This window comes from Pinus tabuliformis, chromosome 2_2 (genome assembly GCF_031772625.1).
Source record: "Pinus tabuliformis cultivar Carrire ecotype Pingquan chromosome 2_2, CPIR1, whole genome shotgun sequence".
NCBI lineage: Eukaryota > Viridiplantae > Streptophyta > Pinopsida > Pinales > Pinaceae > Pinus > Pinus tabuliformis.
In genome coordinates this window covers 1,252,142,074-1,252,430,431 of record NC_142300.1, presented here as the reverse complement: position 1 = coordinate 1,252,430,431, position 288,358 = coordinate 1,252,142,074, and the positions used below count along the sequence as shown (strand labels likewise).

The 288,358-nt window shown below is 40.3% G+C and overlaps 1 pseudogene; it reads right to left on the bottom strand.

Annotated features, from left to right (window-relative positions):
• Positions 1–15,446: 15,446 nt before the first annotated feature.
• LOC149198032 (methionine aminopeptidase 1A pseudogene) lies at positions 15,447–16,345 on the bottom strand (annotated as a pseudogene).
• Between the last annotated feature and the right edge of the window lie 272,013 nt (positions 16,346–288,358).

The window sequence follows — 288,358 nt, the reverse complement described above, 5'->3', positions numbered from 1 at the left end:
CTGGCTCCCAACCTTCTTGGGATGTCCCGGGCAGTATATCTGTACATAGTTGTTACACTAAAAAATATCACCATGGCTATTTGCAGTTAGTATGGCTCCATCAACTGTCATACTATCCTCCTTGGCAAGCCTCATACCTCTGCTCTCCATGTCAAACTCCAAAAAAGAGAGAAAGTCATTAAAAATCTATATATCTCTGGGTACGCAGTTTCTCTCAGCCTTACCTGCGTGTACGCAACCCAAGTTCACAATATCTGCGTACTTGTACGCTCTCTATGTAAAGGGATGGGTGCGTACCCCTGTAAATGTCAAAAGGCGCGAGTTTCATCCTAAAAAAGTTACTTGTGGTCATTTCTAGAGCATTCTAGAAGCTTGTTTGACGTGTATGAAGCGCCTTCAGATGGTTCATGTATCCCTACCAAAGAGGAACTTATCCCATCAAGAGGGGAGCTATCCCATCCAAAGAGGGGCTTATCCCATTGATGGTGGACCTGAATAACTTCCTCTTGAGCACTATAAATACATGCATTGGGCCAGAAGGAGAGGAGGTTGAAAGCTGAACATTCCTAAGGGTAGATGCTGCTGGAATTAGGACTTCCTTGTAGAAGCTTGTGAGGAGAGATTCCCATCCTTTCTTGTTTCATTTGGAAGTGGGTGAGCTTATCAAAGTAAAGGAAAACTCTTGCTGGACCCTGGGAGGGACCTGCACAACACCAAGGCTCAGGTTGTAATGGTTTCTTTTGTTTCCTATTAATACAAATAAGTCCATTCTTCTCAACAATTTGTTATTTATGAGTTGTTTCATATACTCCTTGGTCTGTATGTTAAATATGTTTTGTTTTATGAGATATCCAGGTGCTATTTAATCGTTTGATTGTTAGTGAATGCAGGTTTCGAAGAGAAGGAGGAGCTCATCCGGATCGACGAGGCTAGACTACTACAACAGCGTTGGGTTACAGGTAGGATCTAAACACTTGATTTCTTGTATGATAAATGCATATTTAGGGAAGGATTGCTCTTAATTGTCTTGTTTGTCACTAGAAAGCCTTAAGCTTCTAGGGAGGTTGGTTGTGTCCGCACTATCGACTCTTTCCACATGACAATAGTCCTCTATTGAGAGGCCACTCCGTGTCCTGCCCCGGGACTGTACTACCTCTCCCCTTCGGGAAAGGCCCGTGATAAAATAGATATCCTCCACTTCTACCCTGAGCGGCGTCTGATCGATCATAAAAGCTTCCTCATCAACATCCCAATAATCAATGAGCATCTCAAGCAGACGCGTGTTCGCTTTCATATTTGGCAATTTGAAAAATTTAAGCAAACTGCATCCTCGTAGGGCATCTAATGCTTCTGGACTGTTCATAACTTCATTATCTACCGATGCATGCTCTCGTTCACGCCACGTGATAGGCGTCCAGAGAAAAAATCGATTTAAGACCATTAGTTTTTGTTTAAAAATGGTTCGCGGCGTATACAGCGGTCCCTGTGCACACAGTCACGTATAGGGCCTGCGTGTACGCGGGTTCAATATTACCAGCCCGCGTATATGCCGCTAGGAAATTTTGGACAAAAGTTCAACGGTGAAACATCAATCAAAAATCTTAAAACCTGTCACAATCAATTGCAAGCTAAGTATAAGAGTTACCTGGAGGTTTTTGACGAATTTGAACGGTTGAATCTGGCTGTGGGAAGTTTGCTCCTTTTGCTCCAAATCCTTTGCTCTCAACCTCAAATGGTAAAAATGGTGAGTCCAAAATGCTTTTTATAAGTTTTGAAAATGCAAAATTTTTTCAAAATTTTATTTTGTTTGGCCTCATGTGACTTTTAACTTGGGAGCTTGGAATGTCGAGTTTGGTCTGTTTTTTAGGACATTTTGGACGATTTTCAGTTTCGAGACGGTTCCATGACTGCTGACCCGTCATGGCAGGTGTCGTGTTCTCACTGGCATATAGGTTAGGGACACCATTTTTCTGTTGCATTATGCATACTAGCCTCCATTTGACTGATACATCTACCATAGAGTCGATCCCATCGTGTTATGGTTCGTAAGCCATCTTCACTTGCCGATTCTTTAAATCATGACACGATGGTAGAGCCATCCTTTACATGGGCATCCTAGTTAGCACCTCACTGACATTTGTTGCTCATGCTGCTCCGATTTGAGTAGGCTCGGGAGTCCTCTGTAGTCCCGCCATGACTTATGCGTTGAAGACTCATTCCTCTTAGCTTCTCCGCTTTGTTCTGGCCTTATACCCTAGAGGCTCCTTTGTGTTGAGTTGTACTACTGCATTGCATGTTGACCACTTGCACCTTTTGGCCTAGAGCCGGCTTCACTTGGACTCGTGTTTAAGCCAACTTTTGACCATGACGTCTGCAAAATCAACCTTGCATACCTTTGACTTCTGCAGCTTGACACACCTTGACCCGTGGAAGGAACATACCTTTGAGTGTCACTGACCAGTTTTCACCTCCCTACATTGAGCATAGGAACGTTCCTTTCCCAGGAACTAGATCATCTGTTTCACCGACACTCGTTCTTTCCATTGTACCATAGCATTCTTTTATTCTTTTTCCGACTTAACAGAAAAAGGAAAAAAAAATTAGATATCCCAAAAAAGAGCGGGAACGGGACATTATTTCCATTTATTGTTGGCAGCTAGAGTCAGTCGTGTCACCCTTGAACAAAGCACTCAAAACAAAGTCTCCTCCGTATGGGTGGGATTTAGTTTGACTTAGGTGCGCCATAACCTTGTTATTGAGTCAGTTCTCCACCGATTGGTTATCTCTTCCAATCATATGGAGGGTTCGTTCGTGCCTCTTGCATGGCAAACTTATACAGAGTCATCATATGCTGCCACATAGTCACATTGAGTCGTGCTTTTGTTCAAGGGAAGTTAGCCTGAGTCGGCCTCTCTGCGGTGTCTCTTGACTCATTTTTCAGTCGGCCATCCTTGGTTTTCAGTGTCATGTCTATCATCGCATCAGTTATATTGGTCCTTTACTCGTGCCGGTTTGAGAAGGTCCCCATTGACTTCTTGCTGGCGGGTCTTGTCCTTATCGACGACGACATCTTGCTCTGAGGACAAGTCTAGAGCTGCACCCTGGCCCTATTTTCATTATTGATAGGTTACCTTGTGCTAAGCATCGATCAGTATCATGGGTCTTTGACTGAGTGGTTTCCCTTATGTTCGACATCAGCTTACATTATCACACATTGGGATTCGTGCAGTACCTTGGTTTCCATTTGACCCTATTGGTGGATACCTCGCCTTTGTGTCAGCTTTCATTATTGGTTGGTTCAGAGGGTTTCTGCCATGCGCTAGCCAAATCTTGTGTATGTCGGAAACGTACTTCGGTTGGGTTACTACATCTTTTTCATCCGATTCCTTCCACATTATTGGCCTACGGGTTACACTTGCGCTAGATTGATGAAGGATGCCTTAATGCCTTCCTTCTAGCGGATCTTTCCCTATCGACTCCGACTCATTGCTCTAGGGCAAAGATCTAGAGTCCATTTGGCAGTACCTTGGGGTTTGCAGTCATTAGTGGCAGATCCTTCGCTATCGACAGTGGGAAACCATCATTGTCTCCTGATCGATAGATTCTTACAGGTGTTCGACTCCAGCTCATCTATTCACACTTGTTAGATTGTACTGGGTACCTTGACGCTCATTATCATTATCGGTGAGTAGTCTCGCGTTTGTTAACGGTATACATCAATGACCGGTAATCAAATGATTTCTCACATGGTCTACTTCAGATCATTTTTTCCCATGGTGTAGAAATGTACCACGACGGTCGGTGAAGACCTCAGGTTGTATCAGCATTCATTGGTTCACTTGACAGTTGCTCCTGTTCCTGCTAGTTGATACCACTCCACTTTATATGTTGCAGTCAGACATGGCGACATTCTATATGTTGGCACCTGAGTTTGCAGTGTAGTACCATCCTATTCCATCATGGTCAGTTGGTACCTTTTGGGGATCAGTCTTTGAGATCAGTGATCCGTTGCATCTTTCAGCATCATTGATAGTCTTATATGTGATATTCAGACATGTACTTGTTCATTATGATCAGATGATCCATTATGTATCTTTCAGTCATCTATACTTGTATACTTAGTGGATCCGCTTGTACTTGATATGCGGACATGCTTTACTTTTTCTGAGCATGGGTATGCCCGCCTCAGATAGTGTTTCTTTCTGATCTCCTTTGGTGGCTTGGAAGGCTGAATTCTGGTGAAGTCCTCCTCGGTTTTTCACAGACTTCCTTTCCATGTACTCGCATAATATATTTCGGCCATCATGTACCCCTTCTGACCTCATATATTAGGGGGCATCTATTATAGCTCCAAATCTCACTCTTATGGTTTGTGATGTTGTACTCATGGCCTAGGGCAACCCCTCCTTCCAGACCTGGTCCTAAAATTTAAAAAACAGTGTTTTATCCCTTATACGCGATATTTCCCTGAGTTAAACGCGTGTATACGCGGGTATGTGTATAGCCAACCCGCGTGTATGTATTAAAACACTTAAAAAAATATAACACTCCTTATTTTCGGGTGGAGATTGCGGGTTTTACCTGCTGATCACCTATTAGTGCCCGTGGCCCAACTGTTCCCAACCAACTCCTAACTAAAAAACTACTTTGGAGATGGTATAAAAAGACCTCAAAGGGAAGGCCTAAGGGGGGAGAGAAGAGAGAGAAAGGTTATTATGCTGAGATTTTTCCCTTGACCAGGTCTGAAGTCCCTTGTGCCTTCTGCACTTCCCCCATTTTGTACAGGAAACCTTTGTTTCCTTGTGTGTTGATGTTCATCCATTATTTATGACATCATGGAGAGAGTCATGGAAGGAGTTTGTTAGAGGCTTGAGGCTGGAATGGATCCAGAAGGAAGCTTTGCTTGGAGCCTGCTGAAGGTGACTCAGGTGAAAATATTCCTTTTTATGTACTTTATTTGTCTATAATAAAAGAAACACATGTCTTGGTTCCCGAAATGAATCTTCTTTATGTTAATGATATTCATGTTTAGAATTCATATATAAAAGGTTGTTTGGATTTCATAACTAACTACCTTTCTTTATAACATGAAGATGGTTTCTTTATAAGTTTTGTCCCTGTACTGCTGTGTTCTTTGAATTGGTTGTTTTGCAGGACAAAAGAGAAGCAGGGAACTCCAAGAAGGGTTTGGACCCTAAGGGCCTTCTCAAACGTAGGACGAAAGGTACGTACCCTTATCATAGAATTTGCTTACAATAGTATAATGGCTGTATGAATGCATGTTTCTTTGAATTGATAACTTTTAGTCTGCTAGGGTTTCAACCCAAAAAGCCCTAGGGGAACATTTCCCTCTATCAGAGATGACCGCCGAAGAAGCCGCACAGGCCCTGACCATAGAAGATGCCCCTGAAGGTGCCAGGATTATTGCATAAATCCTTAAATCACCGCGCACATCGAGACCAAAGAAAGACAATCAACCAATGATGTTGTTGCGTTTGTCCCCTCGAAACCTGCTTTGCACCAGATTAACGATGGAGGAAAAAGGGAAAGAAGTTAACCTGGAAACTGACGAGGAGGAAGAAGACCTGGAGATCCTCATAATTGAAGAATATCAGGATGAGGGCATGGAGGAAGAAACCGAGCCTACACACCCTCCAACAAATCTACCCATGTATATCCCCCCATGGAAGGGGAAGACAAAAGTGCCTAAGGACCTCGATGAGAGCAAGAGCTCTCTCCAGACTCTGCTCCTCCCAGACGACATCATCTTTAAGGGCATGCACCTGGGATAGGTGCCGAACTTGAAGTTTGAAGATTGGGATCTCATTGACCATGATAAATTCACTCACCTAGAGATCGTGCAGCTCATGAAGCCCAAGCAGAACACCGCGGCAGGGGTTATAGAATTGGTGCCGTGAAAGTGGTAACGTGGAGTTGAAAAGCCAGGGTTATTAAACATGCTCTGGGTGTCACATTACCACTGCGCTGCAATGATGATCTTCGTCATCAGGAAGCTCCTCTACCTGGTGCATGGTGGGTGTTTGTGGCTAGACCACTTAATCCATTGCATTCCCCAGCTCCCGTGTAAAGGAAAGGACCCCGCAGACATCTTGGAGGGGAAGAGCAGCGATTTGACCATCACGGAGGCCATGAAGAAGAAATACAAGCTAGAAAAGAAGAAGAGGGGCTACGCGATCTCCAGTATCAAAAACAAAGTAGTCAGGGTGGCGACTTAGATAGTGGCGGGTAAGGTCATGCGGAAGTGTCGCATGGATGAGGTACCCGTGCCGGTGGTGGCACTTGCTGAAAAATGCGCAGAAGGGTTCCAGTTTAACTGATTCGAATTCTTGTGCAAAGAGTTCCTAGAGAATTGCCGTGAGGCACAGGAAGAAGGAAACACGTTCCACTATGCATGGCTTCTGCTGTCCATAGTGTTGGTGGCGGGGGAATTACCAGAGGACAGCCAGTTCCCCACGATTGCAAGGGATCTCCTGGAGGACGTGAAGTATGCATCGTTATGGGCCACTAAGGATGCAAATCGGATCCGCGAAAACAAGATATTCTGGGTGTTCATGGAGATGAACATCAGAATGGGGATTAACTACAAGCTGCAGTTATCACCCACTGTCTACAACAGCCTGCAAAGTTTTGCAGAATTTAAGGTGGAATTTCATCACATATACCTCAGGGTGTGCAAGGACCTTTCCAAGAAGTGGAGCGAATTACCCTTCATAGCCACCGATGATGTGATTTTCGATGTACTGGAGACGTGGCCGCCACAATGACGTGCCCCAGACATCGCTGTGGTGGAAAATTTTGCTGCGTAGAAGAAGAAGGATGAGGCCAAACTGTGCATGGCATAGTTGGCAGAAAAGAGAAGGCAAGAAGCAGCGACAACAAAAGCACAGGAGGCATGTGACACTGCGCAGGCAGCAATAGAACAGAAAAAGGCCACAGTAGCAGTAGAATAGAAGGTGTGCGAGGGCCATAAGTCGCCTTCACCTGAGCAGGAGAAAGAGATGGAAACAGAGGAAGAAGAGGGTGGCGCAGACCCACAAATAATGTCAACACAACTAAAGCACCGACGCCTAAGCGAACAGACGAGGCCGTGCAAGAAGGTAAAAGAGTCCAAGCTGTCTATCGACCTAATCACCCTTACTGAGGGGGATCTATACGACATAGGAGAGATGGTACGTGACGTCACCACCGAGGCCCTCCAAAACTTCATAGAGGAGAATCAAAATGTGTTGGGGGCCCTCCAAGCATAGATTCAAGAGTTGCAGGTGTGCACTCCTCAGGCTGGTACTCTTTCAACCAGCCTCACAGTAGGGACAGCTGCAGCCGAGGAAATGTTGCGCGCTTGCACAACCAACACAATAGTGCTACCAGAAGGGGAACTGGTTACAGAAAATGAGGCCTACCGGCTTACGATTAGTGCACTAAAAGGGATAGTGATCAACATGGCTGCACTCTCGCGAGAGACACTCCATGTTCTACAGGATGGGATTACTATAGAACTGCAGGCTAGGGAGAGCCGCGCATTGCAGGTGCTGAGCGAGAAGAAGATAAACATGGAGCTGTTGAGCTTGCAATGTGACAAGGTCGTGTCACAGAATAGGCAGATGGTACATGTACTGGAAGAAGCTTGCCATATGGTCCCTGAGCTGGCCATCCCAGTAGAAGCACCAGCAGAGGCGCACATCCATAGATTAGTAACAGGGGCACACGAGGCATGAGAAGAAATGGCCAAGGTTTAGCTAGAGCTAAACCTTTAGATAGGAGAGCTACAGTTGAAGGCACAGCCGTCCACTCCTCCAAAAGTAAGGGAACAGTGCACCAGTGCTATTACATTGAGGATGGAGGAGATCAACAGTGCAGTAAGGGACTGCACCAAAATGTTGGAAGAGTCATTCGAGGTCCTCACCAATCTGTAGGAGGACCCTAACATCTAGTGCCTAGACACAGTGGTGCATGAGCTCGAACAACAGTATGACAGTGTCAAAGGTAATATGCAGACGGTGGCCCTCACTCAGAGGCTCGCGCGAATGTAACATGACAAAGCGCTTAAAGAACAAGTAGACGCAACGGGACACAAAGAGGTAGTTTTGGAGGCGCGCATTCAACCTTGGATTGACGAGGCCATCGTCATTACAACAAAAATTGTAGGAAAGCTCGAGCAAGTGCAAGGGACGTAGGAACAAATGCAGGGGAGCAGTTCCGACACCGCGGTCTCGGAACAACGAGTATAGGAGATTTAGCAGGCAGTCATTCAGTGCACTGTCGACCTTGCAGCTGTCCGAGCAGAGTTGGAAGGTCTCTACACAAAGATCTCCGCACCGACAGAGTGACTCGAGGGTGAGTCACGATGTTTGTTTTGGGGGCCTGTTGGGAATGGAATCCCCCCCAAGGCATGTTTTGGGGCCTAAAGCCCAAGTTTTGACTAAGTCCATTATAAAGACTCCGCAAGTTGTGGGCATGGAGCGTGAAGTCATAATAGAGTCATAAGGTTGTCTGCCCTTGTTTTTGTAATGTAATGTCAGTTTGAAAGATGTACCCATGGTCTGCGGACCATGGGATTTTATAAATAGAGTGAGGCTCTAAGTGTAGAAAGTAGCTGAAAAGCGAAGCATGAAGATAATATGAGGAATTAATGAAGCATTGAGTTGAAGGGTAGAGTTGTGTCTTTGGGTCGTAGAGTAGGAGAAGGCTCTGCAACTGAGTGTGCAAAGGCCTAGTAGTCCGCAGTTGAGTGCATAGGGAAGGTCGAGTCTGTAACCGTGGGAAGAATTAATAAAGAGAAGTTATACCATATTTCTGTGTATCTTTTCCTGTTTTATGTATTATTGGGTATGAATTGCAAGTTTACTGTTTATTTACTGCATGAACTCATATGAATGTGCTGAATAAGTAAATATAATATAACACTTCTATTTACGTGAAGATAACTAACTGTTATAAGAATACAAGTAAGATCTTGGGTGTGACTTAGGGAAATAGTGCAGATCACTGCTCCAATAGCGCAAAAGCCCAACAACCCCTGGTTAGGGCTATGCAAAGGCAAATATATCAAGGCGTGAAGGACAGGTATGTGCGCGAAGTAATCTGCACGAAGGGACTTGTAGTTTGACCAAATCAACCCCTCAGACATCTCAAGGGTGCGGAAACCTGGTTCCAGCAGCCCCCCCCCCCCATACTACTTTGGGTGAGACCTTAGTCCACGCTCCGCGGACTGTTGCCAAAAGGGGCAGTAGTACAGGGATTTGTTTGGCTAATTAACTCCGAAGATGGGTTAGGCCCCAACAAGCCAACATCAAGACATACTCGGGTCATCCAGGATATCAAAAGACGTTGATGGTGGTAAAGAAGTTCTACTATTGGCCGAATCTGAAGAAGGAAGTGGCAGCGTTCGTGGCTAGATGTTTAGATTCTCAGTAGGTAAAGACAAAATGTAAGCATCCAGGTGGTTTACTATAGCCTATAGCGATTTTGGAATGGAAATGGGAGGTCATTTCCATGGATTTCATTATAGTTCTTCTGAGGATAGTGAGGAAACATGATTCTATTATGGTTGTGGTTGACAGGTTGAGCAAGTTAGTTCACTTCATTCCAGTGAAGACTACATATTCAGTCAGTGAGGTAGCACAGGTGTTCATCAGAGAGATAATGATACTGCATGGTGTTCCAAAGAAGATTGTGTCGGACAGGGATGCAAAGTTTACTTCCAAGTTTTTGAAGGATTTATTTGCAGGGTTGGGTACAGAGTTGGCCTTCAGTACATCTTATCATCTGCAGAGAGATGGATAGACAAAGAGGGTCAATAGGATCTTGGAGGATATGTTGAGGATGTACATGATGCACCAACAGAGGAAATGGGAGGAGTATCTTCCATTGGTTGAGTTTGCATACAACAATGGTTATTAGGAGTAATTGAGGATGATTCCTTTCGAGGCATTGTATGTGTGGAGTTGTAACAATCCCATCAGCTGGAGTGATCCAGTGAAGATGGTACTTATTGGACTAGATATGTTGGCTAACATGGAACAAGAAAAGTAGGTTATAAATAAGAATCTAAAGGCAAAACATCATAGACATAAGAGTTATGTGGATCAGCACAGAGTATTCAAGGAGTTTTAGGTTGGGGAGCATGTGTGTTTGCGCATCAAGCCCAAGAAAATATCTTTGAGGATTGGTCCATGTGCCAAGTTGGCACCACGGTATTATGGACCTTTCGAGATCCTTGAGAGGATTGGACCGGTGGAATATCAAATTTCATTACCTCCAACAGTGAAATTCCATGACGTTTTCCATATTTCATTGCTTAAGAAGTATATAAAGGATGTTGATCATGTTATTGATTGGTCTGTATTACAGGTGTAGCAAGAAGGAGAGTTCCAGCCAGAGCCTCAATGAATATTACAATGGAAACATCTCATGCTAAGGAATAGAGCCATAGAGAAACTTAAAGTGTAATGGAAGCACTTTGGACCTAAATAAGTTACATGGGAGATGGTGGTTCAGATGCAGGCCCTGTATCCTTTATTGTTTTCCGGTTGAGGAAAATCAGTTTTGGTTTGATGTTGATATATGCTTGGGATATATTTTGTTGATGTTTTGGTATATGTATATACATGTATATGGTTGTAAATACCACCATGAGCTAAGTTATAAATCTCCAATAAGAGGTATGGGTGTCATGTTATTATGGTTTTTATATTGTCATGTTGTCATGATGTTTTTATTTTGAGCTGGGCTTTCATTGTAAATACTACAATGATCTAAGTCATAAATATCCATGGGCAGTATGTTTTCTTTTCAATAGTTTTGTTGAGGTCATGGTGTGGTTTAACACTGAGGAAGGTGTTCCCCAAGGGTGATGGTTTTGTAACATCCCCGGTGAAAATTTCCATGTAATAAAAGTTACTAAAGGAAAAATAAGACCACGGTTAAGGGACACTTATTCCAACCTGAATGTTGGGAAAAAATATCCTAGTGGGAATTAGTGGATGTGTGTTTTGGCTGCGGAAAATTAGAAAAGGCTAAGGCAAAGGCATTGAAAGGAAAAAAGGCATTTTTGGCACATTTATTTACGAAAATAAAGGAAATTAGGAGAAACGTAAGGTGAAAGGTCATAGGTTGCATGTGAGGAGGAAAATGAAGGAAAATAATGGAAAATGAAGAAAATAGAGGCCTCATTAATAAAAAGGCTTTTGAGGATCAGTTGGTAACCTTGTTTGAGTTCAACTTTAGATCTCTCTCGTTATTGTCTCTCTCTCTCACTCTTGGTCACTTAGAGTTTTATTGGAGCATTCTAGTTTTGGAACAAGGGAGGAAAAGCAAGAAAAGGGAAGGAAGGAAAACAAGGATCAAGGAAGGAAAACTAGGATCAAGCAAATTTAGCAAGAATAATTGCAGGTAAAATTTTGCATGTGTGATTTCCTAGCTAGTTTGGACATGCATGGCTTTACATGTTGGTGTATGGTTCTCTTGATGTCAGTGGCATGGTTTTTCCGGGTTATGACAGTGGTTTTCAGCCTAGCCTTGCCTTGCCTTTTTCTGGATGCCATGGTATGTTGGGATGTTTATCTTAGTTTTGAGCTTTGGTTTGCATCTGTTGACACCTAATCACAGGGATTGGGTGAACAACTGTAAATAGTGTAAATAAATAATAGAGAAAATGGAGAGTCATCGAGAGATGAAACTCAATAGTCACTCCCTCATGTATATAATAATGAACAACCTAAATGAATAATATAATTGCATTTGAGGAGTTACCTCCTAGCCTGACATGGTATCAGAGCCAGTTCTAATTTTAGCTTTCCTCGCTTTGTAACTCCCTCATGTTTTGCCTATTTTTGCAGAACTGTCACCTTCTTTGCATCCTGTACACTTGCGCTGGTGATTTCTCTATCTTATTCCTGCAAGATTCTGTGCATTATTGAATTCACTAGTCTAAATGCAGTGGGAGTGCTGAAGGGTCAATTTGCTGCATTAAGGCATTGCTTTGCCTACTGTGAAGACTAGAGCCAGTTTCTACGTGGAATGGTCATGTGATGCCAGGAAGTGCTGCGACTCTGTGTAGGAAGGGTAGCGTAGCTGGAAGCGTGGTGTTATGGCCAACACTATGACTGCAACTACATTTGAGTCTATTGTTTCCTGGAGCCTGGTGCTACACTGAGTATGCTCTGAGTTTGGTAGAAGACCAAACGACCCTCCATTATATTAATATTTGGAGACTGCTGGAAAACGTTGCATACTACTAGTACAAACTATTTATATGCATTGAATGAGTGTGTTGCCGGTCTGATATCAAAATGCTGCATACGTTGGTCTGATATCAAAACGTTGTATACACTGATATTTCAATATGAATATTTTGAAAGTCTACGTATAAATCCCTGTTTCTCAGCTCCACTCACATAGCTCAGGTTGTCACAACATTGAAGACTGTTGGGGTATTTGTCAAACTAGTTGCAAATTCACTGCTACAATTCCGCAGACAAAAGTTTGAGGTATGGTGAATGTATATGGTGTGAAGCACATTCAACTCCTTTGAAAATGGTGGTAGTATTAAAATTCGTTGAGATTTTTGGATGGTGATAATAGAATGAGAATTTTGGATGGTATTTTCTTTGGATATATATTATATGGTTTATATGTTGAAACCATCATATAATATATTTGTGAGTGGAGGAATATATGCTACATTAAAAGTATTAATATAGTAAATCCTTTTCCACCTAAACAAAAGATATACACAAAGGTTTTGTTTGTTTTGGAAATCAAAAGAAGATATTTTTTTGGGAATGCATTCACTAATATCTATTGTTAAGGTAGCTCTTTATGGGAAAGAGAACTATCTAGAATGGTCAAGGAAAATTAAACACACTCTCATTTTTAATGAGCTGTAGAAAGGAGTGTGTGTGGAAGACAGAGACAAAGAACTAGAACAGCCTACCTCAGACAAGGAATTCACCATTTGGGAAAATAAGGACAACAAGTCTTATGCATTGATTGCAGCATCAGTAAATGAATAGGTGAGTCACCATATTTCACCATTTTCAAATGCTTTTGAAGCCTTACAAAAACTGAAGGAACTCTATGACTCACACTCTACACTTGAAGTTGTTCAACTCATCATTAAATTGTTTAGCCTTGAATTACAAAATGATGATCCTCTTGCTCTTGCATCAGAAGTAAAATCTATTATGCATGATATCAAAGTCACTAATGTTGAACTAGACATTCCTCTGATAGATTTTCTCAAGGCACTTTATCCCACTTACTCAAATTATCTTGAGTCATTGCAAGCAAATGGAAACCTCAAAGATATTACCTTTGAATCCCTTGCAAAAAAATTGCTGAAAGAGGGAAAGATTTTGGGAAGAAGATAGCTCCTCAGTATTCTAAAGAGGCTATGTCTCTTGCACATAGACAGAATAATCTTGCTCAAGATTCTTCCACAGGAAGAGGTGGTCAAAGAGGAAGAGGAAGAAGAAATTTCAGAGGCAGGGGGGGCAGACACTCTCAAGGAGAAAAGTTAGATTTACATTTCATACATTGAAAAAGAGATGTATCACATGATGCATCCACATGCAAGTTGCCTTGGGAAAGAATTGAGTAGGAAAGAAACCAACCCAAAGGTAAAAATAATGACAAAGAGAAAGGTAAAGCACCTGAATCTTCTCACTATGTTGTGCCACACTGTAATATTGGAGTAAATGAAGACTTATTTAATGCTTCACTTGCTTCTTGGAAAAATGATTGGTTTCTTGATTCAGGAGCAACTTGCCACATGACTTTTAGAAGATATTTTTTTGAAGAATTTATTGAAAATGTTTATGGAGCAATATACTTTGCAGACAAATCCAAACTCAAGCCATCAGGGCTTGGCACAATCAGGCATAAATTTCCTGGTCTTCCAGAATTTCTTCTGCATCATGTTTTATACCTCCCACAACTGAGGAGAAACTTGTTGTACTTGTTCCACATTTGCTAGCAAGGACACTCCATTCACATGTTTGATGGCAAGGTTGAGGTAAGAAAAGCATCAGACCACTCACTTTTCATGACAGGGATAGAAGAAGAAAGGCTTCTCAAGCTGCAGGGTACCTCTGCTCATGCACAAAATTTCTCATACAATTCTCATTATGATGAAGGTACATTTCCATCAATTTTATTATGGCATGCTAGATTTGGACAATTGAACTATGACAACCTCCGCTTGTTGAAGAAAAATGGTGTTACTGGTTTGCCTACAATTCCTAGGAAACGTAAGCAATGTGGTGTTTTCATTCTAGGAAATCATAGCAAATAGTCTTTTCATGATTCACATTCTAGAGCACATAGAAAACTTGAACTCATTTATTTAGATTTATGTGGTCCAATTCTTGTTCCTTCTGCAAATGGAAATAAATATATGATGACATTTATTGATGACTACACCAGAATGTTTTGGGTTTATTTATTGAAAAACAAATCTGATGCTTTTTAAACATGTTAGCACTCAGGATTGTACCTCAAGGCTGAGAAGAGGCAATCCCGAGGTAACCACAGACCAAGCTTTTGATCTGGCATTTAGCCTTGCTAGACCAGAGAGGGTTCTCTCTTTGCCAATGAAGGGTGGCTGCAATAAATGAATCTTAGGCTAGCTATGAAGTGTGGGGATTGTTTGAAAGTTTTGGGTCGAAATAACAAGAGAAAGGACCATTGGGCTATGGAGTCGATGCCGGTTTCTGTCGGCAAACTTGGGGCAAAGTAGGCACAATGCTCAACCAGATAAAATATGTAAATGAGAGAAGAAAAGAGGAGAAAGCTCGCTACCCTGCAGACATCAATCCGAGGATTGATCTACAGTGGCAACGTTAGAAGAAAGAGAAACACAGGGTTACTCAACAGAGCATCAAACAGAGGATGGATTTGGCAGAGATAACCACTACATTTAGTAGCAAAATAATTGTGAAAGGAGTTTCGTGTGTGGATGGATTCCTAACACTTCCCTTAGATAATTTTGTAACAAGAATTAGCAGAACAAATGAAGTATGTAAGTGACCTTACAAGGAACACATGATAGACATTAAACACTATGATGGATCCCAAATCTAAAGGGCAGAAATTGCTCCATTAAAAATAATATTCAGAAAAATCTTTCCATAGTCCAAAGTAGCCTCACTCTGCTGCAAAATCGAACCCTTACATCTTCCAAAATCATCCTATATATACCCTATTACATATTAATTGTGATTTCCTAAACATAGGAATGGAAATAAATAAAAAAAATAAAAAATAAAAAACAAACAACCACATATGTTTATGCGGTCAAATAAAATAATTAAAATTAAATTAAATTAAATCACACTAAAATAGAAGAATTGGTTTGTTGGCACTTGAGTCGCTGAAGGTGTCATCGTTGGAAATCTGGGATGTTGAAACAACTGCTGATTTTATGGCTAAGAAATTCTTCCATCTGCTATCATAGTAGTCCATCCATCTAGCCACATTCTGTCATGCCATACTCCTGCATTGATCATGGGCTCAATGGTGAATGTCTGTCCAGCTTTCATGATACCCACAACTTTATTTCGGCCATAGTGAGGTATATTTGGTGCACAATGGAAGAGCTCACCAATACCATGCCCACAATAGGATTTCACCACAGAAACCCCTGCCATTGAAGCATGTCGACTGATAACCTCTCCCACTTCACGAAATCTTACTCCCGGTTTCACTATAGCTATCGCTTTCTCCAAACACTCATATGTAGACCGAACAAGATGTTGAGAAGCATCATCAACTTTTCCAACGAAAAAAGTCTCATTCAGATCACCATGGACACCATTGTAATAGACAGTTACATCCACGTTCACAATATCACCTTCCTCCAATCTCCTGGCATCTGGGATGCCATGGCAGATAACCTCATTAACAGATGTGCAGCAAGACTTTGGAAAGAAGTGATAGTTTAATGGGGATGGATATCCATCGGTAGCAATAGTTGCCTCATGGACCACTTCATCAATTTCATATGTGGTTATTCTTGGCTTGATAGCTCTGGCAGCAGCATCAAGGACCTCTCTGGAAATCCTGCATGTCTCTCTCATCCTTTCTATCTGTTCTAGAGTCTTAATCTCGACTGTATTTTGTAAATCACTTGTTGGCTCCACTTTCGGAATTCCATCATATGCCCAATCCGGCTTTGCAATCTTATCAAGAACAAGTCACTTAGAGGAAATTGGATAAGGTCTCAATGGCCCTGGCCAGTCAAAATATGGAAGTCGAGCAGTTCGAGTCTAGCCCTTTTTTTTAAGCAATATAACCAACCTCTACTAAGTGCTGCAGATATCTACTCTTCTGGGCTATCTTTCCTAATTGCTGGAAAAATCATCTCTGTATGCACAGATTTATGAGAGCTCCACATCACCCTAAAACAATCCTGAGAATAGAAAGCAGCATTTGCACGTGGTAGTTTTAGCTCAACGCATTTAGGACACTGAAGCCGAGAAAGTTTGCTGCAACAGGCATAAACTAAAGTGGATTCGCCGCCATAAGTTGTTGATCCATCCATTTTGACCAATGCACTTCAAGACCGATCTTGCTTCAGATGAAGATAGCATAAACTGTGATAAATATAAATTTCCACAAAGTTGTAAAGTACCGGAAGCAAATGAGACACCACTCACAACATATTTCGATGTGTTGTGCACATTATACACCTCCTTGGATTGGCTTGGCTTGATGTTTGACTTGTGTGTTGTGGCTGCAGGGCGCATGGAATTTGGAGTTGAGCTTGGCCATTCGGGCGCTCAATTTTTTAATAAAAATTGTAATTTTCGAAACTTGACTCAGGGGCTTATCTTCACTGATCCACTATTCCTTTGTCTTTCTCTTTCACCTTGCTTCCTTTTTGCATTCCTACTCCCCTCCCCAAGATAAGACACTGCTCCTTCATTTTTCTAGTTTGAATGCACTATTAGACAGCTTAACTTGACAAACGAAACTAGCAGCATTTTGTATCCGTGATGTGTGGTTCACAAGAATATCATTAACTGGTAAAGTGAGGACCCAATCATCACTTTCTGTAACAACACAAATATCTTCCTCAACCTGCTTTAAGTTTGCCTGTAAAGCCCGTTCCCAATACAACTGAGTTCGCTCTAAGAGATATGGAGATAATATCAAGCCTTCCTTCTCCAACAATGAACAAAGCGAGAAAGAAGCCTGCACACACATCGTGGCAGCATGAAAACCTACTTCTGGATTTGAGAAGGATGTGTATTTCTTCACCAGCTTCACAAAATGTTTGATTTCTTTCTGAGCCCATTTTAAAAAAATTTGCAGAATATTCTGGTGCATCTACAGAAATTGTTGCAAAATTTCTTTGTTGCTTGTGAAATGACTGAAAAAACCAGTTGTGCTAGGTTTGTAGCATAAGTTTTAGGGTAGAATGGAATGGAAGGAAAAATACTTTGTATATTTCTCTCAAGTCGTGAATGATAAGAATGTAAGAATAATGTGATTGCCTCAGGACCATCACCAAGTCTGAGCAGACCAGACAATGCTTTCCACAGCTCAGAGCCATGCACTACAGGTTGTTCAGCAATTTCAGCAAACTGTTTAGAAAGTCTGGCCTTACACTCACTAACAACAGATTGATAAAACAAGAATTCTGATGATGAAGAGTCTCCTTCTTTCTGATATTCAATGAGAGCTCCATCCTCTTCATCTGATGACAAAAGCGAGGATCCCATCCAGGAGTTGAATGCTGCATTAATGCACCTCTCCAACTCAACTTGTGATAATTGTGTTGGAGCCTCAAGCATCTCAAAACCTACTGTGAGGTTGCCATAAGGTTCACCTTCATCAAGAATGATAGTTGCCTTGTGCCTTAAGAAAAATGGAGTGCCTCCAAATAAGAAGACAAGGCCCCAACACATAACTTCATAGCACCAGAATAATATACTAGATCAATCACTTTCTTGAGTGAGGATAGTTGGCCCCAGAAGCAATGTAATTAAATACAACGTCCATCAGCACCTCAATACCATGCTTGTGTGCTTCTCTAACAAGCATTTTAAATTCATGAATTGCATCTCGTCCACAATTCCTAACACCTGCAGCAGCATATCGAATCATTGGAGAAAAGAAGTTGATGGTTGAGTAGCCCCAAAAATTCATCTTGTGATCACCCATAACAGGATTATCTGAGTAATATTCCAATTCATTAAACTTCACGTAATTGAGTTTAGTTCTATCTATCCTTCATACCAAGACTGAGATGAAGAAATAATGGCCCATTGATTATTAGGTTCCATCATAGGAAGCTAAACCATCTTTCAATAAACCATCCTGAAAACATATCATCCAAAGTGATACATCTCTTGCCTATTTCAGTGGACTGCATGTCTAGAAATCCTGTAGCCTTCGTATTATTTGAATTTGGCATTGATATTGGTGAGAGAAAAAGACTGATACAACAACTAAGTTGCTAGTTGTAAGATGTCTGTGTCAATCACTGATGTTGTTCTTCATTTTCCAATCTCCCCTTGAGAAATTAGGTTTAGTAGAGGCATGAATTATCTAAATATCTGATTTGCACATCATAGCATAGGTGCATCTTGATATTTTCAACTCTCTTGACTTAAATGAGTAATTAACTAATGGTCTCTGTCACGTATAATACTATTAATACATCATTAAATAAACTCTACAACATACATCAGTATACTTGATAAAGAAACATTTCTGCTTGCATGAAGAGATTCTTTCCAAGCCTTGGGCAACAGAAATTTGCAGGAAACAAGAAAAGTTGCAATCTCCTCACCAACAGTGAACTTTACCTTTAGTTCTACTTTTCTTGCAAACCCACTTCCCAAGAACCAGAGTAAGTGGAGGGTTTGTGCTTCTATGGTTTGATGGCCCCAACAGTCTCTTGAAATCCTGCTGCATATGGATAGCTAGTGCTATAGCATGGTCAAGAACAATTGAACCATTTGGTGGACACTTCAACAGACTATGTAGAGCTTGATGATACGTTTGCATAGCCATTGATGGTCTAGCCACCTTAGCAAACTGAAGATCTTTGTCATTCAAAATAATATCACTGTCAGCAATGTACAGTGCCCTATGCCACAAATTGGAAGTAGGTTCTCAATTACCAAGAACTACATCTCCTTTTCCTCAGGATCATTAAATACATGAACTGCTGCACTGGGAGATCTTTGAGTCAATCATTCATTCGGTCATATCTTTTGATCCAGGATCTAGTTTTGAGAGTGTGATATACTATTGGAAAGCTCTTTTCGAGCCACTTCTGATGAACACACTTATGAAATGTTTTTCAATGAATCTCATAATAGAAAATAATACACTTCAAATGAATTTGAAAACTATCTTCGCCAACATGGGATCAAAAATCAATCAACTGTGCCTCATGATCCCCAACAGAACAGAGTAGCTGAAAGAATGAGTAGGACAATCTTACATATGGTGCGCTCCATGATGTTTTTCAAAAATGTAAAATTGATGTTTTGGGCCGATGCAGTTCTATGTGCTGTATATATGTAAAGAATAGATGTCCATCTAATGCTATTAGAAACAAGACTCCTTATGAAATGTGGTATGAACACATTCCTTTAGTAAAGCATCTTAGGGTCTTTGGTTCCACATGTTATGCCTTGATACCAAAGGTACATAGAAACAAACTTGGTGCAAGAAGTCGTAAGTGTATCTTCCTGGGGTATTCAAACACCTCCAAAGCATACCATCTCTATGATCAAGTCAATAAAAATTTTGTTGTATCTAGAGATGTAATCTTTCTTGAATCATCCAAAACTAACAATGTTGTTGAGCGACAACTTGATCGCTTGGATAGATTCGCAAATGAAAAATCATTTCAAGAATTTGATAATCAGATTCCACATCTTGAAGGGGGGATTCCTATACTAGATCAACCTATGGAATCTTCTTCTGAAGCACTATCTCCCCTGTATGAAACTCCAACAACAGATGATACTTTGAGTGATGTGATTGAAAAAATTGTGTGACTCAATCTTGATTCAGTCCCAACTCAATCAACTGAGCAGCTCGGACCATCTCAGAAAGGTCCCCCAAAGTGTCTGACAAAGACACTTGAAAGTGTTCATCCTGATGAGGTTGGAAAGATAGGAACTAGAAATTCAACTCGGCAAAATGGAGGTGATGTAGATGACTCTAATTCACCTGTTGATATGGATGTTTCTTATGATTGTGAATTGAATTTGTCTATAGACTTTGAACCAACTTCCTTCAAAGAATATGCTTCTCATGATGAATGGAAAGAAGCAATGCAAAAGGAGTATGATGCCTTGATAAAGAATGGCACTTGGAAGCTAGTTTATCCTCCATTGGGAACCAAACCAATTGGATGCAAGTGGGTCTACAAGAACAAGTATAAAGTTGATGGCTCACTTGACAAGCTCAAAGCCAGGCTTGTGGAAAAAGGTTTTGCATAGAAGGAAGGGGTCGATTATGAGGATACTTTCCCCCCCATAGCAAAATGGGCTACCATCTGGACACTCTTTGCCCTAGCAGCTCAGAATGGTTGGAAAGTCCATCAAATGGATGTAAAAATTACTTTCATGAATGGAGATATAAAAGAGAATGTTTCTATGTCCCAGCCTAAAGGATTTGCTATGAAAGGACATGAACATAAAGTATGCAAACTTGTGAAATCCTTGTATGGCCTCAAATGAGCACTGAGAGCTTGGTATGAAAAACTAACTGAGCATCTTCTGAAACTCAATTTCAAACATTATGATCTTGATGATGCAACTTTGTTTGTTAAGAAAGTTGGCAAAACAATTGTATATCTTGTGGTATATGTAGATGATCTTTTGATGACAGGGAACAATGAGAGCTACATTGCATCCATAAAGAAGGAATTGAGGAAAGGTTTTGAAATGACTGATTTGGGCTATATTCATTACTATCTTGGTATTGAAGTAACTCAACATCTGAAGTCCATTTTTCTTTCTCAAAAGAAGTACATTGGATATTTTCTGAACAGGTTTGGCATGGCTGAATGCAATCCTCTGACTACTCTAATGGAACAAAACTTAAAGCTCACATCCATTAAAGGAAAATAATTTGAGGATGCAACAAAGTATAGACAACTTGTAGGAAGTCTCAACTACCTAACTACTACTAGACCAGACATTTCGTTTGTTGTTGGAATCCTCTCCAGATTTATGTAAAAGCCTTGTGAGGGACATTGGTTTGCTACAAAAATAGTTCTAAATTACTTAAAGATAACTTAAGACTTTGGACTCAAGTATACACAGGTGGGTGACTTCAACTTGATTGGATACTCTAATTCAGACTTTGATGGAGACAAAGAAACTAGGGTATCTACTTCTAGTTATGCTATGAGTCTTGGATTAGGAGCTGTCTCTTGGAGATCACGCAAATAATCAGTTCCAATAGATTCCACAACATAGGAAGAATATGTGGCAGCAGCTGAGGCAACAAGAGAAATTGTGTGGCTCAAGAAAATTCTAGAAGATTTGCAGGTAAAACAAGTACATTCAACTCCACTCATGATTGACAATACCTCGGAAATAAAGTTGGCTAAGAACCCAAAGTTCCATGATCGAACGAAGCACATCAATACAAAATATCATCTGATTCGACATCATGTTGAGGCCAAAACAATCCATCTTCGCCATTGTTCCACTAATGAGTAGATTGCAGACATCTTCACCAAAGCACTTGGAAGAGAAAAGCTTGAAAGATTCAGAATGATGCTTGGACTCACCAACATCCCTTCAGATTAAGGGGGGGAATGTTGACACCTAATCATAGGGATTGGGTGAACAACTGTAAATAGTGTAAATAAATAATAGAGAAAATGGAGAGTCATCGGGAGATGAAACTCAACAGTCACTCCCTCATGTATATAATAATGAAAAGCCTAAATGAATAATATAATCTCATTTGAGGAGTTACCTCTTGGTCTGACAGCATCTAAAGAAGTATCACGGAGTGAGATGCGTGAAATTAACAATTTACATAGACATAAGAGAACTGGAAAGGAAATGAGGCCTAATGCACAAATAGGAGAATATGACATGGACCAAGTTATTTTAGATCAAGGATCTGAAGTAATGTTATGACAAAGAAAACATGAGAGTTAATGGGTAAACCGAAGTTGCAATGGTCACCTATTCAGGTAAGAATGGCGAATCAACAAAAAATTATTCCTCTAGGAAGATTATCAGGCATTACAATGGACATTGAAGGGGTATGCACTACTACTAATTTTGAAGTAATAGAAATTGTGGATGACAGTAACCCCTATCCTACATTACTTGGATTGTATTGGGTGTTCACCAACATGTCTATAATCAACTTAAAGAAGAGACAAATGATATTTGGAAGCAACAATATGAGAGTGGTTGTTCCCTTGGATCCATAAGAAGGAGTACAACACAATTGATATAGATAACATCTATTAGATGCAGCAAAAGAACAAGACTTGTTAACCCTACTGAAGGAAAGTTGAGATGGGAGCATGACAATTCGTGTGCTTCAAATTTAGAAGAAGAATTGGAAAATTGGCAAAACAAGTTACATGAAGTGTCTACAAGGCAATCTGAAAGACTCACTAAAGTAGTTCGTTGCATGAAAACTGAGGTAAGTGACTTACCATTTTATGATGGTTTGAGTGATATAAATAGTTTTCTTGAAGAATATGAAGAACAGGTACCAGAGTGTCAAATATTGTTAGTTCTGGATATAGCCCTAAGAGCTACTCCAACTAGATGTTGGGGTACACATAAGAAGAATATAGGAACTTGGAAAGAATAGTGAAGGTTGATATGGATAAGGTTTGGTTAGGTAGAAACAAAGTTCACAGATAAATATGATGGTCTAATTGATCTTAGAGATAACATCTAGCTCTGCATGACAACCTGGAAAGAGATTCCACGAGAGGAATGAGTGCATGGTTTAATCCATACATTGGAGACAATTCCTCAAAACTAGTACTTGGAAATAGAACTTCGACATGGTACCCTGAACTGCACAGAGATGGTTTATGGGTTTATATTGACATTTATCTTTGAAGATGATTATCCATATATAAATTTAGCCCTTCGGATAGTTAAAATGAAGATTTTTGAGAATTAAATCCCATTCACTTGGAAACCTAATTGGGTTGAGAAGCTACAGAATGTACTGGAATTCTACAACATCAGTGCAGAAGAAGATGAAGACCCTCTCAATATTGACATAGCAGAATCTGAAGGCTACCGCGAAGTGAATGGACCTGATTTAGAAATTGTTGATATAACAAATTTATTAAAGACAAATAAGGTGAATATATGATTAGACGAGAAGCCTAAGTTTACAACGATCGGAGATTATTTGGATGAAGAAACAGTCAGCAAAGTGACAGATATTATGCATGAATACCAGGAATTATTTCCCATTAGGTTTTCAAATATGAAGGGAATTATTGGGATAGGGTCCCTAGGGTCAGTTTTGGGGTTAGTTTAACCAAATTTTGTAAAAGTTTTGTAAAGAATGTAAAGTCTATGTGAAATGTCGATGCAGAGCACACAACTAGATAGGAGTAAAAGGGGATTTAGCCCCTTTTCTGGGTAAGTGATTGGTCGGTTTTTGAGACTCACCCATGGTCCACGGACCATGGTATTGTATTGAAAAAGGCTATATATAGTTGAGTCATAGCAAGTCTAAAAGTAGCTAAGAGTGGGCAAGTGAAGATAAAGACTGTTTTGGGAAAGTGCTAAGGCAAGAAGTCTCTGCTTCCTGTACTTAGGCGAAAGGGGAAGGCTCCTGCAGCTGAGTGCGCAGGAGGACTTGGTAAGTCCGCAGCTGAGTGCGTGGACCCCTACAGCTGAGTGCGCAGGGTAAGGAAGTATGTAAATTGAACGTTGGAACTAAATAAAGACTTCTTTTGGAGAATTATCTTGCATCTGAGTATGGTTGTTAATTATGTTTATGTTATGTTCCATCGTTCAATAAGATGTTTTCTATGAAATAATGTGTAAATGCTACACGAATCTACTGAATCTATAATATTTATGCATATACTAAGTAATTATCTATTTTTGCGAAGATAAGGGTTAATTCTATTATGATTACTAATGATTTGGATAGATCTGCGTGAAGGCAGATCTAGGGTTAGGAATTAGTGCACGAAAGTGGATAATCTTCTTCTATAGGATCTGTAAAGTCTGATCACAAACCTTCATGAAGGTATAGAGGTTGTTTTCCTAGAGTTGTAGTGACGGACCATAGAACAGTACCGATTTGTGTGAAGGCAGATCTAAGCTACAAGACGTTAAGAACACTTATCACACTGTCTCTGGATGCTAAAACCTGGTTCTAGCATCCGCCAATACTGCTTCCAGTGAGATTGCATCCCGCTCTATGCAGGTTGTTGCTGAAAGGGCTAGCATTTAGGGTTTTGTTGGTTGGCATGAACAACTTTGAACCTAGGTCAGGCCCACTTAAGCCAACAAATGGTTCCGTTGTCAGGACCAAGATCTATTTGAGAGATGTGTGATAAATGGTTTCCTATGAAGAGAGAGATTGAGAAGTGGATTGATCGAAACATGCATGCGTTCGTGGCTCAAGAGAACAAGAGCCCTAAATTATCCAAGGAACAATGGTTACAAAGATTTTTGTACATAGATGAGACCGACGCGTTCTTTTTTTTATACCCTGAAGAACTACATGAGTGGTTGTCTAAATTGGATGATAGTTAAGGTACGTGGAGACTTGACAGTCTTATAGTGTGGACTCTTGAATTGGTGCGACATCTGGAAGCATCCGAAATCAATATCGCGTGGGCTGTTGATCATTGGGTTGATTGCACGTTGGGAAGTTTAGTGACTTATTTCACAATTGACAGAAATAATAGCTATAGTGAAGCGGAATGAAGTCTCTTTAAAGGACCGCGAGGTAAGTACTTGAAATTGCTAAAGACTGGGATTAAAATGTTGTTATGTGAAAAGAGGGTTATGCAGTTACCTTGATGTTTGGGGCTATGCAAAGTGGGAGATTCTTTAGAAGGAATGAAGGATCAAGCCCAGAATATAGTCCGCTCATTGAACCCCCTTCAAGTGACGACGAAGGGATGGTGCTGACTACATTGAGAAGTGTCGTTCAGTTAATTATGCAGGGTATCCCGAGGATACCTCATCCATCCACTCCACCTCCACCTCCATCTCCACCTCACACACCTTCACCTTCACCCCCTCCACCTCCATTCCCACCATTCAAGATGGCGAATGCGATGAATATGCCGATTTTTAAATGAATAGGGAACGAAGATCCTGAACAGCTTTGGCTTGTCGCATGAGCTGTATGGACAACACAACATATTACAAATGATAACATTAAGAAATCACAACTGGTTACAACCTTACAAGATCATGCATTAACATGGTATATCAAGTATTGCACTAATTTCCCCATCGCGACATTGGCAGAGACCCAACAAGCTTTGAACCAGGAGTTTAGTAAGCCTAAGTCAGAGGCACAGTCAATAATTGAGTTTAAAGAAATCAGACAAAGGGTAGATGAGACGCCTTGGGATTTCGATCAAAGGTTGAAGTGCCTAATTAGGCAGGCCAATATGATAATCATGGATTCCCAACATCTTGACTTTTATATAGAGTCGCTCTTGCCACACTTGAGAGTGCCTCTATCACAACAAAAGATAGCAATGCAAGCGGAAGCCTTGGAGATCACGATGAAGCTGGATGCCTTGCCTATACAGGATACGAACCTTGGAGTGAAACATTTTCACTCACAACTGGAAAGCCTGCACTTGGAGTTGCAGAGCATGAAGAAAGGAAAGGAAGCTCAGCCAGAGGTGCGCACTGAGGTTTGGTGTTTGAAGTGTAAGAGCCATGGACATTATAAAGACCATTTCCCGGTTTACAAGAACTATATTATTGGGGGAGTGCCTGTCCCCCTAACACCTGAGAATAACGTTGCGACGAGCATGGGAGTTGCAAGTGGGGGATTCTAAGGCCAAGGACAAGGAAGAGGCACTAGACCAGGTTGAGGGCGTGGGCAGGTAATCTACTATAACTATGGTGAAGCAAGGCACTTCACGCGAGATTGTATAAACCCCATGCATCCATCATGTCAATATTGTCGACAGTTTGACCATGTAATAGAAGAATGTCTAGTCCTTATGGAAAATATGAAAGAAAAGAAGGTGCAACTCCAGTAGCCTACGCAGAACATTCAAATGATGAGGGTTGAGCCCCGCGAGGAATATCACAATGTAAATATAGTGACCAGAAGTGGTATGGTGACTGGTGCAAATAAAGGTAAGTAGCTTGAGGAAGACGGATGGGTGCACAAGGATGTTGACAAGGAAGTAGATTTTGATCTTATTCATGCTAAAGAGACCTTCATGGAAGAAAAGAAGAACTTCACTGAGGCATCTACCTCAGGAAGTCAGTAAAAATGCCTGAGACAAGTGCAACATAAGAAGTAGATCCTTCAGTACTATCCTTCAGTACTACCAACTTTTCTGAAGACTTCTATGAAGATTCTGCATGATCAGAAAGAAGTAGAAGGGTTGTAAGCGTTAATAGACAAATGCACTAATAAAGAAAAGACTCCTACTAAATAACTCATAGTAAGAAATATTAGTAAGTATAAGATGCGAATGGGGCACTAGATGAGGCTGAACGCACAAATATGCCAATATGAAATGGAATAGGTAATCTTGGATCTAGGGTCTGATGCAAATGTCCTGCCTAAGCAGATGTCGGAAAGGATGGGGAGAACTATGCTACAGTGCTCTCCTATTTGGCTGCGCATGGTAAATTGGCAGAAGATTATCCCTATGGGGCGCTTATATGATGTAACGATCGATATTGAGGGCACAAACGTGCTGACTGGCTTTGAGGTTATTGAAATAGTGGATGACAGTAACCCGTACCCAGTGTTATTAGGAATCGATTAGGATATTGATATGAATAGGGTAATCAACTTGAAGAAGTGGAAGATGACATTTGAAAGGACATCGCTCAGGGTTGTAGTGCCATTAGACCTTGCAGAAGGAGCAAGTTATACTGAACCTGTTCGCAACTATGTAGAAAGTGATGATGATCTAGATCAGATATATAAGATAACAACGCGAGATGAGGATTGGATCAATCCTACAGCTGATGGAAAAATTGCATGGGATAGGGATAGATCCTACACCTTAGATTCAGATGAAGAGCTTGAACAATGGCAGAATGGGTTGCATGAAGTATCTATGCTCCGTTGTAATAGGATGACTAAATCGTTGAGGTGTGTCTCAACTGAGGTAAGGAACCTTGTGCATTATGATATTTTGATTGACGTGGAACTTTTTTTAGATGAATTTGAAAGGGAAGTACCAGAAGAAAATCACTTCCAAGCACTGGAGTTGGCCCTGCAGGCTACGCTTGCCCATTGGTGGGGTACGCATAAGGAGAACTTTGTTGGATGGAGATAATACAAAACAATGATGAAATTGAGGTTTGGGTATGCTAATACTTGAATGATAGAAAAATACAGTGGGAAAGATGATCCACGCGATCATTTGGCATGATTGACTAAGGCCTAGGGAACAAAACCACAACCAGAATGGGTGCACATTTTTTGTCATACCTTAGATACAATTCCAATGAACTGGTATTTGGAGACAGAGCTTTGCCATGGAACTGTTGAATGGGACATCTTAAGAGAGAGTTTTCTATTAACTTTCAACTTTGAAGATGGGTTTGAGAACATTGATGAAGCTCTCCAGGAGATAAAAGCAACTCTATTCAGAACACCAAAGGACGGTAGAATGGACTTAGTGGATTGGATTACATAGCTGCACCACACGCTGGAATGTTATAATGTGACTGCTAAAGAAGAAGAAGATGATTCGCGGAATGTTACAATTCCAGAGATAGAAGGACAACGCGAAGTCGAAGGACCAAAGGTGGTGAAGCCGGATATATCAGAACCTTTGAAACTCGACAAGTAAACATTGGGTATGAGGCAGAACCCAAGTTCGTGAAGAAAGGAGACTATTAGGATGAAGATACTATCAATAAGGTAGCTAAGCTACTATGCGAGTACCCAGATTTATTCCCAACGAAGTTTTCAGATTTGAAAGGGACCATTGGAGATTTAGGTGTTATGAAGATTACGCTGAAGCTGGATGCGAATCCTATTAAGAGGAGGCCTTATCGGCTAAATCCAAGTTATAAAGGGAAGGTGCACCAAGAATTGGATAAGATGTTGGATGCTGGTATTATTGAGCCAGTAGAGGAATCTGATTTGGTAAGCTCAATGGTGGCCCAGGAGAAGAAACGGAAGGGAAAAATCTATATATGCGTAGATCTAAGAAAGTTGAATAATGCCTGCGTGCATGATCCGTTTCCCACACCATTTATAGATGAAATGTTAGAGAATGATGGCAGACAGGAGGCATATTCATTTACTGATGGGTTTTCAGGATATCATCAAATAAAGATCGCGCCAGAAGATTGAATCAAGACAACCTTCGTGAAAGAATGGGGTTGCTTTCAATATATAGTAATGCCATTCAGATTGAAGAATGCACCTGCAATCTTTTCGCGACATTAAAAGAGTTTATTCATAAATTCCTGGAGATATACTTTGACGTTTGGACTGTGTTTGGCTTGGTGAAGCACCATGTTGCGAGTCTGCACCTCATGCTAGATACATGTCGAAGGTATTAGATCACACTGAACTTGAAGAAGTGCATATTCAATGTTCCCTTTGGGATTTTTCTCGGCCATGTTGTATGTAAGAAGGGGTTGATGGTGGACCATGCGAAGACCATCGTAATTGTGAATTTTGAGGCTCCTAGGAATGTAAATCAACTGCGCGTGACATTGGGATACACTGGGTATTACAGAAAGCTTATTAAGGCATATGATCAGATAACTGCATTAATTGAAAAGTTGTTAAAGAAATATGCGATGTTTTTCTAGGATGATGAATGTCAGCGCAACCTAGATGTTCTAATGGAAAATATGGTGACTGCACCTATTTTGGTATTTCTAGACAAGAAGAAGGAATTCCATGTACATGTAGATGCTTCATGTATTGCGCTAGGAGCGGTATTAACACAGGTAGGCGAAGGAGAGATTGATCATCCAATAGCTTTTGCGAGTAGAAATTTATCCAAAGCTGAGAAGAATTACTCCACTACAGAGTACAATGAGATGGCGATGATCTACATAGTGTAAAAATTTAGGCATTATTTGTTGGGTGGACAATTTAAAATGTATACAAATCACTCCGCGCTGAAGTACTTGGTCAATAAACCTGTGTTGGGGGGGAAGATATGATGATGGTTACTGTTGTTTTAGGAATATGATTTTGAAGTAATTGTGTAGCTTGAAAGGCTAAATGCAGGTCCAGACCATCTATCAAGGATTGAACATGTGAAGAACCAATTAGTTTGGAGGAAGGACTACTTGATGCACATCTCTTTATGGTGCGCATTGCAGACGATCATTTTGCCGATATCATTTAGTTTTTAACAACAGGAACAACTCCAGAAGGCTATTATACGTAGCAAAAGCAGGAGTTAGTAGTTCGCGCTACAGATATCTTAGTGATTGCAGGTCATTTGTATAAGATGGGAATGAATGAGATATTGTGAAGGTATGTTCCAGAGTTTGAACACACTAGTATCCTAGTTTAAGCACATAGAGGAGTGGAGGGAGGTCACTATGCAGGAGAAATGACTGCGCATAAGATTTTATGTGCTAGGTTATGGTGGCCGACATTACACAAGGATTCTAAGGAATATCGCAAGCTGTGCGATGCGTGCCAACGGACGGGAAAGCTTCCACGAAGGGATGACTTGCCTTTAAATCCTCTAGTACCGCTACATGTATTTGATAGATAGGCCATTCATTTCATAGGTCCAATACAACCACTAGGAAAGAAGATGGGCACACGGTATATCATAACTGCAACTGAGTATTTAACCAGGTGGGCGGAAGCGCAACAAGTGAAGGATTGTACAGTAGCCACTATTGCGAAGTTTTTGTTTGAATATGTATTAATGAGGTTTGGATGCACTAAGATATTGATGAGTGATAGGGGTACACATTTCTTGAATGAAATGATCAAAGTGATGCTTGAGGAATTTCAATTGTATCATCAGAAAAGCACACCCTATCACCCACATGTGAATGGAATGGTGGAAGCATTTAATAAAATTTTGGAGAATGCGTTGACAAAGGTCTACAACGCCCAGAGGAATGACTGGGATAAACATGTGCCAGTAGTGTTATGGGCATATAGGACAACCTGCAAGAAGTTGATAGGCCAAACGTCGTTTAGATTGGTCTATGGAATTGAAGCAGTGATGCCTCTGGAGTATATTGTGCCAAGTTTACGTATTGCAACTTTGACAGAGATGGCAGATCACGAGACCTTGGAGGAATGGTTCGTGCAGATCACGGAGTTAGAAGAGAACCGCTTCCTTACAGGATTTCACAAGCAAGTGAAAAAGGAATGCGAGAAAGCATGGTACGATAGGCATATTAAGATGCACATATTTAAGATAGATGATTTAGTGCTGCTATATGATAGCAAGTTCACAAAATTTCTAGGAAAGTTTCGAATGCACTAGTTGGACCCATATGTTGTTAAGGAGATCACCGATGGTGGCGTAGTTCAGCTCGCGACGCTGAATGGAGAACCATTTCTTGGGAAAGTGAATGGAAGTAGGCTAAAGCTATACACAGGGGGTCTTTCCCTTGTGCAATGACTATATGGAAGCAGGATAGTATTAGCAATCCAGGCAGCTGCAAGGGATTGTGGGACTATAAACTATGCTTCTTGACGAGCTAAAAAACATGGTACGGAGGCCGCACACTGAAAGATAGGAGTGCGACAGGTGAAGCTGCACTGGATGATATGCGTCATGGAGGATGGTATCAAACATATGGGTCCAAGAGTAGCCATTGGAGTTACTATTCATGACATGATGGCCAAAATTCCATTAAGAGGAGTGGGTAGGTGCAATTTATGGAGAAAATATTTGAAGATATACCACCAAAGAAGCATTTATGATTAGGAATTGGAGGGAACGGTTGGATTTGAATTCAAAAGCCCCTGTAAATTGAGCATGCTGGTCCACCGAAGAACACTTTTCATTCTGAGAATTGTCTGTGAACCTTGTTGTTTTTAGTTTATGAAGAGCGAAGATTGGGAAGAAATTGTGTTGCGACCCTCATTCACAAATTTGTCCACACCAATCCGTGAACTATTCTTAGAATGAATGACTGCCACAAATCTCGCGGAAGCTGTGAGTTCTAAAGTTGCCATCTCTGACGCGACAGCACCAGAAATAACCAGCATGGAAACCATGCCCTTTGTGCCTTTGGCATTGAGGTCACCTAGGCTGAAGGAATCAACTACAAAATAGAATCAGAAGAAACTAATGCCAGTGATACATTCATCGAGGAAAAACCCAGAAGTGCGACAGAAGGAGAAAAAAGATAAACAATTGGAGAGAGTGGTAGATCTAGAGGAGGAAGACTTCCAAGGTGTGGAGGAGGTGGATGATGAGGAGGCAAGCCAATCAAATGGCTCTCGGATTATATCCCCCTCTGAAAAGGAAAAACCAAAGTAAAAAAAGATCCCGATTCTAGGAAATTCATGATTTCGACACTCCTGTTGCCTGAATAGGTGGAATTTGAAGGCGCAATTTTAGTGTGCATTCTAGTACAAAAGATGGAATATTGGGACCTCATGGACCATGAGAGGTTCCCTCATTTGGCCACCGGTAAATATATGAAGAAAATCTACTATGAGGAGACCAGACTTACACGGTTGGAGCCCATGAAGTGGTTCAGAGGTGTTGAGCAGGCTGGGTTGCTGCACATGCTTTGTGTGTCGCACTTTCATAGGTCTAATATCAATACAGTGTGTGTGCTCCAGATGCTCTTGCTGGTGCATGTTGAAAATAACAACAAGAAATGTTAAAAATAGAATCCATAATATTCCAATTTTAATTTGTCCTTGAATTAAAATTGTGAATTAAATTCGAATTTAGTCTCACCAACTGATTGAAAAATAATTAATTAATTCATCTTGGATTAATTAGTTGGAGAAATTTAAGTTAGAAGTCTTTGTGAAGTCATGCAATAGTTATCCCTTAAATTAAGGAGATTATCCCTTAATTAAGGAGATAATATTGAGTTTTAATTAATTAGCTTAGTTTACTAAGTTAAGTCCAGTTAAATTAGTTCCAAACTGTTTGAGGAACTAATTGTGAGTTCAGTCAGTTAATGCATGCATGCATCCAACTAGTGTACTCCAGATAACTGAATATTCTCTCATCAGCAACTCATGCATGTCTATTCAGAGAAAGACCCAGTTGATCTAAATGTCAAGGACAGGTTACTATTAGTTGCATGATTTTTCCTATAAAGGAAACTTATCCATGCAGAAGGAATAAGGTTCCTTGAGGATTGCGCAGTTTTACAGGGTGTGAGATTAATGTGAGTGATCAGTGTTACACTTGGTAACAGTAGGATCACCCAAGAGAAACAACGCAAGGAAATAGGAGTCTTGGAGGGCAGAGGAGAAGGTTTGTGAGAAGCCTTGTTTGCCTGTGAGCATCCAGGAGGATGGTACTGAGAGCTGGCTAGTTGTGAGAGCTAAGGCTTTGTGTAATTCTAATGTATTTCCACCTTATATGATAATATAGATAGTGGGTTTTTTAGTTGAGGCTTTCCCCAGAGTATTCTTCTGTGTTTCATGTGCATTGATTCTTCTTCTGGTTATATGCGTTCCACTTGATCTTGCTCAAATATATTAAGATTCTGCAAGTTTGATTGTAGAAGTAGATTAAAGAATTATGCTTTAGTTATATTGCATTATCAGGTTAACCTACAGTGAGAATTTATACATGGTATCGGAGCAAAGGTTATTAGAGCTGTGAATAGTATACTGAGAAGAGAATTTGAAGTTTGAAGTTCGGGGTTGCAGGTGCAAATCGAATTCATCTCATACTTCAAGGTTGGTCAATGGCGTTCTATGGCTTGAGACTCGAGTATGCCTTGGAAGGCAACTTGAATTACATAGCATGGAAATATCGCATGGAGGCTGTATTAAAAGACAACGGCTTGAAGGATTTCATTGATCAAGAAATCCCAAAGCCAGGCTCAACTAATGTACAAGAGTTGGCTGAGTGGAAGAAGTGTGTGGCGAGGGCGAGACAGATTATCCTTGAGGGAGTTCGAGACCATATTGTCTCGAGTCTCCATGGGAAGGATACTCCATATTCAATGTGGAAGACATTGAAAGACCTCTACTAGAATAGTAGCGAATAGAGGAAATTGACGCTCAAGGATAAGCTTCGAAGAATCTGTAGAAATTTTGAATAATAAACACTTATTCACAGAGATTATCCCGATTATACACTATTGCAGAATACATGCACAATACATAATCTCCTCTACGTTGATCATCAATTTAGCAGTATTAAAAACAATGAAACATCAATCGCATGCGCACATTAACACAGTATGTAAACCGGGGAAAGCTTACAGCTGAAAACCCCACACTATCTGTATATTAATGATTAAGAACATGTAACAATACATATTACAATACTTCTCACAAGTATCCAGCACTATCTCCACCTGTTACACACAATACAGCTCAGATCTGATCTCCAAATCTCCCCCGCTGCTTTGCCTGCCTCCACTGCACAATCCTGCAAGAGAATGAATGAATCCAAAATTGTTCCAAGTTCTATTTACCTTGGAGAATCACTCACACTGGAAATCACGTGAGCACAGGCTATATCACTGGGCATATGCAATTCTCATGGGCATACTCAATCCTTTGATTGTGCAAGATCTCATGCACAACTATAGTCACAACTGATAGCAATCTCAACCTCTAACATGTGTCTCCACTGAACTGTACATGCACTGAGTTAATTGATGTATTCTTCAGTTGCATTATAAGTTAATAATTAGTGAATTAATTAATAAATAATTCACACAACTCATCACTTAGTCTATTGGCCAGTTAGACTAAATACAACTAGTTCAACTAAATCAAACTGAACACAACTCCATTAACTGCTCATCCAACTCCACAGAACTCAACCACATGAGTTCTAACTGATCTCCTGCATGCAATAGCTCAATTGACCCACAAAGAAAGCATATTTCCTTCTAACAGCTGCATGTGCCACATCTGTAGCTCAAACTGAAGTGCTCCAAGAGGATAATATAAAGTTTATAGTCTAAATATTATTATGAGACAATAATATTTGACTTTTCTATTTAAATTTGACTAGCAGTCTAAAAATAGACTCTGATCACTCCTGTTGTGATCCAAAAATAGAAGTCCATCTATTATTCCCAACATGACCAATCATCCATAAACAAAAAACTGCAACTCATAGACCATGATCCATATGTCTAAAAATAGACATAGTCTAAAAATAGACTTTGCGCCAAAACTTGCTTGCGGGACCACTTAGTGAAGGCGGCTCCTTTCCACTAAGCTCCATCATCTTGTTGCATTCTCAACAAGGATTTCATGTTGCACACTTTTCAACACTCCCTCTCAATAAGAAAGGCTTCCTCTCAAACCCGATCTTGTAACTCTGGAATGTTCTGGATGCAACACATCTGCCCGGTCCACTTTGCTCCAACAACACTTGGAACAAAAACACTCCCAACTGACCACTCTATTGGGCTAGGAACATACTCTGATGCTGAAGCTCTACTTGCTGCTAACAAGTGCTCCCTCTCTAACATCTGCGCTACTGCAACATCTCCATGCATCTCGCACCATTGCACACCTCTCTGTGCCACCTCACAATACGAAGTTCACAGTACAATACTCCTCACAAGTATCCAGCACTATCTCCACCTGTTACACACAATACAGCTTAGATCTGATCTCCAAATCTCCCCCGCTTCTTTGCCTGCCTCCACTGCACAATCCTGCAAGAGAATGAATGAATCCAAACTCGTTCCAAGTTCTATTTACCTTGGAGAATCACTCACACTGGAAATCACATGAGCAAAAGCTATATCACTAGGCATATGCAATTCTCATGGGCATACTCAATCCTTTGATTGTGCAAGATCTCATGCACAACTATAGTCACAACTGATAGCAATCTCAACCTCTAGCACCTGTCTCCATTGAACTGTACATGCACTGAGTTAACTGATGTATTCTTCAATTGCATTATGAGTTAATAATTAGTGAATTAATTAATAACTAATTCACACAACTCATCACTTAGTCTATTGGCCAGTTAGACTAAATACAACTAGTTCAACTAAGTCAAATTGAACACAACTCCATTAACTGCTCATCCAACTCCACAGAACTCAATCACATGAGTTCTAACTGATGTCCTGCATGCAATAGCTCAACTTACCCACAAAGAAAGCGTATTTTCTTCTGACAGCTGCATGTGCCACATCTATAGCTCAAATTGAAGTGCTCCAAGAGGATAAGATAAAGTTTATAGTCTAAATATTATTATGAGACAATAATATTTGACTTTTCTATTTTTGCTAACAGTCTAAAAATAGACTCTGATCACTCCTACTACGATCCAGAAATAGAAGTCCATCTATTTTTACCAACATGACCAATCATCCATAAACAACAAACTGCAACTCGTAGACCATGATCCATATGTCTAAAAATAGACTTTGCGCCAAAACTTGCCTGCGGGACCACTTTGTGAAGGTGACTTCTTTCCACTAAGCTCCATCATCTTGTTGCATTATCGACAAGCATTTCTTGTTGCACACTTTTCAACAGAATCAAGATGGAGAACTGTGATACTATTTCCACATATCTGAACAAGCTCACCACTTGCAGAGATGAGCTTAGCAGTGTGGGAATAACTACTACTGATGATGATATGGTGAGCCTCACTCTCCTTGGCCTTCCAAAGAGCTGGCATAGATACCAGGACTCTGTGAATGGAAGGGAGAAACTTCCGGATGGGGAACGACTCTAGTTGGATCTCATGCAAGAGGAGATCAGGAGGAGCACACGAGATGGTTCTTCATCAAAGGATGATGAAGAAAATCTAGCCTTAGAAAGTAAGGCAAGGAAAGGGAAGGAGAAGGATTCTCATTCCAAATCGAATTCTTCTCATGGAGGGAAGAAGGTTGACAAGTCTAAAGTGAGATTCTTTAATTGTCATGATATGGGTCATTATGTGACTAATTGCCCATCGAAGAAGTCTAAGAAGGGATCCTCGGAAGGATCTGAAGGTGAGGCATTAGCCTCTTAGTTTGAGATGGACTTCACCCTCATCACATACATGGTGTCATCGATGATGGGTTGTGGTTGGTTTCTTGACAGTGGAGCCTCATTCCACATGACTGGCGATAAAAGTTTATTCAGTACCTTGGAGGAGAAAGACCTCAAGATGCGCATAGAGATGGGTGACGATGAAAGGTATAGTGTTTCAGGAGTGGGCACGGTTTCTTTTCAGAGGGAGCATGGACCTCTTATCACCTTGACAGATGTGAAGTATGTGCCTAGACTGAAGAAGAACTTGGTATCGATCGCAATGTTGGAGGACAAAGGCTACAATGTTGTCTTGGCTATAGTCACAACTGATAGCAATCTCAACCTCTAACACCTGTCTCCACTGAACTGTACATGCATTGAGTTAACTGATGTATTCTTCAGTTGCATTATGAGTTAATAATTAGTGAATTAATTAATAACTAATTCACACAACTCATCACTTAGTCTATTGGCCAGTTAGACTAAATACAACTAGTTCAACTAAGTCAAATTGAACACAACTCCATTAACTGCTCATCCAACTCCACATAACTCAACCACATGAGTTCTAACTGATGTCCTGCATGCAATAGCTCAACTGACCCACAAAGAAAGCGTATTTCCTTCTGATAGCTGCATGCACCACATCTGTAGCTCAAACTAAAGTGCTCCAAGACGATAAGATAAAGTTTATAGTCTAAATATTATTATGAGACAATAATATTTGACTTTTCTATTTTTGACTAGCAGTCTAAAAATAGACTCTGATCACTCCTGCTGTGATCCAAAAATAGAAGTCCATCTATTTTTCCCAACATGACCAATCATCCATAAACAGCAAATTGCAACCAATAGACCATGATCCATATGTCTAAAAATAGACTTTGCGCCAAAACTTGCCTGCGGAACCACTTAGTGAAGGCGACTCCTTTCCACTAAGCTCCCTCATCTTGTTGCATTCTCAACAAGCGTTTCTTGTTGCACACTTTTCAACAGAATCAAGATGGAGAACTGTGATACTATTTCCACATATCTGAACAAGCTCACCACTTGCAGAGATGAGCTTAGCAGTGTGGGAATAACTACTACTGATGATGATATGGTGAGCCTCACTCTCCTTGGCCTTCCAAAGAGCTGGCATAGTTAACAGGACTCTGTGAATGGAAGGGAGAAACTTCCGGATTGGGAACGACTCTAGTTGGATCTCATGCAAGAGGAGATCAGGAGGAGCACACGAGATGGTTCTTCATCTAAGGATGATGAAGAAAATCTGGCCTTAGAAAGTAAGGCAAGGAAAGGGAAGGAGAAGGATTCTCATTCCAAATCAAATTCTTCTCATGGAGGGAAGAAGGTTAACAAGTATAAAGTGAGATGCTTTAATTGTCATGATATGGGTCATTATGTGACTAATTTCCCATCAAAGAAGTCTAAGAAGGGATCCTCGAAAGGATCTGAAGGTGAGACATTAGCCTCTTAGTTTGAGATGGACTTCACCCTCATCGCATACATGGTGTCATCGATGATGGGTTGTGGTTGGTTTCTTGACAATGGAGCCTCATTCCACATGACTGGCGATAAAAGTTTATTCAGTACCTTGGAGGAGAAAGAGCTCAAGATGCGCATAGAGATGGGTGACGATGAAATGTATAGTGTTTTAGGAGTGGGCACGGTTTCTTTTCAGAGGGAGCATGGAGCTCTTATCACCTTGACAGATGTGAAGTATGTGCCTAGACTAAAGAAGAACTTGGAATCGATCGCGATGTTGGAGGACAAAGGCTACAATGTTGTCTTCGGTAAGGGAAAGGCATTCCTTAGACATATCACCACGAGACAGGTGAAATAGATTGGTTCACGAGTCAAGAACCTGTATGCTCTTGAGGTTCAAGATGCATGCAAACCCTTGAGGAGTAAGACAAATGTTAGAGACTTGGTGGTTGAGAGGGAGAGTAAATTACCTCTCAACATGCAGCCTTAGAAGAAATCTCAGACAATTGTGAAGGAGCTACAATTGGAGAACTGGGTAGAGGGATCACATGTAGCCATACCTCCAAGTGTGAGGTGGGGCGATGTGAAGTGATAGTCCCAAGAAGGCTCAAATTGGGCAGGGTCCATTGAGAGGTTTTATCTCATGGATCGTACCTTGCTACAGGAGCCCAAAGTACAGAGGAGCGGGAGGAATCAGTGGGATTGATGCAGTTAGATCAAGTGACAAAGGCTAGAGTAGTCAAATACTGAAGAGCAAAGAGAAGGATTGACAACAATGTAGAAAGGCTGAGTCATCAGAAGCGCAAAGTGCTTAGTTGACAGAGGCAATCGTAGTCAAAGAATTTGATGACAGATGCATCATATTGATTCAGGTTGGATGTTTTTTTTGTTTCTGGTGATTGCTGGAGCAACAACACTAGAGAGAAGTGTTGCATGCAGAACATTCCAAAGGTTCAGGATCAGGATTGAGTTGAATTCCTTTCTTGTTGAGAGGGAGTGTTGAAAATAGCAACAAGAAATGTTAAAAGTAGAATCCATAATATTCCAATTTTAATTTGTCCTTGAATTAAAATTGTGAATTAAATTCGAATTTAGTCTCACCAGCTGATTGAAAAATAATTAATTAATTCATCTTGGATTAATTAGTTGGAGAAATTCAAGTTAGAAGTCTTTGTGAAGTCATGCAATAGTTATCCCTTAAATTAAGGAGATTATCCTTTAATTAAGGAGATAAGATTGAGTTGTAATTATTTAGCTCAATTTACTGAGTTAAGCCCGGTTAAATTAGTTCCAAACTGTTTTAGAAACTAATTGTGATTTCAGTCAGTTAATGCATGCATGCATCCAACTAGTGTACTCCAGATAACTAAATATTCTCTCATCAGTAACTCATGCATGTTTATTAAGAGAAAGACCCAGTTGAGCTAAATGTCAAGGACAGGTTACTATCAGTTGCATGAGTTTTCCTATAAAGGAAACTCATCCATGCAGAAGGAATAAGGTTCCTTGAGGATTGCACTATTTTACAGGGTCTGAGATCAATGTGAGTGATCAGTGTTACACTTGGTAATAGTAGGATCACCCAGGAGAAACAGCGCAAGGAAATAGGAGGCTTGGAGGGAAGAGGAGAAGGTTTGTGTGAAGCCTTGTTTTCCTGTGAGCATCTAGGATGATTGTACTGAGAGCTGGCTAGCTGTGAGAGCTAAGGTTTTGTGTAATTATGATATATTTCCACCTTGTATGATAATACAAATATTGGGTTTTTTAACTGAGGCTTTCCCCACAGTATTCTTTTGTGTTTAATGTGCATTGGTTCTTCAACTGGTTATATGTGTTCCACTTGATCTTGCTCAAATCTATTAAGCTTCCGCATGTTTGATTGTAGAAGTAGATTAAAGTATTTTGCTTTAGTTATATTGCATTATTAGGTTAATCTATAGTGAGAATTTCTACATGGTATCGGAGCAAAGGTTATCAGAGCTGTGAACATTTATGAATCTCTGAAAATGATTTTCACTTAACAAAGATACATGGGAATTCTAAGGCTTACCTGGTCCTGATGCTCCTTACTGCGATATTTTCTTCTACTAAACGATCTTCTCAGGATTAGGCACTAGTTCAGCCGATGATTTCTGAAGATATCTCTAAACATACCTCACAAACTGAGCCAGAACTGCAATGTGGAGTCGCCAAAGCTTGGTCTTCCTCCAGTGGAGTTGCCAGATAGATGATTAAAACTAGAAACTGTGTTCAAACCTTGTCTATCATCAAAGCTTGGAACTATGTCATTCTTCCAGGGAAGCTGAGCTTCAATTCTCCTCTCCCCGGCAACGACGCCAATTAATGTTATCACCCCAAGAAACTCTCCTAGGTTGTATCTCAGAGATGCTCGGGAACATTACAAACTCAACAAAATGTTGGAAAAATGGTGGATGAATGAAAGAAATGCTGCATATTCAAGCCAAATAACCACTTCTACTGTGCTTAACCCCAGACATGGGTGAACACCCCCAGACTACAAGGCTTTTGACCACCAATTACTCACAATTTAAGGAAAATGTGATGATGGAGAAAACTGATCACACCAGCAGATGCACAGGACCCTGTGATGGCCAGCTACAACCAGTTTTATGGTCTGTAAATCTATTTCTTAATGCACAGACAGGATGACAGCTCTCTGGCATTAAAACAACAGAAACCTGCATACATATTCAATGAAACATACTAGATTCTAACACAGAGGTGGGATGACAACCCCTCTAATGCTAAACATCAAGAGCACATGAAAAATGCATAACAGGCACAACCTGGAACAAAGAAGAAGAAGTTGAAAGTGAGCAATTAACAACAAAATAAGCTTGTATTAGTTGAAAATGAAGACCAGATGTTGCAAGTATCACAATAGTTACAGTCTCCAGAAGTTGAACCTTACATCAAAATAACATTCATCAACCTCAACCCTCTGTCTTCTGGATATATATAGAGATTGATTAAAAAAATATCTGCTAACCTATGCGTGGAGGGGTCATAACTGACCACCTACCACATTTACAATCTGATATGGGTCTCTGTTGCAACCTGACTAGCTTAAATGAACAAATTTGATCTTTTCTGGTGCTCTGCAGTCCTCCTCTGAGCAGGTGGCATATAATATGGAACATGCTCCATCACTGATAAATGGTTGAACTGCTCGAGGGTGTCCTTTTTGTCCTTCAACCATTCTGTTGGTTAATTGCTGTTGTTGAAGCTTTATTACACAGGGTACAGGTAGTTGGCCTCCTTCCTTCTCGGATAGCAGAGAGCAGTCGGGAGTGATACAGGCAGTATGGCGGGAGCAGGCTAAACAGAAGAACTAATCTCAGCCGTCGGATCACATAGATTAACGGTGGAGAAAATTTGGCGAGGAGTACCGGGAAGTGGTGTGGAAGCAAAATGAATGTGAGCCATTGGATCGCATGGGCGAATGGCTGAGATTGCATCTGAGGGAGCTATCGGGAGAAATCTAGCGGGTGGACAAACATGGGCCGTCGGATCACAGTCAGACAGATCTGACGACTATTGGGTGGCATAAGTGCGCGATCATTAACAAGCGGGAGGACGGCGGTTTCGCTGGCGGGCGGTATTCCCTGCACCACCTATGGGAGGCAGGCAGTTTACGAACAGGGAGGAGCGATCCAGTAAAAATACGACACGTGGTGGATGAAAACTGCCACCCCCGCGGGTTAACGTGGGCGCAGGTCACACGATCGGGGCTTGCGACCACCGTTAGATCTTGCGATAAACGCGATCAACGGCGGGGAGGTGCATGATGTTTAACACGCGAGAAGACAGGACTGTGGTGGCGGGGACCGTTAGATCAGGACGATCAACGGTGGGGATTAAGGCAGAGGTTTACGAAAGCGCCGAGTTATATGGTTGGGTTATACGGTGACTACAGCTTAGCGCTCGGGGGTCATAGGAAAACAGGATTACGCAGAGTTTTAGAAGGATAAAACAGAGGCAGCGGAATACACGAGATTAAGTGGGAGCGAAAGGGAATATAGGTTTAGGAAGGATTTTGGAGCAAAATAGGAACAACGGAAGTGAAGAGAATATGAGAAAATGAAGGAGGGGGGAGGACAAGACTGCAACAAGCCTTCTTTTAGCATAACACAACATGGCGAAGCTTTCTTTGACCCTCAACTGTTCAAATTTGTAGCAGAGCTAACAGGTCATACACATTCTTGTCAAACCATGGAAACTTGGTTCTGATAGCCACCTAGTAGCATCTAGGGTGAGACTTCACCCACTGTCTGGGTGTTTCCGAAAGGGAAAACGTTGAGTGGATTTTTTTTTGGCCACTGCGTAGCAAATCCTAGGTTTGTCAGATTCATGTGCACCAACAATCACTATCACAATAGTGGCATGGAACTTAATCATTTACCATGGATATACCACTTCGACAATCACAAGGGAGGGTACCATAATATATTTGGACATGAGTTTAATAGTGATTAAGCACATCACAATGCAAGTGGCCACAAAAACTATTATATGGTTATTTTATTTCTCATGAAATAAAAATATAAAAATGCAAAAAACATATGAAATAACAAACAAACCTTATTAAAAAAAATCATAATCAAAATGGACACAATCTCATATGATTAAAAAATATTTATTATTTGAGATAAAGACATGCCATTGTATAGTATAGTTGATGACCAAATTAAACTACCAGAGCAAATACATGAGAATACACATTATCAATTGATGTGGCGAGTTTGCATCATCATGACCAATTTTAACAAATATGTAAATAAGTAAATATCAAGGATTTTGTTTTTTGTTTTTTTGAATCAATTTGTATTATCTTGAACATCATATTACATCAATCTTCCCCTAAGCACACTATACAACATTACATTTTATTCCTTCTTGGATTTAGGTTCTAGGATTGTACATTGTTTTTTCTCTCTTTCCTTTTCTCTTTCGGGCGTCTATCCATCCCGAGAGATTGCCATGAGGAAATGGAGATGAGACAACAACTTCCTTTTCTTGAGATGCTTCCATTTCTAAGTGCTCCAGCATATTAGTTGGCTCCTTGTCACTATCCGAGTGATGTGATTTGTGGGTGTGTTTCTTCCCACTCTTTGAAGATTCCAAAATCATGGTTGAATCTTGTGCCATATTGATCGAATGGTGAGCTTCCTCTCTTAAGGGTTGAGATGGTATATCATGAGTTTGAAATGAGTATGAAGGAAAAATATTAATTAATATATGTAGTTGTCATTTATTTTTATTTTTTTCATGTGGTTCACTATATCAAAGATCGATACTAGATACATCCACGGAAAACCCACTTGTGTCTAGGTGAGTCAGAATCTTCCATGTAGAAATTAGTCCCAAGGAGCGAGCATGTCAATCTCAATGGGACTGGAACCTGGGTGGGAAGGATAATAGAAACTCCTCCCTACCACCTGAGCTACACCAAACTTTACTTCTTGTCATTTATTTTGATTAAATTTATCTTAAATATTAAGGAAAAATGATTATTATTTTTTCTCGAAAATTTATTTTTCTATAAATAATATATAAAAAAAAGGATGACATTTTAGTTGAAATTATTTACAATCCATCTATGCCTGATAATATTACTAACTTTCACAATATCTTCTTCCATTCAATACTAGCTACTGGAGGAGCTGCACGTGCGACTGCTTGACCTAGCAGGCTCCCTCCTACTATGCAGCCTTTTCTTAGCAGCCTTCTGCTGCTGGACTCCCAACATCCATGGATCCCTCAAAGGAGGGCAATCCTCTACCAGATAGTCATCAAGGAAATGAAGAAAACGAAGAAGGTTTTGCCTCCCTTATTGCAGCGATTGGCCAACAATAAACAAGTTTGTTAAGAAGCTAGAGGATATTCTAGAAATTTCTCTTCCACCCGCTCTCCCTCGCAGAGCAGCCTTATCACTTGCGGAATGCGGACTAGTGGGACAATTCACAGGGCTATGGCTATCTCCAAAATCTATTCAAAGATGGGTTGAAAGAAACTGGAGCTCAACCATCAACGGGAAAATAGCTATAAGGTTTTGCGGAAGGGGATACTATACCTTTCATTTCGAAACTAAGGAAGACAGAGATCTGATCTTCAGAAATGGCCCATATTTCATGGACTCCATAGGACTATATCTAAACCGCTGGACCGTAGACTTCAATCCTGAAATGGATGTGCCAAGTGTAGTTCTAGTTTGGGTCAGACTTCCCCATCTTCCTTTACACTGTTGGGGAGATGAATCTGTAAAGGCCATAGGAAATGCAGTAGGAAGGTACATATATAGATGGGAACCAAAGGAAAATATACATGCCTGTGCCAGAATATACGTGGAAGTGGATATAGGAAAAGGACTCCCAGAAGCAATAAATATCAAGGTCGATCAATGGACACACATACAGCAGCTGGACTACGAGAAGACCCCATTCAAATGCAAGGTATGTCACGCGTATGGTCATTTTGCAAATAGATGTCCTAAAAAAAAAAGAAAGTGAAAATGTTGAGGAATAAGAAAATACTTGGGAGCAAGTAAAAAGGAAAAAATCCACTAACAAGCAGCCCATGTCAATTGCTTCACAGTCACAAGAACCAAATGAAGCCACCACTCAATCTCCCTCTATTTCTATCCCCCCACCCCTCACAATCTCGAATCCCTTCGGGCCTTTAGAAGAATCCACTAACCCTCCCTCACCCAGATCCCTAACACATTCTCCTAACCCCCTTCCTCTTTACCCCACTCCTTCAATCCCTCACTCCCCTCTTCCCCCTCCTTCAGTGGATCATATCTTAACCAGAAACCAAGCTAAAGAAAACCCCCAAATCAATGAACAACAAAAAAAGCGGGCATAAAATCTAATAAGTAAATAAGGGATGAGGTAGCGACCAAAGAGATTGCCTTAGGAACCAAACAACCAATGGAATCCTTTTTTGGGAAAAATTCAGGAAATAACAAGAAAAAACAACAAAGAGGGAAGGGCATCACTCACCACCATATCAGCAAATAATGATAGTGGTCTCTTGGAACTATCGTGGTCTTGGCACACCCTTCAAAGCAAATGCAGCAAGAGACATACTAATCAAAGAAGTGCCAGACATTTTCATGATCCAAGAGACCAAAACAAGCAGTCAAGAAAATAGAAAATTGATACAAAAGTTAAGAAACTATGAAGGAATAGTGCTAGAGGCAACATGAGCATCAGGAGGAATATGTACATTATGGGAAAAAAGAAAATGGGAAATGACAAGTCAAAAAATCAGCAAGAACTGGAGCAAAATAGATTTAAAAGATCTTAACACAAAGGAAACATACAACATCATAAATGTATATGCTCCAAACCACTACAAAGAAAAAAAACATTGTTGGAACTTGATAAAAGAAGAATTAACAGAAAGACAAAATGAGAAAATAATTCTGGGAGGGGATCTAAACTTGGTAAGAAACACAAAAGAAAAATTCAAAGGGATTTATCATGTAGATTCGTCAAGAGAAGCTCTGGAAGAAATAATGGAGCAACACAATCTAATCGACATCCCTCCAAGTAATGGGAAATATACATGGAGCAACAAAAGATTGGGCAAGAGTAATATTAAGGAAAGGTTGACAAGATTTTAGTCCAAGAAAATATAGTAGCTGATTTCACCTCAGTGAAAGCCAAAATCATCCATACAATAGCCTCAGATCACAAGCCTGTAGCAATCAGTATGGGCAAATTGGAGAACCAAGGTCCTCTTTCATTCAGATATAATTCGAGTTGGGACAACAACGAATATTTTAGAAATCAAATTAAAGAGGGATGGAAAAAAGCATTACATGATCCCCTCACTATGTATGGGAAACAAAGCTAAAAAATCTAAGGGTAAATCTAAAAAAATGGGCAAGAGTAAATGATATTAAAAAAAAGCAAGGAAAATAGAACTGCAAAAAAAATGGACAACATACAAAAAGAAAAGGAAAACAAACAGGAGAACAAACATGATTACTTGCAAGAAAAGGAATTATTTTGGGAAATTTACAGGCATAATAGAAAGGAAGAAGAAGAGACTAGATTGAAGTCTAGATGTTTATGGCTAAAAGCAGGGGATAAAAACACTGTCTTCTTTCATAATTCAATGAAAATCAGACGTGCCAAAAATCAGATAAACCAAATTAAATTGGATGGACAAGAGATTAAGGGAGTAGAGGAATTAAAATTGGTAGCACAGAACCACTTCAAAGATTTATTAACAACAAATGAATAGCAAGCAGACAATGAGGATTTTTTACAACACATACAAAAAAAATAAGTGATGAACAAAACTCATAAATAAATAAAGAAATTTATGAAGAAGAATTGTTGGAAGCAATTTGGAGTCTTTATCCTGATAAGGCTCCGGGGCCTAATGGGTTCACAATCTCCTTCTATAGATAGCATTGGAATATCATCAAAAAAGGCTTCATGAGAATCACAAAAAAAAATTTCTAAAAAAAAAATTGGGAGGAAATATAAAATCTTCATATCTAGATCTTATTCCTAAAGAGTCCAATCCAACAATCTTAAACATATTTAGACCAATATATATTTGTAATTCCTCTTATAAAATTCTTGCAAATAGAATCAAGAGAGTTCTTCTTGAAATTATTTCGGAAAATCAGGGCAATTTTGTCCCCAACCAGCAAATCATAGACAATGTGATTATTGTCGAGGAAGCAATCCATAGCAGCCTTCAAAGGAAAGAGAAAGGAATTATTGTAAAGCTAGATATGGCAAATGCGTTTGATAGAGTCAGCCACAAATATTTAGCTGCAGTACTTAAAAAGTTTGGTTTCTCACAAGACATAATAGAGACCATACATGCATGCATCTCAACCCCTTGGATATCACCTCTAATAAATGGTAGGCCCAGAAAATTCTTTCAAAGCTCAAGAGGGTTGAGACAAGGATGTCCTCTATCCCCTTTTCTATATATTATCATGGCTGAAACTTTAAGTGCAACACTAGAAAATCAAAGAAAAGGAAAACAAAATTATAGGTAATCAAATAGCAAAAGGCGTCAAAAATGTAAATTCATTCCCCTTTTGCTGATGACTCTTCTTCTAGGAGGGGCATCAAGTATAATAGCAAGAATATTTAAAAAAGTTCTGGATGATTTTCTTCAGGCCTTCGGAGGGATGCTAAACAATACAAAATGTAGAATATATGGCTGGAATACACCTCCAAGAATTATGCAGAACATCTCTCAAATTCTGGAAATCCCAATACAAGCAAGATGGATGCATTTTACATACCTTGGACTCCCAATAGCCAAGGAGAATGTCAAAGCGGAAGTTTGGAGCAAACAAGTGGAAAAAATGAAGGACAAAATCCAAAATTGGGGAATGATGTGGCTTAATTTGGCAGGCAGAGTGATTATGATCAAGGCACTCCTATCAGCCCTCCCAATATATCAGTATGCGATTATCTTGGCTTCGAAAAGAACACATAGCCAAAAGGAACTAATCATAAGAAGCTTTTTATGGCAGGGAGGAAAGCAAGAGAATAAAAAATTCAGTCTAGTAAAGTGGGACCAAGTCACTCTTCCTTATGAACAGGGAGGTCTCTCAATCCGCTTACCAGGTTTAATGAACGTTGCCTTAGGGATGAAAATAATATGGAGAATGATTTACGGAAAGGAAAGTTGGTGGGAAAAATCCCTTGCCATGAAATATCTAAATCATCCCAGAACAAAGCTAATAATAGAATCCATTCCTGTTAGGCCCTGCATGCAAGTTTGGAAACTTGTAAAGAAGATAATTCCTCTTATTAGACATCATATTTCTAAAAATCCGGGGAATGGAAAATCGGTGGCAATTTGGGAGGATCGAATAATGGGAAGAGAGCCCCTAAATCTTCAACGGGACCTCCTTGGCTTACAAATTTGGATGACTAAAAGAAGGTTTAAAACCCTTCATTCAATCTCAGCATGGGATCAGAATAATTGGCTTGAATGGCAAATCCCATTAATCCCAAAAAATTTAAAAGGTCAATGGGAGAAATTAAAACTCCACCTCAAAGGGGCAGCACCCATAAAACTCGAGGAAGAGGATGAATACGTGTGGGATCAAAATGGAGGAGAATACACGGTTAAAACAGGGTATAAAGTCCTTCAAGATCAAAAAAATTCAGTAGGAACGGAGCCTTTGGAAAGTAATTTAGAAAACTTAATGCCTTCCTAAAATCAAAGAATTTACATGGACTCTCCTCAAAGGGAAAATCCTAACTTCTGATAATCTAAAAAAAAGAGGAATCCAAGGTCCATCTAGGTGTGTCATGTGTATGACAGAGGAAGAGTCAATTCAACACCTCTTCTTGGATTGCAGGGTTGCTAGAGAATACTAGAAGCAAATTACAAGTCCGCTGGAAATTAATTTAAACTTCAAAAACCCTCTCTCATATTTTCATGAAACATGGGAGAAGATGTATCCTTACTCAAAGAAAAATAAGGCCACAATATCAGGATTTGGAAATGCCTCCCTGCAGTTTTTTGTTGGCAGATCTGGCTAGGTAGAAACAAAAGTATATTCAAAGATCAAAAGCCAAGAATAGGAAAAATCCTCTCAAAAACATGGAGTTTAGTATCAAAAAGTATAAACTCTAAAGGAATGACAGTCGTGGACCACAACAATCTTCAGCAAGAAGAGAGAGATTGGTTTGGTAAAGCAATTTTGGAAAACAAGGGGAAAGCAGGACCAAAGAGAGCCCCTACAACAAAGAACTGGAAACTAAGGATGAACGAAAAAGAACTTGAAGAGTGGAGGAAAAGACAAAAAAGTTTCAGTCTCTTTTTCGATGGGGCTTCGAAAAACAACCCAGGAAAAGCAGGAGCAGGTGGAGTAATCAGAGATCCGGATGGGAAAACGATTGCTTCATACGAATGGGGCCTAGGAGAAACCACAAACAACAAATAAAAAGCTTACAACCTTTTATTAGGCACAAGGATATTAAAAAAAAAGCAATCAAAGATCCTATAATAATTGGCGATTCTGCAATCGTTATTGAAGCAATGGTAAATGGAAAAAATCCTAGCAACACTGCCATCAATAGAATATATCAGAGGATCTAATTGAATATAAAAGGATTGGGGAAGGTCAGCTTCAAACATGTTTTGAGAGATCAAAATAAAGAGGTCGACATCCTAGCCAACAAGGCCACAGAAAGAGCAGTAGGAAGTGTTAAGGAAAACAATGAAACTTATTGCCTCTCCATTCCATGATCCTCAACACTCATCATGATGAAAGAGGAAAGAAAAATGGAAAAAGGCATGAAAAATTTGGGAAAAAACATGAACAAAAACTTTCAATCAGGGAGAGTACACCATCAGATAAAAAAGAAGATATGTTTTTAGAGACACTCAAATTCTATCTACAGGAATATAAGCAAAAAATCCATTCAAAAACCAAAAATGTCCAAATCACGCAAGTAAAGGATCACATATATTCCTTTATTCTGAGGAGAGTCGATATATGTCTTTTCAGGGTCTGTTACACAGTAATTTGTCATTGTCTTCACTCCAGTATTCCTACTGTGTCATGTGTCCAAGTCATACATGCTCATGTTAGACAAATGCTCTCTGATGCTGCCAAATGACCCACTTTTCCAAAGGTTTCTGCCTCATCGCGTCTGTTGGCTAAATAAATGCGTTGATGGGCGCTCCAAAACAGTCCACAAGCACTGCCATCATGGAAGTACACGTGATTCCCGCGATGGTCCGATTTTATGTACCAGCGTGATTGTCTCTTGTGATCTTCAGCGATGACCTTACTAGCTCCATTATGCAATAGCGATGTCAGCACGACATGCTAGTTATGTGCCCGCGATGATCCAGTTTGGGCGAATTTGTTCCAACAGTCGGCCTTCCAGATGACTCCAGACCTGGTTGTTGGCCTAGTTTATGTCACCCTCCTTTCTCTGGCGTGGTTATTCCGTCATTTGTGCTACCTTCCTTGGAGATAAGCTCATCCTCCCACCTTTCATGGAGACTCCTCCTATTTAAACTCTCACCATTACTATGTGCTGCTAGTTTTGAAATTCTTAGTCTTTGGAGTGATTGCTGATAGTACTGTTAGTGCTTGTGAGTTTGCTAGATAGTTGGTGTGAGTGTGACAAGTGTGGGATTGTTGATAGCTTGAGGAAGGTTGTGAAGTGCCTTTAATCTTGTGTAAAACTTGTGAGTGAGAGAGACTTGTGTATTGGGAGATCCACCTTCAAGAGTGAATGCTTGAGGAACATGCTAGCTGGACCCTTCTAAGAAGGCTTGTGACGTGAAGACTTTGGTTGTAAGCTTACTCTTATTTCATAATTAATGCAATCAATGATGTTTTCCTATGTCTTGTATGTAATGGACTTGATAGCTCATGACTTCTTGACTTTGTGAGTAAATAGATAATTTGTTGTTCTGGTTACGTGCTTTGTTGTATTTCCTTTGCATTGTTTCAGGTTGATCACTCATTAGGAGAAGGAAGCGGAAGCTGGAGCAATGCAACGGAACTCCATCGACCACCGGTTGAGGTAGGCCTCCAACTATGACTATTTAAGGAAAGATATTGTTGATTTTTCCTTGTTTGTGACTAGACCCACTCTAGGGCTAGAGGGGTTGCCTCTGTCCGTAGAGGGAACACTTTCCTGCATCACAAATTGGTGACTCTGCTGCGGAGGCCTTTGTTCTTTTCTTGTTTACTCTTGTCTTGATTTTTTGTTTCGGTCTCTTTTGAAGTTTTGGGGATTAGTTACTAGTCCTCTGAGTTTCCTGGCTTGATCTAGGAAATTCCGTTATTTGATTAAAGATTGATTGTCTTTGATTTGGGAGTTTTTGGTTCGCTTGTTACTGTTTTGAACATCATCGTGGTTTTTAATTTAACAGTCGCGCTGTCACGCGTCACCCCTTTTCTAGTGATCCTGTTCATCACGTAATTATGCTTAACAGTCGCGACAGTTCTGAAATCGGACCATCGCGGGAAAGTCGTGTACTTTCACGCTAACATCGCTTTGCTACTGTGTATTGTTCTTTATCAGCACTTTATTTCTAGTGTATTGCCCGCGCTGATTGCTGTAGAATTGATTTTTTTCAATTCTGCCTCCTGAATACATTAGTCTTGCTAGTCCCTTGCTGTTCTCACTTGTTTGATGACTTGTTTTTCACTGTTTAGAGGTTGAGGCACTCTCTTGTGAGTTTTGTTAAATGAATCTTGCTTTTCTTGCTTTGTGACCTAGTTTCATTGTTTCAAGTCTTTTGGATCAATTTCGCTTGGTTGCCTGTTTTCTAAGATTCGTTTGCTGCTTGCTTTTGGTTTGATTGAGCCTTCCCCTTTGCTTACTTTTGGCCGATTGTTTAGTGATTGTTATTGCACGAGTCTCGGCATTGTTTCGATTTCTCTTCACTACCCGGACATAGATTACAATTGTTTGGATCAACCGTTTTTCCACATTTGTTTGTTGCTTATTGGTTTCTTTTAGATTAAAGGCATCAAAATAAAAAAGATTGCATTTCATTTGGCATGCGAAAGTGAAAGTGAATTTGCATTTCAAGTTGCATATTGAAAAGCGAATGATTAAAATCTATCATTAGTAGTATCTGTGCACTTTAGGAATTGATGTCTGTTTGCATTGAGTGACTGTTTTGTTGCCTTGGTTTTCTTGGTTTGGGAATGATCTCTCTACCCTCCCATAGGTAGGTGTTCATTGAAGAAAAGGGATATTTCATTCATTCTAGCTGCATCCTAGGTTCTGTTATATACATACAGTAAGGCCTGAAAACTGAAACATAATCCAAGATCAACTTTAGAATGAACTGAATAAATCTAACAACGCATTGGAACATAACGCACACATTTAGAGGTCTAGGCTAGAGACGTGCTCCGGCGTCGTTAAACCTAGTCACTTTTGTTTCCACTCAAGGTTGGGTGATTCCTCCTTTTGTGACTCGATAGTGGTCTAGCACGGAATTATGCTCCCACGTACCGTCGAGTATATGGGGAGACCCCACTAGGTTATCATCCTTTATCCATAGGAAGCTGTGTCTGCTGGCTTACAAACCATAACGCACCGAACACAACATTCAGGAAGATTGACTGCCGTACGGAAAGTCCTTGGTTTTCATATGACTGCCAAGGTGTATATGCAGTTTTATGGATTTGTCTGGTAAACCGTTTGCCTAGTTCTCCAGAGTAGTCACTTTCATTCCTTTTCAGACTCCCTAAAAGAAAAGGTCCATCTGAGCACTTGTCACTTCAGGCTAATTAAATATTCGAAGGCAACTAGAGTAATCTTTTGTCCTTTTCTCGACTCTTTAAAGATGAAAAGGTTAAGTTTTGTTCCTGTGTCTTAAAATTTATTCGACCACGATTCACATTCACCCTGTTAGATCTTGTTTGTGTTAGTAGGGTTCTTTCTCGTTCTCGATGGCAACATTCCCCGAGTCTACCAGCCAAGGTCTTTCCCCAGATGGGGATCCTAGTCCATTTCCTTCTTTTGGAAATGTCGGTGCTCCATCTATGGCAACATTGTCTTTGCCTGGGTTAACCATCGGTTTGCCCGTATGGTTATTTTCAACCTCGGTGGTCCCGAGTGTCATAACTCCTGTTCCACCATCTACTTCATCCGAACCACGACACAATGATCCTGAGGTTGAGCCTACGCCTTCTTCCCCTGTTTCTTCCTCCTCCTCTCCTCCTTTGCCTGGTGAAAGTTTCACATCTAGTAACTAGGAGACTAAGATGAAGAAGAAGTCCAATAAACGTGAGGCCACCTATGCAGCTACTACTCCAAGTACATCTCGGGTCGAAACACCTTCTGCTCCTCTGTGGAAGGTTAAGTTTCCTTGTAAATTATGCAAGGGTGACCATCTTCTTCGTGATTGTCCTAGCATTCCAAGGATCCTAGAAGTATGGTCCCACGACCCGGCTCGTCCCTCATCGTCCTCTGAAGCTCAAGGCGATGCTATCCTAGCAACTGGCAACAGTAAGAAGGATGGGAAGGTTCGAATCCCCTGTAGGCTATGTGAAGGCAACCATCCCCTTCACCTTGGTATGCTCATGGATAAAGCTTCTGCCATTTTGGAAATTCTTATAGCTTCTTCACCCCAACTTCCTGTTGGTTATCAGAGGCTCTCTTCAAACCCTCTCCCCATTGACAAAGAGATTGACTTATATTCTTCTCTTGTCCCTCCTCCTCTTTCTGAGCCTGGTTGTGGTAAGCCTGTTCCAGATCAACCATTGGTCAGAGAGAGTGTCGACTTGGGTTCATCACTTGTTGATCACTCTATTTTGGAAGAGCATCATGCTCATGTCCTTCTCGTCTCATCAGATTCTCCACAGTCTGAAAATGGCTCTCCTATCCCAGCTGATCTAGGGAGTCCTTCTTCGGTTCCTGTAGAGCATGGGGCCAATCATACGATTCCCCCACCAAGCAGTTTGGCCATTACTTTCGACTGGAGCCACTTGACTGCTTTCCGCCTTCCATCCTATGTGCCTTTCGAGATTACAGTATATGCCTACGATAAGGTAGTACCTGGCACTGTCCTGGATGAGGGTGCGTCTGTCAGTCTTATGCCTTCCACTACTTGGCAAGCTTCGGGTTCCCCACAGCTTGTGCCGGTCACACAGAATTTGTTGGCATTTGACGAAGAACCCTGTCAACCTGTGGGAATCCTCTCGAAGTTGCTTGTTACTTTGGGGGCCAAAACCGTCTATATAGACGTCATGGTTGTCTAAGGTGAGAATTTCAACCTCCTCCTTGGTTGTGACTATATTTATGCCATGGGGGCCCTTGTCTCTTCACTTTTCCATGTGGTTTGTTTTCCACACGACAGAAGAGTGGTGACCATCGATCAATTATCGTTCTTTAGTCCCCCGGTGCCTCCTGCGTAGCTATCACCCCCTATTGCTTCTTGCTCGCAAGAAGTACCTTCTTTGCCACAGGTCAATTATGTGGCTACCCGTTCCATCTCTGCCTCTGCTGATGATAATGTATATGGTCTCGTACATCATGTACTGGGGGCATTGGAACCTGATCTGTCATTGGTGCATCATGACATGTATTCCTCCCAAAGTTCGTTTCTTCCCTCCTGTGTAGACCTCTTGGGAGCCATGTTCTCGGATGGCCCATGAACAGGTGCCCGAGGATAGTTCTAATCTTGTGTCGATCTCGTTAAAAAATGAAACAAGGTGTCTGAGGACGGTTCTTATATTGTGTCAACCTCGTTAAAAAATGAAACAAGGAGTCTGGAGCACAGTTCCTTCTCTTGTGTCAAGCTCGTTACAAAATGAAACAAGGGTTATGAGCTTAGTTCCTAATCTTGTGTCAAGCTCATTAAAAAATGAAACAAGGGTTATGAGGATAGTTCTTTATTGTGTCAACCTCATTAAAAAATGAAACAACTCCCCTCTCCAAATCGAGTCTTTGATTATGATCTCGTAAAATCCAAGTCGAGTCTTTCCAAGATCTAGAATGTGAACCTTCATTCCATCCACCTCGTTGAATGCAATGAAGCTTGGGGGGTATGTACCTCGATTTGCGTTATTATGTTGGGGGCATGCGAACTTATAACAAGCATAGTTTTTAGTTTCAAGCTTGTGTAAACATGAAACCGAATCCAAGCAGAGTTCTCCATGGTTCAAGCTTGTGTAAAAATGAACCCATACCCGATTTACATCTCGTGACTGCCACTAAATTCTGCTAGATGAGCCTTGGTTGTTTCATTCCATCGCCACCATCTCTTTGGTTGATCATATGCTTTCACTTGGTTGTTTATCCTTTCCTGAGGAACCGCAACGATTAGTGGTTTTATTAGCCAGCCTCTTGACCATTACATGTTTTGAGCAGGTCCACCATTGCCGGAACCAGTTGCACCCGTTATACCACTCGTTCCTCTAGGATGAGTCTCCTTTAAGCTCTTTTCTGACTCATAAAAGATGAAAATATTGCCAAGTATTTTTCCCTTTTAGACTCGTTAAAGAGAATAAAAATGGAGGTCTTCTTTCAGCGCTTTCTCGACCGTTTAAAGATGAAAAGATAGCCGAGTTTCCCTCGTTAAGAGAAATAAGAGGCAATCGCGTTTAAGCTCTTTTCCGACCGTTTAAACACGAAAAGATTGCCAAGCCTTTGTCGTTTCAAGCTCGTTGTCGGTTGCGAAACGACGTGCTTCCTACCGCTTTTTTACTTTTTTGGTTTGAAGTCACTAGTTATGAAAAGTACTCCTCGACCATAATGGTTGGGTGGTTCTTTCGAGTAGCGTTTTATACTTTTTTGGGCTCGAGAGACACAAATTTACAAAAAAGGACCTCCTTGGAGTTTTCTTTTCCATATATTTTTCAAACTCTCTAAACATGAAAAAGACTCCGAGTTTTACCTATGTCGGACTCGTTAAACCCTGACGACATTGGACTCGTCACCATGATGAGACTCGAGCTTCTCCTTCCTAGGGCTCGTTAAACTATTACTAGGTTGGACTCAACAATAGGTTTATCATTGATTGTCTATGGCAGCTAGTCACTCTTGAACATCGACACTTTTGCTTCTTGTCGGGTTGGGACATCCATACATCGTCATTTGGCCTTCCACGAGTTTGGGTTATCATTCTAGCCTCATTCCATTTGATTCATGCCGTCTCCATCGAGCCTCTGATCCCTTGGTGCCTGAATGCTGCCACCCCCCTCCGGAGTCGTGTCGCCGACATGTTCAAGAGTATAATCCTTCTGCAGTTTACACCTCATCTTTTCCTCTGATACTCTGTTTCGCCATCTACCACTTGTTCCTTATCCCATGTCGTTGATGGGGGAAACATTATGGCCCTCCTGCGATGGGTCGTCTCCTGTCGACATCAACTCATTATCCAGAAGATTGACCTAGAGATCCCCTTTGGTACCTTAGAGCTTGCATGCCTCAATGGCAAGTTCTTCACACCTGACGGTCGACTTTCATCATTGGTCATCAATTGGGTGATTCCACGAGTGTTTGACTTCAGCTCCTTCTTCACACTTCGTGGATTGTGCTAGATAGTACCTTGAGAGCCATTGGCATCATTGGTGGTTTCTCTCGCGCTTGTTAACGGTTTTCATCATTGACCGGTAATCAAGCAATGTTCTATCATGCTCGATCTTAGCACATCTATTCACATGTTAGGATTTGTACTATGATTGGATGGGTTCAAGACCCCGAACTCAGATTACACGTGTTCGGGCTGCGTGGATTGGTTTATGATTACAAGACCCATTGATGGATGGCTGCGACCATACCTGAGTCTTCATGGATGGTTTTGACCATACCTTTATCATCATCATGGTCTTATTAGCTGGATGGCTGCGTCCATACCACAGACCTATTTCGTATGTCTTTTGGATGGCTGCGCCCATGCCTAGACTCCATGTACTTCATTATCAGAGATATCAGTTGTACTTGTGTGCAGGTTCTTCCATATGGTGCTCCAGTTCAGTCAGTTTCATAAAGCATTTCACCCCTCCCACTCTCTCAAGCTTCATACTTTAGGGGGCATTTGTTACACAGTAATTTGTCACTGTCTTCACTCCAGTCTTCCTACTGTGTCATGTGTCCAAGTCATACATGCTCATGTTAGACAAATGCTCTCCGATGCTGCCAAATGACCCACTTTTCCAAAGGTTTCTGCCTCATCGCATCTGTTGGCTAAATAAACGCGCTGATGGGCGCTCCAAAACAGTCCACAAGCGCTGCCATCACAGAAGTACATGTGATTCCTGCGATGGTCCGATTTTATGTGCCAGCGTGACTGTCTCTTGTGATCTTTAGCGATGACCTGACTAGCTCCATTATGCAATAGCGATGTCAGCGCGGCAGACCAGTTATGTGCCCGCGATGATCCAGTTTGGGCGAATTTGTTCCAACAGTCGGCCTTCCAGATGACTCCAGACCTGGTTGTTGGCCTAGTTTATGTCGCCCTCCTTTCTCTGGCGTGGCTGTTCCATCATTTGTGCTACCTTCCTTGGAGATAAGCTCATCCTCCCACCTTTCATGGAGACTCCTTCTCCTATTTAAACTCTCACCATTGCTATGTGCTGCTAGTTTTGGAATTCTTAGTCTTTGGAGTGATTTCTGATAGTATTGTTAGTGCTTGTGAGTTTGCTAGATAGCTGGTGTGAGTGTGACAAGTGTGGGATTGTTGATAGCTTGAGGAAGGTTGTGAAGTGCCTTTAATCTTGTGTAAAACTTGTGAGTGAGAGAGACTTGTGTATTGGGAGATCCACCTTCAAGAGTGAATACTTGAGGAACATGCTGGCTGGACCCCTCTGAGAAAGCTTGTGACGTGAAGACTTTGGTTGTAAGCTTACTCTTATTTCATAATTAATGCAATCAATGATGCTTTCCTATGTCTTGTATGTAATGTACTTGATAGCTCATGACTTCTTGACTTTGTGAGTAAATAGATAATTTGTTGTTCTGGTTACGTGCTTTGTTGTATTTCCTTTGCATTGTTTCAGGTTGATCACTCATTAGGAGAAGGAAGCGGAAGCTGGAGTAGCACAACGGAACTCCATCGACCACTGGTTGAGGTAGGCCTCCAGCTATGACTGTTTAAGGAAAGCTATTGTTGATTTGTCCTTGTTTGTGACTAGACCCACTCTAGGACTAGAGGGGTTGCCTCTGTCCGCAGAGGGAACACTTTCCTGCATCACAGGGTCAGGTTACAGGAAAGTAATGGCTTCAAAAATCGTATCTGAATGATCACTCTCAGCAACAATACAAACATATTTGCTAGCGTCAATAGGCCCAGTACTCTCAAGACAAGCTTAAATATCGATGCAGTGATTGATAAGAAGGCAAAAGTCTCCAGTTCATGGCCCCAAGAAAATAGCGAAGTCTTCTATCAGCCAGGTTCTCCCTTTTATGTGTGTTTTCGATTGTTCTATTTCAACGACAGCCCCTTAGTTTTTCCCAAAATCCTTTATATCAATAATGCTTTAGTTTTACATAACCAGCTCTTCGCTCTTACCATTTCTCTGTGTATCCTCTCTTCGTTGTATCCCAGTATTATCAGGCTATACTTCCATCATCATCCCCTTCTTTTCACTCTGTCACCTGCTTCACCGCAGCGCTCTCATCAATCCACCATCTGCTTCACAACAGAGCCCTTTCTTTCAGCCATTCATCATTTGCTTCATCTACACCATCTTAGTGTCCTCACTATCGGTCATTCAGCTCACAATAAAGTTCTGGTTTGCAATCTGGGCATAACTCAAGCCCATTATACATTTGGGTCTTCAAGGGAGCAGTTGGATATATCTAAAGCAATAGGCTACACCAGATTGAATTTTCACACCAAGATCAAAGGAGCAGAGCAAAAGAACTTCAGCAAGAGCGCTCTCAAAAGGAACATAAAAGCTACAAACTACACAGTCATTCAAAGAATCACAATGGCCTGCAATCCAATAGAAAGAGCTGAAAAGAATGAAAGTTGCCCAACATGCAGGGCTAATAGGTTTATGATCGGGAGGTTCAATCAAGCACTTAAGGATCTCAGGGCGGAAATGAAAACTGAGAATGTGTACAAACAGAGAGACATAGACAAGCAGAAAGTTGAAATAGCAGATCTTAAAGGCAAGTGCAAGCACCTCGAGGAAGTGGTTGAATATATCAAATCAATCAACCAAAGCTAGCAAGGGAAAACCTCCACTATATAAAGCAAGAAGCGTCATCCTCAACAAGAGGAATCATTCAACCAGTTTTGGTGAACTTGTTTAAATTTAAATGCACTGCAAGTTTATTTTACTTTTAGGACAGTTTGTACCGCAATACGCCAAGTCAGTCAATGAAATCCATATAAATTTGGTATCAAGTGTATAATTAGGGACTGCGATCCCATTTTATGCTCTATACTTGAATCATTTTCCTTCTGAATGTGTTAGGAGCTCACTCCTTTTTTTTGCAATATAATCAATACCCGACAGTGTTAAAAAAAAATAAAATATAAAAAATATATTATTACAATAAATTCAAAAAATTTCATTGTTAATTAATATAAACCAACAATATTATTTTAAAAAACAAAAACAGAAACCACCATATCTTAAATCTAAGAATAAAAAAATCATGAACCTTAAGTGAGAAAAAAATACAAAATATCATGGACCTCTAGTGGATCAATCTAATATTGAGATGAGGATTGTCCTTTTTTTTCTTTTTGTAAATTTGTTTAGTAGATTTCTATTAATATCGAAAGATTTTACATTGAAAGTTGTTCAACAACACATCCAAAAAGACATCCAAAAGATTGACCTTGGAGATCTTGTCTACCAGCAGGGATAAGCATAGGTATCTCCAGATCTACAGACGACCAAAAAGATGAGTTGAGAATACCCTACTTCTGATACATAAGGGCTGGAGATTATGACACACAACTTTTCATTTTTCTAGTCCCACTAGGGCTATGTAAGTAAGCCAAGTAAAACCAAAAAATAGCTACGATAATGCATATACTCGCCCAAAAACTAAGCTGACAAAAACATCATGTTGTTGTTTACACAAAAAACAAAAATTGTCACCCACAACAGAACAATAGGCAGAGTGCTTGGTGGACTTGCTAGTCTGGGATGATTACTGGTGATGTGGCAGAAGAGTTAGTGTGAGGAGAGGCCCGAGCTGGAGTGTTGATGACCATTGGCACGCCATGTTTCTCATTTGATTCAGTGTCTGAATTAGAGACCACATAACGTTCTACTTGAGATAGTCTGACCACTATATCATCCAAGTTATATATGATATCTCTCATAATTCTCTTGACCTCCTCTTGTCCTGCAAACAACTTGTAGTTGTTTACTTGCTTGTTTTTAATTACCAGGTTGAGTAGAGTTTCCAGTTCTCAATGTAGGCTAATGGAGTGAAGGAAGTGAAGCCTTCTCTTGCGAAACTTCCCCGGGTTTGGTACACACTTGAGGTTGTTTCCTCCTATCTCTGAATCCGAGAAATAGACATGATCCCCAAACTCTTTTTCCTCCAGATGAGAAATTTCCTTACAGACCTCCAGAGGAGCTGCCTCGAAAAAAAAGGCAACAAATTCCCATCCGAATAGACGTCATCATCGCGTCGAAGGTGGTCCAGGAGTGCCACCCCTGCAACTAAGAAGGTGTTGTTGAGGATCCATAAAGGCTATAGACCTACAATGCAAACAAATATAAATTGTGGTATATAAATAGACTCTGATGGACAAAACCAAAGGATAGCAAGGTTTGCTAACGAGAGGGGCTGCGAACACTAAGGGGACACCCTAGATAGACTTATGTGAACGAAAAATAAAACTCAGAAAACCATGACACAAGCAAACCGGAAACTGCCCATAACCCCAAAATTTATTTAGATGAAGATTGTCCTTTTCAACATTAGAAGAGACATTGTGGATTTTAGTAACACAAGGATGGTCCTTTTCATTGTTACGTGCTTTGATTTTTGGTAACATGGGTATTGTCCTTTCCCTTTTCATTGTTAAGGAGACATTGTGGATTTTTTATCTCATTGGGGCCGTGTAATATTAATTCTTCATTCATCGTCTTTTCCCCTTTAAGAGATATTGTGGATTTTTTAATTTTTTTATTGTTAAAATTATTATAGAAAATTTATAATTCATCAGTAAATTTGATTATTTTATTATAATATTTGTATTAATATTATAATAATTTTTAAAATTTATAATATTTATATACAGTAATTAGTATATATACTTCACCAAATTTACGGAAAATGACTTTATAAATATAAAAACTATTTTAGAACATTAAAAATAATATACCCAATTCCTTTATTATATAAACATAATATTAAATACACATTTTTTTGAGTACATGTGAACCTGATTTATATTGTATAAGATCATTGAATCTTTTAAGTATAGAAAAATGAATTAAAAAAAATCTCACGGAAAATATATATTATAATATCTAATATGTTATATTCTCCTAAGAGTCTATGTAAATATGAAAAAATTGGTGAGAAAGGTTTAAGTAAAGTTAAAAAAAAAATAATTATAATTTTGCATAATATAATAATATAATTTGTAAATGAATAAAGGGAAAATCTGATTTTTAGGGATTTTTTTTTCAATTTAATAAAATTTGGTTAAATATTATAATCTTTTATTGATTTTATTTTTTAATTTAAAAAATATTTTATGGTTTTAAGGAAGTTAAAGTTGTGTATTTATGGATTGAAGATGCAGGAAAAATAACCAAACTGACGTTCATGCTTTTTACTAGGGGATTCAATGAACTAAAAAAACAAGGGAATTCTCTCACTATTTTGGGATCTTCCCTCTCTTTGTTTCAACATTTGGTGAAGCGATCCTCTTCAAAGAACAAAACATTAGAAAGTCTTATGAAATGAACTAGGAAAGCAGTGGAAGGGCTCTCTTCAATAGCATTTCTCCATGTTCTCAGTGATCTCAATAAAGACGCAAGTTGATGTGCTAATGAAGGGTGTAAATTAAGATTGGGATATTTTAAAATCAATGGTCGAATCAAGTCCTCTCCTATTTCTTACAGCTAAATGGATTGAAATTACACAGTTATGAAGGATTGCATTATCAATCAATTATAATATGACATGTAAATTTTGTTTTTTGGTGAGTTATTTTTGTAAGGTATGTACCTACAAAACCCCAATTTTTGTTGTCCAATTTAGAGTCTCTTTAGAAAAAATTGTAGCTTTATTGAATACGAAGACTCCAAAGGAATATATATAAAATAATTTCTTACCAATATATATATATATATAAGTATAAGTTTCTTACCATTATATATATATATATATATATATATATATATATATATATATATAAATTTATGTATATTTGAAACCATTTTTCATAAAAAAATAATATTATATATTTAATAATTAGAAATTTGAACTAAACTCAAAAAATATTTCCATGTATTTCTTAGCCTTTCAATAATATAAATACTTATTCCATAGATAAAAAGTATACTTATGCAAATATTTATCAAAGTGAAGGCATATTTGTAACAATATTATAATTGAAATAAAGGATTAATGAAGTATTTCAATTTTAAGTCATACTTACATTTACAATGTCAAAAAGTAAAAGAAGAGTAATAATTATAATATTGGAAATTTTTTGACTCAGCTTTTCTTGAGGTTAGAAAGGAAACTCAACATTTGGAAGTTTGGGAGTTCAGGGATCGCAAATATTACTCTGACTTAGAAATTGGAGGCAACAACCTTAAATGAGTTCTCAATCTAGCGAAGTTTTGAAGGAGAAGATTGCACTTCTTTCACTCAATAATGTTGAACTGTCAGTTGGAAACGCTACTTAGCATGGTAATATGTGACAAGCAAATTGACAACTACAACCTCTTTGTATGTCAAAATGAGATTAAGAGAGAATTGAGAGACATCAGGCATAATTTGGATGATATCGTAGTCAGATTAAATCGAGTGGAACACTTCATGGTCTCGGATTCAGAGACTGACTCCAATGATCATCAGGACGAGGCTGCAGTCATCAATGCTCCACCTTTGAACACTGCCCATGCAAACTCTTCTCCTCATTCACCAGTTATCATTTTGGACTAATAAGTCCACCATGCAATCTGTTCTAGTTTTTAATCTTGGAAGGTACTTGTTATTTTGTAAACAATATAATATTTTTTTGTGAGTAATGTTAGTGGTTTTCAATTGTTTACTATGTTTTCTCAATTCTAGCATTTTGTCTGCTTCAGTCAAAACCTCAAGGAAATTAGAGAATCACAATACATTTTATTATAGTTCCGAGCCTTTGTACAATCTAGTAGGGTAGTCTCATCTTGTAATTTTTTACTATATTTAATCCCTATTGTGTCTTTATTTATCTTCGAAAGCAATTAAAATTTTCCATATCAATTATGGGTAAAAAATTCCCAATATAATATATTTTACTATCAAATATATATATATATATAAGCTAAACACAATACGCAACCTATGACTAGTCTCAAACTCTCATAGAGCCTTATGCAACCGTGTAATATGCAAACTCTCCTCACAAACATGTCAAATTTTTTGATGCAAAATGCACATAATAGAATTTGTACATTAAATAACTTCCCCTCAAACCCCTTCTAACTTCCTTTAAAATTTCTTTTCAAAAACAATTAAATGAATTTTTCCCGTCCTTGCTCCTTTAATCACTCCCCCTAATACCCTAAAATAAAATAAAGTGATTTGTATGCATCATGGGAAGTTGTGGTGCATAATATTCAGAGGACTTCGCATAATTATTTTCAAAATGCACCTAATAATACCTGGAATGTTTTGGCACGCGTTAACTGAAAAAAAAATAAAAATTAGACTTCTGTTGAATCAGCAGTTAACGAATTGAAAAAAATCATATATTTACAATGGACAAATCTTAAGAATCTTTATTCTCAATAAAGGAAAAAAATACAAAATATCATGGACCTTTAGATTGTCCTTTTCTTCGTTCCAAGGGGACATGGGCACATGGGGCCACGAGGATTGTCCTTTTCATGGTTACTATTCATTCTGGATTTTGGTAACATGAGGATTTTCCTTTCCAGTTGTATTTTGGTAGTATGAGTATTCTACTTTTTATATTTATGAGTGTTTTTTTAGTGATTTATTATAGATAAATATCTTGTAGTATGAGATTTGAATTTGAGTTAGGAGGAAGCCAATAGACTGTTCTTATTTTTTCCTTTTTCGTGGTTACAAAAATCTTGTGACTTTTAATATTAATTTTTCATTCATTATTTTCTTTTCAAAAGATATTATGGTTTTTTTATTTTGTATTTGTTAAAATTAATATAGAAAATATGCTATTAGATTATATTAATATTTTTAATAATATTAAAAAATCAATATTTATATGTAATAATTAGTATATATACTTAATCAAATTTATTATAAAGGAACTTTATAAATATAAAACTATTTTAAATCAGCTACTTAACTCCCTCATCTGTCAGCTTCCAGTTTAAGTAGGGGGAGTTGCAGAGACAAATATCATTATAATGAATCTATCTTCTTTTTCAGCGATAGTGGGTTTCTACAGTTGGAGGCGCCACGCGTGGCGGGCATCTTATTAATGTGGTTGTTACGCGGAAGGGATGAGCTTCCAGTTTAAGTAGGGGGAGTTGCAGAGACAACTATCATTATAATGAACGCATCTTCTTTTTCAGCGGTCATGGGTTTCTACAGTTGGAGGCACGTGGCGGGCATCTTATTAAATACACACTTTTTAGAGTATATGTGGACATGAGTATATGTGATAGATCATTGAAATTTTCAATATAGAAAAGTGAATTTATTTGTAAATCAACAAGTGCTATATAGTAGGTAGTCTTTGCCACTTAGTTTAAATATGGTTAAATTAAAATAAAAAACATTAAAGATAAAAATATTTAGCTACTTAATAAGTTTGTGATTCACTTAACAAGTTTATTATTTTGTTCATAAACTACAAACATAACTAATTATAAATAAATTATAAATAAATTGAATTTAGATGTTTACAATGGTGCTCTATATACATATTTTAGGCAATTATTATACACTAAACTTTATTAAAATTTTAAGAGAGAAAATAAAGAATAACTCTCTTGCTAGTTTTACATATATGAAACTAAAATTTGAACCCAACGGCACAAGAATAATAAAGTAACTTATTCCAACACTTTACACTTTAAGCCATGATAATAATTAAAAAGTTGAAAGCTTAAAAAGAGAAAATAAAGGATAACTCCCTCGCTAGTTTTGCATATATGAAACTAAAATTTGAACCCAACGGCACAAGAATAATAAAGTAACTTATTCCAACACTTTACACTTTAAGCCATGATAATAATTAAAAAGGTGAAAGCTAAAAAATATTATTTCATTTCTAGTTTTGTTTAATAGTTTTTATAAATTCCATGATTTAAAAAAATGAGTAGTTTTTCCTATTTACTCGTAAGTAATCAAATAATATGAATATGAAAAACACACATTATGTAGAGTTTTAAAAATATGGAAACGGTTGTGTATCATTTTTAAATACCATTTCTATTGTAATGAAATAATATGAATATGAAAAAACACACCTGATGTAGAGTTTTAAAAATATGGAAACGGTTGTGTATCATTTTTAAATATCATTTCTATTTGGTTGAGTGTGGTTTCTATATGTATTAAGTAGACAAAAATTATTAACATATAAAGATGGGTAAGTATCCTCTCATAATCAACTAAAATCAATATAACAATAATCAAACATGAATACAATATGTTTTTAGACATCTATATATTATAAACATTGAAATGACTTCACTCAGGTTTGAAGCCAAGTTCCAATCATAAGCTACAAATATTTGTCTTCCAACAAAAAAAAATAAAATAAGGATTAACAAATTGAGGTAGAAAATCTGTGAAGGACTATTAAGCATAGAAAAGGTATAGAGAATTGTGACATGTGACATGTAATTAAGGCAATAAATTTGCAATCAGCATATCTGTCACAATTAAAAGAAAATAATTATAAAAGTTTAAAGTAAAATTGAAAAATATCCAAAATTATAAATATAAAAATCTGTAAAAAAATGTCAAATTCATTCCAGAATTGAATGGAGATTATATACCTTGTCTTGTTATTTATTGAGATTATATACTTCAGCTAGTTAGTGGGATTGAAATAAATTGCTTCACACTCCTCACTAAGGATAGAATTTGACAGACAAATTGTGTGTCACTAGATGATTTAAATGTCAAATACATCCAAAAAGTCTTTTAGCTCGTCAATATTTTGCAATAAAATTATTTAAATAAGCATCAAAGTTGTAGAAACCATAAAATTTGACAGGTATTTCAATTCAAAATTCCTACCTGCTTACTCGCTTTCAATGTTTGTTAAAAAACCTTTCTCTTGGTGAGTTCTTAGATTATGAAAGAATCATAAACACACCTCCTTGCTTTGGGTCATTATTGAAAAACTTAAAAAATATTATAATAGTTATTATTGGAAAAACACATAAAATATATTGCAATATTTCTATTTTGATCTTAAATTCAGGCATAAAACAAGTGTGTTCATCGCAATGCATGTGTCCCACATTAAATTAGAGCATTCACCTAAGAAATAATAATAATAATAATAATGTCATGTAGACAATTTTTTAATATATCATTTTTATTATTTTAATTTTATCAAAATTACTCAAATAAATGTCACCTCTCTCTCTCTCTCTCTCTCTCTCTCTCTCTCTCTCTCTCTATATATATATATATAAATTAAAAATAAATATGAGATTGGTAAAATTTAAAAATATTACTAATTTTTGCATATTATGTTTTCGTAGATAGAAATATATGTTATTAATATTATATTGGTTAAAAATTAATTAATTAACTATATATATGTGTGTGTGGGGTAACATTTAAACATTTAAAAACAACTATGAAAAAAGGTAATATTTAAAATTTTTAAAATATTATTAATTTTTTGTATTATGTTTCTAAATATTTGTGCATAGAAAGTTATATTATATATATATATATATATATATATATATATATATATATATGATTTTATTAACACAAGAAAATGTGATATTTAAAAATTTACAAATATTACTAATTTTTGATAATATGTTTCTAAATATTTGTGTATGGAAAAATATGTTATTAAATTATTATATGGGTTCGAAATTTTATATTTTATTTTCTCAATAATGCTCAACCCATGATTTACCCTTTATAAAAAAAAAATTTGATATTCTATTGGGGTTAAAAGAGGAGATCATCTTGGAGAATAAAGATAATATTAAAGATACCATTACTTCCAAATTTAAGGCTAAATTGTGGGATGATAAGGAGCTAGAGGGGAAAATGAAGCTAAGGTATTGTAAGTGATCAACCCTACTAGCGCTAACCAGAATTATCTCTCTGCCTTGACCAGTGCTAAGAAAAAGATGAACATTTCTAATATAAGAACTAACTCCTATGAGCTTTGAAGTGAATCTGGACGTTGGTCTATCCCCAAAACAACTTGGGATGAAATAATCTATCAATTCTGTGATTCTAAGATGGTTGAAGATGAAAAAAACTTTCGCTTGGATTTTTTGGCTATTACTCACAATTGTTCCCATTTCCAAAACATTTTCCATAGTACCAACCTTATAGACTTGTCTAGTTAGCAAAACTATAGTGATCTAGGAACAAATCTTTCCCCTCTCTTTGATCATAGAAATAAAATATTAAAAATTTTCATTTAATCTCTTTCTTTCTTAAGGTCTAATAGACTTTATTAGTCTCAGTGGATGTTAATCATCATCATCATCATCATCATCACTTTTTAATCTTTAATATATATTTTTATCTGAACTTAAACAGGAACGCTACAACTTATAGATATAATGATAAACACAGAGATGCAACAGAAAAACATTTCATTTCATTAATAGAAAAATATTGAACTATGCTTACAAACATAATGGAAATAAGATAGCTCGGGCAATGATAGCTTATCTCTGAGAAGAGATGTGATGGCTACATGCATCTGAACTCAGTTACAATGAAGCTCAAGGGCCTTTTTATTATTGAACAATAAGAGAAAACCATAAACAACCAAAACCCTAACCCAAGGAGATGTAACACCAAGAGTTTATGGGCCCCGTTGGGGTTAGTTGGGCAACCAACTTCTCGGGGTCGTAACTTGGTCATATTATCTCTGTTTGACGCATATGATACCTCGTTGGAAACATCTTTCCGAGGACTACAACTGCCAATGCAATTTCTATATCAATAGCTAGAGAAATGTTTCCAAAACAATGTCGTTTAGGGCCTCAAAACGACTCCAGAAGTTCAAGACCCAAAAAACTGCCAAAAATAATAAATTGTGCTATAATCAAGGAAACTGAAAAACTAAAAGAAACAATGGTGAGGGTCCAGGTGGAATAGGCGGGTGGACACCAATATCCACCTAGATCATTCCTCCCCCCTTAGGAAGAAATGGTCCCCATTGCCTTGAGTTCCTCCATGAGATGAGGAAACTTCTGTTGAACTTGGTCCCCGGTGAGCCATTTGCCTTGGTGAAGAGTTGGCCTACTTGAAAACTCAACATAGCTATATCCTCTATTTCTGAGTGTTCTTGATATATGTGTCCATGATTTGATGAATTGTGGCTTGTTCGATGCAATCCAGGTTGAGCTTTGTTGGTGTGAGCTATTCTGCAATGTCAAATGTGTCCAACAATGGTGGAAAGTATGGTCGAAGGCGATCTACATTGAATACTGGGTGCAAACTAAGGAACGGTGGGATGTTGAGCTCGAAGGCATTCTGACCGATGGCCTTGGTGATGGTGTATGGCCGATATCGGTATGGGTGAAGCTTGCGGTGGGGTCCAGTATGGCGCTCCTTCTGCAAATGTAGCCAAACTTTGTCGCCCACCTGGAACTTGTGTGACACTCGATGCTGATCATGGCGTTGGTTGTACTTAGCATTAGCTCTTTCCAATATATCATGGATCTATTGGCGGATGTTTTGAATGTGCTTAATGAAGTTTTTAGCCCTTTCAGCTTCTGACTGCATGTGAGCCGAATTTACCTGAGTGGCTTGTCACACGGAATCTGTCAAGGGTGCGGACACGACTGACCTTCCTAGAAGTCTAAGACATTCTAATGACAAACAAGACAAAATGGAGTGATCTTTCTCTAAATACACCTTTTACAACATGAAAACTACAAGTGTTTAGGCTTACCTTATTCCAAAACGCTGTTGTTGAAGTCCGTTCTTGACGATCCGGATGAGCTCCTCCTTCAAGTCAATTCCTGCAACCACAAACAATCAAACAATTACCAAGCACTTGTATTTCATATAATAAAACATATATTCAACATGCAGACCAAGGAACACATGAAATAACTCATTAACACAAGCTATTGAGAAAAATAAACCAGTTTGTATTAATAACGAAACAAAGAAACTCTTACAACCTGGCCTTGGTGTTGTGCAAGTTCCTCCCAGGGTCCATCAAGGGTTTTCCTCTACTTTGACAAAGCTCACCCTCTCCCAAGTAGAATCAAGTGAAGACAATCTCTCCTCACAAAGGCTCTAATGGAAGACCTAAATCCTGCAGCATTTACCCAAAGAAAATGTATAGCTCCAACCTCTTCTCCTTTTGGCTCAATGCCTTTATTTATAGTGCTGTAAAGAGGTTATTCAGGTCCACTATCAATGGGATCATCCCCCTCTATGGGTGGGATAGCTCCCTTATTGATGGGATAAGTTCCCCCTTAATAGAGATACATGAACCAACTGGAGGCGCATCCATTTCATCAAACCGACCTCTAGAATGTTCTAGAAGTAACCACAAGTAACTTTTTCAAGATACAACTCGCGCATTTTGCCTTTTACAGAGGGACGCACCTGTCCCTTAACATACAGAGCGTCCATGGACGCAGATTTTGTGAACATGGTCAGCGTCCCCGCAGGTAAGGCTAGAGAGAACCTGTGACCCCAGAGATAAACATAGTTTTTACAAGACTTTCTCTCTTCTTTGAGTTTGAGATGGATAACAGAGGCATGAGACTTGCCTAAGAGGGTAGCATGACTGTTGATTTGAGCCATACTAACTGTAAGTAGTCAAGGTGACATTTTTTAGTGTAACAGATTGCCCCCTAAAGTGCGAAGCCTGGAATAGAATAGGGTTTTGTAATTCTAGGAAGGGTGAAGCGCTTTATCATTTCAAGGATTGCCTTGTGGATGGTCTGGTTGGAACCTGCAATTTTCAACACAAAATACATGGATAAGATTATACCATTACTGAGGTAGGCATTCCCATACTCAGATTCAAAACTTTAACTAATGGACTAACTATTCTGATACAGGAATGATCTTGCAGTACATTATTTTTATAGACTTTTGTAGATACAGTATGGACGCAGCCATCTGTTTATGATAAGTCTACATAGACAATGAATACAAAACTCCTTGCAGCCTGGATGGTAGAAACTAGATCCAGGGTCTTCACTTCTACTTCCCGAATTGGTACGATTCTAGCCATGTGATTAAATGATTCGATGTCGAACATGGTAGAAACCACTTGATTACCAGTCAATGATGTAAACTGTTAACAAGTGTGAGAGAAACCACCAGTAATGTCAATGGTTCTCAAAGTACCAAGCACAACCCGTGAAATGTGAATAGATGTTTTGATGTCGAACACTTCACGGAATCCTCTGATCGAAAGTCAATGATGTAAACTGACGTCAAAGGCGAGAAACCTGCCATTGATGCATGCAGACTTCAAGGTACTGTCGATTCCTAAGTCATCTTTCTAGATAATGTGTCGATGTCGATAGAAAGCGACCCGTTGCAGGCAAGCCCGCAACACGAAATCATTGTTCAAGTTGAAGAAATGTTGCTGTAAGGACTGACTCAGGGATGGTCAAATGGATGAAAAGTATTTTGCAGATGAAAGTTTTGCTTGCAGACCTCTTGAACACATAACGACACAACAGATGGTTTGGTGACGAATAACTCAAAGTTGATCCCTGAACCCGGTTAAAGATTTTCAAAGTGACTTGGTCAACTGTGAGGTAAAAGATTTCCCAACCCAGGTGAAATGAAAAAGTGTCGTGCTCAAGAGTGGTAATAAAGTTTTTTCTGAGACAAAAGGTGACAAATAGGTTCATTCTTCTCTCTTTTCCCCCACCATTTCTGGCAAGTACCTCTTTATTTTTAACAAGCTTGAGGAGGATAACATATGCTTGGTTATAAGCTCATCCTTCGGACGAGTCCAACCTAGTTTAAATTCGAACCCTAGGAAGGAGTGGTTCGTTCCTGTTTGTAATTGAACAGGTCCTTTACTGTAAAATTTTAACGAGCCCAGTATAGGAGAAACTCGGCGTTTTTCAATTTTTAGAGAGTCTGAAAAAACTAAAGGAGACTCCACGTTGAACTTTTTCGTAAGTTTGTGTCCCTCAAGCCCGAAAAAGTATAAAATAATACCTGGGGGAACCGCTTGATCTTGCGACCAAGGAGTACTTTCATAATAGTGTCGTTAATCTGAAAAGTAAAAAGCGATCAAGGACACGTCGTTTTAGTTCCTTATCGAGTTTGAAACGACAAAAACCCGGCAATCTTTTCCTGATTTTGCGGTCAGAAAAGAGCTAAAAGGGGACCGTCTTTTAATTCCGTTTTAACGAGTGAAAAAGAAACACTCGGCGATCTTTTCATGTTTTAGGAGTCAGAAAAGGGCTTAAAAGATGACTCTGAAATTTTGTTTGTGAAAAATTACAATTTCCCTCGAAATCCCTTCGTCCTGCACAAAAGCGACACATTACTCATACCTGTTTAAAATAGGCAAAAATACATTCGAAAACATCTTTTCATGGTAAAAAATGAACTAATTCATCCAAAAAACCTATAAAAAGACCTTTTACCATGTCATTTTTACCGTTTCACTGTTGAGGTTGAAAAAGGAGCTTTTGACAAGAAACTTCCCGTGGTTGCTGCGGAAAATCTGACCGTCGGAATCGAACGCCGCTTCACCGAGGTATTTTACACATCCCACTCTTCATTTTTATCCGTTTAGTTTTTTGTGTTTGGTCTCTGCTTCATTTTTTTGGGGGGGTTTTGGGTTCAAAATGCGCCCCTCGGCGGACGCAGGTGCCCTTCGGGTGACCTGCGTCCCCCGACTTTTTCTCACACGGGAAAAAGGTCGGGGGACGCAGTCCGCCTTCAGGCGAGCTGCGTCCGGACGCCCTGTGCTACAAAGCCGGGGTGCGTCTCCCGCAAAGGGCGCATTTCAAAACCCCAACTCTCTCAAAAAACCACCAAAATTGCTCAAATTAATTTCTAATTGACTCTTTTGATGTGCAGGACCTAAAACATGTTAGACTGGAGAGAGAGAGAGCACGTAGAGGACGATGAAGCTGCGATTAACCACCAACCCTCTCTGGATGCCTTAAGAACATGTGGATTGTACAAATATTGGACCATACCGGGCATGAGGGGCCAGGTAATATTTTTGGAATGGCTGGTTGAGCGATGGAACGTTCAAGATCAATGTTTTTACATTGGAGGGCACCAGCTCGAGATAGAGCCCTCGGATGTATACTTTCTCACTGGCTTGCCAAACAGAGGTGAGCAACTCAACCTTGCGGGGACCAGGCCGGGTGGCCAATCCCTTGATGATCTCCGCGAGGAGTGGTGCAGACCAGGGACTCGCCATAAAAAAGGCGTGGAGATAAAGCACATCGCTCTGGCGGAACTTAGAGTTATTGCATTTACGGTCACCAGGATTTGTGGCGCGGCCGCCTTGCACATTGCCTCCGGATCCCAAATGCGGATGGCAGTTGACTGTTACCAAGGCACCATCTTCAACTGGTGCGAAGCTGTGTCGGCTCATATGAAGAGCCAACTAACCAAGGCAAAGAACGGACGACTAAAAACTTTTGGATATGGGCCTATAGTCGTGAGCTTTGCCTTGGAGAGAGTTCCTATGCTGATCCCTCAGCAACTCACTGTTGATGACTTGGGTCCTCGGGAGCCAAAGCTTGTTCGATGGGTTGCGGTGATGGCCCGGCATCCTGACGAGGGTGCTGCAGTGGTTCGATTCTCGGACAGTTACTTCGACTGGCTAGAGGGCCAGCTTTTTGTGATACAAGACTTTCCATATGCCGGAATGGATTTCAGAGGTGATCCGGACATGGTTCTTCCACAGGGAGAACAATGGGATGACAGAGGTACTTTCATTTTCACAAGTTTTCTAATTATGTATTTTTTATTTTTCATATATATCGTCTCAAAGTAACAGTAAAATTTTAAAAATGCAGATGTTGGACTACAGCGTCCAGCCAATCTCCGGCCTTACGACAGACGACATCCAGCTGCACCGGCACCGGCCCCACAGGACGCGGCTGCGGAAGTACTAGCTGATTTGGAGCATGATCTAGAGCGTCTCACGGCAGATATACCTGAGACTACTATGGACGATATTCCTATGAGGCTTCAGCGCTTCGTAGTCGCGGTCCCTGGACCGTTTAGGAGATTTTTGCGTAAGGTAGCCCGCGCAGTGGTGTCGTACAGAGAGCACCACCAGTGATTGACTAGTCACTTTTGTAGTCACATGTGACATTTTTGACTTTTTGTACTATCATTTTGCCGATCATAAGGTGTGTTAAACCTATGATCGAAGACGATGTATATATTTTTGGACACACTTCTATCTATATCTATATATCACTATTACCGGCTTATCTTGTTTAACATGTATGATGAAATGTCTTTAAATTTACTTGCATGATTATTATAAATGTCTGTCCAACACTCGAGAAGCAATTGCATCTGCTAATGTATTCAAAGACCTTGGAATATGTTGATATTCAATGTAATCAAATTCACGTTCCAAGAGACGCACTCTCAAAAACAACCTTAATAACACAGGATTTCTAATGGCATAAACTCTATTAAGCTGTAATACAACAAGTTCAGAATCTAACCTCACTATCAAACGTCGAATTCCAAATGAAATAGATTCGGATAATAATTCAACCACTGCACTGTATTCTGCAATGTTATTCGTTGTTTGACCGAGGCTTACCCCATGCATAGAAACTAACTCGTCAGAGGGTGAATAGATAACCCAAGCTGCGGAAGAGATATTCCGTGTACTACGACAAGCACCATCAGCAAATCCAATGTATGTTTGGAGAGGCGTCGACATCTACAATATCAAGAGTAAAACCAAGATGAGCCAAAATAATGACGAAAAACCACACTTGCTAAGCTAAGCACACTGACTAAACTAACACACTTGCTAGCTAGAAAGGAAATCTAACCTATCTAAAAATTTCTCCATCCATCATTTTAAGCATAATACCTCTTTAGGTAAAGTCCATTTCTGGGTTTGCCCAAAGAGTCCCCATCAAAATCAACTAACTCATAAGCCCCTTTTGCTAGCTTTCGCTTTACAATGTAGGGCCCATGCCACATGGGAACGAACTTTCCGGCACCTAGTTTATCGTTAGCTTGATCATATAATAATACTAGGTCTCCTTCCGAAAAACTTCGAGGGGTTACATTTTTATCGTACTGAGCTTTCATTCGTTTCGCGTGAGTCTCGATAGCTAAAGTAGCGTCACGTCGAGTCTCATCTAATTTAGCTAAGTATAACAACCGTTTCTCCTCTTCGGAAGTAGCTGGAAGTAATTCGACAGCCATTTGAAGTGATGGGATTTCGCACTCAATAGGTAACACAGCTTCTAAGCCATAAACTAGCTGAAAAGGGGTGAAACCTGTTGAATTTTTCACTGAAGTTCGATATGCCCATAGCGCCGAAAATAACATGTTATGCCAATTCGTTCGATGGATACCAATGATCCGTCGAATCATGACGACTAGAACTTTGTTGATTGACTCAACCAAACCGTTGGCTTGCGGATAATAAGGTGTAGAGCTATCGTGGCGCAAACCAAGCTGGCTTGTAAGCTCAGTCATCATGACATTTCGAAAATGGCTTCCATGGTCCGTAATGATTGCTTGTGGGACACCAAACCTAGTTATGATATGATTGAATACGAAAAGTGCAGCTGTCTTGCCGCTTGCGTCGAATGTAGGCATCGCCTCGGCCCACTTAGTAAAATAATCAACCGCAAGGATGATATACGCATGCCCCCCGGCCGAGTGAGGGTTACAAGTAATAAAGTCAATGCCCCATTTGGCGAATGGACCAGCGGCAATTATAGGGTGGAGAGGAGCAGGTGGAGCGCGCATCTTGCGATCAAACACTTGACAGTTGTGGCATTTTCTGACGGCAAGGATACAATCTTTAAACATAGACGGCCAGAAATAGCCAGCGCGCAACACCTTCTGAGCTGTGGCATACCCAGACATATGACCGCCACATGCTCCAGAGTGACAATCATTCAAAACTCTCTCAGCCTCATCGTGAGTTAAACAACGTCGAAAAACTAAGTCTGCCCCCAGGCGATAAAGTGTATCTCCAATAATTCTGTATTGCTGGGATTGAAACCGAATTTTTCGACGGTTTTCCTTGGAAGCTTCAGGCCGAAAGGTTTGGGTTTGGAGATAGATGATTATATCCCCATACCACGGATCTACAGTGCTAATAAGAAACAAAGATTCGTCCGCAATGGACTCCTCTGCCACAGTCTCTGTGTCAGCACTCGGGAAATCACACATTAATTCCGCGAAGACTAAAGATTTCTTAGACTTGGACTTCTCAAACTCCAAGTCGAACTCTTGCAGGATGACGATCCATTTAGAGTACTTGCCCCCTAGCAGTTGTTTTGTCAAGATATAAATCATAGGGTTGCAATCCGAAATAACAGTAGTTTTGCGGAGAAGAATGTAGTGACGAAAACGCTGGACAGCTTGAACGGCTGCCAGGGCCAATTTCTCCACATGTGAATATTTTAACTCAGTTGGATTTAAGGTTCTGCTAAGGTAATATATCACATGCTCTGCCTTGAATTCATCTTCTTGAACTAACACCATTCCAATGGTGGAATGCGAAGCTGCGAGGTATAAGAAGTAGTCCTGGTTGTAGTTGGGAGGATGCAATAACGGTGCATGGGTCAACGCGTGTTTTAATGCATCAAAAGATTGTTGAGCAATCTCGTCCCAAAAGAATTGTACGTTCTGTTTCAACAACCGTGTAAAACCTTTAGTGACCTCGGCGTAGTTAGGGATGAATCGGCGTAAAAAGTTCGCTTTCCCTTGCAAACTTTGGAGTTGGCGCAAACTCGAAGGAGGAGGCAATTGGATGATAGCCTCGACTTTCGAGGGATCGACGCGAATGCCGGTTTTGGAAACAACAAATCCCAGCAATCGACCTGTTTCTATACAGAAAACACACTTGTGGGGATTCAACCGAATTCGATAATGCCTACACCTCATAAAGATTGCTCGTAAATGGACAAGGTGATCAGCTCGGTGTAAAGAATGAGCAGGCAAATCATCGAGATAGGGTTGCACAATGTGCTTGATGTCATGAAATGCATAAGACATGGCCCGTTGAAAAGTAGCACCGGCATTCTTAAGGCCAAAAGGTAATTTGCAATAAGCAAATGTCCCCCATGGACAAATGAATGCCGTTTTTGGTTGATCGGCAGGTAGAATATTGATTTGATTATAACCTGAGAAACCATCCATGAAGGAAAACATCTCACTTCCGGCACAATCATCAATAATTTGATCGATATAAGGCGTAGGATAGTTGTCTTTTGGACAAGCTCGATTGATATCCCTATAGTCGATACAGATTCTTATTGTTCCTTGTTTTTTATTGACGGGAACAATATTCGATACCCAATCCGTTAACGGGATCGGATAAATGAAACCTGCTTTCAACAGCTTTTCGACTTCGGCTTTGATTGCAGCTGCTTTTCGAGGGTGAATCTGACGCAACCGTTGCCGAATGGGTTTAGCATCCGGGTAGGTTTTGATTTCATGAACAACAATGGCAGGATCGATTCCTGGCATTTCTTCGTAGGACCAGGCAAACACGTCGCGGAATTCTTGGAATAGGGCCTTGTAAGTTTCAATTTCTTCGTCAGTACATGCGGCACCTATATGAATGTTCTCCTTAATTCCGGGCTTCACTGAAATATCAATGGGAATAGTACGAGAAATATTCCCTAAATTCAGCTCTGAATCAGAATGTTTCGTTGGATCCTGAGCGTCTTTGACATATTCAGCGGTAAAGATAGATGAAAAATCATTTTCAAATGCATCATCCTTAGGTAAAAACGAAGATCTGTGATGGAGATCTTCCCATGGTAGATCATCTACACTTAGGATTTCGCGAAGTTGTTCGTCAGATGACACTTCTTCGGGAAACGTTATCCGTTCTAAGGGTGAGGTGAAAAATGACTCTTCACTGACCACATTCATTTGGTCGGTTGAATGAAAGTCGGTAAAAGACATAAGAGCTTCATAAGCAATCTCATACGGACTCAACGGCATAACATCACCGAGTGAGTCTAGCTCAGAGTCAGAGGGAACATACCAAGGATCATCATAAATAATGTTTTCTGACGTGATCATATGAATTGTTGCAAACGAAGGGTCTGCATTGAGTGGAGGGAGAGGAAAAGTTCCCAGTAAACCGGAATCCTTAACTAAACCTACACCAATGTCCCTATAAGGGATTGTCGTTTTACCAACATGCTGGATAGTTTCTAAAGAGGTTGGGTCGGATGAAAAGTATGTCAGCTGATCAATAGTCACGATCTTACCGTTATGTGGAAACTTAATGACTCTGAAGACCGATGAAACAACCGCTGTCATAGCATATGACCAACTTCGACCCAAAAGAAGGTTGTAGTCTAGAGGGGCATCAACCACTTCCACATCCAGACTAACGGTTTTACCTTCGACCCCTATAGGCAATTCTTGTAGAATACCAAACGGACGGAACCCACGGCCATCAAAGGCCTTAAGGATGGTGGGGGATTGGTTCAACGAAGGAGAACCAAGCGATCTCCAACATTGAATCGACATAATACACGTAGAAGCTCCCTCATCAATCACAGTCCGATGAATAGGCCTGTTTTTGACTATCACTGGAATTTGGAAAGCCATTTGATGGGGGAGACGCGGTGTACTACTTTCTAGATCAAAGATCATTAGGTTCGGGTCCTGAACATCGACAGCTCCAATAGCCGACAAAAGCAATTTTCGTTGCGCTGGACATGATTGCAGCACTTCGAGTGCCGACATTGCTGAAGGTGAAACAGCTAAGTCTTCAACAATGTTGTAATTCTGGGCTGCTCTCGCATGTGGATTGAAAGCAGACCTTCGAAGTACACCCTTGGCGGGCGGCTTAATCACTAAGTCTGGGTTAGGTTTTTCGATCTGTAGTGGATCGGAACCAGGAGTTGAGGTTGATGGGTTAGAGTGAGAAGATTCTGCTTCTTTACCATCAACAGGAGCCTTACTACCATAATCTTGCGATCGAGTCGCAATCCTGACATGAGACATCATCAAAATGGGTTCTTCACTGGCATTCGAAGAAGAACCTATCATCTTATTTTCCTGCTCGGGAAATGGATTTTTTAACACAGCAGGAGTCGGAGAACCTTTGACTATTTTCACTACCTCGGCCCGATGAGGGCAGTCTCTCGTAAAATGATCTTCTTCACAAATAAGACAAGGATAACGAGGTTTGCGCTTTTCGTCATTGGTTTCCGACTTTTCCGTTTTCTCCTTTGGAGCCTTGTCTGCTTTAGCCTTCTTCTTTCCTTTCTTCTTTCCACCGTTTTTGGATTTGGCCGTAGATGACTCTACAGCGTGAATGTCGGCGGTAAGTTCAGGAGGAGAAGACTCTCCTGTCGGAGAATCAGGCAAAGTGATAATTGGAGTATTGGAGGTCTTGGAAGACTTCTTCTTACTCTTCGTAGTCACGATACCGATCATACCATCAGCGGCATGAGATCCCGAAGGAGCAGCAGCGATTTGGTTTGACTTTGGAAGATCCGGAATTTTCTCGTGTAACGTACCCGACTGAGTGTAAACTAAGTCAAGGTATTGTGCCTGAGCAATGACTTGCTCCTCAGTAACTACGCCGGCCTTAGCTACATCTTCAGTAATTCTTGGTAATAATGATTTTACAAACCATTCAGCTAAAATTTGGTCCGGGATAAAAACTTTCACTAATCTTCTTCGACGTCTCCACTCATGGATGTGATCAGAAATGTACGTGGATGTCGATTGTTTTAGCGAAGTTAATAATTCTGTACCATTATCGTATCTGACTGGTAACTGAAAATGAGTTAAGAATGAAGTAGCTAACTGGCTAAAGTTGTAAAAAGAAGCCCGTGGCAACTCAATGTACCACTTGGCTGCGAGACCAATGAGTGTACGCTGGAAAAGACGTAAGCGGATAGAATCATCTGAGATGGAATTTGATGCACACCAGAGGTGGTAAGTCATCACGTGATTAGACGGATCCTCTCCAGACTTACCTTCGAACTTGGGTATATCGCTGGGCAACTTATTTGGCATTGGCGGCCAGAACGGAAGATATTGAATTGGATCGTTCGTTAGGCGCGTCAAGTCGGGTAAATCTAAAGTCGCAATAAACGGTAACTGCCGGTTAGGATCTCTAAAACTCTGAGTCACAATACCAGCCCCAGGAGGAGGATATCCAGGATAACTAGGAACAAGAGTCGCATTTGGGATATTATATCCTCCTGGAAAACCAGGATTAACCGGACCGTACTGGGGTTGCTGAGGTGGTTGATAAGTGTACCCAGGATACGGTTGATACTGGTAAACCGGTTGTTGGGCAGCTTGCCCAGGTTGATACTGTCCCTGGTACGGAGGTTGAACAAATTGAGGTTGAGTAGTAACAACCGTACTTGTACCAGGTTGACCTGCAGGCATCTGGACTGTGGTTTGAACCGTGGGTCCAGACAACGGTACAGATGTCTGAGGAGCGGTTACAGGGACAGTAGAAACCGGAGCTGCCGATACTCCAGATGTAAGCATGGTAGATGAAGCGGTAGTTGCTGCAGCCGTGTGAGGTGGAGTACTAGGTGCAATTGGCGGCTGAGTAACTACAGAAGTTACAGGGGTCTGAACACTTGACTGGACAGGTTGCGGTTGCTGGGGTGGACCAGGAACTGCAGGTTGTCCTGCTTGAGGTACCGACTGTATACTTGGTTGCGACATCTGTTGACCCTGTGACGGATCCCATGTTAACATTCCAGGGTATTGACTCGTAACAGGTTGAGGATACTGAGATCCATAGCCGTATTGAGGATAGGGTTGATAACTGTAAGGTGTAGTCCCATATGATTGCCCTTGAGGTGGTTGATAACCTTGACCAGGGTATTGACCCGTAGGTTGATAACCTTGAGGTAAATACGAATACTGGGGTTGACCTTGACCTTGAGGTTGGTATCCTTGAGGTTGATACCCTTGGGGTTGATACCCTTGGGGTTGCCATCCTTGAGGTTGCCATCCTTGAGGTTGATACTGATACTGAGGTTGACTTTGGGGTACATATTGAGGCTGGGGTTGATACCCTTGAGGTTGCCCCCCAGTCACGAATGAAGTACCTTGAGGTTGCCCCCCAGGCATTAACGAAGGTTGCCCCCCAGGCGGTAATTGGCCACCTTGAGGTTGGTTAATGGGAGTTGAACCTGACATCATATAAACTTCACCTATACTCAATGGTACATTACCACTGTTTCCAACTAATAACCCATGATCAACAGGTTGAGGAGATGCTCCCGCAAAGGTACCAGAAAGTGATTGATACCCAGTAGGAACAGAAGGACCGCCATGTAAAAATGATTCAGTACTTGGTGAAAACACAGATGACTGACCAGACATATTTACAGGAGAATGAATTCCTCTAGGTGGAACCGGAGTACGAGGTGTAGAAAAACCTACTGAGTTGTCTAAAAAATTGGTTAATGCAAGGTACCAAGATTCACTTCTAGGAGGACTGTAAAAGATGGATTCACGCTCCCTTAGATCAAGGGTAATTAGATCTTCAGAATCAGAAACGCCTATTTCTTCCTCTGGAACAAGTTCTTCTATGGCAATTAATCCAACAGGAAGATTTTCGGTGATAATTCTTTCTATTCTTGGTGAATCAGGAACACTAGGAGTTGGAGTAACAGGTTCGGAAATTTCAGGTTCTTCGCCTGTTTCACTGGCAGATGAAAAACTACCAGTAAGCTCGGAAACTGTAACAGCTTCGGGATTGTAACCTGTTTCTAATCTTTGGTAATCTGGATGGACTACCAAGGAAGATTCTCCTTCTTCAGGTGATCCTACTCTACTGCCACTAGGAGGAGTTACAAGGACCTTTAACCCTTCTAAATGACCCGGAATGTCTTCAGGAGATTCACCCCGCGATTTACGGAGTTTTCTTAACAAATCTATTCCGGTAACAATCTCAGGAGACTTGCCCCGAAGTCTACGGGACTGTCTCGGTAATTCCGCCACAATTAAAGATTTTAACTACAACACACGAAATCAAAGTAAAAAATTTCAAATCAAACCACCTAAAGTCTTCTAAAGAACCAATCAAATTTGAAGCACACGCCTAAATAATCTAGAGCGTCAAACCACACACAAACAGTAGTCTTCCGGACCAAAAGCGCTAGTTGGTGATTAGGCCCAACCTCGCAGGATTCAGTACAGAAATAGTGGGTGGAACAGTTACCCCGGCAACCTGCTTAATGAATAGACTGGACCAAGTTCCTCCACTTTAACCGTCTCGAAGTGAAGCGAACCCCCCAGAAAATCCAAGTGAGTATAACCGACGTCTGCTCCAGGTACAGTGGGACCTTCCCTCCACCGTCACCTTGGGTAGAATCCTAGATATTATGGCCACTAAGGTTACCAATCACAACAATTACACCTGGGGGAACAGTCTAAACTCCGACAGCACGCAAGGGCAGAGTAGCAAGCTCCAATCCCCTTACCGGCTCCTTGACAACAATCCAAGGTTTACCGATAAGTGACCCCTGGCTCCTCGACAATGGTTAATCCGAGGTTTACCGTTTGTAATACGTACTGCCTGGCGTCGTTCCCAACGAGGGAGGAATGATCCCCTCACTGGTTCGGACACGAGCTCGTGTTTCTCCTTTAAGAGGAGCTTTCCCAGAATGTAACTGAAACAATTGGATTTGTTCTACTCAAGATAGACTATCTGTTTGGTTTTGTAGTCTTGGAGAGTTAAGTACTCACCTACTCCAAGACCCTAGCCTAAGCTATGTTGGTGCTTCAGAGCCCTAGAAAAATAAAGATTACTAGATTGATTTTAATTTAAGCGTTACTTTTAAGGTTGTTTCTTAAGTCAAAAGGTGATGGAAGTGAAACTAGTGGTGTGTTGACTCGACTCGAAACCACTACAAAATGCACCTAAAATGATTTATCCACTACTTTACTTTTTCGATGAATTGCTTAACTAAAAAGTTGAGAGAATGCAATCTTTATAAAAGCAACTTCTTAATTGAAGACAATCAAAGAAACAATTCGTTTTTCTTTTCCAAGCATAAAAACATAACTTCTCTTTACATGCACGAAAAAACTCTTTTCTTCTTTTGAAAACAAAAAGCTACTTGAAACAAGACTTTTTAAGAAGATGTTTTTGTATTTTTCTTTTAATAAAGCAAGTAAATCTAATATAACCAAAAATCAATCTTAACTACTCTTAAAATCTATAAAAATGCACTCATAAGCAAACTAAAGGCAAATTTACTCTAAGCAATCTTAACGAGGCCAAAACTAACAATGATTATTTCTAAGGTGTTTTACTTGATCACAATCAAATCAAGGACTAGCTTATTGCAGAACCAAAAACTAGTCAAAACAAAATTCTAATCTTTTTGTCCTTTTTGAAAATGGAAATCAATACTTTAAAAACAAGCAATGCGAAATTTGACCCAAGACAACTCAAATGACAAGTTGCTCAAACAAGGAGACTTTACGACAGGCTCAACTTCGAAGAAGGTTGACCAAACAGAGATATCTAAGGCTGGACAACTTTCTACTATCAAAGTCACTACAAAGCCTTTCCAAAAATCAAACCCTAGGTCTAAACTTCGTTGAAAACCACTAAAACACTCAAAGCTCACAAAACTAGTTCAGGTGAGAATTCTTGACAGGGTACTAAAGGATCTGGGCAGAAAACACTAAGGAAAAACAAAATCTAAAAGTAATTTAAAGCAAAAATGGAATTTTCTTAACTTTTACAGGAAGACGCAGGCCACCCGTTGTCACAGGTGCGGCCCCGCACTGTGCAGTCGACAACAGCGCGTCCAAGGACGCACTGTGCAGCACACAGAGACTGCGTCCTTCTGGAAAAAGGAAGAAAAACTAAAGCCAACTAAATCTACAGCTAAGCCACCCAAATACTAATTCTCACAGTCAAAAACCAGAAAATAAAAATGATTTTCTCAAAGCAAAGTTCATATAAAGGAAAAGACTCTCTCATTAATGGATTCCCCAGCGGAGTCGCCAATTTGTCACACGGAATCTGTCAAGGGTGCGGACACGACTGACCTTCCTAGAAGTCTAAGACATTCTAATGACAAACAAGACAAAATGGAGTGATCTTTCTCTAAATACACCTTTTACAACATGAAAACTACAAGTGTTTAGGCTTACCTTATTCCAAAACGCTGTTGTTGAAGTCCGTTCTTGACGATCCGGATGAGCTCCTCCTTCAAGTCAATTCCTGCAACCACAAACAATCAAACAATTACCAAGCACTTGTATTTCATATAATAAAACATATATTCAACATGCAGACCAAGGAACACATGAAATAACTCATTAACACAAGCTATTGAGAAAAATAAACCAGTTTGTATTAATAACGAAACAAAGAAACTCTTACAACCTGGCCTTGGTGTTGTGCAAGTTCCTCCCAGGGTCCATCAAGGGTTTTCCTCTACTTTGACAAAGCTCACCCTCTCCCAAGTAGAATCAAGTGAAGACAATCTCTCCTCACAAAGGCTCTAATGGAAGACCTAAATCCTGCAGCATTTACCCAAAGAAAATGTATAGCTCCAACCTCTTCTCCTTTTGGCTCAATGCCTTTATTTATAGTGCTGTAAAGAGGTTATTCAGGTCCACTATCAATGGGATCATCCCCCTCTATGGGTGGGATAGCTCCCTTATTGATGGGATAAGTTCCCCCTTAATAGAGATACATGAACCAACTGGAGGCGCATCCATTTCATCAAACCGACCTCTAGAATGTTCTAGAAGTAACCACAAGTAACTTTTTCAAGATAAAACTCGCGCATTTTGCCTTTTACAGAGGGACGCACCTGTCCCTTAACATACAGAGCGTCCATGGACGCAGATTTTGTGAACATGGTCAGCGTCCCCGCAGGTAAGGCTAGAGAGAACCTGCGACCCCAGAGATAAACATAGTTTTTACAAGACTTTCTCTCTTCTTTGAGTTTGAGATGGATAACAGAGGCATGAGACTTGCCTAAGAGGGTAGCATGACTGTTGATTTGAGCCATACTAACTGTAAGTAGTCAAGGTGACATTTTTTAGTGTAACATGGCTGTAAATGGTATGGCCACATCAATGGGGCGTAATGGCTGAAATCCCAACCCTACCTGAAATGGATTGTGGTCTGTTGAGATGTGGAGAGCTCTATTGTAGCTGTGTTGGACATAGGGGAGACTTTCATCCCATGTGTGTGGATTCTTTGAGTTGTACATGCATAGAATGTGTACGATCATCTTGTTGATAACCTCTGCTTGACCATCAGTTTGGGGATGGAAAGTCACAGACTTAGTAAGTTTTGTATCCAGCGTCGACTAGAGACTTGACAAAAACGCACTCAGGAATCTGTTGTCTCGATTTGAGATAATGGACTATGGGATCCCAAAGTGTACCCACACTCACTCAAAGAAGGTCGTAGTAGTGGCCTCTACTGTGATACTCTTCTTACAGGCTGCCATGATGGCCATCTTAGAGAATCTATCGATGACCATGAAAACACAATCGTTGTCGTGCTTAGTAGAAGGAAGGCTTGACATATAATCCATGGAGACAGATTCCCAAGGCCGACTAGGAGTAGGTAGAGGAGTATACAGGCCTTTCTTCTTGATGGTTGGTTTGGAAATGACGTAGGTGGTGCAAGATCTAATGTACTTCCCAACATCCTGATGAAGTTTTGGCCAATAAAAATACTTCTGCAATACCGCCAATCTTTTCTCTACTCTGAAATGACTAGCGACCTGACTGTAGTGCGCCTCCCAAATCATCTTGGCACACTCCCTTGAAGGAATGCATATGTGTCCCAAGTGGCATAATAGTGCATCCTGAAGGTGAAAATTTGGAACTTGCTTCCCTTCAAGGAGTGTTTGGTATATGTTGCTGAATTCTAGATCGCTCTTGTAAAGATGCGTCTACCCCGATGTCTCATGCCCACAGGAGTCGAGCACAGTGATTAGTGCCATGACCGGTGGTCGGATGAGTCAATCAGTGACATTATTGGTGTTTCCCTTTTTATAATTAATGTTCAAATGGAATTGTTGCAGATAGGTAGACTATTTCTGATGGCGATCGTTCTGGAACTTCCCTTGTGTTTGCATGAACTGTAGAGGTTGGTGGTCTGTGTGGATGACCGTTTCCTTCCCCATAATGTAATGCTTCCATTGATGGCAGGCCAACATAATGGAATACATTTCTTTGTCGTAAGTGGGGTACTTTAAGACTGTGTCTGAAAGTGTCTCACTGTGGTAAGCCACTGGATGCCCATGTTGAGTAAGAACCGCACCAATAGCATAGTCGGAGGCATCTATCTCAATCTCAAATGGTTGTTGCAGGTCTGGTAATGTGAGCACTGGTGTAGAACAGAGGAAATTATTCAACTCAAAGAATGCTTGTTGTTGGGTTTCCAACCAAAATAACTTTGCTTTCACTCTGCCCTTGGTGACTCAACTTAAAGGCCAAGTGATATGAGAGAACCCCAACACTACGGCAGAAATTGGCAAGACCCAAAAAGACGCGGAGCTTTGTTAGAGTGCTTGGGGCTGGTCAATCTCGAATGACCTGTATCTTGGATGGGTCCACATGTACACCCTGCTCATCAACGATGTACCCCAGATATTGAACCTGGGTCAGGCCAAAGGTGCATTTCTCCAAGTTAGCACACATCTTGTGTTGTTGAAGGGTTTGAAGGACCTGTCGAATATGGTGGAGGTGCTCTTCCCAAATCTGGCTAAAGATCAAGATGTCATCTAAATACACCAGTACGAATGCATTGGTGAAGGGTCACAATATTTCGTCCATCAGTATCACGAAGGTTGCAGGGGCATTTGTCAATCCGAATAGCATGACCAACCATTCGAAAAGGCCGAACTTGGATTTGAAGGCAGTCTTCCACACATTGGAGGGTCCGATAGGCACCTGGTGATAACTTGACTTCAAGTCAATCTTGTTGAAATATTTCCCCCCCTTGAGCTGGTCCAGAAGGTCATCAATTTGTGAGATTGGGTACCTATTCTAGACAGTGATCTTGTTCAACACTCGATAGTCAATACAGAGCCTCAGGTCCAATCCTTCTTTTGTACCAATACAATCAGGCTTGCACAGGTTGATGAACTTGGCCTGATGTGCCCTTTCTGCAGTAGTTCTTGAATGTGCCTCTTTATCTCATCGTTCTCCAAAACACAGTGTCGATAGATCAGTCCATTGGGCAGTGGTGCGCCCAGGGTTAGATCGATGGAGTTCTTGACCTGATAGTGTAGATGTACCCCTATGGGTGAGGTAAAAATATCCTTGTACTCCTTCACGACCTTGTCCATCTAATGCTGCTTTGCAGAGGAGCCCTTCCCGGAAGCCAAGGATACAACCTTCTTTCCTTGGGGTGAATCATAAGAAAAACAAATTTCCTTGTTTGGGAAATGATCTTACTACATTTCTTTGCATTGATAAAAGAGATGGTAGTAGGTGGGGCTACCTCTAGTATCCTGTACAACTTATTAGCCAAAGTAATAATCACAGAACGAGGTCTAGAATCATATATGACATGTCGCTTCCACAAGTATTGTTACAGGGAAAAGTGTCTATGCAGAACTGCTAATCCCACTAAGGGTGATAGCTACCTTAGAAACAAACAAAGTAAAACTACTTTCGTTTTCCTTTATGAAAGATAGATGAGAGAAGAATAAAGGACACCAACCTCTATCTTGTGCTTGGTTCCTTGTTCGATTCCTCTCTCTTCTGATAGTCCTTTGCTACTTGTTTTCTCGTATACCCAGCGTCACAGAGTACCTGTAGAATCAAAACAGCATAACACTATACAAGAACATGGATCTATTATCATAAACAATCTAGGATCAGATGTAAATTGACCATACAAATGCATGAAACATAAATTAAACAAGAGTATGGAGGAAAACTTGAATAGCTTTATTGATAATCAAGAAAGAGCCAAGAGAGTTACAACCAGTTGTTCTGACCCAGCATCATCCTCTAAGCAAGTAAGCCCTTCTTCACCTCATGCAAAGCTTAGATCACCCAACACTATGACGTTGCCTCAAGAAACCAACAACAATTCCTTACAAGATGCAAAATTCCAGCCTCTGGATCTCTGGGATGAGGGATCCATATATAGATATCTGTAAGGGAGATGAGTCAGCTTGTGATTTGATTAGTGTCTTCCCTATGATAGTTCTTGCTTCCACTTGGAGATTGATGATCTCTTACTCATCCTTGGTCGAATTCAGAGAGGCAAGTGTCACAGGAGAAGTTTCTGGAAGATTCCATGCTTCTCCACCTCGCGGATTGACACTGCCATTTGTCTCTTCTCACCCATCGCACCCCATAGAAGGGCTTTTTAAAATGCAATGCACCCACTTAGTGTACTTAGGTGAGATGCAACGCACTTTGCCTATGGAGCAGGTGAAATGATCCTGTTTTGACCAGTTCTGAGTAGTTTTTCATGGAGAACTTCTAGGAGAAGCTGTAATCAGTTGACCTTGTTCCTTTAGGGGTTGGAACGACACTTTTAGGGACTTAGGAGCCCTTGGTTTATGGACATTTTATGCTTGGGGTTGCAGTGCCCAAAAATGTTTATAACAGTTGCCCCCTAAAGCATGAGGTCGTTAATCTTTTTTGATGTCGGGTGAAATGCTTTATCATGAGGATCCGAAGTTCTTTCAAGCTGGGAGGAGACCTATAATAAGATACAATACAATACATTATCTTCATAATATTTTCATGATCTAGATGAGGCAGGCATTCCCATGCTCAGCTTTATAAATTCATTTTCATGTACATAGGACAGACAATCGTCTAAGTGTAGACTGATGATTCTGGAGGAGCCATCATCCCATAGATTGGATGATTATCTATGCAACAATGATGTACATTTGATGTCTTTATTTTCCTGAATATATATCGCAGCTCGGATGGATGAAACTAGATCCGGGGTCTTCGATCTCGTTCGATCTTCACTCAAAGTACAAGTCGATCCATGTGGGAGATGTTCTGGAGTCGAACATGGAAAGACATCGCCTGATTACCAGCCAATGATGTAAGCTGTTAACAGGCGCGAGAGGAATCACTGATAATGATAATGATCCTAAAGGTACTACAGTACAATTCACGTGGTGTGAATAATGGACTTGGCGTCGAACACGACGCAAAATCTTTCGGTCGAAGGCCATTGATGTAAACCTGTCGCCGGAAGTGAGAAACTTGCCATTGAGGTATGCAAGTTTCAAAGTACTAAAATGGGTGTTCCTAGATCGACTTCTTGGATAATGAGCTGATGTCGACAAGAAGCGATCCGTCATAGGAGGGCCTTAATGAATCCCACATCAATGACACGGAATGGAGCAAATGATTTTAATGGAGGTGAAAACGATCTGGTGATATAAGGTTCAGGGTGGCAGTCATGAAAGAATGGAGCGTAAATGTATTGCAGCGGGTGAGACACAGGTGAATTCTTTGAGTGACTTCTCTTGAACATATCGGCGACACTGACATGATGGATTCGTAGCATTAACCCCCAAATGTGGATGGTGTGATGTGACCATGGTGATGTGACCGGTGAATGAAACAACCCAACCTGACTTGGATGCGGAGTGAAAGTGTCATGTTCAAGAGCGACTTGCTACCAACAAAATTTCTTCAAGTTTTCTTCCCAATTTTTCCCCAGTCATTGCTGACCAGTACCTCTTTATTTTTTTCAAGCTTGAGGAGGATAACATATGCTTGTTCTATAATTTTCCCTTCGGGCAAACCCATCGCTATGTTTTAACGAGCCTAGCGATAGTGAAACTCGTTCTTGTCTGCTATGGACAAGTTTGTCGCTATTAGGTTTTAACGAGTTTAATGACAAAGATAACTTGGTCCTTTTCAATTTTAGAGAGTCTGAAAAGGGACGTAAAGGAAACTCCAAAAAATCCTTTTTCGTAATCTAATCCCTTAAGTCCGAAAAAGTATAAAACAATATAGAAGGGATGAATTTTCGATACTTTTAACGAGCCGAACAAAACAAGCGCTCGATCATTTTGTGTAATAATCCCTCAGGTCCAAAAAGATTAAAATCTAAAGGAGGGATAGCACTTCCGGTCCCTTTAACGAGCTGGAGAGGCCAATGGCTCGGCAATCTTTTCATATTTTACGAGTCAGTTGAAAAGAGCTTAAAGGAGACTCGTCTTTGAGAACGAGTGATAAAATTGGGTAGCAGCTGATTCTAGGTAAGGTTTGGAATTTTCCAATCACGGCAGTGTTACAAGGATGGCTAATAGGATCACTCTTCGCAGCTGTTCCTCAAAAGGGGTAAACAATCAAATGGAGGTGAATGATCGGCCAATACAGAGTGGAGGTGATGATGGGAACACGACCAGGGCTTTAAAGGCTGAAGTACTACATTCACGATGGTTATTTACTGGGAATTGGTTCATTTTTTATTGAGCTTAAATGCTGGGGGAAACATTTGCTCATTGCTTATGTTTATTTTTTAACGAGCATGAAGTCCGCGTTAAAACTGCTCGATCGAGTCGTATAATAGGGATGTCTCATCTAAGATGCCATTTTTCAGAAGCTTAAACCTTGCTCCTGATCCTTTCTTTATGCAAGTTAGGAAACGACCAATCCTACGAGTTTAAAGGGTTAGAGGACCTACAAATTTAAAAAATAAATGGTCGTTCTTCGCTTGCACGCCAAAAGGTTTGCATGCCCCCAGGTATAAAATAGAGTTTCAAGGTCACCTCTCAATCTACCAACAAAACATTTGTTTCATCGGGAAAGGTTTACCTCTTTCAGGTTACCAAAGATTGTTCTATCTGCACCGCAAACAAAACACTTCTTCGGCGATGTCTACCAAAATAGACAAAGGTGAGTGGCGCAGATGCCTCCACCCACATAACTTTGACAAGGGAATCTTATTCCAGTCCAACCCCCTTTTCCAATCATAGATGGGAGTGTCAGACTAGTCATATATCTCTCGCGGAAACCTATCTTATACCTGAAGCTTTCCTGCCGAAGTAGACCAGGGTGCATGCCCCCTGGGTTTCAGTCATGTCCCCCGAATCACTCGTGCTCATCAGGTGGATGGACTGGGGATTGATGAGACATTCCTTGCGTGAAAAGACCATTCAGGGATGGTATATGATTACTTGCTATGCGTGAACCGGGGATTGAAAGCTGGTCTACGAGCTTGACCACTCTTCCTTCGTGCAGAAAACACATTACTCTAAAGAGTGATGAGACAATGGCTCCCATGAAATAAATATAGTCTCGTCCAAGGAGTAGATTATAATCCAGGGGTCCTTGGACTACCATTACGTTCATGTGAACGGTTTTCCCTCTCAATGTTATGGGCACATTGGGTCGGATCCCTAACGGTCGACTGGTTCCTTTGTCAAAGCCTGTTAGATTTCTCATCTCAGGCAAAAGCGATGGCGAACCAAGCGCTTTCCAAGCAGTTGAGGAAAGGATACTCACAGAAGCCCCTTCATCTATGATGGTATCGGCCATAACCATTCTATATACTTGAGCAATGATTCGGAATGGTACACTAGTCGGTAAACGGGGTCTGCCTAGCTGAGTCCAGTCAAAGGAAACAACTAGGTTGCTTGGAGGTGGGACCGAATAGACGGCCGGGTATGACTCTGACGAAATTCCTTCCTGCGGTAAAGGAATGGGTAAATTGCCCCCATGTTCATCGGAGTCTGTGTTTACGAAAAGAATTTGGACGGTGTCATCCTTGTTCTCTTCGGTGACTATATCATCTGAAGATGGAACCTCTGAAGGAAAGACCGGGTCAACTGCCGCCTCGACCTTTTGACGTTCGTCTGGTATGGGTTCAGATGGTTTATCTTCAATGATAGACGCTTCGGCTGACCACCTGGGCGGGTCAGCCGGATTTTCAACTAGTGACAGACTCGGCAAGAGTTTCTTATATCCAGGAGGAAGTCGTAACAGTGAAACTGGACGATCATCCAAAACTCTTTTAGCCTCATCTAAGAAGGGACAACGGTGGACGACGTGATCACCTTCACATAGTTTACAAGGAAATTTGCACTTTCCTTTTTGTCCAGGGACTTCACTTTCACTAGTCAACGGTGTGCTTTCAACAGGATCATCAGAGGTTGACAACACCGGGTTGTGAAAACGAGGAGACCAGTCCCTTAAGATCCGAGGGATGCAGCGACAATCTCTATGATAGTGGTATCCTTTGCAAATGACACATGGTGATTTAGGCCTGGTCAGTGCAGTGTGTGGATTTTTGCTAGACGACACTTGGTTGCCCCTTTTCACCTTTGGCTCCTTCTTCTTCTTCTCTTTCTTCTTCTTTTCCTTCTTCTTCTCAGGTACTTGATTTTTGGCTTTACCAGCCTCATCAAGTGAAGAGGAAGGAGGAGAGGAGGAATTGGACGAAGTAGAGGGTTGGGAGGTAACTCTGAAATTGTCTAGTTGCTGACTCGATTGTTGAGGAATTGCGGTGTTCTGAACGATGGAGGTTGAGAAAAGCCATACGGGCAAGCCGATTGTCAATCCTGGAAGCGACAATGTGGCCGTATGGGGTGCACCAACATCTCCCCAAGAAGAGAAGGGACTAGGATTTCCTCCAAGGGGAACTCCTTCCACCAACGTAGGAAAGGTGATGATTATTCCGTTTAAAATAAATTTTAGACGCTTTGACACAACTTGTTTTTCAATTTTAAAGAGTCGAGAAAAAACAAAAGATGACTCTAGTCGCCTTCGATTTTTAATGAGCCTGAAGTGACAAGTGCTCAGATGGACCTTTTCTGTTAAGGAGTCTGGAAAGGAACAAAAGGGACTGCTCTGGAAATCTAGGCAGAGGGATTACCAAACCAATCGCAAAACTGTAGAATACTTTTTACAGTATGACAGTCAATCTTCCCGAATGTTGTGTTCAGTGCATTGCGATCGATAGGGCGGCAGACACGACTTCCTATGGATAAAGGATTAAGCCTATTGTGGTCTCCCAAAATATACTCGATGGTACGTGGGAGCACAAGTCCGTACTAGCACTTATCATCTCAAAGTGGAGGAATCACCCAACCAATAGTGAGAACAACAGTTACCAGGCTTTACGACGCCGGAATACGTCTCTAGCCTAGACTTCTAGATGTTGTGCGTTAGGTTCCAAAGCGTTGTTAGATTCATTAAATTTATTTTATAGTTGATCTTGCTTAAGAAATTTGCCTTTCAGGTTCACCGCGTGATGTAGATGTACAATTCCTAAAATGCAATCTAAGATGATAAACAATCTTTTTATCTTCTTTGTGCAATGAAAATCCTAGCTACTAAGGAAAGAGAGACAATATTCTTTCAACAAAGAGCAAAGAGCACACACTATATGCATTGTCCTAAATCAAACCAATCAAACAGTCTAAATGCAAATGCACATGCATGTATTTGTTTTCAGCCTTCTTAATATGTGAATGATAAAAAAGAAAGCTAATGCGCAAATCTGAATTACTTTTCAAAGCAACAATTACTAACAAGTTTCTTTTCAAAATCAAAATGAAGACAATGACGACACTTTGCGATTTGGAAATGAAAACTTGCTTTCGACACTAGAAAAACTACTAATTCAGATCAAATACAATAGTAACAGGGTGGTCGACTATCAAGAGCAATCAGACTCTCTTCTATGACTGAAAATGACACTTGCGACACTTTCAAATCAAGAAACGACAGTACAATTACGTTACTTTTTTGCAAAGGAGAACTAAAAATGACTCAACAAATACACAAAAACATTTATAGTTCTTTGCACAATGGAGGCAGAATAACTGCAAGGAAAGGGGTTTCAAATAGAGGTGTACTGACTACAGGCAGCAAAATTCTTGAATAGATCTGAAAAGAGTGAACATAGAAACCAAAATTTAGGAACAATGCCTAGTCTGATCAGCGCACCTGTAACACAGTGAATTTGAAATGCAGCGCACCTTCTACACTCGAGAAGTGCACTGAATTTGAGATTCACAGAACAGAGAGTGCGCTGGGCCAGGGACGAGACTTTGCTTGGGTTCCGGGTCATAGTTTACAGTTCAGTTCAGGGATTTTGGCCGAGCAAGTGGTAATCAGTAAATCAACAACAGGGGTAGATCTAAGGAGGTTACTAGAGCCACCACAAGGGCAATTAGAGAGTTTGTAAATCAGTTGTTTAATTTATAAACAAAACCCAGAGATTGACTGAAGCGGCATTTATCTACTTTGAATTTGCATAGCAAATGCAGTTCGAAAGCTACCTGGCTCGACTTCAGGCTCCGTCTGTAAGTTTATAAAGTAAACAAATGTAGATAGACAAACAACCTAGTCGCTCCCCAGCGGAGTCGCCATTTTGTTACAGGGAAAAGTGTCTATGCAGAACTGCTAATCCCACTAAGGGTGATAGCTACCTTAGAAACAAACAAAGTAAAACTACTTTCGTTTTCCTTTATGAAAGATAGATGAGAGAAGAATAAAGGACACCAACCTCTGTCTTGCGCTTGGTTCCTTGTTCGATTCCTCTCTCTTCTGATAGTCCTTTGCTACTTGTTTTCTCGTATACCCAGCGTCACATAGTACCTATAGAATCAAAGCAGCATAACACTATACAAGAACATGGATCTATTATCATAAACAATCTAGGATAAGATGTAAATTGACCATACAAATGCATGAAACATAAATTACACAAGAGTATGGAGGAAAACTTGAATAGCTTTATTGATAATCAAGAAAGAGCCAAGAGAGTTACAACCAGTTGTTCTGACCCAGCATCATCCTCTCAGCAAGTAAGCCCTTCTTCACCTCATGCAAAGCTTAGATCAACCAACACTATGATGTTGCCTCAAGAAACCAACAACAATTCCTTACAAGATGCAAAATTCCAGCCTCTGGATCTCTGGGATGAGGGATCCATATATAGATATCTGTAAGGGAGATGAGTCAGCTTTTGATTCGATTAGTGTCTTCCCTCTGATAGTTCTTGCTTCCACTTGGAGATTGATGATCTCTTACTCATCCTTGGTCGAATTCAGAGAGGAAAGTGTCACAGGAGAAGTTTCTGGAAGATTCCATGCTTCTCCACCCCGCGGATTGACACTACCATTTGTCTCTTCTCGCCCATCGCACCCCATAGAAGGGATTTTTGAAATGCAACACACCCACTGAGTGTACTTAGGTGAGATGCAACACACTTTGCCTATGGAGCAGGTGAAATGATCCTGTTTTGACCAGTTCTGAGTAGTTTTTCATGGAGAACTTCTGGGAGAAGTTGTAATCAGTTGACCTTGTTCCTTTAGGGGTTGGAACAACACTTTTAGGGACTTAGGAGCCCTTGGTTTATGGACATTTTATGCTTGTGGTTGCAGTGCCCAAAAATGTCTATAACAAGTATTGTTTTCCTAAAAATACATCAGAAACTTCAAGAGGAGCAATGTCACACAGTACCTCATCCGCGAAGGGCTTGATGTTGAAGGGAAGGTGACACTATTGGCTGACACAAAGATCTCGTCCTTGATGAAGCCACTCAATGGTGTATGGTTGTGGATGTGTTGTAGTCTTTAGGCCTAGCCGCTTCACAGCCTCTATTGAAATGAGGTTCTTTTGGCTCCTGCTGTCGACAATGAACTGCAACAGAGAACCCTTCACCCACATTTGTGAGTGGAAGAGGTGTTCCCCCTCCTCTAGATCTTCAGGCTCAATTTTCTGGATCTTTGTGGTGGCCACAGTGGCACTGGGATCCGCATCAATGATCTGCTTCCCTTTGTCAGTTCCCTTATTGGGTTTTGATTCAGAGTCAAAACCTGTGTCTGATTCAGAAGCCTTCAGCTCGGCCACCAGTGACTGCTTGGCCCAACACTCACTTGTATTGTGAGTGGAGCTCTTATGGAACTCAAACCATTTTCCAGTGTCCTTCATCTTTGTGGTGTTGTTATTTTCTTGCGGCTTCGTTGGGCTATCCTAGGTAGCCTCACCTTGGCTTGGTCCTTTGTTATGTGGTTTGGGGGCACCTTTTCCTTGCTTTGGATTCACAGATCCAAAGTCCTGCTTCTTTTGTTTAAACTTCTGCTCAATCTTTACAGTGTACCGATACATCGTGCTGAGTGAGGAGATGTCCAAGAACTCCATCTCGTCCTGGATGTACTTGTGTAGAGAGTCGTAGTACTGTAGCACCAGATGTTGTTTAGTATCCTTAATACCTAGCTTCGTGCGAAGGGTATGGAAAGTATTTGTGAACTCTGGCACATCTTGGTCCCTTCCCTGTCGTAGCGTGGTCCACTTTATGTATTCATCTTCATAGCTCCTAACAGGGTAATACTATTCCTTGATGGTGTCTTCGAAATATTTCCAATTGGGTGCGGCTAAAAACACTGAGCATTCACTCTCGTCCTTTTGTTCATAGTAGGTTTCCCACCAGTCCTTTACACTTGGGGCGGCTTTGAGAAGTGAAAACATAATATTTTCCCGTTTGGAAATGTCATGAACTGAAAAATATCCTTCCAACATATTTAACCATTTATCTACAGTGTCTGCATCTATCAGGCCTTCAAATATGGGAATATCAAAGTTAACTTGTACCTTAAAAGGAGTAGTGCCTCCATAGTGGCTGCTAGATGAAGATGCATCGCTTGTGGGTTGCCATCGAAGGATCTGGGCAAAGTTATCCATCATCGCATCTCTCTGTCTCTCGAGGACTTCCTCGAGAAACATTTTGAAAGGATCTCCTACCCCCTTGTCTTTATTTTCTTCCACCATGGGAGGTCGTCAGGTTTTGCGAGGCTGATCCTACAATGGTTCAACCAGATCAAGCCCTAACTCCTTATACCCTAACCTCGTTGGGGACATGCAAAGAAAAATAGAGAAAGAGCAAACCGCTCGGATACCACTGATCTAAACTTAAACATGAATGCTACAAATTACATATATAATCATAAACATAGAGATGTGGTAGCAAAACTCTTCATTTCATTAATAGAAAAATATTGAACTATGCTTACAAACATAATGGAAATAAGATATCTCACGTGATGGTAGCTTATCTCTAAGAAGAGATGTGGCAGCTACATGCCTCTGAACTGAGTTACAATGAGGCTCAAGGGCCTTTTTATGATTGACCAATAAGAGAAAACCATAAAAAACCAGAACCCTAACCCAAAGAGAAGTAACACCAAGCATTTATGGGCCCCGTTGGGGTTAGTTGGGCATCCAACTTCCCGGGGCCGTAACTTGGTCATATTATCTCCGATTGACGCGTACGATACCTCATTGGAAAGATATTTCTGAGGAATTCAACTACCAATGCGATTGCTAAAGCAATCACTAGAGGAATTTTTCCAAAAAAAAACATCGTTTACGGCCTCAAAAAGGCTCCAAAAGTTTAGGACCCGAAAAACTGCCAAAAATAGTAAATTGTGCTACAATTAAGGAGACTGAAAAACTGAAAGAAACAATGGTGATGATCCAAGTGGAATAGGGGGGTGGCCACCAATATCCACCTCGATCATTTTTGGTCACTTGGGCACCATTCACGTTTAAGGTAGATAAATCATATTATTAAAAAAATCATCTATACCCAAATTAAATAATTAAAATTTGTCATATCATATTACGTACCTGTATCTCTTTTAAATTATAATGAATTTTGATTGACTTACACATTATTACATGAAAATTCAATGTTAACTTTTTAAACTAAAATTTCCTCAAGCATGAGTTAAAATGTGTCTACGACAAGTGATGGGAAATACTTGTTGATCATTTTTGGACACACTGCTATGAAAATAAGTTGATGTGGATGAAGTGCAAGGGACTTACCATCATCTCATCTCAAACTATGAGGATGTGTAGTATTTCATGAAATACTATATATCTCTTGTAGTCGAGGGTTCTTGAGCGGTTGATGCCAAGGATTGTGACGCTTCTAGGAATCATAATGAAGTTTGGTATTTATTTATTTCTCTTTTAATGTTTTGTCTCATTTTGTTATTGTCTCATGAAACACTAGGGATTTTTTATAGCCAAGGGTTCTTGAGCAGTTGATATTGAGGATTATGAAGCTTCTGAGGAATAAAAATGAAGTTTGGTATTTATTTATTTCATCTTGTAATGTTATGTCTTACTTTTATTTTCTCTCATGAAACACTGTGGATGCCCTGAGGTCGAGTGTTCTTAAGTAGTTGATGCCAAGGATTGTGAAGCTTTTGGTGAATCAGAATGAGGTTGGCATTTATTTCTTTCATATTTTAATGTTTTGTTTCTTTAAATAGCTTATGGCATGGCTTGCCCACAAATCAAGAGTCCCTTGAAGTGTGTCATAAGTATTAACATTTTTGCATGGTTGGAATCAATGAAATATGTATTTTTTATGTTCAAAATTTCAATTGTAGGATTTTCTTTATTTTAGATTTTACGCTTAAGCAACTTTTTTTTCTTGTAGGCTCCATGAACTAGTAAATTTCAAGACCAATTTGTTTAACTCCTAGAAACAAAATCTTAAAAACTTTATCCATTTTTTCCTTCTTTATTTGTATAGCAAGTCTCATAAATTTACATGTGAGATATTACATTATTTGTCCATACTTATAAAATTACCAGATATAATATAGCCAGAACAGGCCTTATGAAGAATGCATTTATGACCACTTTAGACCATGTAGAAACTAAAAATTGAAGCTAGGTCAACTTAACCAGATAATTGACATTATCGACCTTTAGACACAAAACCCACATATACAAGCTTTTCAAAATCTTTTAAAACCAAGAATAAACATAGAATTTTTGTGTAATTATTTTTAAAACCGAGAAATAGATAATAGTTTTGCAGTAAGGCCTTAATGGATAACAAATTGTTAATGCTTCTACCATTCATGAATTCAAAACATTAAAATGTAAAAATCCAAAATATATGTGTTAAAATGATAAAAGAAATTGAAGAGAGCTTATATGTACCCAAAAGTAATTCCCTTAGTGCCAGTGTACCAAATTTAGTAGTGTGATGTTCTCAAAAGCTGAGAGTAAGCCATGAGTTCGATATATGGTAACCTTTTATTTCGATCTCAACGTTCTGTTGTGGAAATTTGAATCATGTCACCTTGTTTGTCCATACGGTGATACGTATCATCTCTAACTTGCCAAATCTGCTCACAGCCTCTGAAACTTGAGCAAATGGCATGTGAGAACAACCAAGCATAATGATTTATATCCCACCCTTATATTACCAAATATATCATATCCAAAACAAGGTCTATAAAGCATGCATTTCTTTACACCATGTAGAAAATAAAACTTAGAAGCATAATGTTTTAATATAGCATATACAAAACATAAGCTTATTAATAAGGTATTATAAACAGTTGATTCTATGTACAGTGAGCAATAAAATGAATAAGCATATATATATATATATATATATATATATATATAGATATATCTATATATCTATATATCTATATATATATATATATATATATATATATATATATATATATATATATATATATATATATATATATATATATATATATATATATATATATATATATATATATATATATATATATATATATATATATATATATATATATTAGTTCATTGTATTCGTAACAAGCCACGATTTTCATGTACACTAAAAGTCATTTTCTATGGACATGTGCATGCAATAATCCAGATTACAAAAATCCAATTAAGCACCAAAAAAAACTAGACAAAAGGACAGGGGATTGACCAGGTGTCCTGCTAGTAATGCATCCCATATGAGGGAGGATTAAGTGTCACAGGTTATATTGTGTTTGTTGGAATCCACATAAAAAATAGTCATATTGTTGAAATAAATAGTTTTAGACTAGATCAATCCTACATTCTTATTGGCTGTACCCCATTTTCACATGGTTATATTACATCACATTACACAGTGTTTTTCATTTTGGGTAAAAGCATTGATTTTCTTCATAAAACTCCTGAGATAGGTTAGTATGCTTATGGGAAATAAAAGGAGATTTTTTAGAACAACACAAAAATGATGTTCTTTAGAAATATAATTCAAAACCAAAATCGTTATTTCTTCTGTCAAAGAGATATCAATATGTTAATGCACTTACATCTAGGTCCTTGTGGAAGTCGATATATACTTTGTGGTTGAGAAGGGGTTCTTTTAACTCATCATATTCTATTGAATCAAAACTCTCCAACTTTCTTCCTTTTTTCCCCATAATGCACTCTTCTCGTCACGGTGCTGAAGCTCATGACTCAAAAATTAGAGTCTGATTGCAAATTCCAAAGGCCTTCTAAAGACAATCAATAACAATTCTTCACACACATACGTGCCTTTATAAACTCTGAAAAAATTGTAGATCTTTACGCACCAAGATCGTTGTAACATTTAAAGATAACAAGGATTCTCCACAATAAAATAATCCTCTAAAATGATATTTTTAGATCAAATTATGGCAACAAAAGGTATGAAACAAAATTGGATGATGTAAATAGTTTATGATCTGGAAGGCCAATAAAACAAGAACCAAATTTAAGCCTCATTGTTTGATGCCAAATTTAGATGGCATAAGAAGGATTACTTTACACTTCCAAAATAAACTTGCAAAATCAACTGGTTAGGGTGGTCAACTGAGAAGAAGGCTCTAGAATGTACCCACGTTAACCAAATTAAAAAATTCAATAATATTTAAAGACTAACCCTAACAATGATAGAACTCTGGGTGAGATCAACAAAGTAGAAAGGAAAACAACGAAGGGAGGATATCTGCAAGACCATGCAAGGAGTCTCCCACCTACTTAGATAACAGGATCCTCTGTCCAGAAATTAAATGAAAGGAACACACAAGAGAATGGTGTTAGTAGAACCTAAGTTCTACAGAAAGGAAATAAATTGTGGTGAACAAGACAAGAAGTTATGTGAACCAAAAATCATACCTTTACCTAGTAGAGCTCTGAGCTTCATCGCCAAACAATAATTAAACTTCCATTTACGCCCAACACCTGAGCTAGTTTAGCCATGTTAGGCAAAGAATATTGAAATCAAAACAAGGTAATGCATTGTGGAACCAACTTGTCCCCTTAACAAGGGTAACAAAGGGTGAACAAATTATGGTTTTGAAATTCCCAAAAAGAATAGAGAGGGAAATGTAGAAGAACTTGCATGCCCAAAACAAAATTGTTAGTGCCATGATAAAACCTCTAGAATTAAGAAGAGGAAACAAAAATAGAAAACATTTTGAGTTCGTAAATCACCTATTAAACTTTCTTAGGGTAGCGTTCGAACTCCTATCTATGATTAAGAAACCTAAAAGGGTAATTGTAAAGAACCAGAGCAAATACAACCTCCCTAACTCCATTCACATGGTTGGATCACCTCGGGTGATCTCTTCCGTTCAAACCAAACGCCCATATGATAGTGTCAAGGTGAAATAGCGTTGATGGGACCACGTGGCATGGTCACGTGCTTAGCCATGAGAAAAGGTACATGCATTAACTAAACCTATCAATTACATAATATAATCTATTTTTTAGTCAAATATAAAATTAATTCATGGTTAAGTGATGAATTGGATGTGTTATCCACTATCTGCGGCAAGGATAATAAGGAGATTTTTTTTTTTAAATAAAAAATTATTAAAGTTGTAGTCTATTTGTTTAACATTTTGGAGGGTTTTTTGGCATATTTTCTGATCTAATTTGTCGACAATGTAATGGATATTTCTTGGAATCACAAGTTTGATTTGTAAACTCTCCATAATTTGAGTGCCCCAAGGGTTTTCGAGGGTGTTGAATCCATATATGTAGTCAAAAACTTATTTTGAACAAAAAAAATAAAATTTGGCCAAAAAAGCATTCGTCAAATTCTGGCCCAAAACTCCAAAACATAGCATGTTTAGACAACACCTTTTATTAAATATTATAATTTTTTAAATCAATAAAAAATTATGTATTTATTTTAAAAGATGTTTTATGGCTCTAAGGAAGTTAAATTTGCATATTCATGGGGTTTAGAATGCAAGAAAAACAACCAATCTAAAGCTTATGCCCTATACTAGGGGATTCAATTCACAACAAAAAAGACAGGTAACTTCTCTTATTGTTTTGGGGTCCTCCCTCCATTTTATTCAACATTTCATGAAGGATTCCCCTTCAAGGGGAAAAACAATAGAAAGTATTATGAAAAGAATTTGGAAAGTAGCATAAGGGTTCTCTTCAATAGCATATTTCAATATTCTATGTGATCTCAATAAAGATGTAGACTTATGTGCTAATGAAGAGTGTAATTTAAGATTGGTAGATTTAAAAGTCAATGGTTGAATGATACCCTCTCTTATTCCTTAGAGCTAAATGGAATGACATTACATAGTTATGAAGAATTACATTATTAATGACTTATAGTATGACATGCATTTTTTTTTTTTGTAAGGTATATACCTACAAAACCTCATTTTTTGTTGTCTAGTTTGGAGTCTCTCTAGAAAAACAATAGCCTTGTCAAATAAGAGATCTCGCGCTTTTTTTTTGCAAATGTAGCTATGTACTACTTAATGTATTTATTGTGATCAAGGCACAAACTTGCCTATAAATAGAAAATTCTCATCCTAGTTTAAAAAATAAAAATTTAGAGATGTTTTATATTATTAAAATTGAAAAATTAAATTATTTTAATTATTTATTTATTTTTATCTTAAACTATGTCATACTTAAAATTTAGTTTTATATTTAAATTATAATTTTTCTTAAATTTTAATAATTTGATTAAATTTCCCATGGGGCATAGAATAAATGGCGATCAATTGTATTGTGAAGGCACTATGTTCAATGTGAAGGTCACTAGTTCAAAACTTTGTGGGCACAAATATAGTCATGTTAAGGGTTGGTGTGGCCTAGGGCGAGTGTGATCCCTAGGTGATTTTGACCGCTTAGATTCCCCTAGGTCACAGTTTATCAAGTCAAAGGTTAAGTGTGCAATCATCTCAGGACTCACAAAACTTAGTAAAAAAGTAATAATTTGATTCAATTAAAAAAATATAATTACATGTATAAGGATTATCTTTTATAAATTTAGTTTATTATAATCCTCCACTTTTATTTCTTATTCTTGTTTTAAAAAAATTAAGGAAAAGTATTTTCATTCCTTCAAATCATTGTTTTATATTAGAATGGATTGAAATATGTCTTGGCCTACCATTGAGGAAACCATATCAAACAAATAATTTCAATTTCTTTAAGAACCAAACAATTTTTTTATTGAGAGTGTACCAAAAATCTAGCAACCTTGTATGAAATACATGGCCTCAAGGGCTATACTTAAACAAAAATATAAGATAACTATGACTAGGAAATAAATAACCATATTATGACATAATAAACATTCAATATTTTATAGAATCTAAAGCTTCAACAATGATATGATCCCTATTACCTCCTAGATAACAACCTATCGGGGGAAGGATGAGGTGGGATTCAACTTTACCAATTTAGTTGTCCATGGATCAAACTAAGATATGTGATTCAACCAATTGGAGGAGAATCTCTTCCTTGGTAATGTTCCTATCCACCAGTAGCATTTTGATATGTCAATAAAGATATATTGTATGCATATAATGATTGAGACGACCCCAAGAGTGGCCTGTGTCCAAAATATATCTACCAACATCTATCAACCCCTCAAATCTAGGTATGCATTGTTGTTCATCTACTATGTCATGCTCAGTTTGAGTTATCTCCTCATGAATGCTTGGGGGAGTCAATTCATGATAACGGGCAATCAAACTCTTTGCCCAGTGTTGGGTTCTAGGACTTCTAAGGTCTATATAATAAATAGTTCCACAATGTGCACAAGCTCTTTCCCTCGACATGAGGGCCACCAATGAGGGAGTCTAAGTGCAACCACAAAGAAAATGCAATTAATATCAGATGTTGCACAGAGATGTTTTCTAGGAGTGGGAAGTGATAGTAGAAGAGTAAGAGATGAGGTCAATAGATGAGATGATGCACTAGGGGAGAGGAGAAGGTCCATGATTGAAAAAATCAAGTGATTAAGTACTTAGTGGAAAGTCATGCAAGAATAAGGAAAACTTTAAGGATAGAGCCCTGAAAAACTAAGAGGGTGCATTTGGCACTGCATGACCTGCAAAAAAGACCAATTTTTTTCCCAATATGGATGAATTGGGACACATAATTTTTTTTTTAACCAATGAACTTCCCTTGCCCCATCTAGATACCTATGGACATGTTAGAGATGAACATATTCCAAATTCCATGAACTAGAGTGTAAAAGAAACAACTGCAAACAAATTTTGAGCCACTTCCCTTACACATAGAGAAATAACTCTATGTTCCATCTTAATTATACACCTCCCAGAATGAGAAATGTGTAGATTGAGAACTAACTCACATAGAACATCGGGAATCCAAGTATAGGGGGAGATAATAGTTATATAGAATTTCAAATTCCAAGAGAGGTCATACTTTAAACTAAACCTGAGCGACACGACCAACAAAGTAGGGGTGGAGTTATAGTTCCTTGAAGTGAAAATGTGACGGGATGTGAATTAATAACCCATGGTGGGGAAACAGTGTCATGTATCACTCCTCTGGTAGTTTGTGGGATGATGGCATCATGCCCCCCTATCTGTCTCGTTCCAAACACTCCATCCAAGGATATATTATATAAAAATTATCATCAATGTTACTTTAATTAAATTCAAAAGTATTTTTTTTACAATTTTCTATACTTGAAACCTATACATATATATATGCACACACACACTTTTCTGAATATTACTATAATTAAATTCAAAAGTAAGTTATTTATAATCATGTATATTTGAAACCATTTAATATATAAATACTTTTCGTAATTAAATTAATAAAATAAATTTGTTTGGTGAAAAATTAAATATATTATATGTTTAAGTATGGGGGTTTACGCAGTGCATTATATTAGATATCATTTTGGGATTCAACTGCGTTAAGTAAGTCATTCACGTATGACCATTTATATTATATGTTTAATAATTTGTTTAAGATGTGAATCTCACTTTAAATTTAATAAGTAGAAATTCCAACTAAACCAAAAAATATTCCCATGTATTTCTTACACTTTCAATAATATAAATACAATAGGTGAATGTATACTTATGCAAATATTTATCAAATAGGTGAAGGTATACTTGTAATAATCCTGTAACTAAAATAAAGGATTAATGAGGTACTTCAATTCTAAGTCATATTAGTATTCACTGTTGGCATTATGGCATGTTGGCATTGATGTCAACCTAGTATTCATGATATTCTTATGCATGGTTTTAATATGTTGATTGTAGGTGCTTGATAGAGGTTAGAGGAAACACTTAAGCCCTAAATTTGAGCTGATTGGAAGTAGGCGGAATTGGGTGAGTTATAGAGATTGTCTCTAGCTTGCTTCTTTATGCCTGTGACACTTGCAAAAATGCAACAATATTGCTTCTTCCTGACCACGGAAATTTCCTTTGGCTTGCTGAGATGTGACCATGGCACTACTTGTGGGTGGTGGAAAGGAAATACCTTAGGCAAATATAGCAAATTTCCCATGGTTTCGAAGCAATGAGTTATGGAATGCAATTAATTATTGGTCGTTGAAGTGGCATGGTTTGATTTCGTCTCAAAAGTGAATGGAACATTGTTAATATTATTTTGGTCCAAAATGAAGGTGTTATAATGGATTTGGCTCTCTTGATTTGGTTCCATTTGATCTGGTCCCCATGGTGATGGAATACATTGATGAGATGGAGTTATTGATGCATGGAGTAAATTAGTTTAAATGGTACATCTACAAATCGGTTCCCTTTTTTTAGACAATGTGACTGACAGAGAAAATAGAAACTAACATGTGTATATGTGTGTTAAGGTGTCACTTGTAGTGAATTGATTAGGAGTGCACAGTCAAAACGCAGCTCTTATAGAATGTGATATATGGCAGAGGGCATTTATAGAGTTGCAACATATGTGTGATCCTTGCACAAGATGAGAAGCATAAGACAAGAAACAGAGTGCATGGTTGAAGTAGCATAATTTTTTGTGCTTTGGAATACATATGATGTAATTTGGCTAGGACACATGGCTAAACATGGAGGAGTTTGATTGGGTTCAAGTATTTCTTAGAGAAAGAGTTTGCAATTCCTTGTCATGTTATTTCTAATATTGTGTGCATATGTTGGGCTCGTGGGTTAGAATGTGTAGAGTGTGTTGAGTAAGGGAAATCTTATCAGAGGTTATGAGGTGATTAAGTGATTGTTGCAGAGGTCTTGAGTAGCATATTTTTGGGCACTATTTATTTTTTTCATGAGCCTCACATTGTCATTGTATTGCTAACAATAGTTTATCATGAACATTGTCTTGTTGCTAGTATTGTTATAACTGAATATGGGGGATTTTGAGGTTAAATTACACTATGTTGCAGTGATGTTTTTGTATAGCTAAGTTAGAGTGTTGATGAAATGCATTAGGGTTTGATGTTATTGATGTATGTCTGAGAGTCTGAGGGATTGATGTGTTGTTGTATTATTGTTGTAAATCCTTGTAATGTTTTGGTATTGATATATTTTGTTGTCAATATTGTTGTATGTTGCTAGGAGAGTTGATGTGTTGGGTTAATGATGATGTTGGGGTTTGAAGAGAAGAGTGGTTATTGAGCTAGTTGTGTATTAGAGAGAGTTGGTATAGCAATGGTGTTTTATGTTGAGCAAATTGTATTTGGGTCTAGTATGGAAATGGATGAAAGGGTGGCCCATATTGATTGTGGAGGTTGGGGCCTCCGAAAAGTGGTGGCTTTCTAAGATAGGGATTTGGGGCTTCCTAGTTGGTAGTGGTTAGCAAACAGATGTACAGGGAGTTAGGGATTCCTAGCTACTAGTGGCCAACAAATTGTTGTAGGGGTGGTGGCTCCTTGTTATTAGTGGCCGACAAAATTTATATAGAGGATTAGTGGCTCCTAGCTAGTTGCAGCTAGCATATGAATGTAAAAGAGATTGAATATCCAAAAAGAAGAAAGAAGCAAAGTAGCAGGGTGTTTTTTCTTCCCTTGAGAGTTTCCACTAGAAACACTTTTGTCCCTTATGCATGATTGTCTTGATTATTTTCATGAGGTTTTTGCATTGTTTCATGTTGTAGCTATTACATGTAGTGATTAATGGTTTAATAAGTTAAATCTGGTAAAATTATATAAACGGCATCACTATTGATTCACCCACCCCTCTCTATAGTGATATGGTTTCCAACAATTTGTATCATAGTCAATTCCCTCGAGTGAAACTTGATCGCTAGAGGGTAGATCAAGGAGAAATACTTCAGATCCCAAAGGAACCCCTTGTTAAGTCCTCAAATTTCCTTTCAATTTAACATCATTTGTCGTCTCTTCCACCCCTTTTTCACGTATTTTTTCTATGTTTCCAAGCTACAGGGTCATCTAGACCACACTCAGACATAATAAAGATATCATTCATTTATAGTTTATAATTTATTGTTTCTTTATGAAATGTAATTAAAAATAAGTCTATGGTGACCGAAATATGCAAAGTATGTAACTAATTAGAAATTATATAGTTGCGCCCATGGTTAGATAGGTTTTCATGAGGTTGGAGGAGAACAAGATATGTGGATGAATGCCAAATGTCAAGCATATGGATGTCCACCTATCGTATCCACCTGGAAGATCACAGGGCTTGAGAATTTTGTCAGTCAAACTAAAAGGTCAACTCTAGTTATGACAGTCTATCCTTACACAAAATTTAAATGTTGGAATTTTCTTTGACAAGCGATCCTGGAATTGAATGAGTAAAGCTTGGATTCAAAGGTAGTGATGTGTTAATCTGAGATCTCCTAATGATTTTCTCTCATCATAGAAAATAACAAGAAGAACCTTTTCTATTTTCTTTAATACATTGTCAATTAAGGAACACTTTCTCAACCCGAATGTCTTCGAAGATGTTAGATTAGGATATTATAAATTGATTTGTAAGTAAAGATAACGATAAGGTAGGTTATAATTTGTAATTGTTGCTAATATTTAATACTTTCTCTTTTAATATAATCACTTTGTTTTCACCATACTATGAATGCATTCACGAGTCACTTGTTTATCTGACTCTTTGTTCACACTCAAGCTCGACAGGAGGCCCCCATAAAGAGTTTGTGAGGTTATATTATTTATATTTCATTCCCTTTTCCCGGCATTAGTTTCATTCTGCTTCGATTTTTGAATTAGTTTTACCTCTTTATCTCACTCTGTTAACATTAGTTTCATACTTGGTTTATTTCCTTGTCCCACAGTAGGTTGAGCACTCATTTAAAAGACAACAACATGAAAAACATTTCCTTTCTTAGTTGTTTTCTTGAATTTATAACTTAGTCTCAGATTTAATGCTACTTTGGATTGGTTTTAGTTGAAATGGTGCACACTAATAATCTTAGTAAGACTTGCATTTCCTTTCCAAGTTGATTTTAGTTTTAGATTTCAAATCGATGATTGGCATAGATTTCCATTCTGTTCATTAGCATAATGTTTCAATTTTGCTAATTAGTGTAGAATTTCAATTCTTCCCATTAACATGGAATTTCAATTCTACTCATTGTGCCTAAATCTACCTCTGGCTGAGAAAGGTAGGATCTAGGATAACATCAAACCATGCTTAACTTGGTAGCTAGCCCTACCAGGTCGGGAGAGGGCTATCTCCTTGTCAATATCAGCAAAATATGATAAAAGAGGCTTGAGATGACTGATGTGAAGACTGATTTTAGGCTAGATATGTGTGCAGAAGAGTTTGATTGAATTTGATGGTGTTTTGTTGGCTCAAAGGTGAAAGGAAGATTTGGGTCCGAGGAATGAGGCTCGGTTTTGCAGAGACCTCTACGGGGCAAGGTAGGCAAATGGTTTGGTACTTCAAATTGAATGAAACGGAGAGCCTTAGATAGGTGAGGAGTTGAAGAGGGCAAGAAATTCTCAGGGATCCTCTTTAAACAGCTGAAAACATAAATAACTAAACAAAACCCTAGGTAGAGCACTGCAATTTCAATGGATTCTACCTTTATCCTTGTTTGATTTAGTTAAGATGAAGCAAAGAAAGATGATGACATACATAAAACACATGTAAACTTACAATTACAGAAGGAAACACAATACCAAATCAAGATGCCACATGAATCCCATAAAGTGCTGCAAACCTTGGTCTATTCCTTAGCCAAACTGCTGAAATGTGTATACAATGAAGCTCCAAGCTTTCCCAAAAGTCCAACCATGCTAATGACTGAAAAATCACAAGATATAGACAAACAACAACACATACTATCCTCTAGGGGTCGAGCTCATGAGTTTAGGAGTTGTTCCAAAAAATTCTAAACTGAGAACTAAAAAGTAGGCAGTGGAACAGAATGCCTCTCAAAACTAGGGAATTGATTCATTTAGTTGCAAACTACATTTTCATGGATGAATCTACCTCTATAAGTGAAAATTTAACATAATTACATCAAGATCCATCAAATTACATTAAATTACATCATGAGTTTGACATTTAGAAGAAGAAAATTCAAACTGTCAAGAAACTAGGCGAAAAAAAGAGTATTTTTGGTCAAACTGGGCAAAATTTCCCCAATGCATCGCACTGATTTCCCTATGCATAGCGACTGTTTGCAGCTTCTTTTGGAGGCCTTCCCGGTGTCCAAATTTGCTCCAAGTGTGCTTGTTGGAAAGGTATACCTGTCTACTTTCCAGAAAAGGAAGAATATTTTAATTTGGTCTCCATTTTCCCCTCCAAAACGGAGTTCTCCCAACACTGCTTCCTGTGTGTCCAAAAAGGGGCAGAAAGGTCATTTTTTGGGTGTTTTTGACCATTTTGGGGGCTCAAAACCTGTAAAAATTTCTTGGCCATTGGTAGGCATGTATATTTTTTCATGAAAAATCTAAAAAAGCTAAGTTTTCATCAAAAGGATTACCCCATCAAAAGCGAGCGCCAGGTGGCGTGGCACATTGGGTAGAAAAACTTATTTTTTAGGCCAAAAATTTCAAAATTGCAAAAAGTGTCCCAAATTTTTTGAAATTTGGGCTGAGTTTCCTCCATTAAGTACTATGTTGGGCCAAGGAAGCCTTAGCCAAGATCTGAAGTCTATCTTTCTTTTTTCGGTTCCCCGATGCCTTCTTCAACTTGGCCTTCAAGTTCCTTTTCTAAGTGGATATTTGCCCTCTCAAACCAAGACTCACGATCAGCATTGATTTCTTGTTCAAGTAGTGTGAGCTTCACTTTCCTCCTCTTGGCAGCTTGCCAGTTTGCTCATTCTCCGGTGTCAAGGTGAATGTCACACCTGCTAGAGTGACTTGGCCATTATGAAGATGGAGCACAAACAATCTGGCCAACTCATGATGGTACTAGACTTTCTCTACCATCTCACAAAACTGATAACAAGATTGGTGTTGAAAGCATGTGAGAACAAGAGGAAAGGCCTGCAGCTGGGCAAGTGAAGTAGGCTCCTCTCGTATATTTTTACCACCCTTGTGAGGTCTCCTTGGTGCATGCATCTCTCTAGAAGAATAACTGAGTGTCTCCTCATCTCGGTCATAGGAAGGATTAGAATCCATGCTTGCCAGTGTTTGAGTTTTCTTAGATGAGTATGAAGATATTTATGGTGTCTTTAACGTTTTGCTGCTAAATGTATGAGGGACTATGGAGGGAATGTGTATGAGGGGTTTTGCGAATGTTGCTGACAAGTTTTTTGGGAATAGGAGGTTTAGTGAACGATATTTATGCTTTTGGTACAACAATTAGGGTTTGGGAATTTGTAACTAGGGTTTGGGATAGTGGGGTTAGGGATTTAGAGTTAGTAAACTTAGGGATATGGGGATTGGGGGAATGGTTTGATGAAAATGTAATGAAAGGGAGGTAATGAAAGAGTGAGGGAGTGAGCAATGGCTAGGAGTGAAATTGGCAGCAAAAAACACAATTTGTAAACCCTAAGTAATTATTGTTTTTTGACAAAAATTTCAGGGAGGTATGGTTTCAAGTTTTTCTCATTAAATCACCATAAGCTTTTAGAGAAACTCATTCATTGGCAGTGGAAGAAGGCTTGACTTACTTGAATCAATGAGGATTGAGCAAATTTGGAGGTTTGGGGAGAGTTTGTGGGTGAAATCAGGCTTGAAGCCCTATGCACCACACCACAAACCCAATGCGCTATGCCCTCTCAATGCGTCACGCCCGTTCAAAGTTTACACTGCAGAGTGCTGCCCAATGCGCCGCACCCTTTCAATGCGTCGTGCTCCAAACCCAATGCATCGCGCTTTTTGCAAGAGACTTTTGGAGGCCTTCCCGGTGTCAAAATTGGGCACGGGATATCTCGTTGGAAAGTTATTGATTCTACTTTCCAATCCAACTAGAATTTTTCAATTTGGAGTTCATTTGCCCTATCAAATGGAAAATCTCCCAAGACTAGTCAAAATGTGCAAAATGAGGCTGCCTAAAAGCAGAGTGCTGTTGGAGTCAACTTTTGAAGGTCTTCCTAAAATCCAAATTGAGCTCATGATAGCGCATTGGAAATATCTTTGTGTCTAGTTATCATTTGACTCACCAAGAAAGTCATTTGGCCAACCAAGCTAGGAGAAATATTGATTTTACCAAGGTCACTCCATAGGTGCATCAATTCTCCTGAGGAAACTGTATTTTTGATATTTATCTAAAACCATGACAGTTGTGTAAAAAGTTAAGGAGGTTTTTCTTCCTTGGCCTATTTTGGACAAAAACCTCTCTCAGTTTTCCTAAATTCATCTTTTGTTGCTTAGAAACATCATTGGAGTAAAACCTATCCCGAAGTGTGGAACAGGGGATTTGTCGAAATGAAGGGGATAAGGGGCTTCTAATTTCTTGAGAAAATTTTGGGAAGTAGGGAGGGATGTTAGAAATAAGGGGAAAGTGGAATTTCAAATATTGAGTGAGGGGAAGGGGTCCAAAAGGGCAAAACATAGGCCTAGCCTAGAAAATTGTCAAGTTGTAGCAAGAAACTAGGGTTTGTGCGAAAATGAGGAATTTGGGGGATCTTAGTGATGGGAAGTGTTTAATAAGGTACATTAAGGATAGGGGAAGGTGTATGAACATCAGGATACAAGTTTTGTTGATGATTTGACCATCCAAGAGAAATTACCTTCAAAACCCTAGGAGAGGGAAATGAACCTTACCTAGGCACAGCTGAAGCATGAACAAGGTGTAAAATGACCCAGTGGAACTTGACATGATGATAAAAACCTTCTGAATGATGGGACACTCAGCTGAATGGTGACATGGACCGACATTTGGATAGCTTTGAAAGGAATGAAAACAAACCCTAGACCTAATACCTAGTGACCAAATTTTACTTGAAGACTCACTGAAATGACAAAATTTGACCTTGACACCTTAAAATCACTTTGTATGTGCATGTTTGATCACTGGAGGAAGGCTTCAAAGACTAACACTAACATTAGCTCCAATGGGGATGGTAGCTCCTTGGAGGTGATAAGAACGATAGATCTTTGGGAGAGCAGACCAGTGCCTTATCCATTGGGAAATGGAGTCAAAAACTCAAGCTGAAATGCATGACTGAAAACTGACGACTTGATGACACAAACTGACTCTCACTCAACTAAAACTTGACTCGATACTTAAACACAACCGAAAAACTGGAAATGATGCTCAACGTAGAGCTTATTCATCAAAACCTACTCTAACAGTTTCATTCATCACCTGATCAAGTGAAATGAAACAACCAATGTAACCAAGTAAGTATTCCGGCTGCTGTTTGAATTCTCCACAAGTGCTTGCTTATGAACAACAAGAGAGAACTACTAAAAGGCAACTCCCATGAAAACTTGTGAACAGATCCGTTGAATACTATGGATTCTCTATTCGCCTCCAAAAACATTGCATAAGGATCTCGAAATTCATGCACACTGGGACTTAGCTCATCCAATGGATTAATTCTCTTCTCCTCATACCATGAATGCAAACTTTGATCTAAGCTTTGTGATGACTCCTGCTGAAAATGACAAAGAAACCGGCTGCCATATCAAGTTTGTATCAGTACACATTTCAAGCTCACAGGTAGCTAATGGAGAAGGATTTTGACTGCAGACCTCATCCAAAACATCAACTATTGGATCATGAAAAACTTGAAAAGACTGCTGCAACTCATTTTTTATTGGTTCCAATGAGATTGCATGACTTTCTACAGGCTGTTCATTTGAAGATATATTATGCAATTATCCTTCAAAAACTGAAATGATTCAAAACAAAATGGTACAGAATCATCTTGTATCATTTGATCGTATGTGCCAGCTTCCAAGTATTCATCTGCAACTTGACAATTAAAGGCATTCGGGGGCTGCAAATTTGGATATGAGAAGTCTTGAACAAGGTTTTCATTGCCCTCAAGATGGTCCAAATCAAGACTTATCGACATTTGATTTCTAATTGCATGAATGTTGTCTCTAATGAACTGAAACGAAGCAAAACAAAAAGGCAAAGATCCTTCACCTACTTCAAAATTTGCTGCACTTTCCTCGTCATTTCCATAGCTGATATGTGATGGTTGAACATTGTATTTGAGCTGCTAAAAGTGAGCTTCTTCCTCCCACAAACTAGCCGCTGATTTGTCTGCAAGATTAGCTTCTGTTTGGAGAACATAATCATCATCATACTGATCAAACTGAGGTAAATCATTAGTATAAAAGACATCATCAAGCATACATGTCATATCAACACATCTCTCTTCTCCAAGATGATCTATAGAACAATCATTATCAAATCTATGACAACTGGGATAAGAAAGAAAATGTTTTGGAGTAGCCATTTGTTCTTCTTCAATTAGTGAGCGATGGGCTTGAACACTATACTCATTCCTTGTGGTGATCCTTTGCATCATCTCTTCCACTGCACTTGCCAAAATGTCAAGCTTTACCTTTAGAGATGTCGATTCCTCCGGATCTATGTTTTTCATCTCTTCTTCCTTCAACTTTGCCCTTCGGATCAACAAATGAGCCTCTACATCTACTGCATTGTTCTGCATCTCTTCAAGTGTTGCAAGGTTCCTTTCCCTCAGCTGAAACTCCATTTCCAAATCAAAGGCACCCAGGTAGTGCAAGAGAGCAGATCCAAGAGGAGGTCTTATATTAACAGGCATCGAATAATCAACTTGGTTAAATCTGGCAGAAAACTATTGTACTATCTCCCCTGGCAGTTTTTTAGCTGGTTATACTCTTCTATAATCACAAAAGGGTTTTGTTTGACCACCCACCTGTCGAGGAAAACTTTGATGAACTGCTGGAAATCTGAGATGCTCGCATCAGGCAGGGTTTTGAACCAACTCTTGACTTTGCCTTGCAAAGAAAGAGCAAAAAGCCTAATTCTGACATCCTCTTCATCAACTTCAAAAAGATCAAGAAAAGACTCAAAATTCAATACATGTCTCTCAGCAGTGATGTTGTCGCGTTCACCGTCAAATCTTGGTAGATATAGGTCATGATTTTTAGGTAAAGCATGGGATATAGGAGGTAAAATCAGAGGCTTGTATCGATCTAGAATTTTACAAGGTAGTGGGGTATGTACAGAAGCTGTAGAATCAATTTTGGTCTCTTGAGGCTTATCAATTTGAAGACAGTCATCACAAGATTTAGAAAAAGGGTCTTGATCAAGCTCAAAGGCATGCAAATCTTTAGTATTCACAATCTTCAAAGGGAAGGAATCAAATGCATGCCGAGGATCTTTTCTCAAATACAATATACTTTGCAAAGCCTTTTTGACATTCTCGGGAAAAGAGAAGAAATAATTTATAGCACTAAACAAAATTTGTCGGATGAAATTCCAACTTGAATACTCGATCTTTCCATATTGTCCTTTCATGTTTCTGTTGGTCAGGTTCATCCTCCAGTGGAGTCCTTGGATCTGATCTCGAAACTGATGTAGAGTCACCAGGTGAATGATTTCAGCTGTTGTGTCTGATTTTTGTTCACCATCAACAATCAGATCTAAACTTGATACATTTTACTGGGGAACGTAAAATTTGCAAGTCAGTTGTTCAGTTCATAAACTAAACCGAAGATTGACTGAAGCAACATTGATCTACTTATGCACTCGTAAAGCAAGAGAAGTTCGAAGGCTACCTGGCTAACTTTAGGCTTCGTCTGTAGTTCATAAAGCAAACAACAATAACAAGAAAACAAACTTCTTCTTCCGCAGTATGGTCGCCACTATGTTAATGCCTAAATCTACCTCAAGCTGAGAAAGGTAGGATCTAGGATAACATCAAACCATGCTTAACCTAGTAGCTAGCCCTACCAGGTTGGGAGAGGGTTCTCTCCTTGTCAATCTCAGCAAAATACGATCAAAGAGGCTTGAGATGACTGATGTGAAGATTTATTTTAGGCTAGGTATGTGTGTAGAAGAGTTTGATTAAATTTGATGGTGTTTTGTTGGCTCAAAGGTGAAAGGCAGATTTGGGTCTGGGGAATGAGGCTCAGTTTTGTAGAGATCTCTATGGGGAAAGGTAGGAAAATGGTTTGGTAATTCAAATTGAATGAAATGGAAGGCCTTAGATAGGTGAGGAGTTGAAGAGGGCAAGAAAGTCTTGGGGATCCTCTTTAAATAGTTGGAAACATAAATAACTAAACAAAACCCTAGGTAGAGCACTGTAATTTCAATGGATTCTACCTTTATCGTTGTTTGATTTAGTTAAGATGAAGCAAAGAAAAATGATGGCATACATAAAACACATGTAAACTTACAATTACAGAAGGAAACAAAATACCAAATCAAGATGCGACATGGATCCCATAAAGTCCTGCAAACCCTGGTCTATTCCTTAGCCAAACTACTGAAACAATGAAGCTCCAAGCTTTCCCAAAAGTCCAACCTATGCTAATGAATGAAAAATCACAAGATATAGGCAAAAAACAACACATCCTATCCTCTAGGGATCGAGCTCATGAGTTTAGGAGCTATTCCAAAAAATTCTAAACTGAGAACTAAAAAGTAGGCAGTGGAATAACATGCCTCTCAAAACTAGTGAACTGGTTCATTCAGTTAAAAACTACCTTTTTATGGATGAATCTACCTCTATAAGTGAAAATTTAACATAATTACATCAAGATCCATCAAATTAAATTAAATTACATCATGAGTTTGACATTTAGAGGAAGAAAAGTCAATCTGTCAAGAAACTAGGCGAAAAACTGAGTATTTTTGGTCAAACTGGGCAAAATTTCCCCAATGCGCAGCGCTGATTTCCCTATGCGTAGCGCCTATTTGCAGCTGCTTTTGAAGGCCTTTTCCGATGTCCAAATTTTCTCCAAGTGTGCTTGTTGGAAATCTCTACCCGTCTACATTCCAGAACAAGAGGAATTTTTGAATTTGGCCTCCATTTGCCCCTCCAGAACTGAGTTCTCCCAACACTGCTTCCTGTCTGTCCAAAAAGGGGCAGAAAGGTCATTTTTTTGGTGTTTTTGACCTTTTTGGGGGCTCAAAACCTGTCAAAATTTCTTGTCCATTGGTAGGCATGCATATTTTTTCATGAAAAATCCAAAAATGCTAATTTTCCATCAAAAGGAGTCCCCCATCAAAAGCAAGTGCCAAGTGGGACGGTGCATTGGGCAGAAAAACCTGTTTTTTAGGCCAAAAATTTCAAAATTGCAAAAAGTGTCCCAAATTTTTTGAAATTTGGGTTGAGTGTCCTCCATTAATTACTATGTTGGGCCAAGGAAGCCTCAGCCAAGATCTGAAGTCTATCTTGCTTTTTTCGCTTCCTCGATGCCTTCTTCAACTTGGCCTTCAAGTTCCTTTTCTAAGTGGATATTTGCCCTCTCAAACCAAGACTCATGATCAAAATTGATTTCTTGTTCAAGTAGTGTGAGCTTCACTTTCCTCCTCTTGGTAGCTTGCTGGTTTTCTAATTCTCTGGTGTCAAGGTGAATGTCACACCTGCTAGTGTGACTTGGCCGTTATGAAGATGGAGCACAAACAATCTGGTCAACTCATGATGGTACTGGACTCTCTCTAACATCTCACAGAACTGATAACAAGATTGGTGTTGAAAGCATGTGACAGCAAGAGGACAGGCCTGCAGCTCGGCAAGTGGAGTAGGCTCCTCTTGTATATGTTTACCACCCTTGTGAGGTCTCCTTGGTGCTTGCATCTCTCTAAAAGAATCACTGAGTGTCTCCTCATCTCGGTCATCGGAAGGATCAGACTCCATGTTTGCCAATGTTTGAGTTTTCTTAGATGAGTATGAAGAGATTTATGGTGTATTTAAGTTTTTGCTGCTGAATGTATGAGGGACTATAGAGGGAATGTGTATGAGGGGTTTTGGGAATGTTGCTGACAAGTTTTTGGGGAATAGGAGGTTTAGTGAATAGTATTTATGCTTTTGGGACAGAAATTAGGGTTTGGGAATTTGTAACTAGGGTTCGGGATAGTGGGGTTAGGGATTTAGAGTTAGGAAACTTAGGGATATGGGGATTGGGGGAATGGTTTGATGAAAATGTAATGAAAGGGAGGTAATGAAAGAGTGAGGGAGTGGGCAATGGCTAGGAGTGAAATTGGCAGCAAAAAACACAATTTGTAAACCCTAAGCAATTTTTTTTGACCAAAATTTCAAGGAGGTAGGGTTTCAAGTTTTTCTCATTAAATCACCATAAACTTTTAGAGAAACTCATTCATTGGCAGTGGAAGAATGCTTGACTTACTTGAATCAATGAGGATTGAGAAAATTTGGTGGTTTGGGGAGATTTTGTGGGTGAAATCAGGCTTGAAGCCCTATGCACTATGCCACAAACCCAATGCACCACGCCCTCTCAATGCGTTGCACCTGTTCAAAATTTACATTGCAGAGCACTGCCCAATGCGCCGCGCCCTTTCAATGCACCGCGCTCCAAATCCAATGCATCACACTTTTTGAAGGAGACTTTTGGAGGCCTTCCTAGTGTCCAAATTGGGCACATGATAGCTTGTTGTAAATATTATTGAGTCTAAGTTCCAACCCAACTAGTGTTTTTCAATTTGGAGTTCATTTTCCCTGTCAAAAATCAAATCTCCCAAGACTAGTCAAAATGTGCAAAATTAGGCTGCCTAAAGGCAGAGTGCTGTTGCAGTCAAATTTTGAAGGTCTTCCTCAACTCCAAATTGAGCTCACAATAGCTCATTGGAAATCTATTTGTGTCTAGTTATCATTTTACTTATCAAGAAAGTATTTTGCCAACCAAGCTAGGAGAAGTATTGATTTTCCCAAGGTCACTCCAGGGGTGCATCAATTCTCCGGAGGAAATTGTATTTTTGACATTTCTCTAAAACCATGACACCTATGTAAAAGGTTAAGGAGGTTTTTCTTCCTTGGCCTATTGTGGACAAAAACCTCTCACAGAGTTCCCAAATTCATCTTTTCTTGCTCAGAAACATCATTGGAGTAAAACCTATCCCAATGTGTGGAATAGGGGATTTGTCAAAATGAAGTGAAATGAAGGGGATAAGGGGCTTCTAAATTCTTGAGAAAATTTTGGGAAGTAGGGAGGGATGTTAGAAAGTAGGGGAAAGTGGAATTTCAAATATTGAGTGAGGGGAAGGGGTCCAAAAGGGCAAAACACAGGCCTAGCCTAGAAAATTGTCAAGTTGTAGCAAGAAACTAGTGTTTGTGCGAAAATGAGGAATTTGGGGGATCTCGGTGATGGGAAGTGTTTAATAAGGTACAATAAGGATAGGGGAAGGTGTATGAACATCAGGATACAATTTTTGCTGATAATTTGACCATCCAAGAGAAATTACCTTCAAAACCCTAGGAGAGGGAAATGAACCTTACCTAGGAACAACTGAAGCATGAACAAGGTGCAAAATGACCTAGTGGAACTTGACATGATGATGACAACCTTCTGAATGATGGCACACTCAGCTGAATGGTGACATGGACCAACATTTGGACAACTTTGATAGGAATGAAAACAAACCCTAGACCTAATACCTAGTGACCAAATTTTACTTGAAGACTCATTGAAATGACAAAATTTGACCTTGACACCTTAAAATTACTTTGTAAGAGCATGTTTGATCACTGGAGGAAGGCTTCAAAGACTGACACTAACAAGTATAGTATTTCAACTTTATTCATTAGAATAGAATTTCAATTTAGTTATTAGCATAATTATTTTGTTTCTTCACTTAGCATAGTTGTTTTCAAAAGTCTTCAAGAAAGAACATGTCTGTTAATTTAACAAGAATGGATCTCTAATAGTTGCATTTTAAGTTTTTATTTAGACTTAGAACCCTGAATCAAAAGCAATCCTCCTAGCACATTTAAAGCACATACACTTCATAAGAATACAATCCCCGAGTTTGATAATTTAATGATGTAATTTAAATATCAATTAAATTACCTAACATTTTTAGTGTCGTTGTCGGGGAAGTGTATATAAGACTTTATTTTGTATTTTGATATAATATTAGATGCATTCATTTTCTAGATGCATGATTAAATTCATATTAGAATAATCTAGGATGCATATATCAAGAATGAGATTCTTGAGGTAGATTTGTAAGTACAGGTAGAGGACATAGTTCAATTCCAACATCACCAACCACCACTAATAGAGCAAGTAGTGCCACACCATACACCAACACTTGCATTCCATCCTTAGAAAGTAGGCATAGACTCCCTGAAGTGCATAGGTTTGAAATTCAACCTAGGGATTCATCAACCTCATATACATATGTTGTAGTTGAAGAGCCTACATACCTTACTGAAGGAGTCATATTTATATCTTCAATAGGGGAACAACTCTTGGGGAAGGAGTTAGAAGTACCTAGTGAAGAAGAGGAGGAATTGTTTTCTGACATACCATTAGTAGAAGAACCAAAGGAAGAAGTAGACAACCCTATTGTTGAACCTCATATTAGCTCTGAGGAATCTATAATGGAAAGAGAGGCAGAAGGAGAAGTACACAATGGAGAGGAAAAATCAAGGATTGGTTGAGGAAGAGATAGAGGAGGTAGACGTGGAAGAGCTGGAAGGGGAGATGATATATATTTTCATGAGGAGGATCCTTTTGGATTCCCCATCTTGGATATAGAAACCACTACTACAATGAAAATTATATTGCCATCCATCCTTCCTAACTTCCATGGGTTAAGAACTAAGTATCTAAAGACATTTCTTTTTGAGTTTGAAGTATTATGCAGATTGTTGGGAACGGGTCCCTTAGGAGTCAATTTTGGGGTTAAAAACCCAAGTTTTGGGGCAGAAGGCCCAGAGTTTGTATAAAGAAATGTGAAGGCTCCACATTTTGTGGTCACAGAGCATAAAGATATCTAAAGTCAAAAAGGGTTTTCCACCCTTAGTCTAGATAGGTTGTGTCGGCTTTAGAGATTCGCCCTTGGTCCGTGGACCATGGGATTGTATAAAAATGAGGTCTTAGAGGAGTCTAAGAGAGAAGGAGGTGAAGTAGAAGTGTTTGACAAGTCTGTAAAGAGCTAGGAGCAAGAGTCTTAGCGTAGGAAGAGGCTCTGAAGATGAGTGCGCAGAGGCCTAGGGTAGAAGTCCGTAGCTAAGTGCGCAGAGGCCTAGGGTAGAAGTCCGCAACTGAGTGCACAGGTCAGATCGAGTGTGTATTGAAAATATGAATCATCAATAAAGGGAATATTCTGAAATTACTATGTATTTTTCCTCTATGGATCACATGTGATTATGTTATGTTAAGTTCTGGGTTTATGTTATAATGCTAAATTGATGCACGAATTTATATGTTTCTATCTATTATATGAAAGCAATTAATGATATATGTTTATGCGAAGATAATCTTAACTGCATGGTAAGTTTGGCAAACACTTAAGATAATTTGGGAACCTATACAATAACATACTTACTGAGGCACGTAAGTGCCTGAATCATAGTGTAAAGTTTCATGAAGGACGATCGTATACCTTCGTGAAGGTTCTAAGAAATGAAAGAGAAAGTACATCGATAAGCCCTAAAGGCTTATCGATCTACATGAAGGAAGGGTTTAAGGTAGAAAGTCGACTTCACGACCATCTCAGGGTGTAGAAACTTGGTTCCTGCATCCCCCCATACTACTTCGGGTGAGACTTCGGCCCGTTGTTGGGCATGGAATCCCCCCAAGGCATGTTTTGGGGCTCAAAGCCCAAGTTTTGACCGAATCTTGTTGTAAAGCTCCATGAATTGTGGGCACGGGGCACGAAAGTATGATAGAGTCACAGGGTTGTCCGCCCTAGTTTTGTAATGTAATGTCAGCTCGATAGACCTACCCATGGTTTGCGGACCATGGGATTGTATAAATAGAGCGAGGCTCTAAGTAGAGTAAAGGAGAGGTAGGAAAGTCTAAGTGATTATGTCAAAGTGTAAAGTGTGCCTTTGGGCCTTAGGGTAGGAGAAGGCTCTACAGCTAAGTGCGCAGAGGCCTAGTAGTCTGCAGCTGAGTGCGCGGATCCCTACAGCTGAGTGCATAGGGCAAGTCGAGTTTGTAAGCAAGGAAGGAATTAATAAAGAGAAGTTTTGTCATAATTCTGTGTATCTGTTCTTGGGTTAATGCATGTTTGTTATGATTTGCAAATATACTGTTTATTTGCTGTGGGCACCTGTATGAATGATTTATATTGTTAAGTATAACTTAAAGCACGCAAGTAGGCTAAGATAATCAACTAACATTGGAATACCAGTAAGGTCTTGGGTAACAACGCAGAAGCGCAGTGTTCAGCCCCTAGGTAGGGCTGCGCGAAGGTAGTATATCATACTACGAGGTATGGGAAAGTGCGCGAAGCAACCAGCATGCAGGGTCTAACCCGTGGACCACTTGAACTCATCAGACATCTCCAAGGTGTGGAAACTTGGTTCTAGCACCCTCCCATACTGCTTCGGGTGAGACCTTAGTCCGGGCTCCGCAGACTATTTCTGAAAGGGCCAGTAGTATTGGGATTTCTTTGGCTAACTTAACTCTGAACCTGGGTCAGGCCCCACTAAGCCAACAAATGGTTTCGTTGCTAGGACTGGGATCTGCATACAGATGTCTGATGTCGTATCACTGGAATCCGACAAAGAAAGGAATTGAAGAGTGGTTGGATAGAAAGATTCACGAGTTCGTGGCGTAGGAAAACAGGAATCCGCAACTATCAAAGGAAAAGTGGTTAGATTGCTACTTATATATGGAAATCCATAAAATTTTCTTTATATCCTTCCCCTTTGAGTTGTATGAGTGGATCCCGGAGCTAGCAGATAGTCAGGGAAGGTGTAGGCTCAACAAACCTATTGTGTGGACTCCAGAGTTGGTGCACAGACTGGAAGCATCAGAAGATAAGATTGCGCGCACTATGGATCACTGGCTCGATTGAATTATCAGAGGATTTATCACTGAGTTCACGATAGAAACTTCAGTCAGCTATAACAAGGCAGAATGATGCTTCCTCAAAGAACCGCGAGGTAAGTACGTTAAATATTTGAACACATGGATTAAAATGCTACTGTGTGAAAAGTGGGTTATGCGAATAAATTAATGTTTGGGGACACACGAAGTGGGAGGATCTACAAAAAAGAAGGTAGCGCAGAACTAGAAACTAGCCCCTTGATTTCACCTCCTCGAGAAAGCAAGGAAGAGCTCGCAAAGGTCTCACCAAGAAGTGTGATCAGTTTGATAAAGCAACGAATTCCGTGCATACCACTTCCACCTACACCACCGCCAGTTTCACCATCTTCACCCCCATCTTTTCCCACACCACCTCTGCCACCACCATAGTTCAATATGGAAAGTGCGATAAAATTGTCAGTGTTCAAAGGAGTAGGGAATGAAGATTCGGACCAGTTTTGGTTCATGGTAAGGGTTGTATGGGAAGCGCAGGGAGTCACAGATGAAAATATAAAGAAGGCAATGCTAGTCAATGCTATGTAGGATTGCGCACTGACTTGGTACATTAAGCATTCCAATGAAAATCCAAACGCAGGGATCGCAGATATCGAAGCTGTGCTAAACAAGGAATTTAGTAGGCCAAAATCAGAGACACAGTCGATCATTGGATTTAAGTAAATCGTGATGCTTCTAGGTGAGACCCCTTGGGAGCTAAATCAGAGACTGAAGTGTACAATTCATGAAGCCAATATGACCTTGACAGATGGGCAACACCGCACATGGTTCGTAGCATCACTAACGTTGCATCTAAGGAATGTGTTGTCACAGTAGAAGCTAACCACTCAGGTCGAGGCCATGGAGATCACAATGAGATTGCACGAGACCTCGATACAATATCCTGACCTAGGAGTTCAACAGATCCACATGTAGTTGAAAAACTTGTGCCTTGAGATGCAGAGTTTGAAACAAGACAGGACAACTCGCCCAGAAGCACGTGAGGGGGTATGGTGAGTAAAGTGCAAAGGCCAAGGACATGACAAAGACCATTGTCCAGTCTTTGCGAACTACCTGGTGTGAGGAGGAACAATGCCATTGAGACCAGAGGCATAAGCAGGACCGAGAGCGGTGCCTGCATTGTGGTGCGTGATTTGTCAGATAGGAGGGAAGCATGCTACAGATAACTGCCATCTACTACAAAAGTATACACAGAATTCCCAGAAGTTGTTCTGTAATTTTTGCAGGTCAGTAGGCCATGATGAGCGCACCTGTAGAAGTTATGAACTGATGATGGATCGGACTCCTACCTATAGAGTTCAGAACGAAACATGGGACCTCGATCAAAATATAGGGATGGTGCGCACTAGATTTCAGGGGTGCAGACGAGGTCGAGGTGGAATGGGACCAGGAAGGGGTCACAGACAACTGATATGCATCAATTGCAGAGGACCGAGGCATTATGCCCGCAATTGTACAAATCCGACGAGACCATCATGCTTGTATTGTACCCAGTTCGATCATGAGATGAAGGACTATCCCACACTGATAGCGAGGTTGCGTGATAAAGGAGCACTCCAACCTCCCCCGACTTAGAACATGCAAATGATGAGATCTGAGCCACGCGAGGAAGACCCGAGTGTAAATATCGTGCTCTGAAGTGGTATCACAACAGGAGATGACAAAGGCAATCATCCTGAAGAGAGTGCCTAGGTGTGTAAGGCTCTAACAAAGGAACCAGAATTTGATGTAGAATGCACTAAGGAGACATTCATGGAAGCTAAGAAGAGCTTCATGGATGCCTCCACTTCAGGAAGTAAAGACAAACTAGAACCGGAAATGGACCCATTAATGCTCACTACATTTTTGGAGACATGAATGAAGCTACTGTGCGATAGCAAAACTGTGAAGGGACTGCAAGAACTCATCACTAGATGTGATGGAACCACGCCAAGAGAATCACACGTAGTCCAGAAGCTCAGGAAGCACACAATGTGAACAGGAAGAGAGATGAGATTGACTGCGCAGATTAGGGAATATGAAATGGATCAAGTGATTTTGTATCTAGGATCATACACGAATGTCCTGCCAAAGCAGACATGGGAGTGCATGGGCAGGCCCGCACTGCAATGGTCTCATATTCAATTGCGAATGGTGAACCAGCAAAAGATCCTACCTATGGGAAGATTGCAGGGAATAACGGTAGATATCGAAGGTGCGAGTGCACTTGTAGATTTGACATACCAGTCGGAGGTCTTCCCATTTCATGAGTAGCTTGTGAGATTACAGCGGTAGGTAGAGGCGCAATAGGTATTGCATGCAACTCTTTCAAGAGCGGTTTCTGTTGATGCCTTAATTTGCTCAGCTCATGAAAAGTAATGTTAGCCCTAGTCTTCTTCATGTCTTCAACAATATTATACTCCATTTCATCGGAAATGATAAGTGTTTTAGATGGAGTTGTTGAATCAAATTGGACTGGGTTTTTCTGAGTAGCCTTTGGTGAGGATTTCTTACCTGTGATTTTATCCTTAAAAGTCGGGATTGGTTTTTTCTATTTAGAACTGGATCATGGAGGATCAAGTTGATTTGTACTTCTGTTAGTAACTAGTAAGGCATCTTGATCTTCTTCATCTAGAAGAATGAAGTCCCACATTCCTTGTAGTTCTACAACCTTCTCATTATCAGTATGTTCCTCATTCAAAACTTCCTCTTCTTCCCCTTCTAATTCCGCGTTTGTTATAGCGTTGGGAGGTTTCAGATCAGTTGAAGGGTTTATCTTAAAAGGTTTATAAGGTTTCTTGGAAGAGTTTTCTGCTACTTGTTTCTTTATATCTACCATTTCATTTGACATGGTTTTCAAGAATTTCTATAACCCTTCCAAGTCAAACGGGTCTTTTGATTGTTTTTTCTTAGGGTCATCTCTAAAAGACACTTTTTTAGATTTTCTTTCATCTACAAAGTTTTTTTTCTCTACTGCTAGGATACGTTTCTCTACAGCTATTGCCTCTTTCATGTTTTCAGCTAACATTGTCTTGGTAGCTCTATCTACAAAGATGGCTGAATTTGAAGGCAAAGTGGAAATATACCATTCATTTTGGACTTCATTACTAGGCTTCGAAACTTTTGGTATTTTGTTTAATAATTTATTAAAGTGAGAATTGAAATCATTAATTGGTTCTCTTGGTTCATCTTTCAAATTGGAGAGGTCATTGATTAAAGTTGTTGTAGATCAGTCGTCTCCAAATTTTGTTAAAAAATGATCTTGAAATGTATCCCAGTTATTAATGGAGCATGATGGTAACAAAAAATACCATGACCCTACTGCTCCTTTTAAGGTATAAGGGAATAATCGTACAGCTGCGTCCTCTTCCGTTACTCCATTTAAATTTATGGACAGCATGAAGTTATTTATGTGCTCTTCGGCTGATAGACCATCTTCAAGATTGAACTTAGGGAGCCAATTTTCAGGATGAGTTGGTAATTGCGATAAGGGTGCAGGCATGTTCACAGCTCTTGGATTAGCCCATGTCCTTGGTGGTGGATTCCCTGCCATTGTTGGAGTATGAGTAGTGGAAGATGTTGTAGTAAATGAAGGTGGTTGGGTAGAGGAGGATGTTGCTCCTGTACCAGTGTGAACCATGATCTGAAGTTGTGGGGTGGATGAATGAACTTGCGATGATATGGATGGGATGGTAGATGAAGATGATGATAAAACCTCACTCTGAGATTCTACTGGTGTTTTTCTAGCTTTCTTATGACTTGGTAAAGGAAACTCAACAGGTGGGATTCCTAATTTTTCACTTTGTGCTCTAGTCAGTCGTTGAGTCGGGGTCAAATGAGAAGTGACACTACCTTGGGAAAACTTAGATTCTTCTTGAGATAAAGAAATTCCATGTAACTTATGAATTAAAGTTTGTAACTCAGGAGGATCTGAAGAAGAATGATTTGGCTTTCTTGGGATTTCAGTAATGTGCTCTATATTTTTCTTTTCAACTTCTGGTTCAGTGATGGAAGATTTAGAATGCGAATGAGAAGTTGAGGGTGTTGGTGAGGGAGTTTTACTCTTAGAATGGCATGAAGATGTAGATTTACTTGCCATTCACAGTCAGGCCCTCCTTCTAGCGCCAAATATGTTGAAGGCCCAAAAATCGGGTCTACAACAAGGGGGATAACCACCCGGTCCATACCTTGAAAGCAACTCATTTTCCGTTTGGAATAGTGGCTCCGACTGGGGGTGATGGGACTAGTTTCCCAATCTATTTATGATGGTGCACTAACGGGATGATGTTTTTCTTTTTAGGTTTATGGGGTGAATGCTTATTCTAAATCTAATCTATCTATTAAATAACATATGCGATTTATTCTAATGAAAGAAAACATCTAACTTTAAACTATCCTGGGAGTAACGTTTTACTTATGCGATCTAAAATAATTTCTAACAGCAATCGATAATAAAAATCATTCAATCACTATGAGAAAGGAATCCATTAAAAATGATTGTTTCGTATAAGAAATTAGATGAAACAATTATGAGAAACATATCGCATAAGAGTTATTCATATACTCAGCATAAAAAGAATAGTTATCACCATACAGAAGTGAAATAATGACAACTGAACATTTAGACTTTCATATATCAATAACTGAAAATAATTTATCACTTGGCACATAAGTAAAAAGTATTAGGAGATAAAAATACCATTGGTAATAGGTTCCGCTAAGAGTAAAAAAGTGCATTTCAGTAGCAGACATCAAACTCATATAAAAATAAATCTCGTTCCATTCATTTTATCAAAACCTCCTCAGTGGGGGGCAAACTGCACGTTTTGAAGAATTGTTTTTGATAAAACTCTGGACCCCTCTCTAAATGCATGAGAGGGGTTTAAATACTACTCTAATGAAATCTAAAAATAAATATTACAAAAATAGATGAGGAGGTTTAAACCACCTTCCTCATTTTAAGCAAAAATAAACTAAAAATAAAACTAAACTATATCTATGATAAATTATGCATCTGTTCTTTTAAGTTGCAAATATCCAGCATCGGCTTCAAGAGCGTCGGTTGGCCGACTTCAACTTTTAATTGTCCTACAAATACAGAATTGGCGAGCACTGGCACTATCTTCTCAGCGGAGGTTATGAGACATTTCAGGGTCATCCATTGGCTATGTGGCTTTACTAGGTACTGCCAGTATGTGTCCCAGTTTAACCTGTTTACCTGTTTAATTGACTCAGCCTTTTCCTCTGCTGTTTGTTTCCACTTTGTTTGAAGTTGTTGTGCCTTTAGGAGGAATCCTGGTGTTATCACTCAGATTTTCCTTAGAAGTTATTGGAAAGAAGGAAAGGATCAAGGTAGCTACAAACCAATCTTTTAAGTATAGATCCTAGCCGATCTACACTCAGATAGGGCTCTCTCTTTATGATTTAGCTTTGTTTGCTAGGATATTAGGCTAGTTATGAAAGTTTTAAGGGTGTTTTGATTTTGATTGGGTGGTGGAATTCCGGGAACAGATGGGTAGAGAAAGCCTTTAGTCTATTGGGCTATTGAGTCAAACAAAGAGTAGCGTAACCGGATCAGATCAATTGCTAAAGGAGGAATTCACAGGGAAAGCTAGTACAACAGAAAGCAAATCTGTGGGTTGAAATGGATGAGGTAAACCTAGTCAAGGTAGAAGGGCAATGAAGAATCCTTAAACTAGGATCAGGATGAGGAAAAGAGGGAAGTCAAAGGTAAAGGGAAATTAAGAATCCTTCACTTTTGACCTAAGGGAAAAACTATAGAAGTAGGGGAGCAACTAAGATTTCCCAAACCAAGGTAATTCAATAGAAAACAGTCAGAAGGTAAACATGTCAAAACAGAGAGCTTAAAGCTAATTCTGAAATATTTTTCTTCGTTTACTATTCAGATTTTATAAAGAAAACATGTGAATATTTATAACATGATGAGAAAACAATAATAAAAGGAAGAAATAATACTTATTTGGTTTCCATCGTGCACAAGAATCCTGTGAAATGTCTTTAACTTTATTTCATGATCCAGCAGCTAATCCAGACTTGATTAGAACAACTCACTAGCTTGATATGAAATGTATACCATAAATGTCTTCGAATCCACACTAATGACTTCAATTTCTGAAGTATTTATAAAAAAATTACACAAAAATATCTCATAACCATATGAGATTTATTATAGGAAATACAAAATATCTTTTACATAAAGATAGAGACAGATGGAAAACAGAATGTTGCTATCCCTTTATTTATGAACGAGCTGGATGTTGGAACTCGAATTTGCCTCTTGCAGTTTCCTTTGTAAATGTGTGTTGGATATTCTTCTTACTTTCATCTGATGACACTCTTTACTTGTATTCTGATACTCTTTACCTGTGTTACCAGACCTTACCTTAGTAAATATTTTATACTTTACAGATTTCCTATAGTAACTTATAGTATCTGTATCAGATCAGTCCACCATTCATCATTTTGTATTTTCATTCTGATCAATTTCCTGTACACTTCGTCAGCTTCAGTGTACTTTGCAAAGTTGGGCTGGACTGTGAATAGGTGTTTCACTTCATGCTCAATATAAAAAATATTTTCTAAACCACCATAAAGCACCCTTCCTGTAGGTAGTGCTTTTGTTGTAGAAGAGCTGGTTTGACTTCTGGCTTGTTTGTGTAGCTTCTCAATGTAATCGTCATGAATCATTAACTTGTCATTTATGACCAGTGGGCTTGGAAGGCCTTTGTATCTTAGAATGCCATATTTTAACATAAAATCATATATGTCCTCCTAGATACTTTGACATCTTTTTTCCAAATTAAGCATCAAGTTATTTTTAATAAGAACTTTCTTAATTTCTAGGATGGTGGCAGTTCTATCCTCAATTTCCAATTGCTCCAGTTGGTGCCTATTTTTGCTATTCAAAACGTTAATCAATTGGGTTGCCACTTCAGGTTTCTCTCCCAATTCTTCTCTGGTTTTCTGTATGGCCTCCACAACTATTTTAACTAGCTCAGTCTGTTCAAAAATGATTTGGATGGAATGCCAAGTATCACTGATGGAATCAATGATATTGACCCATAAGATATCTTTAATATCCCTCAAAGGTTTTTCTAATGTTAAGTCCTTTTCCAGGACTTTGATTCTTTCTTCCATCCTTCTGTTTTTCCTTTCCTCTTCTTTGTTTTGAATCTGTGCAAGCTCATAATTGGTTTCTAAGCTTGACATTTTTTCTTTAATTTTCTTCAACTCAGTTGCCTGGATGCTCATTCGTTCCATGGCTTTTATCATTTCATATGTCTTTTCTGATGCTGACTCTGTGTTGGCTGGTGTACCAGTAGTCGAAGTGGTCCCTATTACTGGAAGTGCTGTGACTGCTGGTAGTGTTGGTGCCAAGGCAGTTGCCAGAGTAGAATGCACAGCTGTAGAAACTGTGGGAATAACAGTTTGAGAAGTGGTCGACTCACTTTGCTTGAACTGTATTGATTTTTCCAGTTCGTCCTCAGTTTCCTTTAGTTGGTCATTTAGTCTTAGGACCAAGTCCATAAGTTCTTCCTCTTTTTTTCTTTCTATAATTTCTGTAGTTTGGGGATGATGGAGTGGAGGGATCTTAAGCTGCTTTTTCAAGGCAGCAATGTCATCATTCTTCTTTTTAATTAACAGTTCAGCTGCCTTCACATCTTTGGGATCATGTCCCAATTCTATTATCAGATCTTCTAAAGCTTTTATTCTGGTGTCCTTAGCTTGAGAGGAAGCTTTTTCTAATTGCAAATGTGCAGAAGTTTTATGCAATGAATTTTGTAGTTGATGGGCTGCAATGGCTTTGCTAGTTAAAGTAGAATAAACCATTTCCCCGGTCTGATTATGTAGTTATTAATGGTCAATAGGATGAATATCCTTTGCCAATACTTCAAAATCAATTTTAAAGTAATCTGCCATGGATTTTGGCTGTTATATAGTGGGCTTGAGGAAAATCATCTACATTTTCCCTTCCTTTATGTCAAAAGTTGACATAAGTTTGGTCTGGTTGGTTAGGGCCATTTTGAGGTAACGGGCATAAGTTTGTGCTTTCAATGTCTCATTCCTCGCATTTATTTCTTTATACTTACCCTTGATATCTAGGCTCTGTTCAGAGGAAGCCCTGAACGATGATACCTCTATGCTCTATTGTCTTTCCAATACTTGCATATGTGAAGTAAATGGGGTCCCACCTATTGGGATAATTTTCCTACTTTCTGTCCTTTCTACCACTGTGTTGCCTGTAGTCTCCTCAGTGAACTCTTCTTCTGCATAGGGATTCAACCTTTGCCTTTTAGCAAAGGTTTGATCAGTAGGCTTGCTGGAAGGAGTGGCCTCTTCCTGGTCTCTTTTAGGATTCCTTTCCTCATTGAGAGGAGTTTGTAAAACTGGAGGGTTGCTCATGATTTGCTGAGGTTGAGCTAACTCCTCTAAAATTTCGGGATGCTCTGACTCTTCTTGTTGTCCTGAAGTTCCTGCTTGGTCTGATGTATCTTGATGCTATGATGGTTGAGTGTTGGGTTCTTGTGACTGTTTTGGTGATGAAATCTCTCCTTGCACCTATACAAAGGAATTTTCATCAATATTTCTTTCCAAATCTACCCATACATTGTCAACTTCAACTTGTGTTCTATCTTGGTCTATTAGAGTTCCTTGCACCCATTCAGACTGATTTGCATATTGCTCAATCTTTGGGATCCTATGGTGGATGTAGGGGGATAGCTTATGCTTTTTCCTTATATCACAGATGAAGCTATGAGGGTCGTATGGCCAAATGAATCTCTTTTTTAATCTCATTCTCTCAAGGATTTCCTCTGCCTCTTGCCCTGCTCTTCTGTTGTTGCAAATAAAAAGGCCTAGGTGATCTTTTATCCTTAGCTGAGCTTTCTTCATAGTCTTTACAAAGTGGATCTCATCAGAATTGATCATTTTCCTGTAGTACTCCAGAGCAAATAATCGCATGGGGAGATAATTGGGCAGTTTATAGGGAGGCAGCTCACACCCATAAATTCTGATCTCGGTATGGTTTTGGTACAAGTACCAATCACCAACCTTGTACTGCGTGGATAACTAAAGAACTCTTTTAATGTCTACACTAATCATAGGAGTAGGATTTCCCAATAACATAATAGTTACTGGATGTACAAATAAGTCAATGAAATCTATGTAAGGATGAGGAGAAGAGCTAGAATAGTGGAAAATTGAGGTCCAAAAGATAATAGACCTAGGATTCCCTTTGGTATCAAGCTTTCGGACAGAGAAAGGAAATTTATCAGTTTGGTAGTAGAGAAAAAGATGATACAAGACTGAAGAATATTTAAATACTCTCTCTTGCTCTAATCTCATGAATTGGTCATGCATCTTATCTGCAATAAATGTAGCATAGTCAAATTTGGTTGCAGGAGGTTGACCAGGGATAAAAATAGACATGTAGGCTAAGGCAATCTCATCTACATACTCATTAGTAGTAAAACCCAAAATGCAAGCAATCATGGTGATGATATCTCTGCCCAGACTAGTAAAGAAGCATGACATGTAAGGTGGGGGGTCTTTTGGCCTGTATTTTTCTTCCATGAAAGTTTGACAGATTTGGGTAATTTCGGAACTGGACAGCTTTGAAGACTTTTCAAGCAAATCGGCAATGGATAGGGGAGTGAGATCCTAACTAGGCTGCAACTGTAACATCTCAATTATGGATTCAGCTGTAATGGTGAATAGGATTTTCTAATCTGGGGACATTGCAACTCTCATTTTAGGGTCGTAGTTTGCATGGCATTGGTGGATAATATCTAGGAAAATATGGACAGTGGGGAGTTGATATTTAGGTAGTTTTGATTCCCAAAGACCTATGTTATCAGCATGGTTCAGATAATTGTCTCAATACTTATAGTATAACTTCAAGGGGGTTTCATCAAAAGTAAGGTCCTTTATGTGAAAATCTCTGTCGTCCAAGGGAAGGTGGTCCAAATCCCTATGGGGAGAAGTAAGTGGCATAACATTCAGGGCGACGAGAGCTTCCATCCTTGTTCTTGTGTGTTCAAGGACATCGGGAGAGAAATTCAGGGATCTTATGGAGAACCAGGTTGTTCTAGGGAGTATTCAGAGTATTGGACCGTTTAAATTTTGATAAAAACACTCAATTTATAAAGCAATTCAGTCCTGGTTTGATATAAACATAGGGATTTCCTGTAGAAGTGGGTAAATACCTGGTTATGGTGGTATGGAAAACGGAATGGCACTAGTATGTAGTCTAGATGGGGCGTGCTGGTCTACAGTGGCAAATGGGAGTTCATCGGCTTCTTGGAGTTGATGGTTTGAATGCAGGGTGACAACATGAACATGCTTCTGTGTGCATGGAGAATAGGAGGTTCTATTGTTTCGGTAAAACAAAAATAATGAGTATTTTCATTTTATTCACAAAGTCAAAATGTTTGGCGTGTGTGGTGAAAGGGACAAATGGCGCCAGTCAATGGATAGGAAATTTTTTCGTTTAGCAATGGTGGTAAGCGGAAACGGTAATGGTTTTCATCGCACAACTTTTGAGTGCTAGGAGGTATTGGGAGAGGTCCACCCGATTCCATTCATCGAGCGACACGTAGCGGCGGGCAAATAGTGAAACCGCTCACATCGGCTGGGTAAAGTTCGGTATCGGAGGCCACCCGATATGAGCATTGACCGTCAGATCTGAAAGAGTCAGATCGTAAGCTGATCGGGCGCGGATTTGATCAGGAGTTAATGGAGGGGCCCAATGGGAACTAATTGCAGATTTAGGGAAATTAATAACATCATGAGTAATGTGATTGGGCGAGGATAGATTATTAATTACCCACAGATTGGTTAATTAATCTTCGTTATTTGGTGGGAGTCTTAGGTTATTAATTAATCTCAAGTCGATCAATTAATCCCTTTTAATTATTTTATTATTAGGGCTTATGTTTCAAACCTCGGGGAAGAGATTATTAATATATGGGGTTTTTAACAATAAAATATATGGGAAAAGGATGATTTTTGGGATTTAATACATAAGTAAAATCATATGTTAATATGAGATGAAAATAAAAGTGCACTAAGTATAATATGTCTAACATTAATTTGTTTTTCATATTAAAACATTATAACTTAGGCTAAAGGGATTTTGTGGGGTAATTACTTTTCTTTAGCAAATAGTGAATTTGATAGGGAAAAGGGGTTTTTAGAAGAAGTGAATAAATGATGAAGGGGTGAATGTTGATGAGGGGTTTTTTAGCACCTTTGACCTTATAAGTTATTGGGCCGAGGGTCCGGTCCCTCCAAAAGTCAGAGAAATGATCTGAGCCCCTTTAACTCAAATTTTTTGGAACTTTTACTTGTGGGAAATTAATCATAATAAGGGGTAAAATGAATGAGGAAATTAATCATGCAACCTTGTAAATGTACCTTTGTCATCCATGCTTTGCCAAAGTAATGGGATGATGAAAGAAAATGATTTAAGATTTTAACTTAACCATTCATCATACATAATTTTGCAACCAATCAACTACTTACCCACCTACACATCCTACCAATTTTACTTCTTTTATTAGGGTGCACTTAAACTAGCAAACCCTTATCAAACTTTTCTTTTCTTTTACAATGGAAATATATCTAAGTCTATCCTTATTACATCCATGGGCTCAGATTAAACTGTTGAGCTCCTTCTTTTATTTACTCTACCTATCTACTTATCTGCCAAGATTAAACAGTTTGCTCAGATTTTATTCTCTATCTATAAGCATGAAATTGAAAACATGGAATAACCAAGATTAAACTGTTTGGTTACCATGGATTGTGGCATAAGAACACTTTGCACACAATCATTATTGTACAAAAAGTAAAATAGCAGTAGCATTTGGACTTCCACACTTTCCTGGTCTTTTTCTTTTTCTTTTTCTTTGGGGTTCATTTTCATATTTTTTTACCTTTTTCATTCCTTTTGTCCTTTGATTTTTCTTTTAGGACATACCCTCTTTATATTTTTTAATTTTTTTTAATTTTTGAATATGGAAAACATTTGCAGAAGGCAAAGGTATGTACATATTACTGTTGGTCACTTTAATTGTTAATAATAAAACAGTCGAGGGCCACATAAATTATCAACCCGGGAAAGTCTGATTATTCCAAAGGTGACTACGTACTGTATGTACTCAATCTTAATGGTATTAAAAGCTGTAGTATAAACCGTCTACTATCTATTAAATCCCCACTCTGTGTTACAGCAGTTACAATAGTTACAGCCTATTGCTGAAAATGAAGTAAGAACAAATAACTTAAAGGAAACAAATCTGCAAAAGGAAGTGATGGTTGTCCTGTAGCAAAGGATCAGGACCCTATCCTCAGAGTAAGGACTTTCAGCACCTGCCTCCATTGTCCAGTTCACCCATACACTCTGTAAATCCTAATCACCAGTGAAGCACTCATATGCAACATCAATCAGTTAAAAAAGAAAAACAGAGTTTCAGCAAAAGTAAATATCATTAGAAGCAGTAACTGTGATATAAATAGAAATCACACACACACCACACAACATAAAGAGATGGGTGAATCTTGTGATGAAGGTGGGCCCTGTCCTCCTCACAAGATTCCCCAGAACATAGGAATTAAAATAAAATACTCAGAACAGAATTGTATTCATCTGCCAATAAACCATATTACAAAAAGAAATTCAGTCTCATCCCTTCACTACAAGTTTTGTGTTACAGTGTGTTCCCCTCCTTTCCGTCCCCCTCTCTAATGTATATGTCTTCTCTTTATAGAGGAGACATCTATTACAACAGATTTTCATACATTCTGACTCAACCCTTTTGTACCAAAAATAAGAAAGTCAGTTCTTGATAACAAAATATTGTTATAGTCATGAGGATCATGATCATTTCGACCAATATAGTAATTGGTCAGACTCCTTTGCCGATGCAGATTTATTACGCAAATCCCAACTGGTCCTCAAAGTGCGCATGCTATTCGTGTTGTTTTAGCTTGAGGTTCATGCTGTTCTTGCTGTTTCAGCTTCACGGTTTGCGCTGTTTCCACTGTTTCAGCAACGACAAAATGTGATCCTGCCAGTTAGGCAGTTTCAGCAATTAGTCAACACTTTAATCAACTTCAGGGAATAATTATAAAGATAGCATGGTTACATGTTGAATAATTAAACATATAGCAATGAGGAAAGTTATTCTGTACCTTTTGGAGTGATTAAGCCAAAATACTAGCAAAGGCTTCCAACTAAGGGTTGAAGAGGGTAATATAATGGCAAAATATAAAGTCAAAAATAGACAAAATGGGAACCTAACATCCCCCCCAACTGAAAATGTTGCATGTCCACATGCAACGTCTAATCTGAATCAGAATCAGAATACTGGGCTGAACAGTGTAGATTGCTTATACAGTAAGTGTAGAAAGTGCTGTCAACCATGTCTCTGAACCCTTGGGAATTCTGAAGTCTTTTCCATGCTACCAATTCTTCCTTTTTAGTCAATGTAAATTGAGCCTTGTATTGTTCTCCAGGAAGCCATAAGAGAGGGAAATGAAAATGGTAACCAATCCACCGTTCAGCACATTGTCTCATGCATTTTACATAATTAGGTATCCTTGAGATTGCTACCTACAGATTGAGGGGATTGTAGGGATGATATTCCCTTCTTTCTTTGGGACAATGTTCCAAAAATAATTCATTTGCTTTTATGGCCAGAGGTCCTTTAGCTTTGACATAATGTTGGCAGTCTTCCAAGACTGCTACTTGCAGATTCCTAATGTGATCGGCCATGCCTGGCTATCGTAGATTCCGTTGATGTTCCATGAGGAAGATGGCTGCATTCTATGGTTCCGGACGAATCCAGAGAAGACAGTTCTCCTTGTTATTTTTTGCAGACATGAAAGCATTCTTCCAAGTGAGTTGGTTGGCCAAAAAGGAAATAAAAGCTCTTATTTGAATATCACCACAAATAGGAAGTAAATTAATCTTTCTATCTTCAGGCATAGCCTCATTGTGAAGATAGAGTTCACACAACAAATTCTGATCATTGTTTGGTGCTTCTGCAAAAGTTTCAATGAATTGCTGTGGTGTAGAGACCTGGTGTGGTCTTCCATCCTTTATTGCTTTTAATTGGAGGAATGCTAAGCGTTCTCTCAAGAATACAGAGTAATTAAAATAAGGCTTTCTTGTAGCCAGTAAGCGCCGGACCAAATCGAAGATAAGGGATAGTCTGGCTTTTAATTGCTTATTTTCTTTGTGCTGTGCATGAGACTGTTCCATTGCTTCCCAATTCCTATAGGCATAGTTAAACCATAATGACTTCTGCTGTTGAAATGCCTTTCCTTGGGAGAGCTCGTATTCTGCCTTCCATATGTTGCTTAATTCTTGAAAAGTAGAAGTCTGTGCATGAGCATCACTAACACAGGGAAGTTCAGTTTGTATATGCACAGTTGTAAAAGATTTTGATTCTGGTTTCTGCTCATCAATAGCTTGGGTAGGCCGGGGTGGTTCTATTTCTTCTTCTGATTTCTGCTCATCAATGACTTGGGTAGGCCGGGTAGGTTCTATTTCTTCTTCTGATTTCTGCTCATCAATGACTTGGGTAGGCCGGGGTGGTTATATTTCTTCTTCTGATTTCTGCTCATCAATGACTTGGGTAGGCCGGGGTGGTTCTATTTCTTCTTCTGATTTCTGCTCATCAATAACTTGGGTAGGCTGGGGTGGTTCTATTTCTTCTTCTGAAATCCTTGAAGACCCTGCTGGTTCTTGTGTAACAACAGGGTGTTCCTTTTTAAATATAATAGGGCTGGCTCCAGTCAATGGGACTGCAATTATTTTATATCCTGCCTGAGTATAGATATCCCCACATTCACTGCACATGTATTCACTGTATTGCTCTTTCTCTATACTCTTTTAGCTTGAGATGCTACTTGAGCTAACATGTACAGATTGAGTTCTTCTTTATAGGCTTCCCTAGCCATTGCTAACTCTTTCTGATAGGCCTTAATTTTTGATTTTAAGAACTCATTTTCTTCTTGTAGGGAGGCTAGAGTAACGGGGGCTTCTATAGTTACAGATTCCAAAGGAGAAGAAAATTGTTGTTCAACATTAACTTCATCATATGTGTCCCCAACAGGTGGTTCTTGTGTTTCACCTATTGGGTCAGTTTGTGTATCAGTTTCACCTAGGGCATCTTCTTCTTGCTCCCCAACAGGTGGTTCTTGTGTGGCACCTATTGGGTCAGTGGCTGGTTTTTGTGTAACAGCCACATGCAGGTCGTCTTCTTTTTGCTCCCCAACAGGTGGTTCTTGTGTGACACCTATTGGGTTAGTGGCTGGTTCTTGTGTAACAACCACATGCAGGTCGTCTTCTTTTTGCTCCCCAACAGGTGGTTCTTGTGTGGCACCTATTGGGTCAGTGGCTGGTTCTTGTGTAACAGCCACATGCAGGTCGTCTTCTTTTTGCTCCCCAACAGGTGGTTCTTGTGTGGCACCTATTGGGTCAGTGGTTGGTTCTTGTGTAACAGCCACATGTCCTATATCAGCTTGGATGTCTAGTTTGAATTTGTCGGTAGCTGGTTCTTGTGGAGCAGCTGCCTCTGTTGAGAAAAATGATGTTACAAAATCGTGAACACTTTGAATTTCGGCATCTGAGGGTGAAGGAGGTGAAGGTTCAGGGCTATGCGGAATACGGGGGTTTAAAATGATAGGAGGAACGACCTCGGTTGCTGCAAACAACCTTGTTCGTTGCCGAGGTAGGGAACTAGGAGAGACAGTAGTTTTCCTCTTGCGAGGACTTTTACTTAGGGAATCATTAGAAATAGTAGCTGCCTTTACTGAGGCCCTGGTTCTTCTTTTTGACGGGGTTGTAGTTTTCTGTTGCTTTTTCCTTTTAAGGAAAGTGATGAGGGTATCCTCGTCTGAATCATCGGTAGGGATATGAACTATGGGAGTGGATGGTTCGGCTTCATCATGGGGTGAGGACTGCAGCAGATTTTCAGTGCTTAATTGGGGTGTTCCTGCTGCTGGTTGCTGAGTTTCAACATCTTGCTGGGAATTTTCTTCATTTTGCTGAGGATTTTCCTCAGCTTGCTGGGGAGGGTTAATGAGGGGAGGCGGGTTATGCAGGGCGAAGCCTCTATTTATCAGGAGTTGGACCAAACGATGGTGTGTGAGGCAGAGGAGTTGATGCCTTGCGTTCACAGTATAATGTGCCATATTTTTCAGACATCCAAGGAGATAATAAGGCATATTTACTAGACGACCATGCCACAAATGATTTAATAAGACAAAGTCATGTTGGTAGACTACCTGATAGCGGCCCTCGCAAGTGAAGTAGTGCTTGACGAATTCTGCAACTTTTGGCCAAGGTGGTGGTAATGACCGAAGTGCAACACCCCTGCCTTTGGCTTCCACCTGCTCCCCAGGTAATAGGAAATCTTGCTGTGCATTGAGGATAAGATGCTTCCTGCTGAACTAGTGAATGCCATTGGTTGGAAGCCCCGAAACTTGTGCTATGTCTTCTTCTGTTATTGGGATTCTCACCCCTTGGACAGTAGAATACCCCTCCCTCAAATTGCATGCAAATTCGAGAACCTGCTGCAAATCAAATTCCGGAAGTCTTCTGAAATAGTCCACCCATCCTGCCTGTAGGAAGATTTGGTATGCGTCTGGGTAAAGTTCCAGTAATGTCGTCGAGCCCAGTTCATGTCTAACAGCATCTCCACCCATGGTTACTGTTTTATGCAGAATACAAAGTGTAGAGCCGAGTTGCCGAAGTCGAAACAGAGCAGAACGTTGCAAAATGAAATTATGACATGGTAAGGCCTAAACGAGGTGGATTAGACACAACCGGGAGGAATAGGGATGGCGGTGATGGGCGTATTATGTAATGATTGCGATATTTCGGTAATCCCCCCAACTGCGGCTGAATGATATGGTTGGCAGTACGATGCTTTTAGCGGTCATGTCAACTATCTCCTCATTAACTACAATTTAATATTCACACATAACATGCATACCTTTACAATTACCTTTGGTTGTTGCACCGCAAAGTGTTATCTCATCCTTAATAGGTCAATGATCATTATATAAAGGGTTTGTAAGGTATGAGGGTTTTTATACACGAGGTTTCTATTATTCACAAGAGGCAGTAGTGAAGGGGTATTATTAACAGGATAAATGGCTGATTCCTTTGAATAAAGAATGATATGTTTCTATTGAAGTAATAGTTCATTCTCGGGAGTAAAAATGGGGATATTTAGGAAAATAGAACAGATTGGTATTTAAGCAGTGGGATTTGGTGTTTCGACACTGGAAAGTGGTGTATCGGCAACGGGAAATGGTGTATCAGCAACGGGAAATGGTGTATCGACAACGGGAAATGGTGTATTAGTGACGGAAAATGGTGTATCAACAATGGGAAATGGACTATGATCTGGAATGACATGGCAATGCTTTTCCAATCTGCAGATTGATTCTTCCTATATTGGAATTTTTCTTTTTCAGCCACCATCCAAAGCTAAGATCTGCAAAATAATTAATTGTAACATGGCAACCCTTGACAGGGATTATTAGTTAAGAAATCTAATCTAAAAATAGATATATAAACAGGAAATTAAGTGCATTGAGGGATAGCTGGTTCCCCCAAAAAGGTATAGTGTATGTCTGTCATGCAAGTAGCTTTGAAATCCTCTTTAGAAACAGGCCGTTGATACAAACAGATTCGATACCCATTCACTAATAATGGTGTTCTACTATCATCAATCGTTAGGAGTCTGACTATTCCATTTGGAAAAACAACATCTACTTCATAAGGTCCTAGCCACCTTGTTCTTAATTTCCCCTGAAAATTTTCAAAATGGGAGTCATACAATAAGGCCCAATTACCTTTTTGGAACTGCTTGTGCTTAATAGTTTTGTCATGCCACTTGGTTCTTCGCTGTTGTATCATGGTTTTTTGATGGATGGCATCCAACCTATTTTCATCCAATTCCTGAAGCTGCTGCAACTTAGCTGTCTATGCATCAGTCAAATCAAGGTTAAAAGCTAAAGCAGACCTTAAGGTTTTGATTTCAAATTCCACAGGAAAAACAACACTTTTACCATAAACTAATTCATAAGGTGAAAAACCCGTAGTGTTCCTCCAAGTAGTTCTGTAAGCGCATAATGCTTCAGGCAACCTTTGAAACCAGTCCCTTCTATTCTCCTTGACTGTCTTTGTTAAAATGGCTTCTATGACTTTATTTGTACTTTCCACTTGCCCATTTGCCTGGGGGTGATAAGGTGTAGTCATTTTATGCTTAATGTGATATTTCTGGAGTGTATCTTTGAAGCCATGAGAATTAAAAGGAGGTCCTCCATCTGTGACTAGTTCTCTAGGCAAACCAAACCTAACAAAGATTTCTTCAAATAGAAAAGTTAACACTGATTCTTCATTAGCTTTGATGAGTGCCTTAGCTTCTACCCACTTAGTCATATAATCTGTGCAAACCAGTATATAAACTCTTTGATTGGATGGAGGATTGATGGGACCTATAAAATCTAGTGCCCATCTTTCAAAAGGTTCAAGTATTACCTGGGGGTTAAGTGGCATTTCATCCTTGTGATTAGGCTGGCCCATTCTCTGACAGCTATCGTAGGCCCTAACATATTTCTTTGCGTCCTTGAAAAGTGAGGGCCAATAGTAACCCATTCTAAGAACTTTGTGTGCTGTTCTTTTGTCCGCAAAATTCCCTCCACAAGGGTCATCGTGGCAAGCCTTCAATATATCATAAACTTCATCTTCTCTGATGCATCTTCGAATTTCCTGATCGAGTCCTGTGTGAAAGAGACACCCACTTATCCAGCTATACCTAGCACTTTGCTGAACGATATTTCTTTTCTCTCTGTGCGATAGGTGTGATGGTAGTTTCCCTGCAACTATGTAATTGGCAATGTCTGCATACCAAGGTGAGTGAGCAGATACTGCAAATAAATATTCATCAGGAAAAGAATCATCCACTGGAATATTTTCATCAGTTTTTAACCGAGAAAGAAAATCAGCAACTACATTTTCTTTACCTGGTCGATCTACAATTGTGATATCAAATTCTTGTAATAATAATAACCATCTGGTAACTCGAGCATTTGTAACTGATTTGTTCATTAAATATTTAATGGCCGAGTGATCAGTATGCACAAAGTAGTGTAACCAGTAATATAATGTCGAAACTTATTAATAGCATAAATAACTGCTAAGAATTCTTTCTCGGTGACTGTATAATTAAGTTCAGCAGGAGTCATATTTTTACTAATAAAGTAGATAGCGTAGGGAAGATTATTTTCTTCTTGACCCAAGACAGCTCCGATTGCAGTATCTGAAGCATCATAGGATATATGAAAGGGGAGTGCCCAGTCAGGTCCTCTTAAAATGGGAGCTGTAGATAATTGATGTTTAAGTTCATTGAATGCTTTTTGACAACCATCAGTCCACTTAAATTCAGCATTTTTCATAAGTAACACAAACAAAGGAGAAGCTATTTTAGAAAAATCCTTGATAAATCTTCTATAATATCCAGCATGTCCTAAAAAACTTCTTACATCAGTTTGTGTTTTAGGGATAGGCAGAGTCTGAATTACTTGTACTTTAGCTAGATCAACTTGAATTCCTAGGAATGAAATGAAGTGTCCCAAGACAATACCTTGATTCATCATCATATGACATTTTTAGTACTTAAGGAAAGATGTGCTTCTATACACCATTTAAGTACTTTTTCAAGGTTTTGTAAAGCATCTTCAAAAGTCACACCATAAGGAGTAAAGTCATCCATAAATATTTCTAAGGAATCATTAAGCATATCAGAAAAAATTCCTATCACCGCTCTTTGAAATGTTGCTGGGGCATTACATAGTCCAAATGGAAGAACTCTATAGGCAAAAGTCCCCCATGGACTAGTAAAAGTGGTCTTGTCCTGATCTTGGGGTGCAATCTTGATCTGATTATATCCACTAAATCCATCCAAAAAGGAAAAGAATGTCTTACCTGCCAAATTATCTAGTACCTGATCAATAAATGGTAAGGGAAAATGATCTTTGTGAGTAGCCTTATTCAGAGCTCTATAATCCACACACACTCTCCATTTCCCATTTTCTTAGGTACTATTACTAATGGTGAAACCCATTCACTATCAGATATAAGATATATAAATCCTGCATTCAACAGTTTTTGAAGTTCTTCCTTCACAATTTCCCTTAAATTGGGATTCATTCGTCGTTGGGGTTGGCAGACTGGGTGGGATCCTTCTTTAATATAAATACAGTGAGTACATAATTCAGAAGAAATTCCCTTCATATCTGTGTAATCGCATGCAAATGCTTGTTTATTCTCATGGAGTAACTTCATTAACTGTTGTAATTCAGCATCTGTTAGGTTAGGGTTTATATTTAATGTTTTGCCAGGCTTGATTTCGACTGCTATACTTTTGGAAGGGGTGTCAGCTGATGTATGAGATAAGTCTTCAGTTTTAAGATTTTGCTGTGATTCAGATTCCAAGATTGTATTCAAGTGATCATGTATTTCAGAATTAACCGAAGAAGGTTTAGAAATAAAGCTACTAATTAATTCATCTTCGGTTGAATCTTTAAAAGTTAGGGCTTGTCCGATAGTCAATATGGGTTGAGTCTCAACATCCTCATAATCTAACCACACAGAGTTATCATTGTTAATCATAGGTGTAGCATGAGGGTACAGAGTAAGCTGTTTGGTTTCACATCCATTAGAAATTGTCATTGAACCTGACCTACAGCTAATGAAGGCATCTGCTGTAGCCAGCCAAGGTCTCCCTAAAATCAATGGATGACCCCCCAACTTATTTTTGGTCTGTAATACCACAAAATCAGCTGGGTAGTTCCAAGATTCGACTGAAATTATCAGGTCTTCAATGACTCATTCAGGTTTGATTGTGGAGCAGTCAGCCAGCTCTAGAATGGTTGGGGTTTCCCTAATAAAATTGTTTAACTGCAGTAACTGTGATGTTTCAAGTGTCATGATGTTTATTGTAGCACCCAGATCTACTAGAACTCTAGAAACAAAGGTTTTACCAACCTGAACTGTGACTGTAGGGTGACCAGGGTCACCATATTTCACAGGGGGATTTTTTTCTGACATTAGAGCGGCTAGATCACCCATCACATGAACTGTGAGGGGGTCCTTAGCTTTTCTTCCAGGTTTCTTAATACAAATATCTCTAACAGTTCTAGCATAAATCGGTACATCTCTCAGTGCTTGTAAGAGTGGAATTTTAACATATAAATTCTACAGCTCTCCTAACAGATTAAAAGTAGGTGGCTCAAGTGTTTTGGTAAGAGCCAAACGCTCAGGGAATGGTGGCTCTGCTACTTCAACAGTCTTTTTAGAGGATGTTTCAACTGTTTCAGCATTGTTATTAGAAGATGATCCAACTATTTCAGCATTAGATGACTTTTCTTTTCCGATTTCTTCTTTATCAGAATCGAAAGTAATGTCATCAATAATGGGTTCAACTATTCTTCCAGGGCATAAATGAATGTCATTACATTGCATAGGGGAAACCAGTTGGTTTTAAACATCAATTACTTGCAGAGCTTTATTATTATTCGGGTTGGGGTTAGGTTGTACAGGCAACTGAGGTATCATTGTCTGATTATTTGGTGGGGCATTTGATGGTAAGGAGAGAGATTACTGATACTGAGGTAATTGGTTTGGAAATGGGATCTGTGGAGTTGTCCAATTCGGGTTCCATTGATTATAATAGGTTTGCTGTAGAGCCCAGGGATTCCACATCGTAGGATCAACAAAAGGAGGGTTTGGTTGCTGCATGGGTGGGAAATTCATTTGATTAAGGTGTGGGTACTGCATTTTGTTGAAGGGTGGGTAATTTGTTTGAAAAGGAGGATGATTATTCCAACGATTAAACGACATGTTAGAATTCGTACCTTGTCCTTGTGGTTTCCATTGTCTTCTCTGTGTGATGAGGTACACTGCTTCAGCTTCTTCTTCGGTTGGCTGCAGTGCTACTTTTATTCCTGGCAAAGAAGGGCATTGTTGAGTCTCATGGTCCTTTTCACAGATAGTGCAGATTGGTACCTTGTCTAGGGGGCATTCCCTTAGTGGGTGTTTTTCCCTGCATTTAGAGAAGAAAATAGCCAGAGCAGCTTCTGCTTCTGCCTGCTTCTTTTTAACCTGCAAGGTATCAATTTGTGAAGCAAAAGAGCTTAACATTTCATTTTTAAATTCTTCAAGTAAGTTACCTATTTCGGCCCGTGTTGCTCCTCCACTTGCTGATTTCTGGACTCTTGAGTATGTACTGTCTTTGCTCTTTGGTCTGCTTGCTGCTCCTCTCGAACATCTTTTACAGAGATTGATAATCTCATCATAGGATTCCTTAGATATGTCTCCTTTTCCAAGCATATTCAACATATCTAAACAATCATCTCGTACCCCTTTTAGCAATATTGACTTGAGAATATCCTTACTCATATCAGGATGATCAGATCGCTGTAAGTTAGCCTTTCCACGAAGTCCTCCAGACTTTCGTCCTCCTTCTGAGTCATCTTGAATAATTCCTCCTTCCTTTCTCTTGTTCGACAATAATCTTGGTATTTAGCTAGAAATTTCTCCTTCATCTGGTCCCATGTTGTAATCACATGAGCTCCCAAGCTCATGAACCATCTTAATGCGTTCCCTTTTAATGTAGCTGGAAACAGCTTTAATTTCTGAGCAGAATTAACATAGTCATAGCTTCTACACAATATATCAAATTCAAAAAGAAATTCATCAGGATCTTCTATGGATAACCCATGGAAATTGGGTAATGCTGAAAGTGGGATATTCTTCATAGGAGTTGCTCCTCTGGGGAGATCTCCAATGGGGAATTCCAGGGTGGAGAGAGAATTTTCTCCCCTTCCCTCTATTCTGCGACCTCCACTGAAAAGTCCTTCATTGTTATCCTCCATTGGTTGTTTTCCTGATGCACTTGCCCGGTCTTCGGAATTTTCTGTTGGGATTTCAATGTCCTGCACTGGTTCCTCCACCTTAACTTCCTCTATTGGTTCTTCTACTGGTCGTTCGTCTTCTTCCACCAGTTCCTTAGTATATTCTGATGGTTCTATAACCCTCTCTAGCCCCACTACTTCCTCTGTCTGAAAATCTGTCTAGGAAGAGTGTTGGGTCTGTGGCCTCCGAGAGCTTAACCTCTGGGATGTCTCAGCTTTTGAAATAATATCGTCAATAAAAGTTTTTCTTCCTCCTCCTTTGCCTTTGCCGCCTGAATGGTTAACCTTCTTGCGTCCTCTCATGCATCCTGCATTTCTAAAGAAAAATGTTAATACCCTTAAAATCTTCAGTCGCCTTCCCCGGCGACGACGCCAAAATGTTGGTCACTTTAATTGTTAATAATAAAACAGTCGAGTGCCACATAAATTACAACCGGGGAAAGTCTGATTATTCCAAAGGTGACTACGTATTGTATGTACTCAATCTTAATGGTATTAAAAGCTGTAGTATAAACAATCTACTATCTATTAAATCCCCACTATGTGTTACAACAGTTACAGTAGTTACAGCCTATTGCAGAAAATGAAGTAAGAACAAATAACTTAAAGGAAACAAATCTGCAAAAGGAAGTGATGGCTGTCCTGCAGTAAAGGATCAAGACCCTATCCTCAGAGTAAGGACTTTCAACACCTGCCTCTGTTGTCCAGTTCACCCATACACTCTGTAAATCCTAATCACCGGTGAAGCACTCATATGCAACATCAATCAGTTAAAAAAGGAAAACAGAGTTTCAGCAAAAGTAAATATCATTAGAAGCAGTAACTGTGATATAAACAGAAATCACACACACACCACACAACAGAAAGAGATGGGTGAATCTTGTGATGAAGGTGGGCCCTGTCCTCCTCACAAGATTCCCCAGAACACAGGAATTAAAATAAAATACTCAAAACAGAATTGTATTCATCTGCCAATAAACCATATTACAAAAAGAAATTCAGTCTCATCCCTTCACTACAAGTTTTGTGTTACAGTGTGTTCCCCTCCTTTTCGTCCCCCTCTCTAATGTAAATGTCTCCTCTTTATAGAGGAGACATCTATTACAACAGATTTTCATACATTCTGACTCAACCCTTTTGTACCAAAAATAAGAAAGTCAGTTCTTGATAACAAAATATTGTTACAGTCATGAGGATCATGATCATTTCGACCAATATAGTAATCGGTTAGACTCCTTTGCCGATGCAGATTTGTTACGCAAATCCCAACTGTTCCTGAAAGTGCGCATGCTGTTCGTGTTGTTTCAGCTTGAGGTTCATGCTGTTCTTGCTGTTTCAGCTTCACGGTTTGTGCTGTTTTCGTTGTTTCAACAACGACAAAATGTGATCCTGCCAGTTAGGCAGTTTCAGCAATTAGTCAATACTTTAATCAACTTCAGGGAATAATTATAAAGATAGCATGGTTACGTGTTGAATAATTAAACATATAGCAATGAGGAAAGTTATTATGTACCTTTTGGAGTGATTAAGCCAAAATACTAGCAAAGGCTTCCAACTAAGGGTTGAAAGGGGTAATATAATGGCAAAATATACAGTAAAAAATAGACAAAATGGGAACCTAACAATTACAAAGATAAACTAAGTCAATCATAAATTATGACACCTATTGATATAGGAACATAATAGTGGCTCCACTTGGGGATGGCTTTCCCTGGTGGAAAGTCAAGAACTATAGATCAATGGCCTTCTGAATTTCTGTGATTTTTACTCTGCAATTCTCCTTTACCTTGCTGCTTTATTGATATTTACTGACAGTGAAACTTTTGAAGCTTAGGGCCTTCTCTTCGGGCTTCAACTCCAAAATTACCATCCAATCAACACTGAACATTATGAAGGATATAGTATGTACAACTGAACTGGTAAAATTAGTAAATTGGGTCAATGTAATGCTTCAACATTCAACCATTGACAGGTCCTCCTTCTATCTCTGCACCATTCAATTCTTTGAGAAAGTAAGCATTATTCCCCCTGAAAGCATATATAATGTATGGGCCTTTCCATAGGAAGTCAAACTTCCCATGTTTCCCTTTGTCTTCTCTTCTGGAATCCCATTTCAAAACTTTGTCACCAAGATAGAAGTCTTCTGCCTTGGTTCTTTTATTAAAAACTTTCCTAAGCTTTTCTTGTAGTACTTGGGCTTTGAGGTATACTTCTTCCCTGGTTTGCTGCAGGTGAATAGTTTGATTGATTCTTCTTTGAATATCATTTTCTTAAACTTGAGATTCCTGGAGCGGTTTCATAACTGAAACTCCTAATGATGAGGGGAAAACTTCCTCCATGCCATAGACTACCTGATAGGGATTGGTACCAATATATTTCTTAGTTGTAAGCCTGTCTGCCCATAAAGCATTGATCAATTTCTTGTTCCATGTTTTCTTATTGTCTTCCAGCAATTTTTTAATAATATTAATTAAGCTTTTGTTGGAGGATTCCGCAAGTCCATTTCCTTGGGGATAGTAGGCTGTGGAGTGACCAAGGGTTATATGGTATTTATGATAGAAATCAATAATTCTTTTTGATTTAAATGCTGCAGCATTGTCCGTGATAATTTTGTTGGGGCAACCAAATCTAGACAGAACATTAGCCTCTAGGAAACCTAGTGTCAGTGGCTTGTCTGGAGGGAATGGCTTCTATCCACTTGGTAAAGTAATCTGTGGCAGTCAGTATCCATTTATGTTGGGCAGAAGAGGGGGGATGAATTTCACCAATGAAATCTAGACCCCATTGTTGAAATGGTTTTTCTGTAGAAATGGGTTTCAAAGGTAAAGGCAGAAGTTTTCGTTTTCCTTCAAAGATCTGACACTTGTGGCAGGAGGTTACAAAATTTCTTACATCAGAAAACAAGGTTGGCCAGTAGAACCCAACCCTCAGGATTTTATCAGTTGTTGTCTTCCAGTAGAGGTGTCCTCCACAATCACCTGCATGAAATTCTTGGAGTACTTTGTTAGATTCTTCCTTTAATAAACAGTTTAATAGAATGCCTTCATGATTTTTCCAAAATAAAGTATTATCCATTATGTAGAATTTTAAAGATTTCATTTTCAAAAACCTACTTTTAGTTCTGGACAACCCTGGAGGAGCTTGTAAGTTTTGTAAGACATATACTATATCAGCATACCAAGGTGAGTCTAAAAAGGCCTGGCTGATCTGTGGAGTCACCATCTCCTCTTCATTATCCAGTTCTGCAATAAAATTTATACCTAGGGCTTGGAAATTAGTTTCAGCCATGAGTTTAGCCAGCCCTTGGCCTTTGATTAATTTTGTAGGTTTAATCTCTATGTCATACTCCAATATGGTAGCTATCCACTTTCCCCTTTCGCCATCAACTCCATTCTGGGTGAGAATGTCCTTGACTATAGCATTGGGTACATAAGCTACAATACGAGAATATAAGATATAGACTCGGAAATCTTTGATGGCTTGTACCAAAGCAAAAGCCTGTTTTTCCATGATATTATACTTTAAGGATGCATCTCTTAGAGCTTTACTAAAGAAAGCTATTGGTTGTTCAAATCCTTTATCATTTTTCTGTAGTAAAATTGCAACAATACTATGTTCAGATGCGAAGGAAAAAATAATAAATTCTCTGTCAAACATTGGATTTATGAGGACTAGTGTTTGAGTTAAGGCTAATTTTATTTCTTCGAATGATTTTTTAGCCTCTACTGTCCAATTAATAGCTTAATCCTTTTTCAACATGTTATTCAAAAATCTAATTAGTTCAGCTAGATTAGAGATGAATCTTCTTTAAAAATTTTTTTTTCCTAAAAATGCCTGAAGTTCTTTAATGTTTATTGGGTAAGGTATTTGCAAGATAGCTTCAATCCAGGTTCCATCTTTGGAGATAATGTGGCCTAACATTTTTCCTTCTTCCAAACCAAATAAAGACTTCTTTGGGTTCAGAGAAATGCCATATTTCTTGCATTTAAGAAAAAATTGCCTAAGATGATCCAAGTGTTGTTGATCTGACTTAGAAAACACTGTGATATCATCAAGGTATATAACCAGGAAGTCATGGATTTCCTTTGCAAAGGCAATATCCATTGCCCTTTGAAAGGTGGCCCCTGCATTTTTCAATATGAAAGGCATTTTAACATACATGAAGATGCCCCATGGGGTTGTGAATGCAGTTTTTGCTTGGTCATCAAGATGGACTAAAATTTGGTTGTAACCCGAGAATCCATCTAAAAGTGAAATCCTTGTGGAACCTACTACCCTTTGCAGTATGTGGTCCATTTTAGGTAAGGGATAGTTGTCTTTGAGTGAGACTTTGTTCAAGTTTCTAAGGTTAACACACAGTTTGATTTCTCCTATTTTCTTTCTTGTAGGGACAAGATTGGATACCCAATCTGAAAACCTAATGGGGGCAATGATTCTTGCTTCATACATCCGTTTGATCTCTTTTTCAATGGAAGGTAATAAAGTAGGATTGATTCTTCTTAACTTTTTCCTAAAAGGTTTCTGATCTTCTTTCAAAGGGATAGTGTGTTGTATAATGCTGGTATCATAGGATTTTAAGTCTTTGTAACTCCAGGCAAAAACATCCTGGAATTCCTTCATTATCTCAATATATTTTAGTTTTTCATTAGGGGGTAATGATTTAGACAATTTTATCAGCTTAGGATTCTCTTGAGTTCCTATGTTGCACTCTTCAATGTCTGCTTTCAAGGGCTCCATCTTAGGCTTTTTAGGAATATCATTGGAGTCAAATAAGTCCTCCAAAGGAGTTAATCCCTTGGGTAATTGGTTATCTTTGAGATTTATGACTTCAGTTTCATCATCAATTATTTCATCAATATCCATTTGCTTTAAGTCCTGAATATCTGTTTTTATGAATTTAGTAGGGTGAAGCATGTTTATTGAGTTTTCTTCCAATTTGTTAATGTCTAACTCATTAGCGTGATCAAAATCTGAAATCATGTCTACATCTATATTAATGCTAGCAAATTCTTCATCTAATGTCAGAAAGTGATTAATCTGCTTATCATTTTCAAAAACTTGCCAGTTCTTAAGATTATCAGGTATAGCTGGCCTGTGCCTAACCTCAACAGTATACTAGTGATTGGGCTGAAAAGGAAATTTGTAGGTGCTGGAAAACATAGCCAGGCTATGAGCTTGCATGTTATGTTTTATAGGAATGGTTGCAAGTTTGGTCTCTAAAAAAGTGCTAAGGATTTCTACAACTGTTCCTCTGTAAAGTCCTAATCTAGGGTCTCTGGTTAGGTAAGCACCATTAATCTGTTTAACTATCAATTCAGAATCTCCCATAATTGACACCCTTATGGCTCCTAAGCTTTTAACCAATTTAAGACCTAATAGGAGGGCTTCATATTATGCCACATTGTTTGTGCATTTGAAATTTAACCTATAAGCATGTCCTTCCACATGATCATTTTCTAAGTTATAAATCCATACTCCTACCCTTGCGCCTAATTTGTTTACTGAACCATCAAACTCTAAATGCCATAAGATTTCATGATCATAGTTTTCATCTGGGGTAGTGGAATCTTTCTTAGCTAAGGCATTTGGATTTTCTTTGTCATCTAATATCTCTTGAATTTAGACAATTGACTTTTCTTTTACAATTTCTTTTGGTTCTGCTGCTATATCATTTGGAGTATTTTCTAGATTAGTTTATGCATAATAGAGAATAAAGGAATTCATATCAGAATGCACTGAGTAAATAGGAAAGTTTTGAGGTCTCTCCTGACTACTCACTACATACTTCATTAAAGTTTCTCTATATAGCTTCTTTGGTTGTCCAAAAATAGATATGGTGGCATATGACATGTCTAATTGTAGAGACCCTTGAAGTTTGGCCCCCCAGGATCTGGACAACAGCATGCCATACTTGGGTGGGATATCTGCTACAACAATGTCCATGAGTATAGTTTTGGCAAGGTATTGAACCAAAGAAACACACAAATCCTTTATAAGTCCTAAACACCTCACTTGACTCGAATCAAAGGAAAATAAATCCCTATAGGGTCTAGTGATGTCTAAGTTAAGTTTCTCCATAACAGACTTGGGCATGAGATTGTGCGAGGCACTAGAGTCAAACATGGCATTATGCAAAATCTTGTCATGGATATTAAGACTGACATAGAAGGGTGGTATCCCTCCTTCCATTGGTTTCCCATTTACCTCAGGGCCAAAAATTAACTCGGGCTGGTCATCAAAGAGATTTACAGAATCTTCATTTTCAATGATATTTAATGATTTGTTTATCTGAGACCTGTAAGTATCATGTTTTACCAGTTCTGTCAAAGGAACTAAAATTTTAAGCTTGGCTACCTCTGCTCCAAGGTTAAATGGCAAAGGTGTTTTGTCTGTTTGAACATTTGGAGTTCTGGCTGAAAACAATGTTTTCATCTTTTTCAGGGTTTGGAGCATTTTTTGTTGATTTTTCTAATACAATTTTTGGAGACCCTTCCACTATTTCCTTGGGGGAAAGTGAAGTGGAAGATTGTTCATTATTAGGCAGATTATCAGATACATCTTCTATGGTGGGGCTGGGAGGATTTTGATTTGTTTTAGAAAGGATCTGAAGTGTTTTTGTCACTGGAACTATTTTACCCTTTTTAGGTTGATTAGGACCTATTTTCTGGTTTGGTTCTGGGGCATCAATATTTTTTCTGCTTCTTAAATTATACTGCTTATGTACCTCAAAAATAGCAGAATCATACCCCTGCCTGAAATCAAATGATTCCCCTATTTGGGTCTGGAATTTTTGGAGCACATGGGACTCCCAGTCATCTTGAGTTAGGAAAACTCCTTCCTCATCATCTACACCCATTAAATTTATCTGAGTGTCTTGTTCAGGGTCCTCTAAGTGGGAGCCCTCTGCATAGTTTTCTTGGAAAGGTGGTCTAATATTCTGATTAGGGATATTCTTTCCAGCATTTTGGTTCTGATTTTTTCTAAATTTATGATTTCTCCCTGAATTAGCCTGTTGGCCATCCCAGGGAGATTTCCTTTCAATGGTTTCAACTCTATCCAACAATCTATCCATTCCTTTGACTATAGCATCAATCTTTTGTTCAAAGGGCATATTTTCTTCTTTTACAGGTGTTCTTCTCTCATTCCTAGCTTTGGCTCTTTTGGAAAGTAGGTTAGCCTCAACACTTACTGCTACACTCTGGATTTCTTCCAGAGTGGGGGGGTTCCTATCTCTTAACTGGAAAGCCATATATGAATCAAATCCATCAGGAAATTTAATCAGGGCTAAACCAGGTTGGGGTCTAAGGTCGAGTGGAATGACACTATAAACACTATTAAACCTAGTGCAATAGTCTTGAACGGTTTCATGAGGTCCCCTTCTAAGGTTCTCATATTCAGATAAAATCTGCAGGGGGTCCTTCTTTTTCTCCCACCTATTCAAGAATTGCTGGTAAAGGACTCTTAGGCTATCTATGCTCTGAGGGGCCAAGGACCTAAACCACATTCTCACTTCCCCAGCTAGACTTTGAACAAAAATTCTCATTTGAATGTCAATTTCATATATCTCAAAATAGTCTGTCATTTTCTTAGTATGCTGTTGAGCTGTGTAGGTTCCAGTGCCATCAAAAGTAGTAAGTTTACTTTGATAGTCCTGAGGCATGGTACCTCGGGGAGCAGGCCTCACAAGGGGAGCATATCTATTGGCCATGATTTTAGTTTGGGTGGTAGTGTGAACGGGAGTTGGGGTAACAGGAGGTGTTTGGGTTGTGGAGGAAGAACTGGAGGTGGTGATGGGATGTTGGGTGATGATTGGCTAGAGAGGAAGTGAAGGGATGAAGGGAGGGGTGGAATGAATTTCAGAAGAGTGTGGGAATAATGATGAACTAGCAGAAAGAGAAGTAGTTTCAAAAAATTTAGGTGTTCTATCGGTGGTAAGAGATGACTGAGTCGAGTTCTATAGATATCGATCAATTGACAAATTGGCTCGTTGGGTTTCAAGTTCGATGAGGAATTCTGGATCTTGGACTAGGTCCAATAGTTCACGTCAGATGTGGTTCTAAACAGAGAGAGTTCAAAATGTTCGTCAAAAGGAAGATCTTCTAGGAAAATCCACTCAACCGGACATGAATGTGATCTGAAAAAAGCTCTGGGGCTAATTGAACTTTCTTGTCTTCTAATGATTCTTGGAATCAGGTTGGGATTTTCAAACACAAGGGGAGGATTTGGATCAGGGTTAGCCCTGGTGTAATGATTTCTTCCTGAAGCCAGATTTCAAGCTTTTCAATGCTATTCTTTTATGGATTTTTTCAAAATAACTTCTATCACTCCTTTAAGATATTTCAAATTCAGCTTTTTAGGTTTCTTAAAGGTTTGTTTCAACTGAGGATTTATTGTTCCCTAGTGTTATCACTCAGGTTGTCCTTAAGCTCCAGAAAGGATACGGCCGAGGTAACCACAAACCAACTTTGGACTGCAGGTTCTAGCCCACCTGCAATCAGAGAGGGCTCTCTCTTTCAGATTTAGCTTTGTTTAAAAAGGATTTTAGGCTAGGTCTCGAGTTCAGAGGGTTTTTATTTTGTTTTTGGTGGGAAGGATGATGTTTTCAGGCAGAGAGGCAAAACATAGTCTGGTAAGTTTCAAACCATTGGGTGTGGAGTCAAGGAGTCGGACTGCTGGTGCATTTTCTTGGTCACAGGAGAAATAATGAGCAAGGTAGCTGCTCATGAAACAACACTTAAGCTTAAAAGGATGGAATGAGGGATAAGGAATGAGAGGCAACAAAGAATCTCTCACTCAGCTTAAAAGGGGGAAGGTGAATGAGCTCTGTCTAGGAGCAATTAAGAATTCCTAGACAACTGTCAAAGATGAATGGATTAGGGTAAATATGAGCCAGAGGGAATTCATATTTGACTGATCCAGAGGAAAACATAAAGAAACAGTAGAAAATGAGCATAGAGGGCAGTTAAACCAATTCTAGACTATTCTTTCTTTCTGCTATTTTAGATGGTATATCAATGGAAAAAACAGAGGTAGGAAAACTTATTGAGTCATGTTGCAGCACAAGAATTCCAAATTCACTTCTTCAAACCTTTAGACACAGAGCAGACAGTCTTTCCTCCAAGCCTTTCAGCAGTCTTTGATTATAGAAAACATATCAGGTATACAGTGCGAGTCTCAACTGAAGACTATCAACCAACCGACCCTTTAAACAATACAGAGGGTGGTATATATAGGGAAGATTTATCCAAAATTTATCTATTATAGCCGACCTAATAGGTCTGACAGAAAACTGATTATTTTTAACCTAATCTTATCCAGAAATAAATGCCAGAAAATATCTTTGAGCTATGCTGGGGGCAGCTGTATCAAAATGAGTTAATGTCTGTCCTGGTGGCTCTGTGCTGTTCATCTCTTATAACTGTGCATTGGTCTTTGCACCCTTGCTGTTCAGCAGCATTGAATGCTTCTGACTGTGATTTGAGAGCTAGGACGGGCTTACTCTTCTTGATTTGACTTTCTGGGGGGCTCATCAATGTTCAGGTGCTTTGAGCCCCTAAAAAATCTTGACTGATACTCCTTGGCTCTTCTTTTTCCTCTGATACTCTTTGGCAATAAGTAGATGCTGTTCTGATGTGCTGTGGGTCTAAATCATCATTTAATGGCCGCTGTTCGGCCTCTGTTTCCTTCAAAACTGTTTTCTGCTCCTTCCGGCAAGCTTCGCGAAGAAAAATGGGTCATTCGGCGCCTTTCGGGCTTGCTGGGGGGCGCAGAATGAAAAGATTCCTTGAAGATTCCCCATTTAGGCCCAAAAAATCTAGCGATGAGCGATTTGCGCTCATCAAAAACTGCCTCAGAAACTGATTCCGAGGCCCCGAAGTGCAATTTTCGCCTCTGTGCCAAAAAACTGATGATGACGTCAGCATGACGTGACGTTGTACGGCGGGTGACGTTAGCGATGACATCAGCATGATGACCGGGTGGGATGACGTCAGCATGATGACGTCATCCTGTACGGATGGTGACATGGCATGTACGGTGGCAGGGACACAGTGGCAGGACACGTGGCAGATGACTCGGTGGTACGATGGCGGGGCAAGGGGGGTGACGCGGCGGATGACGTGGGGCTTACGTCACAGGGGAGAGGGCGGTAAGCGGTTTCAGGGCGCACCGCCTTTGGGCACGAGCGGTTTTGTCAGGGGGGCCTCCGCCACAGCCCAGAAGGTGACGCGTGGCGGGAGGTACGATAGTAATATTGCCCATCTCCCGGACGCTAACCTTTGGGCAGGTCGGGGATGGGGCGGCCCGCCCACCGTTGATCTGCGGGGCGGGCAATCCAACGGTTGGTGGTAGACATGAGGTGGCGGGTAGTTAGGGCAGGGAATATTCACAGGAATATTTTATTTTTAATGTATGCGTGGGTGGGTTTAAACTATGGGAATGGCGGAGTTTTAGAGTAAAACGGGTTTAATGAGCGCGGGTTACTGTTTTAGACTTAGGAAATGGGGCTTTATGGGTTTTTTAAATGAGCGGGATTAATATTTTATGCACAAAACTTTGGTTTGGGGGTGAATTGGGGGGTTTTTGAGGGTTTTAGGGCTAGGGGAAAGGCTATTAGTCTGACCAGGTGTCAGATTAATCCCTGTTACGACTCGGATGGGCTAAAAACAGCCCCAGATGGACCATTTTTTCCCCAGACTTAGAAAAATATGGCTATATTGCCAGGGAGGGAATATTTACATAGGGGAGTTTCATATACATAGTTTAATAGGGGGATGGGAAAACTGATAGGGAGTTATATAATACTGTTAATAGTTAATATGAAGGTGACCAGCAAGCGCTTAGGTCAGGGACCTTAGGCTAAATTTGGGAAGAATAACTTGAAAGGAACTGAGATCCTTGAGTGAAGGAGATCTTCACCAAGGTGACTGATATGGATGATGATGAAACTAAGAGGCTCAAGCAGATCTTGACCTCTTTGGGAGTTAGTAAGTGACTTGGGGAATTAGAAGAAGGGGAAGTTAGTGATGTCCACCTTTGAGCCCTTTTGCATGAAAACTGCCTGCACTGTGATCTGAAAAGATAAAACACTTTGTACCACAAAATTGATCACAAATTATCATTCTGCAACCACACAGCTACCTACCCAGCCTACTTTCCTAACATTTTTTCTTCTTTTCTGATTAGGGTGCACTTAGACTTGCAGACCCAGAATTACAATTTTTCTTTTGAATGTTTCCTATCTAAATCTGCACTTATTTCTGCCAGGGCCCAGATTAAACAGTTGGGTCCCTTTGATACTCTACCTATCTACAAAATCTGCCAAGATTAAACTGTTTGGACAGATACATTCTTTACATTCTAAAACAGGAAATTGAAGTCTAGGGAGGCCAAGATTAAGCTGTTTGGCCTTTCCTTTAAAAAAGAACTCATCAAAAATGGAATACAACAGTGGCCTTTGGACTAGCACACTTCATGGCATTGTTTTTTTTGGTCTCTTCTGGAAATATGGAACACTGCAGCTTGCAAAGTATGACATATTTGGCATGTAAAAATGTCAATCATGAAAGATGAATACCTGCTGTAGCAGGAGGCTAACAGTGGCTCCACTTGGGGATGGCTTTTCCTTGTGAAAAGCCAAGAACAGCAGGTCAGACTGCCTTGTATTCAATTGCTGTTGTATTCTGCAAAATTTGCTTGGCTGGCTGCCTTATTAATCCTACCTACCTACCCTAACCAGCATTTACTTTGCTGTTAGGTGTAATGAAATAGCCAATGCAGCCATTTAAGCATCATGAACATGAATGGTCTTTGCTGCTCGTGTTTGTTGTTACCTGAAATGGAGATCTTGCAATCTGATTCAGCTTTGTTAATTTTTGAGAAGATCAGGAAACTGCTGACCTTCTTTGCTGAAACAAGGAACTGTAAAAAAGGGTCCTGCAGCATATATACATTATTGCTGGACTGAATTAAAGGACTGTACAAAAGTTTTGGATAGCTATCATGCTTTGGAATTGGGGAATCACCAACAACTTGATTTTGAGCTTTGCAGCCTTCTAATGGAGAAGAGCAGTGACTTATCTCCTTACACAGCTTGCCATCTGATGAATCATACAAAACAGGGGATGATCCCTGTAATTCTTTGAAAGCTGGTTCAAATGGTACTTGACAGGTTTGTACTGACTGCTCTTCTTTTTCTTCGAATATCCGAGATGGCTGAAACCCACCAGGCAGGGGGTCTAGCTGGATTATCGGGTCACATGCTGCTGCTTCGGAGTCTTCCTCAATCTGACGTTCACTGGCACTTTGGGGCTGCAAATCTAGTGTTGATGCTTTAGGAGCAGGGCCTGGAATTTCCTCTAGTTGATCAGTAACAGAACATGGTGACACTTGATTGTTAACGGCATGATAATTATCCCTAATAAACTGAAAAGACTTGAAACAAAATGGTAAAGCTCCTTCACTGAAATTAAACTTTTCTGCCTTTTCCTCCTTTTCTTCATAGCTGAAATGGGCATGCTGGTCATTGGGTTCAGGCAGCTGAACCTGAACTCTGCTTTCTGTAAAAATAAGGTCTGACTCCTCTGCAAGGCTGATTTGATCATTAGGCTCATAGTCATCATCGTACAGATCATATTTGGGCAAAGAGCTGAAAGAAGAGAAGCTGTTATATTCATACATTATATCAGGAGACTGCTCCATCATGTATGACGGTATGAATATGCTATCCGTTTTGTGGCAGGTTCGTTCATGAATATCATTATTTTCCTTTTGCAAAACAGATCTGTTCTGGTACTCTAAACTTTTAACTCCTACTGTGCACATATGCTGTAATTCCTCTGCTTTCTTTAAAAAAATTTCAAGTTCATCCTCTTTTTCTGCTTTCAACTTCCCCTTCCTTACTTTCAGATTAACCTCTACATCTACTGCCATGTTCTACATTTGTTGCATAGTAGAGGGGCTCCTTTCTCTCAGATGAAATTCTATTTCTGGATCAAATGCTGCTGGATAATGTAATAGGGCCAAATCAGGGGGAGATCTTATATTTAATGGTATTGAATGATAAACTTGATTGAATTGGTCAGAAAATTGCTGAACAGATTCGTTTGGAATCCTTTTTAATTGATTATATTCTTCTATGAGCACGAGGAAATTGACTTTGATCATCCATCTATCAAGGAAGAGTTTGAATAACTGCTGGAGATTTGAGATGCTTGCCTCAGGCAATGCTTTAAACAAAGTCCTAACTTCACTTTGCAAAGAAAGGGAAAACAGCCTGACACTAACATCCTCATCCTCCACTTCAAAAATGTTTAAATAATCTTCAAAAGCCTGGATATGCTTTTGGGCAGTAACTCCATTCTCTCCATCAAATCTTGGGAGGTACATGGGATTATTTTTAGGCAAAGGATTGAGCACGGGAGGCAGAATGAGTGGCTGATATCTATCAGGAACCTTACGAGGTGCGTGATTGTGTACAGGGCCTAAATGACTGGGTTCGGTATGAACAGGGATAGGATTATTTGCTTTGACAGTAGTGTCCTCCTTTATAAGGTGAGTATTAGCAGCATTTAAAGGATGTTGTTCTGGTGTGCAAGGAGGGCTTTCTTCAACATTTTCTATGGGAAAAATATAAAAGTCAAGTTCAAAGAATATGTACAGTAAGATTTTGTGGAGGAGAAAGAACATGACCTCTTGGATAATAATCCAGGTCAAAAGCCTGATCTGCTCATAAATTTCTTTTGGGTTCATTTCTCCAGTGGAGTCTTTATTATGAGGATGATGTGGAGTCGCCAGGTGGATAAATCAACTTTGAGGTGTCTGATCTCTGTCCACCATCAAAGATCAAAACTAAACTTTGAAAAAGTAGTTCTGAAGGTCTGGTTCTCTCAGTGGAGCTTTCTTACCTTCTTCGTGAAACTTTCTGAGGAAGTTCCCCAGTGGAGTCGCCATTATGTTATCACTCAGGTTGTCCTTAAGCTCCAGAAAGGATACGGCCGAGGTAACCACAAACCAACTTTGGACTGCAGGTTCTAGCCCACCTGCAATCAGAGAGGGCTCTCTCTTTCAGATTTAGCTTTGTTTAAAAAGGATTTTAGGCTAGGTCTCGAGTTCAGAGGGTTTTTGTTTTGTTTTTGGTGGGAAGGATGATGTTTTCAGGCAGAGAGGCAAAGCATAGTCTGGTAAGTTTCAAACCATTGGGCGTGGAGTCAAGGAGTCGGACTGCTGGTGCATTTTCTTGGTCACAAGAGAAATAAGGAGCAAGGTAGCTGCTCATGAAACAACACTTAAGCTTAAAAGGATGGAATGAGGGATAAGGAATGAGAGGCAACAAAGAATCTCTCACTCAGCTTAAAAGGGGGAAGGTGAATGAGCTCTGTCTAGGAGCAATTAAGAATTCCTAGACAACTGTCAAAGATGAATGGATTAGGGGAAATATGAGCCAGAGGGAATTCATATTTATGACTGATCCAGAGGAAAACATAAAGAAATAGCAAAAAATGAGCATAGAGGGCAGTTAAACCAATTCTAGACTATTCTTTCTTTCTGCTATTTTAGATGGTATATCAATGGAAAAAACAGAGGTAGGAAAACTTATTGAGTCATGTTGCAACACAAGAATTCCAAATTCACTTCTTCAAACCTTTAGACACAGAGCAGACGGTCTTTCCTCCAAGCCTTTCAGCAGTCTTTGATTATAGAAAACATATCAGGTATACAGTGCGAGTCTCAACTGAAGACTATCAACCAACCGACCCTTTAAACAATACAGAGGGTGGTATATATAGGGAAGATTTATCCAAAATTTATCTATTACAGCCGACCTAACAGGTCTGACAGAAAACTGATTATTTTTAACCTAATCTTATCCAGAAATAAATGCCAAAAAATATCTTTGAGCTATGCTGGGGGCAGCTGTATCAAAATGAGTTAATGTCTGTCCTGGTGGCTCTGTGCTGTTCATCTCTTATAACTGTGCATTGGTCTTTGCACCCTTGCTGTTCGGCGGCATTGAATGCTTCTGACTGTGATTTGAGAGCTAGGACGGGCTTACTCTTCTTGATTTGACTTTCTGGGGGGCTCATCAATGTTCAGGTGCTTTGAACCCCTAAAAAATCTTGACTGATACTCCTTGGCTCTTCTTTTTCCTCTGATACTCTTTGGCAATAAGTAGATGTTGTTCTGATGTGCTGTGGGTCTAAATCATCATTAAATGGCCGCTGTTTGGCCTCTGTTTCCTTCAAACTGTTTTCTGCTCCTTCCGGCAAGCTTCGCGAAGAAAAATGGGTCATTCGGCGCCTTTCGGGCTTGCTGGGGGCCGTAGAATGAAAAGATTCCCTGAAGATTCCCCATTCAGGCCCAAAAAATCTAGGCGCAAATCGCTCATCAAAAACTGATTCCAGGGCCCCGAAGTGCGATTTTTGCCTCTGCGCCAAAAAACTGATGATGACGTCAGCATGACGTGACGTTGTACGATGGGTGACGTAAGCGATGACGTCAGCATGATGACGTGGCAGGATGACGTCAGCATGATGACGTCATCCTGTATGGATGGTGATGTGGCATGTATGGTGGCAGGGACACAGTGGCAGGACATGTGGCAGATGACTCGGTGGTACGATGGCGGGGCAAGGGGGGTGACGCGGCAGATGACGTGGGGCTTATGTCACAGGGGAGAGGGCGGTAAGCGGTTTCAGGGCGCACTGCCTTTGGGCATGAGCGGTTTTGTCTGGGGGCCTCCGCCATAGCCCAGAAGGTGACGCGTGGCGGGAGGTACGGCGGTAATACCGCCCATCTCCTGGACGCTAACCTCGGGCAGGTTGGGGATGGGGCGGCCCGCCCACCGTTGATCTACGGGGCGAGCAATCCAACGGTTGGCGGCAGACGCGAGGTGGCGGGTAGTTAGGGTGGGGAATATTCACAGGAATATTTTATTTTTAATGTATGCGTGGGTGGGTTTAAACTATGGGAATGGCGGAGTTTGAGAGTAAAATGGGTTTAATGAGCGCGGGTTAGTGTTTTAGACTTAGGAAATGGGGCTTTATGGGTTTTTTAAATGAGCGGGATTAATATTTTATGCACAAAACTTTGGTTTGGGGGTGAATTGGGGGGTTTTTGAGGGTTTTAGGGCTAGGGGAAAGGTTATTAGTCTGACCAGGTGTCAGATTAATCCCTGTTATGACTTGGATGGGCTAAAAACAGCCCCAGATGGACCATTTTTTCCCCAGACTTAGAAAAATATGGCTATATTGCCAGGGAGGGAATATTTACATAGGGGAGTTTCATATACATAGTTTAATAGGGGGATGGGAAAAATGATAGGGAGTTATATAATACTGTTAATAGTTAATATGAAGGTGACCAGCAAGCGTTTAGGTCAGGGACCTTAGGCTGAATTTGGGAAGAATAACTTGAAAGGAACTGAGATCCTTGAGTGAAGGAGATCTTCACCAAGGTGACTGATATGGATGATGATGAAACTAAGAGGCTCAAGCAGATATTGACCTCTTTGGGAGTTAGTAAGTGACTTGGGGAATTAGAAGAAGGGGAAGTTAGTTATGTCCACCTTTGAGCCCTTTTGCATGAAAACTGCCTGCACTGTGATCTGAAAAGATAAAACACTTTGTACCACAAAATTGATCACAAATTATCATTCTGCAACCACACAGCTACCTACCCAGCCTACTTTCCTAACATTTTTTCTTCTTTTCTGATTAGGGTGCACTTAGACTTGCAGAACCAGACTTACAATTTTTCTTTTGAATGTTTCCTATCTAAATCTACACTTATTTCTGCCAGGGCCCAGATTAAACAGTTGGGTCCCTTTGATACTCTACCTATCTACAAAATCTGCCAAGATTAAACTGTTTGGACAGATACATTCTCTACATTCTAAAACAGGAAATTGAAGTCTAGGGAGGCCAAGATTAAGCTGTTTGGCCTTTCCTTTAAAAAAGAACTCATCAAAAATGGAATACAGCAGTGGCCTTTGGACTAGCACACTTCATGGCATTGTTTTTTGGTCTCTTCTGGAAATATGGAACACTGCAGCTTGCAAAGTATGACATATTTGGCATGTAAAAATGTCAATCATGAAAGATGAATACCTGCTGCAGCAGGAGGCTAACACCTAGTATGGTCGCCACTATATTATCACTCAGATTTTCCTTAGAAGTTATTGGAAGGAAGGAAAGGATCCAAGGTAACTACAAACCAATATTTTAAGTATAGATCCTAGCCAATCTACACTCAGAGAGGGCTCTCTCTTTATGATTTAGCTTTGTTTGCTGGGATATTAGGCTAGTTATGAAAGTTTTAAGGGTTTTTTGATTTTGATTGGGGGGTGGAATTCTGGGAACAGATGGGTAGAGCAAGCCTTCGGTCCATTGGGCTATGGAATCAAACAAAGAGTAGATTAACCGGATCAGATCAATTGCTAAAGGAGGAATTTACAGGGCAAGCTAGTACAACAGAAAGCAAATCTGTGGGTTGAAATGGATGAGGTAAACCTAGTCAAGGTAGAAGGGCAATGAAGAATCCTTAAACCGGGATTAGGATGAGGAAAAGAGGCAGGTCAAAGGTAAAGGGCAATTAAGAATCCTTCACTTTTGACCTAAGGGAAAAACTACGGAAGTAGGGGAGCAACTAATATTTCCTAAACCAAGGTAATTCAATAGAAAATAGTGAGAAGGAAAACATGTCAAAATGGAGAGCTTAAAGCTAATTCTGAAATATTTTTCTTTGTTTACTATTCATATTTTATAAAGAAAACATGTGAATATTTATAACATGATGAGAAAACAATAATAACATGAAGATATAATACTTATTTGGTTTCCATCGTGCACAAGAATCCTGTGAAATGTCTTTAACTTTATTTCATGATCCAACAGCCAATCCAGACTTGATTACAACAACTCACTAGCTTGATATGAAATGTATACCAAAAATGTCTTTGAATCCACCCTAATGACTTCAATTTCTGAAGTATTTATACAAAAATTACACAAAAATATCTCATAACCATATGAGATTTATTATAGGAAATACAAAATATCTTTTACATAAAGATAGAGACAGATGGAAAACAGATTGTTGCTGTCCCTTTATTTATGAACGAGCTGGATGTTGGAACTCGGATTTGCCTCTTGCAGTTTCTTTTGTAATTGTGTGCTGGATCTTCTTCTTACTTTCATTTGATGACACTCTTTACTTGTATTCTGATACTCTTTACCTGTGTTACCAGACCTTACCTTAGTAAATATTTTATACTTTACAGATTTCCTACAGTAACTTATAGTATCTGTATCATATCAGTCCACCATTCATCATTTGGTATTTTCATTCTGATCAATTTCATGTACACTTTTTTAGCTTCAGTGTACTTTGCAAAGTTGGGCTAGACCATGAACAGGTGTTTCACTTCATGTTCAATATAAAAAAGATTTTCTAAACCATCATAAAGCACCTTTCCTGTAGGTAGTGCTTTTGCTGTAGAAGAGTTGGCTTGACTTCTGGCTTGTTTGTGCAGTTTCTCAATGTAATCATCATGAGTCTTTAACTTTTCATTTATGACCATTGGGCTTGGAAGGCCTTTCTCCTTTAAAATGCCATATTTCAACATGAACTCATCTATGTCCTCCTGAATGCTTTGACATCTCTTTTCTAAATTAAGCATCAAGTTCTTTTTGGTAAGAACTTTCTTGATTTCCAGGATGGTGGCAGTTCTATCCTCAATTTCCAATTGCTCCAATTGGTGCCTATTTCTGCTATTCAAAAAGTTGATTAATTGGGTTGCCTCTTCAAGTTTATCCCCCAATTCTTCTTTGGTTTTCTGTATGGCCTCCACAACTATTTTAACTAGCTCAGTCTGTTCAAAAATGATTTGGATGGAAGGCCTAATATCATTGATGGAATCAATGATATTGGCCCATAAGATATCTTTAATATCCCTCAAAGGTTTTTCTAATGTTAATTCCTTTTCCAAGACTTTGATTCTTTCTTCCATCCTTCTGTTTTTCCTTTCTTCTTCTTTGTTCTGGATCTGTGCAAGCTCATCATTGGTTTCTAAGGTTGACATTTGTTCTTTAAGTTTCTTCAACTCAATTGGCTGGATGCTCATTTGTTCCATGGCTTTGATCATTTCATCTGTCTTTTCTAATGTTGACTCTGTGTTGGCTTGTGTACCTGTAGTCGAAGTGGTCCCTGTTACTAGCAGTGCTATGACTGGTGGTAGTGTTGGTGCCAAGGCAGTTGCCAGAGTAGAAGGTGCAGCTGTAGAAATTGTGGGAATAATAGTTTGAGAAGTGGTTGACTCACCTTGCTTGGACTGTATTGTTTTTTCTAGTTCTTCCTCAGTTTCCTTTAGCTGGTCATTTAGTCTTAGGACCAAGTCCATAAGTTCTTCCTCATTTTTTCTTTCTATAATTTCTACAGTTTGGGGATGATGGAGTGGAGGGATCTTAAGCTGCTTTGTTAAGGCAACAATGTCATCATTCTTCTTTTTAATTAACAGTTCAGCTGCCTTCACATCTTTGGGATCATGTCCCAATTCTATTATTAGAGATCTTCTAAAGCTTTTATTCTGGTGTCCTTAGCTTGATAGGAAGGTTTCTCTAATTGCAGCTGTTCATAAGTGTTGTGGGGAAAAGTATCCGACTCGGAATGACCCTATCCCGACTCTAAGGGTGATAGTTCCTTAGCAACAACTGAAAGTAAAGCTTTGATATTTTCCTTTATGAAAGTACAGAGAAGGAAGAAAAGATTGACCAACCGATATCCTTCGCTTTTGTCGATCTTGTCTTCTCTCTTCGTCCCTTGCTCCCAGCTCCTTGTTCCCTTGCCGGCCCAGCTACACAAAGATCCTGCACAAACAAGAGATGGAAACTACAAGAAACATGTACTCATAACTGATGCATGGATTAGAGTGAATCAGATATACGAGTGAATACAATACATCAATGCAATACAAGTATATAGGAGAACATTCAAAGCTTTATTGATAGAAGTAAAAGGTTCTGAGAAGGTTACAACCATCAATGGCTCCAATCCAGCAGCACCTCCCCAGCAGCAAGAAATCTCCTCTTCACCTCTATAAAAGCAATCACCCAATAGCTCTAACTGTAAACCAACAACACTTCCTTGCTTTGCACAAAATTCCAGCCTCCCTAGACCTCATAGAAGAGCTCTATATATAGGAGATTTGGAGAAAGGATGAGTCAGCTTGAGACTGACCTAAAGCTGCCTTGTGTCCTCTCCCTCTTCAGTTAAACTTCAGTTCTTGAGTCCACTTGGAGATCCTTGCTTCCACATGGAGATCAAGTACCTCTTACTCATCATAGGGCGAATTCCTTGAACCAAGTGTCAGTTTGGAAGCTTCCTGGGCAGTTGACACCTTGCAGAATGACTGTGCCACTTGGCCAATCTCGCCCAGCGCAGGTAGCCTTCATTGGTTTTGACTTTCAGCGCAGGTACAAGGAGGAGCAGTTGACATTCAGCGCAGATGCTCAGTGGAGCAGCTGACATGATCCAAAAATAGCCTGTTTTTGAGTGTTTTCAGGTGGAGAACTGATAGAAAGTGCTGTGGTTTGCTGACCTTGTTCCTCTAGGGGTAAGAACAACATGTTTAGGGACTGAGGATCCCTGTAATTATTGACATTTCATGCTCCATGCTGCGAGGCACAAAAATGTATATAACAGTTGCCCCCTAAAGTATGAGGTCGTTTATCGGGTGAAATGCTTTATCCAGAGGGTCCGAAGTTCATTCAAGTGCTGAGAGGTGCCCTGTAATACAATACAATACAATATATTATTTTTCATTCTGTTTTCATGATCTAGCTGAGGCGGGCATTCCCATGCTCAGCTTTATAAATACATTTTGGTACATAGAACAGACGATCGTCTGATGGTAGACTGACAATTTTCTGCTGAAATTATCATCCTTTGAATAGGATGATCATCTGCTGCAATGATGTACATGACAAATGCTTTTATATTTCCTGAATATGTATCGCAGCCCGGATGGATGAAACTAGATCCGGGGTCTTCAAACTCGTTCGATCTTCACTCTAAGTACAAGTCGATCCATGTGAGAATTTCGCTGAAGTCGAACATGGAAAGACATCGCTTGATTACCGGTCAATGATGAAAAACCGTTAACAAGCGCGAGAGGAATCACCGATAATGATAATGACCCTCAAGGTACTGCAGTACAATTCACGTGGCGTGAATAAAGGACTTGGTGTCGAACGCCACGCAAAATCTTCTGGTCGAAGGTCATTGATGTATACCTGTTGCCGGAAGTGAGAAACTTGCCATTGAGGCATGCAAGCTTCAAAGTACTGATGAGGTTGTTCCTAGATCAACTTCTTGGATAATGAGCTGAAGTCTACAAGAAGCGATCCGTCAAAGGAGGGCCTTAATGAATCCCACATCAATGACACTGAACGAAGCTAATGATTTTAGTGGAGGTGAAAACAAACTGTGACATATGATTCAGGGTGGCGATCATGAATGGATGAAGGATAATGTATGGCAGTGGATGGGACACGGTTGACACTTTCAGAATGACCTCTCTTGAACATATAACGACACTGATGCGATGGATCGGTAGCATTACCCCAAAATGTGGATGGTTTGGCGAAGACCATGGTGATGAGACCGGTGAATGAAACAACCCAACCCGATGTGGTACGGAAGAAAAGTGTCATGTTCAAGAGCGACTTGCTACCATTAAGCTTTGATGTTCTCCCAATTTTTCCCCAGTCATTTCTGACCAGTACCTCTTTATTTTTGTCAAGCTTGAGGAGGATAACATATGCTTGTTCTATAACCTGCCCTTCGGGCAAGCCCATCGCTATGATTTAACGAGCTTAGCGATAGGGAAACTCGTTCTCGTCTAAAGACAAGTTTGTCGCTATTTAATCATTTTAACGAGTCTAACGACAAGGAAAACTCGGTCCTTTTCATTTTTAGAGAGTCTGAAAAGGTACAGAAAGTTAACTCCATAATTCCTTTTTCGTCATCTAATCCCTTAAGTCCGAAAAAGTATAAAACAATACAGAAGGGATGGGTGTTCGATACTTTTAATGAGCCGAACAAGACAAGCGCTCGATCTTTTTGTGTAATAATCCCTCAGGTCCAAAAAGATTAAATTCTAAAAGAGGGATAGCTCTTCCGGTCCCTTTAACGAGCTGGAAGGCCAGAACTCGGCAAACTTTTCATTTTTTACGAGTCAGAAAAGAGCTCAAAGATGACTCGTCTTTTGAGGAACGAGTGATAAACAGGGATAGCAACTGATTCCAGGTACAAATTGGAATTTTCCAATCACGGTAGTGTCACAAGGATGGCTAGGTGAAATCACTCTTCGCAGCTGTTCCTCAAAATGGGTAAACAATCATATGGGGGTGAACGACCGGCCAAATGACGGTGGAGGTGATGGATGAAAACACGACCAAGGCTTTTAAGGCTGATAAATTTACGATCGCAATGGTTATTTACCGGGATAGGTTCATTTTTTAATGAGCTTGAACTCTGGTGGAAACTTTTGCTCACGCTTTTCTATTTTTTAACGAGCATAAATTCCGCGGTAAAACTGCTCGATTCATGGTCAAATTTGATTTTTTACTTTTACTAGCTTTTCTCTTTTCAAATGTAGTACTTCACCTTCAATTGCTGCAACAAACTTTGTTAGAAATGGACAATATTTGCATGAAAATGAGATTATAACCTTAATATTTAACTTTAAACTGTGTAAAAAGTCATAAAAAGGTGTTTTTACCTCTCATTTACCATTTCATTTGCATTTTGCTTGTTGGAGCTCTGGAGGTGCCTCTTCTTCCTTGATTTTCACCAGCTGATTCCGGGAGATTCTGTGGACGATTTTCGGCGCCGTTTGGACCAGGTAGGAGCTAAACCTTAGCCCTTCACTTTCATGGTTTCCTTTTTCAGTTTCATGCACATTTTTCAGGGTTTCTGAGCCTCAGGGGTTTCATCAAGGCGCCCTGGCATCAGCGCAGGTTCTCCTTTCGAAACCTGCGCTGTATGTCAGGTTGTCTTAAGGCAGACTGCGCCTCAGCGCAAGGGAGAGACTCTCTGCCTGCGCTGGGCCTAGAAAAACTGATCCTGCATGTGATTTTCGATGATTTTTCGCCAGTTTTTCATCAAAATTAGGAACTTACTCCTTCTCTTGTTTGCTTGCAGGGAACTTTGAACAAAATGTCCCTTACATGGCGAGAACGAGAACATGAAGCAGAGGACATGGTTGCACTCCATGACCCGGTCACGGTGAACGCGCTTCGGAACTGTGGCCTACTGAAGTTCTTCCGTATCTCTAGCATGAGAGCACAGATTTCTTTACTGCAGTATATGCTTGATGCTTGGGATCCTGTTAACCAAGTATTCCAGATTAGGGGGAAAACCATCCCCTTGACCATAGAGGACATGTACTTCTTGACTGGGTTGTCAAGGCGGGGTGCCCCCATTTCTTTGTCAGGTACGGCTCGAGGGACTAATTCCACCAGAGACTATATCCGTCAGTATTGCCGGGAAGGTTCACAGCCGAGCAAAGACGGCAAGATCAATATCCGTGACATCACTGACAGGTCTCTTAGGTCCATTCTGTTTACCATTGGTAGGATGGCCGGTAGCGCAGCTTTACATGTTGCCAACAGATCTTACATGCAGCACGCCTTGGAGTGTCTCCAACCGAAAGTGTTTAACTGGTGTGATGCAGTACTTGTTCAGATGAAAAGTCAATTGACCAAGGTAAAGGACGGGAGGCTGAAGAACTTTGGATTTGGTTCTATTCTGACTGCCTTCGCCTTGGAGAAAATCCCATTGATGCAGCCTCAGTACATCATACTTGACTTGCCTTCTCCGACCGAGCCATGCATGCAGAGGTGGGTTGACCACATGTCCCGACATGCTGGTCAACCTCAGATTACTTTCACTGAGGCCTTCTTTAGGTGGTTCGAGCGTCAGGAGATGGTGTTTTCTGAGTATCCATATGTGGGTATGGACTACCGAGGTGATCCGGACTTGGTGCTACCGGATGGCGAGCAATGGGGCGCTATTGGTAAAATCTCTGACCATATCACTGTTTATTGTTTTTACTCATGATGTTACTGTGCAAAACTAATCAAACTCTTGGGTGCATGCAGATGTTGGTCCTGTTCGTCCAGCAGCCCGTCCACGATCGCCAGCTGTTGCCCCAGCAGCAGAGCCTGCTAGGAGAGTTGTTATTCGCGACCTTGGTGATACTAAGACACTTACAGCTGTGCAGGAGCAGGTTGAGAGCCTTACTCGTGGTCTTCCGGATGTACAGATTGACGAGTTACCTTTACAGTTGCAGCGGCACACTATTGGCGTGCCTAGACGATGGACTCGTCTCTTGCGCATGATTGCACAGACCGTGACGTACTATCATGAGCACCACTAGGCTAGGGTGCCCCCTAGCATCTTTTTGAGTTCTAGGTCATACGACCAATTTTGTTTTGATTACAGCACATCATGTACAAACTATAAACAGCTTTATATATTTTGATTTTCGGGGTTTATTCTGGTTTATTTGTGATCCACTTGCATAGCACCGATGCATCTCTTTTTATATATGTCGTAAATTTCTATCTAATACATAGTTTGCTAATGAATCTGTTAATGTGTTCAAGTTTCTGGAAATATGTTGGTATTGAATTGAATCAAACTCTCTTTCCAAAATCTTAACCCTTAGAAACATTCGATAAATAGCTAGATTGCGGACTGAATATATACCAGTGAGTTGTAGTATCACAAGCTGTGAGTCTAGCCTAACAATTAGTCGGCGTATACCATGAGCGATGGTATCAGAGAGGAGTTCAATCAACGCGCTATACTCAGCGATGTTGTTCGTTGACTGCCCAATACACACACCTCTGAAACTCACTAACTCGCCGCTTGGATCAAAAATGGCCCAGGCTGCGGAGGACAAATTCCGCGTACTACGACTCGCTCCGTCGGCATATCCTACATATGTCTCAGAAAAATTCGACATCTGCAACAAACGAGAAGGGTGGATTACTAAACCGAAACAAACACTTTAGCGAAAACAAAATACAACAAAAGCACTCAGGTTACTATTCAGGCATAGTAACGCTTGAGGTACAACCCGTTGCGGGGTTGCGCCAGTGGTATCCCGTCATAATCCATTAACTCGTAGGCTCCTTTTGCTAACACCCTTTTAACAATATAGGGACCCATCCATAAGGACTTAAATTTTCCTGCTCCTAATTTGTCGGATTCTTGGTCGTAAAGCAAAACCAAGTCACCCTCAGAGAAGATACGAGGTTTGACATTCTTGTCGCACTGCGCCTTGACTCGTTTCTTATGGGCTTCGTTCGCCAAAGCGGCGTCACGACGGTTTTCATCCAACTGGATCAATTCCAAGAAACGAGCCTCTTCTTCTGAGGTTCCGGGGAGGAGGTCAATCGCGAGTTTAAGAGACGAAATTTCGCACTGGATCGGTAAGACTGCCTCCAGGCCATACACCAATTGGAATGGTGTGAACCCAGTGGCGTTTTTTACCGAGGTTCGGTAAGCCCACAATGCTGAGTACAGGAGTAGGTGCCATCTTCTTTTGTGAACCCCAATCATCCTTTGCAACATACGCTTCAGGACCTTGTTGATTGCCTCAACTTGTCCGTTGGCTTGTGGATAATATGGGGTAGAGCTGTCGTGAGATAGCCCTAGTTTGGCAGTTAATTCAACCATCATGTGATTGCGAAAATGCGATCCATGATCTGTCACTATAGCCTGCGGAACGCCGAACCTGGCGACTACATGATTAAAAAAGAAAAGGGCAGTTGTTTCACCAGTGTTATCCAATGTAGGCATCGCCTCGGCCCATTTGGTAAAATAGTCAACAGCGACTATAATATACCCATGCCCCCCGGTCGAGGTGGGGTTACATTGCATGAAATCGATGCCCCACTTGGCGAAAGGCCCAACAGCAACTATAGGCTGCAAAGGTGCGGGCGGTCTTCTGGTTTTGCTATCAAAGATCTGACACGCATGGCAACTTCTGACAGCTATTATGCAATCTTTAAACATAGTTGGCCAGAAATATCCTGCTCATAAGATTCTTTGTGATGTTGCATATCCAGATTGATGCCCCCCGCACGCGCCTGAATGACAATCATTCAGGGCTTTCTCGGCCTCCTCATGGGTAAGGCACCTCCTCAGAACTGTATCGACACCACGACGGTAAAGTGTATCACCGATGATCATGTAGTCTTTAGATTGGTATCGTATACGCTTCTGTTCCGAGTGTGAGGTATTAGGCCTAAATTTTTGGGTTTGGAGATAAACAATGATGTCTCCATACCATTCATCGCTTACTGATATCAGAAACAAATTTTCATCCACGATTGACTCTTCTGATGTTTCATCGTTGGACGACGATGGGAGATCGCACAATAATTCCGCGAAAACTAGAGCTTTCTTCGATTTGGATTTTACAAAATCCAGATCAAACTCTTGAAGGATCGCTATCCATTTTGAATATTTGCCCCCAAGCAACTGTCGCGACAGTATATACGTCATGGGGTTGCAATCTGACAGAACGGTAGTTTTCCTAAAGAGGACATAATGTCGAAACCTTTGAATCGCTTGAACAGCAGCAAGCGCTAGTTTTTCAACATAGGAATATTTACTTTCTGTGTCATTTAAGTTTTTACTTAAATAATAAATAGGATGTTCAATTCCATCGACTTCTTGCACTAAGACCATCGCAATGGTCGTATCTGCTGCAGCTAGATACAGGTTAAAATCTCTTTGATAGTCCGGGGCGTACATTAATGACGCTTTTACTAGGGAATCTTTCAGAGCGTCAAAGGAAGCTTGCGCAACCTAGTCCCAGACAAAAGGTACATCTTTTTTCAAAAGACGAGTATAACCTTTGGCAAGTTCTGCGTAATTTGGAATGAACCTCCTCAGAAAGTTTGCTTTCCCTTGGAGTTTCTGAATCTGAAGCAAATTTGAAGGTGGAGGCAAATTAATGATTGCCTGAACCTTACAGGGGTCGAGACGAATCCCATCCTTAGAGACTACAAAGCCAAGTAAACGACCAGAACCGACGCAAAACACACACTTGTGCGGATTGAGTCTTATCTTGTAGTGTTGGCAACGTAGAAATATTGCTCTCAAATGCCGTGGATGATCAGTCCGCTTCTGCAAATGAGCCGGAAGATCGTCGAGGTAAGGTTGAACGATGTTCTTGATGTCATGGAAGGCATAATTCATTGCCCTCTGAAACGTTGCCCCTGCGTTCTTTAAACCAAAGGGTAATTTTCGATAAGCGAATGTGCCCCACGGACAAATAAATGCAGTCTTAGACTGGTCCTGTGGGCGGATATTTATTTGATTATACCCGGAAAATCCATCCATAAAGGAAAAGATTTCACATCCGGCGCATTCATCAATTATCTGGTCGATGAAGGGTGTAGGGTAGTTGTCCTTTGGACAAGCTTGGTTTACATCCCTATAGTCGACGCACACTCTTATCGTCCCTTGTTTTTTCATAACAGGGACAATATTCGATACCCAATCGGTTAGAGGAACCGGGTAGATGAATCCAGCATGGAGAAGTTTTTCAACTTCTGCCTTAATGGCAGCGGCTTTCTTGGGGTGCACCTGCCGAAGCCGTTGTCTTACTGGTTTGACATCAGGATACATTTTAATCTCATGTTCAACTATGCTCGAGTCAATGCCTGGCATTTCATCATATGACCATGCAAAGACATCTCTAAATTCGCGAAAGAGAGCACCATATATTTCCAGTTCTGAAGGGGAACAACTTTTGCCGACATGAATATTCTCTACAACATCAGGCTTTGTCGAGATGTTTATGGCTACGGTCTCTTCAATATTGGATAGGTTTCGCTCTGAATCCACCGTATTTACAGTATTTGTTAGGAATTCAAACACTGAAGGGTGATATAGGTCATGTTGAGTTTCTTCTTCACACTCTGGAAGAAGGGAACGATGGTGGTGATCATTCCATGGTGCCCCCTCAATCATCATTGATTGTAAGATTCCTTCGTCAGTCCCATGAACTTTAGACCATGGATCTAATGGGGTACCATATTCTCCAGACCTATCTACCCAAACGCTTGACGAGCGTTGATTTGGGGTCGCCTCCCATGCCTGAAACATTGATTGCTACAATATTTCTATAGGGCTAGGTGGCAAAACCACTTGATAATCCATGACGACTTTGTCTTCTGCGATTTTCGATGAAGAAACCATGTTGCATGTTGCTACAAACGGGACATTCCCTACATGGGGAGGAGGTGGCAAAGCGAAAGTTCCCATCATTGTGGGGTCTTTCAATAGGCCTACTCCGATATCTTGAATCGAATGGTCGCACCCATGGATCATGGGAATGCTTCCTGTAACTTGTGAACCATTAGGGAGGAAATTCTGTTGGTCGACGATCGTAATCCCTCCTTCAAACGGGAATGCGATCTTCCTAAAATAAGTCGACACTACAGCTGCCATGGCATATATCCATGGTCTTCCCAGTAGGATGTTATAGTCAAGATTGCCATCAATGACTTCAACATCAATTTCCACTATTTTTCCCCCTAGTTCAACCTTAAAGTTATTTAGGATACCGTACGGAGTGTACGTCCTACCGTCAAATGCTTTCAATGTCGTCAAAGATCGCGACAAGGTTGGAGATCCAAGAGTTTTCCAGCAACTCATCGACATGATACATGTCGATGCTCCTTCATCAATAATCGTTCTATGAACAGTTTTGTTGAGTGCTTTCACTTGAATAAGGAAAGCTAGTTGCGCTGGTAACTGAGGATCATATCCTCTATGATCAAAGGATACAAGATTGGAATCTTTAGGATCCACTCCACCAATTGCTGATAACAATGCCTGCCTTTGGGATGGACAATTTTGCAGTACCTCAAGAGTCGACATAGCAGATGGCGATTGGGCCAAATCTTCCACTATGTTATAATGCTGCGCCGCTCTGGCGCGAGGATTAAATGTCGACTTGTGTACTACTCCCTTAGGTGGCTTTATTGTTAATTCATGCGTGAGGGGGGGTACAGCTTCTGCCGAAGTTGTTGTCGAACTACTGGGTTGATCTTTCCCTTTGTCGTTCGACATCGGCGGATTCCCATAATCTTTATTCCTGGTCGAGATCAAAGCATCATTTTGCTTAGAAACCGACAACATAAGCACTTGTGACGGGGAAGCATTTCCAATATCAACCATATTTTGACCTGGGGTGGGAAATGGATCAGTCAACACAGCTGAAGTCTGGGAACTTTTAAAGAACCTCTTTAACTCAGCCTTGAACGGACAGTTGTTTGTCGAATGATCCTCATCGCATATATGACATGGATAATTTTGTTTCCCTTGCCCAGGAGGGTTCGAATAAGTTTTTTGAGGGGATGAGTCACCCTGTTTCTTCTTCTTCCCTTTGTTTTGTTTCTTCTTGCTTCCTGGTTGATTGGAGTTTTTTCCTTTATCCGTAGATACAGCATTTACCTCCGAAGCAAGAATCTCTTGATTTGCTTTTTGATTCGAAGTCTTACGGGCTTTCTTATTTGAATCCTTTGTCGAGTTAGCGTTTGCAGTTCCAATCACGCCATCACCGGCATGAGAGTCACTATTCGATCCGGGAGGAGGAGGGATTGAAAATTCCGGTCTGGGAGCGTCAGGTATCTTATCATAGAGCGTGCCCGACTGAGTATATACTAAGTCCAAATATTGAGCACGAGTAATAACCTGCTCCTCTGTTACGACGCCTCCCTTGGCCACATCTTCTGTTATAGCAGGAAGAAGCGACTTTATGAACCACTCAGCTAATAGCTGATCTGGAACATAGCTCTTTACCATTCTGCGACGACGACGCCACTCATGTATATGATCTGATATATGTGTGGCCGTTGTCTGCTTGAAATTGGTCAAGATCTCTGTTCCAGTTTCGTACCTTATAGGTAACTGAAAGTGTGTTAAGAAAGTCGTGGCTAGGGAACTAAAATTGTCGAAAGAGGCTCTAGGTAATTCAATATACCATTTAGCCGCCGGACCAGTCAATGTCCTCTGGAAAAGGCGAAGCCTTATCGAATCATCATTCAAGGTATTCGACGAACACCACAGATGGAATGTCATCACATGATTCGACGGGTCTTCGCCAGGATTTCCATTGAATTTAGGAATGTCCGAAGGAAGTTTGTGAGGAATCGCTGGCCACCAATGGGCATAGGCGATTGGATCGTTTGTCAATCGATGTAAATCTGGTAATTCTAGAGTTGCCACGAATGGCAACTGCTGACTCAGGTTTGGCGAGGCGTACCCAGGATACGATGGAATCGCCTGAGCAGTAGGCCTTTGCATACCAGCATAATGCAACTGATGTTGATATGACTGATATGGCTGGTGGGCTTGGCCACTGTAAAGTGGTTGATTTAACCCGTTCTGAATATAGGGTTGCCCACTATTCGCAAAGATCTGTTGTTCAGATCCCTGGTACACCTGTTGAAACTGAGGTTGTTGGTATTGCACCATCCATGGTTGCGAAGCCATGTTTTGCTGTGCGATACTAACCGACGGACCAAGATGCAGGGTTATGGTTCCCGTTTGTGTCTGTGTCGTCCCGACAGTTGGCGATTGTGGTTGTGTTGCAGGTTCAATGGGCTGTTGCATTACAACTTGGGGTTGACATACAACAGGCATCGATTGAACTTGCGACACGGTTACAATCGCTGGCGTCGTCGGGATACTAGACATAGGTGCACACTGTTGCATGGAATATACAACTCTTGGTTGTTGGGGTAACATAGGTACCCAACCACTCGTCGTTACTTCAGTCAAACCTGAATGTTGTTGAAAACTGCCGTATGGGTATCCCCCCGGAAGGGGAAGTGAAAGGGCATATTGGCCCCCATATGGTAACAATCCGGAACTCAAGGGTATAGATTGCCTTTGAGGACTGGATGGCCCAAACTGATTTCCAAAGGGATCAATTTGTCTAGTTTCAACATAAGAATTACCGGGTATTATACCGGAAGAACAAACTGGAACAGACCAAGTTGTCATAATAGTCCCTGGGTGGACTCCTTCTAGCTGATGAGAGCTAGTCGGGACAGCTGGTATACCGGCAAACATCGTTGGAGTGACAGCAGGAGTTTCTGTTGTCGCTGTGTCATTTGGCACAGTCCTAGATGTCGACGGCTGCTCAGACATTTTAAGTCTATCCAATAAACTGCCTAACGATTCTACAGGAACTTCCAGTGGCGATGGACAAACTTGTGATGCAGAAGGAAAAAGAGTGGCGCCTACTCCAAAATGAGTTGGAGTACTTGCTTGCTGGTCCTCTACGATTTCCTCTATTGCAATCAGACCAGGAGGAAGAGGAAGACCGTCAGGTCCGTAAAAGATTTCTGGTGCCGAAGAAGGGGTTGCTTCGACAGCGACAGTTGTTTGAGCAACAAGACTCTGTGGACCGGTTTCAGATGGAACTGGTTCAGTTATGCAAGTACTTGTCTTCAGACTAGGATCAGTACAACTGTCCCTCTGTTGCTGTTGAACTTCTTCAATAGAGGCAGGGATTCCAGAAATATTAGGAGTGACCAGAATCTCAGATGTTGTCGGAACTGTTGTTCTAACTTTAATGGGAGATTTTGACCCGGTCAAGCGAGTTCGCTTCGTCTGTACTATTCTCGATTCCGGAGACAAAGACGGTTGACTCGCGAGTCTCCTCGAACGACGGAGTTTTAATTGACTTTCCTCCATGGTTGCGGATTACTTGATCAACTAAAATACAAAAAAGGGGAATTATGTTTCCGTATTGAATGAATTTTATTAGACGCTTTTAGACACAACTCGGAATGACCCTATCCCGACTCTAAGGGTGATAGTTCCTTAGCAACAACTGAAAGTAAAGCTTTGATATTTTCCTTTATGAAAGTACAGAGAAGGAAGAAAAGATTGACCAACCGATATCCTTCGCTTTTGTCGATCTTGTCTTCTCTTTTCGTCCCTTGCTCCCAGCTCCTTGTTCCCTTGCCGGCCCAGCTACACAAAGATCCTGCACAAACAAGAGATGGAAACTACAAGAAACATGTACTCATAACTGATGCATGGATTAGAGTGAATCAGATATACAAGTAAATACAATACATCAATGCAATACAAGTATATAGGATAACATTCAAAGCTTTATTGATAGAAGTAAAAGGTTCTGAGAAGGTTACAACCATCAATGGCTCCAATCCAGCAGCACCTCCCCAGCAGCAAGAAATCTCCTCTTCACCTCTATAAAAGCAATCACCCAATAGCTCTAACTGTAAACCAACAGCACTTCCTTGCTTTGCACAAAATTCCAGCCTCCCTAGACCTCATAGAAGAGCTCTATATATAGGAGATTTGGAGAAAGGATGAGTCAGCTTGAGGCTGGCATAAAGCTGACTAGTGTCCTCTCCCACTTTAGTTAAACTTCAGTTCTTGAGTCCACTTGGAGATCCTTGCTTACACATGGAGATCAAGTACCTCTTACTCATCACAGGGCGAATCCCTTGAACCAAGTGTCAGTTTGGAAGCTTCCTGGGCAATTGACACCTTGCAGAATGACTGTGCCACTTGGCCAATCTCACCCAGCGCAGGTAGCCTTCATTGGAGTTGACTTTCAGCGCAGGTACAAGGAGGAGCAGTTGACATTCAGCGCAGTTGCTCAGTGGAGCGGTTGACATGATCCAAAAATAGCCTGTTTTTGAGTGTTTTCAGGTGGAGAACTGATGGGAAGTGCTGTGGTTTGCTGACCTTGTTCTTCTAGGGGTAAGAACAACATGTTTAGGGACTGAGGATCCCTGTAATTATTGACATTTCATGCTCCATGCTGTGAGGCACAAAAATGTCTATAACAGTTGCCCCCTAAAGTATGAGGCCGTTTATCGGGTGAAATGCTTTATCTAGAGGGTCCGAAGTTCATTCCAGTGCTGAGGAGGCGCCCTGTAATACAATACAATACAATACATTATTTTTCATTCTGTTTTCATGATCTAGCTGAGGCGGGCATTCCCATGCTCAACTTTATAAATACATTTTGGTACATAGAACAGATGATCGTCTGATGGTAGACTGATAATTCTCTGCTGAAATTATCATCCTTTGAGTAGGATGATCATCTGCTGTAATGATGTACATGACGAATGCTTTTATATTTCCTGAATATGTATCGCAGCCCGGATGGATGAAACTAGATCCGGGGTCTTCAAACTCGTTCGATCTTCACTCTAAGTACAAGTCGATCCATGTGAGAATTTCGCTGAAGTCGAACATGGAAAGACATCGCTTGATTACCGGTCAATGATGAAAACCGTTAACAAGCGCGAGAGGAATCACCGATAATGATAATGACCCTCAAGGTACTGCAGTACAATTCACGTGGCGTGAATAAAGGACTTGGCGTCGAACGCCACGCAAAATCTTCTGGTCGAAGGTCATTGATGTATACCTGTCGCCGGAAGTGAGAAACTTGCCATTGAGGCATGCAAGCTTCAAAGTACTGATGGGGTTGTTCCTAGATCAACTTCTTGGATAATGAGCTGAAGTCGACAAGAAGCGATCCGTCAAAGGAGGGCCTTAATGAATCCCACATCAATGACACGGAACGGAGCTAATGATTTTAATGGAGGTGAAAACAAACTGTGACATATGATTCAGGGTGGCGATCATGAATGGATGAAGGATAATGTATGGCAGTGGATGGGACACGGTTGACACTCTCAGAATGACCTCTCTTGAACATATAACGACACTGATGCGATGGATCGGCAGCATTACCCCAAAATGTGGATGGTTTGGCGAAGACCATGGTGATGAGACCGGTGAATGAAACAACCCAACCCGATGTGGTACGGAAGAAAAGTGTCATGTTCAAGAGTGACTTGCTACCATTAAACTTTGATGTTCTCCCAATTTTTCCCCAGTCATTTCTGACCAGTACCTCTTTATTTTTGTCAAGCTTGAGGAGGATAACATATGCTTGTTCTATAACCTGCCCTTCGGGCAAGCCCATCGCTATGATTTAACGAGCTTAGCGATAGGGAAACTCGTTCTCGTCTAAAGACAAGTTTGTCGCTATTTAATCATTTTAACGAGTCTAACGACAAGGAAAACTCGGTCCTTTTCATTTTTAGAGAGTCTGAAAAGGTACAGAAAGTTAACTCCATAATTCCTTTTTCGTCATCTAATCCCTTAAGTCCGAAAAAGTATAAAACAATACAGAAGGGATGAATTTTCGATTGCTTTAACGAGCCGAACAAAACAAGCGCTCGATCTTTTTGTGCAATAATTCCTCAGGTCCAAAAAGATTAAAATCTAGAGGAGGGATAGCTCTTCCGGTAGCTTTAACGAGCTGGAAGGCCAAAACTCGGCAAACTTTTCATATTTTACGAGTCAGTGAAAAGAGCTCAAAGAAGACTCGTCTTTTGAGGAACGAGTGATAAACAGGGATAGCAGCAGATTCCAGGTACAGGTTGGAATTTTCCAATCATGACAGTGTCACAAGGATGGCTAGGTGAAATCACACAAATGGAGGTGAATGATCGGCCAAATGAACAGTGGAGGTGACGGTGCACAAACACGACCAAGGCTTTTATGGCTGATGAATTTACGATCTCAAAAGGTTATTTACCGATTCATTTTTTCTGAATGAGCTTGAACTCTGAAGGGAAGCCTACTCATAAACTTATGTTTATTTTTTAACGAGCATGAACTATGCGCTAAAACTGCTCGGATCTTGCGTTTATTTTTTAACGAGCATGAACTATGTGCTAAAACTGCTCGATATACCAGTCATAATAAGAACGCCTCCTGTGAGATAGCTATTTTTTAAGGAGCTTTATCTCACGAAGCTATGCTCCAAATTTGGCAAGTTTTTACCTTTGCCCCACAGACTTTCTTCATGCAAGGTCGGAATCGGCTAATCCTATGAGTTTAAAGGGTTAGACCTACGGGTTTAAAGGGAGGACCTAAAAATTTAAAAAATAAATAGTCGTCCCTCGCTCACATTCCAAAAGTTTGCATGCCCCCAGGTATAGGATAGAATTTCGAGGCTGCCCCTCCTCTCCCCTACCTCTGCTTTTCTTTGGGTGTTCACAGCTACTTGTCATCTTGCCAATCTAATGTTAACGATACTAGTCTTCTCGTTATTTTAAGGGGTCTTATGCGGTACTTAGGCTTCCCGTCGGCCCAACTTTTAACGAACAGCTATTTGTGACAAGAGAAGAACACTACTCAAAGACAAAACATTGGTATTATTGAGGGAGGCTTGCCTCTTTCTTATTATCCGAAGAGGGTTCTATTCGCTGCCGCAAATCAATCTCTTTCTTTGGCGATGTCTATCATCAGGTCACTAAAGATGGCGACCACCTGTTGCAGCAATAGAATCTCTTTCTTTGGAGGCTGCCCCTACTTATCCTTCAAAACATATGTTTTAATGGGTGAGGCTTGTCTTCAAAGATGGTTACTACTTGCTACCGCAAATGGTCCCCTTCCTTGGTATCCCGATTATCTAGACAAGGGGAGCGAGAAGCTGATTATCTCACTCACATAACTTTGACAAAAGAATACTATTCTAGAACAACCCTCTCTTCCTTCTACGGACGGGGTACGGACTAGTCGTATTCTTCTGCGGAAATTCTACCTTATACCCAGGGTTTCTTCTGCCCGAAGCAGACCAGGGTGCATGCCCCCTGGGTTCCAGTCTTTCTTTCCGAATCACTCGCACTCATCGGGAAGGAGGACTGGGGGTGGAGGCATATCTTGAGTGAACAGACCATTTAGGATTGGTATTTGACTATTTGCGATGCGAGATCCCGGAAATGAAAGTTGGTCTACGAGCTTGACCATCCTTCCTTCGTGTGGAAAACACATTACTCTAAAGAGTGAGGAGACTATCGCTCCCATGCAATAAATATAGTCACGTCCAAGGAGTAGGTTATAATCCAAGGGTCCCTGGACGACCATCACGTTCAAATTGACGGTCTTCCCTTTCAATGTAACAGGCACATTGGGGAGGATTCCTAATGGTCGACTGGTTCCTTTATCAAAACCTGAGAGATTTCTTAACTCAGGTAAAAGCGTCGGGGAACCCAGTGCTTTCCAAGCAACAGAGGAAAGGATACTCACAGACGCCCCTTCATCAATGATAGTACCAGCCATAATCATTCTATAGATCTGGACAATGATTCTGAACGGTATACTGGCTGGTAACCGGGGTCTGCCTAGTTGATTCCAATCAAAGGATACAACCAGGTTGCTTGGTGGTGGGACCGAATATACGGCCGGGTATGACTCTGATGATGTTCCTTCCTGCGATAAAGGAATGGGCGCATTGCCCTGACGCTCATCAGAGTCGGTGCTGATGAAAAGAATCTGGATGGTGTCATCCTTATTCTCTTCAGTGAGAGTGTCGCATGAATATGACTCTTCGGCGACGGTGTCATTTGAAGATGAAACTTCTGAAGGTAGAACCGGGTCAACTGCCATATCGACCTTTAGACTCTCGTCTGGTCTGGATTCAGTAGGTTCATTCTCAATGACCGACACTTCAGCTGACCACTTGGGCGGGTCAGCTGGATTTTCAACTATCAAGGGATTAGGCGCGAGTTTTTGGTATCCAGGAGGAAGTCGTAACGGTGAAACCGGACGATCTTCCAAAACTCTCTTTGCCTCATCTAAGAATGGACATTTGTGGATGGCATGCTTGCCTTCACACAATACACAGGGTGATCTTGGTCTCCCTCTTCGTCCTTCACTCTTGCTAGTTGACGGACTGCAATCAACATGACTATCAGAGGTTGATGCTACCGGATTGTGCAACCTTGGGGACCAGTCCCTTAGTATCCGGGGAATACAAGGACAATCACGATGGAAATGGGTCCCTTTGCAAATGACACATGGCGATTTAGGCCTGGTCGGTGCAGTGTGTGGGTTTTTGTCATCTGTCTCTTGCTTGCCCCCAGTCGCCTTCGCCATAGGCTCCTTCTGCTTCTTTTCTTTCTTCTTCTTTTCCTTCTTATCCTTGGGAGGCTGACTTTTGCCAGCTCTACCTCGCGAAGATGAAGGATCAGAGGAAGTATTGTAAGAAGTGGAAGGCTGGTGGGTAGTTCTAGACTGTTCTGACTATTGATTCGACTGCTCAGGATTAGTGGCGATCTGGACTACATTAGTTGAAAAAAGCCATACAGGGAGGCCGATTGTCAATCCTGGAAGTGACAATGTTGCCATATGAGGCGCACCAACATCTCCCCAAGAGGAGAAAGGATTTGGATTTCCACCAAGGTTGCCTCCTTGGTTGGTGGGCTCCATACTTTTCAACTGAAAGATCAACGTGGGAATAACAGGTGATTTTGTTCCGCTTAAAATAAATTTTATTAACGACGCTTTTAGACACAAACTTGCTTTTTCATGTTTTAAGAGTCGAGAAAAAGCTAAAGATGACTCTAGTCGCCTTCGATGTATTAACGAGCCCGAAGTGACAAATGCTCGGTTGGACCTTTTTAGTTATAGAGTTTGAAAAGGGCCAAAAGAAACTGGTCTGGAGATCTAGGCAGAGGGTGTGCCAAACCTTTCGTGAAACCACAGAATACGTTTTACGGTACGGGTGGTCGATCTTCATGAATGCTGTGTTCACTGCATCGCGATCAGTAGGGCGGTCGACACGGCTTCCTATGGATAAAGGATAATTGCCTATAGGGGTCTCCCAATATATACTCGACGGTACGTGGGAGCACAAGTCTGTATTAGTGCCACCGACTCTCAGGAGGAATCACCCACCTTCGTAGAGATCGACAGTCACTATGTTTAACGACGCCGGAACACGTCTCTACCTAGACCTCTAGATGTTTGCGTTATGTTACAAAGCGTTGTTATGTAAATTGGATTTATTTTAATGTTGATCTTGCTTAGTAGTTTGCCTTTAAGGATCACCACGAGATGTATATATACAACTTCCTAAATGCAATCTAAGATGAGAAGCAAAACTTTTCAATCTTTCAACTTTGAAAACCTTAATCTACTGAGGGAAAAGAAAGACATCAACTTTTCTCACAGATCACAGAACACACACTAAATGCACTCTTTCCTAAATCACATGCAAACTGTCAATAATGCACATGCACAATGCAGATATTTCTTTTCTTTATCCTTAATGTTGATGTAAGACAAAAAGGAAACTGTTGTATAACTTCGAATCTAATTTCAAGCGAAAGTAAACAAGCTTGTCCAAAATCAAAAGACACCTTAAGATCGACTTGTTTAGACACTTGGAAATGTATAGATTCAAACCACAAAATGGAAAACAAACAAACTCAAATAGCCATGAACAGTAACAAAACTAGCTCTTAAGATCACAAAGACACTTTTACAGTTCAGGATCTAAGAGGCCACAGCTATACTGGTTTGCTTTTCACAATGGGAAACTGTAACTGAAACAAGAAACACTGAAAGAACAATCACAGTTTCATCACACAACTGAGGCGGAATAATGTCAAGGAAAGTTGGTTTACAGCAAGTACAAATGACAAGCAATCAGCAGCAAAACAATAGTGAAAACAGGGCTAAGACTCAGTGGGAAACCTCAGGAAGACATGGCCTAACTGGTTCAGCGCAGGCTCTGGTCTGTGAAACTGACTCTCAGCGCAGTTCCCGAAGGGAGTACCTGCGCTGAAATGCAGACTGCCTTTGGACAGCCTGCACTGAGACACGAGAGTTGCGTTTACAAGGGTTTCCGGGTCATAAAAAACTCAAAAATTCACTGTTTTTGCTGAAATAAAAAGCTATAGGTCAAGTACAAGCTAAGGGATGATCAAGAGGATGAAAAGCTATCACAAAGAGCACAAGAGTCTTTTGTAGATCAGCTCTTCAAATCATGAATCTGCTCAGAAAATGAGCAAGAGTAGCAGCCCCTCTACTTCGCTTTTGATATAGTCAAAAGCTTTTCGATTTGGTACTCTTTTCTTCAGGAAATGAATAGCAAAGATACTACAAACACCAACAAGATACTTGATCCCCAGCGGAGTCGCCAGTTTGTTGTGGGGAAAAGTATCCGACTCGGAATGACCCTATCCCGACTCTAAGGGTGATAGTTCCTTAGCAACAACTGAAAGTAAAGCTTTGATATTTTCCTTTATGAAAGTACAGAGAAGGAAGAAAAGATTGACCAACCGATATCCTTCGCTTTTGTCGATCTTGTCTTCTCTTTTCGTCCCTTGCTCCCAGCTCCTTGTTCCCTTGCCGGCCCAGCTACACAAAGATCCTGCATAAACAAGAGATGGAAACTACAAGAAACATGTACTCATAACTGATGCATGGATTAGAGTGAATCAGATATACAAGTAAATACAATACATCAATGCAATACAAGTATATAGGAGAACATTCAAAGCTTTATTGATAGAAGTAAAAGGTTCTGAGAAGGTTACAACCATCAATGGCTCCAATCCAGCAGCACCTCCCCAGCAGCAAGAAATCTCCTCTTCACCTCTATAAAAGCAATCACCCAATAGCTCTAACTGTAAACCAACAGCACTTCCTTGCTTTGCACAAAATTCCAGCCTCCCTAGACCTCATAGAAGAGCTCTATATATAGGAGATTTGGAGAAAGGATGAGTCAACTTGAGGCTGGCATAAAGCTGACTAGTGTCCTCTCCCACTTTAGTTAAACTTCAGTTCTTGAGTCCACTTGGAGATCCTTGCTTACACATGGAGATCAAGTACCTCTTACTCATCACAGGGCGAATCCCTTGAACCAAGTGTCAGTTTGGAAGCTTCCTGGGCAATTGACACCTTGCAGAATGACTGTGCCACTTGGCCAATCTCACCCAGCGTAGGTAGCCTTCATTGGAGTTGACTTTCAGCGCAGGTACAAGGAGGAGCAGTTGACATTCAGCGCAGTTGCTCAGTGGAGCAGTTGACATTATCCAAAAATAGCCTGTTTTTGAGTGTTTTCAGGTGGAGAACTGATGGGAAGTGCTGTGGTTTGCTGACCTTGTTCTTCTAGGGGTAAGAACAACATGTTTAGGGACTGAGGATCCCTGTAATTATTGACATTTCATGCTCCATGCTGTGAGGCACAAAAATGTCTATAACAATAAGTGTTATGCAATGAATTTTGCAGTTGATTGGCTGCAATGGCTTTGCTAGTTAAAGTAGAATAAACCATTTCCCTGGTCTGCTTATGTAGTTCTATTTGGTCAATAAGATGAATATCCTTTTCCAATACTTCAAAATCAATTTTAAAGTAATCTGCCATGGATTTTGGCTGCTATGTAGTGGGCTTGGGGAAACTCATCTGCATTTTTCCTTCCTTTATGTCAAAATCTGACATAAGTTTGGCCTGGTTGGTTGGGGCCATTTTGAGGTAATGGGCATAAGTTTGTGCTTTCAATGTCTCATTCCTCGCTTTTATTTCTTTATACTTACCCTTGATATCCAGGCTTTGTTCAGAGGAAGCCCTGAAGGATGATACCTTTATGCTCTGCTATCTTTCCAATACTTGCATATGTGAAGAAATATATTTGCAAGGACTGACTCAGGGATGGTCAAAATGGATGATAGATATTTTGTAGATGAATGGTTTGTTTGAACTATTCTCATTAACCCAAAGCTAATACCCAGAAATCGACTAAAGACTTTCAATGTGGTTTGATTAGCTATTAGGCAAAGGATTTTCCCAACCCAGGTGAACAAAAAACGTCGTGTTCAAGAGTGTTTGACGGGTTTTTTATAAAACAAAGTGTAACAAACAGGTACATTTTTCTCTCTTTTCCACCACCATTTCTGGGAAGTACCTCTTTATTTTTGACAAGCTTGAGGAGGATAACATTTGCTTGTTTATAAGCTCATCCTTCGGATGAGTCCAACTTAGTTTAAAATTCAAACCCTAAGAAGGAGTGGTTCATTCCTATTTGAAATTGAACAGGTCCTTTACTGTTAAATTTTAATGAGTCCAGTATAGGAAAAACTCGGTGTTTTTCAATTTTAGGGAGTCAGAAGAAAAACGTAAGAAAAATCCATGGGGGTTCTTTTTCGTAAAATAATCCCTTAGGCCCAAAAAAGGATAAAATAACAAAAGGGACGACTTTCAATACTTTAACGAGCTGAAAAAGACAAGCGCTCGACAATCTTTTCATATTTAACGAGTTTGAAAAGGGTTTAAAAAGGACTCTATTGACCGTAATTAGTCAACGTATACCTTTTTCATAAATTTTTGTCCCTCGAGCTTGAAAAAGTATAAAATAATACTTGAGAGAACTGCTTGACCATTACGATCAAGGAGTACTTTTCATAATTAGTGATTCCGATCCGAAAAAGTAAAAAAGTGATCGAAGACACATCGTTTCATAACCAATATCGAACTTGAAACGACAAAAGTCCGGCAATATTTTCATGTTTATATGGTCAGAAAAGAGTTGTAAGTGGACTGCCCTTTTAATTCCGTTTAATGAGTTAAAAAGGAAAAAACTTGGCAATCTTTCATATTTTACGAGTTAGAAAAGAGCTTAAAGAAGACTCGCCCTAGAGGAACGAGTGGTATAAAGGGTAGCAATTGGTTCTGGCAATGGTGGAACTGTTCAAAACATGTAATGGTTAAGAGGCTGGCTAATAAAACCACTCATAGCTACGATCCCTTAGGAAGGGTAAACAAACAAGTGGAAGCGTATGATCAGCAAAAAGAATGGAGGTGATGGGAGGAACACAACCAAGGCTCAAAAGGCTGATAGCATGGAAATCACAAAGGTTTTTTACCGAAGGTGGGTTCATTTTTTAACGAGCTTGAACTGTGGGGAACTATGCTTGGTGGTAGGTTCATCTTTAAACGAGCTTGAACCATGCGATAACATATGCTCGGTCTTTTAATGCAAGCTAATAACGACAAAACTAAAAAAAACTAGAAAAGACAAAGCTAAAAAGCTAGAAAAGCTAAAAAGTGAATTTGAAAAAAGGTTTGCATGCCCCCAGCATGGTGACTCAAATCAAGGTACATGCCCCCCAAGCTTCATTGCATTCAACAAGGTAGATGGAATGAAGGTTCACTTTCGAGATCTTGGAAAGACTCGACTTGGATTTTACGAGATCTAAATCAAAGACTCGATTTGGAAAAGGGAGTTGTTTCATTTTTTAATGAGGTTGACACAATAAAAGAACTATCCTCATGACTCCTTGTTTCATTTTTTAATGAGCTTGACACAAGATAAGGAACTATGCTCGAGACACCCGGTTTCATTTTTTAACGAGGTCGACATAGGAACAGACTATCCTCGAAACACCTGGTTTCATTTTTTAACGAGGTTGACACAGGAACAAACTATCCTTGGAACACCCAGTTTCATTTTTTAATGAGGTTGACATAGGGACAAACTATCCTTGGACTGCCTTGTTTCATTTTTTAAATGAGGTTGACACAAGATCAAAACTATCCTTAGGCTGCCTTGTTTCATTTTTTAAACGAGGTTGACAGAAGATCAGAACTATCCTCGGATTGCCTTGTTTCATTTTTCAAACGAGGTTGACACAAGATCAGAACTATCCTCAGACTGCCTTGTTTCATTTTTTAAACGAGGTTGACACAAGTTCAGAACTATCCTCAGATTGCCTTGTTTCATTTTTTAAATGAGGTTGACACAAGATCAGAACTGTCCTCGGAACACCTGGTTTCATTTTTTAATGAGGTTGACACAGGAATAAACTATCCTCAGAATACCTAGTTTCATTTTCTTAACGAGGTTGACACAGGGAACAAACGATCCTTGCACTACCTTGTTTCATTTTTTAAACAAGGTTAACACAAGATCATAACTATCCTTGGGCTCCTTGTTTCATTTTTTAACGAGCTTGACACAAGACAAGGAACTATGCTCGAGCTACCTTGTTTCATTTTTTAAATGAGGTTGACACAAGATCAAAACTATCCTCAGGTATCAAAAGCCTTTTGAAATTGTCAGAGACTGATTGAGTGTGGAAGAACCAAGAGATTTCAACACTAGATCGACATAATACACGTAGAAGCCCCTTCATCAATGATAGTCTGAAATCAAGGTCTGTTTTTGACTAAAACTAGAATCTGGAAAGCCATTTGACAAGGGAGGTGGTGTGTACTATTATCTAAATCGAAGATTATTAGGTTCGAATCCTGAATATCGACAGCTCCTATAGCAGACAATAGTAATTTACACTGTACTGGGTACGATTACAACACATCCAAAGCTGACATTGCTGAAGTGGAAATAACTAAGTCTTCAACAACGTTATAATTCTAAGCAGCTTTAGCATGTGGATTGAAAGCTAATTGATGAAGTATACCTTTAGCAGGTGGTTTGATTACTAAGTCAGGGTTGTTTTTCTCGATCTGTAGTGGATCAGAACCAGGAGGAGATGTAGTTGATGTGTTTAAATTAGAAGATTCTACTTCTTTACCATCAACAGGATTTTTACTACCATAATCTTGCAATAGCGTCACAATTCTGACATGAGACATCATCATAACGGGTTCTTATGAGGTATTCGAGGAAGAAGCAACCTTCATACTATCTAGAATCGGAAAGGATCCTTCACAACAGCAGGCGTTTGAGAACCTTTAATAAATTTTGAAAAGGATGAAAAGGATGAAAAGGAATTCGAGGTGGTGAAAAACTAAGACCTAGGTTTTACTCAGGAGGTTTCCCTTGAAGTCTATGAGATTGTCTCGGTAATTCGGCCACAATTAAATATTAATTAATCACACGCAAACAAAGAAAATTTCAATCAAAACACCTAAAGTCTCTAAAGAAACAAACAGTTGAATCACACACCTAAAAAATCTAAGAGTTCAAACCACACACAAACAGTGACTTCCCATACTAAAAACACTAGTTGGTGATGAAATCCAACTTAGTAGAAGTTTAATACAGAAAGGGCAGTTGGAACAGTTACCCCGACGACCTGCTTAATGAAATAGACTGGCACAAGTTTCTTCACAAAACCATCTTGAGTGAAGAGAACCCCTCAGAGAGTCCAAGTGAGTCTAGTCGACGTCTACTCCAGGTACAGTGAGACCCGTCCTTCACCGTCACCTCAGGAAATAATCTTAATTTAATGGACACTAAGGTTACCAACAGCAACAAATACAATTGGGGGAATAGTCTACGATCCGATCTACGCGCAGGGGTAGAGTAACAAAGCTCAATTCCCTTGAAGGCTCCTCGACATGATCAATCCGAGGTTTACCAACAAGTGACCCCAGGCTCTTTGACAATGATTAATCCGAGGTTTACCGTTTATAATACGTGCAAATCTTCTATCTTTCCCAATGAAACAGACTTGATTGTCTCAAAGGTTCAGACATGATCTCGTGATTGACTCCTTTCAGAGAAACTTCCCAGAATGTATCAGTTACAATTGGATTTATTTCCTACCGCAAGATGTATCTACTTGTTTGTTTTAACTATCTTGGAGATTTAATTACTCCCTACTCCAAGATACTAGCCTAAGCTATATTGGTGATAAGAGCCCTAGAAATAGAAAAGATTACTAGATCAATTTTAATTAAGAGTTGCTTTTATGGGTTGTTCCTTAAGTCAATAGGTATGGAAATGAAACTTTGATGGTGTGAAGACTCGACTCCAAAAAACACTAAATAAATGCACCTAAAATGATAAGCAATTCGTTTTTCTTTCAATGAAATTTTAGCTAAAAGAAAGAGTTCGAGAATGCAATTCTTTAAGAAACAATTCTTTATTTCAACAAGGAAATGGAAACAAAAACTTTTTGTTTTTCTTTTTGTTTTTTGTTTTTTTGTTTTTAAATAAGAACTCAAAACGAGACTAATAATTAATGCTCACAACAAATCCCTTTCCTTTTTCAAAACTCGAAACTACAAAAACAATTGCTTCAAAAGATATCTACAAGTTCTAGAAAAACACTCAAAACTACAAAAACTAATTTTGAGATCTAAAAATTAAAAATCTAATTAAATAAAAGCTTCAATTCTTTTTGAGGATGTTTTGCTTATTTTTTCAATAAACTAAGGATTCATTTGTTCAGAATAACAAACCAATCAAAAAACATCCAGATATGTTTTCTTTTGTGAAAATGAAATTCAAAACTTATAACAAAGTTTGTTCAAAGATTTGCAACGAGAAAACTAAATCTATTTCTCACAAAAGATAGATTTTACAACCAAGTCGGACTCATCAAGAAGACAAAAAGACACCAGGGTGATCTAAGGTTTCTTAAGCTTCTGATCTTTGAGTCACTACAGAGACAAAGTGAAAATCACTCCAAGCATGCAAAACTTCTATAAAATCATCTAAAACAAAAATACTATCGCAACTCACTCACAAGAGATTTTTGACAAGAAAAATACAGATCTGGGTAGACACTAAAAATCCTAAATGAAACCTAAACCTAACTGGAAGAAGATATCTTAGGATTTTCAAAAAATTTTACAGGGTCTGCAGGATCCAGAAGAAACAGGTGTGGTTCCACTCTGTTTACTAAATGAAAAGTGCGGAGATGCCCGCACTGTCTATAAAGAGAAAGTGCGGTCCCATGAAAACTTCGAAAAAAACAAAAAATAATCCAGATTCTAAAAACCACCCAAGAAAGTATACATCAATAAAAAACTAGAAAATAAAACAATTTTCTCAAGTCAAAACAAAGGAAAACCAAAAACCAAATTCATTCCCCAGCGGAGTCGCCAATTTGTTGGCCGGATAAATCGTTCTTGCGGACAAGACCGATCTCCCTAGTATCACAATATAATCTAGCAACAAACAGACAAACAAATCTATCTTTCTCTAGACATATGCAATTCAAAAATAAAAACTATAGAGGTGTTACGATCCTACCTTAGATCCAACGCTTGTTCGTTGTAGTCATCCCTCGATTGTCCAAAAGAGTTATCTTTAAATACCTGCAATTACAAACAAGCAAACATCAAATAGCACTTGCATAGAAAATATCATAAATCATGTCTATTATGGTGATCAAGGAATCCATAAAATAAACCATAAATGAACAGTTTATTGAGAAAAACAAACTTATTTGTATTAACTTTGAAGTAGAAGAACCTTACAACCTTTTCAACCTTGATGTTTAACAAGCTCTTCCTAGGGTCCGAAACAAGAATTTCCTTTACTTTGACAAGTCTTGCACTCTTCCAAATGAGATCTTAGAGGTATGTAATCTCTCCTCATAAAAGCTCAACTAAAGAAGACTAAGTTCCAACAGCATTTCACCTCAAAAATATTCAGCTTTCAACCTCCTCAGTAACCAGCCCAATGCTTCATTTTATAGTGCAGAGGAGGAGGTTATATGTCCATCTATGAAGGGATAGAATCCTCCTTCAAAGGGATAAGCTCCTCACATCAAGGGGTTAGCTCCTTAAGGTATGGAGTGCATGAACCTTAAGAGAGTGAACTTGCCACCTCAAGATTCCTTCCAGAAGCTTCTAGAAATGACTAAAAGTGAGTTTTTTAGAATGTACTCATGCCTTTTTAACTTTTACAGGGGTCCGCACCCATAACACAGAGACAAAGTGGTCAGATGCGCAGGGGACATGACCATTAGGTGCGAGACCGTAGGTAATGCAAAGAGAAAGTGTGGAACTAGAGTTTTAGAGACTTTTAGGGCTTTTCTCTTACTTTCAAGGCCTAATATGAAGAACTGAGGCTTTAGACTTGCAAAGGAGGAAAGTATGAGTGATAATGGACTCACACAGATTGCAGAATGTCAAGGTGACAATTTTTAGTGCAACACCACTGTGGTAAAATTATTTACAACACCAAAGGGATCATACTGCCTCCCCGGGAACTTTGGTAGCTGTAAACATAGCATATTATCAACCTCTTTAAAAGCATGACCTAAATCAAATAATGCAAAAGCCCCGCAGACTACAGGGAATTGAGGCCAAATGGCCTTCTTAGAATCCTTGAGTACTTTGCTCATTCCCCCAACACCATAGGTCTGGTAAGCTATTTCCCTGGCCATTAGTTTGTCGGGGACATACAAAGGAAGCATGTGGGGGGAAGTAATGCTACCAAATACCCTGATGTACGTGAATAATTCCTCCCCGAACCATCTTCCCACAGGGAGAATGTCAACTTTAGCTTCTGGGGAGAATCTTGGGGCGTCTTTGTTGTAAAGCATTCTATGAATAGGGAGCATCACTCCATGACAAATCTTGTAGAAATGTGGGATGAAATTGGATTCCCACAGTTCTTTGTGATAAACTTGAATAGGAAGAGGGTTCTGTACTATCCATTTCCACCCCATGATAGGAAAATCAGAGACAAAACAAATGGCGTCCATGATGTAGGCACTTAAAAATAATGGAGGGTAAACCCTCTGAGAAAAACTTCTTTTAGTTCGATATCATAAAATAGCAGAGGCCAAATTATCTGATAAAATTTGGGCCCAATTCATTATGGTGGCATTGGTGGCCACATCCAATAGAGGTAACCACTCTGATGAAAACTTATTGATGTCTAGTCTTCCAAACAATCTACACAACATTGCAGTGGCAAAACAATAAGGAGAGCAAAGAGAGCCAGTGGCGTACATACCATTTTTATCCTTCTTTAGTGGTTCCTCCTTGGCAGACCAACTTTTTGTGCACTCCACCAAATCTTCATTGTCCTTGGTGAATTTTTCTACAAATTGCTTGTTGTAGGAAGCCTGAGGTTCTGGCAAGTGATACATGCGTCTCAAATTGCTTGGGGTAAATGACCCCATGACTAGTTGATTGGCCGTCTTGAACTCTCTATCAGATATATCTACATGATCTATGACCCATTTAACCATATCAGTGTAGGGAAGTATCTTCGGCCTCGCCACAATACGATGTAGAAACGAGCATGCAAGCTCAGTTAGGGACGCTTCGGAGGAGCCGCGTCCATCTGCTGTAACTGTAACCTTCATAATTCTCAGGTTTTCCTCTTCTAACAGTCGGTACATGGCTTCCTAGGTAGATATCCCTGCTTCCTTAGTACAAGTGGTGTCTATGAATAACGGAGTCATTTCTGACTTTTCAGATGCAGGAGCCTTGCCTTTCTTTCCCATTACGCTCTGTGTGTTGCTCTACGTATTGCTCTTGAAAATTGCAAGCAGAGAACAAAGATACGATAAGGATGATAGTGAATAACGAACAAAAATAAGGTGACAGGAAAGCTTTTAATTCTTTAAATCATATCAAAGATATCACCTTGCGCGAGATGGTCCTTTTACTCTAATTTGAATCATTTTTAATAAATAACCACTAATGGACCGTTAAGCTAAAATTTAATGCTCATAACTTTGCATCGAATGACAGAAAGTACTATCATAGAACTCTAAGCCCTTAGATTTGCAATAAAGCGATTTTCTTCGCAATATCGCAGATCGTGATATCGCAAAACCTATTATCATTAACAACCATTGTTTCGTCGGGCGGCTGCGATATGTGATTTGCGAGAAGCTTATCGCATTTCGCAATATTTGGGCGTTTTACATTAAGTGGCGTTGCGGAATTTGAAATCTGCGATATGCGATGAGGTTGTAAGGCTTTGTGATCTCGCATTCTCGCGGATCACATTTTCAAGGAGTTCTTTGTGTAAGAGATGTCACCATGACCTTTTTGCGATGCGATACTATTGTTTGAAAAGCGGGTTTTATGAAAGGTTTACTTAATATTTGAGAGTTTCCGCTTATAAAGCTTTTCTAGGGTTTTATGGCCATATAGCGCTTAGGTATGGAAAAGGTAAATTTACATGTTTTAGCAAGTTTCACTTTGATATCTTGTTTTATTTTAAACAAAAAGCATTATTAAGTGCTAAGTTTTGATTTTTTGGAAGGGTCCCCATTTATTAATGTTATTGCTAACACTAATAAAAAGGGGGGTTGTTGATGGTCACAAAAGACGAGTTGAGCGAGGTGGATGATTCCCTGAACAAATTTGAAAGAGAAGTACCGGAACAACAGCGTTTCGATGTTTTAAAATGGGTACTGCGCGCTACGCCTACAAGATGGTGGGGTACACATCAAAGAAGTTTTGAGGACTAGCGCGAATGCAGAAGGATGATGTGCATGTAATTTGGAAAGCCTCAGACGTGGATGAAAGTCGAGTATGACGGAGGAAATAGCCCATGCACCCAACTTTCCAAATGGGTATAGGTGTATGGTGCGCAACCTGCATAACCGCACACCGTCCTCATGATAAGAAACACAACCGACAAGTAGGAGCGGGCAAGACAATGATGTGAACAAACCCTCCGTTCGGGACCAGGAGGTATGATAACACCAGGCTCGTAGAAGGTTATCTGCATGGAAGCCTTTGAAAAAGTGTGCAAAGTACTGAACAGGGTCCACAATGAGAAACAGACTGATTCAGACCTACGCATACCAATGGTTCTATGGGCATATAGGATCACATGCAAGAACTTGACCGCACAGGCACCGCCAAGGTGGGAATATGAGACGGATGTTTTCAGCCCTCTAGTACTTGAAAAGCCTAATCCAACATTGGTAGGGATGACGGTTCGCAGAACCTTGGAAGCCCAAATCCAACAGGGAAACCTTAGGCTCCAAGAACTTGAAGAAGAAAGGGTACAGTTAAGAAAGAAAAGCGCTCTGGTGGACGCAGAAGTCAAGAAGATGGAGGACGAGATAAAAGAAGATTTTCTCATTGAAAGAACTAGGATGGTAACGTAAGGTGCATACGATCATACTGACAAGTTTGAGAACTATCACCATGAATTGATTAGTCTGATGCCTTGGCTTGGACCGCATGTTGCTAAGCATAGTGACTAGGGTAAAACATTGCAAGTGGTGAAGTGCATGATGCCAACCATAACAATAAAAGGTGGGGATTATCCAGGAACCATGACGGAGGGCAGGATGGAACTCTACACGGGTGGTGCAACCACCTGACTAGCTGAAGGAAATATAGTCTTAGTGCTCCAAGCAATTGAAAGGAAGTGTGGGACTATAAACTACTCTGCCCAAAAGCTGCGCGAGGATGGAGCTGCATGTAGAAACAAAAAGTCACAAGGTCTGTGACCACACATGGGTAGTTGCGCTTCTACGCGGGTTGGTCAGAAAGTGACTGTTGAAGTCACTATTCACGATGGGATGCTCGACTTGAGGCTAAATGGAGTGGGCGGCAGGCATTTAAGACACGATTTATGGGCAAGGTTTGGGAAAATCTGCTGCCAAGAAAGCATTAATGAACCGGAATTGGGGGGAACGGTCGAATTCAAATTCAAAAAGTGCTATAAAATAAAAAGGGCTACCTAACAAACAACACTTGGTCATTTGTGAATTGAGCAATTGAGCATAGCCCTGAGTGCTGTGAGCCTAGCGTTGATTGAGCCCATGAATTTGCGAGTGATAGATTGCAACATAGATACAATGGCAACAACTAAGGATGGCATGGAGATAGCAACAGTGACCGCCGAGGAGGCCGTGCAAGCCCTAACTGTGGGGGATGTTCCAGAAGGTGCCAGGATTGTGGCAGAAATCCCGAAATCACTGTGCACGCCAAGACCCAAGAAGGACAAACAAGCAATGGCTCCCGTACGCGTGTCCCCACGAAACCCGCTGTGCAGTAAACTGTCGATGGAGGAGAAGGGGAAGCTGTCACTATATAAACAGATGAAGAAGAAGAAGATTTGCAGGAGCTTATCATCACAGAAGAAGAAGATGAAGCCGTGGAGGTGGATACTTAGCCTATGCACTCTGCGACAAAACTGCCTACCTATGTCCCCCCCACGAAAGGGGAAGGCCAAAGTGCCTAAGGACCTCGACAAGACCAAGAACTCACTCCAGACCTCGCTCCTCCTAGATGGCATTAGGTTTGAAGGCACATAGCTGGGTCGTGTGCCGAGCATGAAATTCGAAGATTGGGACCTTGTTGACCATGAGAAGTTCCCTCACCTTGAGACGAAAACCTCATGAACCAGAACACCGTGAGGGTGGTGACAACATTAGAGCCATGGAAGTCATTGTGCGGAGTAGAAAAGGTTGGCATGTTGAACCTACTATGGGTGCTGCATTTCCACCACGACCCATTAATCATTTTCGTCATCAGGCAGCTGCTTTGCCTGGTGCGTGATGGGTGTTTATGGCTGGAGGAGCCCATCCCCATCATGACAGACTTGATTCATCATGTCTCTCGGCTTCCATACAAAGGGGAGGACCCTGCAGCCATATCAGAAGGGAAGGGCAGTGATTTGGCCATCATGGAGGCCATGAAGAAGAAATACAAGATGGAAAAGAGGAAGAGGGTCTACGCCATCTCCAGCATCAAGGACAAAGCAGTACGCATAGCAACCCAAATCCTCGCAGGAAACGTTATGTGCAAGTGCCACGCAGACGAGGTACTTGCGCCGGTGGTCGCACTGGCTTAGCAGTGATCAAAGGGGTTCTAGTTTAACTGGTCCGAATTCCTCTACATGAAATTTTTAGAGAATTGCCGTGAAGCCCAGGAATAGGGAAAAACATTCCACTATGCATGGTTATTGCTGTCCCTAGTGCTCATAGCTGGGGAGTTGCCAGAGGATAGTCAATTCCCCATAATTAACAGAGATTTACTAGAGGCCGCAAAGTATGCTTTGCCCTGGGCCACGAAGGATGATAAAAGGATACACGACAACAATATCTTCTGGGTTCTCATGGAGATGAACATTCAAGTGTGGATCAATTGTAAGCCACGGTTGTCACCCACGATTTACAATAGTCTGCAGAGTTTTGCATAATTTGAGGCAGACATGCATAACATATATATCAGGGTACGCAAGGACCCGATGAAGCAGTGGATAAAGCTACCCTTTGTAGCCACTGACGATGCCATTTTCAATCTCTTGGAGGCATGGCCGCAAGAATGGCACGCCCCAGACATTGCAGGAATTGAGAAGTTAACAGCGGAAAAGAAGAAAGATGAGGCCAAGCTGTGCATCGCATAGTTGGCCAAAAAACGAAGGAAAGAAATAGTAGTAGCAGAAGTACGGACAGCACGGGATGCAGCACAGAAAGTAGCTGAGCAGGAAAAGGCCACCGCAACAGCAACAACACATGAAGCAGTCACAAAGGTGGGCAAGGGCCAAACAATGCCTTTGCAGGGGCAGGAAGCAGAGGAAGCAGAAACATAAGAAGTAGGTGTGGACCCACGAATTGCGTCCACACAGCTGAAGCACCAATACCCAGCAGAGCGGGCAGGGTCATGGAAGAAAGTCAAGGCCTCGAAATTTTCCATTGACCCGATCACCCTAACCGAGGGTGATCTGCATGACATCGGCGAGATGGTGCATGATGTCATCAATGAGGCTCTCCAAGATTTCATGCAGGAGAACCAGATTGTGTTGGGGGGCCTCAGAGCGCAATTGTAGGAATTACAGGCGTGCCCCCCTCAGGTTGGTACCCTTTCGACCAACGTCGCAATCAGATCCTTGGCAGTTGAGCAGATGTTGCGTGTGCGGATGACAAACATAATAGTGCTGCTGGAAGGGGAACTAGTGACATCAAATGAGGCGGACAAGCCTTCGGTTAGCACACTGAAAGGTCTTGGTGTTAATCTTGCTACCCTTCTACGTGAGACATTATATTTGTTGCAGGATGGGATAACTACAGAGCTACGATCTAGGGAGAGCTGCACGCTCCAAGTCCTCAATGAGCAGAAGATAAATATGGAACAACTAAGTTTTCAGCACTATGAATTGGTGTCGCAAAATCAACAAATGGTGCAGGTGATAAACGACGCTTAGCAAAGTGTCCTGGAGCTGGCCATCCCAGCAGATATACCAGCAGAGGTGTGGATCCACAGGTTAGCAGCAGGGGTCCATGAGGCCAGGGAGGAAATGACAAAGGTTCAGCTAGAGCTGATCTTCAAATCACCAAACTGCTGTTAAAAGCATAGCCATCCACTCGCCTCGAAGTCAGAGAACAACGTGCTAGTGCTATCACAATGGGATTGGAGGAAATTGGAGGTGCAGTGCCAGACTACACCAGCATGTTGGAATAATCACTTGAGGTCTTCACAACTCTGTAGGATGGACCCAACATCTAGTGCTTAGAAATAGAGGCACGAGAAATCCAACAACAGTATGACAGTGTCCGAGGAACTGTGCAGACAATGGTCCTCACCTAGAGGCTTACACAGATGCAGCAGGCTAAAGCAATGAAGGAGCAGGTGGACGTGGCACAACATAAGGAAGCAATCCTAAAAGCGCGTGTCCAGACTTGGATCGACAAAGCCTTCACCATCATGATAGACACTGAAGGCAAGCTCGCACACATATAGAGGATGCGCACATTGATGTAGAGAAGCACTCCCGACAGAGAGGTCTTGGAACAACGTATGCAGCAGATCCATCAAGCAGCAGGTCAATGCACTGTTGACCTCTGTGCAGTTTGAGAATAGTTGGAGGGACTTCACGCAAAGATCGCCATGCCAATAGAGTGACTCGAGGGCGAGTCACGATGTTTGTGTTAGGGACCTGTTGGGCATGGAATACCCCCAAGGCATGTTTTGGGGCTCAAAGCCCAAGTTTTGACTGAATCTTGTTGTAAAGCTCTACGAATTACAGGTGCGGGGCGCAAAAGTATGATAGAGTCATAGGGTTGTCCTCCCTAGTTTTGTAATGTAATGTCGGCTGGATATACCTACCCATGGTTCGTGGACCATGGGATTGTATAAATAGAGCGAGGCTCTAAGTAGAGTAAAGGAGAGGTAGGAAAGTCTAAGTGATTGAGTCGAAGTGTAAAGTGTGTCTTTGGGCCGTAGGGTAGGAGAAGGCTCTTCAGCTAAGTGTGCAGAGGCCTAGTAGTCTACAATTGAGTGTGTGGACCCCTACAGCTGAGTGTGCAGGGAAAGTCGAGTTTGTAACCAATGAAGGAATTAATAAAGAGAAATTTTGTCATAACTCTGTGTATTTGTGCTTGGGTTAATGCATGTCTGTTATGATTTTCAAATATAATTTTTATTTACTACGCACACACGTATGAATGATTTATATTGTTAACTATAACTTGAAGCATGCAAGTATGCTAAGATAATCAACTAACATTGGAATACCAGTAAGGTCTTGGGTAACAATGTAGAAGCGTGATGTTCAACCCCTGGGTAGGGGTGCGCGAAGGCAGTATATCAGACTGCGAGGTACGGGAAAGTGCGCGAAGCAACCTGCATGAAAGGTCCAACCCGCGGACCACTTGAACTCATCAGACATCTCCAGGGTGTGGAAACCTGGTTCTAGCACCCTCCCATACTACTTCAGGTGAGACCTCAATCTGTGCTCCATGGACTGTTGCCGAAAGGGCCAATAGTACTGACATTTTTTTGGCTAACATAACTCTGAACCTAGGTTAGGCCCCACTAACCAAACACCCGTGCTCTGCGGACTGATGCCGAAAGGGACAGTAGTGTATGGATTTGCTTGGCTGACTAATGCTGAACCTGGGTTAGGGCCCATCAAGCCAACAAATGGTTCCATTTCCGGGACCAAGATCTGCATAACGATATGTGTGATGTCACATCATTGGAATCCAACTAAGAAAGAGATCGAAGACTGGTTGGATAGAATGATCCACGAATTAGTGGCACAATAGAACAGGAATCCACAATTGACGAAAGAAAAATGGTTGGATAGATATATGTACACAAAAATACACGAATTCTTCTTCTGTTCCTTCTCGATTGAGTTATATGAGTGGATCACGAAGTTGGAAAACAACCAAGGGAGGTGGAGGCTTGACAATTCAATTGTTTGGACACCAAAATTAGTGCGAAGATTGGAAGCCTCTAAAGATAAGATCGCACGCGCTGTCGACCATTGGCTCGACTGCATCATAGGAGGATTTGTGATAGAGTTCATGATTGATACTTCTGTCAATTATAGTGAAGCAGAGCGCCACTTCTTCAAAGGAACCCAAGGTAAGTATTTGAAATCACTAAAAACTTGGATTAAGATGCTCTTGTGTGAAAAGCGGGTCATGCAATTACCTTGATGTTTGGAGCTACATGATGAGCCCCAGAAATGAGTAACTATATGGGCTCATTTTGCCTATTATTCTCATTTAATCTACCATTATCCATAGTTTTATGCATGCTTTTGAATGTATTTATGTTAATTGAGTGAATGGGAATAGTCGCTTTACCACAAAGTCTAATACATGTCTATTGCAGATTTTTGGACATTTTTGGACCAAGACCAAGCATTTATGAGCATATTGGCAGCCAAATTTGAAGAAACAAGGCTGAGGATTTATAGGAGGGGTGTCTCCGGCACTAAATGACCCCTTCCTTGAGTTCTCCACCAACAGCTTGGAGTTCAATAGCCCACCAAAGATGATTTCAAGGGGCAGCCGAGCAGGTCTAGTGAAGTGGCTGTTATCTGCAATTTTGGACAGCCGAGTTCCTGAAGTTTAGGAGGACTGTTGGGAGTCCTCACTTGTATAAATAGGAAGGCTTCAAGCCTTAGTAGTTTAGCCATTTGATAGTCTATTTTCGCACTTTAGTTCAACCTTGTAATCAGCTCATTTTTGAGCTTCTTTTGCAGATAGTTTGGTGATGTAACTATTATTTTTTTGATCAATGAAGATGAATCCAGCTTTGAACCAGCACTGATCTTTCCTAGGGGACTGTAGCTCTTGGGGTTAGGCCCAAACCAAATTCCTAGTACCTCCTTTGTGTACTTTTATGTGTTTTTATTCCATTCATAGAATAATTTTTGTTATTTAGGTTAAATCTTGGTTTGTTACTTAGGTTGTTTTTGATGATTAAGGGGCTTCAGGTTGATTTGATAGTTTGATAACAGAAAAGATCCACAAAAGGCTACCAAGCAGGCCTTGACCTCCTTTCTCCATCCTTGGGACCATGAATTGAGAACAAGGAACTCTTGCTGCCACAGAAACACTATTTTTGCCTTCCAATGCAATTGCTAGTGTTAGAGTTTGAGTTGGAAAAGTTGATATCAGTTGTGTTTTCATGCTTAGATCTGTTCTTGCTCAGTTTCCATAGCTTTATTGCATAACCTCCTATCCATAAATTTTTGTTCATCGCTTTTCTGGTTTCTAGGTCAGATTAGGTCAAAAATAGATAAATCTCTGTTTTCTTAGTCTTTGCTTGGGTCAGTTTTGGAAAGAAGTGTGCAGAACACCTGTAAGACACTCCAGCCTATCCTCCCTCCATCATAAAACCTACTACATGCTCTATCTCAATATTTCCTTCACTCATTCGCAATACTTTCCCAACTTGCCCTAATTTCTACATTTTTGTGCAACATTGCTTCCTTCACCTTTGAACAAATCCAACCAACTTCTTCACTCTTGACCTTCATTTACCAGGTCCTAGACCCCTTAACATCCCTATCCATCCTTCATTTCCACTTTCCCACCATTTTTTCCACCTTCAACCCTCTAAAAACCACTTTCAGCTTGTTTGTGTAGAACTTCCTGTAGAATTTCATGTAGATCCCCTGCAGCCTCCTGTAGAAGTTCACGCGAGCGATTTTTCGAAATCTGAGTGTAGTGGAAATCTCTAGAAGGGTGCTAGGGACTCCTTAGGTCCTCTTCACACCTTCCCAACCTCCTGCAAACGGTCACTCCATTTCCTTTCGCCAATAAACCTCTGCACAGTCACAAGTAGTTAAAACACATGCATAATAATTCTGCATAAAATTGCTCAAAAGTACAAAAAGATGATTTTTCCATATTTTCCTTTAGAAGTAGCTTAAACACATGCATTTTACCTTTTCAAGAGTCGATGGCATCCATTTCAGTAGTTTACATCTCTTTTCTTGCACAAATAGGGTTAGTCGGTAAAACTAGGGTTTGCTAGGGTTTGTGTTTCCTTGTAGCTTTCATCTTCTTTCTGCAAGTAGACTAGCCTCTTTTGAGTTAGCTTCCTTCAATCACAGTTGAAATCTTCTTCTGAGAACTCATAGAAGTTGGCTTGAGCTCCTAGCGAACTTGTGCCAGCTGATCAAGTGATAGCCTGTAGTGAGAGCTAGTACTTGTGCATATAGCACCGTCGCTTCCACGTTTGTTATGAACTACCGGGTTGATGAAAGTAAAGTAGGGAGTCCCAGGAGTTGCAACATCATTGCTGCAATGATGGAACTCACCATATTTTTGGCGCCATTGCCAGGAAAGTGTTAGAGTATTTTGTGATTACTGCTTTTCTTTTATTTTCTACTGCAACCTTCTGCTAAGTAGTTTATTTCATTAAAAGTAGAGTATTTTTTTCATTTCCATTCTGCAATTTCACTTCAGAAAGTGTGTATTATCATTTCCTGCTTTCATTTCAATTCTGCAATGTCATTTTAGCAAGCGTAGATTAGCATTTCCTGCTTTCATTTCAATTCCGCAATTTCATTTCAACAAGCGTACATTAGCATTTCCTGCTTTCATTTCAATTCTGCAATTTCATTTCAGCAAAATAGATTAGTCCTTTCCTGCTTTCATTTCAATTTTGCATTTTCATTTCAGCAAGATAGATTTTAGTTAGTTGCAGTTCAATCTATTTCAGTTTTTGCAGGTACAAGCAGAAAAAAACACAAAAATCACCCAAGAAAAGAGATTTCCTTTCATGCCTCGTAGGAACAGAGACAATTCAGGAAAATTCCTACCCAACACCCCCACCACATCACTGAGTCACCCTTCTCTCTTCTTTGGTGGCAGTGATCCAGAAGAACCTATAGGTGAACCTCTAGAGATATACGAAGATCTTATAGCAAAAGAAGAGCAAGAAACCATTTCTCTTGAGACCATGGCTGAAAATAGAAACGATAGGGGAAATGGGGAGAGAATAGAAGGTGCCTTTCCCATCCGAGAGACCAATGGGGACACAAAAATGAAAAACATAAGTCCCTCAGCCTTACCTCACTTCCATGGATTGACTACTGAAGACCTTGATACCTTCTTGTTTGAGTTTTCTATCCTTTGTCAAACTTATGACTATGCAGAAGACAAGCAAAAGTTGAAACTCTTTCCCTCTACCCTCAAGGATGCAGCACTACGCTGGTTCATGGGGCTACCTAGAAACAGTATCACAACTTGGGTTCATATGCATCAAGCCTTTAAAAACAAATACCAAGGCTACTGTAGGTCAAAGGATACAAAGGAAGAAATCTTTCAACTGACCATGGGAAGTGATGAATCTTTAGAAGACTATGAAGAGAGGTTTCAACTCAGTTATAAAAGGGCCAGGTGCACACTTGACCCTGAATCTATGAAGTTGGTTCTGCTCAGAGGAGTCCCTGAAGTCCTTCTAGATACCCTCCATTTGCTGGCTGAGGGAGACATATACTAGCTACCTTATGATGACATAAAGACTATGTTTAGAAACCATTCTAGGGTAGCCAGAAAGAGAGGTAGGGGAAGTCAACTCTTAGCCAATACCCCCTTATCTAGTTCATTCCTCAAAAATGAATTTGCAAATCAGATGGAAGATTTCAAAAGCGAGATGAGATAGACTATTGCCATGCAGATGGATACCTTGTGAATCCAAAAGAAGCAAGAGGAAGCCAAAAGGGCTTTGGCCATCTTTTGTCCCAGGTGCACTAGAAAGCATCCTAGGAAAGAATGTCCATTGCACTCTGTAGAAGTGTGTTGTGTCTGTGAAGAAGACCATCCCACAAATTAGTGCCCTTCCTTGCCCAGATTTAAAGTTATGTACCAAGGGGCTGAAGGAGCCACTGAACCACTCTACTTCATGAACCAAAGGAGGCCACATGGACCCAGACCTTACCAGCAGGGAATGCAAGGGACATCCCAGACTTATTACAACCCCAATCAAGCCACTTCCATGCCTTCTTGGGGTTCTGTTGTGGCCACCAACAACCCCCCTCCTTATTTAGTATTAGCAATAACACTAGGTAAGTGGGGACCCTTAGTAAAAAATTCAAAAAAATTCAATTAAGGCTTATGTATGTTACTCCTTAAGAAAACATTGCATCGCGCGAAGAATGATAGGACATTTCCTTATGAGTAAAAATGATAAACTGCGAGAGTGCGATGTGAATTCCATCGCATCGCATGCATTAAGAAGTGCTCACATTGGAAAACCTTAAAAAAATCGCCGATATCCGATATGCGATATCGCATATCGCATATCGCAATATCGCATGAAAAACACATAACCATTTAACGATTGTGACGATCTGTGATCTTGCGATAGAGCGATACTGCGATCCACGATCTTGCGATAGCGCGATCGAGCAACCTTGCGATAACACATCTTAATGAAATTTGCGATAATGCGATAATACGATACTGTGATGCTGCGATGCGAATCGCAGAAACATTCCATCGCAGATTTTCCCTGGCTCAACATTCAAGAAAAGCTTTCCATAAACCAAGAACTGGATACACACTTTAATGATAATTAATGAATGATACGCCAGTTGTTAATGAAAGACAGTTTTGTGTTTTTCGAAGAGTCAGTTCACGTCAGGTGGCATGTTTTTGTACATCCATAGAGCTTAAAGCTTTCTTGTCGATTTTTATTATCATTACTCTCTCCTCATGTGTGAACTGCAGGAACAAAAAACATAAGTAACACAAAAGCAATGTGCAGGAAGCCTTGAAGGAAAAGGGTAAAGTTCCAATGCTCAGAGACAGAGAAGAGATGCCCTCATAAACGGATACCGCATGCAACAGAGCCGCAGATTCACAGAGCGCTGCTGAGCTATCCATTACAGATCTTTCATTCACAGCCATGGTTGAATGAGTAGTTGAACAATGTTGATATCAACAGGCGGTTTAACGCTCAAGGTCAGAAGCTCACGAAAGCAGTATGTTTACAAATTTTGAAGCTTATACTCACTGAAGGAAAAGGCGCTAAAGGCGAAAAACGCATCAGAGAGGCCCGGATCAAAGAACGGAGGTAGTTTCCAATGTGCGATTAGTGCCTAGCACTAATCGAGCATTGCTGAGAAAATTGCTCAAAAAGCAAAGCCTCTAACTGCTCAGTCACTTGTATGCCCGGAAAACGCAAGAAAGCAATGGTAAAGAACAAACTGGAAACATAAAGCTGAAATAAAAGGCAAAAGCAATTCAAGGATTAACCAAGTGGAACTTGGATTATTACTGGGCATACACAGTAAATCCACATAGCCAGAGGATGACTCTCGAGTATATCATTGATTTTGCTAAAAAAATGGTGCCAGCTCTTACCATTTCTATTTGCTTAGCTCAACCAAAAGCGGAAGACAGTCAGCCAACCCTACCCAGGAAAATATTGAATGCTCGCAACATTAAGGAGCAAATGCAGAAATAGTTAGATATTAGATTTAATTTTTAGAAATAGTTTTGCTTAGAAAAAGGGTGGTCATTTAAACCGTATCCTGAATCTGTGTAATTAAGTTATTTAGTTAGTAGTATTTAAACCCTTCTCATGCATTTAGAGAAGGGTCTAGAAATTTATCAAAAACTTGTCCTCAGAACACGCACTTTTGCACCCTCATAGGAGGTTTTGGTGAATGAATGGATCAAGATTTGTTGATGTTTGCATTTGATGTCTGCTACTGATGTTGCACTTCTGTACTCTTAGTGGATGTTAGAGCAAGGAGAGATAAATCATTGTTGCTTGAAGCTTATGAGTAGGACTAGTCATAAATGGTACTTTTATCTCTTGACCATTTCTGCTTATATGTTAAAGTGATATACAGTTTTTAGTTGTTTATGTATTATTGCATGAATGCTTGAGTTATCATTTGGCACTTTTGTACACTGATAGCTATTTATTTATGCCTAATGTATGAATAGCTCATTATGCGATATGCTGTTCACAACTGTTTCGTCTAACCTTTTATCCGAAATGGTTCATCTTGATTGATTTCCTTTCTTATAACCGCTGAATGATCTTTATTACCAGTTGTTATTTGAAATCTCTTTAGATCGCATAATAGAAGAATTATATCCCGGGTTAGTATAGATTTAGATGTGCTTTATTAGCTTACAATAGCATAGAATTAGATTAAAAGTTTGAATTAGAATATCTTAGTTAGGAACTGTTAGATCAGCAACATAAAATTCTACACACACACACATAGATTGGGAAACTGGTCCCATTATCCCCAGTCGGACCCGCTATACCAAACGGATAAGGAGCTACCAACCAAGGTCCGGACCGGGTGGGTATCCCCCTTGTTGTCGACCTGATTTTCGGGGCTTCAACATATTTGGCGCTAGAAGGAGGGCCTGAACTATGAATGGCAAGTAAATCCAAATCTGAATACCATTCTGAGAGTAAATCGCCCTCATCATCTCCCCCGACTTCTCCATTACATTTAAATCTAGAGTCAGAAGTCGCTCGAGTATCAACCACTGCTACACACCTTGATATTTCAGAACAATCTACCATAGAACTTCTTGAAGTCGAATCCCTGATTCACAAACTTCAGCGATTTTCCATTTCTCCTCAGAGGTCTGATAAATTTCAAGGCAGCGTGACTTCGCAGTACAACCCTGCTCATCCCCTGACCAGGCTAAAGAGTGAAAAGTTTGGTGTCGAGCCAACCGAATTACCTCTTCCCACCAGAAAAAGAGCAAGGAAATCACCGCAAGAGTCCGACAGCGAGACTCTTTCATCAACATTGTCCATATCAACTACTTCACCGCGAAGTCAACCATCCACACCTCCACTCCAGATCATCGTCCATCCGTCCACTGGAACCCCCACAACCCCTCTTCAATCATCTACGATCATAGTATCCTCATCCTCCCAGCCGCAGGGATCATCTTCTGCACTTTCCTCTGCTAGCAGTTCAACAATGGCTTAGTCTCCATGGAATAACCCTGGGGCAGTATTAATGCCTGCATCCTTGAGTCAAATACCTGCCCATCCTAAGAAATGGCTGCCTAAATTCAAGCCCGAGGCAGGCATGCTAGCAGAAGAGCACATAAACAACTTCATGCTTTCCATTAATCTCAATGGGGTTACTAATGAAGATGCTGTTGTTCGGATTTTCCCTTATACACTGCAAGGAACAGCCGGGTCATGGTACTTTTCATTACCCTCCGGATCCATCACAAGTTGGGACATCTTCCAGGACCAATTCCTAACCAAGTTTGGTGATGACAGGTCTACGGCAATGTTAATCAATGACCTATCCAATCTTAAAGCCGAAACTAGAGAGCCTATCAAGGATTTCAATTTACGGTTCAACAAAATTTTCAACAAAATTCCTACTGCTTCCCAGCCCAGCGAAGAAGTACGATGTGAATGGTATATCACCGCTCTACCATCGAACATAGCAATCTTCGTGGATAGGGCAAATAAAATAACCTTAGCTGATAACATGAAAGAAGCGATAGCAGTAGAGAAACGAATAATAGCCCTGGAAAAGAGATCCGCGATAGAGGAACGTAAATCCAAAAAAGTCACCTTCAAGGAAGACTCCAAGAAGAAACAAGCAAAAGATCCATTTGATTTGGAAGGATTGCAGAAAGTTCTAAAGACCATGTCCAATGAAATGGTCGACATAAAAAAGCAAGTAGCAGAAACTTCTTCAAAAAAGCCCTACAGAGCTTTTAAAAGAGGTCCTTCAATGGATGCAAAGCCACCCAATGCCATTTCAAATATTGAATCTGAGGAAGAAGAAGAGGAAGTTGCTACTGAATGGCAGACTGATGACGAAGAAGTTGTGGAATTACAAGGAATGTGGGATTTCATCCTCCCACAATAAGAAGATCAAGAAGTATTTCCAGTTAGCACACGAAGCAAAAATCACCTTGATCCTCCCCAAACTATCCCTAAGCTGAAGAGCGCAAGCTCTGCAATAAAGGATAAAGTCGCGACAAAGAAAACGATATCTAAAGCGATTCAAACCAGCCCAGTCCAAACAGATGAAATGACTCCATCTAAAACATTGATAGTGTCGGATGAAATGGAGTACAATATTATTGAAGACATGAAGAAGACTAGGGCTAACATCACCCTTTACGAACTGAGAAAGTTGAAACATCAACAGAAGATAATGATGAAAGAATTACATGTCGTGCCAGTTGCACCTTGGCCTGCCGCTGTACTTTCTCAAGCTTCCCATAACATGGGAATACCTCCAACTAACGCGATCAATAAGATTGATCCAAATGACATCGCCTTAATTGGAGGAAGATCAAGATCTCACACTCCCCTGTTTCTCCTTACTTATGAAATCTTCAATAAAAATGTGCACAATTGTTTGGTAGATTCCGGTGCTTCATCGAATATTTTACCCAAATCTATATGTGCCAAGTTAAATGTTCAACCACATAAATCCGCAGTGCGCATAGTTCAGCTAGATCGATCTCAAGTCGAAGTGATCGGCGAACTAAATCAAGTAACCATAAGGTTGTCATCCAACCCGAAGGTATGTTAGGTTATTGATATTCTAGTTGCCAATATCCCAGAATTCTATGGCTTAATTCTTAGCAGGGATTGGTCAGAAAAACTCCATGGATACTTCGCAACCGACTGGTCGCACATGTGGCTACCCTACAATGGTAAACCAAATCAAATAAAAGTTGACCGAGAGCTACACCAGAAGTACATAGTAACGGAGTTAGAGGGAGAAAATGAACCAATAGCGTATAACATCAACATTATTGGCAATTACTCAGTAGATTCTTTCCTCGGCAATTTCAATGCTCATGCGTCACCCTATTTAGAACACTCTGTTTTGTCCCAAGTCGAAAATTTTTCTCGAACTGATAGTTCGAAATGTATCAATTTTTTAGATAAACCTGTAAATAAATCTTTGTTTTGGAAATTATTTTTTGATGGTTCTAGATCTAACGAAGGAGCAGGAGTAGGATGCGTTTTGATTAGTCCAGAAGGAGACAATATCATGCTCACATGCAGACTCAAATTTTGTTGCACAAACAATACAGCAGAATACGAGGCTTTGGTTCAAGGCCTGTACAAAGCAATCGGGTTAGACGTCAAGTATCTTCAAGTTTTTGGAGACTCTGAGATTGTGGTTAAACAGGTACGTAACACTATACATTGCTTATCAGGTCATTTAAAACACTATCAATCCTTAGTACAAGATCTGACTGAGCATTTCATAGCGTTTAATATTTCTTCAATCCCCAGGCTCCAAAATGCAAGTGCAGACCTTTTGGCTAACGTAGCTTCTAAGCTTATTCCGTCTGAAGATTTTAGTCTAGATAGATTTTCAATAGAATTAATCTTTAGACCGTCCATTCCTGACAACATCACAAATTGGAGAGTATTCAATGACGATCCTGATATCGTAAATTTCCTCACGTATGAAGGATCCTACTCCAATCAAATAATTGACGAAGACCAACACGATCGAAAATTGCAACAAAATAGCACTAATAATGCTATACCTAAGTCGGTGGTCAAGTTAGAAGACTTGTACGGTTTGAAAGATCGGTTTAAGAGGTCTACCAATTCAAAACTCCAAATTTCAACCTTGAACTACGAATTAGTAAACCTAGGGACCGATGCTAAACCACAAAACATTAATCTAGGCCTCGGCCTAGCCCCTGAAGAGAAACTAGCGTATATTCGTCTTTTGAGACAATATAAAAATGTTTTTGCCTGGAATTATGATGAGCTGAAAACATACGACACTTCCATCATCCAGCATACTATTCCCATGATCGATAATGAAAAACCTGTCCAACAAAAGCTGAGAAAGATCCACCCCAATTTAGAAAATCAGATAAAAACTGAGCTCAATAAGTTATTGAAAGCCAGGATAATATTTCCCGTCAGACATTCCAAATGGGTCTCCAATATGGTACCTGTTAGAAAGAAAAACGGAGATATTAGGATTTGCATTGACTTTCGGAACCTTAACAAAGCCTGTCAAAAAGATAATTTTCCTCTACCACCTATGGAACAGATACTGCAAGCAGTGGCGGGCTCAGAATTAATGTCTTTCTTGGATGGATTTTCAGGATACAATCAAGTGTTGGTACATCCTGATGATCAATTGAAAACCACATTCAGGACTAAATTGGGCACATACGCATATCGAAATATTCCATTTGATTTGATTAATGCTGGTGCCACATTTCAGAGAGCCATGGACATCGCATTCAAAGGTTTAGTCAATAAATCTGTATTAATTTATTTGGATGATATAACAGTGTACTCGAAGAAGCAAAGTGACCATCTCAAAGACCTGAAACAAATCTTTCAACAGTGTTTAAGGTATGGAATTTCACTTAACCCAAAGAAATCTTTTTTCACGCTAAGTGAGGGGAAACTTCTAGGATTCATAGTGTCAAAATCTGGTATTCACATTGATCCCAATAGAATCAAAGAAATTTCTGAAATATCCCTACCTCATAACAAAAAAGTCATGCAATCTTTCCTTGGTCAGATCAATTTTGTAAAGAGATTAGTTCCAGATTTTTCATGAATCGTGTCTCCTTTGCAAACCATGATTAAAAAGAATTCCAATTTTAAATGGGGTCAAGATGAACATGAAGCATTCAACCTAATCAAACAAGCTATTATTAATGCTCCATCTTTAGCAACTCTTAAGTTTTCAGAGCCTTTTATTTTATACACATTTGCCTCAGATAGGTCATATGCTGTGATTCTAACTCAAGCAAATCAAGAAAAAGCAGAAGCTCCAATTACGTTTTTTAGCTCAAATTTACAAGGTGCTGAACTAAATTATTCAGATGTGGAGAAACAGGCTTATGCTATTTTCAAAGCGGTCAAATAATTCAGACCTTTCTTACTTAAAACCCATACTAAGATCATAGTACCGTTTCCAGCGGTAAGGAATCTTCTAGTACAGAAGGATGTGGGTGAGAAAAGGGCCAATTGGGTTACTGCCTTATAGGAATATGACATTGAGATCAAACCAACAAACATTGTAAGAGGTCAAGGCTTCTGCAAAATGCTGGCTGGAGCATCGCAAATTTCTGAAATTCCATCTGAAGAGGTACAAATGTGTGAGGTAAGCCTAAACGATGCAGAATCATTATATGCTGATATCATTTATTATCTTAAGAACGGGTATGCTCCTTCACACCTTGACTATACTAAGAAAAGAGCTCTAAGGTTGAAAGCTAAGCAATATCAGTTCATAAATGATATTCTTTTTAGGAAAAATTATGATTATGTTCTTCTTAGGTGTCTTAAGAAAGCTGAAGCTGAAAAAGTTTTGCAGGAACTCCACGATGGGCCAGCAGGCGGACACTATGCTGGAGATGCTACTGCACATAAAATCTTACGTGCAGGATATTACTGGCCCACGTTGTTTAAAGACTCGCACAGTTACGTGAGAAGATGTCAAGTCTGCCAAACTACTGCTGGGAGACAAAAGAAGCCGTCCCTGCCACTACAGCCGGTAAACATCAAGTAACCTTTCAGTCAGTGGGGCTTGGACATAATAGGTGAGATTGTTCCTCACTCTTCTAAGCAGCATAGATACATCCTCACAGCAACAGATTATTTTACTAAGTGGGTAGAAGCAGTTCCACTCAAGACGGCTAATTCTAAAAATATCATTGAGTTCATAGATCAATTTATAATCACCAGGTTTGGATTGCCATCCGCTTTAATGTTTGATAATGCATCATACTTTTCTGGAAATGCAATGACTGAATTTGCACTTAAAAGATGATTCAAACTTAAATATTCAGCCAATTACTACCCACAAGGTAATGGGTTAGCTGAGTCAACAAATAAAAACCTAATCAGGATTATTAAAAGAACAATTGATCAGAATCATAAAAATTGGCACAAGGCTTTGATATATGCTTTATGGGTAGATTGGATAACGCAAAAAGCTTCTATCGACTCTTCTCCCTTTAATTTAGTTTATGGGAAAGAAGTGGTTCTTCCGACTCACTTAGCAATTCCCTCTTTGTCTTTAGTACAATACATTGATGAAGTACCCACTTCCTCCTTACAGCTAAGACAAATGGAAATAATTAAATTAGAAGAACAACGAGAACAAGCTAGGAAAACGCATGCTCATCATCAAGCACTAGTAAAATCCTCTTTTGATTCAAACATAATGACCAGAAAAGATTTTTAGATGGGAGATTTAGTTTTAAAGTGGGACAAGGCTCATGAAGAAAAGGGAAAACATACAAAATTTCAAAGGATGTGGCTTGGTCCTTTTCAGATTGTAGAAGTCGTAGGTCCATCAACGTTTGTGTTACAAGATTTAGTAGGTAAGAGGGATCCTTTGCCTGTTAATGGAAAAATTCTAAAGAAATATTTTCCATAGAAGATTATTCTTCTATTTTTGTAGAATAGATGTTTTTCTTTTTCATAATAAAACCAGTTGTGAGTGGTTACATTAGGAATTTACGAAAAAGACACCAATTCTCTTTTAGATTTTGAACTTTTCACTTGTATAAATAGCAAATCTTTTGGAAAACTAATCTTTATTATTGATAGATACAGTTAAAAACTTTAGCTTAGACATGATACTAGTTTCAACTTCAAAAAATTTGATGAAAGCAACCTTTAGTGAAGAAATTGTTTTATCTCAGTACAATGAAAGGTATCAATAACAAAATAAAGATTCTCTGTCGAACAGCTATTTCCAAAAACTCTATTATTGTCGTCCAGAGCTATCTTAAGGAAACAATGACTTCCTCCCTGCCAAGGAAAATCGCAACTTTCAGAGGAATAACCCAAGGATACACTTTATCTTGGAGAATAAGAGGTCTCATCACGAGCTGGCTTATCATTATCACAGATATTATAACTTGCTGACTTTGCCAATACTGTACACCACAACAGGGCAATGACTCAAGATTGTTGCAATCAAAAGACAAGGGGTCTCATCACGAGCCAGCTTGTTCAGAAAAGTTATAAATCAAGTGAATGACTGTGTCATAATTTGGCTACCAAACCAATACATTGTTCTTTAAGAATAAAAAGAAAATCAAAGCAATAAGTGTGGATATGGATTTTTCTTTGAAAGTTGTAGGTCACCTTAAGTAGGATACAGGATCATTGCTGGGTAACAGGTAACCCTGTCGAGGCTATAAATGCCTGCTGGCAGCAGAGGCTCTACCTACAACAAATGAGCATATTTAAAACTGGTTTACAAAGGAGACTTTGTTTTATCTTTACAAGACCAAGTAATGACTGATGTAAATACAAGGACTAGCCTGAGGAAGCAAATAGTCAAAGTAGAAAACGGTTGAAACAAAATATCATTGATGGTTTAAAGTGTAATGTACTCTATCTTTCCATAACAAAGTTTAATTTTCTGAAAATTTTCTGTTTTCGAAGTTTGAAAAAATTCAATAGATAAACAGAGATAACTTGTTCTTCCAAGTGAATCGCCAATTGTTGTGGCCACCAACAACCCCCCTCCTTATTTAGTATTAGCAATAACACTAGGTAAGTGGGGACCCTTAGTAAAAAATTCAAAAAAATTCAATTAAGGCTTATGTATGTTACTCCTTAAAAAAACATCACATCGCGCGAAGAATGATAGGACATTTCCTTATGAGTAAAAATGATAAACTGCGAGAGTGCGATGCGAATTCCATTGCATCGCATGCATTAAGAAGCGCTCACATTGGAAAACCTTAAAAAAATTGCCGATATCCGATATGCGATATCGCATATCGCATATCGCAATATCGCATGAAAAACACATAACAATTTAACGATTGTGATGATCTGCGATCTTGCGATAGCGCGATACTGCGATCTTGCGACAGCGCGCTTGAGCAACCCTGCGATAACACATCTTAATGAAATTTGCGATAATGCAATAATGCGATACTGCGATGCTGCGATGTGAATCGCAGAAACATTCCATCGCAAATTTTCCCCGGCTCAACATTCAAGAAAAGCTTTCCATAAACCAAGAACTGGATACGCGCTTTAATGATAATTATTGAATGATACACCAGTTGTTAATGAAAGACAGTTTTGTGTTTTTCGAAGAGTCAATTCACGTCATGTGGCATGTTTTTGTACATCCATAGAGCTTAAAGCTTTCTTGTCGATTTTTATTATCATTACTCTCTCCTCATGTGTGAACTGCAGGAACGAAAAACAGAAGTAACACAAAAGCAATGTGCAGGAAGCCATGAAGGAAAAGGGTAAAGTTCCAATGCTTAGAGACAGAGAAGAGATGCCCTCATAAATGGATACTGCATGCAACAGAGCCGCAGATTCACAGAGCGTTGCTGAGCTATCCATTACAGATCTTTCATTCACAGCCATGGTTGAATGAGTAGTTGAACAATGCTGATATCAACAGGCGGTTTAACGCTCAAGGTCAGAAGCTCACGAAAGCAGTATGTTTACAAATTTTGAAGCTTATACTCAGTGAAGGAAAAGGCGCTAAAGGCGAAAAACGCATCAGAGAGGCCCGGATCAAAGAACAAAGGCAGTTTCCGATGCGAGATTAGCGCCTAGTGCTAATCACGCATCGCTGAGAAAATTGCTCAAAAAGCAAAGCCTCTAACTGCTCAGTCACTTGTAAGCCCAGAAAACGCAAGAAAGCAAATGTAAAGAACAAACTGGAAACATAAAGCTGAAAGAAAAGGCAGAAGCAATTCAAGGATTAACCAAGTGGAACTTGGATTATTACTGGGCATACACAGTAAATCCACATAGCCAGAGGATGACTCTCGAGTATATCATCGATTTTGTTGAAAAAATGGTGCTAACTCTTACCATTTCTGTTTGCTTAGCTCAACCAAAAGCGGAAGACAGTCAGCCGACCCTACCCAGGCAAATATTGAATGCTCGCAACATTAAGGAGCAAATGCAGAAATATTTAGATATTAGACTTAATTTTAGAAATAGTTTTTCTTAGAAAAAGGGCTGTCATTTAAACCGTATCCTGAATCTGTGTAATTAAGCTATTTAGTTAGTAGTATTTAAACCCTTCTCATGCATTTAGAGAAGGGTCCAAAAATTTATCAAAAACTTGTCCTCAGAACATGCACTTTTGCACCCTCAGAGGAGGTTTTGGTGAATGAATGGATCAAGATTTGTTGATGTTTGCATTTGATATCTGCTACTGATGTTGCACTTCTGTACTCTTAGTGGATGTTAGAGCAAGGAGAGATAAATCATTGTTGCTTGAAGCTTATGAGTAGGACTAATCATAAATGGTACTTTTATCTCTTGACCATTTCTGCTTATATGTTAAAGTGATATACAGTTTTTAGTTGTTTATGTATTATTGCATGAATGCTTGAGTTATCATTTGGCACTTTTGTACGCTGATAGCTATTTATTTATGCCTAATGTATGAATAGCTCATTATGTGATATGTTGTTCACAACTGTTTCGTCTAACTTTTTATGCAAAATGGTTCATCTTGATTGATTTCCTTTCTTATAACCGCTGAATGATCTTTATTACCAGTTGTTATTTGAAATCTCTTTAGATCGCATAATAGAAGAATTACATCCCGGGTTAGTATAGATTTAGATTTGTTGTTTATTAGCTTACAATAGCATAGAATTAGATTAAAAGTTTGAATTAGAATATCTTAGTTAGGAACTGTTAGATCAGCAACATCAAATTCTACACACACACACATAGATTGGGAAACTGGTCCCATTATCCCCAGTCGGACCCGCTATACCAAACGGATAAGGAGTTGCGAACTAAGGTCCGGACCGGGCGGGTATACCCCTTGTTTTCGACCTGATTTTTGGGGCTTCAACAGGTTCCCCTGCTCATCCTTCCTACTCCACACCCTCTCCTCGGTCGTATCCATCTCAATACCATACTCAACCAGCTGCTCACTCGTTTCATTCTCATGCTCAGCCACAACCTCAGTGGAATGCACCTCATCAGGTGTGGAGGCCCCAATACAACTCTCCTCCCACTCTTTTGCCTCCACCTCCTACTCAACCACAACCATTACCTCCTGCTCCTCCAAGACAACCCCAGATACCTACTCAACCGAACCCAAACCCCAATAACAAACAGGCCCAGCAGGTATATACTGGAGAAACAACATGCCCTACCTATGCTATGGAGATTCAGGAGATCAACCTACGATTTGGGAAGGTTCTCTTAGATAGCCAACCTCCTCCTAAGAAGGATGAGGAAGAGAAACAGGAAAGTGAACCCAAAGCCATTCCACCCTTTCCTAAGAGACTAACTAGAACCACGCAACCAACCCCAGAAGAAATAGAACTTCTAGGAGAACTTAAATAGTTATGTGTGAAAATACCACTTCTCCAGGCCATTAAAGATGTACCAATTTACAACAAGTTGATCAAAGAGAAGTGTTTCAGGCAACCAGGAAGGCACAAGAGAGATGACCCACCTATCAATGTCATAGGACAACTGTCTGACCTGATGTTGGGACAGGTAATCTGTCCGAAATATCTAGACCCTGGGAGTCCTATAGTCGATGTCCACATCAATGGCACCATAATCCCCCACACCTTGATTGATCTAGGGGCTACCATTAACGTAATGACCAAGGACACTATGCTTAAACTCAACCTTTAGTGTTCCCTAAGAACGATCTCAATAGTACTGCAGTTGGCAAACTGCTCCACTGTGACTCCTGAAGGGATTGTGGAAGATGTCATGGTCTCCATTGATTCCTGGGAGTACCCTGCTGACTTCTTGGTTCTTCAGCCAAAGGCAAAGTTCACTGGGTATCCCCTCATCTTGGGGAGGCCTTGGTTAGCTACTGTAGATGCTTACATTAGTTGTTGAGCTGGGAGCATGACCATCAAGAATGGGCATATGTCCAAACATCTAGTCCTATATCCTCCTATCCAACCTCTACTAGAACATGACTTAACTCTCTGGTTGGAGGAGGGAGATGAGGATGAAGTCTACTCTGCACCATTGTGCACAGTGGAAGCCACCAAGGGAGGTCCTTAAACCAAGGATGATCTTATTGAGAATTTGATTCAAAATCCACCCCCCAGTGTGTTGCCATTAGAAGAGTTGGTGGAAGAAACCCAAGCCAATGCTTTAGTTGATCTCAGTGTGGCTGATCCGACCTCTCTCTGAGTTAAGAATGTGGAATTTGGCCCTAAAAGAACCTTGAAGATCAACTCATCCCTATCCACCTCTCAGGAGAAAGAGATGTGTAGCTTATTGAACAACCATTTGGATGCTTTTGCTTGGAGCTATAAGGAGATGAAAGGAGTCCACTCTTCAGTATGTACTCATCACATTTACATTAAAGAGGATTGTAAACTAGTCAGGCAGCCTCAAAGGAGGATGAATCTACCCCTTAAGGACATTGTCAAAGAAGAACTGCAAAAGTTGTTGGATGCAAGATTCATCTACCCCATCTATGAGAGTGAATGGGTTTCGCCTTTGGTGCTTGTGCCCAAGAAAAACGGGAAGTGGAGAATATGTGTAGATTATCGAGAACTTAACAAAGCCACCAAGAAAGACCATTTCCCTTTGCCTTTCATAGATCAAGTGTTAGATGCCTTGGTAGGGAAGAAGTTTTTTTCCTTCCTAGATGGGTTTAGTGGGTACAATCAGATCCAAATCAGCCTGGAAGACCAAGATAAGACCACTTTCACTTGTCCATGGGATACCTTTTCCTACCGGGTCCTTCTCTTTGGGTTGTGCAATGTTCCTGCCACTTTCCAGAGAGCAGTACTGAGCATATTCGCTGAGCTGGTTCATGATTCAGTGGAAATCTATATGGATGACTTTACCCCTTATGGTTCTAACTTCCAAGAAGCTTTGAATAACCCGAGGAAAGTTTTATCCAAGTGTATTGAAATGAACCTGTCCCTCAGTCCTGATAAATGTGAATTCCTAATGACTGAAGGGACTGTGCTAGGTCATACAATTTCTCAGCAAGGGTTACAGGTGGATCCCAACAAGATTGTTATCATCCAAAGGGTCCCGCCTCCTTAAAAGGTAAGAGATGTTCGAAGTTTTCTAGGCTTAGCAAGATATTATAGAAGATTCATTAAAGATTTTAGTAAGCTAGCCTCTCCATTATTTGGTCTTTTGGGAAAAGATGCTGAGTTCATATGGATTGACAACTGTTAAGAGGCTCTGGATGCTTTGAAAGGTAAGCTAATAACTGCCCCAATCTTGAGAGGTCCAAACTGGGCTCTACCTTTCCACATTCACACAGATGCCTCAAAGAAAGCTATAGGAGCAGCCTTAGGACAAGTTGAAGAGAAGCTACCATATGCCATATATTTCGTCAGTAAAAACCTATCCAAGGCAGAGTTAAACTACACTGTAACCGAGAAAGAGCTCCTAGCTATAGTCCATTCCCTAAACAAGTTCAGACACTACATCACTAGCTATCAAACATTCATGCATACTGATCATGCTGCAATTAGATATTTGATGAATAAACCTGGTGTAAACGCTCGTATCATTAGATGGTTACTTTTATTGCAGTAATTTGATTTGACCATTGTTGATAAGCCAGGTAAGGAAAATGTTGTTGCTGATTTTCTGTATAGATTAGATCTGCCTGCATGTGAAGAAGGGATGGTGGATGATCAATTGCTAGATGAACACCTATTTGCTATTTCAGTACTCTCTCCATTGTTTGCTGATATAGAAAATTATTTGGTTTCAGCACAGTTTCCGCCATACCTGTCCTCAAAAGAGAAGAGCAAGATCATGAGGAAAAGTGCCCCATTCACTTGGATTGGGGGCAATCTTTTTAAACTTGGCCCAGATCAGATCCTGAGGCGATGTGTCAGGGAGGAGGAAGTTTTTGACATCCTCCTAACCTGTCATGATGGGCCCTGAGGGGGCCACTTTGTAGCAACGAGAACTGCCTTCAAAATTCTCCAGGGAGGGTATTATTGGCCCACTCATCATCAAGATGTTAGGAGATCCATCAGCCAATGTGACCAATGTAAAAGGATTTGGAAACCTACTCCAAAGGATGAGATGCCCTTGCAGCCTCAAGTGACTTTCGAGCCATTTGAGAAGTGGGGCATGGACTTTGTGGGTCCTATAAGCCCTCCTTCAAAACATAAGTCCTACATCATTGTGTGCATGGATTACTTGACAAAGTGGGAGGACACAAAGGCAATCAAAGTAGCAACAGAAGAAAAAGTAGCTGCATTTTTGAGGGAAAATATCTTCTAAAAGTTTGGCTACCCAAGAGAATTAGTCACAGATCAAGGAAGTCATTTTACCTCTAACTTGATTAAAGACCTGCTTACCCATCACAAGATTAAGTACATAACTTCCACCCCTTATCATCTGCAAGCAAATGGACAGGTGGAAGTTAATAACTGAGCTTTGGAAGGGACTTTGACTAAGGTAGTGAGCAGTAGCAAAAAAGATTGGGCAGATCGCTTGGTTGAGGCCACCTGGACCTATAACACTACTTGGAAAACTACAACAGGTTTCACACCCTATGAGCTGGTATATGGGAAGAAGGCTTTGCTTTCCATAGAATTTGAATATAACACATTGAGGATGGAAGCTCAGCTAGACCTAGATCTCAGCCATGCACAACAAGAAAGATTGCTTCAGCTGAATGGATTAGATGAACAGAGAATGCAGACCCTTCTACACTTAGAGGTAGTCCAACTTCAAAGAAAGATATGGCATGATTGGCACCTCAAAGAAAAACAATTTCAGCCAAGAGATTGGGTGCTGCTATATGATTCAAGATACAAGGATTTCAAGGGCAAGCTAAGGACAAGATGGCTGGGACCATATACAATGGAAACATGCAATGACAATGGTTCAGTCCTTATTCGGACCATTGATGAAGAAGCCATCCCCATTCTCGTCAATGGGCATAGATTGAAGATCTACAGGAAGCCATTTTCAAAGTAGGAGTTCATTGAGACTCTGGGTAAATCAGTATTGGTAGTGGAGCAGGTCCCTATCTCCACTCTACCTACACCATGAGCAAAAAAAAAAAAAAAAAAAAATAGAAAAAAACACAGAAAGAAACAAATGGAATAAAAGATCCCTTGGTGAAAACCTCTTGGAGGCACCCAAGGCAGACAATGAGGGTGAAAACCTCCTGGAGGTGCCCCAGCTATCTCGGACTAAAAAAAAAAAAAAGAGGAAAAAGAAAAAAAGATAAACCTAACTTCTTTTGGATAAATTGCAGGTTGCAGGAAGGTCATTGCAGGTTGTAGGAGGATCGTACAAGACAAAAAAAAAGGACATGACCAGGCTGCATCCATCCCTCACAGTCCATTCCTCCATCACCGTTACCCTTTCCCACGTTTTCGTCTCATTTGGTCTGAAATTTCGCATCCTACTGGAAACTCTGTATCTTCTATAGGAGGATCTTGTAGAAACTACAGAACAGCCAAAAGCAATCTCAGAAGAGGACCCAAAGGTTGGAAATCTGTCTATGTGGCCTGTGAACCTCCCTGCCACCATCCATCACCCTATGTCACCATTCCATCTCTGTACACCTTCATTGCAATCGTTTTTATGTCCCTGCACAATCACACATAGAAACTCTGTTTCCTTCATGCTACAAACACAAAAACAGAAAAATGATGACAAATAAAAGAAGCAGACTTTTTACTCACCCCTACCTGATACCTTCCATCTGTGATTCCTTTTCAGCCGAGACCTTCTTCAACAGTTATAGCCCTACTCAGATATTAGCCTGAATTTTAGAAGGAGAAGTAGCTACAGGAAATCCTACAAGATTCCTGTAGCAGCTGATCCCTCTGAAAAGCATACTCCAGAGACAGGGTCAGCAAAGTAGGGCGTATGAAACATGAAAGGAGCTCTGTTTGAATGTAAGATCATCAGCAAAAGCCTGAGGCCAAGCATGCAGAGCGCAAGCAGCAACAACAGTGAAGGAATGCATTCCAAAATCTGAATTATGCATAACACAGTCGCGACTGAGCAGGTAAGTGCCTGAACCTATTCCTCGATTGCATGAATCATATTTCAAGGCTGCATGACTATGGGAATGGTTACGATTTAATGGAATTAGTGGCTAGTTAATTGGCCACCCTCGTTCAGTTACACGTCCTCATGGAATTCAAATGAGTCCTGTCAAATTCAAAACTGCCGATCAGATACGCAGCCAGCACGTGTGGTATGTCCATTCACGAAAAAACATTCGGGACTGGTAGTGGTGGTGACAGATAACGGGAGTAAGGGAGGTTATGGAGGTCAGATGGCATGCAGAAAAACTATGACCATGACATAGGACCAAAGGTCCAGATGGGGATAACGTACCCATCCGACCACCTCATCTCCTCACCACGGATTACGCCAACAGTTAAAACACAGCTCAGTTGAGGCCTTCGCCACCCTTTGTTCATTTTGCATTCATGAAATTCTCGACTGGAGTACGCACCTACCACTTCCAGAGCAGCTAACCAGTCATCCTCCGCCAGTTTTCTGCTAGTTTTTTAAAAACCCTCCCGCCTATCGGGCTCTACAGGAGCACTGTTTCATTCTACAGGAGCTGGGAGATTTCTACAGGAAGGTTTCTATAGGAAAGGTAGAGAACAGCTCTATAGAAGGAAAACCTAGGATTTTCATCGAAATTCAAGCTCAAAACGAGGTAGGCTCGGGAAAACCTCTCTGCATATGACTTGTTTGAGTAAGGTGGTGAATTAAACATGGCATTGGATTGAAAAAAGAGAGTGAAAGTCTGCCTGCATATTTTCCCTGAGTTCTACACAATTTTCTATTTTCTTCTCTACATCTGAAATCTGCCTCCTCCTTTTTCAAATTCTACTATAAGGGAGATACATGCAACCATAGAGGCCAGCCTGTGTGTGTGAAAAAAAAACGAATTTTCATATCTATCCACTTGCTGAAAAGAACCTGTGTCCTTATCCTCTATTTTGTATTTTTTTTTTTTTCAAAAACAAGAAGTCAAATTCAGGATAACAGTAGTTTAAAACAGGGGAATTATTGCAATTTGATGTTGTAAGGAGAAGCACACGGGAAATTCCTTCTTTGATTTTAGAAAAAGATAGAATTCAGCTATTCTCTGTTTCAGTGTTGCCTGCTTTTCTCACTTGAGAATTTTTTCTAGTTAAAACGCAAAAAAGAAGCACTCAACACCATGCCAAGGGGATTCATAAGGAAAGAACCTTTAAACTCTAGCAAATTGCATGAGCACCCTGAGGTGGTGGCCCTCTTCACTAGGGAAAACTGGATATCCTTCTTTGACAGAATTCAGGGATATGATGAGGAGGTGACTGAAGAATTTTTGATGTCCATAAGACCACATTCGCAGACACATGCCACAGTTAGTTTCAGGGGTCTGATCCAAGAGCTCACACCCGATTTCATCAGTAGAATCACCAGTCTCCCACTGGGGCTCCCTTGGAGCAAGGAGGAGAAATCATTGGGACAAGTTGCTAAGAAGACATTTTTTCTTCCTGAGGAGCATCCTGTAGAGGATAAAAACTGGGTCAGAAGGACAAGCTTAACTCCTCTTTGGAGTGAAGTTAGCTACCAAATAATGAAGTATATCACATGTGAAGGGAGGTTCAGAATAATTTATGGTTATCATTTCAAGTTGTTTCATGAGTTGAGATATGGGATGTGTTAGTGTCAGTATCTTCATCCCTCCGTCAGAGATCAAATCCTCTTGTTGCATTTCATATTAGGTGTCCCGCCCAGTCAGCTGCATTCCATTAGGTGCATGGATCATCTGACGGTAGTGGTTTCTCCTACAGTTTCCCTCATGTCATTTACCTGTTGGCTCATGTTTATTCGTCAAAAACATACACAGTCACCTTTTATCTTAAAGATTGCAAAAGTCTTTTTAGGGTTTCATTGTCATTAGGTCTAGGGTTTCATTAGGGTTTCATAAAAAAGTGTTTCAAAGTGTTCAATAACAACCAGCAAGCACATGAGGAGGTTCCAGTCCCAATAAATTTTATAATCAAGTATTCAGAGATGTGTCTTTCCTCAAAACTCTGTTTTGGGGAAAAACAAAGTATTTTTGCTTTTAATGTACAAATTTGTGTAATTTCATTTTCTTCATATGTAAATCATTTCATCTATAACCCTAGTCACTTTTCCTAGCCCCAGTAGCTCCAACCCCCTGTAAAACAAACAAGACATAGGCCATTCAGTTCATCACAAGCTATAATAAGGTGAAAAAGTTCAAAACAGAGTTCAAAATAAAGTCATTTTCAAAACATTGTAAAAATGGGTTTTGCAAACCAAAAATTTAAAGGCTCTTGTATATAAGACATTTCTTCAATTTGAAAAGCTCATTTGTACTCTTGAAAGCAAAGCAAAGCCGTGTCTAGAGTGAGCAAGAGAAAGTGGGAGAATTTTGCCAAAAAACAGAGGCGCGGCGCATTGGGTAACTGGCACGGTGCACATAGCAGGCGCGGCGCATTGGGCCGCGATCTCCAGTTCAGATTTACACGGGCGCAGCGCACATAACTGGCACGGCGCATTGGGTTTGATGCATGGCACATACAGATAACAAGCCCGAAATCTTCAAACAACTTGCTCCAAATCGCCCAATACGCTTGGATCTTCACTTGTACAAGTAGGTTGAACCTTTATCACTGCTAGTAAAACAATTTTTTATGAAATTTATGGTGGTTGTCTTATGGTGATTATTTAAAAGGAAACCAAACCCTATCTTTTGAAATCTCTCAAAGGAAACTGCTGCCTAGGGTTTGTGTTGACTATTTAGCCACCAAGTCCACCTTTCTACTCCCTCACTCCATTTTTCCTCATTTCCCTATTCCCTAAACTCACATGTCCATAAATTTACTAATCCCATATCCCTAATTCCCATTTCCTAAAATCCCAATACAAATTTCCAAACCCTAGTCCTATACAAAAAGCTCCCAAATTACTCCCTAATTCCATGTTCCCTTAACCAAAACCCTACCCCAACAATCCCTAAATCCCTCACTGTTTCCTCCCTCCACAGTCCCTCATATCACTGTTTCCCTTGGTGGTAAAAGTAAAAAAAAACATCACAATCACTTACTTCTCATCAAGGCAGCAAGACAGTTCACCCACTAGTAGAGATGGAATCTGATCCTTCATATCATTATGAAGAAGAGACACACAGTGACTCACCTACAGAGGTACATGCACCCAGGAGGCCTCATAGAGGTGGCAAACATATTCGAGAAGAACCAACCACTCTTGCTGAGTTACAGGCCTGCCCTCTTGCCATCTCTTGTTTTCAGCACCAGTCCTGCTATGAATTTTGTGAGAAGGTTGCTAGCATTCAGTTTCACCATGAGTTGGCTCGTTCATTTGTGTTGCATTTACATGATGGTCAAGCCACTCTAGCTGGTGTCACTTTCACATTAACACAAGAATCTATTTCACTAGCAACCGGTATTCCTAACATTAGAGAGCAATGGAACAAGAGGCAGCAAATTGACCGGCAGCATTATGAACCATACATCAAACCCATCTATTTGAGACCACTCAGCAGAGTGTTTCCTTTCCAATACCTCAAAGATTCTTATGCTCCTTTGATGAAATTGATCATGAAGTATTTCAGTTGCAAGGGCCGGTTTTCACGTTTATATGCTTATCATATCATGATGCTGATGCATTTTACCAGGGTAAGGATGATGAACATCCCTTACTTCATGTGCCGAAATATCGAGAAGATGACCACTCTAGTGCAGCACAAGACTCCTTAGCATCAGTTAAATAGTATTTACCATTTTGCTCTCATTAAAATTGTGGTCATCCATCAGCTTGGCTTACAGGGTATCACTTGGGAGGACTTCATTTGTCGTGAGTTTTTCAGAGCTCCTCAGGGACCTTCAGAGGCTTTTCATGAGACAGGTGAACCTTCTTATTAGCATGAGGGTCATGAGACATAGACCGCTAGCATGTTGTTGTTTATCACGTATCAGAAGGGCACTAGACAGTTGTTCGCAGAAGCTAAGTGAGTATTATCTCCACCTGGGGTGGAAGGGGTCTCGCTTCCGTCATCAACACAACAGGTTCAGGACAAAGGCAAGAGGCCACTATATGATGAAGGACCATCAAGTGCGCATGAGACTGATTTCATTCTCATTGAGGGTGATGATACTGATATAGGCCCGCAAAGCACAAATCTCAAAGAAGTCATTCAAGAGCAGCAGGCGGACATCAATACCTTTTCCATCAATTTGGAAAGGGATAAATTGACCATATAGTACCTAGAGCAAACAAATAAGTAGCTTGAATATCAACAAGCAATTATGGAGTTGCAAAACATTCGAGAGAATCGCCAAACTGCCCAAAGGAGGAGGGAGGAGCTCACTTCACTTGAGCAAGAAGTTAATGCCGATCGGGAGTCATGGCTTGAAAGAGCCAATATCCACTTGGAGAGGAAGTTAGAAAAGGCCATCAATGAGAATAATATGTTGAGAAACTTGGCATATCATTATTTGTCAAGGAACATGGTGTGCCAAGCTAGAATCAGGAGCTTGAAGGCAAAATTGAAGAGAGCATCAAGGAGGCAAAAGGAGAATGAAGGACTTTAGATATTGGCTGAGGCTTCCTTGGCCCAACGCAATTCTTGATGAAGAAGACTCAACCCAAATTTCAAAAAATTTGGGGCATTATTTGCATTTTTGAAATTTTTGGCACAAAAAACAAAATTTTATGCCCTATGCGTCGCACCATGTGGCGCTCGGTTTTGCTAGAAGCCTCTAAATCACAAAAACTCAACATTTTTGGATTTTGCATGAAAAAATATTCTTTCCTACCAATGGCCAAGAAATTTGGATAGGTTTTGAGCCCTCAAAGAGGTCAAAAGCACTCAAAAAATGACCTCATTGCCCCTATTATGACACACAGGAAGTAGTGTTACGAGAATTGAATTTTGGAGGGTCAAATGGAGGCCAAATTGGAAAATTCCACTTGGGTTGGAAATTAGACAGGTAGAAATTTCCAACAAGCACACTTGGAGTGAATTTGGACATTGCGAAGGCCTTCAAAAGTGGATCCAAACAGGCATGGCGCATAGAGGAAATTTTGCCAGTTTGACCAAGTATTACTCAGTTTTTCGCCCAGCTTTGGCCAGTTTGACTTTTTCACTTTCTTAATGGAAAATTTGTGATGTAATTTAATGTAAATTGATGTATCATGATGTAATTATGTCAAATTTTCACTTATGGAGGTAGATTCATTAGTTTAATTTTTTTTTTAAACTAAATGAATCAATTCCCTTGTTTCTAGAGGCATGATGTTCTGTTGCCTGATTTCTAGTTCTCAGTTTAGAACTAGTTGAAACAGCTCCTAAACATGTGAGCTCGACCCCTAGAGGCTAGTATGAGATATTGTTTGTCTATATTATGTTGTTTTTCAGTCATTAGCATGGTTGGACTTTTGAGAAATCCTTGAGCTTCATTGTACACTCATATCAGCATTCTGGCTAAGGAATTGAGACCAAGGTTTGCAACACTCTTTGGGATCCATGTGGAAACTTATCTAGGTACAGTGCTTTCATTTGTAATTTTTCATGTATTTATGTGATTTTATGCCATTATCTCTCTTATTTCTTCTCAGCTAAATCAAACAAGAGTGTAAGTAGAATCCATTGAAATTGCAGTGCTCTATTTGAGGTTTGCTTTAGTTTCTTGATGTTTTCAGCTGTTTGGAGAGCATCCATGATTTCTCTTGCCCTATTCAACTCCTCACCTATCTAAACCCTCCATCTCATTCGATTTAAAGTGCCAAAATCAGTTTCCTAGCTTGCCCCATTGAGCTCTCTGCAAGACTGAGCTCATTCCCCACACCCAAAATCTGCCTTTCCATCAGAGCCAACAAAAACATCATTTCATTCAATCAAACTCTTTCACACATATACCTAGCCTAAGATCAGTATTTCTGTCAGTCATCTCAAGCCCTCATTGATCATAATTTTCTGATATTGACCCGAAGAGAGCCCTCTCTTGACCTGGTAGGGCTAGCTACTAGGTTAAGCGTGGTTTGATGTTGGCCCTGGATCCTACCTTCCTCAGCCTGAGGTAAATCTAGGCCTAACATAGTGGCGACTCCACTGGGCAAGAGATTGTTTGTTTTTTAGTGTTCTTCATTTTATAAACTACAGATGGAGTTTGAAGATTGGCCAGGTAGCCTTTGAAATGCTTTTGTTTTGCATTAGCGCAAGTAGATAAACGTTGCTTCAGTCAATCTTCGGTCTAGTCTTATAAACGGAACATCTAACTTGCAAATTGCCCCACTACATGAATCAAGTTAGATCTAATTGTTGATGGTGGAAAACGATCAGACACCAAAAGGCTGCAATCATTCACCTGGCGACTCCAGTGTCAAAAATCCCAAGGTTCAGAATTTTTATGGCGACTTTACTCTTCAAGAACTAGTAGCTTGAAAAAATTTCTTGGTCAATTCATTGTTATCAAAATGGCTTCGCTGGATCGAAGGTATGCTCCCATGAGTTGAGATCACATTCCAGGTTTTCCAAATAAAATTTCAAAGGTAAATTGACAAAGGAATTTGCCTATGTTTAAAGATGATGATAGGAATGATGCTACTTTACATCTGGTTAGATTTCACATGCATAATCGCAAGTTGAAGGTTGATTTTCCTGAAGATTGCTTAATGAAGATATTCATGGCCACTCTAGAAGGTGAAGCCCGATCTTGGTATGAAAGTTTGCCGCCTGCTTGTATTTACTATTTGAAGGATTTTCATACCATTTTCTTTGAAAGGTACAAAGAATCTTATCCATCATTGAATTTAGTTCAGAACTGTTGTAGCCATGTTCATAGTTTTATTGAAAATATTGAAAAAGTTTATGAAGATGATGACTTCATGGATGATGAGATCATGGAGGTCCTGTATGAAAATCCATTTCAGTAGCATAAAGAGAGCTTAGAGGATATTCATCAAGATGCTCAAGAAACTTTGCAGCAGGATCAAGATCTTCACATAATGGAAAATGATGAAAGAGAAGGTTTTATTTCAAATCTGTCCATAGAAGAAGACAACATGCAGGAAAGTCAAGTTTCAATCTTAGAATGTGATAAAGTCAAGTTGGTTATTTTAGATCTAGATTCAGATCATGATGATCAAGAGTACCTTGTTCTAAATCCCATGAAGGAGAGCTCTGTTGTTGAGTTCATCTAGAATGAAGAAGATAGAGTTATTGACCCAAGTGTTCTCATTTCATTAGAACCAAGCCTTCATGAGGAGGTAATCCAGTCATTTTATGAAAAACAAGATGAGATATTTGTTCAAGTAAGTGAAAAATCCTCTTTCGATAAATCAGTGGTAAATGATAATTTGATTGCCATGTCATATGAAGATGATCAACAATGTTTTCAAATTTTAGAAGATCAGGGAATTGAGGACTGTCATTCAGGTTTTTCATGTTTAGAAGTGTTACTTCAAGAAGACAATACTTGCTTGAGCAAAAGGAAACAAAACGTCTTATCTCCTTTGTCTGAAGATGAGATAGATCAACTCCTAAAATGTCATGTTACAGCTCAAGTTACCGCAGATCTGCAGTGCGCACATGGTCAAGAAATTGTTGGTGAAACTTCTTCCTCTTTTGAAAATGATGACAGTCTTGTAATTAGCTTTATAGATTAGCAAACAGATAATATTTTCTTTCATGAAAATGATAAGGCTGTCATGTTTAATAATCTTGAAGATTGTTTTCTGTTTAAGAATGACCTAGACCATGAAGTTGAGGAATATGAGCTTGAGAGAGACAATATGCTAGAATGTCTCATGGTCGAGGACTTTACAGCTAACACTCAGATGGTAGAAGCTTATACCTCTCTATGCCTTCCTATCACTCGGCAATCAATTGGTCTTTCAGATCAGAATGAAGGGAGTACTTGTATTTTTACTGCTGGATCTCAAGACAAGCTAGTGCTTCATGATTTTCAAGATCCCTTCGGCATTCTTTTGCAAGCATTAGAAAAGATAAATGTTGCCTGGTTCGTTATCATAAAACTTGGTTTCAGTGGTTATTGTGAGTTGCCTACATGTACATCGTTCTACTTGCTCAGGAAAAGTGAGAGCAGAATTTCGGTATGTAGCCATCTGCTGGATTGGTTACATTGGAAGGCTCACTACACATGATTGTACATATTTCATCAGTAGGCAGGTGGTTGTCATCATGATTTGAAGCTCTCAAATATTGATGGTCTGTTGCCATTAAAAAGCTTTGTAAGTACTTGTTTCAGTTAAGTCTTGAGTCATATTTTGTTTTCATCAGTTTTGAGTGTCTAGTTTCAGCTTTTGAGTATCTTGTTTCAGTTTGAGTTAGTCTTACTCATTTCAATTATGAGTCTTGAGTCTTGAGTTTCGATATTTTGTTGTCAAGATATTGGTTGTGATTTGTCGAAGTTATTGACTCCATGGCCTAATGGACAAAGGCACTGTTTGCTTTCCCAGAGATCTATAGTTCTTGGCACCTCCAAGGAGCTACCATCCCGATTGGAGCTAATGTTAGTGTCGGTATCTTCATCCCTCCATCAGAGATCAAATCCTCTTGTTGCATTTCATATTAGGTGTCCCGCCCAGTCAGCTGCATTCCATTAGGCGCATGGATCATCTGACGGTAGTGGTTTCTCCTACAGTTTCCCTCATGTCATTTACCTGCTGGCTCATGCTTATTCGTCAAAAGCATACACAGTCACCTTTTATCTTAAAGATTGCAAAAGTCTTTTTAGGGTTTCATTGTCATTAGGTCTAGGGTTTCATTAGGGTTTCATAAAAAAGTGTTTCAAAGTGTCCAATAACAACCAACAGGCAGATGAGGAGGTTCCAGTCCCAATAAATTTTATAATCAAGTATTCAGTGATGTGTCTTTCCTCAAAACTCTGTTTTGAGGAAAAACAAAGTATTTTTGCTTTTAATGTACAAATTTATGTAATTTCGTTTTCTTCATATGTAAATCATTTCATCTGTAACCGTGGTCACTTTCCCTAGCCCCAGTAGCTCCAACCCCCTGTAAAACAAACAAGACATAGGCCATTCAGTTCATCACAAGCTCTAATAAGGTGAAAAAGTTCAAAACAGAGTTCAAAATAAAGTCATTTTCAAAACATTGTAAAAATGGGTTTTGCAAACCAAAAATTTAAAATCCTCTTGTATATAAGTCATTTCTTCAATTTGAAAAGCTCATTTGCACTCTTGAAAGCAAAGAAAAGCCGTGTCTAGAGTGAGCAAGAGAAAGTGGGAGAATTTTGCCAAAAAACAGAGGCGCGGCGCATTGGGTAACTGGCACGGTGCACATAGCAGGCGCGGCGCATTGGGCCGCGATCTCCAGTTCAGATTTACACGGGCGCAGCGCACATAACTGGCACGGCGCATTGGGTTTGATGCATGGCACATACAGATAACAAGCCCGAAATCTTCAAACAACTTGCTCCAAATCGCCCAATCCGCTTGGATCTTCACTTGTACAAGTAGGTTGAACCTTTATCACTGCTAGTAAAACAATTTTTTATGAAATTTATGGTGGTTGTCTTATGGTGATTATTTAAAAGGAAACCAAACCCTATCTTTTGAAATCTCTCAAAGGAAACTGCTGCCTAGGGTTTGTGTTGACTATTTAGCCACCAAGTCCACCTTTCTACTCCCTCACTCCATTTTTCCTCATTTCCCTATTCCCTAAACTCACATGTCCCTAAATTTACTAATCCCATATCCCTGATTCCCATTTCCTAAAATCCCAATACAAATTTCCAAACCCTAGTCCTATACCAAAAGCTCCCAAATTACTCCCTAATTCCCTGTTCCCTTAACTAAAACCCTACCCCAATAGTCCCTAAATCCCTCACTGTTTCCTCCCTCCACAATCCCTCATATCACTGTTTCCCTTGGTGGTAAAAGTAAACAAAAACATCACAATCACTTACTTCTCATCAAGGTAGCTCCAAGACAATTGACCCACTAGCAGAGATGGCATCTGATCCTTCATATGATTATGAAGAAGAGACACACAGTGACTCACCTACAGAGGTACATGCACCCAGGAGGCCTCATAGAGGTGGCAAACATATTCGAGAAGAACCAACCACTCTTGCTGAGTTACAGGCCTGCCCTCTTGCCATCTCTTGTTTTCAGCACCAGTCCTGCTATAAATTTTGTGAGAAGGTTGCTAGCATTCAGTTTCACCATGAGTTGGCTCGTTCATTTGTGTTGCATTTACATGATGGTCAAGCCACTCTAGCTGGTGTCACTTTCACATTAACACCAAAATCTATTTCACTAGCAACCGATATTCCTAACATTAGAGAGCAATGGAACAAGAGGCAGCGAATTGATCGGCAGCATTATGAACCATACATCAAACCCGACTATTTGAGACGACTCAACAGAGTGTTTCCTTTCCGGTACCTTAAATATTCTTATGCTCCTTTGATGAAATTGATCATGAAGTATTTTAGCTGTGAGGGCCGGTTTTCACGTTTATATGCTTACATATCAGGTTGCTAATGCATTTTACTAGGGTAAGGATGATGAACATCCCTTACTTCATGTGTCGAAATATCGAGAAGATGACCACTCTAGTGTAGCACAAGACTCCTCAACAACAGTTCAACAGTATTTACCATTTTGCTCTCACTAAAATTGTGGTCATCCATGAGCTTGGCTTACAGGGTATCACTTGGGAGGACTTCATTTCTCATGAGTTTTTTAGAGCTCCTCAGGGACCTTCAGAGGCTTTGCATGAGATAGGTGGACCTTCTTATCAGCCTGAGGGTCATGAGACATAGACCGCTAGCATGTCGGTGTTTATCACCTATCAGAAGGGCACTAGACGGTTGTTCGCAGCAGCTAAGCATGTATTATCTCCACCCAGGGTGGAAGGGGTCTCGCTTCTGTCATCAGTACAACAGGTTCAGGACAAAGGCAAGAGGCCACTATAGGATGAAGGACCATCAGGTGAGCATGAGACTGATTTCATTCTCATTGAGGGTGATGATACTGATATGGGCCTGCAAAGCACAAATCTCAAAGAAGTCATTCAAGAGCAGCAAGAGGACATCAATGCCTTATCCATCAATTTGGAAAGGACTAAATGGATCATATAGTACCTGGAGCAAAGAAATAAGCAGCTTGAATATTAGCAAGCGATTATGGAGTTGCAAAACATTCGGGTGAATCGCCAAGCTGCCCAAAGTAGGAGGGAGGAGCTCACTTCACTTGAGAAAGAGGTTAATGCCGATTGGGAGTCATGGCTTGAAAGAGCCAATATCCACTTGGAGAGGAAGTTTGAAAAGGCCATCAATGAGAAGAGTATGCTGAGAAACTTGGCATATCATTATTTGTCAAGGAACATGGTGTGCCAAGCTAGAATCAGGAGCTTGAAGTCAAAATTGAAGGGAGAATCAAGGAGGCAAAAGGAGCATGAAGGACTTCAGATATTGGCTGAGGCTTCCTTAGCCCAACACAATGCTTGATGAAGAAGACTTAGCCCAAATTTCAAAAAATTTGGGGCATTTTTTGCATTTTTGAAATTTTTGGCACAAAAAACATAATTTTCTGCCCTATGCGCCGCGCCACATGGCGCTCAGTTTTTCTAGGAGCCTCTAAATCACAAAAAATCAGAATTTTTGGATTTGGAATGAAAAAATATGCTTTCCTACCAATGGCCAAGAAATTTGGACAGGTTTTGAGCCCTCAAAAAGGTCAAAAACACTCAAAAAATTACCTCACTGCCCCTATTTTGACACACAGGAAGCAGTGTTGGGAGAACTGAATTTGGGAGGTGAAAATGGAGGCCAAATTGGAGAATTCCACTTGAGTTGGAAAGTAGACAGGCATACCTTTCTAACAAGCACACTTGGAGTGAATTTGGACACCAGGAAGGCCTTCAAAAGTTGGTCCAAACAAGCGCTATGCATAGAGAATCAGGCACAGAGCATAGAGGAAATTTTGCCAGTTTGACCAAGTATTACTATGTTTTTCGCCCAGATTTGGCCAGTTTGACTTTTTCACTTTCTTAATGGAAAATTTGTGATGTAATTTAATGTACATTGATGTATCATGATGTAAATATGTCAAATTTTCACTTATGGAGGTAGATTCATCAGTTTAAAAGTTGTTTGAAACAGAATGAATCAGTTCCCTTGTTTCTAGAGGCATGATGTTCTGTTGCCTGACTTCTAGTTCTCAGTTTAGAATTAGTTGAAACAGCTCCTAATCATGTGAGCTCGACCCCTAGAGGCTAGGACAAGCTATGGTTTGTCTATATTATGTTGTTTTTCAGTCATTAGCATGGTTGGACATTTGAGAAAGCCTTGAGCTTCATTGTACACTCATATCAACATTTTGGCTAAGGAATTGAGACCAGGGTTTCCAACACTCCTTGGGATCCATGTGGAAACTTGTCTTGGTACAGTGCTTTCATTTGTAATTGTGCATTTATTTATGTGATTGTATGCCATTATCTCTCTTATTTCTTCTTAGCTAAATCAAACAAGAGTGTAAGTAGAATCCATTGAAATTGCAGTGCTCTACTTGAGGTTTGCTTTAGTTTCTTGATGTTTTCAGCTGTTTGGAGAGGATCCATGATTTCTCTTGCCCTCTTCAACTCCTCACCTGTCTAATCCCTCCATCTCATTCGATTTGAAGTGCCAAAATCAGTTTCCTACCTTGCCCCATTGAGATCTCTGCAAGACTAAGCCTCATTCCCCGCACCCAAAATCTGCCTTTCCATTAGAGCCAACAAAAACATCTTTTCATTCAATCAAACTCTTTCACACATATACCTAGCCTAAGATCAGTATTTATATTAGTCATCTCAAGCCCTCATCGATCATAATTTGCTAAGATTGACACGGAGAGAGCCCTCTCCCAACCTGCTAGGGCTAGCTACCAGGTTAAGTGTGGTTTGATGTTGGCCCTAGATCCTACCTTCCTCAGCCTGAGGTAAATCTAGGCACTAATAGGATGGACTTGCCCCCAGCTAGAAAACTGAGCCCCCATATTTCCTCCTTCAGTCTTTGATTGAATGTGGCACAAAGCTAAATGCAGGGGTCCTAGATTAGTTGGCCCACCATGGGCTCATCAAACTATTGGTGGAAGATGCCTTACACACCTATACTATCCCCATATCTTGGGAAATTTTCATAAATATGTCCAGGGATGATGACATCAAAACTTTGACTGAGGACATTAGCCCATCCAGCAGTGATGAGGAGGAGAAAACCAAAGGAATTGAGAAGAACAATAATGAGGAAGCACAAGACATTCAAGCAGAAGGAAAAATAGAGGAGAAACAGGAAGAAAAAGAGGAATTTGACAAGACTACTATTGAGCCTAAGGCAGAAAAGGAGACAACCTCAAAAACAGAGAAGAGAAAAAGGTCAAAGGTTGGGAAGAAAAAGGCCAAGAAAGACCAAAAGAAGACTGCCACAGCCAAGGACCTAGCAAGAAAAAGAAAAGACACACCCTGAGATATCAGTGACACAAGCTCGAACAATGGACATAGGCAAGGCTGCAGGAAATGAAGGAAAAGAACAACAGAAAGAAACATCCCATGAAATGTTGGCAAGGGAAGCATTAGTTGTGCTTGCTGCATTAAGCACACCTGCAAAACAAAAAGGAAAAAGAAAAAGGCAAACCTCCATGTATTTTAAAGCCAGAAGAAGCACAAGGATCAAAGTGGGCAAACCCCAGCCACCATCAAAGAAACCAATTGTTGTTGAGGATACACCCACTGAAAAGAAGGAAGAATCTCCTTCCAAGATATCTATCACCTATGAAAGAGGAAGCCCCAAAACCTCCACCTAGAAGGAGAGAATCAAGTTGATGGACTCAAAGGCAGTTCTACAAGAAGCTGAAAAATCTCTACAAGAAACTCTAGCCAAGTTAAAAGAAACTGAAAAATTGGAGGAAAAGGCAATAGAATAGTCAAAGGGGGAGAGCAAGGCCAAAGAAATACTTGAACCAACTCCTCAGCCTAATTTGGGCTCCTATTACAATCTGCTAGAAGGTGGGAAAATCATCCCACAGAAATTTGTTGTACCTTTATTCTTCGAATTAGAAAAAGAGAGGGTCAACACCCACACATGGATGCAAATTTCTAAATCTAAAGGAGTTGGTCTCATTTGGTCTGAAATTTCGCATCCTACAGGAAACTCTGTATCTGATACAGGTGGATCCTGTAGAAACTACAGAACAGCCAAAATCAATCTCAGAAGAGGACCCGAAGGTTGGAAATCTGTTTATGCAGCCTGTGAACCTACCTGCAACCATCCATCAGCCTATGTCACCACTCCACCTTTGTACACCTTCATTGCACTCATTTTTATGTCCCTGCACAGTCACACACAGAAATTTTGTTTCCTTCATGCTACAAACACACAAAAAAAAATGATGACAAATAAAAGCAATAGCCTTTTTACTCACCCCTACCTGATACCTTCCATCTGTGATTCCTTTTCAGCCGAGACCTTCTTCAGCAGTTGTAGCCCTACTCAAATATTAGCCTGAATTTTAGAAGGAGAAGCAGCTACAAGAAATCCTACAGGATTCTTGTAGCAGCTGATCCCTCTGAAAAGCATACTCCAGAGATAGGGTCAGCAAAGTAGGGTGTATGAAACATGCAAGGAGTTCTGTTTGAATGTAAGATCATCAGCAAAAGCCCGAGGCCAAGCATACTGAGCGCAAGCAGCGACAGCAATGAAGGAATGGGTTCCAAAATTTAAATTATGCATAAGATGGCCGCGACTGAGCAGGTAAGTGCCTAAACCTATTCCTCAATTGCATGAATCATATTTCAAGGCTTCATGACTATGGGAATGGTTACGATTGAATGGAATCAGTGGCCAGTTAACTGGCCACCCTTGTTCAGTTACACATCCTCGTGGAATTCAAATGAGTCCCATCAAATTCAAAACTTCCGATCAGATACGTAGCCAGCACGTGTGGTATGTCCATTCAGGAAAAAACATTTGGGACTGGTAGTGGTGGCGGCAGATAACGGGAGTAAGGGAGGTGACGGTGGTCAAATGGCATGTAGAAACATTATGACCATGACATAGGACCAAAGGTCCAGATGGGGATAACATACCCATCCAGCCACCTCATCTCCTCACCACGGATTACGCCAACAGTTAAAAGACAGCTCAGTTGAGGCCTTCGCCACCCTTTGTTCATTTTGCATTCACGACGTTCTCGACTGGAGTACACACCTACCACTTCCAGAGCAGCTAACCAGTCATCCTCTACCAGTTTTCTACCAGTTTTTTTAAAACCTTCCCACCTATCAGGCTCTACAGGAGCACTGTTTCATTCTACAAGAGCTGGGAGATTTCTATAGGAAGGTTTCTATAGGAAAGGCAGAGAACAGCTCTGCAAAAGGAAAACCCAGGATTTTCATCGAAATTCAAGCTCAAAATGAGGTAGGCTCGGGAAAACCTCTCTGCATATGACTTGTTTGAGTAAGGTGGTGAATTAAACATGGCGTTGGATTGAAAAAAGAGAGTGAAAGTCTACCTGCATATTTTCCCTGAGTTCTACACAATTTTCTATTTTCTTCTCTGCATCCGAAATATGCCTCCTCCTTTTTCAAATTCTACTATAAGGGAGATACATGCAACCGTAGAGGCTAGCTGGTGTGTGTGAAAAGAAAAACGAATTTGTATATCTATCCACTTGCTGAAAAGAACCTGTGTCCTTATCCTCTGTTTTGTAATTTTTTTTTTTCAAAAACAGGAAGTCAAATTCAGGATAACAGTAGTTTAAAATAGGGGAATTATTGCAATTTGATGTTGTAAGGAGAAGCACACAGGAAATTCCTTCTTTTATTTCAGAAAAAGACAGAATTCAGCTATCCTCTATTTCAGTGTTTCCTGCTTTTCTCACCTGAGCATTTTTTCTAGTTAAAACGCAAAAAAGAAGCACTCAACACCATGCCAGGAGGATTCATAAGGAAAGGACCTTTAAACTCTAGCAAATTGCATGAGAACCTTGAGGTGGTGGCCCTCTTCACCAGGGAAAATTGGATATCCTTCTTTGACAGAATTTAGGGATATGATGAGGAGGTGACTGAAGAATTTTTGATGTCCATAAGATCACATTCGAAGAAGGATATAACACAACCTAACAATCTCCCACTTGTTGTTTTCTTTCCACAGGGGGCCATAAGAGAGCTTAGTCATTTTTCCAGCCCTGAAACGCCCATTGTTTCTCTACACCAAGAGAACTTCTCAGAGCTCACGGATTTTGTCAATGCATCTGCAATATTCTTCAAAGTGTCCACCTTTACCAGCAACACCTTTTTGTCTTCTATCATATCCCTCACAAAGTGATATTGAACATCAATGTGCTTTGTCTTTGAATGATAAGCAGGGTTCTTTGCCAAGAAAATAGCACTATGGCTCTCACAGTCTATTCTTATAGCTCCTTGTACTATCCCCATACTTGAACACAATCTCTGCAACCAAACTGCTTCCTTGCTTGCATGAGTGACTGCCATGTATTCTGCCTCTGTAGTTGATAGTGCCACTACAGATTGTTTCTTACTCATCCAACTGACTGCACCTCCAAATCGGTTAAACACATACCCACTTGTAGATCGTCTCTGATCCAGATCTCCAGCCCAGTCTGCATCAACAAAGACACGAATATCCAACACTCTGTCCAATCCTAGTCTTCCTTGGTCGCACAAACCATAATCACTAGTGCCACGCAAATACCTGAAAACCCGCTTCACTGCTGTCCAGTGATCCTTCCTTGGTTTTGACATAAACTTGCTCAATACTCCCACTGCATGTGCAATGTCTGGTCTAGTACAGACCATTACATACATCAGGCTACCAACTGCACTTGCATATGGAACACGTGACATATCCTCTTCTTCTTCTTGTCCTTGGGACATTGTTCAGCAGATAACCTCACACCTATAGGAATAGGAGCCTTCACCGGTTTACTATTCTGCATATTAAACCTCTGCAGTATTGTCTCGACATACTTCCTCTGGTTTAACCAGAGCTTCCTCTTTGCCCGATCTCTTTTAATTTCCATGCCCAAAATATAGTTTGCAACACCAAGATCTTTCATGTCGAATTTGGAGGACAATTGGGTCTTCAAATCCTGGATAATTTCTTTGTCATTTCCAACCAGCAACATATCATCCACATACAAGACCAGATAAATAACACGATCACCAATTAATTTAAAATGCACACAGTGATCTGCTTTGCTTCTGGTGAAGCTAAGTCCCTGTATAAATGTATCAAATTTCTGATACCACATCCTTGGTGACTGTTTTAACCCATACAGAGACTTCTTTAACTTGCATACCAGTTATTTCTTACCCTTCACCGCAAAGCCTTCAGGTTGCTTCATGTAGATCTCCTCTTCCAGATCCCCGTGAAGAAATGTTGTCTTCACATCCATCTGTTCTACCTCAAAATCAAAAGCAGCAGCAACAGATAAAAGTAACCAATAGAAGTTACCTTGGCAACAGGAGAAAAAATATCACCAAAATAAATTCCCAGCACCTGGGAATAACCTTTTGCTACCAACCGAGCTTTGTGTTTCTCCACCTTCCCTTCTGCATTTGTCTTCTTTTTAAACACCCATTTGTTGCCAATGGGTTTCCTTCCAGCCGGCAACTCCACGAGATCCCAAGCCTCATTTTTGTGCAAAGATGCCATTTCATCAACCATGGCCTCTTTCCAGAGTTTTCCATCCTCTGAATCCACTGCTTCCTTCACAGTTCTGGGATCATCATCAGTAACAGACAAAGAAAAATTTGAACAGAAAGCAGATGGACTATACCTTTCTGGCTGCCTTCTTTCTCGAACTGATCTTCTCACAGCTGGAGTTTGTGGCTCTTCATCTTCTGATTCCTCCTCTGCTACAGAGTCTAATTCTTCCTCCTTTAGTTCAAACTCTATCTTCACAGATTCCTTTGGTTGGACTTCATGTTTAATAACATCTTTCACCTCTATGAACACCACATCTCGACTATACACAACCTTCCATGTGACTTGGTTCCAAAGCTTATAACCCTTTAAATGATCCTTATACCCAATAAAGATGCACTTTTCAGATTTACTATCCAACTTGGTTCATTTCTCCTTTGGAACATGTACATATGCATCACATCAAAATACCCTCAGATGTGAAAGAGAGGGTTTCTTACCAGTCCATACTTCTTGTGGAGTCTTATCCTCCAACACTGATGAAGGTGACCTATTGACTAGGTAACATGTAGTATCCACCGCCTCTGCCCAGAATTCCTGTCCTAACCCGGCACCACTGAGCATGCTTCTTTCCCTTTCCATCAACGTCTTGTTCATTCTTTCTGCAACCTCATTTTGCTGAGGTGTATATGGAGTAGTCTTTTTCCATGCTATACCACACTTCTTATAGAATTCTTCAAATTCCTTACTGCAAAACTCTCCATCATCATCTATCCTCAGCAGCTTTATCTTCTTCTCTATCTGGTTTTCCACCAGAGCCTTAAATTCTTTAAACCTGTTAAAGACTTCAGATTTCTTCTTAAGGAAATATATCCATGTATTCCTTGAGAAGTCATCTATAAATGATACATAGTACACAGACTTACCCAGTGATGGAACCTTCACAGGTCCAAACACATCACTGTTCACAAGCACTAATATCTGTTTTGCCCTCTTACCACTAGAGGGGAAACTCACCCGATTCTGCTTCCCATATACACAATTTTCACAGAAATCGAAATCCAGAGAGCTATTACTCATACCTTCTACCATACCTTTACCATGAAGTATTCGAAGGCCCTTCTCTCTAATATGTCCAAGCCTTTGATGCCAAAACATGGTCTTCTCTCCAGATACCACTAGATTTTCAGCTCCACTTTCAGGAACCACAGAACTATTGCACCCATCAACAACAGTGCTACCTTGCAGCTTGTACAGAGTTCCAGTCCGAACTCCCCGTGTCAATACCAGTGCTCCCCGAACCATCTTGCAGGTATCCTTCTCGAACACTATTTTTACACCTGCATCATCCAACTTGCTTATAGAAATCAAATTTCTGGCTAATGCAAGAATATGCAGAACACCCGGAAGTGTTCTAACCCTTCCACCTTGCAACTTCAACTTTACTTTTCTGCGACCAATGATTTGAGCCTTCCTATCATCTCCTAAGAAGACATCACCACCATCGTATTTCTCATACTCGTAGAACCACTCTCTATGGGGAGTGAAGTGAAAGGATGCACCCGAGTCAATCAACCATGCCTCATGATCTACATGTGTACTTGAAGAAGCCAAGTACACATCCCCACCTTCATCTGAGGTGGTTTTCGCATCTGTAGAAGGAGCATCATCAGATCCCTTTCCTTTATCAGGAGCTTTAGATTTACAGTCCCTTTTGAAGTGCCCTTCCTTTCCGCATTTCCAACACACCACCTTTACAGGTTTTCCTGGAGATTTAGATCTCCCTCTAGATTTAGATCTCCCACTTGATGACTTATTTTTGTTTCTATTCTAGGACTGTCCTCATATAGACAAGGCATCACCATTTTGGCTCTCCATATTTTTCCGTCTCATCTCCTCCGTCAGCAAGGCTGAGACTATTTCATCAAACTGCAAAGCAGTTGCATTGCTACCTATTGCAATAACCAGACTATCCCACGAATCTGGTAGAGAACACAACAAACTGATGCACTTATCTTCATCTGAAATTTTAATATCAACAAATGATAACTGACTTACCACAGTATTAAATGCATTCAGATGCTCTGTCACCGAGTCTCCATCTTTCATCCTCAGGTTATATAGCTTTTTCCGTAGGAAAAGTTTATTCACCAGAGACTTAGATTGGTACAAAGTCCCTAACTTGTCCCACAAAGCCTTCGCCGTAGCTTCCCCTGATACATTCAGCAATACTGAATCTGAGACACACAATCGTATTGTGCTCTTTGCCTTCCGATCCAACTTCTTCCATTCTTCATCGGTCACTCCCGTTGGTTTAGTACCCAAATCTACCGCGATCCACTGATCTTTATCCACCAACAGATCCTCCATCTTGAGTTTCCACAACTCAAAACTCTGACCATTGAACTTCTCAATCTCTATCTTTCCACTGCTCGCCATCTTCTTTCACCACCAGAATCGATCTCGTAGATCTCCCACTGAATAGGGTCTACCACAGGCCCGAGCGAAACCCCTCAGCAACAAAGGCGTCCCCTTGAAGCCAAAACAACTCTGATACCAAATGTAGGTTTTAACCTCGTACAGAAATTACCTGCATACAAATTCTAAATCACAGAAAAATAAACAATGTGAGAGCATAACACATAAAACACATATACACAAAGATTTTCCCTGGATCCCAAAACTGGGAATACCAGCTTGATTTTTCATTATGTTCCTTTCAATGTTATAATACATATTTATACATGCCGAAGCATCCAATACCATGGACTGAAAACCATCGCGTCCAAAACCATGGACTGAAAACCATAGGTAGGTTCACCCAACCTAATATAGGGTCCAATTTTTTTTTTCCCGAGGTGCTGCCCAGGAACCCGTAGAGGGGGGCTACCCGCCCCCCTCAAACCCCCTGGACAGGGGGGGCTGTTGCCCCCCTTGTGACCCCCCCGCTGCGCAATCGGCACAACGAAGGGGGGGCTCCGCCCCCCCTCTAACTCCCCAGTTCCCTACATAGGTTAGTCATGGAAAGAATATAACACAATCCAACATGTGGGTGAAAAAAAAAACGAATTTGCATATCTATCCACTTGCTGAAAAGAACCTATGTCCTTATCCTCTGTTTTGTAATTTTATTTTTTTTCAAAAACAGAAAGTCAAATTTAGGATAACAGTAGTTTAAAACAGGGGAATTATTGCAATTTGATGTTGTAAGGAGAAGAACATGGGAAATTCCTTCTTTGGTTTTAGAAAAAGACAAAATTCAACTATCCTCTGTTTCAGTGTTGCCTGCTTTTCTCACTTGAGCATTTTTTCTAGTTGAAATGCAAAAACGAAGCACTCAACACCATGCCAGGAGGATTCATAAGGAAAGAACCTTTAAACTCTAGCAAATTGCATGAGCAACCTGAGGTGGTGGCCCTCTTCACAAGGGAAAATTAGATATCCTTCTTTGACATAATTCAGGGATACGATGAGGAGGTGATTGAAGAATTTTTGATGTCCCTAAGACCACATTCGAAGATACATGCCACAGTTACTTTTAGGGGTCTGACCCTAGAGCTCACACCTAATTTCATCAGTAGATTCACTGGTCTCCCATTGGGGCTCCCTTGGAGCAAGGAGGAGAAATCATTGGGACAAGTTGCTAAAAAGACATTTTTCCTGCTTGAGGAGCATCCTGTAGAGGATAAAAACTGGGTCAGAAGGACAAGATTTTCTCCTCTCTGGAGTGAAGTTAGCTACCAAATAATGAAGCATATCACATGTGAAGGGAGGTTCATCATAATTTATGGTTATCATTTCAGGTTGTTGCATGAGTTGAGATATGGGATGGACTTGCCTCCAACTAGAAAACTGAGCCTCCCATATTTCCTCCTTCAGTCTTTGATTGAATGTGGCACAAAGCCAAATGCAGGTGTCCCAGATCAATTGGCCCACCATGGGCTCATCAAACTATTGGTGGAAGATGCCTTACACACCTATACTATCCCCATAGCTTGGGAAATTTTCAGAAATATGTCCAGGGATTATGACATCAAAACTTTGACTGAGGACGTTAGCCTATCCAGCAGTGATGAGGAGGAGAAAACCGAAGGAATTGAGAAGAACAATAATGAGGAAGCACCAAACATTCAAGCAGAAGGAAAAACAGAGGAGAAACAGGAAGAAAAAAAGGGAATTTGACAAGACCACTATTGAGCCTAAGGTAGAAAAGGAGACAACCTCAAAAACAGAGAAGAGAAAAAGGTCAAAGGTTGGGAAGAAAAAGGCCAAGAAAGCCTAAAAGAAGACTGCCACAACCAGGGCAGGGACCCAGCAAGAAAAAGAAAAGACACACCCTGAGATATCAGTGACACAAGCTGGAACAATGGACATAGGCAAGGCTGCAGGAAATGAAGGAAAAGAACAGTAGAAAGAAACATCCCATGAAACGTTGGCAAGGGAAGCAGTAGTTGTGCTTGCTACATTAAGCACACTTGCAAAACAAAAAGGAAAAAGAAAAAGGCAAACCTCCATGTATTTTAAAGCCAGAAGAAGCACAAGGATCAAAGTGGGCAAACCCCAACCACCATCAAAGGAACCAATTTTTGTTGAGGATACACCCACTGAAAAGAAGGAAGAATCTCCTTCCAAGATATCTATCACCTATGAAAGAGGAAGCCCCAAAACCTCTACTTGGAAGGAGAGAATCAAGTTGATGGACTCAAAGGCAGTTCTACAAGAAGCTGAAAAATCTCTACAGGAAACTCTAGCCAAGTTGAAAGAAACTGAAAATTGGAGGAAAGGGTAGCAGAATAGTCAAAGGGGGAGAGCAAGGCCAAAGAAATACCTGAACCAACTCATCAACCTAATTTGGGCTCCTATTACAATCTGCTAGAGGGTGGGAAAATCATCCCACATAAATTTGCTGTACCTTTATTCTTCGAATTAGAGAAAGAGAGGGTCAGAACCCACACATGGATGCAAATCACTAAATCTAAAGGAGTTGACGACATAGGCCACATGGAGGACAAGCTAAAGGAATTAAGCGGAGAGTTGGCCATGGTAAGGCACATAGAAAGCAGTAAAAGAGCCCAACTACAGGAGGAGAATGAACTACTGAAACAACAGTTGTAGCTACAGGAAGTTCATAAGGGAGATAGGCTGTCCATTTGGGGAGGGCAGCAACAGCAATAAGGTCCTCTAACAAACAAGGAAACAACTGAGAAACAACAGAAAGAGGAAGAGCCACAAGCTGATGTTGAGATGCTGATGAAACTGCTGCAAGAAAAAGAGTCTTAGGCAGTAGAAGAAGTGCAGGTTTTAAAACAACAGTTACAAGAAAAAGAAGCCCAAATGGCCTGCATGGCCAGCTAGGCAATAGAAGCCTTGCAATGTAGGCAACCTGCTAAATCCTATGCATTATATCTTAAAGACCAATGGTTGCAATTTAAAATTAAAACATTGGCCCAAAGGGGCACCATCCCATTCCAAAATTACAATTAGTTTATGCATTTGTGTGATAGTAGCTCAGCTGAAGATAAGGCCAAGTTAGCAGAATTCTATTTACACAACCTGGCACTTCCTAACATGAATCTATGCAACCCAAACGCTACATTAGGAGATCTACAACTCATGGCTATGGCTTCTTGGTTGAGCCATAAGGAAAAGAGGGCAGTAGAGATTCAGAAGATTATGACCAGGGAGCTAAGTGAGCTACTCATGATAAGGGCAGAACCAGAAGATCCCTCAACTCTCATATATTCCCATCAGCACCTTGCAGACAACCTTCACATTGTACCTGACTATGTTGAAAGGCAAGTGCAGGCCGTAGCTCACTTTGAAGATATGGAAAGACTGTTTGGTGATAACTGCCTTCATGCTTGCACAAGAAGATGGAATACATTGTCCCATAGTCTGAAAATAAGGGAGTATCACTCCCCAACTAGAATGAGGGAAGCTATGAGAAGAGTACCCCTATACAAACAATCAATGCAAAACTTGAAAGCCAACTGGATTGGCCTTAAGTTTAGCCCTCCACTACTGCTAGGTCTGTTAGAAGGGGTTAAGGAAGAAGAGGAACAAAAACAATGGGAGGAAGTGGACAGAAAGGCAGGTTTTCATGACAGAGAAGAGGAAATCACCTTAGAGGCCTGGGATGTTAGGGAGATAGTCAGAGCTATCAAATATGAAGAACTAGATTAGCTGTTCAGAGGATGAGCAACACATTCAACAGGGAGGTGATGATGAGCCCCAGAAATGGGTAACTATATGGGCTCATTTTGCCTATTATTCTCATTTAATCTACCATTCTCCATAGTTTTATGCATGCTTTTGAATATATTTAAGTTAATTGAGTGAATGGGAATAGTCACTTTACCACAAAGTCTAATACGTGTTTATTGCAGATTTTTGGACATTTTTGGACCAAGACCAGGCATTTATGAGCAGATTGGTAGCCAAATTTGAAGAAACAAGGCTGAGGATTTATATGAGGGGTGTCTCCTGCACTAAATGACCCCTTCCTCAAGTTCTCCACCAACAGCTCGGAGTTCAATAGCCCACCAAAGATGATTTCAAGGGGCAGCCAAGCAGGTCTAGTGAAGTGGTTGTTATCTGCAGTTTTGGATAGCCAAGTTCCTGAATTTTAGGAGGACTGTTGGGAGTCCTCATTTGCATAAATAGAAAGGCTTCAAGCCTTAGTAGTTTAGCCATTTGATAGTCTATTTTCACACTTTAGTGCAGCCTTGTAATCAGCTCATTTTCAAGCTTCTTTTGCAGACAATTTTGTGATGTAACTATTATTTTTTTGATCAATGAAGATGAATCCAGCCTTGAACCAACATTGATCTTTCCTAGGGGGCTGTAGCTCTTGGGTTTGGGCCCAACCCAAGTGCCCAGTACCTCCTTTGTGTACTTTTATGTGTTTTTATTGCATTCATAGAATAATTTTTGTTATTTAGGTAAAATCTTGCTTTGTTACTTAGGTTGTTTTTGATGATTAAGATAGTTGCTCTTGCTTCAGGTTGATTTGATAGTTTGATAATAGAAAAGATCCAAAAAAATGTTACCAAGTAGGCCTTCATCTCTTTTCTCCCTCCTTGGGACCATGAATTAATACCAAGGCACTCTTGCTGTCACAAAACACTATTTTTGCCTTCCAATGCAATTTCTAGTGTTAGAGTTTGAGTTGGAAAAGTTGATATCAGTTGTGTTTTCATGCTTAGATCTGTTCTTGCTTAGTTTCCATAGCTTTCTTGCATAACCTCCTATCCATAAAGTTTTGTTCATCGCTTTTCTGGTTTTTAGGTCAGATTAGGTAAAAAATAGATAAATCTCTATTTTCTTAGTCTTTGCTTGGGTCAGTTTTGGAAAGAAGTGTGTAGAACACCTGTAAGACACTCTAGCCTATCCTCCCTCCATCATACAACCTACTCCAGCCTCTCTCTCAAGATTTCCTTCACTCATTCGCCATACTTTCCCAACTTGCCCTAATTTCTACATTTTTGTGCAACATTGCTTCCTTCACCTTTGAACAAATCCAACCATCTTCTTCACTCCTGAGCTTCATTTACTAGGTCCTAGACCCCTTAACATCCCTATCCATCCTTCATTTCCACTTTCCCACCATTTTTTCCACCTTCAACCCTCTAAAAACCACTTTCGGCCTGTTCCTGTAGAACTTCTTGTAGAATTTCCTGTAGATCCCCTGCAGCCTCCTGTAGAAGTTCATGCAAGTGATTTTTCAAAATCTGAGTGTAGTGGAAATCTCTAGAAGGGTGATAGGGACTCCTTAGGTCCTCTCCACACCTTCCCAAACTCCTGCAAATGCCCACTCCATTTCCTTTCGCCAATAAACCTCTGCACAGTCACAAGTAGTTAAAACACGTGCATAATAATTCTGCATAAAATTGCTCAAAAATACAAAAAGATTTTTTTTCCATATTTTCCTTTAGAAGTAGCTTAAACACATGCATTTCACCTTTTCAAGAGTCTATGGCATCCATTTCAGTAGTTTAAATCTCTTTTCTTGCACAAATAAGGTTAGTCGGTAAAACTAAGGTTTGCTAGGGTTTGCGTTTCCTTTCATCTTTCATCTTCTTTCTACAAGTAGACTAGCCTCTTTTAAGTTAGCTTCCTTCCATTACAGTTGAAAGCTTCTTCTGAGAAGTAATAAAAGTTGGCTTGAGCTCCTAACAAACTTGTGCTAGCTAATCAAGTGACAGCTTGCAATAAGAGCTAGTAGTTGTGCATATAGCACCGTCACTTCCAAGTTTGTTACGAACTACCGAGTTGATAAAAGTAAAGTAGGGAGTCCCAGGAGTTACAGCATCATTGCTGCAATACTGGAGCTCACCACTACACGAAGTGGAAGGTTTTTCAGGGATAGAGGAAGAAAATTTCTTGAGTATAGCAGGCTAATTGAACCTCCTTTGAGTGACGACGAAGGAGCAGTGCAATCTTCTATGTTGAGTGCTATTCAGTTGATAAGACAAGGGTTCCCGCGATTACCTACACTGCCTCATGCGCACTTGATGAATACTCATATGAATGCTTATATGTGAATTTAATCTAAGTAATCAGATAACAAAGACTAATTAAGGAAGACTTGGGTAAATAACATGGGTCGCGCTGCGGCTAGAACTGCGCGAAGAAAGTATTGCAGGGCGCGGGGTGCCCGCAGGTGCATGTAGCGTAGTAAGTGCGAAGGTTGGAACACGTATCAATCCCCTCATATTAGACATCCCCAGGGTGTGGAAACCTGGTTCTAGGACCCTCCTATACTACTTCGGGAGAGACCTTAGTACGCGCTCCGCGAACTGTTGGCGAAAGGGCTAGTAGTACCGGGATTTGCTTGGCTAAATCACTTCTGAACCTGGGTTAGGCCCTAGTAAGCCAACAAATGGTTCCGTTGCCAGGACCGGGATCTGCATAAGGGATGTTCGATGTCATGCCTCTGGAACCCAACAAAGAAGGAAATTGAAGAGTGGTTGGATAAGAAGATTCATGAGTTCACGGCGCAGAAAAATAGAAATCTGTGGGTATCTGAGGAACAGTAGTTGGATCACTACTTGTACACTGAAATCTACGAGATTTTCTTTGAATCTTTTCTGACAGAGCTGTATGAGTGGATCGCGAGGTTGGCAGACAGCCAAGGAAGGTGTAGGCTTGACAAACCAGTAGTGTGGACTCCGGAACTAGTGTGTAGACTAGAAGCCTTAGAAGATAAGGTAGCGCAAGCTATGGACCATTGGCTTGACCAAATAATAGGAGGATTTATCATTGAGTTCACAATGGACACGACCATCAGTTATAGCGAGGTAGAGTGATGCATTCTCCAAGGACCACGAGGTAAGTATATTAAATCTTTGAATACTTGGATTAAGATGTTGTTATGTGAAAAGCGGGTTATACGAATAAATTAATGTTTGGGACTACGCGGAGTGGAAATAGCTACAGAAGTGGAAGTAACGAAGAATTAGAAAAAAGTCCCTTAATTTCACCCTCATGGGAGAGCGAGGATGAGCTCGCGAAGGTTTCTCCGAGAAGCGCAGTCAATTTAATAAGGCAGTGGATTCTGCGATTACCACCCACATTGCCACCCCCTTCACCTCCTTCATTGCCATCTCAACCCACTCCACCTCCACCATCTCCATGGTTCAGTATGGCGAGCGCGATCAAACTACCAGTATTCAGAGGAGTAGGGAATGAGGATCCGGATCAATTCTGGTTCGTGGTAAGTGTAGTATGGGAAGCCCAAGGTGTCACGAACGAAAACAGTAAGAAGGCTACATTGGTGAGCACGCTGTAGGATCGTGCATTAACATGGTATATCAAACATTCTAATGACCACCCAAACATAGGGATAGCAGAGATCCAGAATGCACTGAACAGGGAATTTAGCTGACCAAAGTCAGAAACATAATCAATCATCGAGTTTAAAGAAATCGAGATGCTCCTGGGTGAGACTCCCTGGGATCTGAATCAACGGTTGAAGAGTACGATCTGCGAAGCCAATATGACGTTGACAGATGCACAACATCATGCATGGTTTGTAGCATCTTTGGCACGGCACTTGAGGATTACGCTGTCACAACATAAACTTTCTACCCAGGCCGAAGCGTTAGAGATGGTGATGAGATTACATGAGACCCCGATATAGGACCCTAGGTTGGGAGTTCAACAAATCCATGTGCAACTATAGAATCTATGTTTGGAAATGAAAATCTCAAAGCAACATAGGGCACCGCGGCTAGAGGTGCGTGAGGAAGTATGGTGCATAAAGTGCAAAGGCCAGGGCCATGATAAGGATCACTGTCCAGTGTTCGCGAACTACTTGGTAGGAGGAGGGCTAATGCCATTGAGACCGGAGGTGCAGGCAGGAAAGAGTGCGGCACCCGCTTTATGGTGTGCAATCTATTAGATAGGAGGGAAACACATGACGGATAATTGTCATTTACTGCAGAAGTATACACAGACACCCCAACAATTGTTTTGTAATTTCTGCAGGTCGGTAGGCCACGATGAGCACACTTGCCGTAGTTACAAGCTAATGATGGATCGAACCCCCGCCTATAGGATGCAGACTGAAACACAAGCCCTCAACCCAGATGTGGGGATGGCGCGCACTGGATTTCAGGGTGAGGTCAAGGATGAGGTGGAATGGGACTAGGAAGGGGTTGTGGACAGTTAATCTGTTACAATTGCAGAGGACCAAGGCACTATTCCTGCAATTGTACCAACCTGATGAGGATATCCTATTCATTTTGTGCTCAGTTTGATCATGAAATAGTAAGTTGTCCTATGTTCATCACAAAGATGCACAAAAAAGGGGTATTCTAGCCCTCCCCCCCAACTCAGAGTATACAAATGATGAGGTCTGAGCCACACGAAGAGGACCCGAATGTAAGCATGATGCTCAGAAGTGGTATGGCCATGGGAGAAGATAAGGGGAAGCAGCCCGAGGAAGATACATTGGTTCACAAGGCTCCTGCGAAGGAACTCGAGTTTGAATTAGAATGCGCAAAGGAGACATTCATGGAAGCTAAGAAGAGTTTCGCGGAGGCCTCCACTTCAAGTAGTAAGGATCAACCAGAGCCAAGAATGGATCCTTCAATGCTCACTACCTTTCTGGAGACATGCATGAGACTGCGGTGTGACAACAAGGCAGTTAAAGGACTATAGGAACTTATCACCAGGTGCGCGGGGTCATGGGAACTGTGTGTAGTCAGGAAATTGGGAAAGCATGCATTAAGCACTAGAAGGGAAATGAGGTTAACTGCATAGATTGGTGAGTATGAAATGGATCAGGTAATCCTAGATCTGGGTTTGGATGTGAATGTATTACTGAAGAAAACATGGGAACGCATGGGCAGGCTCGCGTTACAATGGTCCCTTATTCAATTATGAATGGTGAACCAACAGAAGATTTTCCCATGGGAAGGTTGCAAGGGGTAACAATTGATATTGAAAGTGCGAGTGCGCAGGCAGATTTTGAAGTAATAAAAATTGTCGATGATAGCAATCCCTATCCCACGTTGTTAGGAATAGATTAGGCCACCGATATGAACAGAGTCATCAACCTGAAGAAGCGCAAAATGATCTTTGAGAAAACGTCACTACGCGTAGTAGTCCCACTGGACCCAGCCGAAGGAGCACGTTACACTGAACTAGTGCATGACAATGATCTTGATTGTATTTACAAGATAACTGCACGAGACTAAGATTGGGTGAATCCAATTGTAGATGGGAGGATCTCGTGGGAGCACAAAAGCTCCCGCACTTCGGATTCAGATGAGGGAGTTGAGCACTGGCAGAATCGGTTGCACGAAGTGACAATGTTGAATTGCAACATGATGATTAGATCACTACACTGCATGAAAATAGAGGCAAGAGAGCTACTGACATATGATGGATTAGCAATAGTGGAGGAATTCCTGAGAAGATTTGAAAGCACAGTACTAGAATAGTCGCAGTTCGATGCGTTGAAATGGGCACTGCGCGCATGGGGTACACATCAAGGAAATTTTGAGGACTAACGTAGATGTAGAAGGATGATGTGCCTATGATTTGGAAGCCCCAAGCAAGGATGGAACAACTTGCATACCCACCTATCTCGATGGGTACAGACATGTGCTGTGCAGTCCACACAAGCACACCCCAAATTCAGGATCGAAAATCGCAACAGGACGTAGCAATAAGAAGGGCGATGCACACCACAAGCGTTCCTCGTAGAAGCATTCAATAAAATACTGGAGACTGCGTTGACCAAAATATGTAACGTGCAGCAAAACCACTGGGACCTACATGTACCCACCGTGTTATGGGCATACAGGACAATGTGTAAGAAATTGAGGGGACAGACACCATTCCGGTTGGTCTATGGTACGGAAGCAATCATGCCGATGGAATACATCGTATCTAGCCTGAGAATAGCAGTACTCACAGACATGATGAACTGCGAAGCTCTGGAAGAAAGGCTTGCACAATTAGAAGAACTCAAGGAAGAATGATTTCTGGCTAGATTTCATCAGCAGGTACAAAAGTAGCGTGAGAAAGCTTGGCATGACCACCATATCAAGTTGTGCACCTTCAAGATAAATGATTTAGTGCTGCTATATGACAACAAGTTCGAAAAATTTCCTGGAAAATTCAGAATGCACTGGTTGGGACCATATGTGGTAAAAGAGGTCACAGATGGAGACACGGTCCAGCTAGTCAAACTTAATGGAGAACCCTTCCTAGGAAAAATAAATGGCAGTCACCTAAAGCCGTACATGACTGGGCCATCTATCTGACTAACCAACCGAAGCACAGTCTTCACGACTCAAGGAGCTAGATAGGGGCACAGGATTATAACCACAAGCACTAGAAGCTGGTACGAATGAAGAGACTCGAGTTGGATGCAGATGATTTAGAAGAAGAAATGGAGCAGATCCAACAGACAACAGAACAGTGTGCAACAAACCTTCACGCAGCACAGGCATTGTTGGAGGGGCTCCGTGCCAAGATCGCCGCACCAGCTAAGTGACTCAGGATGAGTCACAATGATTGTGTTGGGGGCCTATTGGGAATGTGATCCCCTGCAGTAGGTTTTGGGGCTCAAAGCCCAAGTTTTGGTCAAAGATGGTGTAGAACTCCACAAAGTATGTGCGCGGAGCACGAAGTGTACAATCGAGCCATACGATGTTTGCCCTAAAATATTTTAATTTAATGTAAAGTTTTGTCGGCCTACTCATGGTCTGCGGACCGTGGGATTGGATAAATAGAGCGAGGCTCTAAGTGTAAAGACAGCTAAGCTTTTCAGAAAATAGATAGAATAGTGAAGGCATGGTTAGAGTGTAGAATTGGATCTAAAGTGTAATGGGTCATAGTGGTAGGAAGAGGCTCTCCAGCTAAGTGCGCAGAACCCTGTAGCTGAGTGCGCAAACCCCTGCAGCTGAGTGCGCAGGGCAGATTCAGGTCTATACTTGGGATTGAAAGATAATAAAGAGAAGTTTATTCTGTGCATCTGTTTTGGAATCTTTATGTTGATGTTATTCATTGCTTTTACTCTATTTATTTACTGGGTGCACTTGATGAATACTCGTATGAATGCTTATATGTGAATTTAATCTAAGTAATTAGATAACGAAGACTAATTAAGGAAGACTTGGGTAAATAACACGGGTCGCACTGTAGCTAGAACTGCATGAAGACAGTATCACTGGGCGCGGGGTGCCTGCAGGTGTGCGTATCGCAGTAAGTGCGAAGGTTGGACCATGTATCAATCTCGTCATATCAAACATCCCCACGGTGTATAAACTTGGTTCTAGCACCCTCCCATACTACTTTGGGTGACACCTTAGTCTGCACTCCACGAACTGTTGCTAAAAGGGCCAGTAGTACCAGGATTTGCTTGGCTAAATCACTTCCGAGCCTGGGTCAGGCCCCACTAAGTCAATAGGGAACACGAGGTGAGTATTGGGGTCATGGCCGAGGCCGAGGTGGAGGGGGACCTAGTAGAGGCTAAGGGCAACTTATTTGTTACAATTGTGGAGGACTAGGACACTATGCGAGAGACTGTACGAATCCGACGTGACTGTCATGCTGCTACTGTACTCAGTTTGACCATGTGACTGAGGATTGCCCTATATTGTTGGCTAAGATTTGTGAAAAGGGGGAGTAACCTCCGCAACTGATGCAAAACCTCTAGATGATGAGGGCTGAGCCTCGCGAGGAAGACCCTAAGGTAAACATTAAGCTACGAAGTGGAATGACAACTAGGAAGAATAAAGGGAAGAAGCTTGCGGAAGGTGAGTGGAGTCCACAAAGCACCAAAAAAGGAAACTGGGTTCGATATGGAGCACGCAAAAGAAAAATTTATGGAAGAAAAGAAAAGCTTCACTGAGGCCTCTACCTTAGGAAGTCAGGAGAAACCAGTTGAAGAAATGGACCCATCCATGATTACCACGTTCTTAGAGACCTGCATGAAACTACTCCATGATAGTAAGGCTATGAAAGGACTGCAAGAACTGATCAATCGGTGCGTTGGCAAGGACAATGCTACTAGAGAACCAACGTAGTCAGAAATCTTGGTAAGCATAAGGCAAGGACTGGATGTGAGATGAGACTCACTGCACAGATAGGGGAATACGAAATGGACCAAGTTATCTTAGATCTAGGGTCCGAAACAAATGTTTTGTGAAAACAAACATGGGAAAGAATGGGGAGACCTGTGCTCCAGTGGTCTCTGATCTAGTTAAGGATGGAAAATCAACAGAAAATTATCCCAATGAGGAGGTTGCAGGGGGTAAGAGTTGACATCAAAGGCACGAGCACACTAGCAGATTTTGAAGTAATACAGATTGTGGATGATAGCAATCCCTACCCTGCACTCCTTGGGATCGATTGGGCCACTAACATGAATGGGGTAATCAACCTAAAGAAGCAAAAGATGATATTTGAAAAGAAATTGCTTCACGTAGTGGTGCCACTGGATCTTGTAGAAGGATTGTTCTATATAGAACCAGTCCATGATCATGAAAGTGATGATGATTTGGACCAGATTTACAAGATAACGGTGCAAGACTAAGATTGGGTAAATCTGACAGCATATGGACATATTGCATGGGACTGTGAGAGCTCTAGCACATCAGATTTGGACGAAGAATTAGAGCACTGGCGGAACTGGTGGCATGAAGTATCTACGCTGCATTGTAATATGATGACCAAGTCATTGTACTACGTATCATCAGAGGTAAGGAATCTGCCTCACTATAATGGGCTAACTAACGTTGATCACTTTTTGGATGCATTTGAAAGAGAAGTACCAGAGAAGCATTGCTTCCAAGCCTTCGATTGGGCGCTACGCACTATGCCCGCAAGATGGTGGGGTACGCACAAGGAGAATTTTGGTGATTGGCGCAAATATAGGAGGATGATGAGAACATGTTTTGGAAAACTGAAAGTACGGATGATAGACAAGTATGATGGAAGGGATGATCTGCACGATCACCTGGCCAAATGGACTAAGGCTTATGGATCGAAGCCCAAACATGAATGGGTGCATCTATTTTGTCATACCATGGATGTCATACTAATGAATTGGTACTTGGAAATAGAGCTCCGCCATGGCACTGAAGAATGGGACATCTTGTTCCATGGGTTTATAATGACATTCAACTTTGAGGATGGGTTTTACTGTATTGACACGATGCTGCAAGAGGTTAAAGCAGCAATATTTAGGATACCGCTGGATCCTTTGGACCTGATTCAACCTGATTAGACTACCCAGTTGAGCCATGCGCTGGAATGCTATAACATGAGCTCTGAAGAAGAAGACGATGATCCCAGAAAGATTAATATTACAGAAACCGAGGGTCATTGCAAGGTTGAAGGACCGAAGACAGAGGATCCAGACATAACCGTGCCACTGAAAACTAGACAAGTCAACATTGGCATAGAGGCGGAGCTGAAATTTGTAAAGATTGGGGACTATTGGGATGAGGTGACAGTAGATAAGGTCACTCAGCTCCTTCATGAATATCAGGATTTGTTCCCCACAAAGTTTTATGATCTGAAAGGAATAATAGGAGACCTAGGTGTCATGAAGATCACCCTGAAACCAAACGCGAAACCTGTAAAACAAATACCTGACCACCTTAATCCGAAGTATAAGGAAAGGGTCCGCATTGAGTTAGATAAGATGCTCGTGGCATGTATTATTGAACCGGTGGAAGAATTTGATTGGGTAAGCCAAATAGTGGTTCAGGAAAAGAAATAGAAAGAAGAAATAAGGATATCTGTAGATATATGGAAATTGAATGATGCTTGTGTGCATGATCCTTTCGCGACCCTGTTCACTGACAAGGTCCTGGATAATGTAGGCGGCCAAGAAGCATACTCTTTTACTGATGGGTTCTCTGGGTACCATCAGATAAAAATCGCGCCTGAGGATAGAAGTAAGATGAACTTCCTGACTAAATGGGGATGTTTTCAGCACACCATGATGCCTTTTGGGCTAAAGAATGCATTAGCAATATTTTTGCGCGTAGTCATTACAACATTCAAAGACTTCATTCATAAATTTCTGGAGGGATACTTTGACAAATGGAGAGTGTTTGGATTGGTCAAGCGCAATGTGGCGAGTCTGCGCTTGATGCTAAACACATGTAGGAGATACCAAATCGCGCTCAATCTGAAGAAGTTAGGGAAAATTTTAAGAACCCCCCCTAAATTTACATGTATAATAAATGGGCGAATCTCCATGGTATATAGGAAAAATGGAAGGCGATTTTATCAATAATATGATATGTATATATAATTTTTTGGCGAATCTCTCACTAGGCATGGCAAATATTTTACTCAATTATAAAATCTTGTGTTTATTGAATACACAAATGAAATCATTGCATTTCTTTAAAATATCTTTTGAAATCAAAATTACCGAAATTACATATCAATAACCTAGTGGGTGTAGGATAAAATTCACCCGTGCCATTCACAGAAAGCATGAGAAAACACCTAATACTATATATAAAACCAAGAAAAATTCAAATTCATCACTTCTAGGGACCTCATAACCACCCTGCCAATACACAAGTATGTTCCTGTTTGCAATTAGAAAAATTACCCAAATTACAATCTATTTACTCCAGCATATGCTGGAAAGTTATAGAAGGATGACTAGTGCAATCAATCCATTCCTTTTAGCCCTGGATTTGTTTCAGTTAAAACAGAAGTATACAAATATACTTGTCCAATGTCTATGCTTTAACCATTCACCTTAAGATGTTTTTACAATATAATTTCCTAAGTCTATTTAATATCTTCATTATCATAAAAACCAACCTATATCCATCTTAACTCCACATCTACCACTCTTAGGGGGATGAAATCTATTTATCCCTCTGAGCACTTGGTAGACCTAGAATTAAGATGGATCTAACATAGAATTTCCCCTTTAAATAGTCTATGCTCACATGAATACCATGGGTCAATACCATGGGTTATCATAAACCTAGAGCTTAAAAATTACTATTAGTAATTTATAAAAATTAATAAAATTAATAGTTGATTTTTATTTTATTTTTTATTTTAACCAAGCTAAAATGTTTAACATACATTAAATTACAACATCCATTTTTACTCTTGATCGGATCAAATATTTTTTCACTCTATGCTAGTTTGCATATCACGATATTTGATACCTCTTGGGGGTTAGTAGATCCAGAGTAAAGATGGATCTATGCTGGTTTAATTCCCCCATTTAAATAGGCTACATTCCAAGTGAATACCATGGGTCAATACCATGTGCCATTTTGGTGAATACCATGGGTCAATACCATGTGCCATTTTTATTTTTATTAATACTAATATTAGGGTTAATAATGTTTTTTTTGCATGGTATTAATAACAATCTAGTCCATGGTATTTGTCCCATAGTATAAATATAAGGTGACTTATGGAGTAAATATAAAAAAATGTTTTATTTGTTTACCATACCTCTCGTTTATTTATATTTTTATTAATTTACCATATCATTCATAAATACAGGGTGACTTATGGAGTAAATATAAAAAAATGTTTTATTTGTTTACCATACCTCTCGCTTATTTATATTTTTATTAATTTGCCATATCGTTTTTACAAATATGGTATTTGGCCCATAGGATTCACTTAAATAAAACCTCTTTCTTGAGCCTTCATAAATAGAATGAGGGTTATGGACTAAATATAAAAAGAGGTTTTATTTATTTACCATGCGTCTAGTTTATTTATATTTTTATTTATTTACCATACCTTTTGAGTAAGTATAAAAAGACGTTTTATTTATTTATCATACCTCCACTTTACTTATATTTTTATTTGTTTACACCCTTGCATGTATATAAGGTGACTTATGGAGTAAATAAAAAAAAATGCTTTATTTATTTACCATACCTCTCATTTATTTATATTTTTATTAATTTACCATACCTCTTTTATAAATATGGTATTTGAAATAAAACCTATTCTTGAAAATGGGCGAATGGATTCACTTAAATAAAACCTATTCTTGAAAATGGGCGAATGGAAGGTTGTAACTCCTAATTTCAAGGGCTAAATTTACCTTTTTTACCCTCTCCCTTAAAATAAGGTGGGCTATTTGAGGTGATTTGTAAAAATGTACTATGATACAAAATATTCGCCCACTAAAAATTTAAAACCCCTTAATTTCGCCAAAGGGCGAACATTCGCCCCTAAAATCACCCCTAGAAGAAGTGTATATTTTGTGTCCCTTTTGGGATCTTACTGGGTCATGTGGTATGCAGACAAGGATTGATGGTAGACCCTGCGAACATCACGATGATAATAAACTTGGAGGCACTGAGGAATGTGAAATAGCTATGCGCAACTCTAGGCCATACCGGATACTATAGGAAGTTCATCAAGAACTATGCCTAGATCACCGTTCTTATGGAGAAATTGTTAAAAAAGGATTCTATGTTCTATTGGAATGTTGAATGTCAGAAGAGCTTGGATGTGCTGATAGAGAAAATGGTCACCGCGTTGATCCTAGTCTTCCCGGATTGGAAGAAGGAATTTCATGTGCACGTGGACACATCATGTATTGTGCTGGGGGCCGTGCTAACACAAGCTGGTGAGGGAGAACTCGATCATCTTATGGCGTTCGCAAGAAGGAAGTTGTCTAAAGCAGAGAGAAATCATTCCATGATAGAGTGCGAAGGATTAGCTATGGTGTATGCGCTCTAGAAGTTTAGGCACTATTTGTTGGGCGGACACTTTAAGATGTATACAGATCATTATGCGTTGAAGTACTTGGTCAACAAGCATGTGTTGAGGGGAAAAATATGTAGGTGGCTGCTCTTGTTCCAGGAGTACAACTTCGAAGTTATTGTGAAGCCAGGATGGCTGAATGCGGGACCTATAATTTGTTGTGCATTGAAACTGGAGAGGAACCTACTAATTTGGAGGAAGGACTACCTAACGCACGACTCTTTGTGGTGCGCATCGTGGACAGTCACTTTGAAGATATTATCCACTTTGTGATGACAAGATCAGCTCTGGAAGGTTATACAAGCCAACAGAAGAAGGAACTAGTAGTGTGCATGACAAACAATCTATCATTGCAGGGCACTTGTACAAAATGGGGTCAGACGAAATATTGTGATGTTATGTGCCTAACTTTGAGCGAAGCATCATCCTCGCTGAGACTCACAAGGGAGCTATGGGAGGACATTATGCAGGGAAAGCAACAGTGCATAAGGTTCTACGCACTAGGTTGTGGTGGCCAACCATGCATAAGGATTCAAAAGCATATTGTAGGGCATGTGACACATGTCAAAGGACTGGAAGTCCATCGTGGAGGGATGAGATACCTTTGATGCTGCAAGTGATGTTACAACCATTTAAGAAATGGGCGATTGACTTTGTGGGTCGAATTTAGCCTCAAGGAAAGAATATGGGTGTGCGGTACATCATCACCACGACTGAGTACTTGACCAGGTTGGTGGAGGCGCAGCCTATGAAGGACTATACAGGCACAACAACAACAAAGTTTATTTTTGAATATGTGTTGACAAGATTTGGTTGTCCAAAGATCTTGATGAGCGATCATGGTATGCACTTTCTTAATGAAACAATCAACGCGTTGACAGAAGAATTTCAGGTGTATCATCAGAAAAGTACACCTTATCATCTGAAAGCTAATGGGATGGTGGAAGCATTCAATAATATACTGTAGAGTGCACCGACGAAGGTCTGTAATGCTCAGAGAAATTACTGGAATGTGCACATACCCGCGATGTTATGGGCCTATAGAACGACTTGCAAGAAGCTAACTGGGCAAACCCCTTTCAGACTCGTGTATGGCGTAGAAGCTGTGATGCCAATGGAATACATTGTACCTAGTCTGCACGTAGCAGCACTCACAAGAATGGTGGATCATGGAGCCCTGGAAGAGAGGCTTGTGTAGCTAGCAAAGATTGAGGAGGACTGATTTCTAGCTAGATTTCATCAACAAGTTCAAAAGGAGCGCCAAAAGGCATGGGACGATTGGCACATCAAATTGCGCACCTTTAAGGTAAATGATCTGGTCTTGTTATATGACAATAAGTTTGATAAATTTCCAGGGAAATTTAGGATGCACTGGCTAGGGCCATATGTCATCAAGGAGATTACCGATGGTGGAGCAGTTCAGCTGGTCAAATTGAATGGAAAACCCTTCCCAGAGAAGGTGAATGGTAGCCGATTGAAGCCATACACCAGTGATTCAGCTAGGTGACTATATGAGGGAAGCCGTGTCTTATTTCTCCAGGCAGCTAAAAGGAAGTGCAGGACTATAAAATACACTTCCTCGATCAGAGAGCTGCACGATTGGGGAACTTTGTGGAATGAAGAAATGTCACAGAGTCTGCAGAAGCATGCAGGGAGATTCACTACCAAATGTAAAACCACGTAGGATAGTTGGAAGGTGACCGTTAAAGTCACTATTCATGATTTGACGATGAAAAAACGGCCAAAGGGAGGGGGGGGGGAGACATTTAAGTTGGAATTTATGGACCAGATATTTGAAAATCTGTCGCCAATCTAGCATTAATGAACTGATTTTGGGGGGAATGGTTGGATTTGAACTTGAAAGTGCCTATAAATTACAGGTGGCTGCCCAACGAAAAACACTTGGCATTTTGAGAATTGAGTTATTGAGCTCTCAGGCGCACATGAACCGTGAAAACTTTGAAGTTTTGCTAGCAAGTTCAGTATTTGAGACATTGCCAAAGGAGACATAGGAGTTGTTGCATAGCCTCATGTTGATGCCTGCATAAGCTATGAGTGCTGAAGCAGTGACAACCGAAGTGTTGGCTTATTGGGGCCTGACCCAGGTTCAACGTTAATTTAGCCAAACAAATCCCAATACTATTGGCCCTTTCGACAATAGTCCGCAGAGCACGGATTGAGGTCTCACCCGAAGTAGTATGGGAGGGTGCTAGAACTAGGTTTCCGCACCTTGGAGATGTCTGATGAGTTCAAGTGGTCTGCGGTTTGACCCTGTGGGTAGGTTTCTTTGCGCACTTTCCTATACCTCACAACTTGATATACTACCTTCATGCAGCCCTAACCCGGGGGCTGAATGCCTCGCTCTATGTTATTACCCAAGATCTTACTCATATTCTAATGTTAGTTGATTATCTTACCCTACTTTCATGCTTTAAGTTATACTTAACAACTTAAACTATTCATACAGGTGTGCGCAATAAATAAATAGTATATTTTCAAATTCTATCAAACATGCATTAACCCAAGAATAGTTACATAGAATTATGAAAAAACTTCTCTTCATTAATTCCTTCCTCGGTTACAGACTCGAATCACCCTGCGCACTCAGCTATAGGGGTCTGCGCACTCAGCTATGGACTATTAGGCCTTTGCGCACTCAGCTGTAGGGGTCCGCACACTCAGCTGTGGACTATTAGGCCTTTGCGCACTCAGCTGTAGGGGTCCGCGCACTCAGCTGCGGACTATTAGGCCTTTGCACACTCAACTGTAGGGGTCCGCGCACTTAGCTGTGGACTATTAGGCCTCTGCGCACTCAGCTGCAGAGCCTTCTCCTACTCTATGACCCAAAGACACACGTTACTTGTGACTTAATCACTTAGACTTTTTCCTACTTCTTTCTTCTCTTTTACACTTAGAGCCTCACTCTATTTATACAATCCCATGGTCTGCGGACCATGGGTAGGTCTATCCAGCCGACATTACATTACAAAACTAGGGCAGACAACCTTGTGACTCTATCATACTTTCGCGCCCCTCGCCCGCAATTCGCAGAGCTTTACAACAAGATTATGTCAAAACTTGGGCTTTGAGCCTCAAAACATGCCTTGGGCAGATTCCATGCTCAACAGGTCCCTAACACAAACATCATGACTCACCCTCGAGTCACTCTGTCAGCGTGATGATCTTCGCACCGAGTCCCTCCAACTATTCTCAAACGGCGCAGAGGTCAGCAGCGCATTGAGCTATTGCTTGCTGGATTTGTTGCATACGATGTTCCAAGACCTCTGTGTCAGGAGTGCTTCTCTACATCCATACCGATATCTACTACATATGTTTATAGTCTCGCACCTTTGTCGAGATCCTTGGAGCGCGAAGACTGTGGTTCTGCCAGCTAGTCAGGTAGCCAGCCCACCCATGTAGGGCTTCAAGCAGCTGCCATTCACTTTTCCTGGGAAAGGTTCTCCATTTAGTTTGACTAGCTAGACTGTACCTCCCTCTGTGACCTCCTTAACAACATATGGTCCCAACCAATGCATTTTGAACTTTCCAGGGAACATATCAAACTTACTGTCATACAGCAGCACTAAATCATTTACCTTTAAGGTGCGCAACTGAATATGGCAATCATGCGAGGCCTTCTCACACTGCTTTTGCTCTTGTTGATGAAAGCCGGCCAGGAACCGATTCTTCTCAATTTCATCCAACTGTGTAAGCCTTTCTTCTAGGGCTTCGTGGTCTGTCATACCTATGAGCGTTGTTATGCGCAGACTAGGTACAATATACTCCATTGGCATGACAACTTCCACGCCATAAACTAACTGGAAAGGTGTTTGTCTCATCATTTTCTTGCATGTCGTCCTATAAGCCCATAGTACTGCAAGTATGCGCAGGTCCCAATCGCTTCACTGTGCATTGCATACTTTGGTTAGTGCAGTCTCCAGTATTTTGTTGAATGTGTCTACTACCCCATTGGCTTGTGGGTGATACAGTGTGCTTTTCTGGTGATACACTTGGAATTCTTCTGTGAGTGCGCTGATGGTTTGGTTCAGGAAATGTGTACCTAGATCACTCATTAAGATTTTCGTACAACCAAATCAGGTCAACACGTGTTCAAACAAAAACTTCGCAGTCGTAGTGGCCATGCAGTCTTTGACCAGCTACACTTTCGCCCAGCGAGTCAGGTACTCCATCGCGGTGATGATGTATCACATGCCCATTTTTCCCTGGGGTTTGATAGGTCCCACAAAGTTGATTGCCCACTTTTCGAAGGGCTGTAGCGTCATTTGTGGATTCAAAGGCATCTCGTCCCTTCGTGATGGTTTACCAGTCCTTTGACATATATCGTAGGCCTTACAGTGTGCTTTTGAATCCTGATGAAGGGTTGGCCACCACAACCCTGCGCAGAGAATCTTTTGTGCGGTTCCTCGTCCTACATAGTGTCCTCCTGCAGCGCCCCCATGTGCTTCCGCGAGGATCTGACTTCATTTAAATTTAGGTATGTACCTTCGCAATATCTCATCATTTCCCATTTTGTATAGGTGCCCCGCGATGACAGAAAAATCCACCACGCGCACCACCCATTCCTTCTTCTACTGGATGAAGTATTCCCTTGGCACAGTCCCTATTGTTAGAAAGTGGGTTATATCTTCGAAGTGTCCATCCACGACGTGCACAACACAGAGTTGTGCGTCAGGTAATCCTTCCTCCAAACTAGTAGGTTCGTCGCTCATCTCAATACTCGACAAGTGATCCAGTCTTGCATTCAGGCATCTAGGTTTTACCATGACCTCAAAGTCATATTCTTGGAACAATAAGAGCCACCTACATATGCATCCCCCCAACACAGGCTTATTAACCAAGTACTTTAGCGTGGAATGGTCTGTATACATCTTGAAATGTCTTCCTAGCAAATAGTGCCGGTATTTTTTCAGCGTGTACACCATAGCCAATCCCTTGCACTCAGTTGTGGAATAGTTCTTTTCGGCTTTGGACAATCTACGACTTGCAAATGCGATAGGGTGATCCAAGCCCTCTCCATCCTCTTGTGTGAGCACTGCTCCCAGCACTATACATGACACATCAACATGGACATGAAACTCCACATCCCATTTTGGGAAGACCAGGATTGGAGCGAAGGCCAATTTCCCCTTTAGGACATCCAAGCTCTTCATGCAATCATCTTTCCAGTAGAATGTGACATCCTTTTTCAATAGTTTCTCCACCAGCGCTATGATGTCAGGATCTTCAATCAATGGTCCTTGAACCTCGCGATAGCCTTCAGTTTCTGGAATTTTAATTTTTCGTGGATCTTCATCATCCTCCTTAATATTTACATTGTAACACTCTAGTGCACAGCTCATCTGGGTCTCCCATTCCGGCTGAAGCACTTCCATTGGCTCCTGGGGTATTCTAAAGGTCATTGCTTTTACTGCTTGTAGCACATTATCAACAGTATCCCACCAACGATCCTCAAAAGTGAAGGTTAACAGGAACCCTTTGTGCAAGATATCCCATTCGCTTGTGCCATGGTGGAGCTCTGTCTCAGTATACCAATTCATGGGTATGATATCCAGGGTATGATAGAACAGGTGCACCCACTCAAGTTGTGGCTCTTCCATGTAGACCTTGTTACAGATCCATTTGGGCACATCAAATCCCAACATCCAGATCAGTGTTTTAGGGCTCATCAAACCATAATTTCAGTTGTTTCATTCCCTAAACAAGTCACCCCTTTGAATGCCTCCTTCCCAGACAGTTTCATGACTTGAAGACATCCATGGACTAGCATAGGTAAGCCCTTATGAAGGTGCGTTGCAGAGTAGTTAAGTCCACTGCCAAGGTGCTCTGCAAAGCACTTAGGCTTCCTTTCACCTGCCCTGGGTGAGAATGAGCGAAATTCACATAGGGTTTGGGGAATATTTTGATCTTTTGGAGTCATCTAGAAGTTTCCCTCACTTATCAACTCCTATGAGCTCAAAAATGGATGAGGAATGAGTTAAGGTACATCCTATCCTCTCATCCCTTCCTCCATGGAACTAATTCTAAGTATGGAAGGCCATTCAATACCACCATTAATGACAAAACCTCCTTCATATTCCTATAAATTGACCACTCGTCTAAGTGACTGGGGGCTAGATTATGTTGAATTGTAAGGAGATAATGCTGCTATGAGATTTGTCTTTGAAGTAAGTATTGTGATGCTACAAGTTTTTCATCCTTTTTATGTGATGTGGATGGGATCCAAGATGGAGGAATGGCTTTGAATCAGACACCAATGGTTGTAATTCCTTCTTCTATCCAATAAAGTGTTTTAACCTTCTTCCCATTTGTTTGTATTGTTTTATAATGCGTATGTGTGTGAATTGTATCTGATTCCTTTCACTTATATTCAATAGATCGTATGCTTTGATCGGTTTTTGTCTTCTGTTGTGTTTATAGGTACTTATCAAGTAAATTAAGTACGGGAAGGAGTGACGGAATTGATACAAGGGAGACGAGAGGAAAGCATAAATATAGGTAGGCCTTCTATCTTCTCATCTTATATATTTCTTATAGTAAAAGTCTAAAAAATTTTAAACTATTGTTCTAGATACAACTACTTATCTAGTGAATTAGTATTTATCTGTAGATACTAAATTCTCCAAAACAAATTCGTGACTCTACTGGGGAAGAATCCTCTTTCCTAGTAGCTTATCCACCTCCTAAGACATCCTTGTAGACCTTATTTTTTTTAATAGATTGTAATTTAGCTATTTACATTGAAAAATTGGTCAAAACTGTGTCAAATTGCCTCTTGAAATGGCTTACTGTCACCAGTGTAGGCTTGTGAGGGACACAGTGCACTGTAGAGCACCCCTAGCTTAGGGACAGTGCTCTGAAGCACACTATCTTCCAATCTAGCCTGCGTTGATCCTCCTAGGATCAGTTTCCCACCTTTGGAAAGAGTTTTTGCCAAATTTTCTCTATTTGATTGTTTGCTGATTGATCAATGAATGCTATGTCTCATAAAATGAGTTGTTATCTCCTGGTCTAGCCAAACTTTGATTGGATTGATTAATGTTTCTTCATGTTTTCTTTGTCATTATCGATCAATAGTCAAAGCTAGGATATAATTGATTAATCTTCATTCGAAAGAAAGTGTCGTAAAGTCTTCTCTTCCTTCAAATTAGCATTGTCGTAAAAGTCTTCATTCTTTTGAAAGATTGATTGATTGTATGTGCAGATTTCCTTTTGTTCATATTCACATTAAGGAAATCGAAAAGAAATACATGTATGTTGCATTGAAAATTTTTGTGTGTGCTCATAGGAATAGTGTAAGGAAATTGCATTTAGATTGTGCTCTTTGCTCTTTGATCAAAAGAAATCTGATTGCTCTATCCCTAAGTAGCTAGGATTTTCATCGTTAAGTTGAATGGAAAGAATGCTTATCATGATAGTTGCATTCCTAGGAATTTCAAAATAAATCACGTGGTGAACTTGAAAGGAAAATTCCTAAGCAAGATCAACTTAAAATTAACATCAATTTACCTAATGGAGCATTGTCATTAACGAGAACATTTAGTGGTTCTAGGCTAGAGACATGTTCCGGCGTCATAAAACAAAGTAGTTGTCGCTAACTTGTTTGTAATACATCCCGAGTGTGATACCTCATTCCATGTATGTGAGTATATCGTAGCTCATCCATGTACCTTTGGGTATATATAGCGGTGTTACAGTACATAAAGTATATCGGAATTCTCTCACTGTGCGGTTTTGCATTAGACAACGCTTATACGGACTGGGCCTCCATGTACCTTCAGGTATATATGCGAGGACAACTCTAGGTTTCTATCCATCCTTAAGTAACTGAGTCGGCCACCTTGTAAATTGTGATACACCGAACACAACATTCAGGGAGATTGCCTACTTGTGCTTCTTGGCTCACCAGTATGTATTCTGCAGTTCACAGTTGCTTGGTAAACCTTTTTCCTAGTATACCCCTTTTTGTTTATTTCTTTTTTGATAATAAAATTAGTTATCAATCGTGGAGAAACATCAACCCTTACCCCGTCGTTCGCGGAGAATAGAGAGAAAACTACCCTTTCCACTCGAAGAGACACCTATTCAGACAAAGCGGTCTTGCTTAACTGAGTCTATTACATCAAGGACTCTTAGTTCTTCATTTGAATTACTTGAATCATCTATTTCAGTAAGTACTGAGACTCCAGTTACTCCAACCATTTCTTGTACATCCGTTTCTAAAGAAGAAGTTTCACAATTACCTGTGGACATTAGCACTGATCCTAGTGAAACTGTAACCGATATTGTTCAACAACAAGTTGATCATCAACTTGAAGTTGTCCAACAAGAAAGTACTTCTGAAATCGAATAAGTTCAACTAGAAGTTAATCCAGAACCTATCCCAATTCAAACGGAAGTTACATCTAAACCTAAATTTGTTCATGAACCTCTTATTAAAACTGTTGTTCATTTACTTGAACATCTGGACTTCGAATTTGAACATTCAGAAGTTGTTACTTTAGTGGAAGACGGTCAACCAGTTAATTTTATAGGACAAAGTGACCTCCTCATCAACTCAGAGGTGAAAGACAGGATGACTAAAGCAAAGACCACAATTGCAGGCCTTGATTCCACTAACGCTCTCTGCACACTACTAACCTACTTTATAAAGCTTGTTACCAAGCATAGAAGAGCGTTAGTCACCCTGCTAACTCAAGTTGTTAGACCAAGGGGAGTGTTAGCGAAACTAAGGGAAGTTCAGTAGGTCAACCCAATGAATCTGCTCACAAATATCTAGATATTTATCCCTAAATTTGCTCAAGAAAAGCAAGGAAACTCCAAAAATCAAATTATTTGGGGAAATTCCAATATGAGAATGAAGGAAAATGGGAAAAAGCTTGAAAATAGGGTAGGTTCATGGCTTTTTCCCTAATGAACTCTAGGAGGAGCTTGGCAGCCCTAATTTGATTGCTACATAAGCAGCGAGAGGGCCATTGTGAAAGGGGTCAGAGCATTTGGAAGGATAGCCCATTAAGCTGTTGTGAAATTGTCATACACTTGAAGAAGTGAGTTGAAAGAGAGAAAGAGATAGGAAGAAGGGGCAAGGGAAGGCTGATACAACGGATGGTTGTAATCACTCTTCCATTATAAATACATAACTACAGTTGTGTTCCCTACTCCATAGTGTCGATAATGTTGTTCATTGATTTGTTCATTATGATGCTTGTCGAGATGAGTAGTTAAGTTATACACTAATATATGTTTATTGTGCATTCTTACATTAGTTTTCAAGAGCGTATGCTGTGATTGGTTTACCTTGTCCTTTGTGCAGGAATTGTCTTGGAGTTGGCCTTGAAGGAGTTCTTCTTGCTGCATAGAGATCTCCAAACAAATCTAGAAGGAACTAAAGGTGATCCTCTTTCCATACCTTGTTAATTTATGTTTGATAGATGAACATGTGCATAACTTGGTATCTTTTGCAGATAATCTTACAGTCTGTCGAAGGTCTTGGGAAGGCCTTTGAGGGTAGTTTTCATCCTACATACACCGTGCATTTTACCCCATAGCACAATTGGTGACTCCACTGGGGACTATACATCTAGTTCCCGGTTTACCCGGACTCCTCTCAGTTCTTCTCTTTCTTCTAAGAGCTCCCTACTTCTTCAAATCCTTTTCTGATCCACCAACTATCTTGTTACATCCTACTAGTTTGCATTCTCCTCAGAAACTAATCCTAAAGGCCCTTTGTTTGAGCTATTTCCCTCACTAACGTAGGTTTCCAGGCTAAACAAAGCTTTATAAAGCACTGTGCCTGTGTACAGGGAGTGTTAGTGGACCAACTAACTCTCTATTTACACTAAAACAGAGCATTAGTCTCCCATTTCCATGATTTCCAGAAGTGTCCGTGGACCAAAAGGGGGGGCGGGGAATTTTCTCATGGGATAAAGTAAGATCTGCAACTATATTATGTTAACAAATTTGGTGTCCTGAAAATTTATTTTTAGGAAAATGTTTTAGTTTTTCTCTCTTAAAATACATTTTTTTTGAAAGAAACACTGATAAATTGTATTCATCCTTTTGTTGAAATAGTTGTAAGCTGCTTTATTTTGGTTTTCAGTAGTTGTTAGGAAATATTGAGAAAAGAATATTTTGGTTATGCAAGTGTTGAATGGCTTTAGATGCATAGACGAATCCATGAATATGTGAAAAGATGAATATGTAGAATAAGACTTGTTTGCATAAGAAATTGAAAAAAAAAACAGAGCATTGTTCTGCATGATTTATTGAGTCAAGAGTCTCACCATATTCATACGTCAACACCCCTACCGAAGACAAATAATCAAGTACACTTAAAATTTATATTAAAATCAATCAGTTACTTTTTTGAGCAAACCAACATTAGCTAGGCTAGGATCTTGGGATAAGCATGTGAGTGAACTGCCCAAGGTTGAAAACCAAAACTAGTGTCGTTAATGAGTGAAAAATCCTTTTGCACTCATATTACCAAGACCACTCCACTAACAACAGAGGGAAATATGAGACAACATCGGATTGTAATTGAAAGTAGCCCGCCTTCTCTTACAAATCCTTTGGGCATTCTGTGTACTGGGGGTCCCTTTGGGGATTTCGGAACTGAGTCGAGGACTCAGGTTTCCTGCCCACACAGCATGTTGTCTACGACTATGTCCCCTCTCGTAATTTCTGTGATTTTAGGTATCTCTAGTGGCCAAAACTTCTAGGTACTTACACAAGGTGACTAGGACGGGCTGTCCTGGTACCTAACATAGACAGATCTATTTTGTCTTCAGTTTTTGGGAGGGTGCTTGTCTTCACAAGAGTACTTGGCCCCTTAATCTGAGGTTCAGGCGAAGCTCTAAAGTAACCATAACTGTACATTTGGCCATCCTTCTCTGTTATTCATTGAGATACTGGGTTTCATCTCCAGTGATCGGTGCTTATCAGACGAGGTACTTTCCCTCTGTTTGTTGATTGATATATTTAGTGTATTTTTTATTTTTAGGTAGCTAAGTGCTATCATTTTTGAGACTTTAAAGAATATCACATTACAATTTATTTGATAAAGCTTAATGGTCACCGTGGCTACATCCGACCCTCATCATCACTCCAGATGATTGTTAGGACTTCCTCCACTCATTGTGGAAGATCTACCGAGTTCCACTGACTCGGATTCCTCATATTCGAGGAATCAGTCTCCTAAATCTCACACGGGATATATGTGGACAACTGACGATTCCAGTTTGCCAGAGGATTTCTTCACATAAGGATTTCTTCCTCACTTTGACACTCTGCTCACAAATCCGTCAGACCCTATCGTGGTTCCCATGGTACCTATACTTCCTTCTTCAGTAGGTGGAACTTTCCCATCTATCCAGTCAACGACTCACGGGTTTTGGAATTTTAGAGACACTGTTGGTCCTCTACCACTTCCCCAGTCGACGGTCATCACAACACCAGCAATGTGGAATCCTGCTATCCCATTTGTCCCATGTATGACAACTCACAGAACACCCTCTATAAGTAGAACCCAGCAGATGCCAGGTTCCACTCCTATGGTGCCACAATGCATACCTTCGACAAGTGCCACATACAATGCTCCATATAACACTCAATGCAGCACTATGGGTGCGGTTCCCATTTACCAACAACACGGTCGGCCGCCAATGTACAGTTCCAACCACCAGATTCAAATATCTGGGGAGGTTCCCAATATGCACATGCTGGTAGGGAATGTCACATTTCCCCCTCCCTTCTCAGGCATGCATGGACAGTCGCTGATCGACATGAGTGTTTCCTCTGTCAATAAAAGCCATTTGGTTAGTTCTGTGTCAGTCGGGAATCCACAAGAGGTTCCCAACCAATCCATGGGGGCACCCTACTCACAGACTCAGATGAGTCAAGGGGGCACCGCTTATACTAGGGGAAATTTCACACCCCTATATCAAAATCATCATGGAAATCCACTCTACAACACCATACCACAAAGCAACTGCTACACCACACAACCCATGTAAACTATGGGGAACCAAATGATGGGAGGAGCACAAAGCTCCTCAGGTCATCCATCATCACCATGGTCCGAGTCAGGGGCACCTAACTCTCTGCCTTTTTTGGCAACGCTAGATATTCCCGACTTATATAAATTGACAAACAACCCCATCTACCACAACTTAAAATGGTCGCTGATCCTACATAAAATACCAACGGACATTCCAAAGTTCGATGGAAAACACGGGGAGGATCCGGGCACCCATATCACCACCTACCATCTCTGGTGTGTTTCTAACTCGATGGTGGATGATAGTGTTCGGTTACGTCTTTTTCCCTACACCCTCACTGGCAATGCCGCGAAATGGTATATTGAGTTACCACACACGTCTGTAAATACCTTTGACGCTTTAGCGATGGAGTTCCTAAAGCACTTTCAGTTACCTATCTACTATGAGACTGGGATAGAGCTCCTTACTTCATTTCATCAGGATACTGCCACCCACATCTCCGATCATATTCATGAATGGAGACATAGGCGGAGGTTAGTCAAAGCTCCCATCCCTGATTTTCTCTTAACGGATTGGTTCTGTAAGTCCTTACTCCCACAAATCACTAGAGATGTCACTCTAGGTGGTGCGGTCACAGAAGACCAATCCATACGTCATGCCCAACACTTAGATTTGATTTATTCATAGTCTGGCACTCTTTATGACATAATCCCCCATGCTCCTGGTAACCCCAATGCTTCCACCACTCAGCACCCTGGAGTGCACGCCGACGGGATTGTCGGCACAACCTCTGGGGTCACTGTAAAACAACTCAGTGGTTCCATTGCCAAGCTAGTAGTGGACCCCTCTACCAAAGTGACTACTCTTCTTGCCACTGCGATAAACTCTGTGCAGTCTACACAAAAATCCAGTGGCAAGAACAAGAAGAATAAGAACAAGACCGCTCCTTTTGAAGAGCAGTCATCCAAGCAGCCCAACCTGAAATAGAAGGCCGCTACGCCTACTGATGAGGAAAAGGATAAAGGCACCAAATATCCATGCAAACTCTGTGCTAAAGACCATGTAACCTGGCATTGTCTGCGTCTTCAAGAATGCACAGATTACCTTGCCAAAAGGGATTCTGGTAAGGCACCTGCTGTCCTTAGAAATCCTTTTCCTACTCAACAATAGCAAAATCTTGTTGCCAACCAACCACAACCCATTCCAGGGGGCAACGATGGTTTGCAACATCCTTCTGCTGGTGAAGGATCTTCTACCGTTTACACATTTGAAACGGTAGAACTCGCCGCAAGAGCCAAATCTTATGGAGCTCCTATCACTCCAGCAGAAGAACCATCCTCATTTCAAAACCCATTTCCGCCAAACGATTTACATATCGGAAGGCTAGTTGAGGACTTTGTCATTCGACCCCCCAAGGGAGCACTTTGACACACAATGCACAATACATCTGCATGTGCTGCCCAACACTATAATATCGTAGAGGATTTGATACAAGCGCCATCGGCTATGTCGACGCTCGAAGTATTACAAACATGCCCCAGCCAACGAAAAGCTTTTCTTTCGGCTATCGGAGGTATTGACCCTACAGATTCCATGCTTGCTATTTTTGACATGGAAAAGTGTAAACCTCCCCTTTCCCACCAGCTTGCATTTCAAGTGCATATCACTTCAAAAGATAAAGGTATACATAGAACTGCCATCGACGAAGGTGCTTCAACTTGTGTAATTTCGGCTTCATGTTGGCTTGCCCTGGGTTCCCCAACCCTATCCCTACCATAGAACTCCCTTAAAGCTTTCGACAACGACACCTTTATCCCAAAAGGATACCTAGCCAGTTTTCCTATCACAATGTATGGAAAACAGTAACGGTGGACGTAGAAGTCGTGGACAAGAAACTCGACTATAATCTGTTGCTAGGTTGCAGTTGGACATATGCCATGACAGCCGTCGTATCCACTGTCTTTCGTATCATCCTATTTCCATTGGATGGAAAGGTCATTACAATGGATTAGTTGTCTTTCTGCACCCCTAATTATTCACCATTACCAAGTGGCTCCGTACCCCTAGTAGGAGGTGGAACTGACAGTTATGTTAGTATAGGTATCGGTCTACTGAAGGCTTCTTCCCTTATGGGTTGTTTTCCTCTTTAGTTGCCCCAGGTTTCACAATCAGTCAACATGCTTTCATCAATTCCTCATGATCTGAACGATCCCTGGATCCTAATGGCTCCTTCATACCTTGACACATTCAGAGACCAGATGCCGCTGTCACCGGCTGAATCAGCCTACCAAGGCATTCAATCCGCATCCACATCTCTAGTCATGTTGGCTATCGCTGACGGTACCACTGTCCTTCCCATAACCACTCCTCCTTTAGATTCATTCAATCAATTCATACCTACGGATGAAGCCATTCAAGAAATTATGAGTTTTGGAGAGAAACATTGGGAGGATTGGCAACATCGTGTTCCGATATCTGATTCGGACATGATGCCTCTTCAAAACCTGTCCTCTGACTTACCAAAAATTGTTTCCTCACCATACGCGATCATCCAAACTTTGGATGCGGAAGGAAACATGGGCGACACTTCCAGGTCATTACCCATAGATATTTCAGTCACGACAAGCATCGTGGAAAACACCCAGATGCTAGTAGATTGTTGTCCTAAGGAAATCGCAAGCTCCACCTGCCTACATGAGGAATTCCACAATGAATTTTTTTGGTCTCACGAGGAAATGCCCAACTTTAATCCGTCATTTGTCGCACATGAGATCCAACTTTACAATGAAGCAAAACAAAATGGGTGGAGAATCCCTTCCCTAGAAATAATCATTGAACCCATGCCCAGCCATACTGCCGAAGAAAAATGCCTACTATACCTTAAACAGTTGGATAAAACCCGTCAAGATGCCCATTTGGCACTCGCAGCTCACAAGGAGTGGGTACGATCCCATTTTGTGAAAGAGGTTAGGTTTTGTTCTTTTCAAGAGGGTGACTTCGTATCGCTCTATCATCCAAAAGATAACCTCTTAGAGGCATGCACACTTCGACCCATTTGGCTAGGTCCCTATGTCGTAATGAAAGTCCTCCCCACGGGGGCATATGAACTGTAGGACCAGGAAGGAGTCTCGCTCAAGGAGCCTAGGAATGGGCTCTACCTAAAGAAGTATTATGCCTAGTATTGCACTAGGCATTTGCTTTGTAATTTTATGCAATAGAGCACTTTTAGGGATATTTTATTGATCTTTAAAAAATATAAACATCTCCGAGTTTTCATCATTGCGCTCGTTAACTCTGTATGACGATGGTCAGAGCACTTTTTGTGATATTTCATTTCTCTTTAAAAAATATAAACATATCCGAGTTTTCATCATTACACTCGTTAAATACATGCAACGATGCTCTGAGAAACTCTTTTTTGATCTCTTTCCAGCTCATAAACTGAAAAATACCAGAGGAGCATTCTTCTTAGGCACTTTTTTCTCACTCTTTAAACTGAAAAAATCCCGAGCTATATCTTGCTACTCGTTAAACTTGCTAAAGATGACCCGAGCTATGTCTTGTTGCTCGTTAAAATTGCTAAAGATGACCCAATCATTCTTTTAGGTACTTTTCTCACTCGTTAAACTGAAAAACCCCGAGTTTTTGTTACTGGTCTCATTAAAAATAGACGGCAGTAGCACGAGTACTTTCTTTTTTGGGACAGTTTCTCGCTCTTAAATTGAAAAATCCCCGAGTTTTTCCCCTCCTTCGAGCTTGTAAAACTATGAAGAAGGGATGAGCCATTCTTTTCCCTCTTTTTCTTGCTCATTAAACTGAAAAAGATACCTTGAGTTTTCTTCATCTAACTCATTAAAAATTTTGATGAAGGTATTGAGTTTGTCATCATGTGACTCATTAAAAATTCACGACGAAACACGAGTTTAGTCCGTCGCCTCGTACTCGTAACAAAATGAGGTCGACATCTATTGGAAAAAGGTTTCTCTTTATCCGGGTTCAATAGATTAAAAGACGGAAAAGTAACTGATCTGGGTATACTATTAACCTTTTGTTGCACCCAGTTAATAACTATGACAAAGGGACCACCATGGAGTATCTCTTTATGATCTTTTCAAACTCTCTAAATATGAAAAGACCACTGAGTTATCTAGTCTGGACTCTTTAAATTACAAAGACAAGATATAGAGTCGTTCTTTTTATGGTACTTTTCAGACTCTTAAAACATGAAAAAATCGACGAGTTTACCTGCCTGGACTCATTAAACTAATAAGATAGGTTAAATATTTGTTCTTTTTACGATCCTTTTCAGATTCTTTAAACATGAAAATATATGTGATTTTACTCGTCTGGACTCATTAAAATTAATCAGGCGGGGAAAGTGGACAATAAAACTGTATTCCGTATTTGAAAGCATGGTTTGGCAGCAATCATTCCCTTGAACAAGGAAATCCCTCAGATAAACCTTCATTTTGATGGCCTCTCAATATGAACCCTACCAACCCATGAGTTTTAGCCTATATACCCTAATGTAATTGTGTCTCTGTATCCTAACACTCTCTAGTGTTCATGAGTCTATTGCTGTCTGGTTAAAACTGTCATCGTGCCTTCTATTGTTCAAGGGTTCCCATTTGTTTCCTCTATCAACCGATCATACATATCCTTTCATCATGCCCTCCATTGTTTAGACCCAAATGCTCAAAAGATTCCTCAAAAAACAAAATCATTCTTGTCTGGTTTCGTGTCGACTGATGTAGGACACGTCATTGCCTACCTTTCGATAGGTTTCTTCCTATCGACTTCAACACTCTATCTAGGAAGATAACCCAGAAACACATTCAGTGCCTTGGTACTTGCAGAAATTAGTGGCAGGTTACCTTGTGTTTGATCACAGGTTTTCATTATTGGCTCCTGGTTAAGCGATTCTACGAGTGTTCGACGACAAAGAAATCATTCACACTTGCTAGTTTGCACTGTGCATCTTGGAGACCATCACCATTATCAGTGGCCTTCCTCACATCTGTTAACGGTCTCCATTATTGACTGGTAATCAGATGATTTCGTGCATGTTCGACGTCAACACATCTTATCACATGTACTGATCTATGCTGTTCGGTGAAGCGAAAATCAAGACCTTGGGTAGAGGCTTGCATCATTCAGCCTTGTTTCCTCTCCCAAGCTGCGGATATTGTTCTTTGGAGACAACTATTTCAGGATGATCTATTATGACACTGGATCTGCTCTATGCTTATCAGTGGCCAACATTGTTATATCTCAAAAGAGAAAATTACTATGACATAACTACTGAGCATGGGAATGCCTGACTCAGGACATGATTTTAGCAGTTTATATATATGTATATGTGTTGTATCAGGTTTTCCTTGCCGCCTGAAACTTCTCTCTCTCTACAAAATTTTGACAGAAAATTACAGTTTTAGTAAAGTATTTCGGCCATCGTCTCTACCTCTAATCTCATAATTTAGGGGGCATCTGTTATAGGACAAAATGACCTCCTCATCAACTCAAAGGTGAAAGACAGGATGACTGAAGCAAAGACCACAATTGCAGGCCTTGATTCCACACTAATGCTCTCTGCACACTGCTAACCTACTTTATAAAGCTTGTTACCAAGCATAGAGGAGCGTTAGTCACCCTGCTAACTCAAGTTGTTAGACTAGGGGGAGTGTTAGTGAAACTAAGGGAAGTTCAGTGGGTCAAGCCAACGAATATGCTCACAAATATCTAGATATTTATCCCTAAATTTGCTCAAGAAAAGCAAGGAAACTCCAAAAATCGAATTATTTGGGGAAATTCCAATCTGAGAATGAAGGCAAATGGGAAAAAGCTTGAAAACAAGGCAGGTTCATGGCTTTTTCCCTAATGAACTCTAGGAGGAGCTTGGCAGCCCTAATTCGATTGCTACATAAGCAGTGAGAGGGCCATTGTGAAAGGGGTCAGAGCATTTGGAAGGATAGCCCATTAAGCTGTTGTGAAATTGTCATACACTTGAAGAAGTGAGCTAAAAGAGAGAGAGAGAGGAAGAAGGGGCAAGGGAAGGCTAATACAATGGATGGTTGTAATCACTCTTCCATTATAAATACAGAATTGCAGTTGTGTTCCCTACTCCATAGTGTCGGTAATGTTGTTCATTGATTTGTTCATTCTGATGCTTGTCGAGATGAGTAGTTAAGTTATACACTAATATATGTTTATTGTGCATTCTTACATTAGTTTTCAAGAGCGTATGCTGTGATTGGTTTACCTTGTCCTTTGTGCAGGAATTGTCTTGGAGCCAGCCTTGAAGGAGTTCTTCTTGCCACATAGAGATCTCCAAACAAATCTAGAAGGAACTAAAGGTGATCCTCTTTCCATACCTTGTCAATTTATGTTTGATAGATGAACATGTGCATAACTTGGTAGCTTCTGTAGATAATCTTACAGTCTGTCAAAGGTCCCGGGAAGGCCTTTGAGGGTAGTTTTCATCCTACATACATCGTGCATTTTACCCCATAGTAGTTACCCCTCAGACATCAGTAACTATTGAAACTTCAACTTTATCAACACCAGAAATATTTTACGGACCTGATGGTCAAGTTATTCCACCAAGTCTATTTGCTATAGAGGAAGAATTGGAAGAAGATTCTACACCTGGAACCCCTTTCCACTTTGGAGTTGGGCTTTATCTTTACCCTCATACTCCTCATTTTACTACTCCATTTGATCCTGCTTATTTTCAAGTACCCGTCGATTCTTTAGGACAACTTTTGGGTCAATTAGCTATGGTTGAACAACCATCAACATCTCAGACTGTATCATCTGATGCAGCTACAACAAAATATTTTGTTGCAACCTCCTCGATTTTTTCTACCACACCTGAGTCACACCTTTATGGTGAATCGTCCATCCCGGTTGGTTACTAATTTTTATCTAGAACCCACTCAGGGGTTGCTTCCACACATGGTCATCACCCATGTCCTCAACTGGAATTTTACCTGGTTCTTCTCTAACAAGAACTCAACAATTTGATCCTCCATATCAATATCAAGCTGGGCAATCTGGTCAACAAAGACCTATGTATCCATTAAATATTGGATTGCCACCATATGGAGAGAAATATTCTTATTCATTGTATCATCCTTATTTCGGAGGACCATCATATGGTAATATCCCACAATATTTAGGTCAATCTGGAATTAGAGTTTGTCAATGGCAACCAACAATGGCAATTCAACCCAGGCTTGTGTATCCTACACAACCAATGAAAACTGTGTTAGCTATTCCTACTACACCTGTTGTTACTATTGTACCACAGTCACAAGTTCAAACTGTTGTATCTCAACCGATACAAACTGATCCTTCTACCTTGCAACCACAATTTTCAGGTTAAGAAGTTCAAATTCCTAAATTTTTCGTACAACAACCACTTATTTCCGGGGTCTAGCAGCAACCTCAGGTTAGTATTCCCTTATTTGGACTAACCCAAGCTTACACTAGTATAGTTTATTCACAACTTGACCAACCTTTCATTGCTGGGCAACAACAACCGTTAAATCAACAACAGTTGATCCAACAACTGTGACATCCTCAATTTCAACAACCCCAATTCCAACAATTCCAACCCCAATTTGGACTTGCTCAATAGGCTCAACCTGGGTTTGGTCAATATCATGCTTACCAAGGTCCTGGTCAACAAGGCTTTGCAGGTTATGGACAACCACATAGTCAACCTGGTTATCAACAACCACCTTATACTTCCTTTTTTCAACAACAACCATACCGAGGTTACCAAATGCAGATGCCCTATGTCGATATGCAAAGACCTATTTCTCAGGCAATTCCATCATACCCTAGGTATGCTCAACCTGACTTGAATCGACAGTTTCCATTTGTAGCAACTTTAGAATTACCAGATTTAAATCAACTCACTAATGATCCAATTTTATATGCACCTTGGTGACCGATAATTCTGCATAAGTTATCATCTGACATTCCGAAATTCAATGGAAATACTCCTTAAATGATGATTTGGTTAGACTTCATATTTTCCAAAGAACACTTACTGGTTCGGCTGCTAAATGGTACATTGAGTTACCAAGAGCTTCTTTCGATAATTTCACCACTTTTGCCACTACAGTTTTGACCCACTTCCAGTTACCCATTAGATATGAGACTGAAACGGAACTCCTAACCAACTTTAAACAGATGAATTCTACCCATATATCAGATCATATTCATGAGTGGTGACGTTGTCATCGAATGGTTAAGATCTGAGTGGTTCATAAAATCCTTGTTTCCATCAATCACCGAGGATGTGGAAAAAGGTGAAGTTGTCATAGAAGAGAAAGTAATTGCTCGTTCCCAATACTTGGATTTTATTTACACACAATTTGGCACGCTTTATGATAAAATTCGCAATGCACCCTGTTAGTGTCAGTCTTTCCAGCCTTCCTCCAGTGATCAAATATGCTCTTACAAAGTGATCTCAGAGTGTCAAGGTCAAATTTTGTCATTTCATTAAGTCTTCAAGCAAAATTTGGTCATTAGGGATTAGGTCTAGGGTTTTCTTTTACTCTTTTCAAAGTTGCCCAAATGTCAGTCTATGTCACTATTCAGCTGAGTCCATCATCATTCATAGGGTTGTCATCGTCATATCAGCTTCCATTGGGTCATTTTACACCTTGTTCATGCTTCAGTTGCACCTAGGTAAGGTCATTTCCCTCTCCTAGGGTTTTGAAGGCAGTTTCTTTTGGACAGTCAAATCATCAGCAAAACTTGTTTCCTGATGTCCATACACCTTTCCCTATCCTTAATGTACCTTATCAAATGCTTCTCATCACTGAGATCCCCCAAAATCCTCATTGTCGCACAAACCCTAGTTTCTTGCTACAACCTGGCAATTTTCTAGGTTGGGCCTGTGTTTTGCCCTTTTGGGCCCCTTCCCCTCACTCAATCTCTAATATTCCACTTTCCCCTACTTCCTAACATCCCTCCCTACTTCCAAAAATTTCCCCAAAAATTTAGAAGCCCCTTATCCCCTTCATTTCGCTTCATTTCGACAAAATCCCTTGTTCCACACATCGGGATAAGTTTCACTCAAACGATGTTTTAGAGCAATAAAAGATGAATTTTGGAAAATTGAGAGAGGTTTTTGTTCAAAACATGCTAAGGAAGAAAAACCTCCTTCACATTTTACACAGGTGTCATGGTTTGAGAGAAATTTCAAGAATACCGTTGCCTCAGGAGAATCAAAGGCACCTCTGAAGTGACCTTGGGAAAATCAAGTTTTCTCCTAGCTTGGTTGGCCAAATGATTTTCTTGATGGGTAAAATGATAACTAGACACAAAGATATTTCCAATGAGATATCATGAGATAAATTTGGGGTTGAGGAAGGCATTTAAAAGTTGACTACAACAGCACTCTTCCTTGAGGCAGCCTCATTTGGCACTTTTTGACCAGTCTTGGGAGATTTGATTTTTGACAAGTCAACTGAACTCAAAATTAAAAAATTCCAGTTGGGTTAGAAAGTAGACTCAAATACCTTTCCAACGAGCTATCTTGAACCTGATTCTGACACTAGGAAGGCCTCCAAAAGCCTCCTGCAAAAGCACGCGACCCGTCGAGACTGGTGCGCGACCCGTTGAAGGCGCGCGACCCGTCAGGGCACCTCCAGCAGTGTAAAAATTACACAGGCGCGACCCGTTGGGCAGTGTGCGCGACCCGTTGGGAATTCCTCCGCAAAATTCTGCCAGTAAGCTGCTAAATAACCCCGGATTGCTTCAAGGTTGCAGGTAGGCCTCTCTTTATGAAAATACATTGTTTGCCAAAGCTTGAAAAGCATGAGAATGTTGTTTAAAGCCATTATTTTGAAATAATGAATCCAATGCATATTTGCTCAAGAAGGTCAAAGTGTTGGTTGAGCTAGGGTTTTTCTTGTTGTTTTCAAGGTCATCCTCTTTATCCCCCACTTTTTCCCTACATCCCAACCATCTCCCTTATCATTTTTACCTATTCTCCCTACTAAAAAATGTCAAAGGCCCAACACCCTACCCATATCCCTAAAATCCAATAATATAAACTTAAACCCTACTTCCCATAAAATCTTTGCAAATGATAATGGCATGATGTTGTATATGTCATGATTCCTTCCCTTAATTCCCTTTTCATGTATTTTCCCTAATTCCCCTTAGAAGTCTCCCTTCCCTAACATCTCCCTTGTGTTATTTGTCCCCTTGAAGCAGCATTTCAAACAGGGTAAAACAGCAGGTCATTTGAGCAGAAGCAGCAGTACATTTTAGCCACTTTGCTCTTGAAACCATGTCAGAAACCGAAACCGACTATGAGCAAAGTGATGACCGTGAGTTAACACTAGAAGTTGAGCCTGCTCCGGAACATGAAAAACAACTATTGGGCCCGAATGCACGTATGCAAGGCAAAAATGAAGGTGCTCCAAAGACGGCTGGCCAAAGCACAAAAACGAAGGAAAAGGCCCGACCCCCTCCACATCTTGGCCGAGGCTTCCTTGAAGGAGCATGGCACTAAATAGCTCAGCCCCAGCACAGATTCCAAGAAATTTTGAGCATTTTGGGTGATTTTTGGTTTTTAAGGCAAAAAACAGGTTTTTCCGCTTGACGGGTCTCACCCCCCGCGTGACCCTTTCACTTGGCAACTCTATTTTCAAAAAACTCAGCATTTATGGATTTTGCATGTAAAGTTACACATGATCACCCATTGCCAAGAGATTTTATGAAGTTTTGGGCCTCCTGAAAGTCAAAAAACAAGCAAAAAATGACTTTCTGCCACATTTTTGAAACACAGAGAGCAGTCTTGGGAGATTGCAATTTTGGAGGGGAAAATGACAATCAAATTTAGAAATTCTAGTTGGGTTGGAAATTAGACTCATAGACCTTTCCAACAAGCCTACTCTTGCCTCATTTGGACACCTGAAAGTGCCCCAAAAGTGCTCTCAAAGGCGCGCGACCCGTCAGGCAAATTGCTCAGGATTTCAGCCTACAGCTCAACAAAACACAGTTTTGACTGTGTTTGACTTTTTGGAGTTGATTTTTATCCTTCTTGTTGTAAATGATGTAAATTTATGACACTTTTACACTTATGTATCACTTCTGGAAGATTCATTCATGAGATAGGTGAAAATTAAATGAATGAATTGGTTTCCTAGTTTATAGAGGCAAGTTGTTTTGACTCCCTAGTTTTCAGTGCTTAGTTTAGAATTGGTTGAAACAGCTCCTAGGATAGTGAGATCGACCCCTAGAGGCAGGGAAAGATGTTAGATGATCTATATTATGTACTCTCTTGCTCATTTTCATGGTTGGACTCTTGAGGGAGAAGCTCTTATTGTATTATTCACTGTATCTCTGCAATTTTTGGCAAAGGAAGACCAGGGTTTTGCAGTCCTTTTTGGGATTCTTGTGGTCACATGTATTGATGGTGTGTTTCTCTTTGTACTTGTAAGTGTATTATGTGAATCATTTCCTTACTTTTCCTTCTGCAAATTAGGCAAATGAAGTGTTAAAGTAGAATTCATGACTGTCATGCTCTGCTTTTAAGTTTGCTTAATATCAATGTTTTCAACTGTTTAAGGGGAATTCAAGGTTATTGCTTGCTCTCCTTAACTCCTCACCAGTCATTCTCATCCATCCATCTCTATCAAAGGAATCAATACTGTTTCCTACCTCGCCCCAAAGAACTCCCTGCGAAAACTGTGTCCAATACCCGCACCCGAAATTGCCATTCCCCAATTTTCCACCAAAAATTTAAAAATCCCAAATTAAACCTCTTGATCAGTTTACTAGCCTAAAATCAGTGTTTCCCTATTGGTCATCTCGCCCATTGAAGATCGTTACTGAGATAGACCGGAGAGAGCCCTCTCCTGCCCCGTAGGGCTAGCTACGAGGCTAAGTGGTTTGATGTTGCCTTGGAGTTTACCTTTCTCAGCCTGAGGTGAAATTTCAAGCGCTAACATATTGGCGACCATACTGGGGAGAGCAAACTTGTCTATTGATTGATGTGTTTGTTTCATAAGTCTTAGACGGAGCCTGAAGTTACGCCAGGTAGCCTTCGAAAACGCTCTTGCTTTGCATCAGCGCAAGTAGATAAACGCTGCTTCAGTCAATCTCTGTGAGCTTGTGAATACAGCACTTCATTTGCATTTTACCCCAGTACATGTATCAAGTTCAGATCTGATTGTTGATAGTGGACAACGATCAGACACTTGAAAGGCTGAAATCATTCACCTGGTGACTCTAAATCAGTTTCGAGATCAGATCCAAAGACTCCACTGGAGGATGATCCCGACCAGCAAAAACTTGAAAGGAGAATATGGCAAGATCAGGTACTCAAGTTGGAATTTCATCCAAGACATTTTGTTCTTTGTCATAAATTATTTCTTCTCTTTTCCCAAGAATGTCAAGAAGGCTTTGCAAAGTATACTATGCTTGAGAAGAGATCCTCAGCCTGCAGTTGATTCTTTCCCTTTGAAAAGTGTGAAAACCAAAGATTTGCATACCTTTGAGCTTGATCAAGACCTTTCGTCTAAATTTTGTGATGACCATCTTCAAATTGATGAGCCTCAAGAGACCAAGACTGATTCTATACCTGCTGTACATACCCATACACCTTGTAAAATTCCAGACCGGTATAAACCTCTTGTTTTACCCTCTGTTCTTCATGCTTTCCCCAAAAATTATGATCTATACCTGCCGAGGTTTGATGGTGAATGTAAGAATGTCAATGCCGAGCAACATGTACAAAATTTTGAGAATTTTCTAGATCTTTTTGAAGTTTATGAAGAAGATGTCAGTATTAGGCTTTTTGCTCTTTCTTTGCAAGCTAAAGTGAAGAGTTGGTTCAAAACCTTGCCTGATGCAAGCATCTCAGATTTTCGGCAGTTTGTCAAAGTTTTTCTCGACAGGTGGATGATCGGGCAGAACCTTTTCTTGATTGTAGAAGAGTATAACCAGCTGAAAAGATTGCCAGGGGAGACAGTACAACAATTTTCAGCCAGATTTAACCAAGTTTATTATTCGATGCCAGTTGATATAAGACCTTCTCCTAGATCTTCCCTCTTGCACTATCCGGGTGCCTTTGATCCGGAGATGGAGTTTCAGGTGAGAGAAAGGGATATTGCAACGCTTCATGAGATGCAAAACAGTGCAGTAAATGTAGAGGCTCATCTGCTGATCTGAAGGGCAAGGTTGAAAGAAGAAGAGATGAAAAACATAGATCCGGCCGAATCAACATCTCTAGAGGTGAAGCTTGACATTTTGGTAAGTGCAGTGGAAAAGATGATGGACAAGATCAACACAAGGAATGATTATGATGTTCAAGCCCATGGCTCGTTGATTGAAGAAGAACAAGTTGCTGATCCAAAACATTTTGCTTCTTATCCTAGTTGTCATAGATCTGATAATGATTGTTTCGTAGATCACCTAGGTGAAGAAAGAACTATTGATATGACCTGTATGCTTGATGATATGTTTTATACCGATGATTTGCCTCATTTTGATCAGTATGATGATGATTATGTTCTCCAAACAGAAGCTAATCTTGTAGACGAAACAACAGCTAGTTTGTGGAAGGAAAAAGTTCATTTTCAGCAGCTTGAAAACAATGTTCAGCCATCACATATCATCTATGACATTGACGAGGAAAGTGCATCAAAGTTTGAAGTAAGTGAAGGATCTTTGCCTTTTTGTTTAGATTCGTTTCAGTTCATCAGAGATAATTACCATGCAATCAGAAATCAAATGCCAACAAGTTTTGATTTGGACCATCTTGAGAGCAATGGAAATTTTGTTCAAGACTTCTCATATTCAGATTTGCAACCCCCGAAAGCCATTGATTGTCAAGTTGCAGCTGAAGACTTGGAAGTGGACACACATGGTTTAATGATTCAAGGTGACTCCGTACCATTCTGTTTTGAATCATTTCAGTTTTTGAAGGGTAGATTGCATAGTATATCTTCAAATGAACAGCTTATAACAAATCAGCAATCTCTCAGTGTTAATGTTGAGGATGAGACAGATAACAAAATTCTTGAGCAGCCTGTAGCATCAGATTTACAGCCACCAAATTAAATTGAAGGACAGATTACAGATGAAGTTGTGGAAGACGAAATACATGATATGATGATGCAGGAAGATTCTATACCCTTTTGTTTCGAAGCATTTCAGTTTATAAGGCAGAATTCTCGTAAAATCTCTCAAGAACAAGATGAACAACTAGAAGGATGTCATACATTTTCAATGGATACATTACAGCAATCTTTTCAAGTTTTTCATGATCCAATAACTAATGTTTTGGATGAGGTTTGCAGTCAAAGCCTTTCTCCATTGACTACATGTGAGCTTGAAACATGTGCTGATATGAGTTTGATTCGGCAGCCGGTTTCTTTCTCATTTTCAACAAAGGTCTCGTCACAAGGCTCAGATCAAAGTTTGCATTCATGGTATGAGGAGAAGAGAAGTAATCCATTGGATGAGCTAAGTTCCAGTGTGCTTGAATTTCAAGATCCTTATGCAGTGTTTTTGGAGGTGGATAGAGAATTCATATCATTCAACGGATCTGTTTCTAAGTTATCATGGGAGTTGTCATTCATTAGTTCTCTCTTGTTGTTCATAAGTGAGCACTTGCGGAGAATTCGAACAGCAAACGGGATACTTACTTGGTTGCATTGGTTGTTTGATTTCACTTGATCAGGTGATGAATGAAACTGTTAGAGTAGGTTGTGATGAATAAGCTCCCCTTTGAGCATCATTTCCAGTTTGTTAGTTGTGTTTAAGTATTGAGTCAGGTTTTAGTTGAGTGAGAGTCAATTTCTGTTGTCAAGTCATCAGTTTTCAGTCATGCATTTCAGCTTGAGTTTTTGACTCCATCGCCCAATGGTTGAAAGCACTGGTCTGCTCTCCCAGAGGTCTGAGGTTCTTGGCACCTCCAAGGAGCTACCATCCCCATTGGAGCCAATGTTAGTGTCAGTCTTTCCAGCCTTCCTCCAGTGATCAAATATGCTCTTACAAAGTGATCTCAGAGTGTCAAGGTCAAATTTTGTCATTTCAGTGAGTCTTCAAGCAAAATTTGGTCACTAGGCATTAGGTCTAGGGTTTGCTTTTACTCTTTTCAAAGTTGCCCAAATGTCAGTCTATGTCACTATTCAGCTGAGTCCATCATCATTCATAGGGTTGTCATCATCATATCAGCTTCCATTGGGTCATTTTACACCTTGTTCATGCTTCAGTTGCGCCTAGGTAAGGTCATTTCCCTCTCCTAGGGTTTTGAAGGCAATTTCTTTTGGACAGTCAAATCATCAGCAAAACTTGTTTCCTGATGTCCATACACCTTTCCCTATCCTTAATGTACCTTATCAAATGCTTCCCATCACTGAGATCCCCCAAAATCCTCATTGTCGCACAAACCCTAGTTTCTTGCTACAACCTGGCAATTTTCTAGGTTGGGCCTGTGTTTTGCCCTTTTGGACCCCTTCCCCTCACTCAATCTCTGAGATTCCACTTTCCCCTACTTCCTAACATCCCTCCCTACTTCCAAAAATTTCCCCAAAAATTTAGAAGCCCCTTATCCCCTTCATTTCGCTTCATTTCGACAAAATCCCTTGTTCCACACATCGGGATAAGTTTCACTCAAACGATGTTTCAGAGCAATCAAAGATGAATTTTGGAACACTGAGAGAGGTTTTTGTTCAAAACATTCCAAGGAAGAAAACCCTCCTTCACTTTTTACACAGGTGTCATGGTTTGAGAGAAATGTCAAGAATACCGTTGCCTCAGGAAAATCAAAGGCACCTCTGAAGTGACCTTGGGAAAATCAAGTGTTCTCCTAGCTTGGTTGGCCAAATGATTTTCTTGATGGGTAAAATGATAACTAGACACAAAGATATTTCCAATGAGCTATCATGAGCTAAATTTTGGGTTGAGGAAGGCATTCAAAAGTTGACTGCAACAGCACTCTTCCTTGAGGCAGCCTCATTTGGCACTTTTTGACCAGTCTTGGGAGATTTGATTTTTGACAGGACAAATGAACTCCAAATTGAAAAATTCTAGTTGGGTTGGAAAGTAGACTCAAAGACCTTTCCAAAAAGCTATCCTGCACCCAATTCCGACACTGGGAAGGCCTCCAAAAGCATCCTGCAAAAGCGCGCGACCCGTCGAGACTTGTGCGCGACCCGTCAGGGCACCTCCAGCAGTGTAAAAATTACACAGCCGCGACCCGTTGAGGGCGCGCGACCCGTTGGGCAGTGCACGCGACCCGTTGGGAATTCCTCCGCCAAATTTCGCCAGTAAGCTACTAAATAACCCCGGATTTCTTCAAGGTTGCAGGTAGGCCTCTCCTTATGAAAATACATTGTTTGCCAAAGCTTGAAAAGCATGAGAATGTTGTTTAAAGCCATTATTTTGAAATAATGAATCCAATGCATATTTTCTCAAGAAGGTCAAAGTGTTGGTTGAGCTAGGGTTTGTCTTGTTGTTTTCAAGGTCATCCTCTTTACCCCCCACTTTTTCCATACATCCCAACCATCTCCCTTATCATTTTTACCTATTCTCCCTACTAAAAAATATCAAAGGCCCAACACCCTACCCATATCCCTAAAATCCAATAATATAAACTTAAACCCTACTTCCCATAAAATCTTTGCAAATGATAATGGTATGATGTTGTATATGTCATGATTCCTTCCCTTAATTCCCTTTTCATGTATTTTCCCTAATTCCCCTTAGAAGTCTCCCTTCCCTAACATCTCCCTTGTGTTATTTGTCCCCTTGAAGCAGCATTTCAAACAGGGTAAAACAGTAGGTCATTTGAGCAGAAGCAGCAGTACATTTCAGCCAATTTGCTCTTGAAACCATGTCAGAAACCGAAACCGACTATGAGCAAAGTGATGACCGTGAGTCAACACCAGAAGTTGAGCCTGCTCCGGAACATGAAAAACCACTATTGGGCCCGAATGCACGTATGCAAGGCAAAAATGAAGGTGCTCCAAAGACGGCTGGCCAAAGCACAAAAACGAAGGAAAAGGCCCGACCCCCTCCACATCTTGGCCGAGGCTTCCTTGAAGGAGCATGGCACTAAGTAGCTCAGCCCCAGCACAGATTCCAAGAAATTTTGAGCATTTTGGGTGATTTTTGGTTTTTAAGGCAAAAAACAGGTTTTTCCGCTTGACAGGTCTCACCCCCCGCGCGACCCTTTCACTTGGCAACTCTATTTTCAAAAAACTCAGCATTTCTGGATTTGGCATGAAACGTTACACATGCTCACCCATTGCCAAGAGATTTTATGAAGTTTTGGGCCTCCTGAAAGTCAAAAAACAAGCAAAAAATGACTTTCTGCCACATTTTTGACACACAGAAAGCAGTCTTGGGAGATTGCAATTTTGGAGAGGCAAATGAGAACCAAATTCAGAAATTACAGTTGGGTTGGAAAGTAGACTCATATTCCTTTCCAACAAGCCTACTCTTGCCTCATTTGGACACCTGAAAGTGCCCCAAAAGTGCTCTCAAAGGCGCGTGACCCGTCAGGCAAATTACTCAGGATTTCAGCCTACAGCTCAGCAAAACGCAGTTTTGACTGTGTTTGACTTTTTGGAGTTGATTTTTATCCTTCTTGTTGTAAATGATGTAAATTTATGACACTTTTACACTTATGTATCACTTCTGGAAGATTCATTCATGAGATAGGTGAAAATTAAATGAATGAATTGGTTTCCTAGTTTATAGAGGCAAGTTGTTTTGACTGCCTAGTTTTCAGTGCTTAGTTTAGAATTGGTTAAAACAGCTCCTAGGATAGTGATCTCGACCCCTAGAGGCAGGAAAAGATGTTAGATGATCTATATTATGTACTCTCTTGCTCATTTTCATGGTTGGACTCTTGAGGGAGAAGCTCTTATTGTATTATTCACTGTATCTCTGCAATTTTTGGCAAAGGAAGACCAGGGTTTTACAGTCCTTTTTGGGATTCTTGTGGTCACATGTATTGATGGTGTGTTTCTCTTTGTACTTGTAAGTGTGTTATGTGAATCATTTCCTTACTTTTCCTTCTGCAAATTAGGCAAATGAAGTGTTAAAGTAGAATTCATGACTGTCATGCTCTGCTTTTAAGTTTGCTTAATATCAATGTTTTCAACTGTTTAAGGGGAATTCAAGGTTATTGCTTGCTCTCCTTAACTCCTCACCAGTCATTCTCATCCATCCATCTCTATCAAAGGCATCAATACTGTTTCCTACCTCGCCCCAAAGAACTCCCTGCGAAAACTGTGTCCAATCCCCGCACCCGAAATTGCCATTCCCCAATTTTCCACCAAAAATTTAAAAATCCCAAATTAAACCTCTTGATCAGTTTACTAGCCTAAAATCAGTGTTTCCCTATTGGTCATCTCGCCCATTGAAGATCGTTACTGAGATAGACAGGAGAGAGCCCTCTCCTGCCCCGTAGGGCTAGCTACGAGGCTAAGTGGTTTGATGTTGCCTTGGAGTTTACCTTTCTCAGCCTGAGATGAAATTTCAAGTGCTAACACACCCCAACCAGATTTCACTGTTCCTCCTCCTCCACAATCGAGTAAGGACTCTCATGCCAGCGATGGTGTGATCGGTTCTTTGAGCACGCAAGTGGCAGGAAGACCATCTGGTCAAACCCTTGTTGTTTCCAATCAAACTACCAATGCATCAGAAAATACTCTTGCTTCCGAAATTAATGCTATGTCATCTGACAAAGGAAAAAATCCAAAGCAACTAGGAAGCAAGAAAAAGGAGAAAATTAAAAAGAAATGGGATAATTCCCCTCTAGAGAAATCATCTCATTTTTCTGCTTCGGCAAGGAAACCTCATTATCCATCTCTAATCTGTAATGATGAGCATTTTACGAGATATTGTCCACACCGCTCCGAGGTCTCTAAACTTTTAAATACTTCAAAAAAACCGCCAGTGTTGATTGATTCATTTCCAAACCCGGAGACACATTTGGTTGCAACAGACCATGCTTCCATATCCCAAGTACTCATGTTATCCATCACAAAGTGGAAAAATGAAGCTTTGGTGTCAATGAGAAACAAAGATTATGGCAATCCACCATCATCATCGAATCATTAGGCCACTAATCAACCTAATCCTTCGACTTCAAGTTCATCTGAAAATATTCCACCTACTAGAATTGACAATAAAACCACCAAAGGGAGTTGTGCACAAATCAACATTTAACCCTTGGGCTCGAGTAGCTCAGAATTATAACATAGTGAAAGATCTTTCTCAATCACCTTCTGCTATGTCGACACTCGAGGTGTTACAAAATTGTCCCTCCTAGAAGCGAGCTTTACTGTCAGCAATAGGTGGAGTAGATCCTATGGATTCTAATCTTGTGGTTTTTAACCATGTGAGATATACACCACAATTACTGGCGTGGTTAGCCTTCC